This window comes from Squalius cephalus (genome assembly GCF_949319135.1).
Source record: "Squalius cephalus genome assembly, chromosome: 9".
Classification (NCBI taxonomy): domain Eukaryota; kingdom Metazoa; phylum Chordata; class Actinopteri; order Cypriniformes; family Leuciscidae; genus Squalius; species Squalius cephalus.
Window position 1 is genome coordinate 12788204 of NC_137130.1, and position 260355 is coordinate 13048558.

At 37.9% G+C, this 260355-nt stretch overlaps 16 protein-coding genes across 34 annotated transcripts in view; 8 read left to right on the top strand and 8 right to left on the bottom strand.

Moving 5' to 3' along the window:
* Positions 1 to 795, bottom strand: part of shox (shox homeobox) — an 8797-nt gene extending 8002 nt beyond the window's left edge. The window contains 1 exon segment of the mRNA XM_079880531.1: positions 427 to 795. Within this exon segment, the coding sequence (XP_079736657.1) occupies positions 427 to 679 (253 nt within the window). The 5' untranslated portion in view covers positions 680 to 795.
* Positions 796 to 19144: 18349 nt separating this feature from the next.
* LOC307164681 (uncharacterized protein) lies at positions 19145 to 73243 on the top strand. 2 transcript variants are annotated; one of them, XR_013822317.1, is made up of 8 exons: positions 19145 to 19293; positions 64215 to 64247; positions 66954 to 67009; positions 67494 to 67533; positions 69963 to 70050; positions 70144 to 70239; positions 71692 to 71838; positions 72043 to 73243. XR_013822317.1 is itself a non-coding variant. In XM_079881722.1 (7 exons), exons 2-7 carry the CDS (start codon positions 64242 to 64244, stop codon positions 71778 to 71780), a joined length of 375 nt encoding a protein of 124 aa, XP_079737848.1. In that variant the 5' UTR covers positions 19145 to 19293; positions 64215 to 64241; the 3' UTR covers positions 71781 to 71864. The 2 variants fall into 2 exon arrangements, 1 of the variants encoding a protein (XP_079737848.1); XM_079881722.1 differs by lacking the exon at positions 72043 to 73243 and having other exon boundaries at positions 71692 to 71864.
* A 1250-nt stretch (positions 73244 to 74493) lies between these two features.
* ppp2r3b (protein phosphatase 2, regulatory subunit B'', beta) lies at positions 74494 to 97933 on the top strand. 5 transcript variants are annotated; one of them, XM_079881719.1, is made up of 15 exons: positions 74494 to 74576; positions 75361 to 75779; positions 89076 to 89264; positions 90824 to 90927; positions 91594 to 91696; positions 92542 to 92616; positions 92826 to 92912; positions 94892 to 95048; positions 95449 to 95497; positions 95624 to 95713; positions 95872 to 96047; positions 96220 to 96338; positions 96433 to 96539; positions 96769 to 96813; positions 97115 to 97190. In XM_079881719.1, the coding sequence occupies exons 2-14, from the start codon at positions 75432 to 75434 to the stop codon at positions 96785 to 96787; spliced, it is 1623 nt and encodes a 540-aa protein (XP_079737845.1). In that variant the 5' UTR covers positions 74494 to 74576; positions 75361 to 75431; the 3' UTR covers positions 96788 to 96813; positions 97115 to 97190. The 5 variants fall into 5 exon arrangements, with proteins under 5 accessions (XP_079737845.1, XP_079737843.1, XP_079737844.1 ...); XM_079881717.1 differs by lacking the exon at positions 96769 to 96813 and having other exon boundaries at positions 97115 to 97933; XM_079881718.1 differs by lacking the exon at positions 96769 to 96813 and having other exon boundaries at positions 74498 to 74576; positions 89079 to 89264; positions 97115 to 97933.
* A 1324-nt stretch (positions 97934 to 99257) lies between these two features.
* LOC307164679 (cohesin subunit SA-2) lies at positions 99258 to 122303 on the bottom strand. 2 transcript variants are annotated; one of them, XM_079881715.1, is made up of 32 exons: positions 122171 to 122303; positions 120923 to 121003; positions 120733 to 120817; positions 120352 to 120516; positions 120129 to 120225; positions 119903 to 119979; positions 119745 to 119816; positions 119417 to 119621; positions 119169 to 119320; positions 118604 to 118677; positions 118390 to 118513; positions 118187 to 118282; positions 116524 to 116603; positions 116108 to 116215; positions 115871 to 115988; positions 115235 to 115352; positions 114893 to 114996; positions 114635 to 114727; positions 114453 to 114539; positions 113722 to 113922; positions 113467 to 113543; positions 113194 to 113281; positions 113026 to 113106; positions 111870 to 111962; positions 111172 to 111349; positions 109022 to 109167; positions 105891 to 105992; positions 101377 to 101531; positions 100923 to 101051; positions 100588 to 100793; positions 99910 to 99967; positions 99258 to 99826 (listed from the first exon to the last, which is right to left on the bottom strand). In XM_079881715.1, exons 2-32 carry the CDS (start codon positions 120961 to 120963, stop codon positions 99724 to 99726), a joined length of 3513 nt encoding a protein of 1170 aa, XP_079737841.1. In that variant the 5' UTR covers positions 120964 to 121003; positions 122171 to 122303; the 3' UTR covers positions 99258 to 99723. The 2 variants fall into 2 exon arrangements, with proteins under 2 accessions (XP_079737841.1, XP_079737842.1); XM_079881716.1 differs by having other exon boundaries at positions 121768 to 122275.
* Positions 122304 to 122788: 485 nt separating this feature from the next.
* LOC307164682 (uncharacterized protein) lies at positions 122789 to 125355 on the bottom strand. 2 transcript variants are annotated; one of them, XM_079881724.1, is made up of 8 exons: positions 125037 to 125355; positions 124812 to 124930; positions 124675 to 124735; positions 124516 to 124583; positions 124323 to 124425; positions 123639 to 123757; positions 123385 to 123530; positions 122789 to 123307 (listed from the first exon to the last, which is right to left on the bottom strand). In XM_079881724.1, the coding sequence occupies exons 1-8, from the start codon at positions 125098 to 125100 to the stop codon at positions 123247 to 123249; spliced, it is 741 nt and encodes a 246-aa protein (XP_079737850.1). In that variant the 5' UTR covers positions 125101 to 125355; the 3' UTR covers positions 122789 to 123246. The 2 variants fall into 2 exon arrangements, with proteins under 2 accessions (XP_079737850.1, XP_079737849.1); XM_079881723.1 differs by having other exon boundaries at positions 124675 to 124738.
* A 655-nt stretch (positions 125356 to 126010) lies between these two features.
* med14 (mediator complex subunit 14) lies at positions 126011 to 144145 on the bottom strand. Of its 2 annotated transcripts, XM_079882414.1 has the most exons (30): positions 143779 to 144145; positions 143222 to 143248; positions 142659 to 142764; positions 142404 to 142577; positions 142196 to 142325; positions 141900 to 142028; positions 141185 to 141292; positions 139974 to 140106; positions 139748 to 139898; positions 138525 to 138636; positions 138123 to 138248; positions 137966 to 138044; positions 137727 to 137886; positions 137436 to 137630; positions 136360 to 136494; positions 136179 to 136255; positions 135513 to 135673; positions 135257 to 135403; positions 133954 to 134045; positions 133698 to 133850; positions 133203 to 133472; positions 132620 to 132836; positions 132130 to 132255; positions 130771 to 130953; positions 129678 to 129904; positions 129340 to 129519; positions 128141 to 128248; positions 127266 to 127391; positions 126874 to 127063; positions 126011 to 126722 (listed from the first exon to the last, which is right to left on the bottom strand). In XM_079882414.1, exons 1-30 carry the CDS (start codon positions 143946 to 143948, stop codon positions 126652 to 126654), a joined length of 4263 nt encoding a protein of 1420 aa, XP_079738540.1. In that variant the 5' UTR covers positions 143949 to 144145; the 3' UTR covers positions 126011 to 126651. The 2 variants fall into 2 exon arrangements, with proteins under 2 accessions (XP_079738540.1, XP_079738541.1); XM_079882415.1 differs by lacking the exon at positions 132130 to 132255.
* Positions 144146 to 145086: 941 nt separating this feature from the next.
* grtp1b (growth hormone regulated TBC protein 1b) lies at positions 145087 to 149462 on the top strand. The gene is made up of 8 exons (XM_079881237.1): positions 145087 to 145229; positions 145534 to 145685; positions 145782 to 145940; positions 146065 to 146189; positions 146450 to 146546; positions 148003 to 148175; positions 148323 to 148508; positions 148591 to 149462. The coding sequence occupies exons 1-8, from the start codon at positions 145162 to 145164 to the stop codon at positions 148693 to 148695; spliced, it is 1065 nt and encodes a 354-aa protein (XP_079737363.1). The 5' UTR covers positions 145087 to 145161; the 3' UTR covers positions 148696 to 149462.
* Positions 149463 to 149468: 6 nt separating this feature from the next.
* On the bottom strand, positions 149469 to 161632 carry lamp1b (lysosomal associated membrane protein 1b). 2 transcript variants are annotated; one of them, XM_079881238.1, is made up of 7 exons: positions 161592 to 161632; positions 154091 to 154148; positions 153742 to 153947; positions 153231 to 153353; positions 152282 to 152348; positions 152020 to 152184; positions 149469 to 150797 (listed from the first exon to the last, which is right to left on the bottom strand). In XM_079881238.1, exons 1-7 carry the CDS (start codon positions 161595 to 161597, stop codon positions 150658 to 150660), a joined length of 765 nt encoding a protein of 254 aa, XP_079737364.1. In that variant the 5' UTR covers positions 161598 to 161632; the 3' UTR covers positions 149469 to 150657. The 2 variants fall into 2 exon arrangements, with proteins under 2 accessions (XP_079737364.1, XP_079737365.1); XM_079881239.1 differs by lacking the exons at positions 154091 to 154148; positions 161592 to 161632 and adding an exon at positions 154685 to 155003.
* cd247l (CD247 antigen like) lies at positions 156750 to 163260 on the top strand. The gene is made up of 8 exons (XM_079881240.1): positions 156750 to 156980; positions 159912 to 160006; positions 160102 to 160173; positions 161326 to 161376; positions 161622 to 161654; positions 161853 to 161909; positions 162050 to 162079; positions 162425 to 163260. The coding sequence occupies exons 1-8, from the start codon at positions 156923 to 156925 to the stop codon at positions 162494 to 162496; spliced, it is 468 nt and encodes a 155-aa protein (XP_079737366.1). The 5' UTR covers positions 156750 to 156922; the 3' UTR covers positions 162497 to 163260.
* Positions 163261 to 163630: 370 nt separating this feature from the next.
* Positions 163631 to 183449, bottom strand: pou2f1b (POU class 2 homeobox 1b). 4 transcript variants are annotated; one of them, XM_079881236.1, is made up of 14 exons: positions 183307 to 183449; positions 178842 to 178907; positions 178406 to 178497; positions 175671 to 175841; positions 174701 to 174833; positions 174524 to 174615; positions 174223 to 174396; positions 173855 to 173996; positions 173389 to 173534; positions 172246 to 172425; positions 172050 to 172146; positions 171635 to 171974; positions 171454 to 171542; positions 163631 to 169951 (listed from the first exon to the last, which is right to left on the bottom strand). In XM_079881236.1, the coding sequence occupies exons 1-14, from the start codon at positions 183350 to 183352 to the stop codon at positions 169659 to 169661; spliced, it is 2061 nt and encodes a 686-aa protein (XP_079737362.1). In that variant the 5' UTR covers positions 183353 to 183449; the 3' UTR covers positions 163631 to 169658. The 4 variants fall into 4 exon arrangements, with proteins under 4 accessions (XP_079737362.1, XP_079737360.1, XP_079737361.1 ...); XM_079881234.1 differs by having other exon boundaries at positions 171442 to 171542; XM_079881235.1 differs by having other exon boundaries at positions 172246 to 172428; positions 183307 to 183448.
* A 1443-nt stretch (positions 183450 to 184892) lies between these two features.
* Positions 184893 to 189872, top strand: gpa33b (glycoprotein A33 (transmembrane), paralog b). The gene is made up of 7 exons (XM_079881572.1): positions 184893 to 184963; positions 185652 to 185818; positions 185946 to 186162; positions 186292 to 186456; positions 186532 to 186648; positions 189018 to 189129; positions 189253 to 189872. The coding sequence occupies exons 1-7, from the start codon at positions 184918 to 184920 to the stop codon at positions 189815 to 189817; spliced, it is 1389 nt and encodes a 462-aa protein (XP_079737698.1). The 5' UTR covers positions 184893 to 184917; the 3' UTR covers positions 189818 to 189872.
* Positions 189873 to 190103: 231 nt separating this feature from the next.
* Positions 190104 to 207955, top strand: LOC307164583 (immunoglobulin-like domain containing receptor 2). 4 transcript variants are annotated; one of them, XM_079881567.1, is made up of 10 exons: positions 190104 to 191069; positions 194160 to 194489; positions 196017 to 196136; positions 200698 to 200754; positions 201630 to 201776; positions 201867 to 202031; positions 203027 to 203140; positions 203827 to 204025; positions 205332 to 205992; positions 207186 to 207955. In XM_079881567.1, exons 1-10 carry the CDS (start codon positions 191024 to 191026, stop codon positions 207219 to 207221), a joined length of 1875 nt encoding a protein of 624 aa, XP_079737693.1. In that variant the 5' UTR covers positions 190104 to 191023; the 3' UTR covers positions 207222 to 207955. The 4 variants fall into 4 exon arrangements, with proteins under 4 accessions (XP_079737693.1, XP_079737695.1, XP_079737694.1 ...); XM_079881569.1 differs by lacking the exon at positions 203027 to 203140 and having other exon boundaries at positions 207186 to 207954; XM_079881568.1 differs by lacking the exon at positions 200698 to 200754 and having other exon boundaries at positions 207186 to 207954.
* Positions 207956 to 210489: 2534 nt separating this feature from the next.
* On the top strand, positions 210490 to 215411 carry ildr1b (immunoglobulin-like domain containing receptor 1b). Its single transcript, XM_079881151.1, has 8 exons — positions 210490 to 210713; positions 211212 to 211382; positions 211506 to 211655; positions 212726 to 212845; positions 212930 to 213076; positions 213446 to 213571; positions 213685 to 214553; positions 215068 to 215411. The coding sequence occupies exons 1-8, from the start codon at positions 210656 to 210658 to the stop codon at positions 215104 to 215106; spliced, it is 1680 nt and encodes a 559-aa protein (XP_079737277.1). The 5' UTR covers positions 210490 to 210655; the 3' UTR covers positions 215107 to 215411.
* Positions 215412 to 217787: 2376 nt separating this feature from the next.
* Positions 217788 to 226912, top strand: me3 (malic enzyme 3, NADP(+)-dependent, mitochondrial). Of its 2 annotated transcripts, XR_013822395.1 has the most exons (16): positions 217788 to 217998; positions 218877 to 219061; positions 219723 to 219856; positions 219984 to 220133; positions 220300 to 220375; positions 220445 to 220606; positions 221399 to 221502; positions 221783 to 221892; positions 222026 to 222123; positions 222586 to 222699; positions 222901 to 223006; positions 223275 to 223417; positions 223543 to 223716; positions 223809 to 223907; positions 224577 to 226346; positions 226783 to 226911. XR_013822395.1 is itself a non-coding variant. In XM_079882329.1 (15 exons), exons 2-15 carry the CDS (start codon positions 218882 to 218884, stop codon positions 224736 to 224738), a joined length of 1812 nt encoding a protein of 603 aa, XP_079738455.1. In that variant the 5' UTR covers positions 217788 to 217998; positions 218877 to 218881; the 3' UTR covers positions 224739 to 226912. The 2 variants fall into 2 exon arrangements, 1 of the variants encoding a protein (XP_079738455.1); XM_079882329.1 differs by having other exon boundaries at positions 224577 to 226912.
* Positions 226913 to 231080: 4168 nt separating this feature from the next.
* Positions 231081 to 254260, bottom strand: nxpe3 (neurexophilin and PC-esterase domain family, member 3). 3 transcript variants are annotated; one of them, XM_079880375.1, is made up of 7 exons: positions 253930 to 254220; positions 253564 to 253609; positions 238098 to 238256; positions 236488 to 237257; positions 236258 to 236328; positions 233884 to 234084; positions 231081 to 233113 (listed from the first exon to the last, which is right to left on the bottom strand). In XM_079880375.1, exons 3-7 carry the CDS (start codon positions 238188 to 238190, stop codon positions 232548 to 232550), a joined length of 1701 nt encoding a protein of 566 aa, XP_079736501.1. In that variant the 5' UTR covers positions 238191 to 238256; positions 253564 to 253609; positions 253930 to 254220; the 3' UTR covers positions 231081 to 232547. The 3 variants fall into 3 exon arrangements, with proteins under 3 accessions (XP_079736501.1, XP_079736499.1, XP_079736500.1); XM_079880373.1 differs by lacking the exon at positions 253564 to 253609 and having other exon boundaries at positions 253930 to 254260; XM_079880374.1 differs by lacking the exons at positions 253564 to 253609; positions 253930 to 254220 and adding an exon at positions 238827 to 238919.
* A 2016-nt stretch (positions 254261 to 256276) lies between these two features.
* On the bottom strand, positions 256277 to 259308 carry mpc2b (mitochondrial pyruvate carrier 2b). Its single transcript, XM_079881010.1, has 5 exons — positions 258950 to 259308; positions 257631 to 257671; positions 257451 to 257535; positions 257266 to 257377; positions 256277 to 256660 (listed from the first exon to the last, which is right to left on the bottom strand). The coding sequence occupies exons 1-5, from the start codon at positions 259047 to 259049 to the stop codon at positions 256615 to 256617; spliced, it is 384 nt and encodes a 127-aa protein (XP_079737136.1). The 5' UTR covers positions 259050 to 259308; the 3' UTR covers positions 256277 to 256614.
* Positions 259309 to 260355: the final 1047 nt, after the last annotated feature.

A 260355-nucleotide genomic window follows, 5' to 3' on the forward strand; every position in this document is an offset into this window, starting at 1 on the left:
GCTAAGGAATACATTGATAGATCATTCTTTCAAATTTGACAAGACAGGGGCCTATTGTTTTCACTGTAATTACTCAAATGTGAGGACAGACGACTATTTTTACACATTTATTGTGATTCTCTTTCTTAAAATTGCCTATCGCGTATTCTGTTCTTTTACAAAAGAAAACAGTCATATACACGGCACACACATCAACGAACCGTTGCATCAGCTGAATACAGCTTGAAATTCTCCACTCGCATGCTAGTTAGCCTCTTGACACAATCGAAATCTTTCTTTAAGATAATGAAAATGACCTCAACATACTGTTATTCAGATTGTATCGATATTTCAACAACAACGCCAAACGTATTCGCGCGTAAAACCTAGTTGTAAACGCGTCTCCAGCGAAACACATTATTACACTTTGCGTATGGTGGAACTCACCGTCAGTAGCCCGTGTCACGTTAAACTCCTTCAATTTCTCCTTTTCCAGGTCTACGTGCTCCTTGTAAAGGTGTACCGGACAATGGTTGTTGTTGGTTTCTGTAATCTCCTGAAGGTTGGTCTCCGAGTTTCCCAGCTCTCTGGCTCGGGCTAAACCACTCTCCAAAACTTCCCTGTACGTGATGCTCTCTTTGCTGGTCTCCTTGCTTTTCTGATCGAAGGATTTCGACACGAACGCCGTGAGTTCTTCCATGGCTGATTACGGAAATCCACTTTCAAATGAATCTAACACGAATCTTTGTGTCTGCTCAGCAGTGATTTCGGCGAAATGTTTGCGTGTAGAAGGTTTAGATCACTCCTGCTGTTATGTCTGTGTTTTTCAGATCACACTATTTATACACGGCCACCTCAGCCCGGCCCCCATCGCCATCATGTCTGGAGTCATTACAGGCGCTTCTGAATTCAACTTTCAGCGGCTTTTCCTCAAATCAATTCTGCACTGGATGGAGTCCCCTTAATTTAATTATAATTAATTAGGATTCCTACAGTGCCGTGTGGTCAATTGGAAATGGGAACCGTGTTTAATTAATTCTGTGATAATTTCACTGACGCAATTAGAGGATATGAATATTGCAGCATGACATTATCAGTTCATTTTGGTATATTGACGTTAACATGGACAGAGGCTATAGAGAATTTGCCGATCGAAGAAAAATAAACAATTCAAGCGAAAATAGACCTGAGCGTCCCATTTGTGGACAACTTTTCGATATTTCCATCGCCAGTCATTATTTTCAATGTTTTGTTTAGTTTGTCAGCTAGGCTATTCATCGTAAACACAAGTCAAGTAAAATATAAATATAATTTATTACATTTTTGTATATTTTATATTATTGAACATATTCATATATATAATATTTAGATTGCATACATTTAATAGGCCAATTTATCATAACATTTTAAGGCTATGGTATCTTGATAAGGTGATATCGTAAACTGGCCGCTTTCATACAGCTGATATTCCAGTTGGCTATAGTTGTGTCCCATAGGGCTGTGCTTTTATTTTATTAGAAAAAGTGTTTTTATTAAACATTTTAAAAACATTGTTGTCCAAAATAGGCCTATCTACTCTATACATTTTTAACATCCATGAGCAAAGATAAGAAATCATTTGGTGTGATTGTATAGCACAAAGTGTCCAGGCGCATTTGCAATAATTGTTCAGTTTAATTGCACGAATAGTCATTTTACTGTACCACTGATAATAATAATAATATATTGCATGTAAATATATGCAAGGCGTTAGTTACTCTTTAATAAAAATGTGGGTACTAAAAATGCTCTCAAAATATTTAAGAATTTAAATATTTTTTTGTGTATGGGTATTTTTTTTTTAATTCTTAAAAAATATAAATGCATCAGACATAATCATGGGCATTTATTTCTAGTGTGGTTATTTTAAAAATGCATAAGTCGCTCGGATATGGTGCTATGATATTATCGCATGCACGGATCAGTGCAGGGCGAGAATAAAAAGGGCAGAATCAAAAGGATGTTATGATCCCCTGTGAATATTGAGCACCGTGGTGTGAAATTGCTCATGTAAACCTCACAGATGACGTGTTTTATAGCGATTTATTTATTAAATCCATCCTCATTCAAGACTGCAGTCCCATATTTGAATATTTTTCTAACATATGACCTTGTGATTCATATTCTCACATTTTTGAATCCATTTAAAGAAATCACTTTTCTTCCAAACGAGAATGTTTTTTTTTTTAATCTATGCAAAAAAATAAAATAAAAAGAGAATTCATATTCTCATCATTTAAACTCTATTCACTCTTCTTCTTTTTTAAGGTATTTTTTTGAACTGGGCAATATTGGCTATATTTAAGCAGTGATGATGGATGGAAATTCATTTGTAGGGTCACGTCAAGGGAAGGATAAAGTGTGTCAGGTGCACCTTTGATTCCGGGAGATTCCAAGAGTAAGCTGAAACACCGCTGCTTATGAAGTTGGATTACTCCTTTCTCAGTTGTTTTTATTATAGCTTAGAGCAGACGGGTAGGCCTTAATATTTTCAGCGTTTCTGCTGTGATACCTTCTAGCAGGCCTTTTTAAAAACCTAGCTCACTTTAACGGATTGTAGAACTTCAAAGTGACTGGTGCAGATGCTTTAAAATTTGTCAGTATAGGCTATAATACACGTGCGGTGCTGTTCACCTTCCACAACAGCCTCCAGGGAATCGATATTAGCCTAGGCTACTGTATGCTAGGCTATACGTGGGTAAATCGACAAGTCTGGGTGTTCTTCTGCCTCACTAGTGTCACTGAAGTTTAGTAGCAGACAGTTCTTAAAGGCGCAGGAATTATATTTCTCTCTCTCTCTCTCTCTCTCTCTCTCTCTCTCTCTCTCTCTCTCTCTCTCTTACTATTCGTTCGGAAAATTTATGAGACCTTGTGAATTTGGTGCCGCTTGTGTTTGGATGAAGTTTATTGGCCAAGTAAGAATGCATTTACCAGCATTAAACATAAACAGCGTTAACAAAAAAAAAGGTTAGGCTATATGCTGAAAATCGCAGCACAGAGCTAACGAATAAATTCAGTCACTCATTATTTTATCAAGTCTTATTCGCTCCGTATAACCTCTTTTTTTTTTTTTTTTTTTTTTTTTTTTTTTTTTTGGCTTAATAAACGATATGTTTATTATTTCTTATTAATCGGCATATTTCATAATTTCGTATCTTGTTCACATATTTTCTGTTATGACTGTAAGGGGTGAGCAGACACAATTAAATCACAATTAAGCTCTAAAAGGTTTCACTGGAAGTGACCGAATTAGGGTCGGACAGGTTGATGGATTACAGTCTATATCTGGGTTGTAAAGAAATAAATAAATCGTCAAGTGAAATGTCGATAACAATTTTACAGCTGAAGCCATGGGCGATGTGCGTGAAAATTTATGACATCATTGTCTCAGTCGAAGAAAAAAAAAACTCACACCATGGCCTCTTTGAAAAAAAAAAAAATATAGGCCTATATATATAATGTAAATAATACTTATATATATACTTATATATATATATATGCTTCAACACATGTAAATAATACTTTCTTTGTCAGTTTGCATCCTACAACAGTACCTATATTTTTACTTTGTCAGATTCAGTTTATATCAAATCAGGCAGGTGGCTATAGGCTACTGGCACTTTAAGAAATAATTGCTCTGAATTATTTGCATTCCCTTAATCAGACTGCAGAGACAGCAGGCAGGATCCTGCTTCCAGTTATGCAAAACGTAAATGTAATTATGCCTTACTACTTGTAATTGTGTGATGTTAAAGTTCATCCTCCTCTCCTACCTTTGATTATCTTTTGGCACATTATTAGCAAATAAACAGCTTTATTAAGTTTAATGCCATTTGAGAGAGGCCCGGACCATGTGGCCCCTTAAAAGTAAAGCAGGGAACTGTGATGTAAAATTTGTGTCTATTGGCAACAGGCCATTTAATCATTCAGCCAGCGAATCAGTCCTCGGTTTCAGCTGAGCTGTATGTGTGCCGTGATTCTTCAAGCAGCACTCATTCTTACAAGGGTTAGGGAGCTTGTTAATAAAGTGGAGGGGAAAGGAGACCCAAGACCTTTCTGCGGGAAGTCCAGGCTTACTCTGACAAATGCCATAACAGCGTTTGAACTTGCTCATTCACTCAGATTAATCCCTTATGTTCACGAGACCAATGCGTTCTAAATTCATATTTAAAATGGTGGCTATTTGGTGTTGTTTTGAGCCGTGCTGATTACTTCAGGGTTTAAACCCCCAATTAAGTGCAATGGCCGACCCCCAGTGGCAGACAGTTTTGAGTGTTATGCACAGGCATGTAGGGAAGATAATGAGGCGTAGTTAACCCTAACAGGCTTCCTTCTGTCTCTTGTTACACTTGCTGTAGTTTGCATTTAACCTTAGAAAAAATGTGCAGTTATATGTGTTAATTCTGTTACACGCATAATCATTTATCTCTTTGTACTCTTTCTGCAGAATTTGTATTTAAAATCAATATCTGTGACATGTAGTTCCTGAATTTAATTTCTCAGCAGTTATTTCAGTCTAGTACATTGTGTGTGTGTGTGTGTGTGTGTGTGTGTGTGTGTGTGTGTGTGTGTGTGTGTGTGTGTTTGAAACCGCTGAAGCGAAACGTGTAGAGAAATTGATTATCAACAAAATTATGGCTTAAAGCCAAAGGTCCTGAGTGTTGAAACCCTGAAGCATGAGACCACATTTTTCTCTTCCTTTTCCCTCTGCTGCTTTCTTCCCATAGGCTGATGGTATTAAATTGACTTTATCCTTGAAACATAATAATCCACAGAGTACTCTGACAAACCTACCGCCCCGAGCCCTCCACCTCTCCAATCCCACCCCGAACAAGCTCTTCCTGGCTTTTTATTCTGGATACAGCTGATTGTAGCAGCCAGGTTGAGGTGTACGTTTTTATCGTGGTTTGCTGATAACAGAGCCAAACAATTGAGCCAAAAAGTCGATGTTTTAGATTTGATTCTAACATCACCCCTGAAGCTTTTGGGGAGACTGAGCAGAGCTGAAACATGTGAGAATTTCTGGAGATTTCAATCCAGATCGGGCAGCAGCATTTTGGACTAGCCATTTAGCACTTGCGAGTACAGTCTACTTGAGAGACTGAAGATATTCTATATGCATCTATTGGGACATGGAGCAATGTCCTTAAATTCTTAAGAAAAGAATAAAAGGCTGTTTACAATATTTTATTGATGTTATACTGAGAAAATACAGTCAGTCAGTCTTGCAAGTATTTCAATGTCAGTCTTGCAAGTAATGTGAGTATCTGTTATCTCTGATGATATTGATTTATTCTGAATGATACAAACACCAGCTTCACTCTTAAGTTATAGTCACTTTTTCATAACAGTGATTGACTAAGCTTAAATTTAGTAGTTTGCAGAAAAGGGTCTATTTGCATTTGAATAATTTGATTTGAAGAAATATTTCCACATCACCAAGTAGATCTTCAAGTGACTGTAATGAGTCGTGTATATTAAACCACGATCTACATGGCAAGGACCATGTTGTATCTGTCGGAGGTCAAGCGTGCATGTAGCTTGCCAGCCGAGATGTGACAGGGGAATTTGAGTAAGAGGATCTTTCCTGATCATATCAGAGTTAATAGCTTGGGACCCATGGGAAATAAAATGCCTCAGCACAATAAGCTCAAATCAATACTATGAAAAAGAATATATGAAAGATGCACAATGTGGCATTTCATCCTCCCATTCACAGATAAGCACCATGCTGACTGTCATCTGAGAAAGCTCAGCTGTTTGTGGAAGTCTGAAGATGTTGGTACGATCATTCTGATGGGGGATGAAAGCAGTTTCTGCTGCATCAGGAAGACTGTCCTGGTAAAGAAACTTTACCAACCAAGTTCCAGGTATGGGACACTGGACACATGTCACTTCTCTTTCTACTGGTAAATATCATGGTTATAATGGCTAGACTAGCACCCAACCATTACTAACTTCAAAACCAGCTGCCCTTAACTACTTGATTACTATATGCTCTAATGCAAAATAATAAGATGTTAAAAAATAAGGGTTGTGGACTTGAGGTCCACAGTTTGTCTAAGAAACGACCTCTTATTTACTCTTGTGTTTATTCGTTTGATTCTCTTGAGGTAAAATCATCATTAAACAAATGTAAATCTCTTTTTGTACAGTAACCTGATTAATCCATAGTCCATAGTTGGTCCAAAAATGAAAATTCTGAAACATGAAAACATTATCTTCTTTTTTGTTCCACAGAATACAGAAAGTCAAACAGGTTTGAAACATGAGCCAGTGCGTGACTAATGGAGGTGGATTTGGTTGAGAGTTTAGTTTAATTGGTTAGGAGTTAAGTTGGGGGTCCCTGGTTCAAGAAATGTTGCCAACCTCTGTGCTGAATGGGTACATCACTAGATTCTCTAAAAGTGCTCCTGGAGATTCTGTGCTCAACCTATATGTACTATTTTAAATGAAACATGGCTAAGACATACTCCCAAGATACATATTCCCTCTGCAAACAGTCTTAATTAGGCTGTTCTGTGTGGAGTCTATCAACTCGTTTCAGAGCTACTTCTGGCAGACAAAGAAAATCACACATTTGTTCTTGTTTATGAGGTCATTCCGCCTGCAGTCTAGTTTAGAAGCTCGGCTCATCGCATGTGTTGAGCAAATAATCTATGAGGGGAGCGAGGGGTGGTTGTATCTTGTGGTCAAAGCCGAAGACCTAGCAGGCTCGCAGTTGCTGATAGCACACATTAATTTGCTTAATGCGGACATGTATCATTTTCATCTCGCTCAACCATCCCCCTGAAAGTAGACCGACAGGATTTCGCTTACAGTAAATGAGCGGTTAAATGTATGCCATCCGCATCATTTTTTCAGTCTCCGGGTCTCTAGTGTCATTCGGACATAGCCGACTCATTTAGCATGAATACAGACAAGCTTTTATGCCGCATCCTGCACTTGATCAATCATGCAATTAAAAGCCGTTTCAAAACAGCAGCATTTTTTAATTTCATCCGGCTTTAGCTAAAGACGTGGACTGCGTCCATTTGTTGGGGGTGATTTATGCACTCATCTTAAGAAGGAGAAGTCACTGATCTGCAGGCTCATTAAGATTAATTAGTGATGGGCTACAGAATGGCGTGGCTGATGAAGAGGCGCTGGAAATGGCCTGCACTGCCAAGGTGAGGCGAGCAGCTCTTCGGGCTTCTCTCTCTCTCTCGTTTCGCTCTCTCTTTTTGCTTGCAGCCTGAGGGTTGTGATGGAAGGGGGGGAGGGACTGAGTAAGGTACACCATCTGTAGACAAGTCCCTCAGCAGAGTTACCAGTCACCCCCATCTGTCACACTGTGTGTGTCCCCCCCCCAAAACCCCCCGGCCCGTCCCCCTGGGCCAAGCTATTCAACCACTAACAGAACCGGCACTGGACAAGGATCAGGAGCTTTCCACCTCACAAACGCTGACCCTTTAGGAAAACAGACCTAACTGAAACATTGGCAAACAGACAGGTAGAACAGACATGAAAGAAATTCAAGGAATAGGTCGCCCAAAAAATGAGAATTCAGTAATTATTTGCTCATCCTCATGTCAGTCCAAAGTCCAAACCCATATGTTGTTATTTCTATCAGGGAACACAAAAGGAGAGATTTTGAGGGAGCTTTAAGCAGCTCTGTTCCGTACAACAACAGTTCATAGTGACCACGTCTGTCAATTCAATTCACATTTATTTGTATAGCGTTTTCACAATACATATTGTTTCAAAGCAGCTTTACAGAAAATGCATGTGTCTGATCTGTTATCAGAGGTGACATTGTCCTAGTTATGTATTTCAGAAATGTACATATATCATGCAGTTAGCTAATAGTGTATTCATTTAACAGTGTATTCATTTAGGGCAGAAACAATGAGCTCATAAAGGTAAAGAATACATATTGTTAACAAATGTTTAGGATATATGGAAAAAAAGTCAAGCACTAAAAAAACACACCATAAAAAGTCATTAATTTGTGCACTGCAATGCAAGTCCTTGGAATTCATATTAAAGCTCATCAAGAAAGTCTTCATTCACTGTTGTTGTTTTCTTCCACCGAGAATATAAAATAATACAAAACATAATCGCTGAGTTTTTTATTGTTATTATTTTTTTATTTTCGGAACATAACAGATGTTCTCACCTTGTATGGAAAGGAATTAAAATATTCTTATACACAAAAAAAAATGTATATGAAGAACTAACTTCATCATCATCATCATCATCATTATTATTATTATTATCCTTTTTAGAACTTGATAGATGTGCTTACCATGTTTGTTTTTTTTTACTGTTTTTTAATGGAAAATATGTATACAAAGATTATTTTAAAAATACATTTAATTTCCCATGTAATATATATATATATATATATATATAGGGGATTTCCTAGTACATAATATATATTAGAACTAATCCTGCATTGCATTAGGTGATTTTCGGGACTATGTATATATATATATATACATGGAGCCCATTGCAAGTAGCAACAATCTTACCTTACCAGTACCTTAGGGCAGTGTCTGTTGGAGAGGACCCAGGTTTTGAAGGTCACTGCCTCTCATCTCCAACATATCTTCTTTTGTTCCAGCAGCCTAGCCACCCCTGTTAGAGACCAATGACTTCTCTTTCTTCACTTTACTTCTTCACACCACAGAGATGTGAACTGGACAACCTTGTTAGGTGACAGAGGAAACTACTGCCCTTCAATCAGACCACCTGTCAGTGTACATGCTGCTGTTCTCCTCAGGCTGTGTACATTCAAGCTGCCATATAAGGTGAATCATTTTACATGTGCTCATAACAAAAGCTGACATCTGTGGTAAGCAGAAAAAAAAAAGAGCTAAGGTCTGTGGTCATAATCGCAGAGTGACCGCTAATAATGTGCCTGAAACTTCAGATGAACACTTGCTTAAGTATGTGACAGGGCTACAGACTGCCAATAAAGAGATCACAAAAAAATACACATTTCCACTAATAATTTGTTAAATGTAATCTTGATTGAGAGCACATCAGTTTTTTATTTGCACAACAGTGAACACAGCTCAGGCTACGATGTCCGATTCAAGGACATATGATTCTTAAGAACTGATTCTTTGTAATGATTAAAAAAAAAAACGCTCTAGAATAGTAGTTATCAGCCTTTTTGAGTTGAAGACCCCGCCCCCAACCCATATAAAGTAATAACATTTCTACTAGTATTTCTGCTGTAATTATGACAAAGCTGCTTGTTTTTTAATATGTTTTTATAAACATAAGCAAACATAAATAAATGTGGTTTCTTAATTTTTTAAGTCATTCTATGGACCATTTGGAGATTTTCTGAGGCCCCCTAGTGAGTCCCGGCCCCCTGGTTCAGAACCACTGCTTTAGAACCATTAATGTATATATTAGATTTGTGAGACTGGAAAAAAAGTTATTTGCCTTCTAAATGTTTCATTTTAGGAGCCAATGGTTCCCAAGTCATTTTCATAGTCTTAATAAATTGGCTAGGAATATATAAGAGCTCTCATTTTAGAACATCCTCTCTGTGGACCAAGCCACTGGATACAGTGTAGACACATGATCACGAATGCTATCATTTAATATTAGATAATGATCGCATGCATGGCGTAAAATAGCAAGCAATGCTGAGGAAAAGAAAAAAACGAAGCAAATGGCCCAATGCCTTTCAGCCATGCTCCTTTCAAAAGTTGTTTTCCTGAAAATTAGGCAATTGACTAATGGTGTAAAATGCTGTTAATTAGCTGTACAGAAGCCCAAACAGGCTTTTTTGCCTGTAACTAATAAGAAATCAATTAGCTAATGAATTGGTCATTAAGTGAAAAGCTATCTTAGCCAGGGTATTTTTTAATGATTTTGCCTATGATCCTGTCTAATTGCCGTTGTCATACAGAGCTCTCAGCTTTCAGCATGGCTAATGAAGCTTCATTAGATCATAACTGGCACTCTTGGAAGATTTAGAGGCAAACCTGCTTCCCAATTATTTTTAATTGCCAGACATTCACACAAACAAGCGCTGCACCTTGCAGAACAGGAGAGGAGATCTGGCAACGCCGGTGTCTCCTTCATTACTTCATTTGAAGCGATTAGAGCCATGTGCAGGGTCGCCGTTACACTGTTGTTTTTTCCCCCTAATCTAAAGAGCCTCATCATTTCAAACCTGTGGGTTATTGTGCTCTCCGTCACTTTGATTTGCACCCAGCAAAAAGCTGTTTCTTCCTGCTCCACAGCTGGGGCTGTGTCATTCACACATATATGCGCGCATACACACACACACACACACAACACACAACAAGAGATAGTGGATTCCTGGCAGCCATGTGTAATTTAGAGAGGACAATGAGCAGTTTTTATTTATCAATAGCCTGACCAAGTTGTCAGTTCCTTCTGTTCATATAGGCAATGTCTTATAGGGTTAACAGAGACATGTTTTCAGTTTGACCATAATCCTGAATAATATGGGGGAAAAAACATATCACACACACATATACATACATATACTGTATATATATATAGAGAGAGAGAGAGACTCACCAAGACTCCATTTTATTTCATCAAAAATAGTTCAAACATTAATATTATGAAATATTATTACAATTTAAAATAACTGATTTCGGTTACACTTTATTTTAAGGTGTCATTGTTACAGTGTAATTATAAGTTTAAGTACTGAGCAATATTAAGCAACTACATGTACTTGCTATAGGGTTAGGGTAGAATTAGGATTTGGTTGAGGGTTAGTTGCATGTAATTATGCATAATTTGCTGTTATTACTATGCTAAGTACATGTATGTAACAAGGACACTGTATAATACAGTGTTATCTTGATTTCTTTTTTAATATAATTTAAAATATAATTTATTCCTGTGATGGCAACACTACATTTCCGGGAGTCATTACTCCAGTCTTCAGTGTCACATGCTGTCACATGCACATTATAAAATGCTGATTTGCCGCTCAAGAAACATTTCTTCTTGTTATCAGTGTTGAAAACAATTTTGCTGCTAAATATTTATATGGAAACAGTGAAACAGCATTTATTAGAAATATTTAAAATCGAAATCTTTTGTGACATTATAAATGTGACAAACTGTCAGGTTTGATTATTTAATGTGTCCTTGCTCTACACACAAACACACATAAAGGCATATAAACATAATGGTAGGTTATATGAAATGTATTAAAAAAAATCTAAAAATGAAAGCATTGTTTAAAATGTAAATAGTTCATAACAGTTGGACTCTTATGTCTAGTGACTCTTTTTCAGTTGATATCATGTTGCTAGATTGTGTGCCTTCACACAGCAACAAACACAGTGTGTGAGCCTTGAAGTCTGATTCATGAACAAATTATTCTTATGAACCGATTCTTTTTAGTCAGTCAAAAAGATTCATGGAAAACCCTCAAGCACTAAAATGTAATGATGTATTATATAAAATGTATAAAAATTTGAATTGATTAAAGCGGTGCTTGGATTTCAGACTCCTTTATTTTATAACAGTTGGACTCTTGTGCCCACTCTTTTTCAACACTCTTTCCTCTAAACGTGAGGTGCTGAGTGTTTGCTATTTCAGACCATTGACCAAACAAGGTTACAATTGTTCCACTCCAGGAGAACTTCACTACCCAGCACTCTCTGCCCTACTGAATTAACAAATATATATTGGGTGAACACAAATTCGTTCTCCTCCCAGCAGTCCGGCTAATATGTGTCTAGTGACATGCCAAAAAAGCATGCCTTCAAGGCACTTATTCTTGGAAAATGAGGGCAGGGGTATGTTTTAGCCAGTGTGTTGATTTATAGTGAAGCCAACTGACTTGCCCTCACATAGAAGAAGGACGAGAGAGAAAGATGGAGCGTTTTCAACGAGTGGCTCATTTTTGATTGGGGATGAATAGAACACCAGATGTCCATCAATATTTAGTAGTAAACATCACAAACGTGCATCACAATGTGGCAGATGAATAAGTGGTGTGGCAAAGCATTGTGGGTAAAAATCTGCCAACACCTCTCTGATATGCACCAACTTCGCAGGCCTACTCAGAATGATTGACAATGTGTTTTGTAGTTGAAACACAAGGTAATGTATTATTATGTGTTTAAAACATTTAATTTATAGTATGATTATGGCTTAGGTGAGCTGTGAGCATTTATTTTATCACACAGAATAATCAAATAAAATGAACAGGGGAAGCGCCGGTGATGAAACGGTCTTACTGTGATTAGGACTTCTGGAAGGCCTCATTGGCTAAATCCAAAATGATCTGACTTGAACAGATGACGCATCCTAATTGACCGGTGCAAACAAATTTTGAAGGAAAGGTCATAAATTAAAAGTCTGTTTCATATTGCATTTTGCTCTATTTCAAACTCGATAAACTGGATTAAATCAAATTACGCCATGCATAATTTAACTTATGATTCAGGGGTGAGCATATGTTCATTCATCCGATTGAATCATTTGAAATGTACACAGTAGGGCTTTGGAGCAGCCAATATGGCAGCTGAGGTGTGTGTGTGTGCGTGTGTGCGCGTGTGCGTGTGTGTGTGTGTGTGAGTGTCTGCGTGCGTGTGTGCGTGCGTGTGCACGTGCTTGCAAGAGTGCAGAGTTTGCACAAATATTGAACTCTGAATATGCAACAGGCAATCCATGGAACATTTGTATTACATTTTGCATTTGCACATACACATACAGACCTATAGAAAAATCTTTACCTCCCCTTACTGTGGAAATGTCTCTCCACGCATTTCTCACCATTGGCAGTGGACCAACAATTTATTAGTGAATGCCAACTCAAAACAACAATTCTATGTGTTCAGGCTGTACTAACAAAATCAATTGTTTTACAAACTGTATTTTTTTCAATATTCCAGAAAGAAAAAAGTTTGGTTACACTTTAAAAAAAGGTTCTAAAAAGATTATGTAATTCTTATAAATTCTGTAAAAGTATCTACCTACCAACAATGTTTTTATAGAAATTATTATTAATTAATTATTAACAATACGTAAGTATCTTAGTATGTTTGTCCAGGCTACTGTGGTCTGGACATCTGGGCCCAGCAAGATATAGTCACACATCCACTTACACTCTCTCACACACACAAACACTGGCGGGTGGAACACTTTGCCTGGAAGAGGCCAGTCCTCTCTTGCAAGTATTATGTAAATTGAATTTGTTAATTCAGTGCCCCTGTCTCTGGAAAATCTGCCACCAACACCTGCCACGGTTTCAAACGCAAGGACGCAGATTCACAATGACACGGTCTTCATTAAATAAACAAACCAGGTTCCCTATAACAGCATTTGGTGGAAGGCACCATCAATTCTTATATATTTAGATCACAGCAATTGGAAATGACACTGGGGAGCTCTATCAGCCTGTCTCCAGACACATGGGGTGAAGAAGACAGGCTGTGTGACTGTGTGCGCATGCTTTGTGCTTCTCTCCTCACATAGCTTAAGTCGATGACTGACGTATTTTTCAGCCACAGTTCCACTATCAAAGAAACTCTTGTGGCCTTCTGATGCATCATCTACATTTCATAAAGACTCCGGCGACCAGAACCCTTCTACAGCACGCCACTACCGGCAGTGTACTGTCTGTTTGCCTTTAACTTTGACACCAGCTCTTTGTGCTTGTCTATCTCCTTTCTCCTCCACTTATATTGCTCTCAACAGGATCAAGGCGGATCACTGACGTTCAGCATTCTGTGGAAGGAAGTCAAAAAGGTCCAAGAGGAAATACCATACTTCTCAGTATACAATATCTTGCAGCAACAGCGATTGATTATAACACTTCACTATTAAATGTACAGACGCGTCACACTTAAACACTTTTTCATTTTTGATTTGTTTGTATTGTTCCTTGGATACTATAAAGTTCTTTGCTAAATTTATAGGTTCTTCCAATCAGCGTATCGGTTCTAGCGTTCCGTTAACAGAGAGAAAGAAAAGCCTTTCCGGGTTCGTAGAGGAGACCAGAGAGAGAGTTAACACTAGGTGAGTTGTAAGTTTCATCAATTACGACTGAGCAACAGGGTTGAGATCACTACACATGCATGACTGTCACCCAATTTGGTTAGCACAAGAGACTCCTTTCAAAAACATCAAAAATCTTATGACCTACAGACTTTTAAACAACTGTATACATGCTAAAAAAAGTAGAAATATCAGTGTTGTAACACTACTTTCAAATGTACTGTACTACTGGACCTGCACAAAATAAGATCATATATAGACCACAATAACAAGAAAGAGTGACTTTATTTGATGTAATGAATATATATGGCATAATAATTGTTGTGGTGAGAAGTACGTTTAATAAACTTTGATTCAGTGGGGTTGGTTGTAGCCACAGCACCCTTTGTACTTTGCACTATAATTTGCACAGTTTTCTAAATGATTTTAATTTGTAGCAGTTATAGATGCTAAAAGAAAATGTGTTACTACTCTCCCTGGTCTTCCTTATCTTAGATGGTTTTCTGAAGAACCACAGAGCATAATAATGCTCTCCTATGGGATCAGGCTGTGAAACACACTGTTTAGACTGATAAAGAAAATGAGAAACACTGTAAAGCTGTTGCAGATTCACACGTTTGTGAGGTGGCTTAGCACCTCCTGCTCAAGCTGTGAAACTGTGAGCTGAGGTTTACTGTATGGTTTATTTATTGGCTTTGGCTGTGTCTTTAAACCTGACCCTCTGGAGCGGGAGACAGCCAAGACATCCTTAATGTTTTTACCAAATGGAGCGAACAAACCTTTGAAACGGCAGGGATATTAACACTCTGTTAACAAGAACTAATGACTATTTCATGATTCAGACTATTACAACTTAGGCCTTTTTTTGAGGATGCAGAAACACTGCATCACAAACTCTGTAACATGCTGTATTTATTTCATTAGGAGTCATTTTTGCAAACATAAATGCCTCTGACACATCATTCTTATAAAACACCTTCCTGCGGACGTAGCAAACTCTCCCATTGACACACACTCAAACAGGTAATTATGGAATTAAACTAGACACTGGAGCTTTTGGGGTCATCTGCTCATGATAGATCTGAAGGAGTCAAATTGATCTAAACTGCAGTGTTCTCAATCCGTCTCATAAACAGCTCAGTCCCAATAATCCATGCTGGCAAGCTCAGTTACACTAATGCAGCGGTACAGTGCATACATATGGTTAAATCAATCATGTGAAACTCTCATCTCATAAACATTAGACATAAACATAATGAGAGAGCTGCAGGAGAATTGGCCCTTGCTATAAAATATCTGTCCATATATCGCTGTAGTATGCTGTTTCAAAACAGCATATTTTGATCCTTGTTTGTTTAGGCCTGGTTTGGTAGGATTCAGCTACGGGACCTCATTTGAGCATTTTTGCTGCATTTGTTTCTGCATAAACGTACAGGGATGTCAAGACATTTGACAGGTTCAGCAACATTCATTGCAATTAAAGGTCAAATGACATGCAATCGGAACGAGCTGAACCATCAGCCGCTGTTATAATTTTGAATGGGATTTAACAGTTGCAGCACAAGCGGATGCCTCAGCATTTGAGCATTTCCATAAGCGCTCGCGGCTGTCTCGCCATTACTATTTTTAAATGCACTTGGGCTAAATGCCCTGTCACATCATTTGCGTTTTTGCCAAATGCTGCAGCCATTTCCTAAAGGCCATATACTAAAACAAATGCCCATTACCATGAAGTCTGCCTCAATGAGCGAAACTTTGAGTCCTAGACTGAGATCATTGACAGCTTGATGTGAAGAAGGTCAATTGGAATAACAGGTTTGTGCTTTATTACGAATGTAGCGCCTGTGTTTCGCTTTGAAAGCGGGACTAGGGAACATTGTGTCTGAGGAGTCAGGTAGCTACCATCCGTGCTCGGTAATGAGAAGGATATGCCGAGCCACACATGGCCCAAACCTGTGATTAAGATTAATCTTTACTGAATATTTTTAACTGGCGTCACAAGCGCGCTGGGCTGACCTGGAGGCAGAGGGGCCAGGATATGTTTTGTATTAAGTTGCAATTAAAGGGTAATTTTGTTGTATCAATATGTGTGGGTATGCAGACATATGGCTGTAACTAAATTAAGGTATTGTTATAATCAGGATTGTGCCTTTTAGTTCATATAGGACTCTGGTGTTCAGCATGTTGCTTTTAACAAAGCAAAGTATGCGTATATTTATTGTTTATATGACACAGGTGTTTGGTTTGGTTGACATGTATTGTTCACCAGTTTTTAGCTATACAAACATGATTTTATTTTATTGTACAGCAGAAAGTATTTATTTCAAATTATTTATTTCAGATACTCTCTGAAAATGCTTGTATTTTGCATTTTTCTAATTTAATACAAATTATTATATTATATTATTTGCTATTTTGTCTATTTTGATTGATTGTATAATCTTAAATATTGAGCTCAGTTCCTTTTTTCTTACATTTTTCAAAATCATAAATCTTAATTTGTTTTCAGGGTTAAATTCGATTTTCAGTCCCGATTTTTCAGTGTCAGCTCAGACTTTTCTGCTAAATTGTATTGTTGAACAGTGAATTAAAGTTGTGTAAAATAAACATAATGGCTTAAAGCACTGTGAATGCTTCTATTTAGAATTTTTCATTGATATTATATTTTATGATTTTATACATTTTTCAAGAAATCACATTTCCAGGTTTAAATCTCAGATATATTGTATATATTTATTTAAGCATACATTATATGTAATAAGCAATACAACGTAAACTTTGCTCTCTTTGCTATCGGCATTGACATACATGTTAACTGTGTAGGTGTTACTTTCCATAGACTCTGAAATTTCTCTTTAAATAATAAGGGTTTCCAGCCGCTTTGCAGTTCAGCCATTGCCCTTACTTAAATCACCTCATACGCTCTTCTCTGTGGGCTGAAGAACTAATTACATCTGAGTTTAATCTGTTGCAGTGTACGCCCCCTGCAGCCCTGCCGCCTTCATGCCAATTGGCCATGATGCATGGAGATACACATAGAGAGCAGCTGTCATCTCCTGATCTCTCTCAACACAAACACATAAACACACCCGGTTAAATATTCTTTAGCGTAATCTGGCGTGTCAGTCAGTCTCTACCTTTACAAAGGTAACATGCATTAACGTCAGTCAGAGGGAGTCCCAGAAGCAGGCCTCCCCATAGCCACCTCACTTTTAAAGTTCCAGCCGTGCCACACGTCACAGCTAGTATGAAGATACAAACAAGATGGCAAAGCGCATCAATCCGCCACTGACTCCCTCCGCTTTGATCTAATTCCACGCTTTGCTTTCTGCTGCATGAAGCTGTCAGATTAAGGGCTGTTGTGGAGCCCGCCATGGCTGTTGAGCCTGACAGCCTGTGTGATGGATTACAGACAAAACAAAAGGGTTATCACCTTCACCGCCAACATTTCTATCCTCTTTGAGAGATCGAGGGAGGAGAATGCCTCTCTGTGCCTCTTTGTCAGATAGCGTGGAGGGGAAAGGCGTGCCGCGCTGAAACTCTTCCTCACTGCTTACGGTTCTGGGTCCACTGTGCTTTAGGTGCTCTTGAGATGGCCCTGCTCCTCTCAACATCCACAGCTGCTCACGATGCATGTGCTGAGAGCTATAGCATTAGACACCTGGATTTCAGTTAACAGACCGTGTGTGTGTGTGAGAGAGAGAGAGAGCTGTACCAGGCCTTTAATAAGAAAAGAGTCATAACCCGTGACTCAGCAGTGGTCTCTAGTTCAGTTAATATCCTGTATTGGTGATGAAGTGGTTGGGAGGAGAGAGTTCTGCACTCTGTGTGATACTCTGTGGTGTGTGCATTGCTTGAAACTGAAAATGTTGTCATCAGTCTTCACAAAAGGAGAATGAAAATGCATCATGATCACTCCATTAAAGGTTGTATCAGTGATTTCAGGCCCAAAAATAAATTAGCACATTCATCTATTCTTTACTAACGATCCGCTAGCTACCCGCCCCATAAGCAGGTCCTCAAAAAAACGCGTCTCTGCAGCCTAGGCTCTGAGATCTGCACACAAAAACAATTGCTTTCACCACCACTCAAAACCAAAATAAATAGTGTTCCAACCAATCACCGACAGGGGGTGGGTGTTGTGAGGTTTTCGCGTGCAGCCGTGCACGAGCACAAAACCTCACAACACCCACCCCCTGTCGTGATTGGTTGGAACACTTTATTTTGGTTTTGAGTGGATGGTGAAACCACTCAAAACCAGATTGTTTTTGTGTGCAGATCTCAGAGCCTAGGCTGCCTACAGAGACGCGTTTTTTTGACGGCATGCTTATGGGGCGGGCAGCTTGCGGATTGTTAGGAAAGATTAGATGAATGTGATCATTTATGTTTGGGCCTGAAATCACTGATACAACCTTTAACTCATGAAATGAAGTTGCAAATTCGCATGGCTTTCTATTCATCAAAGTATCCTGAACAAAAACACAAAAACATTAAGTAGCCGTTTTCAACACTGATAATAATAAGAGCACCAAATCAGCATATTAGAACGATTTCTGAAGGATCATGTGACACTGAAGACTGGAGTAATGATGCTGAAAATAAAGCTTTGCCATCACAGGAATTAATTACATTTTGAAATATATTGAAAATAACTATTTTAATTTGTATTAATATTACAGTATTTTTATTCAAATAAATGCAGCCTTGGTGAAAGAGACTCACCCAGGTTGTTTTTGAAAGAGACATGAAATATATAGGTTTGAAATAGATTGTCCTGAAGTATGTCAAGAAAATGTGCCACTGTTGCCCTCTCAAAATAAAGTGTCACAGCCTACAGTAAACCTTGTGACTCGATCATGACTTCACTCCTCCAAAGCTGAAACTACTATCCCACATAATCTGCTGACAGATGACGTTGCATAATGCCATGTGTGAAAGAGCTAAGATCGAACTGAGAATGATTTACAGTAGGTATGGCAATTCTGGTGGTCTGTCTCACTTTTATGAAAGCGTTCATTAGTCTTGAGAGAAGCTTTCTTCTCCTGTCCTCCTTCAGGTGAGACATCTGTTATTTAAAAAGAGCAGCGTTTGAAGAGCAACGAGAGGGGAGGAATTGTTATTCCATATTGTTGAGCCACTGACAGAGAGAGCACAGTGTTTTAAAGTACCAGCGCTGAATGATAATGACAGATGGAGATAATGAAGGCATTTGATGTGACACGTTCACCAGAGAGATTCAACAAAGGCAGTCAACTGCACTGACGAACCATATTACAGGTCAGTTTACCACACACACACACACTCACGTTCACTAAAAGCAGACAGCCATGTTTATGCAGAGAGCTGCACTTAGTTATGAGAACCTTAAAATAGTATGCCTGTTTCACAGCTAGTCTTCAGTCAACAGAAACATAGACACAAGGTTATAATTTGGCTATGCTTGAAATAGAGTGCTAGCATACTTCACAGCATATATATACTTTACATTATTATGACTGCTGTTTTTAAAAATAGAGACAGTACACATTATGCCATGAAAAACTGGTAAGCTATGTTGTCACATGACCTCACTATTACTCAAGGAATCAATTTGCTAGTGTCCAGTTATTGTCTTGGTTTAAATATGATTACTTTGCTTCCAGTTTTGTGCGATAATATTTGACAGTCTGATCAAATAATGGGTCAAGTTGTCAAGTATGTAGTACACCCTTCTGAACATACAGTGCGAGATAAAATGCATGAAGAGGCTTTCTCTGGAAAATCAACCCCCACTGGTGAAGTCGCCTGAGCAATTGAATGACAGATGTGAGGTAATGCTGGGTTGTGCTCATTCTAAGTGATGGGGAGATCACAGTGAAACATGCCAGGTGTTGTCATTACATATAACAACATATAACAACACATAAAAACACGTTATCCGGCACCAATGCCACAATCCCGTCTTGACAGCTGCATTGCTTATAATCTGTGCATTTCAAAACTCACTCCCACTTAAACTGTGCATATGCTTGTGTATATAATGGGAGACTTAAGATTGAAGGAGGTCTGGAGTATGTGTTCGTGGGTCATGTCCAGTTTGGGTTAAATGCATAGGACAAATTCAGAGTATGGGTTACTATACTTGACCTTCATGCCACTGTGAAAAGGCTGATATTGCTAAACTAAATTATTCACATTTGGTCATTATCAGAATCAGTCTGAAGTATTTCCATTTTTACAAGGCAGCACTGTATTGGTATCTTAAAACATTCTGGCTCAGAAATTATTCTGTCTGAACCTTTGAATCCCTTTTCAAATCTAATCCTTTGAAAGTTTACCTAAAACTATAACGTATAAATGTATTTATTAATTCTTTTTTGTGCTTATAATCATGGAATATTACAAAACTAACAGCCGTGATAACCAATCACATTATAGCCTTGACAACATTGAATTGTACATTGAATCTTCAAAAATAGATCAATCCAAAATGAATGTTCAATGGCAAACATGTTGAAGATTAGCCATTTATTCTTGAACTATCTGTTGTACTTTTTCAAGACATTTTGTGGTTTTATATTTGTAAATAGTAATATATCATTGTCTTTAAATTTGATATAAAGGCAGAAAAGTGCAAGTCATGGCATGGTATGCTTCAAACAGCAATTTTGAAAACTAGTAGCTTCTTTTAGTAGCAAGTCTTGAAAGCTGTCCATGTTACGGTATGTCCCACTGTGATCATGAAACAGGAATAATTTCTCAACTTCTCTAAGCAGGGGTCTGTGTTCACCAAGGCCTCATTGATCCACCTCTTCTCTGCTACTCTCTCTCTCTCTCTCTCTCTCTCTCTCTCTCTCTCTCTTCTTCTCCTTCTCCTTCTCGCCCCTTCCCCTCTTGGCTGGCTGTGAACTCCAGCTGATTAGCACTGACGGGTCCTGGCATCTCTCCTGGGAACCAGAGCAGTCTCATGACTGCCTTTAGATAGAATGATCTAATGGGGTCACACTTTAAGTCAAGAGTCTATTAATAAGAATCAATAAATATGCCATAAGAGATGCAGAAGATGACAGCAGACACCGGAGCATTGTAATGAAGGCAGGAATGGCACGGAGCTGCAGGGTCTTGGCAAGCTAACAAAGTGCAGAGAAATGTATTCCGCATCACAAGGGTGTGCGTGTGTCCCTGTGCACATGTTCTTTTGGCCACGCGTCATAGAGCACATCCTGAGTTCCTGCACCGCTCACATTAAAGCGCGTCGTGTCGACCTGAACTTGTTTCTGAAAACTTTAAGATCCCAACAGTGTGTAACCTGTGTAGATGGGATACTGCATGTTAGCATAGTCTCCCTGTTGTCTATTTACAGTCAGGCTCTCTAACATGTCATAAGCAGATTTATACTCACTGTTAATGAAATGCATCCAATAAACTTGGAAGTTGAAAAGCTGCAATTAAGATCCCATTAAGCAGCTTGACAAGCACAGTATTTCCTTTTGAAACAGGAAATTATTGGGACATATTGAAGGGATTGTCTTTTTTAAAATAGCCAGCCTGTATTTACATTACAGTCGTGAACACAGGCAGAGGGACATTGTCATTCTAGAGAGCATTTGACTGGAAAATATTTAGGAATGCACCAATACAAAAAGTTTGGTATCAATACTGATAAGCTGATAATTACTTTCATGTTATGATTGATAATCAATAAATATCCGATATTAAATTTCTGTGCTATTGTGTCTGAATACATTTAAAAAATTATGAACTTAAAAACTAAAATCAGTCATTTTAAATGTTACAATGGAATTTAGGCATCGCAACATTATAATGTATAGGCTGAAAAATGAACATTCATATTACAATTTGCTAAATGTTACATTTAGCAGTATTAATAAATTATTAGTGTTGTTCAAGATTAACTTTAAGTGAGTGTTACATAACAGCAAAGGTCAAATTTTTTTAAATGAACAAACTAATTGAATATCCAATATCAACTGATGCTGATCTCTGAAATTGTATGATAACTGATATATTGTGCATCCTTAAAAACAATGTGCATATGCCTGTGAGTACAGGAGTCATTAGTGTTAGTGGTCTGATTTCCATCTAGATAAAACATTATAGCATGGCACTAGCAGCAACAAGGTCATGGGTTTGATTGCCAGGAACATGAACTGATAAAATGTATACCTTAAATGCAACGCAAGTCGCTTTGGATAAAAGCTTCTGCCAAATGCGTAAATGTAGATGGTCTCAAAGGTAACCGACGTGGATTAAAAGCCACAAAATGGGGTCTTTAAATAGATCTAGGCTACATGATCTGTGGTTTAAGTGGATGTCATTGTTCCCTGGTGGAAACAAAAAGAGTGAGTCTTGAAGAACATTGAATAAATGGGATCTATCATGTCGGAAACATTCCAAGCCTGGACTGTAAGTGTTAGCTAAGAGATGATGCTAATATAATGAAGACATCCTCTCAGACAGTCTGTTGTGTTATGCTTTGCTGGTTACAGAGGGTGTCTCTTAATTTGGGGTTGCAGTGGGACAGTGAAATAAATCAGGCCCAGCTGATGTGTGTTTTCCCCACGCCCCAGGGAGTCTGGGTAATTGAGCATGTTCACTGCAGCAAATAAAGGCTTTTTAACAGGGTGATAAAACTATCGGTGCTGCTGTATTCTGAGCACGGTGGGAAGTGTGGGCCTAGTCAAATTGAGCACTTGAGTAGTTTAAAAATTGCATCCAAAAACGGTATTAGAGGTTCTGTTACTGATCAAAAAATAGGCTCATACAATGGAAATGTTTCAAGACATTCTTGTAAATGCGGGAAAACAGCGTGTTGCGTGCTGTAAGCGCTGGGAGCGGCTGTGGGAGCGTGGGGTGTCTATATGTGTGTGTGAAAGTGAAAGAGAGTGAATGTGTGGACCACAGGCATGCATGCCGTGTTGAGTCAGTTGAGTTGCCATACATTGGGAATTCGGCTAGCCGGAGCATGCTCTGATGTGAAGCATATGATATTACTTAGGTAGGCATGAAAGCAATCTTTTTAATATCAGACACTTTGTTGAATGGAATGTCGGGGTCAGTAGAGGTGAGGGCCAGCCTACTGGTAGAAGAAAAACTATAAAATATCGTCCCTGCTCATTTCATATAATGGTCACATTACAGCTTGTGGTCAATTATTACAAATGCCATATAAAAAGGTTGTGAAACTCAAATATGTGTATAATTACAGTAGCTTCCTGGAACTAACCCTGTAAATGCTGGTCCGTGTAAAGATTTGCTTTTCCTTTAGCAATGATTGAGGTGATTAGCACACAGGGTTGTGCACCATTTAAAATTTAATCGAAAATGTCTTCTACATTGGAGTGTTAAAAATTTGATTTGAGGTAGGATGCAAAGTTTCAATGTTATTTTTAACTAATTGAATAAAACTAATTTAAAATATAGCTACAAGCAGCAATTAACAGGGTACATGCGCTTTAAGGCCTTTGAGCACATGCGTAAAAAGGTGTTTTGTTTTATTTAGCAAGCCTATAACTGCCTAGCTCATAGATTGAAAGACCATTTACAGCCAAAACAGGCAAAGAAATATGTGTTTTAATGATTTTTAACAGTTATCAAGGTTGAGCCACAAACATAGGACTAAATTATGACAGTAGTTTTTGTTTTTTAATAATCTCCAATATTTAACCTTTTTTTCGCAACCACAGACTGAGCCCATACATAGGTGTACCGAGTTTGGTGAAATTATCTCATTCCGTTCAAGAGGGATAGCCGTTTTAATAAAAGTGGCCATGTCCACTTCAAGCATTTTTGCGTCCCGTCACAGACGTAAACCAAAGTTTTGACCTTTTTTTTTTTTGATAATTATTGACAATCAGACCCAAGACCTGGTTTGGTTCCAAATCTATCAGATGAAAAACCTAGGATTGGTTCGCAAAAGTAGGTTTTAAAAACAATCAAAAATACCCCCAAAAAATCGCCTTACACCAAGGATTCCAATGCGACAAACGGTTTAGAAACCATTACGTACTTTTGATCGCTGTAGCACCACCATCAGGCTGATTGGGGCGAGCCTTGGTGATGTTGTAGACGGGGTGGGTACCACAATCCCTCAAAGTTTCACGTCTCTACAACTTATGAGGTAAGTTTGATTTGCCTGATCACTTTTAGGGTAAAATGCTGATCTTTGGAAAGTCTAACAATTACAATAGGGTTTCAGCGCTATGCGCTTGAACCCCTAACTAGTTAAACTAAATTTAATGAAAGTTAAAAATGAATTAACTGACTTGGGAAAACCTTGTTTGAATGTTCTGAAAAAAAATAAAAGCCTGGAAGCTTGAAGATGGATGGATGGATGGATGGATTTGGCCAATTCAATCCAAATTCCAACATATGAATTGAAAGGCAGCCAATTCTTTAATTCTGAATTTTTCACAACCCTGTTAAGCAGCTTAATGTAGAAAAAAGTTTGGACTCATTTGAAGTGCAAAACATCTTAAAGGTTGACAGATGGGAAATTTTGCTTTGTGTATAATGGCCCACATGTCTGTCATAACCATAGTAGGAAAAACGAGGTAACAAACAGTTCAGGGAAACCATGAAACAGCTACATTCACATAACAGCCATGTTAATTAATGGGCCTTTCATAGGTGCTGGATAAACAGGAACTGGTTTGTATTGGGCATTGGATTACTACAACGTATACATGCAATTGTGGTGCTCCAGTGAAATGTGTGTGAAAGATATGCCCTCTCCGTAGCTCTGTTGCTCTGTTCTACTGCGCACGCTTGTAGCCGTGTTCTGATGTGATGAAAATTCATGAAGCGTGCATGTTAACTACATTACAGAGTCTCCTGAGTTCCTTGACATGAATAAAAAAAGGCCTCATCTTGATGCCTAATTATTTTTGGACTTGACAGCCTTGTAGCGGCCAACGCGTTGTAGGTCACAATGGTTTCATTGGTTTCCTGAAAAGATGCGCAGCGGTAAGCAAACCCATAATTGCCACCCATAATGAGGACATTTCTGGTACACGGTGGCCTAAAGAACCTCTGGTGCACTCATGCCTGAGTGTTTTTCTAAATTCCAAACATTTCTGTGTTACTTTGAGATGATAAAACCCCAAGTGTTGTTTCTTGGAAGTATCAAAGGGCCATAAAGCCAAAGTGGTTTGTACATATATAGGGTGCAACCAAGAAATCCTATCGGTTTTGATTATCTCTCTCTGTGCAACGGATGTCTTAGGTTTATGATAATACCTTCTATTCTAATACCAAAATATTCTTTACCACAGCATCTTCTGAATATAAGCACACGCTATTAACCGATTTGGAACAGCGCAGATGAAAATAGCTTCTATTGGTGAAAGCAATGGTTTTAATTCTGAATGTGTTTTCTTATTGAGGCAGAATGCAGAGTGAAGTCTATGACGGACGCCTGTGGGCATTCAATCACAGAGGATGAGGTTTCCCAGCATAGCCAGCTCAGCAAGGCCCATGTCAGTCACATGGCTAATGACCGTTTCAGTGACGGCTTCCTATCAACGTAATAAGAAGCACCTGTTAGCGGGGGAGCCCAAACTTCGAGAAAGGGTGTAATCAACCCCGGGGGGACTGATTGAATCATTCCTTATGACGGTGGAGACGCGCTTCAGCGCAATGTTGCCTCCACCCAGGGCCACTGGAAAAGGATCTTCCCGGATTACCCGAGGACGGGCACGCCGGATGAGCCTTATTGGTTTGTGATTGTTCCACATTAACCCTCTGATTGTTCAAGAAGACATTATTAAAGGCTTCCTGAGAGAAAAATTGCAATCTTAATCATCTCTCTTTTAGCATGACAACTGTAAACGTAACGCAATGGAAGCCTGCCGAAGTCTCCTTGGAAAACCTGGGATGGCTCCTGGTCGATTAAAGCCATTGTGTAATTTCATGTCTTCCTAAGCACAATGAGCAATGAGATTAAGATCAATTTGGTCCTGCGCTTGGATTTCCCCACCTCCGTCAAGGCCCGAGCCCCTGCCGTGTCAACCTGGGCCCATTGGGAAATCAGCGATCTCCAGACAGGTCATCGCTGGCCCATGTATATATTCATGGGCTTAATCTCGCATCATTTCTATGGTGTGGGGAAAAGAAATGCATTCAATTTACACTCTCTCCATTTGCCTCATACAGTACACACAAGGGAGGCATCCATATGTGTGTCTAACATGCTAAGGATTCATTCGGTTAGCGCAAAATGTTTTGGGAGGCAGAATCCAGTTCGTGAAATTCAGCCTGTATGCTTTAACTCAGAGAGGAGCCTCAGTGGGAGTCTGTTGGTTGGAGTGGAAGGCTTCAAGTTGTCTCCGGCAGATGCTGAGTGTGTATTAAACAGATTAATTATTAAAACATGCTTGACAGATGAAAAGTGGGACCTCGGGCTAAAGAGAGAATGTTTATTCTTCTGCCATATACTGTAGTCATTTGGCTCCCGCTCACAAGTTATTGGGCACCTTGTTGAGGATTTGAGGGCTTGGTGTCATATGTGCGACGCACAAACCGTTTGGGGCTGTCCAGACTGGTACGGCTCTGATGGAAAATATGAGGCCCTTTATAGACCTGATTTACTGATTCAAAGGGTCTGTCTGAGGGTATTGTGTCTTAATGTGGTGATAGGATACTACAGTCCTCTCTAGAGTAATATATAGATAAATCTGTTTTAGTAAATGATTTTATGTGGAAAAAAGGCTAAAACAGCTAAAAGATATTTTGAAAAATGTTGAAAAACTGTTTATGATATCCATGGTTAATATCCATAGATAGACTAATATCCATAGACAGACAGACAGACAAATAGACAGAAACTTCCATTCGGTCCCCCCAAAAAAAAAAAAAAAAAAATTCAGAATATCAAATTTTGTGTTCAATTTCCATTTGGATGAATTATCTCTTTAAACTGGTAGGGTGTAGCTTTTGAATGAAATCAATTTTCTTTTTCCAAATAGATCTACCACACTACTGCAGGAAAATATGCGGGAACCAGAGGGAGAACATCCTCTTTTGTTGGTCTTCATGATAAATTTTGCATGCATATTAACCAGCAGGGATGGCTGCCAATGTCCTAAACAGTGGTGATTGCAATTTCTGTTTTATAGAAAAGGGAGCGATGTGTTGCAAGTGGCTCTCTCTGTTGTGTTTCAAGGCCAAACCGAGCTGCATCTGGCAGTGGGTCTGAATGCCACCTGCTCCGGCAAGTCCCTGAGCTTTTCCACCAGAACATGTGACCATGCAAATTGGGAACAAATTATTCTGTCCGAGAACGGAGCGTTTGCTGCGGCAAAAACGATCAAGAAAGGACCCTTCTCCCATTAGACAGCGAAGACATGTGGTGGCAGCCACCGGTTACCTGGCCTCCCTGTTGACAGGGCTGTTGCTGATGGCCCCCAGCCCCCTGGACCCTGGGGAATGGGCCTCAGATGCAGATGATCACTATTAGGAGCCGGACAGCCCTCCCCTCAGAGCGATTAGCATTCCCCTGGCGTGACCTACAGGTGTAGCCCAGATTAAGTGAATAAATTCATCGCCCTGAGGATCACGGGGCCTGACCCCTGCTGCTGGCGCCTGAATTAGAATGTGTTTGGAGCTCGCGGGCACGGCGATGATTGCAAGCTAAACATGGACGGCGGCGAAAAGAGGGGGAAGGAATGATGTCGATGGCTAAGGTTTATTTGCAAAACAAACGAACTGTTTCATTAGATTTCTCACCCATCCGAGAAAGAATTGACTACATCTTTTATTTTGCCGGTGTGTTTGAGCTTCATAGGAAAGGGGGAGGAGGGGGGGTTCAAGTAATTCAGGCTCATGTTTTGTTTCCTGTAATTTAATCTGAAACTAGCTTGTTTTTCTTTCCCCATCGGACTTGGCTGTTCTGTTGACATTTTTCCTGTTATTTGTATACTGCAAAGTGGTCCATTTTCCCCCATCAAAACTGCTTTTCTCAGTATGTATCAGGATGTCTTTTGAATTTACCTTCAGCTCCTGACAGACTTTAGAACGAGCGCATGTACACAGATGAGGGGAAGATTCCTTTGTGCCCTGAGCATTTTTGTGAAGGCAGAGCCTGGCTCAAAGGCTGTCAGCACAAACACTGCTGGTTTGCTCTCAGTTGCACTCCCTGTAAAGGTTGAGCAGTTGAAACATACATGGGTTAACGCCATGCTCATTATGTACTTTTTCATCTCAGTGTTCATCGTATTCAGAGAAAAAATAGCCAAGGAAAAGAAACCATCACAGTGTTCCCAAAACAGTGGAATATGGCTGAAGTAGGGCTATCACAATGCAACATTTCATGATTTTTAATTTAGATGGATGGATAAAATTATTATGTTTTCCACAAAATTTAAAATTAAAATAAATATCTAAAGTCCCCCTGTGGTCAATAATTGTATCCGTTTAAACTCATATTTGATCACCAAAATTACATATTTAAATGTCTTTTCCTTGATAAAAAAAAAGTCTTCATGTCTTAAAATATCTTGAATGTAACTCTACACCCTTACATCATTTATCAATAGTATATAAATTTGATTTTTTTTTTAATATATTAAAATAGAAAAAAACTGTTTTCAATATATGTTTGACAATATTTTTTTGGGGGGGGGGGGGGGGGGTTGTATATATATATATATATATTTAAAAAAAAAAAAAAAATTAAATTCTAATAAATGCAACCTTGGTGAACATAAGAGACTTCTTTCAAAACATTAAAAACTGACCCTAAACTTTTGAACCATATATTTGACAATATCAACTAATTTTCTCTTGGTCTCAAATATTAAACAATCCCCATTTTGGCCCTCAACATGCAGTGTAGCAGTAATAGAGACCAGAATTGAATTTAACTATTTACCAAAAGACTTGGCTTGAATTTGCCAGGGCATACTTTTATTTCTGCGGTCTGTTGAATGCTGTCACTATCAATTACAGTACCCCTGTATTCATTACACCAATAATAAACCCCTTTATATAATCTTTTTCCTGCAGTGATTCATCCTCTTACATGGACAAAGTGATTGTTAGTGGAAAAATTGTGTTAGGAACTCATTTGTCCCAAGTCCAGATTTGCTGTAGGGGTTGGTTGATGGAACCGAAACATGGAGAAGAGGCACTCAATGCAGCAATCATCACTGTATGTCTGTCATATGGACGAAAGAAGAGATTAATGATATTCTCTCTCTTTTTTACCAGTTTGCCTGTATTCATAATGGCAGAACTGACTCTTTCTCCTCTTTTCTGTAGATGACAGTGATTTGCATCTTGAAGACATCAAACCACTATCCACTATCTGTGTTTGTGGTTGTTGTTTTTAACTTGTGAGTTTATCTGTGAGCTCCATGCAGAGCAGATGCAATGGAGGGAGAGATCTTTTAAACCACAGCTATGGTCTTGTTGCGTTGCACACATAACTGCATATTTTGGTAGAGGCCTTCAGTGAGAGCAGCTATAAATGAGGGTTAACTGCTAAGGTCACCCCATCTCCTCTGGACTTTTTTATTGGATACCACATGGTGACCACAATTTAAACTATTGTGTAGTCTACGAAAGGAAGTGGGTTTAATGTTTAGGTTATGTTTTGTTGTATTTTTCCTTACACTGTCATATTTTATTATTCAAAAGTCAGATAGATGCCCATGGCCTGCAGGGCTGGGCAAAATTCAGAATGGAAGAACTTGCTTCTTTTCAATTTGTGAGTTGAAATTTGAATTGAATTGGCTCCCATCTATCTATCTATCTATCTATCTATCTATCTATCTATCTATCTATCTATCTATCTATCTATCTATCTGTCTGTCTGTCTGTCTGTCTGTCTGCAAGGCCAATAAACATTCATACTTAAAGGCTTTTAAAACTTTTTCTCAAAACTGCAGTTTGTTTTGACAAAAGTTTGTTTTTCTAGTCATTTGAATTTCTATGACTTTTTTTATTCATTTTAATTATTCCGTACATTTAATTTTGCATTGCAATTCTGCATCCTGTTTGCTACATCTGTTCAAATCCAATTCAAATTCAGGAAATGGAATTCTCAATTAAATTCTTAATTGTGCACAACCTTGATGGCCTGAAATAAGCATACTTATTCTTTTTGGGGAAAAAAGGTTTTCTAATCATAAATTACTTAGCAAGCTTCCGATTCAAAGCCAGAATCTCCCAGTTTGCTTGAGTCAGCCAATTTTTTTTACACACTCTTATTATTAATTACATTGAGCTTTAGAAATGAGACATTTAAAGTGTAATTTAACCCATATCATTCTACATTGGCCTGTATTAAAGTATCCTCTTATTCCCTGTTGGATTTGGGTCTCTGAACACTAAAATTTGGGTTTTAGACTCGTCTGGTCTGCCTCTTCATATGCAGTATTAATTAAGTAATGATATAGTGGCGTGCTGGAGATTATGTCAACAGAGGTGCATTTATTTCAATAGAACGGGGTGGATTAGGGCAGGTCTTGCCTGCACGCGGAGAAACCATTTGAGAGCTCAACTGGCCAAAGATGAACATAAGGCCCATTTGCATAAAGGTCAGACCATTTGTGTGTAGAGTTCTCATTCAGATCTCACCAGTCATCTCAACCAAGTTTCAGGTACAAATCAAACTACACTACAAGAATAAACTGGTGGAAGATGAGATATTAAAAAAGATATAGAGTCGTGAGACATATTCCAGTCCCTTTATCCGTCTACTTCTTCAGCTCTTGTTGTTATCAAATGATACAGTTGCTCAAGCACAGCGTTTGAATCCTAAGGACCTTAGGGAGCGGATTTGTCTCTCACAAACCCCCTTCTAACGGGGATTAAGGGGATTAGACACCAGAAAATGACCAAGCGCAAACTCCCCGAGCAGCCTGGGCCTTCCCGGCGCACCCCGTCCAGGGATGGACCTGAGGCTGGTTTACAAAGTTGCTCTCAAAGGCCCTTCTTACCATGACAAAGGGCCCAACAATTCACCGATCCGCCAGAATGGCAGACAATGAACTTGCTGCGGTCCACCCAGCTCATTTTCATCTGAACAAATGGCATTACACTTGGCAATGACATTGTTCTAAATACGAACATGGCGCTCCTCTTTCTTCGCGGAGCTCAAGGTGTCATATTAATTATTTAAATCTGCAGAAAATTTCCAGCTCTATTCCTCCAAGGCCTTACCCAGTGCCAGAAGGTCTGGAATCTGCATTAGTTTTGTTAATTAGAGCTGAAACAAGGCTTTGATCTCAATGAAAATCAGAAAAAAGGAAAACTTCCAGAATGAATTATTTTCTTTCTAACCTATTTTTCTGCAACGATTCTTTTTCCTAGTCTCACGCATGTTTATTCCTGCTGTGTCAAAGTTTGATTTAACTGCAGATAATGGCAGGCGCAAGGTCAAGGTTTTGCGCAGTTAACCAGCTTTAGAGGGTCAATGATGCACACAATCGCAATCCTACTTGCACGATGATTCTGTTAATTGACAACAATAATTATAATATCGTTTTATAGAGCAAAAATATGAAAAATGTAATCAGTTTGTTTACTCTTGAAGCTTAACGCAAATTTAAAGCAATTAGTCGAGGCCTTTTAAGAGCTGTTTTCTCTGTTTCCGTCATACATGTTTTCGGAAGCGTCCACGACCTTGTCAAGCTCCGTTTTCTCAATACCTCATATTTTGTTGACTCTCCCTCAGCGAGGGTCAGTTTAATCAACGTGCTTGCCGAAATAAGTGTTTGTCCACTCAGACAGCATGGCCAATTTGGTCCCGCTTTATCCGCAGCTTAGATGGAGATCAAACTCCCTCATCTCCCGGTTTCCCCCTTCTGTCTTTCAAATCTCTCTGTTTATGTATACCCCCTCCCTCAGCTGCCCACGTAAAGATTTAACGATGGAAAGTGAAATAATTACACTGGAGCGCTGCTAGCCCATGGCACCGGGGCTTGATGTTGACCCTCCGAGCCCCGGAGTCAGCCCTCTCCCAAAGCTCACGCGAACAGGCGTCAATGAATACAAAGGATTGAGGGGATTAGCCCATAAGACATTTGGTAGGCATTGTTCTCTAGCCGTAAATGAGTTTCGCCAGTCGCATGCGGCACGGGCCAAAGTCGGGACATCTCGGTGAGGAATTCTTATAATTAACCCTCTCTCTCTTTCTCTCAGAGAGAGAGAAAAAAAATGACAGCTTTGGCCTCTGGATCCTGAATCTTGGACATTAGCAATTGAATAGAGAGCTTTCATACTGTATATCATTTTAATCTTTCATGTTTAGATCCACCAGATGGCTTATTATTAGCAGAGCTGAGGAGAAAGAGAGACAAATGGTCTTGTCTTTTTTAGGTAGAGATCAGCAGGAAAATGGCATTCATATAGGCTGAGCATTGGATAATTGTATATGTGGCTGTTCAGAGCTGCATCCAGCCTCTGCCTATAAATCATAAAACTATTAATAACAGACAGATGCAGGTCCAAAGAAATGATGTGCCGTTTGATAGGGAACAAGAAATATGGGTTGGAAATGGAAGATATATTATTGCCACATAATGTCATATATCTCCTCCCAGTTTTGTGAAATATCATGTAAAAATGTCTTTACTTTTTTCCCCAACGAAATCCACATATTTGAATGTCAACAGTGGAATATGACACTGAAAAGGTCACTCGTTCGTATAAACACTATGTTTAATTTAATGTGAAGATGAAAGTATTCTAAAAAAAAAAAAAATGAACATGAATAACAAATGTATTAATGCTTTCATATTTTAGTATTAAAAATGTATGTCTTTCTCCCAAGTCACTTTTATTTGTATAGATTAGGCCATTCATAATTTACTATTTTAGTATATTCGGAAACATTTTATTGAATCTTTTTATATTGCATGATACACTGGTGGATTCTATGAGCTCTGGTCCTGTTTGATAATTGAATTTCTCTAAGATCTGGTAATGACATACTTTGGCAGACGTGTAATGTGTGATGGTATTCAGGGTGGTGTGTCTGGGGGGTGGGGGTCTCTCCTCTGTTTTATTTCATCTCTGTGCACTTTGCATTTGGCTGTCCCGCTCTCCACCTCTCTGTCGGCCCTCCAAAAGGAAACAATAAGGTTTAATCTCCTCCGCTGACAATGATGCATGGCGGGATGAAAAACACTTTTCAGGTGTTGTCATTAAAAAGCCATTTCTCCATAGCCCTGGTGAAAGAAACCCAAAGAAAGGCCCCAAAGTGTAATGCTTTAATACCCCTCAAGCTTTTCATTGGCATCTGCAGAGAACAAGCTGTCGGGATTGTCTTCTCTTTTTCAATTACCTGATCTTTTCAACTTTCTTCGAAATGAAAAACGCACCCACTGCGGAGCTCTGGTGCAGAATCCAAGTCCCTGTTTCCAACTGTTTTCATTCGGTGTGTGTGTGTGTGTGTGGTGTGTGTTTCTCTTAATCAAATTCTTATTGTTTATGAGCTGTTTAGCTAGTTGTTTTGAGCTGCTATAACGGTTTTGTGCTGATTCCACACTGCCGAAACAGATTCGTTTTTGAAAAATAAACTTGTTTACAGGGATCAAAATTCACACTTCTCAAGCACCAAACGCAAGTAAACTTGGGTTTGCAAGAGGACGGAACCACAATGTCTGGACCTTGATGTAAGAGACGTCCACGATTTAAACCAAAAGAAAACAATCTTTCATGTACCTTGCTTGCACATATATGCTTAATGAATGATTGGGTTTATCAGAGCTGACTTTGGTCACTTTTGTGGTATAGCTTCAATGTGGTATAATACTTATGCCATACTGAATTGTTGGACATGCACTCCAGTGTATTGTATGAACACAAACTATGATGATGAAATATTGTGCAAAAGCCCATAAATGGATTACAAACTCAAGGATTTGATATAACCTGTCAAAACTTTTGTTCACAGTGCGAAAGATAAATAAGCTCTTATGAGCTCCTCCTCACTATTAATTTGTTTTTTTAATCAGCCATTGATATAATCCCAATGCAGCACTGAAAATGAGATAATACATTTTTTGCTCACAAATAAAGGCGAAGACAGTTAGCCCAATCTGAAATAGAATAAATGAGTAGAGTTTGAATTCAAGCTGTTGAAAACGACCCCACTGGAGCCTGTGCAGTCTTGTGTGTTGCTTAAGGTGAAACATACGCCTGAATATCTCCTTTAAGACGTTTGACACCTGAATCATGGAGAGTGTTTTGATCTGAAAGGGGCAGGTGGTTAAGTGCGCAAAACGTAATCCACTGGAACGGGGCACACGCTTTGGCAATGAGATGTCGTTTACTAGATCACAGCTCCGCAAATATTTATGTTACATGAGATGAGATTAAAGCCGAGCTTCTATGAGAGTGCATGAACTGCGGCACAGATCAGATGAAGAAATGCCTTCTTCTCTTTGAGCGCAACCATACGAGTTCCTTTATTCTACAAAAGATGCACAGCATTTTGCAAAACAAGTGTGGGTTTACACCCCTGCAGTCTTGCGCCAAAGCAGTTGCATGATGCTTTGGGGCAAACAGTGATACAGAAACCTTTTGATTTCAAAATGAAAAACAAAATGTGTATTAGTGTGTCTGTCTGTTTTTTTCCCCTCCCCTTTGTGTGTTTGTTTTTTGTTTTTTTGTTTGTCTGTGTGTGTGTGTGTGTGTGTATGGGTGGGTTGACTGCTGTAACTGTACTCTCTCCGTTCCTTTCAAAGACACAATTTTCTTCATTTTTCAAAGCCAGATGCAACCACAAGGGTGCCATGTTTTAACAACTGGTTGAAGTTCAGACTTTCAGACTGATGCACATATCGAAAAGCTGATGTGGGGGCGTACAGATGCACGAGACAGATGAGAGACGTGAGGAAGAAAGTACGAGAGCATCTCTCTTCATCTCCCATCTTCCCGGAGTCTTAAAGCTTATATACAACCGTTTGAGCTTATTATAGGCATAATCCTAACTAATGAACATGTGTTTTCATTTAAGCAAGCTTTGTGAGGAACACCTCGGCAAAGTAACGCCTCTGAGTGCGACATCAAACGGCAACACAAATCGCAACTGCACTACTTTCTTTGTAAAGATGCTGTTTGTGTTGGTTTAACGCCCCCGTGTTGTTGCGACTCCGCTTAATTTCCCGCCAAACAAGTCACTTTATTTATAACAGCAAAATTCTCCAGTGGCTAATTACAGCATGGCTCCCACAGTTAGAGGAGCTGCACCCAAAAAATGAAGTGACGTTTTGCCAGTACTGTATTTGTATCTCGAAAAGGGCCTGTGTCAGAGTTCTACTCGTTGCAAGTGTTTGGCCAACAAATCACTTTACACAGCTGCATGAAAGTGAGATCACACAGTGGCAAGGTTGCTTCCTACTGTGCTGTATTAAGAGGATCTGAAGAGTCTGTGAGAGCAGGGCTGGATCGTTGGCTCTGTACCGAGCTCCAGCACTTAGTAGATCATTAGCTGGAGTTGTATTGGAAAGTACACACACACTACACTGCACACACTGAAATGCTCACTCCTGCTGAGGTTTGGGGTAACCATGATGCCGGCCGCCAGATGGAATAGGTGCAGTTGGGCAGTAGCAAAGATGTATACAGTATATAATGGAAACAAGGTATCTTACACTCTTGAAAATTAAAGGTTACAAATGGGGGGTTTCACAGCGATGCCATAGTAGAACCATTTATGGTTCCTCAAAGAACCTTTCAGTGAATAGTTCTTAAAAGAACCATGTTTTTCTTAGTGCAAAGACCATTTTAATAATATAAAGAACCTTTTTCCACTATAAAGAGACTTTTGTGCAGTGAAAAGGTTCTGTGGTTGTTAAAGGAACCATGCATGCCAATAAAGAACTTTAATTTTGGTAACACTTAGTCCCCTTTATACAATCTGTTGAGTAGAAGTAACGTTGCACAGTGCATGTCAACTAACTCTCTTCAGAGTATTAGATTGTCTACTTAATATCTGCTAACACTTTATTTTGGTGGTACTGTAGATGTCAACTTCTTCTACTAACCCTAACTCCTTATTCTACTAACCCTAACCCTACTCCTAACAGTCTACTAATACTCAACTAATACTCTAATGAGAGTTAGTGCATGTAGGTGCAACGTTACTATAGTCAGCTGAATGTCTAAGGGGAACCATCAAAATGAAGTGCAACCACTATTTCTTATATTGTAGCATGCCCATTCATATCAACACAAAGTATGTGATTTGAAATCTCACCTGAACTTCTCTAAGAATGACATCACAACAGTGCTGGTGACACCACAAGAACATGCGCAGTCCTACACTTTGACTTTGCTAGTGGCTACGTCAGAGAAAGCAAACATACTGTAAGTCCATTTCACACTTTTACAGCCCTGGCTTCAAATATGGCGACTGCACGGGTAAAACATCTACTAGAGTATAATTAAATAGTTGTGAATTAAATGTTGAATGCTAAAAATAATTTAGTCAGAATGCAGAATTTTTGAATCGCTGTCACTGGTGGTTCTCTATGCAGCCAGATGGTGTAGTTACAATAACTACCAGCAGGGGGGAACGGGTAGTAGAGTGATTCCACTAAGTTAAGCTATTAACTTAACTATTTTTTCTCAGTAGTAAGACAGTAGCATCACTAAATAATAACGTTTTTTATTAATGAATTATTTAGAATTTTTATTAAGAAGCATTGATGAACATTAAACTTCCCTGACAATATCTCAGTGTGTGTGTGTGTGTGTGTGTGTGTGTGTGTGTGTGTGTGTGTGTGTGTGTGTGTGTGTGTGTGAAACATGAATCAAATGGTGATACTGTGCTGCTTTGACATATCATTATATACATTTGGTACATTTGAGAAGTTTCTGCTATGTTAAGACTTACACCGCGTCTGGCAGTGTATATATATTTTTTCCGTCTTGAATTAGATCAAATTACAGCTCTTTATTTTTTCAATATTCAATATTTATAAAACCTTATATGAAGCAGCGTAAATGTAGCAGGCTCCTTTAGCCATATACCTCTAACTAGCTACTTTTTCTGAATGATAGGTTTCAGTCTGACTTTAGAGTAGCTGCTAGCTTAGCTTGCCCTGTACATGAGTGAGACGTTCAGGGAAAAAGTTAGCTCAGAGCCGGACTATGTGCAGTATGTGTCATTAATGTGCTCCCAGGACAGCAGCCACTCCTAGTCTCCCGCTTAATGTGTGACATCACTAGCTGGCAGATTCCCACCCCGCTCAGAGTGGCCACCTGGCTGTAGAGAAGCCCAGTCATGTTCCTTCACCCATAACTTAGACACACATACACATACACATACACAATCATTCCTTTGCCACAAGAGGAGGGCAGGAAGAATTGGCAGGCCTGTCCGCCTAACGAGGAGGGGCTCCGGGATCAAACATAGACCCGCTCTGTGTCCCGCCCCGGCCGGGTGTATGTGTCCGTGGCACCCAGACACCCTGCCAGCACAAGGCGATCCATCAGCTCCTCTTAAATTCCTTGCGTCCCGGCCCACAATCATACACCTGCCAAATTGCTCCTTGATATAGCTATTTTGAGCATAGAAATATGACGGCTGAGATGTGTTTTCCCTGTCGCCGTGGTAACTGTGGCAGGGATGGTATTTAATTGGCCCGGGTTGTCCATTTCTTCTGCCTGAAAAAGACCAAACGGAATAGCTCGTGGAACCCAAAAGCTCTCCCTGCAGTGATTAAGACGCAGAGTTCGACATGTGTGAGATGGGTGTTCGTGCCGTCCGAGGCCCTTAGCCTGGCTTCCACACGAGTCAAGCAGGTGCCGAAATCAGCGGCGTTAGATCAACTGACAACTGTTGCTTTCGTATGACCCTTTTAGTCTCTGATGAAAATGTTGTTTTCATCACCGCCGCCGTGAATACGACACCCCTGCACGTGCGCCCTCGCACAGGCGCAAATCTGCCAATCTGTCTCTGCGATGGCCCTAAAACAGCCTTTCAAAAAAATCCCTGCTGTTGAGCTGAATAACAAGCAGGGTGCCGGGGCTCATGGGGTTAGACCCTGCGTTTAGGTTATGTCTCTTTGTGCAACAGAGCTCCTCTATAACTCAGCACTCTGCTCTCTGCCTAGCTTTCTGTTGACAGTGGTGTGATCAAGGCCCATAATCACATCTGACTTAACTGCACCGAAGGTTCCGTTTGATTGCGCCCCGGATAGGGATCTCACACGCAGGAAGTGGGTCAGAGTTCAGCTCCGGTGGCAGGTGTGTGATTTCCCCCCTGAGCGGGACCTGGGGACAGCAGCACGGCCCCGTGGGAGAGCGAGCTCTGAGAGACGCGTGGGGTCAGGGGTGGGCGGCTCAGTGATTGATTGGACGTATCAGCGGCAGGGTTATTTTCAGTGCTAATCCCTCCACTCGCTACCTGCTGTGGCACCGCATGCCCGCGACTGACTTAAAACAAGTGTAGTGTGCCAGTTATGAGGGATGACATTGAGCTTAAATTAACTGCAGCTGAAGGCCTCCCTCCCACAGCTGAAACACTATCTCTTTCCTAAAGAATGGAAAAAAAGGTTTAATATATTCAAAAGCAAATGTATCGGAATGTGCCATTTGGAACAAGCTGCTGTTTTTTTTTTTAATGTGTATGAAACTGACGCAATATCCATTTAACAATGGCATATGGCTTTCCATTTAGTTCGCTAAATTTACACAAATGCTGCCAGAGACATCCCACAGAGTCATCCTGATATATGCTGATGTGAAAGCGTTGGATTTATATCCCACATACACTGTTAAAACTGAATGTCCAGTTGTTACTCTAAAGAGATATTTCTTCCTAATCCAAAAATATTGAAGATCAATGTATAATAATAATAATAATATTAATTCAAATATAGACAGATTGATTAAGTAATGTAATATTACGCCAAAATAATTTTGAAAATATTTTGTATAAAATTTAACAATCAATGTTTTATAATTATAATACTATGATAATAATTCAAAAATAGATATGCAATATTACACCAAAATAAGAATTATTTTAAACCCAATTTAAATTTTATATTAATTATTTATTATTATTATTAGTAGTAGTAGTAGTAGTTTTTTCATATTTAATAACTATTATTATTCTTATTAAATATTATAATATTATCACTTAATTAAGAATAAAATCAATTGATGATAATTTTAATAACTTGTTAATTTATTAGTAGTAGTAGTAGTATATAAATTATAATATTATTCATTTTATTAATATTAATTACTATTATTATTAGTTCTTATTAAATATTATAATATTATAATTTATTAATTAAGAATCATTACAAATGAAATGGAGGATCTTCAAATTATTATTAATAATAATAATAATATTAATAATACATATTTTTAAATACAATTAGTATGAACAATAATAAATATTTAACTAATAAGAATAACATCTTCGATTTTAATAAAAACCAGTACATTTTGTCACCACATGAATTGCAGTTCTTTTGTAAGATTTTTATTTTATAGCAGATTATATATTAATTGTAGATTATATATTTATTGAAATCATGGGGAATATCCTTCAGAACAGTTTGGGCATATCTTTATATTTTCTAGCTGCGTGAACTTCATAAGGGACCTTGTTTTTACTGACAAAATAATTGAAAAATGTATCTGTATTTCATCTCTTATTTCATACACAGGTTGTGGTAGACACTGTTGTACTGTAAGTTGTGGGTATGTAAGGATGTCATGGCTTGTTGTCTCACTATATCACATGGTTTCATGTCTCAGGGAGAGGAAGGGTTTGACATTGCACTTTATAGTGACAGTGCACTTTGTGTCAGCAGGGTTTACAAGGCCACCTCTGCTGACCCAATATGACAAATAAGAGATGATATCTCTGGCAGAGTAGCCATAAACAGACAACCACACCACTTACTAACACCATAAACCCTGTTTCACCTCCAGCCAGGGTTAGCCAAACCAGAATGCCATGTGGCGTTCATGTTACATCTCTAACCCCAGGATCAAAACTCTGATTCTCTCCCTCCCTCCTTTTCTCTCTTTCTCACCCTCACACATTTTTTATTTAGTCTCTCTCCCATTACCTTGTCAGTTGGGTGTAAAGTCACCACTGTCTGTAGTGTGTGTGTGTGTGTGTGTGTGTGTGTGTGTGTGTGTGTGTGTGTGTGTGTGTGTGTGTGTGTGTGTGTGTGTGTGTGTGTGTGTGTGTGTGTGTGTCTCAAACATGGATGACATTTTTGAGCCAGCTGCAGTCACCTGTATCATCAGAGAAATGAACATATATTGCCTTACACAACATCAATGTTATTCAAATATTAGTTTCTGGCCAATAACTAATTTGCTGTTCTGTTCAATGACTAATTGGCTATGTCAGACATGATAATTTGATGCAGAATTAGATCATTCAATCAAGACTCAGTTACATGAGTTAAGAAAAGATTGCTTGCATGATAGACAGGATTGTATGCAATGACTAGATTGTATTTACTGACTTGAATGAATGCATTTACTTTAGACAGGAAGAAAAATCTTGACAAAACACATTTTCATAACACAAGTTCTTTTTATTGTTTACTATGAACAAGAAATTCATGTTAAGTAACTTACATTTAAACACAGTATTGCCAATATTTATTTTGAGTGAATTATTTGAGTAAATGAGTCAATGACTCACTCATAAAAACATTGTGCAGAGCTATTGCCCTTAACACACACTAAACGCTTATTTGAGGCTAATTGTAAACTCTTATTCATCATGTTCAAGAATTTATGTGCCCCGAAATCCCTTTCAAGAAAAAACTTTCCAGTCTAAGTGAATTAGATATTGCATATAATTTAGTACATATACATAAACATAAACTGTTACACATTTTATTGGTGCAGAGATCAAATTAAAGCACAATTAAATTGCAGTCTGTTACATAGGGTATTTGAAAGTTTATTTTAAAGTGCAAAGTATTGAAGATAATAATATGTATATAAAGCTAAAAGTGTACTTGCATTTTTACAACATGTTGCAAGTGTGTCCAGTCGGGTAATCAAATGTTCTATACACACACTTGAACACTTGAACACACACACCAAATACAGGAAATACATCATTTAAGCAAACAAGTGGTCAAGTGCAAAAAACGTAAGTGTGTATTGGGACAGGCCCTTTGACTTTTTCATTTCTGAATGAATCAATCAGCATTTTTTTAACAAACTGGTTCACTGAATGATTTAGTGATTCACTCATGAAGACGGTCACTTGGCATAAAAATGTAACATAGAAAGATTCAATGAAAGCACATACACGAATGCACTGTCTGGAACGCATGAAAACCAGCAATAACTAATTTACATTTAAATTATACTTACCAAAACAAACTGAAAACAATTCTGATGTCATAAACACAAGTAAATGAGCACATGACTGCGCATATTTACATATCAACATACTTGGCCTGTCCAGTCGTGGTGTAGCTGTATAGACACCGGAAGAAGAAGATACTATTTCTCTAACTGGTATTTAAAATCAATTGTGCCAGGTTTGACTGCAAACCCACAATCTTTAAGTGTTGTTACTCATTTCATATACTGGTGAAAATGATGGTGGCTAGTATATGAAGCTAAATTATGATTGCTATTGGCACAAGAAACCGGAAATAAATTCATATAATGTGACATAAAAGGTATAATATGATATCCATTCCAAGCTATTTTTGATATCTATAAATGTTTCTTTCCTTGTTTATCTGTTCATCTGTTTCCATTCCTCAGGGTAGCTGAATGCTAATATCGATCCTCTCCTGCAGTACTTTTCCATCAATAATACGAGTCTGATAATGAAAAGGTCTGTAACCATGTTCAGATTGCATGGTATTAGCTGGCCTCTCTCTCATCCTCTCATGGACTCAGCAGCAGTGTCCAGAGAAAGTGAGATAGTGGCCTGGCCGAGTGATAATCGATGGCTGCCCGCTCTGCCTGGATTGTGTTTCTGTTCTAGGGTTCTGTTTTAATGTTGCTTTTTCCCCCTCTTTGGCCTCATTAAAGGATCTGGTTACTCTCAAACAGCTTTTTAATTTAGCCTAATGATTTTTTGCATAATATAAGAGATATGTAGTAAGCCCCAGGGAGAAGATCTTCAAGGTGCCTTTAATGTAAGTGAGCTTTGTGTTTTCATGAGGCTTTATTATTTTTATTCAACTAACTAACATGATATGTCATGAAACAATATACCATGACATTAAAATTTACATTAAAAGAACACAACATATTGTATAACATTATGTTGCATTAGTAATTGCAGTTGGCTAGAAAGCATTGATTATGATCCAATATCACTCACATATTGCTTACCCAATAACAATCAAAGGACAATGTTTCAAACTTAATTGCAGTTTGGCCACATTAACAGAGAATCCATCCATCCATCCATCCATCTAGTATCTATTTTTCAGGCAATACAGGACATGACCAAAGGGGAAAGCACTAAAACCTCTAATAGCTCTTAATATGCATGTAGAATGTGTTCATCTAGTGAAATAGCTTGCAAGGGTTCAAGCAAAATTGCAACTGAACATGACAGCTAGTGACCAAGTCCTTTTATTGTATAAAAAGAGCAGTGACTGCAGTGGCTCAACCTTAAGTTTATCAAGTGATGAGAATACTTTTTGTGCGCAAAAAAAACACACAAAAATAACATCTTTATTCAACTATTCATTTTCTTCTGTGTGGGCCTCTGAGTGAGTTCATGTAGTGTAACAGGGTAGCGCCTCTGGGTTGTACGTCAGAATGTAGGACGTACAACCCAGAAGCGCTGCGCTGTTACACTACATCAACAGCTTAGGAGAATGACAGGCCGACTTGTTTTCAGGCCATTTCAAGTTTAATTCTGACGTGACAAAGCGGTGATATCTACACTGTACAATCCAACTTAATTGTAAAAATCTAGTAATCTGTACTATTTCACATACCATGCCTCTACTCAGTAAACCCAAGTTAAGATTAATTGATTGGTTTGAGTGCCACTGAGTTTTTGAGGCGGAGCAATTCTTAATAGACTTTTTACTAATTTCCCTCACTTCTGCAGTTATCTTTCTCTGGTTGCATTCACTCATTTCACAAAGTCATCTTGAATGTTGAATTGTCAATACAACTGAAAACTTGAAAGAACATCACATAAGCTGACTTCATAAATTTAGGTTTTTGATGATCTAAAATGCTTTTGGTTGGGCAACTTGGAACTTGGAACAAGAAATCACAGCTCCCTATCAGTCAGTCATCTTCGACGTTACGTCAAACGTGATCTGTCAAATTGGGATCACTATAGGGCCCTATCACCAGAGTGTAAACTAAACGAGCCAATGTACATTGGCGTGCGAGATTTGCATCGCGCACCCCGCCCCACAAAGTGGGTATGGCGGTGGGTTACGGCCAATCTTGGACCTGCGAGTTTTGAATCTGGCCCTTCACAAGCTCCCGTTCAAGATGCTAACGCAGAAATGCATTTTCAAATGCATCCGTCCCCGGGATAGGTTTGCAGCAATCGACCTGAAGGATGCAATACTTCCATGTCTCGATTCTCCCTCGATACAGACCGTTCCTGCGCTTTGCGTTCGAGGGTTGGGCATATCAGTACATAACTCTCCCCGTGCAGAGGATCTCTTTTCTTGGTATGGAGTTGGTCTCTGTCAATCTATCAGCACGCCTCACAGAGGAACGTGTTCGCTCGGTGTTGAACTGCTTGAATTCACTCAAGAACAGGACAGCGGCCCCACTGAAAGTATTTCAGATGCTCCTAGGGCATGTGGCATCCGCAGCCGCAGTAACACAGCTCGGATTGCTTCATATGAGACTGCTTTAGCACTGGCTTCATGGCTGAGTACCGAGATGGGCGTGACATCATGGCATGCACCAGGTGACAATCACCCCGGCCTGCGGCCAAACCTTCAGCTCGTGGTCGGACCCTGCATTTCTAGGGGCAGGAGTTCCCCTAGAACAGGATTCCAGGCATGCTGTTGTCTTCACGGATGCCTCCACCACTGGTTGGGGTGCCACGTACAACGGGTATGCAGTGTCGGGTATTTGGACGGGACCTCAACTGCATTGGAACATCAATTGCATCGAGTGGCTGGCAGTACGACTTGCGCTGGGCCGCTTCAAAACGCCACAACTAAGCATGCACTGGTTCGAATGGATAGCACTGCGACCACTGCGTATATCAATCATCAAGGTGTTCTAAGCTCCCATCGCATGTCGCAACTTGGCCACAATCTCCTCCTATGGAGTCAGAAGCATCTGAGGTTGCTTCGTGGCATTCATATACCGGGCATAGCCGACGAGCTCTCCCGTGGAGACTCCATCCAAAGGTCGGTCCAGCTGATCTCGAGACGCTTCAGACTAGCACAGATAGACCTGTTTGCTTCTCTGAACACATCCCATTGCCAATTTTACTCCCTGACCGAGGGGACCCTCGGCATGGACGCTGGCACACAGCTGGCCCCAGGACCTACGCAAATATGCATTTCCCCCAGTGAGCCTACTTGCACAGTCACTGTGCAAAGTCAGGGAGGACGAGGAGCAGGTATTTCTAGTTGCGCCTTACAGGCCAAACCGGACCTGGTTCCCAGAACTCATGCTCCTCGCGACTGCCCAGACTGGGTCTAGACAGGACATGCATGACTTAGGTGATCTACCCCAGGCGGTGGTAGACACCGTCACTTCGGCGAGAGCCCCCTCTACGAGGTGCCCTCCTATGGACCAGATACGTACACTTATCTTGCTCCTCAGTTGAGTTCCCGAGCTGGCGAACCCTGTTGAGTTTCTCCACCACCCTCGGCAGTCAGACGTGGTGGAGCGTCTGACGTCAGGCCTTACACTCGTAAGTACGCCCAATGGTTGACCCCTGTTCAGCATGCAAAACACAACAATGGAATCAATTAAATGTTATTGTGGCGAGCAGGACGAGGCCGAGGGCCGTTGGAGAGCGTTGCGAGGCCGGAGGCGTGATTGATAATGAGCGACACCTGCACAACGCACCAGTCCACCAGAGGCGGGAACCGGCGAACGGCATATTTTAATAAATAAATAAACAAATATAAAATGAAAGTAAAAGACACGCCCTCACGGACGACTGCTGTCACATAAATTAAAACATAAAACACAACATAAGTGCAGGCCTGTTCCTCTCCCGATCTCCACTGTCGTCGCTCCTCCTTTTATGTTTCCGCTCCTCCGTGAGAGATACGAGACTGGTGCGGTCCAGGTGTCGCTCATTACCAATCACGCGCCGTTCTCCCACGGCCCTCGTCCTGATCGCCACAGTTATTTAAAGTAAATTATCAAGTACTCTGTACAGTTCTTTTTTTAGTTACTAGAACTCTTGTGTAAGTGAACTATACTAAGCTTTTGTCAGTACAACATACTATTCCTATTTCACTTTACTTTTTAAGGCAATCAGTTTGCATTCTTTTTTTAAAGTAAGTCTAACTAAATTGATTTTACAGTGTAAGTAGGCAAGTTGTTTACTTATTAATTAATCTTCCATTAATGCCATCATTTTGTTCATTCAGACAGATTCACAAAGACACGAACGTGCACGAAAACAAGAGGTGGGATTTATCGCATGGACCAATCATTTCCAACATAACCAATCATATCCAATCATAGTGCGATGGAGGCATTGCTTCCTCTCACGTGACTTTCCCCCATTCATTCTCAGTTACCCCCATCATACCCAGTGTACGCTTTAGGGGGTCTGTTAAAACTCAGTGGGCTTAGGGCAGGCAAGAGAGACGCAGACTTTTGCTGTAACTTTACCTGCTGGTGTCGCTGTTGGACAGTGTTACTTTAGAAAAACTAGTGACTTTTTGTAATAGTTGCATTGTTTTATTTTTGTAATATAAATTATTTGCTCATCAACTTTTTTGAGGAGGCTCTGCCTCCCTTGCCCTCAGTTTAAAGCAAATGAGGTGATTTGTGGGAGATTAGACAAACATTCTTTACCTATGATAATCATGGAAAGTATTTATCAAAGCTGCAATAATCAATAATCAATTTGAATGGTCATGATGCTTCTGTGTGTGATAGTGACTATTTGGAGCATTTGAGTTGTAATGCTGAGACTTGGGGAAGGATGGGCCATGCGTGGTTGTGAGCATTAGTCAAACAGACGGGCCCAGTCCCTGATCATCACTCATCCCCATTTCCTTTGCTCTACATGATCCCTCCCTGTCATTAGTGTGTTTGGCGTAAATAATTTAGCTGTGCACATGTTTGGCGAAGTCTAAACACAACCGACACTCAATGAGGCAAAGTGCTTTCAAGCCCCAGTTGATAGCTGACACACTCACAGAAATGGACTCCAAACAACAAACAAACACGCGCGCCACTTCAATCAGGCCCAAATTAAAGCAGGCTCTCAATATTCGCATGCAGACTCATTGATGTGTTTCATGCTTATTTTGGCATGCCGTTATCTACATGCCTCACAGACTCTGTATTCCCAGTCATGCCGTCCTGCCACTCAACATGAGTCCTGCTTCTCTCTGTCTGTGAGCGGCACTTTTAGAGGAAATGATGGCTCTCAGCGGACAAAAAAAAAAATCCATCAGCCTTTTTCTGAGCTGCCAGAGCTGAATATTTGTGTAATCACCAGCGCGTGCATGCCGAACAAGGCTATTCCCCTCTGAAGAGCATTGTACAGCAGCGGTGGTGCTACAAAAGATGACATCACACGCAAAGTGGGTAAACACTTCTTGACATGTTTTCAATATGATTACATTAGAACAAGCAGTGTTTGATTGAAAAGCTAATATTCAAGCCATGCAAATCATCAATCACAAGGAGCGCCATATTAATTATTCAATAAAACAGTCTAATTCAAGAATCAATGTTGGGACCGGGAGAGAGACGAGGGGGCTCCCAGCAGAGAGACAGAGGGGGGATAATAAAAAAGGAATAGGGAATTACCCCTGTCTCAGAGCTGTGGCCCCACTCATCCCCGGCTGTCAAAAACAACTGCCGCGCCTCAGTTTCATCTCGCCAAGTTTAAAGATGACTTTGGAAACACTTGATTTCCCCATCAAACTCGTTAGGTCTTTGTACCTCATTAGTTGTGCTTTTCCCCCCTCTCCTTTCTCCTTGCCTACCTGCCTCTTTACATTTCCCAATTCTTTTTCTTTCCGTCAAAATCATCATTATTCACTCTAACGCCTCACACTTGCAGTTTGAAGTTTGGAATTGGGGGCTGTGATCTCCAGCAATTACCGACCAGGCCACAATTAATCCCAGGGAATTCATTATTTACATTCCCTTAAACAAACTGATCAATCGGCCCTTCTGTATGGGACCACTATAACGAAGGGGGCCGAAGCTGGCAGGTCTAATCTCATCTAATACAAAGCCTTATGATATATTCTACTGATGTACAACCTCAAAGCTTGTTCACACCAAATTCATATGGCTGATTTTTGGGGGGTTGTAAGGGTCTCATCTATTAGTTCTGAAACATGCAATATTGATGTCATAATTGAACCCAGAAGTCCATTCAAAGTTTAAGACCATTAAGGAGCTTAGTTTAGCTTCAGTCCCCTAACGAATATCTCCTGCCTTCATCCGTGATTGACTAGAGTTGAACACGTCCCAAAGCTTTCCTTGATCACACTTTCAAACTTTCCTATATTCTAGTACTGTAACCCCAAATCCAAGCTGCTATAAACCACCAAAGTCATAATGTTTATGTATATAGTAATTCATTATTGTGCTTATTTGTGCAGTTATCTATATCTTTAATGACTGTATAGTATGTACAGTAAATATAAACTATAAATGCAAAAACTAAAAGCAAAGTTTGTCATGACAAGTTTGTCACTTACATTTAACAAGCCTTTAAGTTGGAAGGTTTATAGGCCTTAAATGGACAGAAAGATGGATGGATGGATTGGAGATTCTCAGACTTTGTATATACTTGTTCATTATCCTACAAGGGCAGAATCAGTTGCGATTTTGAAATGCAACTCAGGTCCTCAGGGTCCATATATAAACCAGGTCATTGTTTACGGGAGTGCGAAAAACCCGGACCAGGGGTATTAGTGTGATTCTTTGACCAGCCTGGAGCCTCACGCACAGAGTTGCATCTGAAAGGCAATACCACAGCCCCTCTCTGTGCATGTTAAATTATACTCTGACTGTCAACAATCACACGTTTATTAACAGCTACAGCCTCCACTGTATTTATTTCTATAATTATATCCCTAGAGGGAATCTCCATGGCATGTCAGACATAGCCGCCTGTGGTATTTATGTGAAATTGTTTGTGTATATCAGCATACACTGTTAAACTGAGCAGCCTGACGATATAAAATGGAAGTATACAGCTGGGCCTACACTGAATTAACATCAGATTCACAGATATGGTATTATGTCATATTTCACTGTCAGGCCACAATCCACTGAGGCTCGGAAAAGACTTAGTTATTGGCTTGCTTCAGACTGATGGATATATAGAACGTTTCAGTCCTTCACAAAGGGAAGTATTGATTGGTGTTGGCTTTGTATTCACTCTCCATTTGTTGATCAGGCTTTTTGGCCTGAACAGCATGACACATAACAGCCGATGCTGGGTTTCAGACATTGGTCAAGTTGCACAGAGCGTGTGGAGGGGAATGAACACAAGAAATCATGCTGATTGAATACTGGTAATTTATATAGACCAATGGCAGTAGTGCTGCTGACTGTCTGAAAATCTGTGAGATTTTTTATTTTATTTTAGCTCTTACACAATAATAACCATGGGAATGGTGCTGATGACTTTGTATCTGTGAGGTAGCCTGTTTTCTTTGGGTATAACATATACATAATAATACCCATATTTGTGCCGAATATGATATATATTTACTCAATACCACTTTTCTTTCATGGTTTTGCTTTGTCTTTTTCATGGTTTTGCTTTTTTTTTTTACCTGGATTGAAGTGGAGAATAGTTTCAGTCCATTGGTCTATTGTTTTATTGCAAATTTAAACTTTGCTTATGGAGTCCTCACCCATTGTTCTTTTTTTTCTTCTTCTTTTTTTTTTTTTTTTTTTTTTTTTTTTCTAATGTAGAACTATATAGCCTACTATAATTATTCACAGTTTAAAATACCAAGTCATTAGAAAAAAAAAAAAAAAAGAATTGTCAACACTTGTCTATGTTCCCCAATTTATAAACAAAAAGAAAAAAAAGTGGTTCTCCTTTTCATGTCTGTTCTTGGAAATAATTATAATGAGATGAAAGTGTTTAAATTCTTCGCCATGTTCTCTGCAGTTCAGAAATGTCCCCATTGTCAAAAATGGAGATTGTGTTTTATGTGGCTGTCATCTCCTGTGCTCTCCCTGTCTCCTGTCTCCTCCTCATTCCCACGCCAGAGAACGGGAGCAGGGATAACAGCGGTAGCTAGAGACGGTGAATTCCCTGACAGCGTGGCATGACGGCAGAGGAACTGTATTGGCATGTTGATACCATGCCGAGTTCAATCTAAATGCCAGGCTCTCCGGTCTATGCAACTGAATAGAAAACAGGTAGACTTTGACTGGCACAGGGGAGTACAATTATTTAAAAAAATCTGAATATACACACAGTAGGAGGTGTCAAGAGGCCTGAACTGATCTAACAAAAGGTCAAAATGCCCAAGAATGAACATTTTCCACCCAACAATGATTTTTTTTTTCTTTATTTTATTTTTTTTCAGCTTTTGGTGTGGCATGCCATTTTAGTATGCAATCATTGTTAGAATATTTGTCATTATTGGGTGTATGCAACATTGTCCACACAGATGTATCCTTTTCTTCTTGATCTAGCCAGTCAAAACAAGTTGAGTCAGACAATAGTGGCGGTGTGTGTGATGCTGGACCCACAACAGGACCCACTTTATATTAAAGGAGAACTCCGGTCAATTTTAACATTGAGCTCATTTTTTTGTACATTTGGAGTGCTGTCAATACAGAGAACAACGACAAAAATCGGTGTTGCCTACACCGAGTTATTCTATTTTTAAAATTTGCACCCTGTTGACTTCAATGGGGCAAGTACTAAACCTGCTTTTAGCCTCTTAACATCCTTGATGTGTCATTACAAGTGCACAGAAAATGTGAGTGATTCCTTCTGAGTGAACACGAGTGAGTCTGACTGCAGTAGATGTGAAAGATGTGTATAAAAATGATGTTATTTAAGACAGCGCAAATACCTTTGTTTACATCCTGTTTTTCGGTTGAAGTCCAAAGTAGTCGATTGCCGAGTTCACGCGCGTGATCATAGGTATTAAACCTATGCGTGTGAACTCTGCAATCGACTACTTTGGACTTCAACCGAAAAACAGGATGTAAACAAAGGTATTTGCGCTGGCTTAAATAACATCATTTTTATACATTTCTTTCACATCTACTGCAGTCAGACTCACTCGTGTTCACTCAGAAGGAATCACTCACATTTTCTGTGCACTTGTAATGACACATCAAGGATGTTAAGAGGCTAAAAGCAGGTTTAGTACTTGCCCCATTGAAGTCAACAGGGTGCAAATTTTAAAAATAGAATAACTCGGTGTAGGCAACACCGATTTTTGTCGTTGTTCTCTGTATTGACAGCACTCCAAATGTACAAAAAAATGAGCTCAATGTTAAAATTGACCGGAGTTCTCCTTTAAGTGTCACAAACTACTATGTACTAACATTCAAATTAATTATTTGATACATTGTACTTACATTTTTTAAAATACCTGCATGTAATATAATTAGACTGTTGACTCTTCCTCTTAACCCTAACCATACCAAGAAACATGTCCCTTATCCTTAACCGTATCCTACCTCAATAGCTGCAAAAGTGTTGTGCAAAAGAACATTAACACAATAAGTACACAGTACCTAACAATTTTTCAATGCAAGTTTTAAATAAATACCGAACCAGTATAATTTTGAGACAGCCCCTAAAATGGCCGACTCCCTGATCAGTGCCCTGACTACTGAACTAGGGATCTGATTGAGACACACCCACTGGCTGTGTCCGAAATCTTTGAGGTTGCATTATTTGATGGGACAGCCATTTGTAGACAGCATGCAGCAAACTGTCATACAGAAGGAAACACAGATGAAAACAAATTTGCCTTGATATTTTGACAAATGAGAGGTCTTTGTACCATTAAAACATTGTGCAAGTTTCAGAGCTTTTTGGCCCTATTAACGACCTAAGCGCATGGTCTAAAGCACACGACGCAAGTGCATTTAGGGCGTGTCCGAATCCACTTTTGCTATTTTAACGACGGGAATGGTCGAAAATGGTCGGCGCGCCCGCCCGGTGTATGGTCTAAAAGGGTTGTCCTATTCTCTTAATGAGTAATGGGTGTGTTGTGTTTTGGACGTAACGTGCAATAAACCAATCAGAGTTTCATCTCCCATTCCCTTTAAAAGCCAGTTGCGCTCGCACCATGACGTATTCGCTATTTACATGGTGGAATTTACAAGCGGAAAGACTGAACGCTTCTCCAGAGAGGTAACGGATCTGCTCGTGTGTGAGGTTAAAGCGAGCAAGCAGACCATCTACGGGACAAACCGGATTCCACCATATCTTTAAGTACATAATAATAATCGTTATTATGCACCCACCTATAGGCTCATATTACTAATATGCCCTTTAAATAACAAAAAAATACTGCGCCATTGACTTTAGACCAGGTTTTTGTTGGTCAATGGCGCAGTCTATTGCAGTTGCCTCAAAATAGCAACGCGCCAACAATGCGCTTGAACACACCTCGTTTTCAGACCAGCACGCCCATGGGCGCACAAATGGGTGCAAATGCATTTGCTATTTAAACAACGTGGCGCAGGACGTGAAAATGATAACTGCGTCAGGCTGAAACTAGCAAAAAACACTTGCGTCGCACCTGGCGCCACATTGAACCGGGCGTATATAGGGCCCTAAAACGTCCTTCTCATTTTAAACAAAACTTTTATTAAACAGTTTGTTTGGATGTTGGGGGACTTGTGACATCACACTGGCAAATGCATACACATATGCCAGCATCCAGAGCAAGACATCGACGAATAGTTTTACATCTTCTTTCCATAGGCCCCGCCCACTGGCGTTCAGTCGCTCAACGGACATGTTATCCAGCTTCGTGTCAAAAGAAAATAACTGGAAACAGTATAAGTATACAGATGCCTGTTCACTTTACTTCACGCGATTGAGTCTGCTGACAAGAGGACAATTGAAAGTATATAAAAGCGTAAAGGAACGTTCGCTTTGATGCGTCCTGTTTAATTAGCTAATTTGCATCTCTGTAGAGACTTCAGAAGGATACCAGCGTCAGGAACAAGTGGATGGTTTATTTTTAATTTCGTCCTGGATCACGTCGGAGGATTATATGTTTGTTCAGAGAATTTGTCCGCAGATTGTTTTGTGAACGAGTCACAGTGTAATGGAGAGTTTGCAAAGAAACTTTTGTTGACAGATGATGCGTCAGCTCTTGAATCTGACAGCAGTTATATTGCAAATTGTATTTTGTATATTGTATATTGTATATTGCAAATGATTACATAATGGTTTGTCTGTTAAATGACTGTTTTATATGGATGATGTTTTCAAAACACTTACACATGTACAATAGCGAGTGGCCATTTACTGACAAGCCTTAAAGTAGCCATCCCTTAAAATGGATCATTTCAGACAGAGGGTCAGAATGAAGAATTAAAATAATTGTTATATACATGTATAATGCAAAATACCACATCCCCAACATTGGCATGTACTTGGCAGAGTTCATTCTGTTTGCAGTGCCTGTTTTTGAAAGTTAAGAATAACCAAAAAAGATACTAGATCCTGTGATTGTCTATTTTGTCAGGATTGGCTGTTTAAATCTGTAAAAGTCATTTTTCTCTGTGCAGGGTTTGTGTGAGGCCCTTGTGTTAGCTTTAAGTGAATCCCCTGTTGCTGGCTCTGAAGTGGAAAATGTACTGAGTCTTATTTAATAGGAAAATCAAGCAAACCGCTTATAAAATGGCCATTTATCATTCTCTGGCCCTAATTGGTTTCCTGTGTCCATGTGGTGCAGTAAATTGAATGTGTCCTTTATTTTGCAGCTCAAGCGTTGCGAATGTAGTAATCAGCTGCGTTCAGCTCCAGTACATATGGGCAGAGAAAATATCAAGCAAAACATGCACAGCACATTCCACTGGCAATTAATGTTCATTACGACTTCAAGGAAGAAAAACAGTCAGGTTGCTCTGTGCTGAATTTTTGGCCTTTATTGGAGAAGTGATGCCAAGTGATACCTTTGTCAAGGTATTTCGCATCATTATATATGCATATATTGGCTCTGACCCTATGAACAATGACCTTGCAAAACTTCAACAGCATATATGATATGCCAACATTCACGCTGGAATTTTTATTCTTGTTTTATTATTGTCCAATATTGACTCGGCCCTAATAACTTTTACAATACAAGTTCCTTTGTGCGCATGTTTAACAGGTGGCACAAATCTCCCCATGCAAAGCTGTGGTGTTTATGTAGCAAAGTTATAATGAGGTCTGTAAGGGGACCTAGTGGGGTGAGCAAGATCATGGGGTGTCCCGTTGGATTTATTTGGCAATGTAGTCCACATGCACAACACAAAACTTGTGCCACAGAGGTAATTGGTGGACTTGGTGTGGATAAAGTAATAGGGTTAAAACAGGCCCATGTCCTGCAAATTCCCAGGAATGCTGTGGATTTAGTGAAACCACATGAAAACATAACAAAGCACACGTTCCACAAACTCATTAAGCAGCACCAGCAGAAGTCATTCATCATAGGCCCATATGAGAAGGCTTCACACCCTTGGCGAAGACTCCAGAGGGAACCAGACGGGGCTCTTAGGTTAATGAAGGAAAGAGGGAGCTCCGGCAAGCCACAGGTTCGGCTCGCTGATGGCCATTCCAGACCGACCTGGCCCACTCGCAGCTCTGGAGAAGGGTGTGTGTCAAGACGTACAGTACCTCTAGTCTAGATTACTTCTACCATATGTTAGAGTCAGTCTTGCTCTGTCCGGTATAAGAGCAAGTTGTCATTTTACAGGTATGTCCATATGGACTGTGTCTTGAATGGATTACAGGTGAGTACTGAGTACTTTAACACGCCAGGCAATTATAATGTTTGGAGATATCACATTTATGTCTTCGTTGGATGTCTCTTTCCTGAGGAAACACAGAATATTTTGAAATAGGGGAGAATGGGGGTAGTTGTCACAAGGGCTATATATCAGTAATAAAGTTTAGTCAAAAGCCAAATTACAAAATCGTATGCTTTCTTTAGCAGTGGTTTTTCATAATGTCGAGGTGGGGCAAGTTGACATGTTTTTGTTTTTTTTAATAATTAAAACATTTGCGTTTTATTAAATACAAAATTTCTTCACTGTAACACTTTGATATTTGTATATGTTACATTTTACGTTTATTTGTTTTGTTGTTTTTCATTTTTTAGTTTCATAATTGTTGCTTAAAAGCCTATAATAATTGCAGGTTCCTTTGTGACAATATGCCCCACAACTGGTTTCTCAGGCTTTAACCGTGGAAATATTTAACAGCTGTTTCAAACTTTCAAAAATAAAGGAGACATTTTTACGAGTTTTTGAGAAAATCCCTATTCTCACAAAGCAGCACACCTCTTATTTATTTTTCCCATATTAAATACTTTTTTGACAGTAACAATGCATTGACATTTTTGTATGTTACACTTTACATTTCTGATGTTGTCATGAATTGTTTTGGTGGCTTAATGAACTGTATGTGTTTTCTTAGACTTAAACAATGGATATATTCAACAGTATTTTGTAAATAATACTTTTAAGGTATGTGCTTGAAGTTCACTTTAAACAATAAATGAGAAGCAACCAGCCTCTGTCTCTTCTAACTCTCTATATGTATTTAGATCCTCACTGATTTAAAAAAAAAAAAATGTATTTTTTTTGTATTTCACTGTTTACAGTTTTGATGTTGTCAAACAAATAAATGGTGGTAAAACAATAAATTGTTTTTAATGTACTATTTTTCTTGGGCTTTAACAGTGGATATATTCCAACAGCTTTTTGTAATCAAGACTTTATGTGCTAGAAATGAAATTTAAAAAATGAATTAAAAATCATGACAGCTCCTAACTCTCATTTCTATTTACGGTGTATGTATTTAGTTCCTTTCCGTTTGAAAATCCCCATGCTCACACAGCAATATATCTTTTTTTTTTTTTTTTGCCACTTTTTGAGAGAATCTATCATTGGATATCATGGAATAAATTAACTTTAGTCACAAATGGCTTGCATGAAATCTGTTGTTGTAGCAACGTAACTAAGCGGGCTGTAAACACTGCATAAACATTGTTTGGAAATTGGAAAGAACAAACAGCTCATGGTTTTCTTGTTGCCCTGCTAGGTCACACAATTTTGTTTCTTTTTACCCTTTTTTTACCAGCCTTAATGCTAGTTTACAGCCAAAGGGTAATAACTTCAGAATAGGGCGTTCTTGCCATGCAAGTATGAATCTCAACTAGCCAGGGCCCAAGTCCATTGCAGCGCATACTGAATCCTAATGGTCGGCTAAGAAAGCCTGACAGCAATACTTGACATGGGCATTAAATCATTGCCCCAAGGAATCCTCCATCCTGCACCTCCTGACAGGAACACTGTCATCTCTGCCAGGGCATTTCCTATGCCTCTTGACAACACTGGATCTGAATTAGTCATTGCATTAGATGTAAATTGGTGCTGTTCAAGGATAATAATGAGCACCAAGATACATGTCGGTGTCACTGACATGACGCCATTTTGATACTGTCTCCCACCGGTTTATTATGTCTAATGGTATTCAGGCCGCGGCTGGCCGGAAAGTTTATTTTCAGTTTATGCACTTGTATTTTTATGTTTGTTTGGACACTTCTCGGCACAAAGTGTCCATAGCGGAGCTCTTCTCAGAGGGTCAGTCTGGCAGTGTTTATCCAGCTGTCTGCATGATGGCTGACGGCTTCCCACTTGACATGGTTTGGCATTAAGGCTGACTAGCCAACAAGTCCTACTGCATGGGCAGCTCCATGCCACAAACTGGCATCACTACCACTGAGAGGTGAGACCAGACTATAGCTATTGGCCCTGCATTATTTACTGCGTGCATATGATGGCAGCCATATCATTGCTGGCGTATGTTTAAATCAAACCTATAAATCATCCACAAATTTAAAAAACTAATGCTTTGACATTGTCTCGTTGCCTTTTTTTCTGCACCAAGCTGGTTTACAAACTCCAACGGTTTATTGTAGATGGCTTTGGGTTATTATTAATTAGGCTCAATTATAACTAAGTGCAGTGTAATTAAAATCTGATAAATATTTGATGCTATTTTTTTAAAAGATAATCGCAGCCTCGTTAATATGTGAGCAATGCTGAATAATGCACTGTGAAAATCATTATTTCAGATTGTTTTTGTTTTTTTCGTTGAGGGTTTTTCCCCCCGTCGAACGGCTGACAGACACACTTTTTCATTGAAAAGAATGAAGGGCATAAACCGATGGTTTGAGCGAGATGGACAACATGTGCTTTATATGGAGAGAGGGAGGTCTTCCTGCCAGACTCCTAATTGAGGCCATTTAGCAAACATACATTCAGGAGGCTGAATGCTGAAGTATGAGCCAGAGGCTCTGTTGAACCATTAGCATGTATTCCCAGTTGCTCAAGTTAGCGAAGAAAAAAATAGAGGTCTACCACTGAAATAATGTCTGCCAATTACCGCTGTACATAGTAGATAAGGATGTGTTTTACAGCTGAAAACTGACAAAAATATGCTGGTGAGAGAATCCGCCTCAGCGCTGGGAGTGGAGACTGTGATCAATATCGGTCAGCTTTGTCCTCTGTCAGGCTTATTCAATATTCAGCTAACCGTTGTGCTCTGTTTTCTTATTTTAAAGTTCACTGTAGTTCATAAACAGGGTCTTTAAAGGTTTTAAGTGTTTTTTAGAGTAAAATACATAGCGCAAGAAGACGTTCTGCTTGCTAGGCGTGAAATCCAGGTGGCCTCGAAGACCGGCACCGTGCTCGGCTAGAACTGAGGTAGAGCGCTGATGAGTTCCTGGGAGCAGTCAGAGGGCAGAACATGACTTTTGTCAGATTCCCAAATGGAAGGGAAAAATGTGTCCAACGGTGAACAAAGGCGATTCGTCTCTACGGAGTTTGCCCCCACATGATTTCAGGTCTAAGTTGTCCTATCACATGTCTGAGTTAATTTCGTGCAACAGTGCAAGACTATGGCAGTTCTGTCAGATTTATGTGGAAGTTGTAGGTTTCAATTCTGGAGATTCATTTCTGCAGCCTAGCACTTGAGCACTTGAAAAGCTGTGAGATCTCCCCTTTCAAACATTATCATTCTCCTGTTGTATAGATTTTCCTCCCTGACGGCCGCCATTTGAAGAATTTATTTTTCTCGCTAATTACATGACAATATGATGGATTTTTTCCCCCAATGCGAACGCAGAATCGGGTAGAGGGTTCAGGAGGAGGTACATTCACTCTGCCCTTTATGCATGCTTTCCTGGTGAATGTGCTGATTGTGTTGCCTTGTTTTTTTTGTTATGTTGCTGAGCTTTGAAATCCCATCCTCTCCTGCTGTTTCCCTGTGTTTTAAGTATCAGTCATACAGGTTAAGTACTGCACAATAGTGACTTGGATGGCAATGCGTCTACGATGGAAAAACTTGTTCTCTTCCAACTCTAGCACTCTGTGTGAAAAGTGAAATTGACATGCCTTTCAATACATACTGAAAGTGTGTTATTGAAAGAGACATCTTTTATTCTCTAGCCCCTTGCATCACATTCACTTGGCCACATGCTCTGATCATTGTTCTCTGTTGGGGCAGGCCAGGGCAAATTCAGACTTGGTCTAATAAATAAACAAACAAACAAACTGATTGATAAAGTGTGTGTTCTAAAGTTTACTTTTTTGGCAGAAAAGTTCTTTTTTCTTCATGATGGCAACAATATTCATCCTCTGTTTAAATATGTGAAATGGGGTCATCACATAAGATAGACAATCATGCATACAGTATATGATAAGCCTACACTGCCCAGATTTGCCTGCTCATATTAATATTTGAGAATTTAAAAGTTTACTTTGGTCTTTGAAGGTGCCCTTTTGAAGCTAATCCTATATTCAGAGTTGGATTTTCTTTCTTTGTGCTGTAAGCTATATTTTTTGTCGTTTTGAAAATGATATAGTTCTGTTTATTTTTTAGCTTGTGTTTTTAGTTTTTGTGTTTTGTGTTTAGTTTGTGTTTTATTTTTTAGCTTGTCGCTGGAAGTCACCATGTTCGTCATGATGTCAGGCGGATCACTGTCTGCACTCGGCAACTGCCATATAACATTTGTTGCTGCTCATTTGCATTTACAAGTTGAACTTTGTTCATGTCACCAGAAATGGCCAACTCTTGTGGCTGAAAATTGCTGTCAGTGTGAACACTCCTTTTGATGTGATAAGAAAAAAGATTGATATGTATTCATTATTTTTGATGTGCTGTGGTTTGCACAACTTACTCTGGGAACTAATAATTTTGAATCTCTGTGTGTGTGTGTTTTTTTAATACATATAAGTAATGAGACGTTTCAGTACCATCTGGATGGTCCATCACAACGCCTGGATGTGCAGGTGTGGTGGGCAGCGCATGAGAATGATGGATCTGAAAGAGAAAGCAATGAGGAGATGGTGCGGCCTCTCTCTCTCTCTCTCTCTCTCTCTCTCTCTCTCTCTCTCTCTCTCTCTCTCTCTCTCTCTCTCTATCTCCGAGATGCGCCTGAGATGCTGATACAGGAAGAATCTGACACGTGTCTTCCTCACGCATTTTAATGAGTGTACTGCTTCTGTGAAGCTATTAAACGAAATGAACCATTTGAAAGTGAATTTTAGATTTCCGGTCAAAGCGCTCTCTTCCAAGAATGGGTGAGGGGTTTGGCGATTGTCAAGTGCCCCTCTTCTACCCCCCAGTATCCACACTAGAACCTCTCGCACACAGCATGGATGATCAAAAGAGGCCAACGGCGGACGGCCATTATGCCAATGACACTTTGAGTAAGAGTCTAGAGAACAAAATGACATGACAGCCATTAGGGTTTGAAAGTGGAACTTTAAAGAGAGGCTGAAGGATGAATGTCAGGAGCGAATCAAAGGGAGAAAGTTAAATCTTCATAACGTTTGCCGCTCTCCACAGAAAAAATAAGTTCTTTGCAAACCAGCTCCAATTCAAGTCCAAAAACATGAAGACGAGTGTGTCCATGTAGAATAAAGCAGACGAGGAAGTTGAGTCTGGAGGTTCAGACATGAAAGCTAATAGGGCAACGAAACTCCATTGTGCAGGTGGTTGATCATTAGTGGACAGGTTTTAGTCAGCGAGAGGAGATGCACAACGTGCATTATGCTGTGCTCAAGTATGAGGAGCTCAAATAATTGGCTTCCAGACATGAAGTTACGAAGAAAAGAAAACATTGCCAAACAAAATTGCCAAGCTCAAAATCAATTGGATAGAACAATGGAATCTGAGATGCGTCCCTGGGCCTTTTTCTACTTCTAAGCCTCCTTTTTTAACTTAATTGCCGACAAAATCAAAGGCCTCTCCGTAATGCCGTTTGTGCAGTTTCTAATTCCCCTCCTCAGTCAAACGCCACATTATGCCAACGAATGTGGCTGATCAGCTGGATTTTCTGGCGCTGTCCACGCGGCTCATCTCTCCCTGCCAGTGCAAGGAAAAATGCATCTAATGTGTCTCCATGTCACATAATCAAGGATTTTAGAGTGTAAATCTTTGATCTGGGAGAGCATTTTCTGATAGGATCAACCCCCCACCCCCTCTTGGCTGAAGCCTTCTGATCTCCCTCCAATTACTGGTGTCAAATGAGTCTGTTTACAGGCTGATTGGATGAGTGCTGTACTGACAGTGCCCCTCCTTCTCCCTGGAAAGCCTCGTTCCATCCTCGGCCACCGTCGCACCGATGGCGAGGGCCCCGGCACACAGCTGGAGCTGTTTGGAGCCGATTCAGAGCCAGTTGTAAGGCGGCCAAGTTGGGGGTCTCGAGGGCCTTCCATCTGGTGTGACAGGGCAGGCTCTGGGGCTTGGCTGACAGAGTGCAAGAGCGAGAGAGCCCACAAACCTTGCAGAGCCTCACAAATCTTTTATTTATCGGCCTGCTCGGCTCACATTTGCAGTAGTTAGTTAATATGCAGACTGGGCTCCAGGACTTCAAATGGCGCTGTGGAGTGAAGCTGGCTGGAGTTTAGGGGAGGTGGGGGCTCCTCAGCCAGGCGCCCCGCTGAGGACTAAAGGGGGGAGGAGGTCACTGTCCAGCTGCAGGGGAGATCTGGGGCTCTCATATTCAACCATCTTCATATTCATCACTACCACCATCATCATCATCATCATCATCATCATCATAATGAGAATCCCAGCTTGCTTGCAATGCAAAGGAGATCTTAAGAAGCATATGACTTGCATCATCACTGATTTTTGTGCTATTTGCTGTGCCCTTAAGGGCACCTCCTGAGGAATTTGTTTTTACATGCAACAAATGAGGCACACAATTAAGTTCTCTTAATTATTCCAGCCTGGCATAAAGGTAATGCATGCTTTAAAGGGATAGTTCACCCAAAAAATGAAAATTGTGTCATAATTTATTCCAAACCTGTATGGCTTTCTTTCTTTTGCAGAGCACAACATAAGATATTCTGAAGGATTTTTGTTGTTGTTGTCCAAACAATGAAAGTCAAAGGAGTCCAAAACAACATTGGACTTCCCATTGATCAGTATTTTCTTTTGTGTTTCACAAAAAAGAGGGAAAAAAGGTGAGTAAAAATTATAGAATTTTCATCTTTAGATGAACTATCCAACCCAGGCCCATTAAAAAATAACCACAAGATGTCCACAAGAGGCACTCTAAGCATTATAGTTTTATTCTCCATTGCAGATGAGGGTGAATTATTAAACAGCTCAGTTTGGTGAAAAAAAAAAAAAAATCACTTCAGTTTCAAAGTGAAATGTCCGGTGATTGGTGCTAAATAGGGTGTTAAATATTCTCAGAAACAGTTCAATGTGACTGTGGCAACATTTTATTACATTGTTTAATACACGGATCATGCAATATTTTATTACATCAATGCTGTTTTAATTTCCTTCCAGGAGGCTTTGAACTCTTTTTTGGAGTGCCGTGACTTGTGTTTCACGGGACTTGTATCCAAGAGCTCTGCATCGCAAGAGCAATGCTGTACACTATCAAGCAAGTTTGCTATGTCAGAAAAGCCTTACATATGGAGCTGGTTATGTGATGCAAACGTCAAAACATGGTCAAAGTGGTTGAGGTCATGCCATAGTATTGTGCAACAAAACATAAGTCTTTATTAATCAATAATCTGCCCCTGTAATCATAACTTGGTCACACTTTAGATTAGGGTCCAATTCTCACTATTAACAAACTACGAGTTTTGCCTCAATAAACTCCGTCTTACTGCTTATTAATAGTTAAGGTAGCTGTTAGGTATTGGGTAGGAATTGGGTATGATTAGGGATGTAGAATATGGTCATACAGAATAAGGCATTAAAATCTGACCCTGGGCCACAAAAGCAGTCACAAGGGTCAATTTGTTTTTAAATTGAGATTTATACATCACCTGAAAGCTGAATAAATAAGCTTTTCATTGATGTATGGTTTGTTATGATACTGTACAACTATTTGAAAATCTGGAATCTGAGGGTGTTTTACTCCCTCAAGTGTTCATTTTATCTGGAAACTGCAGTGAAATGTATGTACTGTAAAGGAACATTTAGCACTTTTGCAGAAATGTAACCAGAGTCATGCACTGGAACTATTCCTTTAAAAGAAGTAGGAACGCATGTTCAGTCCTCATTTGCATAGTGTCAAGTATTAGCATGAATTATGGGATATTCATTACTGCCACCTAATGTTTTGATGTGTGAGTGCATGTGGGCGGACGCTAAGTATAAGTAATCAGTGCTGGGAAAAAATGTGTAAGAAGTCTGGATTAGAAGAAAAAAAACAATGACAATAATAGTTATTTTTTCCCACTTAGTGAGAAAAAAAAAAGCCCTGACTCAAGTCAAAATATTAACATTTCATTCTTTCACTTACTAGAAAGTCCTGTAAAGAAAAACATTCTGTTCCAGGGAGACAGTTTCATGCTAAAGGAAGGTCAACACAGAGCTACGCGTGACATTTTCTTCAAATTTATGGAGTAACAGCGTGTCAAACTGCATTGTCATGCGATGACACCAATTTGATGTGATGGCTCTTTACGGCTGTCCCTTTCCTGTCATATAGTGCATGCACAGCAGATATAAGAGTTCAACAAGCGCTCCAAAGGGGCTGTCTCGTCGCTCACATCGCCACATATACACATTGACGAAAGCGAATGGCTTCACCGGCCTCATAATGCTGAGAAAACAGACTTGACAACAAATTCGTATATGATTTCAAATCTCCAGCGCATAAATGCATGTTGGTTTTATAGATATATGGTTCAAACGTGGCGGCATTAAGATGAACCACTCGTTGGGCCGCTGGGAATTTAGAAAGAGGTGAAACGGTGCAGCCTTTCTGTGGCGTTCATGGGAACACAGATGCCAGTAGCACGTCTGCGCTCAGAGCAGCCAATCTCAGCAATTATTAACTAGGTGGCATCGAGAGCGCTGCTTAGGCTGTTCAACAGCTCCCTGAGCTCTTTAAGGAGCTCAAGACATATTTTCCAGCAGGCCCTCTGGAGCGTCACTCTTCACACACGTACGCTCTCCCTCTCTCGCCTTGTCACTTGTCCCTCTCCTCCTTATTTCTCCGGTTGTGTCCTCTTGGATCCAATTTGCAACTTAGCATCACCCTTGTTTGCTGGTTTTCTTCTGGTCTTATCTTATCTTGTTACACACTCTTCAGGCTTTGTGGTTAAATTATGTATTAAGGTCAATGTCAAAACATGGAAGATATGTAATCTACAGGGAGTTTCCTTTTATTCATTATTACAGTGAAGGCTGAGCACAACTGTCAGAGAGCCGAGGATGTGCGCAGCATGGAAGCTTGCTGCACAGCGGGGCTTTTCATAGCCCCCTCTACCGCCTCTCTCCCAGGACAGACCCCTTGATAGATTTACCCAGCTAACCCATCTCACTTAAAAAATTCTCTCTTCTCTGCTCCAATCTGAAAGCTGTCAAGCGCACCTATATAGCGGTGTCATTTATCTAAAGGAAGACGCGCACACTTGAGACGCGGGAAGATGTCATCCGTTCAGTTGCGTTTTGGAATCTTCTTACGGGGGACTTGCGGTTGGCTCGGATGGGAGGCGCTCTCTTTTTGGGAGGGTCTTGAGGAACGTGACACCCTTGTACGTATATGTGTCTCAGATTAAACTTAAGTGACGTTGGGAATGGGACGTTTTGTCTGAAGGTGTACAGCTTGCGCTTACGTGACCCCCTATCGTGCTCATGTCCTCTGTAAGAATTGGGACCCGGACTGATGGGTAAATCCCATCTCTGCGGCGTGCTTAACGGAAAAAAAGAGCTTGATAAATTTGAGCCAACTCTCTCTGGGGCAAGCATAATTATTTTCTGATTAGATTAATTCAGTTATACTTTGGTCCTTTCCAGAGCCACCGGCATGCCTGGAAGAAGCGCACTCAGTCATGCTAACAATTACACAATTAGCTGTGCAGCGCAAACCATGCAGGGAAATTCAGCTCCAGCTTACAATCCACCCTCCTACACGCATAGACCATTACAATTATCATTTGTGGGGTTTTATGGTTCTCTGATGCTGATGGGGGTTGGAATAATGCGAGTTCACCCTGATGTTTAACCCACCCACTCCTCTCTCATTATTTCTGCTCCATTGTGAATACCATAAACGTCTCGATAACCGCAATGATAAACAGTTGAGAACGAGAAACAATCGTTCCCATTATGGGGAGTGTAATTGAGAATATCCCTTTCTCAGTGCTTTATAGATGTTCTTCAGGGACACATTGTCCAAACGGTCAACAGCAGCAATATTTTTCATTTAGATTCACTTGTGAATGGGATTACTTACGGAAGCATCCTTACTGGGTCTCATTATGCCTGTAATATAAAGTCACCCTCTTTATTTTATATTGTACAGACACTTTCAAGTATCTAATATTAGCTGTCAAATACTTACTTTCATAATAGCTTTTTTTGTTTTCCACAGAAACAAGTCCTGCAGGTTTGGAACGACATGAGGGTGAGTAAATGATGACAGAATTTTCCTTTTTGGGTGAACTATGTAACATGTTAGTGTGTCTGACCACCAGTGCACCAAGACTCATTTGACGACACCATAAAAACATTTTAGATGTTTATGTATTTGTTGACTTGAATACAGCCATGATGCAATTATAATGATGCAATATCTACAGTCGCTAAAATGTGCTCAATCCACCACCCAAACTCAGCTTGTTCTTGCTCAATACAGCGACGCAATGCAGCAGCTCTCAATTTCTTATACCCAGTTTCTGACACAAAGGCTTGGGAGAAGTTTTTTTGCAAATGGTGGACCTCCAGTACATACTTGATCTCATGTGCCTCTGGAGCATTAGCATCTTTTTGTTTTGCTGAGTAGTTTGATGATAAATTCTCTGTAGCCGAGCCAGAATTCTCAGCAACCTTCTCTGAGCTCACAACCCATCCCAAGGTTTTTTCACCGACTGGACGTTCGCAATGAACATGCCTTTTAAATTAAAGTTAGATTTACAAAGTAAAAACCTTCTCTTCTGGCCAAACGCATAATGAACGTTGAGCCTTGCTGAACTAATCACGCTTGTCCAACGCAACAAGACAGGCAACAGAGGCGAAAGAGAGGAGCCACGTTTTCTTTTTATCCTTGCTTTTCCTCCTCTCGTCCTAGTGGACTGATAGCACAGTTGCGTTCTTAACCTCGCGTGTAGAGCGTGGAAAATAACTTGTGACTTGTAAGCCTAATTAAGGAATCCTCCCTGACCTGCACACCCAGGCCTCGTCAGAAATCTAACACCAGAGCTGATTCAACATGAGCTACACACCGGGCAGGACCCAGCACTAATGAATACTAATGAATAATAATTACAGGCTCTTTGGCACCCAGACGCACTGCAGGGACAAATGCTAATACGCTTTAAATGTACACCGCTAGGAATGACTAGCGGGTTCAACATGCGGCAGATTAGCCGAAGGGCCGATGCAAACTCAAGGTGAAGGATGAAACATTTCTCGCGGACGAAATTATGAGCATATTGGTTTGTTTTTCGGTGATGCAGGCGAAGCCATTGATCTAGAGAATTTAGGCCACATGAGAGCAGACGAATCTCGGGATGTGTGGCGCTCCTAGCGTGTCTGTTTGTGACACCTTTTAATTGGCAGCATTAGAGCTCATCAACGAGCAGACTGTTGTTTGTGAGAGCGCTCTCTCCTAGTGCTTTTGTGCTCGTTCTCGCATGGCAGGGAAATTAAACTTTGTGGTGTTATTTTTTTTCCCCCACTGTTTATTCTTTTGATCTGTGTGTACATTATTCGCAGCTCTTTGAATTTAAATTTCACTGTCATGTTTCTCTTTTCATCACACTGATGGTTGCAGCTCTAATAATATTCAGCTTTTAAGTCACTGTAGAATGTTAATTAGATTCTCTCTTTTTTAATTAATACGTCCCCGCAGGTTTCCTTATCAAATCGTTTTTAGCCACGTAAAATCATGCATTTTGTGTCAATAAATGACTGTAAAATCTTAGAAATAAAATGACATCAAAAACAGTACAAAAATGCAAGGTGTATGAGAACTGTTTGTGTAATATACTGCATATATTATTCAACATTTTTCAGCACCACTTCTAAATCAAGCCTAAGTCATGTGCACATATACAAGCTTAGTGCAATGCGGTTACCTTGCGCTTGTATTGCGGGGCATTAGTGGTAATGCGTGTTGCTCTGCCTCCCTAAATGCTAGTGTTGTCCAGCAGCTTCTACTGTCCCATCTATCATCTTCAGCGGTGAGCCAAGGATTCTGGGATAGAGGAGCCACGTACTGGGCTGTGATAATGAAAGGTCACAAAGGGGGTGGAGTGTTGAAATTGCTTTACTTTACAATGAAACATGCTCAGCCCAAGCAGTGCCATAGCCGAGGAATGCAGTCTGAAGCAGAGGTAGAATTTCAAATGGTCTCATGGCCGATAGATTTGTTTTCAGCACTGCGCTAAATGGAAGACACCGAAGCCCATTACACATTCACATGGGTTTTGGGTTGTCACATTTTGTGTATTTTTCGTAAGTGGAAATTATTTTTTACATTCAGTTGCTTAACTTTTGTAAAAATCCTGTGAAAAGTTCTGAATTTTGATTAAATGAAATTGAATATTCAGTGCTCATGCTTGATAGAATCTCTTTGCTGTTTATTTATATATTTTAACTTTAGCATTTTATGCATTTTACATCATATTCTGTTTTTTTGTTTTTTTTCATAGTGCAATAAACACTGCATGCCAGCAAATAGAACTTTGTGTTTCAGAGCTTCCACGTATTTATTGTCAAAATCTGCTTACATTTATATAAATAAATCTGCCTTCATTGTGATGTCTAAAATCAAGTTTCTCCCAAAAATATGCGAGGAAAAAGAAGAGGGGAAACATTTCACTGTGCTCACAGAAGAAAACTTATATTCACAGACCAGAAAAATATATATATTTGCCGTTTATTATACTTTATAATGAACTGATTCACATCTTGCTGAGAGGTAATTAATACGGGGAAATCTTGAATTAAAGATGTAAATCTTGACACTTTGGCAGGGGGGCCGGTAAGGGACAGTAGTCTCTAAGGCCTGAATTATTCTTAGCATAAACCAATTAACACCATGTATCTTCTTTTATGTTCAGTTCAATTAAGAGCCTTTACAGTTTTTAAGTTCTTTTCTTCTTTATAGTTGGAGAGTGTCAGAAACACAGATCAAAGCCAAACGCAGCAGTCCGTGCACCATAGGTAAATCTGCTTTGCATATAAATATGCATGTTACTACGAAGGTTTTTATTATAATTTTGCATGAATTAAAAAACAGTAAGGGAGCAGAAATGAGGGAGAGAACCCACAAAGCAGTCTATTAATCTGCTCTCAAATCTCCCTATATCTACTACTCTGACAGCCGAGTACCTCGATAGCTCAAACCCCAGTAGACCGACGCCGGCTGTAGAGAACAATTTTACTTTTTGTCATTCCACGACCGTTCCTTGTGTTTTATTTTGATTTTCAACCAAGCTGCCCGGGGTTGGAAGTGAATGAATGGACCTAGATGAAGTGGATCGTATCCTTTTTTGAAACACTCGAGTTCCACATTTGCAGTTTTATTTGTTTATAGTGATCAACAAGCTGCTATTTGTGTTATTTTTGGAGGCAACCAATAAAAGTGTTTGTCATTCTTTTATTTTGCATTACTATTGGACTGACAGTTGTGTTTTTCTCACCACAGGAGCTTCACACTTGATGTTAAAATTCAATCTCAAAACCAGGTTAGAAAATTACTACACTCACCAATTTTCCTGCTGGGAAGAGTTAGGTGACTGCTTTGTGCTTATATTTATTTTACATCGGCCACTGTAGATTTCATCCTTAATTATATTCCTCGGGCAGATGGATGGTTTCTTGAAAAGATCTCTGCTGCATGCTGTGTTAGAATCGTCCGATGATATGAAATGGTCAACATATATCATAATCATATTGAGAGATGACATCCAGGGAGGGGCACAGCCTCAGGGTGGATAGATGCTTTCAGGGCAACATAATAACACAAACAACCTGTTTTTCAGCACCCCTAATTGCTGCGCTTTAATTGCATTAAGCAGTGAAATATCAATAAATCAATGGGCAAATGAACTGGGCAACTATGAGCAATGACTGTTTAGTGTTGCTCTGTATTATTCTATTGATGTTCCACTAACGGCCGTCCTTGAGATATTGAATGCTATTCAATCCAGGCGCTGACATCATAATAGAAAGCAGCGTTGAGCAGTCTGGCCGCGTGGACAGTCGGCCTCTGCGGCGTGCTTTTCTCACTTGTAGAAAGGCTTTTGGAACCCTAGAGTGACACTAGTTTTATAAAGTGTACATTTGGACTTTTATGTGAATAGTACAATTGTTTCTAAAAAAAAAAATAGAAACAATCTATCTGTCTTCAACATTCACTGTGCAACTGATCTGTCCCTGATTGTCTCTTAGCTGTGAGATCTGATCACAAGACAAAAGTAATTGTAAATATATAGTTAAGACCACATAAAATGAATAACTTTCAATCACTATATATTCACAAAAATGTAAAGGGGAGACTGGTGTTGTCATAACATACTCAGGCACAAGTCCAGTTATCTATTTGTTTAATAAAATGGTCTTATAATAATTTTGTTAATTCTATTCTCTAAACTACAATTAGGCCTATACAATATCATTGTATTTTAAGCTGTAGGATGACATAACAAACTGCACTAATATATATTAATACAAGGCTCTAACTATATGATCAAGGGTACTTTTCAAAAATGTTGGGGAAAGTTGTCTCATTTGTTTTTGGATGTTGTCAGGAATTAGTTATTTAATTAAATTAATTCATTCATTATAATATCTGTTGGCCAGAACAAGGGTTTGATTGTTTTGTAGGCTATATTATAGTTTAATTTCTTGAATTTGTGTGCGCTTCATAAATGTTTTATTGGTTAAACTTTGCTGAAAAGTCCTCAAATTGTGACGACGTGCTCAAAGATCTGTTTCTTTTTTATGGGTAATAACATTATAATTGTTTAATACATTTTTATAGTAAAGACTTTAAGGTTTCTTTTATAGAAATACGCAGAGAAATGTGCAATAAAAAAAATAGCCTATATTTTCATTTCAGGACAAAGAAAAAGTCTGTGACCCTTTCTCTCTAGTAATGAGTTTGACAGAAATGCTTTTAATGTTTGATATCTAGGGATATGTAAAAAGTCATGTGAGAGAATTTTGTCAGCTTGTTCTTGACCCACTATTTTTTAAGAATTTGTATGATGTGTGTTGTAATAAAATCTTTGATGTTTTTTTTTTGTTTTTTTTTCTCTCTGTGGCAAGTTTATTTTAAGCCTGTTTTAGTGCACTTTCACCTTCGTGTGAGTGTTTCAGACTGTTGACAATTGCCATTTTAATCCAATGTTCAAAGAATTTTTTTGTAGGATAGCAGGCTAATTCAAATATCAAAATATTTTGGCAGGTATGATTTCTTTGTTGGTTTGTTTTCATAACCTCGGTGTCTCAGAGTATTATTAAGTAAAATCTTTACTCTGCTTTCCGTTTGAAGATATAAATAGCGTGTACTGCCATCTAGTGGAGTAATTATGCAACAGTTTTGTTTTTTTTCAATTTCAAACTGTAGACGCTGTATGCTAGTCCTTAAACTTCTGACTAGCTCTTTCAGTGATAATAGTCTACACATTCTTGTTATATTATTAAATCATTATAAAAAAAAAAGTCTAAAATTCATAATAAAATTATGTGTAATGTGTAATGGAGGCAATTTTTACAAAGCCTCTGTTGATCTTATACACGCATGTATCGCAATTTGAGTAAACAAGAACAAAGAACTGCAAAAACGAGCAAAACATGTTGCAAATCAAACATGCAAATAAGAGGATGTAGCCTATTCGTATATCCTGAACAAACTAGCTCAGTGGGAATCAGTCAGGCTTGTTCTCGATGGCCCTCTTTCCTCTTTTTCCCTGCTGTGAACAACGTGCTCTGTCAGTGATTAGCAATAACACAGACAATGGGTGTAATTTCGGTAGGAGGGCACATGGGCAATATCAGACCTTTAATAAGCACACACACACGCACACACATACTTGTTCTCTGCCTCCCCATACACAGACAGTTTAAGACATGTTTTTTGATATTTCTGAGTGATTTTGTATGCCAACAGACTCCTGCAAAGGCTCCTGCAGTTGCAGATTTCTGCAGATGCTCGAAAAGGCCATCACTGGCTCCTCCACTGTCTATATGCTGCACAGGTACACACACATGCTGCCTACTCCCGGGGTTGCTAATGTAATGGCTTTACATTGATTCTGTCCGACTAGATGGCTTGTTTTCATCCCTTTTAGGGAGCAGTGCCAAGGTTTTAGCCTCCTGTGATGTGAAAAGTGTGTGTCCTTTTCAGCACGTATCAAACACCTCACATGATATGTCGGCTGAGAAAGGTATACTGTCCTCGGAAAGATTTTTTTTAATGTATCATTTTATCATACAGTCAGCCATATCTGTTGCCATGGTACCATACATTTGTAACTGAAGCACTTTGAGTGGATTGACTCACGGCATAATTATAAGAACCAGATCTTTACATCCCAGACGTCAAGACAACTTCTCTGATAATGTGAGGTGGAATTATGTTTTAGGAATAAGTTAGAACATGAGATCATGTGATCTGACAGAAGGCCCTGAGCTTCAGATATATTTATTATATATATTCAAATATTAAAAATTTCAATGGCAAAATCCTTTAATGACAAAATGTCCCAACATCCCAACAAAACAGCTTATAAATCATACTAAGTGATGTTTTTTTTAAAATATAAAAATGCAGAAAGTTTTCTGTGATGAGTAAGTTTAGGGTTAGGAGATTATGAATGTCCCCATAAAACATGAAAACCCAATGTTGGTGTGTGTGTGTGTGTGTGTGTGTGTGTGTGCCCTTGTTTATATTACATTGTGGGGACCAAATGTCCCCATAAGAATAGTAAAACCTGAGATCACCTACATTGTGGGGACCAGCCAGCGGTCCCCACTTTTCAAAAGGCTTATAAATCACACAGGATGAGTTGTTTTGAGAAAGTAAAAATGCAGAATGTTTCCTGTGATGGGTAGGTTTAGGGGCAGGGGCAGTGTAAGGGGATAGAATGTACAGTTTGTACGGTATAAAAACCATTACGTCTATGGAGAGTCCCCACAAAGATAGTGAACCAGACATGTGTGTGTGTGTGTGTGGATTAAAAATTTTTATTTAGATATCAATTTTAAAAATGTTGGTTACCTTTAGGTGTAATATTCGCATATATCCCTGGACACCAACCAGATGGAAACACTTCTGGAATTTGTATCATATACTTAAGAAGATGCTCACAAATTAGACACTGCTGTGGTCAAAGGAGACATTCTTTGGCAGAGATAAAGAGAATATTGGCTCTATTTAAATATCACAGTTTGCTGCCTTTGATAAGACATCACTGAATTTTTTTCTCATTAAAAAAAATTATTTTCAATGTGTTATTAATTTCATGAAAAATCGTGGCCCGTTTAAAATAATAATAACATAATCTCTCACATTAAATGGCTATTATTAATACTTAGGCAGAAACAATTATTTAATATCATATTACTGATGACAATTTGCCTCATGTTCAATTTAAGCTCTGCTTCTGTAGGTCATTAATGGTTTTTAATTGCAGTCTCTTTAATGTTATTACATAAGCTACTTATTTTTCTGTGCATATTGGTGAATAATAGTTGCATTTTACCTACACAAAAAAACTAGATTCACTTTATATTTTACTGTTCATTATTAACCTTGTCTGCACTTTGATCAGCCTTGAACAATGTTTGAAAAACAATTATTTAAAGACTAATTGCAGATCCCACCTCTTTTTTTTTAGGTTGTCCATTACACAGTTTCAGCTCAAATTCGTCGGATCATTCGCACGCTAAAAATCTGAACGTGAGCTGTGCTGAGCTCAGACTGTAGCCCTGAATTACAACATTTAAACTGTATTTATGCTTCCATTGATTTCCATGATGCAGAGGTGAGTTAAATTCTCAATCTACACCTTGTCACTCACATCAATGAGATATTACACCACAGTAAATACATCTGAACCACAGCTACCACAGTCTGCCTGAGCACTGATCCACTGATAACTATGATGGGAGTTGTTGGACTGATTCTTCACTCAGTCAAATCCAATGCCTTCTAATCTTCTCCTGCTTTTTCTGAATTATTCAAACAGATCTTGAAGTAACAGAGGCGTCCGACAGCGCGCAAAGCTCCCTATGAGAGAGCTTCAGATAATGTGAAATGAATGATGAAATTCTGGGAGCTGAAATGAAAGACTGATGTGATGCATGTTCAAAGGTGGGGCCCGGGTCCCCAGGCCCTTGGGGCGCTCAACAAGCCTCTTTTACCTTTTTTTTTTTTTTTACCCACGGATGAATATGCTGTAACGTCTTTGGCAAAAATAACCAAAACCTATTTCCACATTCACGTGGCACGCGGGCATGTCAGGGAAAGAAACGGCTCTTTGTCCAGCATTGGGGGCAATCGCACAACTTTTCTTCTCATGTTTGAGAAAAAAACAAAAAAAAAACAAGATTGAAATCTCAAGTCAATTAATAGATGAAACACATTTTTCTAAAATAGGTTACTCATTTTTGTAGGAAGCATTTAGGGGGCAATTTAGTTAATGCATGAAATAATTCACGCCATGATGTAACGTCAATTCCTTTTTATCTTGAAAGGAAACTGGCTTATCTGCCTTTTAATAGCACATCAACAAACAAATAGCTTTAAATACCGTAATGTTCTTCGATTAATATTGATGACTTGCTACTTGACCTTGGTACTTGAGTGCGATTAAATAAAACAATAATAGGAATATGCGCACAATTATGTTTACAGTTCAGTACCTTGCTATAAAACAGATATTAAACTTCTCTGTGAACTCAAAATGAAAATGTTTTTTAGTGCAGTTCGCATGCAACATGCTTGTAAAGTCCAAATCCTGAAAGTTTCCCCAAACTTAAAAGCTTTTGCCCAGTCTTTTTATACAGTGTGTGGTTGTGTATTAATGCATATACCTGATATATCAATCTAGGTCTAGGACTAAATGGAGTTATTATTGTGTGTATGTGCTCTGGTGAAGTATGATCTCTGCAGGTCATACACTAATTCCCTATTCATGTATTCATTGTTAAATCAGACACTTATTTTCTGAAATGTAAACATAAAAAGACAGGTGCAATTTCAACTCAACTCGATCATGATGCTTGTCTATACGTTTTGAAATTATATTGGGCAATGAAAGTTCCTCCTCCATATGTACCGTTAACATCAATATAGCATGAGGAAAATCTCCATGGATTTTCAAAGGCATGATCATCATTCCCATTCCCCATTGTGATCTCAAATAAAGAAACCAAACATCTGAGAGCAATTGAAGTGTCTTGTGAAATCTGTTCTTCCCACCAAGCATTGATTTATTATGTGAATTACAAATCTAAATGTTTTTTTGAATAAAGAGGGTGGGTGTCCTTTTGTGCTTTTATTAAAAATCATGAGGTACAGGGTGGAATAACTATTAAAGGATTTCAGACTGTGCTGTAGATCATATGGTTTTCTGTGTTTCCCGAAGCATAATGGTATTACAGCAGTAGTCTTGTTTAAACAATTTATACACAGCGATGGCTGTAAGGAAATCATTAGATGTAGGCCTAAGAAGTTTCTTTCTGTTAAGTGCAATGCCTAATGTGGTGTTACTGTAAATTTCAGGAACATTACAGGGGGCTCCATATTACTAGTTTGATCAGTCTAACATTGTGGCCATTAGAATTAATTTATCAGGACACTGCATGGCACTAATGCAATAGTCTAATGCAATTTCCACTGCACTTTGATACCTTTTTGTTAAGCGTCATATTTAAATAATATTCTACTCTTAAACAGAATATGTTCACATAGGCTATTAAATAAGTAAAGCAAGTGAAAGTAGTATTCTAAGAGAAACTTAGTTTATTTAATAACATGGTCGTGGCACATCAGATGAATAAAACACATTTGAAATATGAGTAAAAATCATAGTCTAGCTATCATTGAACAGAAATATTTTCCCCTCATATAAAAATCTTTAACATTTGCTGAGCAATAGCTAAATACATCAATTAAAATAGTTCCAGAGCATTAGTGAAAATTAGTTTCCGTATACGTGTCTAGATCATCTTTGAACAGAGAAAATTGTTTAGAAGCAGTAGGCTAGGCTACATTTTTGTGGTGAAATTTAGCAAGTAAGAAACACACATTAATAATGTAATATTTCCCTATATTCTCTTTTGAGTAGTCAAACGAACCAAAGAAAATATATTTAAAACAAAAAGAAAAGTCACTTACAAAATAAGATTGGATAAACATTATCAAATCTGACCAAAGTTTCTCTGTGTAGATACATTGCCAAAACAAGTGAATGAAATCATCCTCAGAAGAGTGACAAAAACAGCAATTCACTTCAATGTCTGACTTATTTTTCCTAAGAAAGGCTCTCTTTTATCCTACTTTCAAACGGCAACTCACACGATTCGAACGCTTTCTTCTTGCGAATCGGTTCGATTGATTCTTTAAAAGAACCACTTCAAACGAACGACTCGTTCGCGAATGGACGCAACTCTCGCGATATAAACTTTTCCCGGTTACCTGAGGAAACGAGAGTTTGATTCAAAGTGTACCCTTATTTGAATGAACGAAAACAACCAAAAGTCATCTTAATAACAGGAGGTAGAGTGATGCAAACTAGTTACCTTTAAATCTGTACTGTTTACCGATTAAATATACGTTTCTTTATCTATGTTGTGGAATACTGGCGGTGTTTATGTAATTATTTACCCGTTGTCCGTTAGCTTTGGAAGTATGTGCTTCGTGGAGTCAGCTAGCAACAGCTAACGTTATAAACCAGCTTATTTCTGTCATATAACGTTATCAGCTATGGTTCTGTTTAAACACTTTCTTCTGGCTTATGTGTGGAAATGGGAGGAAAACAAAATGATAATTTTGGCGTGTTCTCTAGTTTTGTCCTCCGCGGTAACTTAGTATGTTTAGTAACCATAGTGTACTCCGCAATATCATAGCAACCGCATTTATTATGTAAAACCATAATTTAGTAAAATACGAAATCTGTAAAACCCATTCGCTATCGAGTTGAATTTCTAGTAACGTTATTTTTGACTTTGGAAGCGAATACCAAGTTACCACAGTGTTTGAGTACTAACAATAATTTGACACTACCTTATTTACTATAGTACTTTTCGTAAAGGGTAACGTTAACTTGATGCAAGCATCTTGGTAACGTTAGTGAGTGAAGATAAGCAAGCATTTGTTTGTGCTTTTTATGTTCTATTTGACATTTACATAAATATCTTAACTTGAAGATACACGCACGTATAAACGTGTATGTGTGTATATATATATATATATATCAGTCATTTGTGAATTGCTTAGTGCATGTTTCAAACATCTAAGTTTGGCAAAGGTGTTTTACGGTCTTTTCTGCTTTATCCTTTAGGTCATTTAATCTTTCAGTTTTTTTGAGAGTGTGAGCGAGAGAGGATCTTGGCTGCATGAAGAGAACCAGAAATGGCATCACCACAAACGCTTCAGCCTGTCCTGAAGATGAAGGTCGACGAGCTCTTCCTCTTTTGGTTGAGTGAGCCAAGTACACAGGCGATGCTAAAAGACTACCTCAACAAAATCAAGACCGGGGAAGAAATAGATCTAAGCCTTATCGATTTTAAGAGCACAAGCACTTTGGTATTAACAGAAAACAACAACATTGCATCAAAGATTAATGGGACGGACAGAATGACTGCGACCCTTGGTGCTCCATGCAGCCCTCCTTCCGCCTCGCTGCCATCTGCGAGTGGCAGCAATAACAGAGCTGGAGGGAATGCGAGGGCCCTGCGACGCTCTGTCAGCACTAAGAAGGTAAAGCACCTGTGTTCAGCAGTCTCTTCACAATGCAGCATGACCCTTGATCTATCACCTTGCAGACCTTTTGTATCCAGGGCCAGTCAGTCTAAAGACATTTGTATTCTACCAATTTTCATACGTGGGACAGTCTCAAATCCATCAATCCCTCATATCACAAATACAAACATAACAGTTTATTTTATTTTTCAAATAGTTAGCATTTCATGTGGTAAAACGCATTTGCCAAACACATTTTTACATAGTTTAACATAGAAACCGTTGATTTCAAGGTGATTATCTATTACCATTTATGATGGTGCTGTCCGTTTTTTTTTTTTAACAGCAACTTAGAGAGGGTTAAACAACTTTTTCCCGGTTTAGCCACAAGAGGATGCTGAATGGCTTGGTTAGTGTATGTAGGGCTCCTGCTCAGGTCAGATGAGCTCTGTGAACTCTGCATGTCTTTGTGTGTGAAGAAATCCTGTTCATGTGTTCAACCCTGGCCAGAGGTGGGTGAATCTCAATGCTGTCAATCCCTGGAATGGTAATGACTGTCATCATGTGCTGTCCAGTGACTCTGGTGGACTTTGCTGCTGGGTTTCAGAGCTCATAAATTGGATTATGCAGGGATATCTTTTACTAAAGCAATGCCTCGATACTTCCTGTTGTCAGTATCAGATCAATGTGTCATTAAATTCACACCTCACTTATTGGCCCAAAAAAAGAAAACTGATATCAAGACAACTTATAATAAGTAGTATCGATGCACCTGTGGAAATGAAAAAGATTGCGTTAAAATTAGCTTCTGCTGTGGAATGCAAGAAGACTCTTGTTGTGCTGTGTCCACATTTCAGGGAAAACTGCATTTTGTCTGGTTTGTATTAGAAAAAAAAGTCTTATTTTAGTCACATACCAAATTTGTTTAAAGTTTGAGGGAAGATAATATAGAAAAATGTGAAATTAGAAACTGCAAACTTTCTTCAAGGATGACACGTATTGCATTTTGAGGAAAGGCATCTTTTGCCAGTGAATGTAAATCATGAGTATTGAGTAAGGGATGTTATTTGACCTGTGTGATTCTTTATTGTGAAATGCTAAGCAGATGTGTGTGGAAGCTTTGATTTCTGTGTCTAGTTATTCTCACTTGCTTTGGTAATCCTTCATGCTGAAGGAACAACTGTTGGCTATTTTATGGTTTCTGGCATGGTACAATCAACATGTGACCACAACTTGTCACAATGTATTTTTTGATCCTGTATGTTCTATTTTGAAAGGCTAAAGGAATTCCAGAATACAAACGCATTCTCTATAGTATTAGTTAAAAATTCAATTAACGTCATTCTGATGCTCATCGGAGCAACTGTTCCGGCGTTGACATAGGACACCAGTAAAGATAGCCTTGGTTCCTCTGTGCAGGAATTAACTACTGGGAATTTGGCTTACACTTCATTGGCAGTTTACATATTTGTCCATGGTGTAATACAGTATGCGTAAACTGCGTCAGATGCTGTTAATGGTCAGAATAATTTGGTGTCTGCCATGCCTGACTCCTGTTTGCAAGGTGAGAGGTCATTAAGACATGTTGCCTAAAAAATGTAAGATAATTAACTGATATGTTTATTTATGTTAAAGTCAAAGGTAGAAATCTTGCCTAAAATGCATAAAAAGTCGTGTAAACGGCCCGTAAAAAGACAGTTTAGTATGTAATGTCCCCCTGTGGTGAAAATCAAGCTTTTAATGTTGTTTATATGTCTATGTGGTGTTTTTAATGTGCTTTAAGACAAACCATGTGCAAATTCATAAGTCAACACCATTGCTAAGTATTTTATCCTGAACACTGCGGTGAACCAAAGACATTGGCTGCGTCCGAAAACTGATAAATGCTGCCTTCGGAGGATGCATTCCAAGGTCGTAAGGCATCAAGACATGTCCGAATGCAATGTTAGTTTCACTTCCTGTCTCCTGAGATACCTTCATCTGATCGATTTTTGAAGGCAGCATTGATGTATCTTTTGCTGCCTTTGATATCCCACAATCCTGTGCTTTCTATTCTGTGACAGTTGAGCTAGAAAAATTAAGTTGGCGTCTGAAAGTTGCGGCTTTTTATCAATGTTTTCCACTTATGATGTCATAGCGAGAAAACACTATTATAGTCATTAAATATTCACTTAGTTTTCACCAAAGCTCGCTCTATTTTGCTGTAGATCATTAAACCATTACGCTGCCTCAGAAATCTGTCCGAAATCAGTTTTGTGAGGAACCTTCATGTGCAAACTCTGCCTACAAAGTCATTGCCTGATAAGGCAGCGAGGCAACAAGTCAACTGCCTACGTTTTCGGATGCAGCCAGTCTCAAAAACGTGGTTTTGAAATCACTGGTGTTTCTGACTTCACAAACTACCTTGTAACCAATCAGGTCAATGTGCAGACGGGCATTAGCATATCATTAACAGCGAGCTACCAGGAGAGTGGCGAGAGAAGCCAGGTTATCCTGGTATATTTTTCTATTGATATGAAAAATCAGGTAGATTTAGCAATATAGCGGGTGTATGATGTATATTTCAATGTTATGATGAACTATATGTGACCCTGGACCACAAAACCAGTCACATGGGTAAAAAAAAATTAAAATTGAGATGTATACATCACATGAAAGCAGAATAAATAAGCTTGCCATTGATGTAGCCTATGGTTTGTCAGGATGGGACAATATTTGGCCAACATACAACTATTTGAAAATCTGGAATCTGAGGGTGCAAAAAAATCTAAACATTGAGAAAATCGCCTTTAAAGTTGTCCATTTATGTTCGCGATTGTGTTGCACTCACTCACAAAAATAAATGTTTTATATATTTATGGTAGGAAATTTACAAAATATCTTCATGGCACATGATCTTTACTTAATATCCTAATGATTTTTGGCATAAAAGAAAAATCGATAATTTTGACCCATACGATGTATTTTTGGCTATTGGCACAAATATACCCGTGCTACTTGTGACTGGTTTTCTGATCCAGGGTCACATATGCCTTTCTCCACTGACGTTTTGAGTTGTTCAAAGCATTTCTGATGATTGTTAGAAGGCAGCTGCCTGACTCTGAGATGGGGAACGGGAACATGGTTTGTGTAACATTAGCAACAAGTTATTAGCTGTTTGATAATGTAGGCAAGCAAAAGGCCAATCATATTAATTACTGTTATGTGTCCGACATTGTAAAGAGCGATACCATTGTGCAGCATTTACCTCAGTAAGTTGGCCGAGTGAATCAATGAGCTGGCGTGGGTGGAGGCGGGGCTAATTAGTATATTTTGTCTTGTGTAGGAATGCATGATAAATCGGCTGCCACATCGGTTTCGGCCGATATGTGTTAATTTTTAATGTTACCGTTATCGGCCCGATAAGAAAATTTGGCCGATATATATTAAAGTTTTATATATATATATATATATATATATATATATATATATATATATATATATATATATATATATATATATATATATATATATATATATATAATGGTTTATTTCCTTCAGCTGAGACATTTCAGATGCGTACTGTTCACCATGATGGTTTTGAATTGCTTGAAATATGATTGGAATCACACAAAAAAGGAAAATTGTTAAGTGCAACATTTAAGTCCGTCATATAGGCTACTTAAAATTATAATAAGAACATTATAATTGTGTGCTTGGGATGTGGCTTTTAATGATGAGACTTGTTTTTGTAATCAGGCTCTCAAAGATTATATAAAAAAAATGGATTCAGATTTATCGGCCAACGTATCGGTTATCGGCTTTTGAATATAAAGAATTATAAGTTATTGGTTTCGTACAACATTTTCATATCGGTGCTTCCCTAGTCTTGTGACTTTTATTTGGAAGTTTAGTTTGACTTTTTTCTTAGCAGTTTATAACTCTTATCTGAACAGTTATCACATAGTGTTTATATTTTTCTCCCCTCCAGCATTTGAATCGTAGCATGTTTGTTAGCGCTCCCCACTTTTGCCTTGCTGGTCATCCTCTCTTCAACCACTTGGCTCTACTGACTGGACACAGAGCTTTGTTTGGAAATTGGCACTATCTGCACAGACAGCTGCCACCTCTTGTTCAGGCAGATCTTTTTCTCGTTCTGTTTGTACCAGCTTACTCTGACAGTGGAGAGTTGTTTTACGTATAGCACAAACACAGAGCCAAATGGTGGGGAAAGTGCTGTTAGGAGAAAACTTTCCAATAGACTCAAATGACAAACAAACATATTGACAAGTTCACCAGTGAGTTTACTTTGGCCCTTTCCCCTTTGTTGTTTTTCCACATTTCTTTAATAGACTAATGAGCAAAGTACAATAAAAGCAGTGAGAAAATTAGGCTTATCAAATGTGTGCAGTATCCTGCCATTGGACGACAACAGGAACTGTTTATGCTGGAATGAGTGGAAGAATGCGGACTCTGATCTGACATCTAAAAATACTTATTTAAGCCAGGCAGGGCTTTATTTTTGCACCACTTTGTTTGTTAGATTCTCTGGCTCCAAGCCTTCAGTGCATATTCACTCACTTTTATGGCAGATCAGTTGTCACTAAAGTCTCCTTTTATTAATCCAATTAGTTCCAGTACTATATGTGCATAAGAAAAGGATTTTCAGATGCACAACGCCTAGCCGCAGAGACTTAGTTTCTTTGGATCAACACAGTTAGAAGGAATTGATGTAATTGCAGTCAGTCTGGGGACGGAATCCGGAAGTTTGTTATAGGACTAAAGATACATTTGTTTCTTGGGTTGCCCAAACAGAGCATGTTGGGTCTTTTAATAGTCCTCAACTGCTTCAGCCATCATTCTTTGAATTCAGTACTTCCACACTGTGCTACTAACTAAGACTTGTCATCTATAATAAGCCACAGAATGGCTGGAAGCTGTAGCCTTGGAAAGCAAAATAAACAAAACATAGGCAGTAATACTTGTGTAATTTTTTTTTAGTTAAGTTCAGTTTAGGCTTTGCGTTCTGCAGTTCTGCTATACAGGATCAAATTGACCTTGGGTATGCAGATGGTAACCAGACTTATTTATTCAACTATTTGTTAAATATGAAATCAGAAGAGCCGATCTTGAGACATTGCAATGACAGCAACCCTACAGCAATGATAGCAATAAACTAGTGTAGTGATTTATTTTCTTCACAGCGGGGCACATTCTTTCCTCCCTAAAAAAAAAAAAGGCCCAAACGTAACGTCCTAATCAGCTAGATTTATTCTCTTTTTGCTAAACTGTAGGACGTGATCAGGCCATCCTTAAAAATATCTTGGTTTGCCGTAACAGCAAAAAAAAAAAAAAAAAAGGTCGGTTGGTCGGTCTATTTTTTTTTTTTCGAGATTCGATGTAAAAAAAAAAAAGTACAATTTTGGTCAAATTTGCATATCGGGACTTCACTGACAGTTTTCCAGAACTTCGTGCTATATATATATATTAAATAACAATTAGAAAACCTGTATAAACTGAACACCAAAGAATAATATTATAGCGGTAATATTATAGGCCTATTCATGTAGCCTAACGGGAGCGCTGCCAATAACGCACCTAAGCTGTCAGAATTGGGAAAAGTGATGATTATTAGTATGTCAAATATATCAAGGAGACATTTCAATTGTTTATTAATAAACAAGTGTTTTCTGTGTCAAAGATGAAGTTGACGATGCTGACGCGATCTTCGCAGTAGCCTAGTGAACGCGCCAGAGAGAAATGCACATTTCATTACATAAGCAGAGAGCAGTCTGTTTTCTTTCGTTTTGAATTGTTTTGTTTAAAAGTGTACATTTCATGCTTTTTTATATATAGGCCTATATATATGTCTCAGGTCTGTGAGGCAAGTAGCTTATACGCTGAGTTTCGGTTCATTTAAGAGACCAGCTCCAGTTCACGCGCCGGCGACTCCGTGTCCTGATTATATTGCCTTATTTAGCCTACCTCTTATTTATTAAATACATGAAATTGGTTGATGAAACATTGATCAAAATTAAGATACAATTAATACAAAACGAAATTCACTTTAAAGACAGACTTTCTACAAAAACAAACTTAATGAAGTGGTTAAAATCATGTCTGCCTACTCCATTTGTCTTCCGATATTTTCGGGATCATCTTATCTTATTCATGCTATTCACTTTTCATATAATCAACATGAAATTTAAAAAATAAATATTATTTTATTTAAACATGAATATGAAACTAAATCGTTTTTTAATGACTGTGGGCTACAACACAGGCCTATTAGACAGTAGCCTACAGAGAAATTTACTGTCGGAGCGTTGCCGGTGAGCATGTGGGGGGAGAGATACAATTTTCGATCAATCATCGAATTTTATTTTGCTTGATATGCCCATTCTTAATATTTGGTGTTTTAAATGCCTGTTTGAGATCTCTGTGAAGTTTTAATTGCCGCTTTCAGAGCGGTCACGTCCGTAACATTGTTTCTTCCTCATAAATGCGAACACGAAAAATAAAATAAAATGAATAGGCTATAAATTATGTTCTGTGGAGAGCCAATCCCTCTTCATCCGGTGGGTATAATAGCCTACTTTTGGTTTGCGCAGTGTAATTCATAGAATTGGCCTACTAAAACATATTTTTCGTGGATCTGAGTGTCGCGATTTCGCTTTCATTTCGCATAGGCCTACAGCCTACACAGCCCTTATAATCATAGATGACGCCACGGGTTTTTATTTAAAAGAAAGAGCGTAGCCTACGTTTGTAGCCTACGTTTGTAGCCTATATGTAGGCCTATTTATTCACAATAAAATATAATTAATATCATTTTATTGCATTTGTATTAGTTGTTTGAAGAGTAAAAAAAAAATCGGTCGGTCTTAACGCAAGTTTACAATCGGCAAGTCGGTCGGACTAAAAGGGGAAAAAAATAAATAATTGGGTCGGACCTAAATTGACTGGGTCGGTCGGGTTACGGCAAACAAGAATATTTTTAAGGATGGCCCCAATAATAATTAATTATTAAAACTACATTAAGTTGCAAAAGTTACTGTTCTTCAAGCGGCTTTCTGTGGAACATGGACAAGCAAAGTAAACTTTGAGCTTTGGTTTTGCCCCTAACTGGTTAAAAACACATCGATACGTCAAAATCCCCAGTTTGGTGAGAATTAAACATTGTCCGTTATGTCTTAAGTGAACACAAACAGTTGGGAAATAATCGCATGTGTATTTGAACCATGCAATCAGTATTAAAGTGACAGCAGCCTAATATTCCTATTGTCTGTGTCATTAATGTTAATCAAACAAGAAAAGACAAAGAGAACATCACTAATTGCTATTTAGTAGATTTACTAGGATTAATCTATATTTAATTTATACAGTGAAGACTATGCAGTGTTTTTACATTTGATTACATTCTGTTGATAAAGTTTTGTTTCTTTTGTTATTTATTTCACACAGGAATGCTATATTTGTAAAGCTATATATTGTTCCTAATCACCTCTAAGCAAGAGAGTGAAATATTATTTTAATTGTTTAAAAACAGTCGATTATCAGGGCCGATTATATCCTGTCAATCAAAAGGGGTGGGAAACTGTGTCAGACTGCAACTCATACTGTGTGTGAAGAAAATCTCTCATGTTGAATTTAGGGAATTTATAATCATTCCGGTAGGAGTTATACTGTACATACTATTAAAGTGAATGTGAGAATTAAACCGCGCTAGTCAAAGCGCGCAGCTCTGACAAACCATTAGCTGTACATGCTATACATGATACATTTCTCAGATATTAAGTATAGAGTCCTTATTAAACATTCCACACACATCAAAATGAATGTGATGCATCATGGTAACACCCTTCATGTTTACCTGCACTTCATGTGTTTTTTTTTTTTTTTCTGATCGGATAGCTATCCAATCACGAAAAGTCCGAAAGAGAGGACATTTTCTCGCATTCCAGATGAAACTGGACAAAGTGCATCTGGTTGTTGAAGCCACAAATGTAAATTTTACTCCTCCTAAAATAGTAAAAACTAAACGTGTGAGCGTTTTTTTAACGGCTCCCGCGGTACCCAGATATGACAGCGCTACTGCAGCACGCATCGTCCCAGAGAATTAGCTGAGCATCCTTCAGGAAGCCGTTGCACTAACTTCCTCAAGTTAAACAAAGTTCGGCATCTCATCCTGAAACACATAAAGTGGGCTTAAAGGGTACATGGGCTTAATGGGTACACTTACCCTAGCTGAAGTAAAATGCTTTAGAAATAGGCTTATATAAGGTTCTGCACTATTTCTATGTTAGCCATTATTATATTTAAAATATGTGTGTGTATTTATTTATACATATTGGGGTGGGGTTATGGCACAGTGATAAACTCAGAAACTTAAAAATGGCACTTCATGACAAAAAGGTTGTTGACCCCTGCTCTATATAGTATTTAGATTCAGAATGGGTCCATAGTTGTCTTTAATTAGTTTTTAATCTGTGCTTTTCCTCTAAAATCCTACACTGTCTTAGCCACCCCACACAGATGATTGGTTGATGTTGCACGTTTTAGTTGCGAAGTGCATTCAGCTCTTAAAAGCACCAAACATGCAATGCATTGAATTAAATTAGCTTGCCGGGGCAAAGTTTTGTTTGCGTGACCTGGAATATAAATAAAAAAATTCATTTAAAAACCCTGCTAAATTACAATGCAGTACCACTAACATCCACAAGACGTGCAAAATAAGAATCTAGGCCGGCAGCCCCGCATTTCAGCCATGTTTCAAGGAAGCTGTCTGAGATCACACAACAGTATGTAGGCTGAGGACGAAGGACATGTTGCCCTTTTTTTAAAAACATGTTTAGCTAATGTCATGTCATGAATCATGCGTTTGATTTAAGGCTTAACAGTTAAAGGGATGGTTCACCCAAGAATTGTGGTTCCAGACTTTCTGCGGTACACAAAAAAGAAGTAACACCACTTTGAAACAAAATGAGTGAGTCAATTTATGACACAATTCTTATTTTTGGATTAACTATCTTTTTAATAGCTGATTAATAATGGTCAGTATGTTGTTAAAAGAATTCGCATCCCAAATTGCACATCTTTAGTTTGCTTTTATAAATGTGAAGTATGCTGATCTATCATAATGTTGCATCCAATTGCAGTTATCAGTATTGTTCTTGGTAGCTGCTGGATCTCCTGCAATCACTGGGTTCCAAGTGAACAGGTTTGTGTCTTTACATAACCTCTATGAGAGCTGTGGAATGCTCACTGAAAAGGGCAGATCCATCTCCACACCCCCCAACTCCACTGCTCTCACACAAACACTCTCGTCCTATCTGACTTTTCAGGATAGGACTGTGACCTCTACCAGCCACTATTGGATGTGTGGAGCAACAGGCAGGGCTGTGATTCAGGCTACTGCACGGCTGAGGAGAGCAGCTGGTGCTTTGATAAAGACAGGCAGAGGAGTGTCCTGTGGCGGGATAGTCACTGAGCAAGATTATCCTGACCCCAGAGTGCGTACTGTCTGCCACACTGGCTCCATTAGCTGACAGCAGCATGAGAATGAAGGAGATCTCTTTACGACAGGACCCTGACCTGAGGAAGGAGTTGGCACTGCTGGCTCGCGGCTGCGACTTTGTGCTGCCCTCTCGCTTTAAGAAGAGGCTCAAAGCCTTCCAGCAAGGACAGGCAGGTTGTCTTATATGTTCTGTGTGAAACCATCAAAGCTTTTGTTTGCTTATTGCTGGCTGTCAGTCTCAGTGACGATGTGATCTGATGTTTGCGTTCCTTAGGTGTGTATTTATAGCAATTTCATTTTGCAAAACAAAATGTTTTGCATTTATAAAATAACTTGGACCAGAGGATTATCAGTGTTTTTAGAGCATCCAAATGTTTAAGAATGAGCAAGAGGCTCTGTCTGCCCTGTGCTAGAGTTGATGATGGTCATTCCCTTTTATAGACATGGCTGTCACTGACTGGAGAAGGCTAGATAAAATGCATTCATCTCTCACAGTGGATTACACTGAGCAGAATCCCCTGCATGCCACATCAGAGAGAGACTTTCTAAATGCGTTAAGCTTCCAAACTTCCATGTAGGGTACTATAAGTTAATGTTTTTAAAAGCAAAAGCTTAGTTTGTTGCATATAAGTTGTCACTGCTTTTACTGATTAGTGACAGTGGTTTACTGCTGAACATACGGTGTGGATGTCTCTAGAATGAGATCGCAAGAGACTAAAGCAAGAAGTAAACAGTCAGGATTACTACATGACACCCAAGATTATTAAGTCATCAAATTTTTTTAGACATGTAAGCAGTTCCTGAAGGTGTTGTTTACTGAGAAGAAACACGGCTGTGTCCATGTGCTGTTTTTATTGCTCCATATATAGTGCATGAAGTAAGCTGCCCGGTTGATAACAATTGAAGCTGCGATATGGACTTATGATTTATTAAACCACAAAAAGCTGTATTCTTTGGCATCAAATTTATAATTGTAAAAAATGTATATATAAAATGAAAAATGTATATTTATTGGATTAAAACAATTGTATGCTTGATGATTATACAATGTATTTTTTGTTTCAAATGCATCATTCACAATAATTCTTGGAATGAGTAGGCTACCGTAATTGAAAATAATTCAATTACAGGGTCTTGTAAAATTTGTCTTGTTTTGGTTTTCAAATACTTTTTTGTTTTGTTTAAAATGATTAGGATTCCCACCTACGCAGTTCGGAAAAGTATGGATGGAATTTAATTTGAGTAATTTCCAGGTCTGGATAAGTATGGAAAAAAGACAACAGAGTAAAATATTTTTGTTTCAAGACTATAACCCCATTCAGTTTTCTAAAATATAAAATTAAGATTTTCTAAAAAAAAAAAAAAATTTGTCTTACAAGCAGGGTGTTTTCATGGCGCAAGTTTAATGATCGTTTAGTGATTGTCGAACATGACTGAATGAATTCAAGGCGCACATTTTCATTACGCAAAACTGTTTGTCTTTACCATAAGCGAGTCTCTTTGAAGTGCACTAAAAGATTGTGTGTGTGTGTGTGCGCCACTCAAACCATCAAAAGACAAAGGAAAAAATGATCATTTAAATCAGACTGTGATTTACTGTTTACTGTTTGGTGATTGTGCCACATCAAACCACATTTACAGTATTCAGCTGATGTGTCAGAGGTGAATATATGCAGGTTATAAAGCGTTTTAGGTTCTTCTCATCATGTAATGGCATGTTAACACTTTGTGAAAACCAATGAAAAAAGGAGACAGATGGCAGATAGGTTTGGAAGTTTGAGTCTGGAAAAGTATAGAATTTTTAAATAAAATGTGTAGGATCCCTGAATTACCGTCATATATCCGGTATAAGTTTTTGAAATCTGAGTGAAGTAAATAATTGTTTAAAATATCTTGGGAACCAAGGCTACTAAATTAGTGGGTGTTCACTGTTGCTTTCTATAGCATGAAATGCATTTGTGTATGCAGCACACTCCAGGTCCTGCTTATTTAATAATTTAATTACTACATTTAATGTCATGCCAAGTTAGTGAAATAAATAAAATTTAATATGAAGCTTTGTGGACTGAGAGGTTGACAGTGGATTTGGAAGGAGTAGCATATTAAAAATATTGTGATCCAAAAAGATCATCAGCTTACATCTCACAAGAACCAAATATTGTCACCTAAATCATTGCCTTGATGTACAAAATATTTGCATCCCTCAGTATAAAACTGCTGTACAGAAAGGGTCAAATTGTCTGAAGTCTACATTTACATGTGTTTGTCTAATACAGAAATGCTAAATCGTTTATTCTGTGTAATGTTGCTTATTCCAGAGAGTGGGCTTTGATGGAGTTTTTTCCCCTCTGTGGAAGTTCTAGGGGGTCAAGATCTTCACAGCTGCAGCTTGACACTCAAATAGTTGAGGTTTTAAGTTACTGTGGGAAGCTGAGCCTTTGGAAAATCAGTAATATGAGGAATTTAATTTAACCACAAGTGTTCACAAAACATTTGGGCATGAAGGACGTTTTGTCATTGAGAAAAGTGTATGTACACAACAACAGTAGGATGTCTTTGTCCAAAGTCCCCCACAATTTTTTTAAATGTAACTCTACTTGGAGCTTTCAAACTACCACCCAACTGTGCAGTCATTCAGCCTGTTCTACAAATTTCAAGTTTTTTTTTAGACTACTTGAATGTTTCAGCCAGGCATGGCTTTGTCAAGCAAATACCAACATTTATCTCTGATTTGTTCCTCCTTGTTTTATAAACTTTTAGATTTATTATTTTTTTAGTCAGTGTAATTAAAGGAGAACTCGGCAACTCTAGCGAACTCTAGTTACTTTCTTCGCTGATTTTTCCTTTTGTTGTCGCATGTTTTCCCCGCGAGCTCCCCCTACAGCTGTGGTAATACATCATACATGCGTGTGTGTTTGTCGAATTGCCGTAAAGCAATTCGTATTTCGCGCTCGTTCTCGTTCTCGTTCTCGCTTCTCATGAGACTTCCAATTTTTATCTTGCCGGGACGGTAGTCCCCAAGTTGCAAGGTTGGTTTTCCGCCTGGGAACGCTGGGGGGAGCGGGGAAAGTCACCAATATCACCAGAACAGGTTGTTTAACCATCCAAATGAATTCTAGACAGTTTTATTAAGTTAAAAAAGTTGCCAAGTTCTCCTTTAAATGCTTGATTACAAAATGTAAAACCAATCCAATAGTTTTTTTCTGATGCTGTCCTACCAAGTTAATGTTTCAAACAGTTATGTTTACCCTACCCTACCCTTACCCTAATGTGCTAACCCTAACTTTAAAACTGTTCTTTCTGAACATTCCAGCAAATAATTGACAACGGATAACAGGTTAGCACGGGGTGTCACTCTGCAGAAAGTTTTCTTATTTCAAGTTCATCCAGACCCAGACAAAAGTCATAGTTGTTCTTAATTACTACAAAAGCAATTATGTCCTATGCCTTTTTTCTGTAAACAGGTGGAAAGTGTGATATATTAGTGTATTAAATAAGATCAATTGAAGCCATTAATCACGTCTAATGTTTCAATTAATTATCCACGACACGTTCTTATCCTTCTTGTCTTGGGTACTGCATCATGTGGAACAGGTATCCCAAAAAATATTGCAAGCCTCCTCAGTCATTTGCGTGGTGTGCATCTGTCAAAATTCTTTTGAATTGTGTTTTACGCATACTGGCAAGTAATGCGACTAAATTAAACCCATCACTGTGAAATGCTGATTGAGGTGCCATTTTCAGAGCAACCATACATCTCTCCCACGATGAGTCTTGTGGCTATATTGGCTAATGGTTATTATTTCTGTCTGTTTCAGCAGGCGCAGGCTAAGAAAGAGGAGCCCGTTACACCAGCTTTAAGTGAAAGCATTCCAAAGTTCTACTTCCCTCGAGGGCAGCCCCAGGCCAACGTCAACATAGACAATCTCATTTCCAAGATAGAACAAATATTTTCTCAATTTCCTGATGAAAGAGTCACTATTAAAGACATGGGGCTAGTCGCCAAGGTAAGTGTGTATTGTAACGTGCCACCTTTACCTGCTCGGCAAATTGTTCATTTGTCTAACTAACTTATAACTGTTTACAAGTTGGAAGGTTTTAATTTTCCTGTAGACCAGTGGTCTTCACTATATTTTTCATGCGAGCCACACTGATAGGACAAAGTCAGTAGGAGAGCCATTTTACCGCAAAGTATAAAAAGTTACATCCAGTCATAAATACCATGTCTGCCTATCAATCTGTCACCCCTGAACAATACAATATGCAATGCAATAAATACAAAAGGGTGAAAAAAAAAAAACATTATTATGATTTATCAGTCAAATTTGTAACTGAGACAAGATGATTTCCTTTAATGAAAACAAAAAAAGGGATTTCCAGAAAATATTCATCCCAGAATGACCTTAAGTTATTTTTTTCTACATTAGCCCATCTTGTAGGCCTATCTAACCAACCAAGAGCACATGCAGCGTTAAGAGCTGGAAAGACCGCCATATAACTGGCATCTCTGCAGAGACTGGATATTTACATGCACAACTTTTGTTTCAGTCGGACTGAATTCATTCCGATTGATGAATCTGAATGTATTGTAGTTTACATGAACGCTAAACATCGTGATGTGATACATGATCGGGTTGATGTGCGTGTTTATAAGTCAAAAGATTCAAATCGGAATATGAACATATGAACCGTTGTGCCGTGCTGTTTGTATTTATCACGCAGTAAAAATGCCCAAAGTCGTCTGTAGGCCTATGATATTCTGAAACAAGGACTGGTGAGCCGTTGTCCTGCTTCACTTCACAGATGCTGAGTAAAAGGAGAATTATAGAATGACAGGACACTCATTTATGTGACACTTTATTCATCAGGAGAACAGCTCGTTCAGCGCGTCATACGTCGTCCTTTCAGTTTCGGTTTTCAGTCGATCAAGTTTTTTCACGTTCTCTCGATAAACCACCCCTTTCAATCCGATCGAAATTATTTGTAATAGAGCTGACACTTTTAGTTTTTAAGGGGTTATGTTAAAGCCCTACTTGTTATTAATGGTTTTATGAAATATCTCTAGTGAATGCATTATCATAATCAACGTACCGCCATGCGAGCCACAAATTAAAGCTTGGCGAGCCGCATGAGGCTCGCGAGCCGCGCAATGAGTAACACTGCTGTAGACAGTGGAGAAATATCACCAGTGTTATGTGTCAAATGATTTATCCTGAGGAGAAGCCGTCTAGGTAAACGACAGGGTTCAGAAATTTAAACAGAATGATTTATAAACATAATCTTTGCTAATTAGCCCAATTTGTATTTGCATATGTGAAAGATCTAGTCATAGTGTTCAAGCACTTAGAAGAAACTTCTGATTGTGCTCAATTGCTTGTTTAAAAGAGAATGATTATAGTGTTGCAGAAATTCCTCTTCTGTAACTTTCCAATCTCAAAACTTGACAGTTTGTTTGGCACTTAATTAATTAGATAGAAATATAATGTTTGTTTTGAAGTGCATGACATCTTGACCTATTTTGTCACCCTGAGGTCTATTTCTGTGTGACCCTATTGTCTCTTTGCAGGCCTGTGAGTGCCCACTCTATTGGAAAGCTCCATTGTTCCATGCTGCTGGAGGAGACAGGAGGGGATATGTGTCCGTTCACAAGTTTGTGGCAATGTGGCGAAAGTAAGACAATAGTTCTCTTTACAGTGCCCTTTCACATTAATGTCTATAGTGGTCAGTGGCTACACAAGTGCGTGAATGTCCTTTTATCAAGGGCTGAAGTGATGTGAGCTCTCTGTGTACAATTTTGGAATGGTACTGCAGTTTATTTTAGGTGTCCCTGCAGAGGTTTGTGGTTTTGTTTTGCTTTTGGAGAAGGGGAGGGGACTGTCTTGTATACACTCATTCAAGTTTTCAACTCAGGATCTATGAAAATCCTGCAGGGGTTCAATGAACGGATATATGAAATTCCTTGGATTTTCCTTAAAATATGTAATTTATAATATATAATATAGAAATACCTTCTATAATATATCATTAATGTAGCACATTTATGTAAATATTTGTATGTTTTTAATGAGATCATTAGTGATTGTTAGAGTACTTGGTTTGACTGAGCATCTGGGTGGGGGGTGTCCCTGAGTCTGTAAAGGTAAAAAAAGAAAAAAAAAACTTGTTTTATGATTATTCCTCCATTGTACATCAGAACTGGCTGAGCGTGATTTCCGGAGCCTCATTTGTAGATTCCATTAATCCGAAGCCACATATTTAAAGTGAAGGGTTTTGGAGACCATATTGCTCTTTGAAAGGGTGAGATGGAGCCTGAAACCATCTGTTTCCTCTCCACAGAGTGCTTCAGACCTGTCATGATGACGCATCCAAATTTCTTCACCTTCTGGCCAAGCCTGGCTGCAATTATTTGGAACAAGAGGACTTTATTCCATTCCTGCAGGTACAGAGTGCTGGACCTACCACTGAGAACACAAGTCAAAACACGCTGAGCATCGATATTTCGGTTTCATGTTATTTGCTCTCGTTGCTTGTTTTTATGTACTTGCAAAATTCCAAATGTGGCGCTAAATGTTCTAAAATAATTGTGCGCAGAAGTGCATTCTTTGAGTTCAGTGATGGACATATCATTTATATTCAATGGCGGGATTGGCCGTGCACAGTGGAAGAGATCTATTCTGGCGTCTGCGCTTTAATTTGTATTGTGTAGCTTTAGCAATTGCTTTGACCGTTTTGATGAATGAAAAAAGTATTGCTATGGAGTAGATTGGCCTGTTCCCGTCTGCTCCTTTACAGAAGTGATTTATGTGTTTTTCTATTGTTTAATTTCACATGGGGAAGGGTCAAAGAGTCTCGCACCTCCCCCAAAATAAGTTGTCGCAATTTATCACCTTTTACGCATGTATACCAATATTTGATTGTGAAACATGCATGAGAAAAATCTTTGCTTCTCTGCTGATGAATGCACTTGATAGGAAAAGTTAGTGGGCCATATATATATATATGCAGAGACTGCAACTGAGGCCTTAAAATCAGCCCTTTGTTCTTAGAGGTTTAATACCTTTAACATTTCCACACGTCTTGTACCAAAACATTATCCTCTGCAAGTGGACAGAATGATTCGCCTTTTCTCTAATCTAATCCAGAGCCTCTTCGCGCACAAATGGATTTAACATTGGGCTTTTTTTTTTCTGTAAGGCAGTGTCAGTTATTATATGCTGACTTTGATGTTATATTGGTGTATGAATCATTTTTATGCTTCTTTTTTTTTCTTTTTCTTTTTTTAAGGATGTGGTGGATTCACATACAGGTCTGGCATTTCTAAAGGAGGCTTCAGATTTTCACTCACGCTACATTACAACTGTAAGGAATTCTTCCAGTATTTTTCTAGTAACCAGTCAGCTGGTAGTAGTATTTTGCTTTTTGTATATGAAACATAGATTTGCACCATTAACTGAAATAACATGAACTGACTATTTACACAGTTATTGTTTTGGTACACCATAAGATTGGACAGTTGACAGATGACTCAATGAGCCTGATGTTCAGCAAAGTGCTTCTTCTGCCAACAGGTAGTCCAAAGGATATTTTATAATGTAAACCGCTCATGGACTGGAAAAATAACATGTCCAGAACTCAGGCGAAGTACTTTTTTACAGGTAAATATGTTGCGAGTCTATCTAGGCCTGTAATGAACATTTGACAGTTAATTGTCATACTAACTGATAGATATAATTGTAACTAAAATAAACAGAAAATACGCAAAAAGATAGTGTTTGCTCAATATATAGCGTTTTAAAATAAAAAAATTTAAACCTAGCCCACATTAATATTATTTTAGATTAATGGCTGATTTATATATTATTGTTGTTGTTATTGTAGATTTTAAATATGATTTTGTTAACAGTTAATTACTTTCAATAGTAATAGATTTAACTCTCACGCTGCTTTTTAAGGCTATCTGGTGGAAGCCCCTAGGTTTAATTTTGAATGCAATATGTGAATGGAATTTATAGTGCTGATTTGATTTTTCTAAAACCTACCTATAATTTATGTGACTTAGGCTTGGCGCGATAGTCGGTGTTACCGGTGTTACACGGTGTTCAGTCGCAACACCGGTTGCATCACTTGCCCACCGCAGCACCGCAAAAAAAAAAAAAAAAATTTTTTTTAAAGCAATTACGCAGTATCCGTATTTTCTGTCACCAGTTGACTAGCGTTGTATGATCACGCTCAACCATTCAAGCGCAACAAAACAAGAGACCGCGCTGTAAGTCCTGCCTATTACACACACACGCACACACGGAAAAGACGCGCGTCAGTATCGAGTTCTCTTTTCGGCCTTGAACAAAACATAACACACACAAATTATGCCAAAATGTCCGTTTTGTCGAGTGTTCTCATAAGAGCAAATGATTTAAATAATATCATAAATGAATGTAGAGATTTGTGAGAAAATGGGACGCGTGTCAGATGGAGTGTCATTAATGTTAATCAAAGAACAAAGGTAAGAGAGTAAATTACTCACTCAGACCCGGCGCCAGGAGAATTAGTATACCGGTAGCCTAATAATCATGAATACACTCTCTTGTGTGCATGAATGAATCTTTTAACACATCTCCGGCGAACGGCTTCTTCACGCAAAATAAAAACTCTTCATAAAGCGCAGTGAAATTCATGTGGCGTTTCCTGATGGAACGAGGTTGTTCGTTAACTTCATTTTATACGTGCAATTCACACGAGCTCTAAACGAATGTGAGACTGCTGCGATTAGTCAAAATTTATTAATGAAACAAAATCAGAGGGAATAGTTTCTTTAATGTATTTTTTTCTTTTAGTTTTTTTTTTTTACCGGTTGGCCACACGGCTTTCATAGTTTTCAGTTAGGCTAGTGCGGAGACCAGGGCCGGGTTTCCCGATAACGATGTATCTTGGATCTTAAGAGCGTTCTCTATGTGCAAGGTTACGCTCGTCACACGCCGCAGTTCCACGCGCGTTTCCAAAAAATGCACTTAACATGAATGCGCGAGAACGCATTCGTGATACTTAAGAGTCACTGTCCATTCGCGAAGTGCTGAAATAATAACATGCGTTTTTCATGAATAATAACGAACCCACCATTCAAACACTGTGGTTGGATCCGAAATCGCGCCCTATACACTCAAATAGGGCGTTATTGTTCTCAACATAATCTTAAGCAGTGAAAAATAGAGGACACGGACAACGCGCTGAAAGACAGGACCGAGCAGGTAATATTTAATATGAAACAAAGTCTCAACTTTCAAATTTGGTCAGTCAAACAAAAATAAAATAGGCCTACCGTTTTTTGGCTCTTTAATGTGTCGTGACAGATTGCCTCAGTTAAAGCCAAGTTCAAATCCACCGAAGTTTGTCGCACAAAAATTGTGGAATTTGATTGGTCAGATCGCATGTCAATCAAACTCAATACGAATGATGAATTGACGCCATGTAAAAAAAAAAAAAAAAACATCACTCTAACACCCCCCACCCCCACGATGATACCGGTAATACCGGTGTTGTCACAAGTCGATTAACCGGTGGGAGAATATTATCACCGTCACATCTCTAATGTGACTAAGTTTTTCCGTTGTGTAATGGTAAAAATGTTTCCCAACAGAATGTGGCATTACTGGAAGAGGAGGAAGAGATTAACCAGTTGACAGAGTTCTTCTCCTATGAACATTTTTATGTCATCTACTGTAAGTTCTGGGAGCTGGACACAGATCACGACTTGTACATAGACCAGAGAGACCTGACGCGACACAACGATCAAGGTACCCGTCCACCCGCTGCGGTTTGAGGGCCGTTTCACTTTTCTGACATGCTGTTTAACGATTGGCTGCTTATTGCTGGAGGTGACTTTAAATATCCATCCCCTCCAGCAGCACTCGACTGCATGTGTTTCTGTTTGCTGCACTATGGGCTTAGTAAATTGAATGAAGTGCGCTGAAATTTTAACATCAATTTCCTCTACCATGACGGCATGTCTGGCACTCTAATAATTTTATCTCCTTTCAGGCATCGCTGTGTCTTTAAAATGATTAAATAAGGATATTAAATCACTGTGTCTTGCTGTTGCAATTTACAATATTTACAACCTTTGACAGCGAATTATTACCCTATTTAAGCATAAAGGATAAGACTGTGATGTGATTTTTCTGCTCTCTCTGACAGCCATTTCCCACCGAATGATTGAGAGACTATTCTCTGGAGCTATATCCAGGTACCATCTTTCATTTTACAGACTTTCTTTTTTTATTCCCTCCAATTTTTTGAAAGAGTGCGTGTAATGTATCATATTGTTATAGATTTTATGAGTGCTGTGGTTTAATTATTCTCTGATGCTCAGGGACAGAAAGGTTCATAAAGAGGCCAAGCTAAACTATGCTGACTTCGTATGGTTCCTCATATCTGAGGAGGACAAAAAGACTGAGACCAGGTAGTTGAAAATAATGTCCTCAATCTTTTTTTCCTTAATTTTTTTATTGCTTGTAGATTTCGTATATGGTTTAGTGAGTTTTTATCAAAATGGTAGGGCTGCAACTAACAACTGCCTTGATCATTAATTAGTCAATTCTTTCTTTGTTGCTTGTGTAGCATAGAGTACTGGTTTCGCTGTATGGATCTGGATGGGGATGGAGTTCTGTCCATGTATGAGCTTCAGTACTTCTACCAGGAACAGTGTCAGAAGCTTGAGGCTTTGGCCATTGAACCACTGCCTTTTGAGGACTGCCTGTGCCAAATGTTAGATATGGTCAAGCCAGAACTCCCAGGTATTATTCGAAGAGATGAATAACTTTTTCTTGGATCAAACTTCCTTGGTATTTTATCCTTTGCATGCTCATCTGCCATCATACTGAATTAGATCACATCCTCCTAGCAAAAGTAAGCAAAACAGTGAAATCTCTTGCAGCGTCTTAAACCATGTGCTCTTATTTTTGTTAGGAAAGATCACTCTCAGGGACTTGAAGAGATGTAAGCTTTCCCATATTTTCTTTGACACGTTCTTCAACATTGAGAAGTACCTAGACCATGAACAGAGGGATCCCTTAATGGCTGCAAGGGTAATGAACAACAGATTATTTATATCATTTTATTGCTGTTGTGGTCATTTAGATGCTGTAATAATATTGGTGTTCTTTGTATGTAATTTTATAGGATGCTGAGACAATGGGACAGGAGATTTCTGACTGGGAGAGATATGCTGCAGAGGAGTATGATAACTTGGTGGCTGAGGAAACTGCGAACGAGCAGTATAACGATGGGTAAGAATGTTTCTTATACCCACAGACCACATTTTTATCAGTGCGCAGCTACATCGAACGAACAGCACTCAACTTCTGCTGGAAACAACCTCTAAGCTGCACGTCTAGACTCAGTCCTTCACCTCATGCAGCAGTTTAATAACATCAATCCACTTGTGTCATTTGCTGCAATGTCACTGCACAGAGTCAGTGATCGGAGGGCTGATGAGGTTTTGTGTGATGATTTTAGGATCAGCACAGACTTCTAATGGCAGGATGAGTAGAGTTGAAACAGGTAAGACACTGTAGGTGCAGGTTGAGGTTCCTTCCATGTTCTGTTCCGTCGTGGGTTCCTTCACGTTTTGCTCATCAGATATCGGACTAAAGTATGTTTTACATGCTAAAATTTCCAACAAACTCTCTTCAGTATTGTCAGGTGTCTTTTCACGTCAGTTCCTTATCCATTTGCCATTTAGTTGGTTGTAAAAAAAAAAATTTTCTATTTTCTCCATAAGTATTGAACCAAACAGGCCAGGTCTGAGATGAATCACTGCATTATGATATTTTGTAACACAATTTTGTTTTTTGTTTTTTAGCTATGACAATGCTCTGGACCCAGTTGATCACATTACATGTGCTTTTGACCTTCGGAACGAGAAGAGACATCTCTTTGAGATTCCCAACCCTCACAGTAACCTGGACCTGGATGAATATGAATACGAGGACGATTTTGAATGACAACACAAGTAAAGGCGACTATCTGGTAGTGTGTAGAACAGGATGTGGACTGATCCTGCTCTCAAATACTGATGCTGCCTTGTTCAGCTAACCAAGGCTCAAGAGCGTACACTCCTTCAGCCGCTGGATGCCAGACAGTAAACCAGCGGTCTGGCGAGGCTCTGTTTAGCAAGACGGATTGTGCTGGCCCAGTCTATCTGTCAGTGAGACATCTATGCACAACCAGGTCTATAAAATGTAGCTGCACTGTAGGTTTCAAGCAACTACACTGGAACCAAACCGGGACACTTGAAATATTGAATGTGCACTAAGTTTATAAATATTTAAGTTTTTACTCTCAGAATTGGTTTATAAGACATTCCAGAGATTCACCAAAGTGATTTCAGCTTCATTTCAAGGATGGCTTGAATGGATGAAATAATGTGGTGATCAGACTCTGACATGTCTATGTGAGAGGTGTCTTTAAATTATAATGTATTTATATGTATTTGTAAATATTTGTTGTGTTTGCCTCTTGTTTGTTCAAAACCTTTAGGCTTAGTCCACTTAAATGTTTTCAACAAATTAAATTTTTCATTTCTATAGAAGTGCTTCCTAAAAATATGCTTTTATTGTAAACTTTTTCGGTCTTAAAATGTTCAATAAAGTATTAAGACAGAAGTTTTTCATGCATTCTCTCAGGATGTTACTGCCGTTTAATCAAACTTTAAAAAAGCAACAAGAAATGTGTACATTAGAAAGTTTCAGTATAAAGTATAGCCACATTTTAGTTTTTAGTTTTTTTACATTCTAGGACCTCAATACATTGGTCACTTTTTCAAAACTCTTCATTCTTTCAGTTTGATCTAAAAATAACATATTTTATACATGTCTCAAACCAACTCATTCTTCCATAACATTAGCAAAGGTTGTCATCCAACAAACACACTTTGTCACTCCTAAAACAATGACAGACATTATGCATAATACTTGTATTGACATAAAAAAAATGGAATGATCTTTCACTTGATATAAAGTTAAACAATTGTTGGGTATAATCCAAATCCTGCTGCAGTATCTCTCAATAGTGGAGCTCATGGCATTAGCATACAGAAGAGCATATTCCTGTTCTCATTTTTGCTTGAGAACAGCATGACTGTGCTGGTCCACAAACATGGAATTCATGCGGGTTACTGCTGGATTTTTCAGCAGGGATGTTACATGGTCCATGTTTACATCACAGTACAACATTTTTCCTAAATTGCCTCCTTTTGTATATAAGGTAATGAAATTGAAAGACTAACACACGTGTAGGTGTTCAACTACATCTAATTGTTTTGATAGCATTTCTTTTTTTTACATTTAGAATATATTTCAATAAGGTATTACTGTATAAATTGCTATCTTATTCAATGTAGCATTTTTAGGTTTTGAACTTGTGTAAAAGTTGGTAGCACATTTACAGTCTTGTTCCCCATGTACGTTACTATGTACTTATAGTAATTACAATAACTAGGCACTAACCCTGAACCTACACCTAAACCGAACCTTAACCCACATAGTTACCTTATATTACCCAGTACTTTCTTAGGTACGTGCATGTACTGTGAAATAAAGCGCAACCTAAAAGTTTTGAGAAGAGTATGTAAATGTAAGTGTGGCCTGTAGGTTCAAAGAGTTTTAGTAAGTGAGAAAATTTGTTTAACTTGAAAGATGCAGTCATTCAATGTGTCTTGTGCCAAAATAATCCACATTTTAGCCCACATAGACTACCGTTGTGCTCATTGTATGAATAGTTTTGAAAAAGTGGCCTAAGTATATTGAGAAATGGGTTCTAGCAATTGTATAACTGTAATGTTTGTTAACTAAAAACAATGCAGTCACACCTCTGAAAACTTCATAATTAACATGTTTCATTTTCTTCAAGACAAATTTGTTTGAAAGATTTAGGAAGTGACTATGGACTCCCTTCCAATATTTAATTACTACAAATATAAAAAAGGGGTGGGAAATGTGTATATTACATAATGACAAAAAATATAGCTGCATGTCCTCAATTTACAACATAACTGTAACTTATTTAAATACCCGAATGAAGGCAAACACTTTATGATTCAGAAATATGCAGCAAAATATGTGGTCTTAAAGTACACAGGGCAATACATAGGACCAAAAAAAAAAGATTGACGGTTCATACTGCAATTTTATTAATTTTAGCAATACAGTAAGTTTTTTGAAATCAAGTCGATTTGAGAGTGCATTCTGCCCATAGGCTAAGTGCTAAACATTTTAGCAACAGCAATGCACCATGTATTTTCATTCTTTACAAAATATTTCAGCACCAACATACTAGTTCTGAATCTGATCATGATTATTACCGTATTGCCATTTTAAATGGCACAATTTACATGTACAGGACATTATGCAATACTGACAAAAGACAGCAAATACAAAAACAGATCCATGATGACAGATGTGAACTACAACATTAGACATCAATATCTACAGTGTCAACATCCACCTCATCACTGCTCCTTGGACCTTTATCAGACACGAGACTGCTGCTCCGCTGGACCTTTGAGTCTTCACAACTACACATGGAAGAAAAATACAATAGTGTGTTACTCAAATGACTGACAGGTTCAGACTGTCAATAAGTGTTTATTGACCTCACCTTTTCAAAACCTTGTTTCCTTTTGATTCTGTCGATGGTGAAAGAAATCTTTGGTCCCCTGTTAAAAAAATAGATTATAATAAACTTCACATTATAAAATACATTGTTCTTAGTAACCAATACAGATAAGTCACAGATATATAGTCTGACAAAATATTTACTATAGCAAAAGGATTTTTTTTTTTTTTTTTTTTTACCTCCTTGTAAGAACTTTGAAGCATGACAAGCTATAAGTCATCTAAAATTTTATTATAAATAATATACATACACTGATGCTCCAGAAGGAAACATGATGCATTAAGAGCTGGGGGGTGAAAACTTTTGAACAGGATGAAGATGTCTAAATTTTTCTTAACTATCAATTTTTTTTCATTCAGTACTGCCCTTCGGAAGCAACAGAAGATACTTACATCTTTCCCAGGAGACAAATTAAGAACAATTTACCTTGATCTTCAAATTCAAAATGTGTTCACCGCTATATCACCCTGGTCTATATGTAAACATCTTTTATGTAAAATGTCTCATTCAGGACAGTTCTAAACAAAAAATAACATGCATTTTGTATAATCCCTCTTATTTTGTTAAAATAATTAACATTTTGTAGACTCTGCAAGGTGTATGTAAACTTTTGTGAAGTAAATTGCATTACTATAACCCTGGAGCTCAGAGGTGGCTCACCTTCAGAGTTGACTTGTTTGATGGAGGGTGATCTGGAGCGGTTGGTGAGGGAGGGCTGTTTGTTGGTGTCCGAGCTGATGAAGGACGTGGCATCTTCTCCCTCAGCCGTGCCCATCAGAGATGCTCTGTAGTAGATCAACGGCATCCAGCTCTCCTCTCTGTTACTGATGACCTGCTCACCAGCAAACTTCTGCAGATAACTGTAGCTAGAGCGGAGATAACCCGTTTATAAAAGCTATATGTTAACTGGCATGAGTGATAGTTTCAGCAAATAAAGAGACTGAAGCAAAATGTCATATGTGTGGAATTCCTTTAGGTTTAGCTTTAAGGCTTACATAGTCTTCTTGTCGAGTTTGAGCAGTTTGCCGGAGAATTCGCTGAGGATGGTGAGGTATGAGATGTATGGTGGAGAGTGTTTCTCAGACTGCTGAACGAATCCTTTGAAAACGAACTCAATGCCGTCCCTGCACAAAGAACAAATACTAGCAAGAGGACATTTCCTTTTAAGACCTGAATATTCCTTCTCTTATCCATCTATATTTGAATTCTAATATAAGATCAGGACTGCAGCTGACAAAATTAATCCTCAGCACTGAAATAACCAAGGATGAGACTTTTATGTACTGGCTAAATGAAGCCATGCAGTGCAGCATCTTGATGTAACTATTTTTATTCGAGGACAAACTTAGAAATCATTTGGGTTTTGGCTATATCACTATGGCCGACATCTGAAGTGAACTTCTTCGACACTTGAGTCAGAAGCTGAGTCAGTCGAGTGGACTGCCGTACCTGTGGATCATGGCCAGGGATTCGCGGGATTTGATCTGGTCCCATCCGAAAGTGAGCGAGAAGCGTCTGGCCAGCTCCTTGATGCTGCTGTAGGTCTGAACCCTGGAGCTGCATGTGTTTCCTCTGTCCTGCTCCTGTTTCAGCCTCAGGTACAACTGAAAACACACATTCACAGGATACAGCTTGTATCAAATCTGCCCTTATTTCTGTGTGATTCCTATGATCATCAAAATATATTGCAGCTTTACTTTCCTCAGTTCAGAGGGGGGAGAAAAAATATTTATTTGCTGCATATTAACATACATACAAAATACATTCATTATATTCATGTGGGGATGAGAAATCTGATTTAATTCTGATATATAATGAACACACATGGTTAATTTCACTAGTCACAAGACATTGGTCAGATCAAGTATTAAATAATAATTAATGATACAAGATTCATTTTCACTTTATAGTTTTAATTACACAAATTTTGAGCAATACTAATAAACAAAACTATTTAATAAATAATAATATTGAATCATTTTTAAATCATGGAGCAGCACAGACGTTGCTATTGCTAGAGTTATATTATTAAGATACTATGGTCCAAATAAAATATTTTTTAAGAGTCCAAGTTCATTGTTGTCTAAAATGCACTTTTTACACATTACATAACTGCATTAAATTGATCAAAAGTGACAGTTAAGAGTCAAGACTGAAAAAACTAGAAAACTGTTTCTAATCTTCAAAGAATCTTGAATATTCCAAAATATTAAGCAGCACAACTGTTTTCAACATCGATAATAATAAGAAATGTTTCTTTAGCAGCAAATCATTATATATGAATGATTTCTGAGGGATCAAGTGACACTGACAGGAGTAATGATGCTGAAAATGCAGCTTTGCCATCACAGAAATAAAGTTTTTTTTTATATATATATATATATATATATATATATATATATATATATATATATATATATATATCTACAGTGCTATGCATAAGTTTAGACACCCATGCTAAAGTTGACTAAAAAGAGGAATAAAAAATCCTTTTTTGGAAATTGAACTTAAAGGCAGGGTAGGCAGGATTTTATAAAAACCTTTTTTCCAAATTTGTTTAAACTTTCTATATATATCAATACATAATTAAAATGTAAGTACTCTGAAAAAAAGAGTATAAAAATCAAGTGACTCTAGACCGTTTAATCTGCATTAAACACAGCTCATTATTTCCATTCGGGACGAAACAAAGGATTGGCTTAGGCGACTGTCAGTCTCTCTCGCAACCATGGCAACCACCCTTTTGGCATGTGATCTGCCCACTTGTGCGCGCACGTTTGATTTGAGGAATTCAAGAGGCACAGAACCTAGGAATAGCAAAACAATGGCAGAGAAAGAGCAATTCAGCAAAGGCAAACATGGCAAAAAAAGAAGACAGTACTAGAAAAGGTAATGAACAAAAAGTCTTCGGATAAACAAAGAAATAAAACGCGTGTCAATATCGGCGTGGCTTTCCAGCGACCACCCCGTCCTCGGCCTCTACTTCCTCGGACCCTAGTTGCACGCCACGGCCTCTTGCACGACCTCCTCTGCTTCGCCCTAAAATTATTTGTATTTTATCATATGTCATTTTACAAAAGGACATTTTACAAACCTACGTTTCGCGCATGTGCTCCTGCACGCACTTTTTCAGTCACAACACAGCAATCAAAGGAGGACGCGCTGAACACTGTAATGCTGTTCTCTTGCTTCATAACTCGTACTGAGAAGAAGGATTGAGTTGCAAAGGAATTTGTTCAACCACATCAAAGTTTCGTAACTAGTAAGTCCGTGCTTTTTCTCTTTTTGTTCTTATGTGCTGAAGGGCCGCTGTGCCTTGGTGAAACGGTGTTTGTATGTGAAGAGCTCTTTTCCAAAACGCCATAAACCTAAAAAGCTGCCTCAAAGAACCAGCAAAAGTAATGATTATGAATATGTAAAATATTGCAATAAGACATTTGAATTGTTTATTAATTTCTGTGTCGGCTGCAAAGATGAAGTTGACGATAGGCTATTGAATCGCGATCTTCGCAGTAGTGAACGCACCGGAGAAATGCACATTTATTAGGCTACATTTTATTTTGTTTTGGATGGTTTTGTTTAGAACCAGCTTTCTGTAAATATATTTCACATTTTTTAGGCCTGTGAGGCGAGTAGGCTACGGTTCGATTCACGATGATATAATCTCCAGTTCAAGCACCTTATGTTGTGATTGATAGCCTATATTTACTTTTATGTTTTAAATACAGGAAATTGGTTAATGAAAAAAATATTAAAATTAAGATACAATTAATACAAAACGAAATTCGTTTTAAAGAAAGGCTTTGTGCTTTCTGTTTTGAGGTCTCTGTGAAAGTTTGAAAGTCTTAGTGCCGCTTTCGCGCTCGCTATAATGGAGAACTGTCACGTAATATTGTTTTTTCCTCATAAATGCAAACACGAAAAATAAAAGACAAAAGACTTTTTTTAAAAAGACAAACCATACATTTTTGAAAAAAAGAAGAAGATGTATTAATAGCGTTTTGGGGGAAAAAATGATGGATTTATACCGTTTTGAATTTTTTTCTTTTTTCTTTGAATTGATCATCAACAATATTGTTGTTTGATTTAATAATCACTGTTGCAAGAAGTGCCTAGTGAATTTTTTTTTTTTTGTAAGTGGAAAAAGTAGGGGCTGCCACAGATTCTGTTTAGCTCCTTTATTGTTTTTTTCTATAGCCTACAATAATAGGTCAAATGCAGCAAGTCAAAAGACCAACTGGACCTTCTTTGCCAGTTTGCACACATTTCTTTGAAGGATGGCAAAAATATCGCCTGAATATCGATATCTAGATATTGGAAAAAAATATCGAGATATTCATTTTTGTCAATATCTCCCACCCCTACATGCAGAACACCATATCTGTTATGAATCTTACACGAAATTCATCTTCATCACAATGTAACTGATGGTAATGGAAAAACGTGTATCAATGCAACCTGTTTTTAGCTTTTATAACTAGCTTGTTAGCGAATCAAAAAATATATATTTTAAATTTAAACTTTACCAATATCAATATGTTAGCTTGATAGTGAGTACTAAAATACATCTTATTTGTTTATATTCATAAGCAATTGGCATTAGATTGTTTTTATTACATGTGATTCTGACATGATGTCACTACATGCATTGTTCTCTTTCCTCTCTATGCTCTTCTAATAATGCGTCTTCAGCTCAGCGGTCGGAGTCGCGCGTTCATGTGTTTTGGGGGCGTGGCTTTGGAAGGAGCCCAGAAGGGAGGGGGTGGAGTGAATGGAAATAATGAGCTGTCTTTAAAACAGTCGTGAGAGGTCTACAGACACTCGATTTTTATACTTTCTTTTTCAGAGTACTTACATTTTAATTATGTATTGATGTATAAATAAAGTTTAAACAAATTTGGAAAATAAGTTTTTTAGTCAAATCCTACCTACCCTACCTTTAATGCCTTAATTTAAAAAATTAGGAAAAATCCAACCTTTAAGGACACCAATTTTCTTTGTGAATGAATAATGTATCGTAAATAAATAAATGTTCTTCCTTAAAATACAGGGTGCATAAGTTTGGACACCCCTATGTTAAATTCCCATAGAGGCAGGCAGATTTTTATTTTTAAAGGCCAGTTACTTCATGGATCCAGGATACTATGCATCCTGATAAAGTTCCCTTGGCCTTTGGAATTAAAATAGCCCCACATCATCACATAGCCTTCACCATACCTAGAGATTGGCATGGAGTACTTTCCATAAGATCATCTCTCAATGCAAATCAAACTAGCTATTAGCCTAACTGAAATAAAACCATGCCAATCTCTAGGTATGGTGAAGGCTGTGTGATGATGTGGGGCTATTTTAATTCCAAAGGCCAAGGGAACTTTATCAGGATGCATAGTATCCTGGATCCATGAAGTAATTAAGGCTTTTTTTTAATTAAGGCATTAAGTTCAATTTCCAAAAGATGATTTTTTTATTTCTCTTTTTAGTCAACTTTAGCATGGGTGTCTAAACTTATGCATGGCACTGTATATATATATATATATATTGAAATACCTATTATTTTATATGCATTATGTACTGATTTTTTGATCATATAAAAGCAGCCTGGATGGGCATAAGAGACTTCTTTCAAAACACAACAATGTGTGCAATTTTTAAATTAAATAAATGTTTTTTTTATTGTTTTTTTTTTTAAACAAAAGCAAAGTCAAATGATCTGTGCATGAGTTTGTGTGTGAGCACTGCTTCCATTTCCTCCGTCAGCACACAACCAACTATTAAGCTATTCAAGGAGTGGAAGAGCTGCTAGAACATTCCACACAGAGCATGATGGGACGGTGGGAGAGTGGACTCATTGTGTCTCAGAGGTGTCGACAGCTGCAGGGAGCAGGGAGCACAGGGGCCTGGGACAGTCGGCTGAGCAGATGTGGCACACAGAGGCACGTCACATGACAGAGAACCCTCCATACCTGCTGAAGGCACTGCACCAGCGTGCGCGCGCTTTCGATCTTGTCCATCTGCCGTGTCCTGTTCAGGGTCTCTTTGATGATGTCGCCGAAGTCATTGTAGTACTGCAGGGGAGAAATGACAGCAGTGAGCGATACGGGCTGTGAAGAACGCTCGATGTGGCTCCATGTCTGCCATATGGCTTCACGACTAGCAATGCAAGCCTGTGGCATACTGAGTGCACATTACCCATAAGTCTGTCTGGCTCTCAAGAAAAGGTCTAGTGTAGCCTATTAGTCACAAGAGGTTGTTTCATGTATTGTATCATACTCCATGAAATTATTAGAGGAATCTTCATGGTTATAAACTATTTGAGATATCAATTACCACACATAATTATTTTTTACTAGTCCCTCAAAACAACAGAAAAACTTACAGTAATGCACTTATGCAATGAACGTCTATGGGGAAAGTTGACCGGAGATTTTGATTTTTGTTAAAGCAATTACATGAATTCTTTTTGAAAATAACTGAGCTATATAAAGAGTTAAGGTAGTTGTATATTGATCCCTGTTGAGGTGGGACTACTTTTCAAGGTAGTTGAACTTCTGGTTATGCGTTACTGACATAACTCCAGGACTTCTGAAATGACGAGTCAAAGTCCCGTCTATGGGGTTGGGGTTTTAGTTCATTACACACTACTGTTCAAAAGTTTTGGGTCAGTAAGATCATTAAATGTTTGTAAGAGAAGTCGCTTATGCTCACCAAGGCTGCGTTTATTTGATTTGTTATATTGTGAAATATTGTTACAATTTAAAATAGCTGTTTTCTATTTAAATATTGTGAAATGTAATTTATTCCTGTGATGCAAAGCTGAATTTTCAGCATCATTACTCCAGTCTTCAGTGTCACATGATCATTCAGAAATCACTCTATGCTGATCTGGTGCTCAAGGAACACTTCTTTTTTTAAGGTTTATTTTGGGTGTTTTTGCCTTTATTATGGAAACCATGATACATTTTTTCATTGATTATTTGCTGAATAGAATGTTCAAAATAACAGCATTTATTTGAAACTAAATGTCTATAGTATATACAGTAAATGGCACTTTTGATCAATGTAATGTGTGCTTGCAGAATAAAAGCATTATTGATCACTGACCCCAAACTTTTGAACGGTAGTATATATGACATGTTGAATCTTTCCATTCAATGTTTACACATTATGCAACCTCTATTGCCAAACATCAACCTCCATTTTTACCCTCTATTTGCTTTAAAACATTCATTTAAGACAGTTAAAAGAAGTGACTGCTTATTACTGATATGAAGCTATTCAAATTAGGGGTTTGTGACGCACACCAACTTTACGTTATTTGCCTTTGAAAGCTGTTATTCAGAGTAGGAATGTGTGTGTGTTAGTCGTAGTTTTCCCTTTGAACGCCTCATCAGGCTGAATGTTGCTAAGAGAACGTTGGCTGCTCTGTCCTGGCCGAGGCATGCGGGCATTCCAAACATGTCAGCGTGTCAAACACACACAAATACACAAACACACAGCACTGTGAATTCTGCATATTAGCTCGTAAATTCAAAGCCTACGAGCTTCAGTTATGAACACAGTCAAATGAATAGATCACCTACATCTTATACTTGAATAACTTCACACCATATATGTACAGGAAAATACTCCGCCTAATCCAATTATTAATATGCTAAATAGATTTTTTTTTTAGTTTTTACAAAATAAAAAATATAGCATTTAATATGCATAAAATAATATAAAATAAGTAGTACTTATTTATATATATTTTATATATTTAAATGTATATATAGTATAAAGTATATATAGTATTTAATATATTTAGTCATATAAAAATAAGTAATATATATTAAATAATATTAAAATATGTATAATAAAGTAAATAAAAATCATTATAAATATTTTAAATATATATACTACAGTATTTTAATATATAATACTATAAAATAATTCAAATATTTTTAATAACAATATTAAAATATGTACAGTGCTGGTCAGAATTATTTGCCCCCTTGGTAAATATGATCAAAGATAGCTGTAAAAAATAAATCTGCATTCTTAATCCTTTTGATATTTTATAAAAAAATAAATAAATAAAAAAGCAAAAATCTAACCTTTTATTGAAGTAAAAGAATTGAAAGTGGGGGGGGGGAAATCACATTATGAAATAATTGTTTTTCTCCAAAACACGTTGGGAACAATTATTTGCCCCCTTTTATTAAATATTTTTTGCAACCTCCTTTTTCACAGATAACAGCTCTGAGTTTTTAAATTAAAGTAAATAAATGTATTATAATAATAATAATAATAAAAAATATATATATAATAATAATAATAATAATAATAATAATAAATATATATATATATATATATATATATATATATATATATATATATATATATATATATATATTAGGGCTGTCAAAAGATTAATCGCGATTAATCGCATCCAAAATAAAAGTTTGTGTTTGCATAATATATGTGTGTGTACTGTGTATAATTATTTTGTATATATAAATACACAGAAATATTTGCATACATATACTGTATATATTTATATATAATTTATATTATATATAAATAATTTTTTTATATATAAATTATACAAAAATCAACATTTTTCTTAAATATATACAACATGCATGTGTGTGTATTTATATATACAAAATAATTATACACAGTACACACACATATATTATGTAAACACAAACTTTTATTTTGGATGCGATTAATCTTTTGACAGCCCTAATATATATATATATATATATATATATATATATATATATATATATTTCATTGATATATATATCATTTATTTTAACTACAATGTTATGTGTTGTTCTGAGATTAATAAAAGTTAAATTTCCAGTGAACTGTTATTTCCTGCTGAATGCACCTTGTGGTGCTATGTTTTAGAGGCCCACCAAATTACTGTGCTTTTCTGTAGACCTTATAGTGAGGTAAAAACTACATATTAGTATAAAAACATTGATCTAATAGATTAACAGATCTCTGCTCATCTCTTTGGTTATGAGCTGGTGTTTACCGTGGGCAGAGTTTACTTTAAAGCGAGAGAGGCAGGAAACTTGAATGATGAGTGAAGTGTCATATGTACCTTCACATACTGCTTGAAAACCTCAGCAGCCATGCTCATCTCTAGTACACTGTGCACTATCAGCTTGCAGTATGATGCCAGAAGATTTCTCCTCCGATGCAAGTCTTCCAGCCGTCCCTCTCCACACTCACTCTCACTGACTGTGACTGCGCAGACAGACACAGAGAGAGAGAGAGAGAGAGAGATTCAATAAGAGAGCGGTACAATTATGATACTCAAATCTTATAAATGAAATGCTTTCCTGAGGTGAGCTAAAGTTAACAACATTTTCTGCTCTGGAAACAGAATGTGTCTATCGTCGTCCTTCCTGGTCCTGAAGCCATCACTTAATAGAGAGGTTTCATAACAGCATTAGTGACGTGAAGAAAATCCAATAACTAAATTGCTTTTTATTACATGTTACCAGCAAAAGCTTATATTGCATTTTTCAAGCGGTAAAGAATTTGTGCCAGCGCGAATCGACGACTCTCTGAAATATTTATAGAATTGATCTGATTTGCTTCAGTCATACTTGATTTCTAATCAAATACCACAAATTCTGGTGTTACCTCATATGCTGCTAGTGTTTGTCTTAAAGCAGCACAAAGACCAAAAACAACATAAAAACTAGTTTAGGAGACATAATATTGATTTTTCAGTAGATGTAGTCCTTCTGTATATGCCTACCAAAGCTTCTTGTATTTCGTGTGGACTTCTAAATATAATTCCACAAGGTTCTGTTCAGATCTAATTACCCGTTCGTTTACAAGCGCAACTTCTGTAAGATCTCAAGTAATAATATCATAATGGATTATTATCATAATGCATTATCTGTTGGACTTACACTCCCTTTATTCAGAGGCATGTTTGATAGGTCAGTGAAAAGGTACGGGTGCAATTAGATGAACTAACCACGAACAAATACTGTGTTCTGCAAGAGTAATAGAGGGGGAATGAGGCTGATGGAGTTTTTTATGTGATTATTTTAGCCTGACATTGGCTGGTGTAGTGACTGACTGCCATCTGCTGGTGAACTTGAGACTATTCTGATCTATCAGGACACCTTTGTATGTTCTTTCAAGTGTGTGTGTGTGTGTGTGTGTGTGTGTCAAAAGTTTGCAGTTGGTAAGAAGTCTCTTATGCTCAAAAAGGCTGCATGTATTTGATCAAAAATATAATTAACAGTACAACAGAGAAATTACATTACAGAAATAACTGTTTGCAATTTGAATATATTTTGAAATTATTTCTGTGATGGTAAGCAGAATTTTCAGTGGTGTCATGTGATCCTTCAGAAATTATTCTAATATGCAGATTTGGTGCTCAAGTAACTTTTCTTATTATTAATATTAATGTTGAAACAGTTGTGCAGCATAATATTATATAACTATATTTTGCTATTTTATAGATTTCTTTTACAAAACAACATATTATGAATATATAACATTATGAAATATGAATTATGTAGCTGTTCTTCCTTACATATTTCTGACAAACAGCACATGTCACTGTGTCACTCAGAGCATCATATATAGAATGAGACAGTCTCTGTCTCTCAGGGAAACTACGTCTGTCACAAAAGCATCAAGAGCCGTTGTGATTTTGTTCCTCATGTTTTCGTCTCGGTGGCTTAATTGGGCCCAGGGGAGAGGGGGGCCCACACCCACACATTAAAAGTTTGTCCCGGGCCCAGTGAATTTTAGTGGCAGAATTTTATGATACCTTAGGTATTCTGATCTAGATAATCTTATAGGGATACATTTTCCACCAAAAAAAAAAAAAAGATTTAAAAAAAATAGGCATCAGATGTTTTCTTTAAAAGACGTTTGATTTGAACTCCACACCAGTCAGATACTGTAGCTCATAAAGTTAATGGCCAATTGGGAAGCAATTTCACCATTTCAATGACTTTGAAGAGCCATTTTTACTTGTATTTAGCACTTGTTAAATGTTCATTTTGAACCATCCTGTGAGCAAACCCCACATTGAATACGTCATTGAGTTCCAACAACATGAAAGTTTTCTGTTTTGTGTGTATTTTCAAAGAAACCTCAAGATCGGATCTAAAAGGCAACGCTGGATCTGTTGAGGCCGTCCACGTGTCAGCCCACAGCAGAGCACAGGCCAAACAAGGACCCTATGATTTACTGTAAATGAAAAGGGAAGAGAACCTTTACTGCTGTGGGTGTCCAGCTCAGGGCTGGTGAAGACATGCTCCAGGACGAAGGAAAGAAGAGCTTTCTGGAGTTTGGGATCAGGGGTGTACAGCAATGGAGTGCCTGCAGACGAATCCCACATCTGAAGCTGGTAATTATGAGCTATGAGAACGTCACTGAGACACATGAAGGCCTTTGTGAAAAACAACATAAAACAGACAGTGCCTGATCAACAGATGTGATATCAAGTAGACAACATAACAAAAAAAAAATCTTATCTAAAATCTACTATAATTGTGCTGTAATTGACATAAATAATTGATGTGATTAATTATTTTTGATTAAAATGACAGCTATAAAAATGTGACATCAATTCCCTGAGAACATTGACAGTTCGAAGCAGTCTTAAAATAAACAGATTGCCAGGAACTTTCATTAGGTTTAGTTTCAATCAGCGTGTTTTTGTGCTGTCAGCTTGCCCTGGCATGGAGTGAGGATTCATTAAAACACAACGCAGGTGCCAAGGGCACTCCGCAAGAAATTAAAGTCAAAACAAATAGGATTCAAACAATGCCAGCGCATCGGCCCACTGGCACACGCGCCACTGCTTAACACACAGACAATACGCTCTGATGTGTTTGGAATAATCCACTTTGAAGAAAAGGCTGAACCGAGTGGCATGCCATGAACAGAGAGACAAACGTGATGCTCACTTGCTCTCGTACAAGCTGCTCAGCGTGCGAGAGACAGCGGTGGCATTTCTCACAGAACGCACGTAGCTGGTTTCTCTGCTGGAGGGAGGACTCCTAAAACCACACACAAACACACACATCCATAACAATGACAATTCTTTTTTATTTAATTATTATGCATGCAGTTTTTATGACCATATCGATTGAGAAAGTACACAAAGCTTTGACATTTAGGGGGAAAAGTCATGAATTTTGAGCGACAGGAATGAGCAGAGTATAATTACGCAAAATAGCAGAAACGGAAAGCACAGCGGGCTCTAACTGATGTAGACTGATGAAAGCGTCATTGCGAGCAGCGCCGCCAGACTCGTGTGTAAAATATTCTTTCATAATTATGTGCACGTGGAGCTCCGAGGTGGACGTGCCGGATCGGTTCCTCCATCCCACGTAGTCGTAATGTCAATTCAGCTAAATGACTCTTTTTGAAACCGACATACATCCCAATTTTATGCTGAACACGTCTTCCCCCGCCCCCTTACCTCGGGTCGCCATTGATATTAGAATTGCAGATTGAGTCGAGCTGCCGCCTGGGCCCAAAAAATTGCCGCCTGCACTGTCAGTTATTGATGACGAGGCCAGAGGAGCAAGCGGCCATTCCTGAGCCAGCACTGAGCACCTCTTACCTACAGCAGTCTTATTGGCCGGCAATATTTCACTGCATAAAGGTTAGAGTTGGGGAGATATGATTACCCCGTGCACTGCATGGAAATATAGGTCTAATAAAAGGCCCTGCTATTAGCGTTGAAATGTTCACACAACAGCGAACCATTACGCCCCCTACAATCCATCACCAGCATCTACTTTTCCTAAAGACTCACGATCAATCGCTTTCTATCACTTATTAAAATCCGCTAGACATACCCATAGAGCCTCTGTGTTGATATCTGAAATGTAATGTGGCAGGTTTAAAGGACACGGATCTTCGTGACGGATCATATGGCAACTCTGTAGACAGACGGTCTCGCATGCTTAAAAATGCTTGATTAATTAATCGCCCAAGGGAAAACTCTGTGCGTGTGTCTGTACATGTAGATATTACCATTCTAAGCATGATATTGGCCATCTATGACAGCAGTCACGCTCCAATCAGAGTGAAAGAGAAAGGTATATGGCTCACCCTGGAGGTCACACCTTCTCCAAAGGTGTTGAGCTTCCACAGAACGCAGCTACACATACAGCGCAGAGCCTCAACCGTCACCTACGAGAATTACAAATTAGAAAGACAAACCAGGAAAAAAGAATGATATAGGTGCTAGGTGGTTCGGTACAGGGCTAATAATGTCACCTCCATGGGAAGACCGCCATGTTTTATCTCCACCTCCAGTAGTTTGGTCCCCAGCTCATAAAGGCTCCATTTAGACAGATCCTGAGCACTAGACAGATTTGATAAAGCAACAGACAATAATGGGAACGTTAGGAAAACATTCTTAGAACATAGCATTGTTAGCAGGGTATGTAAAACTCACAGAATGAGTGGGTTAGATTTTACAATAGAATGTGATTATCGCAAATGTTGCAGTGTGCATGTGGATAGAATAAACTAACAGAAACTGCTTACATGTTGAACGCAGTAAGTTTCTTCAGTGTGGACAGAATTTCCAAAGTGTTGTCCTCGCTTGCAGTGAAACAACCGCTCTGTAGATACAGTCACAAAAAGGTCACAATAAATCAATGTCATAAAATTTTTGGGGTTTTTTTCATGTCAAGATCCAGATAAAATCCATTTATGAATCTGGTAAAGCTTGTAAAAGAGCATCTAGCCCTGGCTATCATAGTAAGTTTATGGTTCTTTAGCTTTCTTTAGTATACTCACACTCAGTGATTCTTCTAACCATGTTCCCAGTGTGTTTGTCCAGTGCTGGATGAGGCGGTCAAAGGTGGGTCGGGCCAGGGAATGCCAGGGCGAATCCTGAGCACAGAGGCTCTCGTAAGAACGGGCAGCCGTCTCCAGCAGTCCTGTGTCTGTGTGTCTGTCCACCACAGCCTCCAACTCAGCCAGCAATGCCTGCACATACTACACCAAAATGCACATTAAAAGTAAAAGAGAAGTGCTCTAGATACAGTTCTATTGTTCTACAGTTCAAAAGTTTGGGATCTGTAAGATTTCTTTTGAAAGAAATTAATCAATAGATTCAGCAAGGACATTAAATTGATCGAAAGTGACATTAAAGACATTTGTAATGTTATAAAAATAAGTATTTATCAAATCAATGCTGTTCAAAGTTTCTATTCAAATCCTGAAAAAATTCAACATTAATAATAATAAGAAATGCACCAAATCATCATATTAGAATGATTTCTGAAGGATCATGTGACACTGAAGAATGGAGTAATGGCAACTGAAAATTCAGCTTTGTCATCACAGGAATAAATTACATTTTATAAATTCTTAAATTACATTTTACAAAAAAAATTCATATAAAAAGTATTTTAAATTGAAATAATATTTCACAATAATACTGTTTTTATACGGATTTATTATGTTAGATTTATTATTTTATGTAGTAAAGTCATCAGTACATCAGATGACACACAAACACTCACCTGTAAGTTTTCAAGATCACAGGTGTCCGTTTGGAAAAACTGAGGTATTCTTAGGAAGGAGGTCAGTTTTTCAGCATCCTCTGAGTACTAGAGTATGTGATTAGATATCAGGTGATCAGCTGCGCTCAATTTATGGGGAAGCAGTCACGGTAAAATGAACAGTGCACTTATTTTTCTTTTACCTTAGATAACAACTCAGGCAGAACTTTAATGAAGTGTTCAGTGAGTGTAGCGCAGGCATCAGTTTGTAACTTTTTCTCTTTAGTACTTATCACCTAAAAACAAACATAGATATGCAACTAGCAATTACTTAAAACCAATGTGTAAGAAAGTGAATGGCTGGAGTCTAAAAAATAACACTAAAATATATCTGACAGCCCTGTTAAATCAGCACCTTCTAATGAAAGTATCTAAATGAGAGATTCAAGAGAAAGTCTCACCTTTTTACCTGCTCCTCTCCCCGACAAAGGTGGACCCTCTGCAGCCTGCCTGACTGATGCCAACATGAGCTCAATCACAAAGGCTTCCTCAGCACTGCTCAGAGCTGCGGTTCATATACATACACACTCAAATATATAGGCACAGCACAAAAAAGTGGCAGTTTTTTCTCTCACAGTTCATTCTGGATAGCAATCAATTATTTTTATTTTTATTTCTATTTCTAGTAATCATTAAAACATATTAGTCAAAACTACAGTGTAGAAGAAAGTTTAAACATTAGTTAAAGGATGAACATTTCTGCTAAGGTGTAATAAGCAGGTAAGCTGTTAAAGCGTACTAGCCTTGTTCTTGACAGGACGTGTGAGGTAAGAGCAGTGAGGTAAGACCGGTCCAGTCCTTCAGCAGAGTTCCAGCACTGTCCCACAGACTATCAACGAGGTACAGCACATGCTGGTGCAGCTATAACACAAGGGAGATAACTAAAATCATTATTTTAAAATCACAAAACTCTGACCCATGTTTGATTATGGCTGGGGTTATTTCCATATCCCACTTTTCTCTCTTCTTCAATCGTTTCCTGTCCTTTCTCTCAATGACACAACAACAAAAACATGCTGGATGTGTTAATGATAGCTAAGGCCACTTACAGTAAACACAGGACACATTCTTCAGTTAGATGACTGGTTAATGTCCACATGTATCATAAAGATCTTTGTGATAATCCCAATGTTTAAAAAAGACAGCAGGGTATTATTTTTTACATGTATTTCATTTTCATATTTAGTATTCATATTTATTTTTTATTTTATTGCACCATAAAAAAGGTTATATTTAATTTGTTTATTTAAAAAAAATTTTTTTATTTTTTTTTAAATGTTTATTGTCCACACAAGCACCTGCTTGTGCCCATTCACTACTCACAATATGCTATTTTTAAGTTAAAAACACAAACAAAAACACACTTGGAGTTAACAAACCTTGCTCTCAGTGTGGAAGTGGATAAGGGATCGCACTCTGGCTAAGACTAACTCTCTGTGTCTATCCTGATCGGAGGCTCCTTCTCTGGGCCTTGATAATTCAGGGTTACTTAGCAGCCTAAGAGCAAAGAAATTACACCATGTTACACCAAAATTTACACATGTACATATGGGAGACAAATGGGAATGGGCTTTTGTAGAACGACTCACAAGCAGTCAAAGACAATCAACACATACCTATTGTAGAGGAATTCTCCCGCAGTGATAGCTAGAGGTCTGTGAGAGCAGTACACAAACTGGAAGACGTTCTTATGGTCATCAGGACTCAGAACATCCTCACAGGATCTGGCACAAAAGGGAATAATTTCAGCAATTACTTACATTTTACATTTACGCATTTGGAAGACGCTTTTATCCAAAGCGACTTACATTGCATTTAAAGGTACACATTTTTACATTCTTATCAGTTCTTGCTTTCCCTGCGAATCAAGCCCATGACCCTGGCGTTGCAAGCGTCAACGCTCTACTGTTTGAGCTACAGGAAAGCTGAGGAAACTGAGGAACGAATATGCTTTGCAGAGGAGAAGTCAAAGTTTGGATGATCACACTTTATGAGGAATAGTCAGCATGAGGAGCAAGGGGGAGATACTTACTGGGACATGACCATGAGCAATCTCACGGCCTGTATGGCCACTTCATGGTCTTTATCCAGAGTCAAAGAGATCATCCTCTCCTTCAACAGAAACAGCAGTCAATCGCTCATGTAAACACTTTAACTACCCGCTATGAGAGCAATCTCGCAAAAACCTACAATAGGACTTGAGTTAGAGACCCACGATGCACTTAAACAGCTCTTTAAATTACGGTTGTGCTAATGTACTTGCTGTCGTTATTGAGGCTATGGTGAGGGTGGGGTCCTGTGGGAAGCCATCAGGCCAGTGAGCCCAAGGCAAAACCTGAGGGGCTTTCCAGCCTGTCAATCAGCAATCCTGCCCTTCTGCTGTCCCACTATAGCTTCACTGGACCTGAACTTACATACTGCCAAAAAAGCTTACAGACTGCGTCCATGTGAGAAGTTTGGGCAAAACAGCATGACTGCAAAAGTTTGAGGGCAATCTTACAGCCAGTAAACAACTCTCCAACTTTATTTTTTTACAGAAGTTACTCTCAGAAACGATTTGAGCTTAAAACGGTCACGGTGTCTTAACCGGGTATGTGATAAAATCACAATACAGTCATGTTCATTTTAGATTTTGTCCTAATCACGGGCAACAGCAACAAGCTGAACTTTTGTAAGTTGCTTGGTTTCTGTAGCATCATGCTGAGTAACTCCACTCCAATATCCCTGATCCATTCAGCAAACTGTGTATCATAAATCATTTATGTTCTAGTTGGCTGTGACTGTGGCGTGGTGTACAGCATTTTTGTGTAGAGTTCACAGACAAATTAGCTAGAAACAATGTTATTGTGCCTCGTTAGGACATGAGATCTATTCAAATTTTTGCACTTACACACTGGTCTATGCCATTTTGTAGTATAAACAGTGTGAGTAGTGTGTTAAAGGAGAACTCGGCAACTCTAGCGAACTCTAGTCACTTCTTCGCTTATTTTCCCTTTTGTTGTCGCATGTTTTCCCCACGAGCTCCCCCTACTGCTGTGGTGGGGCGTATATTTCACAACACGGTAGTAAAAAACTCACTTGCGGCAGCCTCCTCCCCCACTCTACCGCTGCTCATGTGCGTTTGTTATGATCGGAGCAAGCCAACTGTATCGTGTGGAGCTAAGTCTACCGAGGTGGGTAATCTGGTAATACATCATACATGCGTGTGTGTTTATGTCGAATTGCCGTAAAGCAATTCGTGTTTCGCGCTCGCGCTCGTTCTCGTTCTCGCTTCTCACGAGACTTCCAATTTCTGTCTTTACCGGGACGGCAGTCCACAAGTTGCAAGGTTGGTTTTCCGCCTGGGAATGCTGGGGGGAGTGGGGAAAGTCACCAATATCACCAGAACAGGTTGTTTAACCATCCAAATGATTTCTAGACAGTTTTATTAAGTTAAAAAAGTTACCAAGTTCTCCTTTAACATTATAAAAGTGCACTTCTAATACCCAGATGATGCACTTAATAAACTGAAATAATGAAGTGTGGAATGTTGGACACTTCATTCACTGCACATTTCAGTGCACAGAGGAGGAGTAGGAGCTATCAGACTTCCATGACAAAATAACCATAAAAAAATGCATACACTACATGGTTACATAGTGTATAGAGCATTAATTGTGACACAACTAGTGTAAAAATGTGGAAGCAGTTGTTACCTTAAACCGTATCGTAAAAAGGTCCATTTTGGAACTACTTTGGTCCTGATAAAGTCCCTGTAGACCCAGCACGCATTTCAGACGCACATCAGGTTGCTGCAGAATATACAACAAATAAAACGTGGTCAAAAATCAACTCAACTCATCAACAACAATCGGAAAATTAAACTGTTCTTTAAACACTAGACTACTGGGTCAGCCACCTTGTCATGCATCATCCATCCCACATACTTCAGGTAGCTGTCGTTCAGAAACACAGAACTATACAGCTTCATCCACACCATCAGTTCCTCCATACAGATCGCCCTGATTTCAGGAATCACGTCTCTGAAATTCACCACACAGTGATAATGGTACAAGGTTTTTATTTTTTTTCAAGGATGTAAGGGCTATAAGTGTGGTTGAATTGAAGATTACCTGTATCTCTTCAGGAAGACTCCTTTGAAAATGGCATCCATCATGTTCTCAATTTCAAATTTCCTGTCCTGTAACTGAGGAATGAAAGTAATTTGTTGGTTATTCACATATTGTGTAATCATATACTGTTTCCTGTACATCAACACTACCATTCAAACATTTGGGGTCAGTAGGACTTTTTTAAATTTTATTCACCAAGGATTCTGAATAAAAGGATTTACTGTTATTTAATCAAATAAATGCTTCTTTCAAACACATTTAAAAATCCTACCAACCCCAAACTTCTGATTGGTAGTCTATATCATTAGTATATTAGAATATTGGACGTCTGGTGATAAAAAATAAAAAAACCTGGGTATCTTAAAAGTTATTGGAAGTGCATCATGAGTGTCAGAGTATCATATACAATGTGATTCAAAACATGTATTATGTATATCTATATTTTTATTTACTCACCAAGCCAAAATTTTACTCACACTTGGACTTGGTGTCAGTTTTGGACCCTGACTATACTTCAGAAAGAACTATGTATAGAAATATTGAACTCTTGTTGTCACAGTCTAACCTCACTGATCTTTCTCTGGATCCTGTCCAGCCGCTGAGAAGCCCGTTTGCTGGCCATCTTAGCCAGCTCAACCTCATACAGCCGCTGACTGTTATCGACACTAACACTGAGGTTGAGAGCCACATTCACCAAAGCGCTGAGCAGCTTCACTGCTGCAGAGACACACACACAACAGTGGCAAAACATCAGCATTCGGGATATGCGTGTGGTTCAGGTCAAGGGGAATTAATGTTCAGAGGGGAACTTACCTGCTAGCGTACAGGTGTGCCTGAAAGCGCGAACTCTGGAATCGGAGAGCTCTGTCAGCAGTGAAATGAGTGTGTTCAAGAGGTAGCCATCAAAGATGACAGAGTTCTGACACTGGGCCACTAGCACCGATACAAACTCACAGAAGTGTGAACGAAACCTCTTCCAGTACAGGCCAGACATGATGAGGGGATACTCGCCACTGTCCTGAGGAGGATGGAGAGATGACAGAGATGGAAAAATACCTTTAGTTTTAAATTGTAATATACACTCTACCATTCAAAAGTTTGGGGTCAGTTTTTTAAAGAAATTAATACTCTAAAACCGTACCATGTCAAGAGGCCACGTGACAGTTAAAATCCACGGAAATGCAAGGAACTTCTTAAATTGTAAACCCGTGTCCTGTGATTAAATAAAGGCAAATAAGTCATCAGTAAGAGCAAAGAACATGGCAAAGCATTCAATGATGAGTATGCTGAATGTCTAACCTCATCCAGATCTTCCACCATTTTACTCATGACGTCAGTACCCTGTTTGCTCTGAAACATCTCTGCTGTGACCATCCCTACAAAACACACATCGCATTCACATCCTGAACTATAATATTTGTTAGATACAAGCCACAAAAAAAACTAAACCACTAAAAATGAACCAAGACCATCAAAATTGTCCACTATTTTAAAAAGATACTATTATGAAAGAGAGCACAGTTGCCTTTGCATCCTGAACACTGGATAAAGAAGCTGATGAGATCGAGCAGTGCTGTGTCTCTGTCGACGGTGTACGCATCAATCCAGTCATCCACCACAGCCTTGCATAAAACAGACCAAACAACCATATAATATAGATTTGTTTAAACTTATATGACCTAAATAGAACTTTGTGACCTCTCAAATATTTATCTGTAACAGGGCAGATCTAGATGGATGTACAGTACCTGCATGGCACTCCTGCCCATGCTGACCACCTCAAACAGGGTGACGGCTTCCACATCTCCATTTTTGAGCTGTTCGTTCTCTGCTCTGCCCAGGCTGCCATTACTGCTCTTTGAACGCTTTCGCTTGGCATTTTCAGAGCATTCCCGGGCTTTCCTCTTTCCTCTCTGAACACAATAAAAATACTACCAGATTACAACTGATCTTACAGTATATCTCAAAGGAAATTGTCTGTGCTATAATGAAAGTCTATGAGATGTAGCCTGTTGTAAGGTTTTTTGTGTGTGTGTGTGTGTGTGTGTGTGTGTGTGTGTGTGTGTGTGTGTGTGTGTGTGTGTGTGTGTGTGTTTTAGTTTTTGAGAGAAAGGAGTGGTAGCTCTTACCACAGTCTTCTGTCTGTTTTCATTTCTCTCACTTGAGACGTGATGCACCGATGCACAGGAAGAGACGTCGACTACTGAGTTCTCTCTGAAAACAGGATGCACAGGCAGTTGTTTCTATGTACACATAGCACACCATAAATATATAATGTAATTTTAAAAAGAATGCAGAGGTAGTTTTCATGTGTCTCACTTTTGCACCGATCTGGACAGTAAAGTTGGCTCTGCTATCATCTCCTCTTAGATCATAGTTGGACTAGGAACTGATGCTCTTCTGAATTACAACAAACGAAAAATAATTATAAAAGTGAGTATCATGTGAGTACTTCAATGTTCCTATATCACTGACAATAATGTTGCTAATATTTGTTACACACCAATCATCAAATATAAGAACGAAAATGTTGTTATATGCCATTTGTAATAAAATGCAACATCATGCACCTAGAAAGAGATCACATATCTTTGCATTTTATTTACACAGTTCAGTTTTATATTTATTATTGTACTATTTATACATAACAAATGAGATTATATGCAATTACAGTACATACAACAGAATTAAATACAAATACAACTAGCTGTGAACCTTCTGAATTTGTAAATGTATTACACATTACAATTTTTTTTTTAATTATTATATTTAATGATTATATACACTATAGTTTAACAATGTTATTATCACTTAAATACTCTCTTTTAATACATTTAAAAGAGTTAGGCTACTTTTCAGGATAAAAGTTTCAGTGTTAATACTATGTAACGGAGTGGATCACAACCTTTTGACTACCATTGTTAATATAAGGTAATATTTGAAAGCCCCTATGTAAGATACGATAGTATAATCTATTACCGTTAATGATAACAAAGCTAACTGCTTTCATATGTTTTATATTCACAGAAGCTAGATAAAAAGATTAAACACGAGCTCTTGCAGCGATTTTCCGTGATTTTTACAACAACCAGTAAATGCAAACGTTCAACATGTTTGTCAAAATATTTCAAAAACGTTTCACTTCGATATTCATTGATACATACCTGAACATAGACTCGGAAAACACATCAAAAAAGCATTAAGTGACAAAGTGACCTCTTCTTGGATGCCATTGGCTGAGATGCACGTCAACAAAACAAAACTAAAAAACTGATTCGCTAGTTTGAGTGTCAATCAAAAATCTCTCATTCCTCTCTTACTGTGTCATTTTATAACAAAAGCCTCAAATGAGAAGCGCCTGCAGTTTCATTCATCTGAATGTTTGAACGGTGCAAACCGTTGCTGTCAGGTTAAGAACACACCTTGCATGCCATTAGGTTTATTATTTAAACCAATAAGCAACGAAAAGATGATCGGGATATAAGCGTCTGTTGACCTCTCTGTTTATTATGTATAGCCTATCACGACAATTATGCAAAAACGCATATACAGCTTGATGAATCTTACCAGTGACAGTCGTCATCTGGATTGGAAGATTAATGTAAACTGTCTGCACATATAGATCGGTATAGATTAGGCTACTTCCCAGTGCATCATAGCCGCGTGCACGTCAACGAGAGCGCGCTGTACGTCTGACGTCAGCCCATGGGAGGTAGGCTATATATTGCATAACTTCAGCATAAAGAAAAACATAACTTCAGCATATAATTTTAGCAATAACTTGATTTAAACAGCATTTTTCATAAACTGCTTAAATGTATATAAAGACGTATATATTTTAATTGTACAGTATTTTAAAGTGATAATATTATGAAAGTATAGGCAGGCTACTGTATAATCATTAACTATGACAAATAAAATTAACTTTAATAAGTAATAAAACAGTCTAATATATAATAAATGAGGAGATTCAGAAGGTTCACAGCTAGTTTGATTTACAGCTGATTGATTCTGCAGCATTCTGGATTCAATTATATATATATTACAAATATATTCTTATTTTATTAATAAAGTTATTAATAAAGTATATATATATATTCTTTCTTATTTTTACTGTTAACCAACATATCCGCTTCTCCTGATCACCTTGTTTGAGTTTATTTTGTGACAATGACCAGGCTATACATTAGAAGGGTGGAGATATGAAATCACACATGTAATGCTGATGATCACTGCTAGCACTCATCAATGGGAAGAAGATGTGCAACAGTCAAGTATACAGATGCATTATAAAAAAATAAAAAAAACATAATTGCATTTTTTTAAAGAAAGAATCCTCTATATGTATGAAAACTCAGAAATCATGAGCAAACAATGCAAAATAAATATCTAAGAAGGCTAAAAGAAATGACTCATAAGTGGTACTCAGAATGTAAACTTTTTTCTTTATGACAACAATGTTTCAAGGTCTTAAAAATAGATAGGTATAACATTATCACAGTCTTATACAGATGAACAAAATCAAGTGACACTCTAAATGATCATTTTTCGAGAGAATCACTTTTATTCTGTGACATTTTCTCGCCATCCACTTGAGGCACTGTGGATCCAGCTGTCAGGAGAGGTTAGAGACAGATTCTCTTTCAGAGCTCTTCTGAGAGTGTCAGTACCGTTGATATAATGTTTTGTGTTAACTCTGACACCCTGTGAAAAGTAAATCCATTATTTATGCATGATTACTTCCTTCTGATTCTAACAAATGGAATCAAAACCACTCTCACCAGCTCAAGAGATGTGCTGGCAACTGAGGATCCAGCTTGGACCCGTCCTCTTTCGAAAGAGACATTTTCAACTGCTTGAAATTGGCCTCAATATCCTTTCTTATGATGGATAATGGCAAGATGTCTTTGAAAGACTTTAGCACTTGCTGTAACAGAGACAAAAAAAATTGAATGTTGTACAGAATCAAACTTTTTTTATGCTTTTTATGGATAGATAATATTAAGTGGATGAAGATGAAGTCAAACAAACTCACATAGATTGCTGATAGCTGATGTGCAATGTACTTATGACTCCCCAGATGCTTCACATCTTCATTTACCTGCTGACTGAGAACCAGCAGCTGGTTCAGCCTCCCAATATAAGGAAAATAAGCTGGAAAGTAGAAACATTTTAAATGAACCTGATTACTGGGCTTTGCTTCATTTCATTAAAGAACACTATTTTATATATGTAATTTTCTTCTAGAACTTTTTAAATATGTATGTTTGTTCATTTTAATATAAATGTAGTATACATGTATTAAGGAATCCAGTTTGTAAAAGAATGCTAAAAACTAGCAAATTACTTTTCTGAAGCATTCTATGTATTATGTTGTCTTATTAGTATTAGTATTATTATGTTTTCATTTTTTTATGCATTTTATGTATAGGGCAACTAATTTAATATTTTCTTTAAATGGATATTATTTTTAATCTTATTTTATAGTAATTATGGTATTTGTACTTTTTTCATGTGAAGTACTTGGTGCTTATTGTCATGCTTTTTTATTGTAGAACAACATACGCTGCATTTCTTGTATAAAAGGTGAAATACAAATCAAGTTTATTATTATTATTATTACCCAGGTATGGTCTCAACCATTGGGTGGTGAATGTTACAGTACCCCATTCCAAAATAATTACCATTCTAGCCAAATATTCTACTTCTGTGGTCTCACCATCTGCAAGAGATTTTTCCAGCATGTCAATAGGCCTTCCGTGTATCATATAAACTTCCACTCGAGGAAATAGAGCAAATAAATTCATAACTTCCAAATGTTCCTAAAGAAATGGAAATAAATGGGAACACATTATCCAAAAATTATAACCGAGTTAAGACGTATGGTTAATTAGTGATTAGTTAGCCTATACCTCAAGCTGAAGTACCGGTTCAGACGAATGTTCAAGGCATTGGTTCATCTGATTTATTATCTCAGCCCCTATTGACACAATCAGATTCAGAGTTTTTATGATAGCAATTATACTAATACAGTAAAGTTATTATTGTCATCATTATAGTCTTAAGCTTACCATGTCTCTTAAAACTTTCAGACTCCTCAGGACTAGAGTCCTGTTTAAGATTCTCCTGAAACTGCTAATGTAGATTAGCTTGTTTGAATGTTGAGAGAAACACACAGGTATATTCAGCATCAGTGTAAGTGTCTCACCTGATGGACCTGAGCTCTGATCAACAGATCCAGCTGGCTGCAGAGACACAGCATCTCCAGTGCCACCTGATCACTGCTCAGGTGAATGGGCATCAAGGGCTTCCTCACACACACCTCAACTGTAAACAACGAGAAATAAAGCATGAATGTGTTCATATTCAATCAGATGAGCATTTCATTAAAAAAATAATAATAAGCAACTGTTATTGAAGAGACCGGCATTACCTTTGAAATGTGAACGATAAGAACAAGGTTTGCAAAGCGGATCCGTCAGACTCACAGCTGCCATTGCCACCGTAATAATCGCACCAGTGACACAGATTTATATGATTAATGCTGAATTTATTCGTTTATTTATCCATTAAGGGCGTTTGTCACTCTCAAAGGCGCATTTCAGCGGTCCTCCTCCTCTCCATTGTGTTCATTCATTCACCCCGCGGCATGAGATGTAAATAAAAGGCGTGGTCAAAATATTGGAGGCTCCGAGTCTGCAGCTTCATAATATTGCAGAAATATGCCGGCGTTCTGTGAACCTGCCGTAGAAATAGAATAAAGTCGCTATAACCAGTTTATGACACAAGTGTCGGAATGGGCGGGCTTAGTGGCCCAGTCGAAATAATAATAAAAATTGACGTTGTGTATTTTCAGTTATGCTTTAATGTTTCTCAGTTGTATTATTTAGAAAGATTTAAATTCATATACACCGCTAGTGAAGCAGTATGTTTATCGAATTGTCACGAGGAACCGGTAACTTTTCTTTGCGCTGTTCAAGATGGACCAATTACAGTCGTTTGTGGTTTGGTTGGCGTTTGTGGTTTAAAAAATTATATATTTTCCGGGTGGTGACCGGTATTTTGAGCATTGTTTTGCACCGCTTAATTTTTTTAACCGTCATGGTTAATTTCTGATTCAGTAGTCACTTTAGATCGAGGCTCCTAAATAAATGTAATGAAACGTCATCTACATTAGTTAAATGACGAAGATAAACCCATCTGGTAAATTATTTAACTTACCTTTTTGCGTTACATTTATCTTTGTCAGAAGATAATATATTTAATATATATATATATATTCATAAACAATTTTATAATTCTGAAAAAAAAAAAAACACAACGAGAATGCATAATTATGCTGTATATCAATCACACCCAAATGCCAGAAATTTCAGCAGTGACATAAGGATAACATCATTTTGTTTTCTAAATATATTTAATTTAACTTCAACAAAAAATAAGGAATTGTTAATGAAAAAGTGGAGTTATTTCCAATATTTATTAAATAGTAATAAACACAGACAAGAAAATGTTTTAGAGCTCTTCCATGATTCCAATGAATTACAATAAAACACGGCTTATTTAAATGTGTCACTCCTATTTCAAGTGACATAAGAAATAAAAGTAATGCAATCAAAATAAACTTTTAAATAGTGTGCTGATAAAGAAAACATCAATACTCACACAGTACTGATATCTTGTATTACAAAAAAAGACAAGAATTTTTCTGCAAAGTCTCAAATAAAAAAAATACAGCTGTAGTTAAACATTTTTTCTATCACAATCATTTCCATAAGAAGTGCATCTGAAAAAAAATAAATGCGTTAGCAGAACTTCGCCAAGCTATTTTTTAAAAAAAGGAGTCCTGTTTTTGTTACAATTTTTAATTTACATGCTTCATTATACAATAAAAAAAATGTTCCATCATATTTCTGCTCCCTTTTTTGACAATATGATACACCATTCAGAAGAGTCCATTGGCTGCAGCAGAAAACCTGAATCTCCCCGGAGTTAGGGATAAATTTATTAACTAACAAGTCTGGAGAAGTTTCCTGAGAGACACCAAGTTATGGCCGTCCAGGGTTCAGTGTGAGATTAGCCATAAGCTCATGAACTGCTGCAAATATTGTGCACTCCCCTGTAAGAAAAAGGTTCGAGTTAATATTGAAATGTGAATGAAGGAAAATAAAATGTACCGAAGTTTTAAAAATTCATATTAAATAAACAAATAAAAGATGCATATTCAAACATTCAAAAAACACTAATCTACATTAGAATGACGTGCAAACCTGATCGTGGTGGATGGTGCTCATTGAACCTCCTGAGGATGGAGCTGACCATCAAGGCCGCGGCTCCCGAGGAGCTGTGCTGGCGGGGGATATCGGCCTGTTGGGTCAGTCCAGTAGCCATGTCGTACACAATGGGCACTATGATGCTGATGGGCTCCTGGGGTACCGGTATCCTTTGGGTCAGCTGGAGCTGTAGAAGAGCATCTCTTAAAGTTAATATATGTCAGGAATCAACAGTAAATTCAAAATGCAGAACAAACAGACCTGCTGGGTGTACAATGGCCAGGAAATAAATCATAATTCAAAAGATCAGCAGTAGAGCAGGAGTTGATTTTATCAATGGAGAATTGGTTGTATAGTGAAAGTGTGAAGGAGTGATTCAAATAACTTACAAAGAAGAGCATCTTGGTCTTCAGCACCACAGCAATGGTTCCTGGTGGGGCAATGGGAGGAGCGCTGGGTGGGATGGTCAGACAAAACTGCACATTCCAATTCAGCTGGGCCGCTTGGTCTGGGAACTAGAGGAAAACGATAAACCGATTAGGGGTTACGTTTGGGGTCGGATAAAAAAAAAAAAAAAAAAATAGATATATATTCTTGAGACCTATTCCCCTGGTTTCACAGACAAGGTTTAAACCTAGTCCCAGATTAAAATGCATGTTTGAGCCGTTTTAACTGAAAGCAACTTGCACTGACATATCCTAAAATATTTCAGTTCCATTGTTTTGTCTCAAGATTCACACCAGTAACGTGTTTTTTTCTAAGGCACGTTTATAAAAGCTACTTAAATCTCCTAAATGAACTAAGGCCTAATCCTGGCTTAATCTATGCAATGTTTGTGAAACCAGGCCATAAACGCGCACATCAACCCGATCACTTTATTTAGCATTCATGTAAACACTTTGTTTCAATCAGAATGAAATCAGTCCGATTAATGAATCCGAACATAAAGTGTTCATGTAAACGTGGCTAGTGTCACATGCTCAAGAAACATTTCTTATTATTATGAATGTTAAAAACAGTTGTTTTGCTTCATATTTTTGTGGAAATCCTTACACATTTTTTTCAGGATTCTTTGATGAATTAAAACATTTCAAAAGAACAGCATTTATTTATTTATAGTATAGTATAAATGACTGTCAATTTTGATCAATTTAATGTTTCCTTGCTTAATAAAAAAATCGTATTGATCTCAAATTGTTAAAAAATAGTGTATGCTTGCACAAAAAAAACAGAAAATTTTTTCAAATAAACAATTTGTGCTTACCAACTCCAATTTCATGATGCGAACACAGTCTCTGAGTATGTTGGTAGGAGCTCCCAACAGCTTCGTGAAGGCATTTAGTGTGTTGTATTTAAAGGGTGGTCCTGCAACCTGAGGTGAAAGTGAAAGAGAATGACTTGCACTTGCATGACTGGACAATACCTGGCTTGATTTCACTTGGCTCAGTTCACTTGGCTGAGTGAACTGATTTTCTTTAAAAGGTTAAAAAAATAATAATAATAAATGCACCAAACAGAATAGCAAAAATAAGTGTTTTCAAACTAGTTAAATGTGGGGTAAGCAATATTTGAAAAACGCTGTTGAAAATAGTTGGCTGGACCGACAACTAGATACAACAACAAACTTGTAGCCGATCAGCATTAGGGGGCGACGAGTCGTATGACGGTGGAGAAGAGAGAATGAGCAAGAGGGAGATTTCAAGAAAGACTGTAGAAAGAGAGACATAACAAAAGAGAAAAGCTCTTAAGAATATCACTTGAAAATGAAGGGTTATGATCAGGAAAGAGCTTTAGGCCCAGCGTTAATATTAGAAAAAGCTTTCCAGCGCTGAAGAGAGCTAAGCGGGAAGGCCTGAAAACAGACACGGAGGTTGCTTTGATTCCACTCCATACGTGAGTAACACTGGTTTGAGTGTCATTGTTTGTCTGGAGCTGCTGTGCTGTTGGTAACTAACAGCGAACTCTTGTTTGCATTTACTCTTATGTATGTAAATTTTTCGTGCTTCCTTGTTGTTCGTTCATCATCTTCGCTTTATTTTTCTTGAAGCATTACTTTGTTGCACTTCTGCTACGATAAATAGACATCCACTCTTACATTGCGTGTGTAACGGAGGCCAGCTAGTGAGAGTTGTGCAGGCTGATGACTGCTAGAGAACATGGTGTTTACTGTTTAGTGTCCTTGTTAGTGCTCCCGCCTCACATGCCAGCGATCGGGGTTCGAGACCGAATCTGAGCCGGGCGGTTAGGATTGCACCCTAATACCTTTAAGCAAGTATTTCCAAACTCGTGACATTGGTTGAGCCAATGGTGTCAAAATAAGCTCATCAGGGCACTCAAACAAACAGATTGCAATTCTGTCTGCTCCCACTTTCCAAAACGTAATGAAAAAGAGGAAATTTGAGATTCACTGACCATCACATCAAATGATAGTTAGTTAGTTGATGCAAGGAGTTCATTTCCTACCCTGGTCTCAAAGAACTTCTCCAGGACCTGCAGCTCCTCCTGCGACCAGGGTCCAGTGTTTTCTGGTGTGACTTTTAGCTGCAGAGTCTGGTAGGATTTGGGGTTGAGTGCCACTCTACATTTAAGCACGTCCGTCTTAAACATGATGACGCCTGGTTCATTGGAGTTCACAATAGTAAGCTGCAAAGAGAAAGTAGTCATGTGTAATTCAAATAGACTATACAAGCAGAATCAACATTCTGATGTGTCAAATGATGTGGTGATAATAGCAAATACTTGTTAACGAAATACTTGTAATACAAGTATTTGGAAATACTTGTTAACGGTTTCTGACTCACGTTGGGTTCTATCTGGATGATTCTCTGTAGGTGTCGCCTCATGATGACAGAGCCAAGGAAGCGCTCGAGAGGTGAGCACAGGTAGCTACCCGCCAGCCCTGGCACCGGGCACGGCATGGGTGAAGGCAGAAGCAGCACATGTAGTTTGCTGTGGGTGAGGATGGTTGGAATAGAAGCGGCCCAGGACCGTTGTGGCAGTTTTCGAGGAGGGGGCATTGCCTGTGAACCTGCACACACACAGTGTGATATCAGCTACTGCATATTGTTTGAAGAAATACTCAAATGTAAATGAATTTTAATTATTTTATTTACATCAAACCTAGTGAATAAAAGTAATTATTGGGTTATTCTCACATACACTGTCAGGAAAATGTCTGGGTAATATTTTACCCCAGAATAAAAAATAAAAATCATAAGAATTCTCTCTCTTTCATAAGAAATTAACAGTCTAATTTTAAATCCATCAAGATATTTTGCATTGTAGCAGAATTTTCAAGACAATTGAGCAAAAAAAAAAGTAAACTTCGATAAAAACAAAATGCATTATCATTATAATTTCTTATTATCCATGTTGAAAACAGTTGTGCTGCTTTATATTTCTGTGGGAATCATGATAAAAAAAAGGATTCTTTGATGAATAGAAAGTTCAAAAGAACAGCATTTATTTGAAATAGACATGTTGTAACATTATAAAATGTCTTTACTGTCACAAGTTAATATGTCCTTGCTGAATAAAAAAAAAGTATTAAAGGGATAGTTTGAATTTCTTTCTTCTGCTAAACACAAAAAGATAATTTAAAGAAATTTTTTTTTTTCAATACTGTGGAAGTCAATCAACTGTTTAGTTACCCATATTCTACAAAATATCTTCTTTTGTATCCAGAAGAAGACAGACATCTATTCAAGTTTGAAACAACTTGAAGGTGAGTAAATGATGACAGAATTTTCATTTTTGGGTGAACTATCCATTTAATTTCTTTCAAAAAAAACTTTATGTCCCCAAACTTTTGAATGGTAGTGTATGCGTAAATATTAAGTAAAATGCTGGCTTTAAACATGTTTTGATGTGACAGATCTATCTCTATGGACTTACTGGTACCAGCTCGAGGGGAGTGGGATGGGTCTGGAATGGGTGAGTGCAAAGAAGGGTTGCCTGGTGACATGCCAGTGATTCGTGCACCGGGCGAGGGTCCAGAAACCTGCGGGGAACCTGGCCAGGGGGCAACTCTTGGGCTGGTGGACAAAATTGTGTATGGTGAACTGGGGTCAAGAGTTCCTGCAAAAAAAAAAAGAAAAGAAAAGGATTTGAACCACAATTCAACATCTTGAGGTGGGTAGCGATTTCCATCGACAATGTAGACAGTGATTTTAGTCCAGAGCAGTAACGGTGCTCCACACAGCCCCCAAAAATGCACATCCCTACTGAATAGGGGGAACTCTGAAACCAGTATTTCTCTGTGAAATCAGAGATGCTTCTATGAAGCACCATACAATGATGCGAACAAGGCAAAAACTAATGCAGCTGATTCACTTTCTTTCACAGTTTCAACAGCAGACCAGTTATGACATTCTGACACATCAAAATGTATTGCATAGTGGCATATTGCGACTAATTTGAGGTAGTAGACAATACCCAGCCCTAATTTACAAAAAAATACACTATCATTCAAAAGGTTGGGGTCAGTGCGTTAAATTGATCAAAAGTGACAGTAAAGACTTTTACAATTTTACAAAATAATTCTATTTCAAATAAATGTTGTTCTTTTAAACTTTCTATTTATCTGAGAATCCTGAAAAAAAATTATTGTAGTTTCCACAAAAATTTGTCATCACAGGAAAAAATTTGATATATTTTTATATATATATATATATATATATATATATATATATATATATATATATATATATATATTTAATTGTAATAATATTTCGCAATATTACCATTTTTACTGTATTTTTGACCAAATAAATACAGCCTTGGTGAGCATTAGATAATTCTTTAAACAAATCTTACAGACCCCAAACTTGACTGGAAGTGTACAAATATTATAAGACATTTATTAAAAATTCAAAAAAAAAAAAAAAAAAAAGAAGTCGCCCAATCAATCAGGCTGAATCGCAGTACCAAGATTTATTTTTAATTTTATTTATATATATATATATATATATATATATATATATATATATATATATATTCAGAATATGATTTGGAAATCAGATGTTTGTCTTCCCAGTCCCACCAGTCAAAAAACAGAAAGAAGCAGGAAATAATACAAGAAGTATCAAGAAAGTGCTCATTTAAGCCAACTAAATCCTCCATGTGGAAGGTCGAGTGGTAGCAACAAATCAGAAGTCTTTCACCAGCCCATCAAAGATTGAAAGCCCTGGACCGCAGAGGTAAGGAGGAAGGCTAATCAACAAAGCCCTAGATCCAGACCTTCCATACACTTACCATGTGGGCTGGCAAAGTTGGAGGTCTGCCCCATAGAAATGCCCAGAGAGGAGGGAGAAGGGATGGGCCCAAAGGGAGAAGGGGCCCGCAGAGCTCCACTAGGGGAATTGGCTGCGTGGATGTTCCCTGCACAAAATTAACCAATCAGTGGCCTTATCAACATCTGACAAGAGTTCCCTTTCACACACGCTGCAGCTAAAGCGTGACAGGAGCTGCAGGCCCCGAATGGAGATGGGTGGACACGTCTATGGCTGTGGGCATGCTTCTCTACCATGATGCACGGTGATGGTGTCATAAAGCACAGACTGACCAATAAAAGCATGCATGTCCACAGACAAGAAGAGCTCGTGGGACGGTTTTGCAATGAGTGGGACACCAATGAGAAAATGTTTCCTCTCCTTTTGATTCCCCAAATCCATGGTGGCATGACCAGCACGGCACAGACAGCAAATTGACAGAATTTGACACGAGAAAAGACACACATATATACCTGGAGACTGCGTTGTCATCATGGAAGGTGAGGGAGGCACGTGGTACGGGTTGGGGGGCGATGTGAGGGGTGGGTACACCCCTCTGCCTGGAGGCTGTGTCTGGGTATGGGGCATGAAGGTGTCATCCATGCTTATCGGGGACGGGGGATTGTCATCCTCATTGACTGAGCGTCTGCGTGCGTCCTGATTACTATCCACAAACATGTTCAAGAACGTCTGTGGAAAATAATGGAAGAGTGACAATTACACCCATGCACGCCTCTACTAGTCCTCAACTGGATAAAGGGATAATGCACCCATAAATGAAATTGTGTCATTTACTCATTCTCAGGTAGTTCAAAACATGTACGAGTTTCTTTTTCAGCAGAACATAAAAGACATTTTCAAGAATTTTGGTCACCAAATAGTTTAGGTTCCCATTGACTTCAATTGTATGGACAAAAACAACAGTCTTCAAAATATATTCTTTTGTGTGCAGAAAAAAGAAAGTCATACATGTTTGGAATGACATGAGGGTGAGTATATGATGACAGAATTTTTTGGGTAGACTATCAATTTAATAACATGATTTGTTCCACCCACCTTCAGTCCAGGGGCAGGGTAGAAACCTTCAACTATCTTGGTGTTGTCAAACAGACTGTAGGCCCCGTCACGGATAGCAACCACACCTCTGCTACGGCAGTAGATGTCGATGCAGTACATGTTGCGGAAGGCCAGTCGGATGTGAGTTGGTGACTGAGGCAGAATGGAGAAGCACTGGTACGCTGTATTGGTCCTTTGGGTGAGTCCCAACATAGGCACTGTGGGTAGCTTGTTGATGGCATTTAGAGGAGCTAGAGTGTCTGAGAGGATCTAAGAACAGACAAGTATGTGAAAATATTACCAGCAGCTACTAATAAATAGCACTTCAAATTGGTCAGTTAATTTTGTTTTGAAAGCATACCGACAGCGTATTTATATTACCAACATAGGCCTAATTAATAAAACTATAAATTACGGGTCATCGACCAGTGACTGCTTAGATTTTAGCAAGTGAATAAAGTTAATAAAGCTTTATAGTCCCAAGGCTCTAGATACCTGTAGAAGTTGTACTACATTGGGTGTCTTGTTGAACATCTCTTGAAGTTGGTGAAGAATTATGTTGTGACAGTTACTACAGCCTGAATTGGGCCCAACAGTCCCCAGGGCCAGATGGAAACGCTGGGTTGCTGAATTCCACTGTATCGTCACCTAAACGAAACACGTCACCTTTAATCACAATTTATTTTGTGATTAAACTAAATCACAAAATAAAGATTCAACATGCATTTTAACAAGTTGAAAAGGTTTTTACCGAGCTGCCTTTGGTACTGCCATAACATAGAACCAGCTTCCGATAATTATACAGTCGTATCTCTGAGAAAAGGCTCAAATATGAGGGCATCTCTGGAAAATGTAGAAAATTAATTTTTAATTTTAAGCAATTCAAGTCATCATGTATTTTCCCATACCTACTTTACAAAAGTTTGGAGATGATGAGATTTTTTTTAAAATGTTTATGAAATAAGTCTATTATGCTTACAAAGGCTTTATTTGCTAAAAACAATGATAAAGCAATATTGTGGAATAAAAAAAAAAAAAGTAAATAACTGTTTTCTATTTTAATATATTTTAAAATGTCATTTACTCCTGTGATGGCAACGTTGAATTTTCAACAGCCATTACTCCAGTCTTCAGCAGCTGCGTTTACATGGACTCTAATAATACGACTGTGATCAGACTAGTAGCACAGTCAGAATAAAAAAAAAATAAAAAAATAAAGGTCACGTCACATGTAATCAAATCAATCGGAATGAAATCGGCCAAATCCGGATTGTAAGGGGTGGTTTAAACCTTTTCTAATCCGATTGAGAGGACATGTAAACACTTGATCGGACTGAGAACCGAAACTGGAAAGTACTGTGCATGTGCAATAACAAAGATGGCGTAATGATGTTTTACGAGTGGAACGAGCTGCTGCTGCTGTTGTTGTTGTTGAATGAAGTGCAAAGTTTTAGGGCGGGTGAAGGGACGATTTTACTGCATGATATATATAAGCAGCACAGCACAACGGTTCATGTCCTCATCATCTCCTATTAGGGCCCGAAATAGAGAAATATTAAGTCTGCTCTTTAAAACAAAAAAATGTAGGAGACTAGTATGCGCAAACAGGGGAAAACTATGTATATTCGTACAGTGTACGCATGTCAAAAAATCAATTCCGATTTGAAGCTTCTGACATATAAATGCGCACATCAACCCGATCAATTTATTAAGCGTTCCTGTAAACACTAAGTTAAGATTCATCAATCAGTAAATGTGTCTATGTAAATGAAATCATTCTAATATCCTTTTTTGTAATATCCAATGCTGAAAACAGTTGTGCTGCTTAGTACTTTGTGGAAAAAAATCTTACTACCCCCAAACTTTTGAAAGGTAGTGCAGGTCAATATCACAATCAATACAAAATTACCAATTTGTCAGCTAAATTATAAAACAACAGTAAATTATCAAATTAAAGCAAATACATGTACTATGACCTAAAAGGAATACATGTTATAGCTGGTTATGACAAAAACTACTAGTGGTTCACCTGATTGGAACAGTTAGTTACATACCAGGTAAAGAGCGTGAGAACTCCAGCACACATTCATAAAGCTGACTAACGCTGTTCCAATCATTCAAGAACATCTCCACCACTTTCCTGCCACCTACTGGCTCTGATAGGGGATTCTCATACGTCAGGTAGACATGCCGCATGGAAGCTGAATTGAAATAGAAAATATTGAGAGAGAAAAAAAAAAAAAAAAAAAAATCACTCACACATCACTGTATTGTTTTGAAAGCCGTTACCAAACAAGGAACTCTCTTTACCTTGCTCTTTGTTGGATGTGACGTTTAGTGGGCAACTGGAGAAAATCAATTCTGCCACCCAGGTGCGATTATTGCGACCCTGTAGTCTGAACGTGCAGTCCAGCAGGGAACGCTCCAGAGTTTTTCTCGTTTCCTCACTCACTCCCTTACAAGTTGGAATTCTGAGAAAGGAGGAAAGCAATTAGTACACAACTCTTCATAAGTTTGGGGTCAGTACATTTTTATCAGTAAAGTCACTTGTGATGGAAATCTAAATTTACAGCAGCCATTACTTCAGAAATCATTCTAATATGCAGATTTGCCACTCAAGAAATATGTATTATTGTTATTATCAATGTTGAAAACAGTTGTGCTGTTTTTAATATTTTTATGGAAACAGTGATAAAAAAAAAAGTCAGGATTCCTTGCTTAATAGAAAGTTCAAAAGAACAGCATTTATTTGAAATATAAATATTTTGTAAGATTATAAATGTCTTTTCTGTAACTTGTAATCAATTTAATGCATCCTTGCTGAATACAAGTATTGATTTCTTTACAAATAATGGTAGTGTACATGGGACATGGTAGTGTACATGGGATAAAGACCTATATGTACATCTACCACATGTGCAAGTCTGGTTTATTAACTTCAGAGACGCTGAACTGACAGCCAAATACAAATCTTACTTCAGAATACGTATAGCGTGGCTACAACCGTCTCCTTCGACCTGAACTCCCTGATGAGGAATCTCCATATTCGACAACTGCGAGAGTAAAAGACCATTCAGTAAACACAAAATGTGACGTTTATGAGAAATAGCTTCAGATAATACAAAACTGCCATCCCCATCTAAAGGATATACAGTACCTCACAGCGTAATCCGATGAGGGGCATGTTAGTGTCACACATAGCCACCAGGTGGGCAAGCTCCTTATTGAAGGCACACATTTCTCCTGACCTCTTGGGTTTCTTCGGTTCAATGGCACTTTGCTCTCCAGACAACTATGTAGTGACAAAAACAAGAATATTAATTACAAACAATATAAAACTGAACAACACAATAGACAGTAACTTTTTTTTCTGTATTGGGAGATACATCTTAGAGGCAGGGACAATCGGTTGTTTATTGAATGGAGGCAGATCTGAATGCAAGCTTGCAGATTATTTTAAGAAAGTGGTTTAAGGTTTAAGCAGACTAAATGATTGGAGAAGTCCGGCAAGTCTCTCCAAGTTACACTATGCAGTTTCCATTTTTCTCAAACAGCGACCCCTAGAGTCTTTGTATTTAACAAGTAGAGTAGAGTACTTGTATTTAACGTTAGGGTCGTAAATACCACTCACGCAGAGCCGTCTCTGCACTCTTCCGACCGCGCTTTCTTCGTCGACTCTGCCATGATTCACGTCTGAAATGCGTGCTAGTGTCTTCCATAGAGGCTGCTTCATATGTTGTTGATGTATGTGACGTCGTGCCGTAAAGCAAGCCGTGATTCACGCGAGATTTGTCGGGGCGCTACCTCTCAAACTTGCATTGCTGGTTTTGCCAGTGGCGTCCCCCCGCTCCTTTGCTATCGGGATGATTCGCCCTACTACGAGTTCGTTTACCATCGAAATGATTTTGAAGCTGTTATATTACGGTACAAATCTTGCATAGTGTGCCTTTAACCGGAAGATCAATTTATGATCATTTAATTTAAAATTACAAGGTCAAAACATTTTTTTCCAAAAATTAAACATGCATGTATGAATTGTTGACAATAAGATCAATAACATGCCTTTAGAATATAGGTAGGGTGAATTTCCATTTCATGCCGACTTTAAAGGGGCACCCGCCTCACCTCTTTAAATACAACACAAAGTGGTTTAAGATGTTAAAGAAAAAGATAAGAAATATTTTAGGTTCTTCGTTAAGTATTCAGTTCAGAATATTTCGTTGAGTATCCCACCTTCCTCTTGGACCCAGGCCGAGTCATTCGACCAGATGAAATGTCCTGCACAAGCTCCTCGAGGTTGGGCTTAAACTGTTGTAGCAGCTGAGCAGCAGGCAGCCCATCCTCACTCTCCATCTGACTCACGGACAGGAAGTAGTACTTATACTGAAGCTCTGTCGAATTGCTGGACACATCAAACATCTCGACCACCTGAGTAAAGACAAGAGTTAATTAAAATGTTTATTTACATAAATGTACAAAAATCTTTATCGGTGAGATAAGTAAATAAAATATATAAGTATTTACAATATAGTATTGTGGGAGGCGGGTGAGTTTGATGAAGAGGCGATGTTTTGACAGGTTGCCCACAGGATGCGTGGTTAAGTTAGATAGATGAAGAGTGTCTGCACACAGCGTGGGAAGATGTTTCACAGACTGTCGACATCTCTGCTCGCCCAACCAGAATCTGTTCAAAATATAATAGATTAACAACAGCCACTGTCATCATATGAAACGCACTTAGAACAGGTAGCTTGACTGCTTACTTTAGCTGTTGTAACCAGGTGACGATGCGCTTCATGTCATCGTTGATACTCTTTTCAATTTCGTCCAACATGGACTGATCTGGAAAGAAACCAGCAAGGTAGGTTAAGTAGTTCAAATGATCAGATGTGGGCCGAATCCAATAGATATGAGACTAACCGACTCCGTAGAGCATTGGCTGAAACATTCCTGAATGCAAATCGACAAATATGTGGAGGCACTCAGATCGCCCGCAGGGCTCCAGTATTGGTATTACTAGTGTGGGCAGTGCAGTTTCTATGAAAGCTGAAAAATAAAAACACAATGCACATGTGCGTTATGCATGCATAACTTATAATAGATCTAACCTTCATCTGTTTTATAACTATTAACCTTTCCATGTCAGGGACTGATTTCTAGTTGAAAGATGGCAGATTAAAAAAAAATGAACATTATTTTATTATCAGTATTAACAGTATGAAAATTGATATTATTAATTTAGATATTTGCTTCCCTACACAATAAAGCACAGCCTCCGGTAAATCAAGCAGGGTGAAGATCTCTGTGGTGTAAAATACTCACAGTTATCACTAGGGTTGCTACTTTTCAGGATGGCTTTGAGTTCTTGCAGTTTCTGATGCGAGCGGGCATGCACACTATCGATCAAAAGCTTTTCCACAGAGAGATGATCGATCTGAAAGAACAGCCCACAAACAGCCCTAATAAGCTTTTATCCTCATTACTGTTATTATACACAAACTTTACAAAGTTTGGGTTTGGTAAAAAAACAAAACATGTTTTTGAAAGAAGTCTCCAATGCTCAAGGCTGCATTTATTTGTTTAAATATTCAGCAAAAACAGTAATATTGTGAGATATTACTCTTTTAAATAACGGTTTACTATTTTAAAACATTTAAAAAAAAACATTTATTCCTGTGATTGTAAAGCTGAATTTTCAGTCGTCAATTCGATTACATACTGTTTATGTTCATCCCTAATCTCATGTTTCACACATAACTTAACTCTAGAGCAGATACTAATGGCTAACATGGCTTAGGTATGGTTATGGTATGGTTATCCGCCAACAATACGGTTGCGTTAATACAGCATTTTATTTTTACGCGAGTGACAACTACACATTTTCAGGACTCACAACCACATTGGAACTATTTGTCTGCCACGTCATATAATGTGAGAGCCACAGTGAACTGTATAAACATGAAGGGTTTAGTTTACTCACGGAGACGAAGAAATGATTGAATGAAGAAGTTCATCCGTAGATCCACCAGAGCTACAGTGTGTGCGAGCTGCGAGGCTCAAACATACACTCTGCACTCGGTTACTAAGCATTTAAAGTCCTTGTTGTTTGTATTTTCAAATATCTGATGGAGGAACTCACGCCTTGATTAGACTCATTAATTTAATAAGCTGTCAATTGTGATAAAACTTCCCGATGGTATGGATATTGCCATTTTTGATACTGTCGCTGAATGTGGTTGTGGGCCCTGCAGGCTCGTATTAAGCGGCGCTGCCATACTAGCCATTAGCTAGCTCTAGAGTTTTGTTTTGTGTGAAACATGACAGTGGATTAGGGATTAAAATAGAGCGTGATCGATGTAAATTTTGTCGATGCATCATTCCAGCCCTACTATCAATATCATTATATATATATATATATATATATATATATATATATATATATATATATATATATATATATATATATATATATATATATATATATATATATATATATATATAAATATATTTATAAAAAGGATATTAGTTTAACCAGTGACACTCACCTTCATGGCTCTTTCCATTAATCTGGAATCACAGGCAGGCAGTGGAGGCTCATGGGAAATCTGTAATGGCTTGGAACCATCCGTCTCATCAATTTTAATGGTGACCTTGTGCACAGGTGCTGTGCCAGTCTTTCTACCCAGGACCTGTTGACTGCAAGGCAAAAATCAAGAGATGCAAAAACAAAAGAGTAAAATGACAAAAACTCTAGTGAATTTTGAAACTTACTTCCAGACTGACAACGTGAGGCACTTGGCAGGGAAATAGCGCTCCACCTGCACTAGATCACCCCATCGCTCTCTGATCAACATCAGAGTCTGCGAATGCAACACCTCCAGCTGTAGTGATAGGCAAAACGAGTCTGATACAAGTCATCAAGGAAACCTTTTTGATTGAACACTTTGTCTGGGCAGGTAAAACAAAAGCTATACATTTCCACTAAGCTATACATTTCTGCTAAACGCGTCATCCGGTAGACTTTTGACAGCTTCAGGGCTTTCATGAAAACTAATTATTCTTAGGCATTTTTGTATCCAGGCCACAAATGTTGGATCGACAGAGGGTTATTAAGAAAACAGTTCCCATAATACTCTTTAACTCCAGTGGTGGCTCATCAGGGGAGGCAAAGCCAAACCAAAATTTTAGAGGTGAAAATGGGAGAAGGACGATTTAATGTTAATAAAAATTCCCAGTTATTCATTTAATTTCATGTTTCAGAATGTGTATTTCTTGTTTGTAATTTGTGTAACAACAGAGTTCTTCCCCGAAAGTCCCTAATCTGCCGATGTCATTACAAACGTTCCATCACCAGAGACTTGTGCATCCATTGGTAAAAAAATTAGCCAATAACCATTGAGTATTTGAGATGAATGATATTAGTCTGAACTGCTACCACTGATGTAACAACTAAGCATGGAGTAGAGATATTGAATATTTAATTGCAAACAAATTTACGAAGCTGCCATTCGGACAGCAGCTACAAATTAAAAAAGGAAGGAAGACCCCACGCCTATGCTGTATATACTACATGAATCAGCTTCACTAAACGGCCGAACGTACTTTTAACACAGACATTTAAAAGGACAGAAAAATGGTATTCAAGTTTGCTTCAAGTGTAGTCTAGGTGAGTGAAATTTTTGAATTCTTGCACCTGGGAACAATACTAGTTGACGCCATTATGACTACAAAGTTTGCCGAGTATTTCCTACTAAAGCACGGCACTTTTTGACTTGAGCGTAGCCATAGCAGACTGGGAGAAATAAGTATTTTTTCTCTGTTTTCTATGGTCAGGTAGCACAGATTTCTTTTCTTTTTTTTACTGCATAAGCAGCCACGTTTTATTGACAGCCCATTTTGCAGGTGGTAAAGTAACCCTTTAACCAACCAAACAAATGCTCTACTAAAACACAACAATCTTAAGTCTTGAGCTGAAAGGATACGGAGGCAGCTGTACATGTCCTGAAGAGGCTTGTCATCTCCAAACAGGCGGGACTGTACCAATTCATGGATATAATTCACCTGCATGCTGTGAACCAATGCCCGTCCATCTAAATAAATAACATATAGAGATGTTATTAATAAATAAAGTTATGAACATAAATAAATACACACTCTGGTTCAAAAGTTTTAAAGAAATAATATTTTTATTTAGCAAAAATGCATTAATTTGATCAAAAGTGACAGTAAAGACTTTTAGTTTCTTATAAAAGATTTGTTTCAAATAAATGCTGTTCTTTTAAACTTTCTATGGATCAAAGCATCCAGAATTATTATTTTTTTTAATCACGGTTTCAACAAAAATATTAAGCAGCACAACTGCTGATAAGAAATGTTACTTGAGCACCAAATCAGCGTATTAGAATGATTTCTAAAGGAACATGTGACACTGAAGACTGGAGTAATGGATGCTGAAAATTCAGCTGTCGTCACAGAAATCAATTACGTTTTATATACTAAAAAAACTATTTAAAATTGTAATAACATTTCTATTATTCTATTATTATTGGTGAGCATAAAGGAAAAACAACTTTACCAACCCCAAACATTTGAATTGTACAGTAAAAATATATTTATATAAAAAAGTTGTGAAAAATGTACATTCAGATGGGTTGCATGATATCTTAATAGACTACACATTGAGAACTTAGTTATTACCTCCAGTTTCCTTGTCTTCAACTAGAATCTCCAGTTTAAGAAGTCTCCAAGGGATATCAGGATCGTCCCCCATCACTGTCAGTGTGGCTTCAAATTCTCCTTCAACTCGAAACTTCACTCGCCCGTTGGCTTGACATGCAAAGAGTTCATAAAAACAAGTAAGATCATATGTTGTGAGAACAAAACACAGCGAAAGGATAAAAGCGTATGGATAAAAATTATTTGGAGATATATAACCTACTTATTACAGTGCAGAATAAGTCTTTCCCTGTAGATGTGTAGAAGTTGGAACTTACCCACAGTTAAGTTGGCCAGCTGTGGGGGCAAGTCAGTGGTGACTAGTCGGTGTCTCAGGATTTGATTCAGCTGATTTAGTGTGGTCTGCTTCTCTGTTTTGGTTATAGGGTCAGGAGGAATAATTTTGTCCTGAAAACAAATAATCCCGTTATTTCCGGTTCTCTACATCCACTTAGATGCTGATAAACACAACGTTTGACTACTCACTCGGATGCATGTGGGCAGACGCGGATAAGACCCGGTGGTTAGTACATCAATGGCAAAAGGGATGGCAAAACTAGGCAAACGCGCATGTACCAAGGCGTCCCTGGCCAGTGATGCCAGTCGGTCAGCCGTGTCAACAAATAAATATGCTTGTTGATCCAGAAATGAGGAGATCATCTGTAAACAGAGCTAAGAATGAATACTACATAAACAAGAATGAAAATAACTCAGATTGGAGGTGGGAAATAAATCACGTACCGCACATTTCTCCACCTTCCCGGCATTACTTGCCCATTTCACAAGAGCAAGCAGACGTACAAAGAGCTGCCGTGTTCGACTGGCAAACTGAACAATTTCAATTTTCCTGTAAGAGACGGGTTAAATCAGTAACGTTTGTATGCATGCATAATGTACACCAGGGGTTTTCGATCAAAGACATAATAGACAGAATATAGATCATATAGATATAGTTTCTTGTATAAAGACCCAGTTTATGCTGTGAAAAAAATATTATTATAAACATGTCTAAAAAATTATTTGAAAAATATTTAGTTTCTATAAAGTTATATTATGTTTTTTTCTACTCATCGTACAGTATTGTTAGATGTATTATTTATGTATTTTCTTTAATAATTTATATTAATTTATTTACTAATTTCTTTATTTGTATCTAATTGTTACTTGTCTTAATCTTATTTTTTATTTTTTATTATCCCTCCCCTAGTTGCAAGAGGGTTCTAGAATGAAAACCCCTATTGTAACCAATATTACAATAATGTTTATTGGAGAATATAAATGGAAACTGCAGGGCAGTTTCTTACCTTTCCATGTCTGTTTTTCGTGGAAGTCTGTGAAAATCATAAAGATATGGTTAAAAACATCAAATGATAGCACAAAGCATTTTATATCTTACATCTAGACAACTTCGGAGAAGTAACAAAGATCCTTTGCCTCAGAACAAAAATAAAAGTGTGCAAATCTACATATCTGCTCTGATTAAAGCAATGTAATATACTGGGATGGCAATATACCAACAGAATATTACAAGATAAAAGTTCGTGCCTGGGTCACCTGCCATATTTCAAATTCATCTAGGCTGCAAAAAGCAGAGAGTAACTTCTGAAGCCAAAGTCAAATATACTAGCTTCATGTTAAAATATATTATATCACTTTGCCATGGTTAAGCAAATAAGAAGTCACATATGTGTCAGTAATAGAATGCAGCAGCACTTCCATATTATTTACTGCCAAGTTAACGTTACATGCAAGACTGTTGTAAAGTAAACATATGGGCCAACGATAAACTAAATCTAACTTTATTTAACCATGCCTGACTAATGACCATTCAAAACAACCAGCCTCTCTCTCATGAACTCACAGCTCAGCCAACAGAGTGATTTCATGGTAGGTTCGCTGCAGCAGAAACTCGATCAGGACGCTCAGTCGAACTCCTTGAGTGGCCGGGGCTCCCGGCGGAGGCTGCGGGGCTGAGGTCGGACCCCCGGCGGGGACCAGCTGCCCGTCCGAACCGATCTGAACTGGAGCCATTTTAAATACAGCGGGAGCAATGTATGGTTACGGGTCCGACCCTTTCTTTTACTCGCGTTTACCGCAAACTAGGCCGAGAGAATATTTTTACGCGTACGCCCTAATGTTTATATCCTGCTGAAACGATTTCAACCCATGGAGAAAAGAAGAAATGAGCCTGTAAGATGTGGAGAGATGGAGCTCCGCCATCACCCACTGGAGCTGAAGCAGGAAACAAAACTCTTCTTTCCTAAATGGCGCTGGATAAATTATTTAAAATAAAAGTCTGAAAGCCAAAAACGTGACTTTTAAAAGGATTACATTTGTATTTATTTATCTTTATGTCTTTCACAGTAAATACAAATGGAAAAATAACTTAATTTTTAAAAATACATTTCGTCTATCTAAGGAGTCCAAAAACATTTTAAGTAGCATTAGCTGCTTGAAATAGGAGCGCATGGGGACCTTTATTTTGCCAAAGCAAACTGACAAAAAGAATATCCGTTTTATATTTTTTATTTTAATACAGCACGCATGACAAAATAAAATGAATTAATTTTATGAAGTGTATGTTTTTTTTTGTTTTTACTAACAAATCAAACAACTTCAGTTCTTTTCATTTTTCATTTTGACTTCTGAAAACTTAATTCCTTTCTAAATATTATAGAGGTGTGATTTGAGAAAAAAAAAATATGGATGAAATACTTTGCCAAAATAATGATGTTATAAACACAAACTACATTTATTCAAATGTTTTAAATATTTTGTGTGGGATATTTGCATGCAATTGTATTGGTTACTGACGCACAAAGTGCAGTTCATTACTAAATAAATATTGGGTATGGAAAAAACTAATTTAAAAAACTAATATAATAATATTTTTAACAGGTTTGGTCTTAGCCTAATATGTTTATAGCTTTTAAACCATCCAATCATTTGCTGGTCGATCAGCAGTCGGTCGATTAAATGCAAAGATTATTTGGAACATGATTTCCAACATTAATTATTGAAAATATAATATAAATCATTTAAATTATTTAAAATGGACTAGCCAATTATATACTTACTTATTCAATTGCAATGCACACTATAAACCAAATAGGTCAAACTCAATATATAGCCTATAGTCTATAAATATATAACCTGTGCATATGACAGGTTTCTGTAGGGGAGGAGTTTACGTTAACAGCTCGTCTCAGTTAGTGCCAGCTGTAAGAAACGCGCTAAACTCTACATGGAGAATCACTTTAATGATCAAAGCAGGGAATGTTCTGCCAGTTCAGACAACAACGACTGCAAGAGGTATGAACGTAACTTATATTCATAAGATGCCGTATAGCGTTCGCTTTATTATTGATAGTGTGAAGGTCGCCACGAGATGTGGTCCAAAACACCTGTGCGTCAGGTGATGTTTGCGTCAATGTCATTTAGCCTATAAACACTTTTTTTTTTTTTTTTTATGTAAAGAAAATAATACTGAACTCATAATTTCGTAATTTTACGGTTTTATGTTTTATTATTATTATTTTTATTATTATTAAAGTTTCTGTTATTCTTTTTTCAAAGAATTCCCACATGTGAACCAAGTCTGTAAATGTGTCTGTAGGGTAGACCAATATGGATTTGAGAGATCAGAGGATTTCAGCTCTGAATCCAATGAGGAGCTAATGGCCGAGTATTTAGCTGTTCTCACTAGGAGGTCAAAGAAGTGGTCTAAACTTTTGCAGGGCACCGTGAAAGTGGAGAAGAATCTGAAAGGTGGGCATTTCTATTTTATTTGTAGTCATTTTATTATTACTATATTTTATAAGACCGAAAGGTTCACGTTTGTGAAGCTGTCGTGTGGGTTTGCAGTGAAGCGATATGTGAGGAAGGGGGTTCCGTGTGAACATCGCACTCAGATCTGGATGGCAGCTAGTGGAGCCCAGGACCAGTTGGAGAGGAATCCTGGGTACTATCATTCTCTTTTAAAGGCTGAGCATGACCCTAAAATAGAGGAGACCATACTTGCCGGCAAGTTACTTCTCATGATGAAACCATATTTCATTTGAAAGTTTTATACTAATTCAATCCTGAATAGAGATTGAACAGGTCATATTGGAAATAAAATACTTCTGAGATTACTTTTTTTTTCCAGATATGCACAGAACCTTCCCTGACAACATTCAGTTCCGTGACTCCTCCCAATCATGTTTACAAAAAGCTCTGTTTAATGTACTTCTGGGTTATGGACACCACAATAAGGATGTTGGTTACTGTCAGGTACTACTGTCATATACACATGCCCTTTTACACATATTATCACTTAAGTGTCACTTGAATCCAGGATGTATTGAACTTCCTATGAGTATCTAAAACTATTGTTGTGTAAGGATACTAGTGAATAGTCAATTATAGCAAGTGAGGAAGTAAGACACTGTTGTAATTTTGCGTTATTTACCCTGTCAATATTATGACAGAACCTGTTGTACCCGTCTGCATTCAAATAGGCTACTGAAATTTTTCCCTTGTTGCCTTTTTAGGGAATGAACTTTATCGCTGGATACCTCCTCATCATCACCAAAGATGAGGAGAAGTCGTTCTGGTTAATGGATGCTTTACTTGGCAAGATCTTACCAGGTCTGTCACTTTTACCCACTGTTATAACCAGGACTTCTTCAAAACATCATGCATAGGTTAATCATTACATTAATCAAAATGTAATAACTTGTTCCTCCTTTGAAACGACTTTGTTTTTGGAGTGACATCACCTAGACCTTGTGAGTGAGGACAAAATAACCAATAGCCAAAAAGCAATTTGTTTTAGGCTATTGTTATAGGTCATTTAACCCAACAGTCTTACCTTTCCTTAAAGGGATAGTTCACCCAATAATGAAAATTCTGTCATCATTTACTCACCCTCATGTCATTCCAAACCTGTACGAATTTCTTTCTCCTGAAATGAAAGAAATTGCTCAGTGTTTTTTGTCCATACGATTGAATTCAATGGTCACCAAAACTGTTCTGTAGAAGAAAGAAAGTCATACAGGTTTGGAATGGCACGAAGGTAAATGATGACAGAATTTTCAGTTTGGGTAAATTATCCCTTTTAACATAGTTGATTAATATTGGTTAAAATTAACGTTAATGTAATGAATGCTCTGCAAAGTTAATAATTTTGTGCTCAAATCATCCCGTCACATACATATGTGACACTGGATCAGAAAACCAGTCACAAGTCGCATGGGTATATTTGTGGCAGTAGCCAACAATACATGGTTTGGGTCAAAATTATCGATTTTTCTTTTATGCCAAAAATCATTAGGATATTAAGTAAAGATCATGTGCCATGAAGATATTTAGTAAATTTCCTACGGTAAATATATAAAACATTTATTTTTGTGAGTGAGTGCAACACAATCGCGAACATAGGCTATGGACAACTTTAAAGGCGATTTTCTCAATGTTCTGATTTTTTTTTGCACCCTCAGATTCCAGATTTTCAAATAGTTGTGCTTCCAAATATTGTCATATAATAACAAACCATACATCAATGGAACGCTTATTTATTCAGCTTTCAGATGATGTATACATCTCAATGTGGTTTTGTGGTCCAGGGTCACATATGTGACATCTGAATGTCCTGTTTAACTCGTAAATACTCAGAAATTATGAATTCATCGTAATTCCATTCTGTATCATGTTCCATATAGGCTATATATTACATTACAAAACCAGTCCATACGGTTAAAAAACAATCACTAATATATATATAGTGCGTGCATATTTATTATGCAAATTGATATATATATATGAAGAGTTCAGATGCAAAAGCCTCTAAGTGCCATCTGAAATTTTCTTCTAGAATGATCAAGTTATTTCACTTAAATGACAATTAATAGGTAATTTGCATTGCCATTTAAGTGAAATTATTGAACTTAAATATACGAGCTTGATAAAAATGATCATTCTAGAAGAAAATCTCAAATGGCACTTAGAGGCTTTTGTATCTGAAGTCTTCATACATATATATATATATATATATATATACATTTTTTTATTTAAATAGTTTTTTTTATTATTATTTTTTATTTAGACTATTACACCTCAACTATGCTGGGCCTTAAAATGGATCAAGAGGTGCTTGGGGAGCTTGTCAGGATGAAGGTTCCTGCTGTCTGGCAGGCCATGAATCGGCACAATGTAATGTGGACCCTGGTGGTCTCGCGCTGGTTCATCTGCCTATACATTGACATCCTTCCTGTAGAGGTGAGGATGAAAGTCAAAAGTTAAGCTGTGCAGTCATTCAACAATTTTCAGTCCTTATGAAATGATTAGCCAGTTTTATGGAACATAAGTAGAGTTTTTGATGCCAATATTGAATGTAATGATCGGTAACTTGTGTGCTTCTCTCAGACAGTGCTGAGAATATGGGACTGCCTTTTCTACGAGGGATCCAAGATCCTGTTCCGTGTGGCTTTGACGCTGATTGGTCACCATCAGAACCTCATCTCACAGGCACAGAGTCTCCCAGAAATCTGCGAATGCTTCAAACAGATCACTCATGGGGAGTACGTAGAAGACTGCCATTCGTTCATGCAGGTACATTCTGTGGATGCTATTTATTCACAAACTAAGCTAATACTATTGCTCTGAATGATGTTTATTTGTCCTCTAACTTCAGAAAATCTTTATGGAGCCTGGAGGTCTTTCCACGGAAACAATCACTAAACTCAGGAAGATGTGTAGAAATCGCATTACTTCTGCCAATGACCGTCCTTCACAATAAATGGTGAACATGGACATAAAGTTCTGACTGCGTGCGAGATCTATTATTTACTGTGTGGAAAAAACAAAACAATTGTATGTCAATAAATAACTATATGAATGTTTAAGAAAAAGGTGTCAAGGGATACAATACTGTTCAAAAGTTTAGAGTCGGTAAAATGTTTTAATGTTTTTAAAATAAGTGCCTAATGCTCACTATGGCTGTGTTTGATTAAAAATACCATAAATATGTGCAATATTACAATTTAATGTTTTAAGATGTATTCATGTGATGGCAAAGTAAAATTATCAGCAGCCATTACTCCAGTCTTCAGTGTCACATGATCCTCCAGAAATTATTTTAATATACTGATTTGGTGAAAAACAAAACATTTCTTTTTCTTTCTTTTTTTTTGTGGAAACCATGAGAAAAAAAATGCAGGATTCTTTGAGTAGGAAGTTCAAAAGTGCAGAATGTACTTGAAAAAGAAATATTTTGTAACTTTTTAAATGTCTTTTATGACATTTCTTATTAATTTTATGCCTCCTTGCTGAATAAAAGTAATCATTTCTTTAAAAAAAAAAAAAAAAGTTTACGGACCCCAAACTTTTGAATTCTGGAGGCATGTTATTCCAAACCTGTATGATTAACCTTCTTTTAACTGGAATCCATTTTAACTGTTTTTTTTGCCTATTGCTTTGTTGTGTTACTATAACAATCAGTTTTCTGTTCAGATATACATACTGATGATGAAATGCAATGTTTAACTAATAAATATTTAGGAGGCAAACTCATTTTCTTGTGTTTTATTTTTCATTTTATTTAGAAACTTAGAATCGCATTCCCTTAAAACAACATGAACATCATAGCAATCAAGGCAACACTTCAATATCCACATGCAGTCCTTCCATATGAAGGCCTGTCAGAAAGGAGAGATTTATCCACTATATGGTAAAGCATGTTTCTCTCAGTTCTCTCCTCGAGTTTGTAACAGTTAACCATTTACCTAGGTCTATAATAGTCTAAACCTACTTCAAGTTAAGCAGAACTTCCTGCTGTGTTAGTGTCAAATGTACCCTTTGCCCATCCAGTAGTGCAAAACCATATTTCCTCATCTTTCCTAGTAGAATTTCCCTTTTAACGCTTCTGAATGAATGCAAATACAATGCTAAATGGATGCAAGCAGGCTATATAGTTTTGATATGTAGCATGAGGGAAAAACTGGACTATTTAGTGTTATTGAAGGGTATTCTACTCTAGAAAGTGGAAATTCCATTTAACATCAGTTTAGCAGATTTGGAAAGATGTGGAATTTTTCTTCATTAAAATGTAGTACCAAATTAACATCTGACTCAAACCTATTATGCAAGGCTTTGTTGACAGCAATAAGTGTTTTTTTTTTCTCCAATCTTGTGAATCCCAAAAGCTGACCTGTATTTTACAGTGTTTAACTACAAAAGTAAACTTTTAGCTAAAAATCACAAAAGGTAGTCAGGATCAAGATTAGAAAGTAGTGTTAAATATGTAGTCCCTTTTAGACCGAGCATGTAACAGTATAACATTATCAGCTTCCCTAAATCCTCCTATTTATATAAATAAATGCATAACATTAAATTAACAATATGAGGTACCAAAAAGATTGTATGTTTTCCAAGACCCAGATTAAGCCTAAATGGGAACAAACAAAAGAAATTCCTCTAGGTAAGCATAATCTGGTTCCTGAAAACAATACATTAGCATGACCTAGACACGTTTTGCCCTGTACCCTTATACATGTGCATTAATTATACTATGTTTAACATAATCCAACAGAAAGTCCAGGAAACACAGATCCACCTGAGCAGTGGCAGCGTGAGACACCAGCAGAGGGCAGGGCAGGTTAAAAACTAGGTATCTGCAGTTGTAGTAGTGTTGTTGAGTCCAAATTAGAGCAAAAATTGGTGGTGTCGACACATCCTGGCTTAAAGATTACATGAGGAGGGTTTAGATGGTCTGGTAGCCTGCATGACTTCTGCTCCTGCCAATAAGGTAGGCCAGGATCACTATCAGCACTAGAACAGCCAAGGCAGCACCCACAATGATGGGAATCAACATGTCGTCCTCATCTAACTCACACTCCTCAGCTAGAACAGTGACGGAGGGTGGGGAGAGGGTGAAAAAAAGAAGAAAAATTAGAAACAGTTAAGGAAAACAACCTATTCAATCAATCATATCAGTATTTCAGGATCTAAATGAATGATCATAATGTGTGTGCCTACACAAAGACTGCAATTTTTATATAATGTTGATCAACAGAAAATACTAGCTTAAACACATGTACGCATATTTAAGCTAAAATCAAAGTGTAAAATAAGTAGAGAATGGTGCCCCCCAAAAAAGTGCACAACAAATAAAGTTGTTGTCTCCAAAAAGAAAGAATTGATTCTGAAATGCTGAAACGAATCGTCAGCAATTGACCCTTCGCAGGGAGTTTGATTGACAGAAGATCAGACCAATCATAATCTGCCGAATCCACCATTTTTGTCTGACAAAGCAGTCAGGAGAGTTAGTAGATTAACGTTGGAGGATTTGAACTTGAAAAACGGTGTGAACTGACGTCTTTCCACGGTTAAAACAACATTCCTTCTTATGTTTATTTGATGCTATAAATTAACTAGAAGGAAGAGATGATCGGTTCACGAGCAGCTTTAACTGAGGCTCTACAGCGATCTGTCAGACACATTAAAGAGCGGTATTTATTGTTTAAATTTCATTAAAAAAATGACCATATTTGAAAGTTGAGACTTTGTTTCATATCAAAAGTAACCTGGTCTGTCCTGTCTGTCAGTGCGTTGTCAGTGTCCTCTCTGCTCCGCAATGTATTTTTCACTGCGTGAGAACATGGTGGGGCGTGAGAGCGGCGTGGCTTGTCGGACATACAGTAGCAACTGTAACTAAAGGGGGCGGGTCTTTGCGAACGGTCAATTCCAGTCTCACTTCCATAATATAACGACGTAGGTTTGTAACAATTTTGCATAATTGCAGCCTATGGTTTTCATTGGCTGCCCATGAACAACATCTACTTTGACCCGCCCTCAAACACTGCAGTTGGAGCTGAGAAGCAAATGTAAATGGTAAATGTAAAAAACACAAATGGTTTTAGTTAACTATAAAAACCCTGGATGGGACTACTGTTCTTAGTGGATAAAAGACTCAGTATACTTGTGTGGACAAAGTTCCTGGCTTTATCAGCTTCACAATGTTGTGACAACTGAGATTTTCATGTTGCCTTTTGTGCGTTGAAGCCGGAACATTCCTTGAAGAATGAAAGGACAAAACTGAGAAATAGAGAAAGAAAAAAAATACCTGTTCCAAAATCTCCATTGACGCTGAAAGGTTGCACTTGAAGCTGGAAAGTGTTGAGAGAGAAATCCTGTGTAACGCTCAAGGTTTTCTCCTTCTGACACATGTAAGAGTAGCCCAGTGTTCCCACCATGTAGTTCAGAGTGGTGTTCGCGACAACAAGGCGCTCTAAGCAAAAATAAACCAAAAAGACTCAGCTTTTCAGAAAACTTAACTAAAAAAACTACAACTTCTATCATACATGGGCTATTTAAAACTGACTTACTAGCCATATCAGGCAATGCAGCTGACAGCTCCAAACCACTAAGATGATATTTGTTTGATGTGGAATTCTGAAAAGCAATTAAGTATATTCCATATGTGATGATGACATCAGTGTGGTCTGGGTAATTTGAGGGGACATTAGAGGAAATGATTAGAGATGCACTGGTCGTGTTTCCATTTTAATTTGGCCGATCTCTATTCCGTACTTGCGCAAAATATAAATCGCGCAGAAATATTACAAGTCGGTAAACATGGCCAGAGATGGGACACGCTGAAGACAGACGCAAAGAGAAGAGCAGATACTGAAAAAGGCACAAGCTCACCGTTTGCAATGCTCAAAATAATGGAATAAAAATATAAATATGGAATTTAGGGTGGGGGTTTATACAAAAGTTTCTCTGAAGGGAACTGACTGTCTTCAGAAAAGTTTTGATGGCATTTTCTTTTCCTCTTACCTCTGTATAATGTATAATATTGTTTTATTAAAACTGTTTAATATAATATTCTGTATAATAGTGTTTATGAGTTCAAGTATGATACAGCACATAATACAGTAGTAGGCTAATATATAATACGTATTATCTTGATTTTTTGACTAAATGTTCAAAGAATCTTCACTGTAAGTTATGAGAGAATAAAATGTTTTAAAAATGTGGCTTATATAAGTGGCAAACAAGTATTGCCAAACAAGCTTTCTGTTTTCAATGAATTTATACCCCCAAAGGGGCAACTTATCCTGGGGGTTACAAACATTAAAATAAAAAATAAAAATCATGAAATTGTATTATTTGTGTCCTATTTCCGCCCTTTTTTGGGTTAAACAAAGAGGAAATCAAAATCAAAACCTGCCAATTTGCTTGTAAAAACAAACAAACACGGAATCTGAATCGGCCATGAAAAGTAATGATCAGTGCATCCCTAGAAATAATAGGAGGAGATTCAAAACTTACTAAAGAGAAGCTGAAAGTCAAAGTAACGTTGTCCTCGGTCAGTTTGAGAGTTGCAAAGTCTGGTGCGCAGGATCCAGAGAATTTAATCAGGTTCGGATGCAGGTTCAAGACCTCCTGGACAGTCTGAAAAGCAAAGTATGTTTACATTTAGAAATGAGGACCAAACCTTCATTACTCTGAATTACTTGCATGCAAATCCATTTATCCCAGCAAATCCCTTTATTTACATAACAACCCAAGGAATTTTAATAGCAGCAATATATAATGGTATTTGTCATAGAACTAAAGCATACAAGTGTCCTTTTTCTATGAGCCATTTCAGGTTCCAGTAATAAGCTAGAAAAAGGAATGGATCAACCAAAAATGAAAATTCTGCGATTATCTACTCACACTCATGTCATTTAAAATACGCTTGTTACCCACCGAAGAGAAAAGAAGATAATTAGCAGAATATTCCAAGCTACTTTTGTCCCATGAAAGTGAGAGTTACAGTAAATGTGCCATATAGTACCGTGCCATGAGAGCTTGAAATAAAGCTTATGTTGAGCTGCAGGCCCATCCGTGCCAAGAGACAGACAGTGTCATTGGCATTGGTGACATTGTAGTTGCCCCGCTCAGGGGGGCCGGGGGGTGCAGGAGAGGCCGGAGGAGAGCTGGTTTCAGGGGCGACCACAGTGGGCAATACATCAGTGGTCAAAGTCTGATGTATAGTTAGAGCTGTAATGAAAACATTATTATTATTTTAAAAGGTTCTAGATGGGTTGTAGCACTGGTTAGTGTTAAAGGTGTACTCAGTAAGTTGTTGTTATACTTTGTTTATTAATTCCAATAGTAAAATAGGTTTTAGAATGTATACTGACCCCTATCAGCCTGGATGCATGATGTTTGTTTCCTAACTGCTGCTGCTTCACACCAAACCTGTTTTATTTATCGTTTTTATTAACATGATTATTACTGTTATTTTGACGTCAACATGGTGGCGCCCATGAGGGGGCGACCCACCCGTTCATTGATAAAATACTGAGTCTTCATCTTATGTATACAAAATTTCAATTAGATTTCTTATTTCTTAATATGTAAAAGTTTTTTTAATAAGCAAAACATTTCTGGGTCCACCTTTAAACGTGTAGAAGCAGGCAGCACCGTAGTCAAATACATGGTAGTGGTTTTCAGTAACGAAAATAATTAATTGTTTTAGAAGTCATGTCTGTTAATAAGTAAAAAATATTTTTAATTCTCAGCTTTCCTTACACCGCAGGCCTACTTAACTTAGGCCAAGGTATTGCAGGAATAAACATTAGCAGCTATTATTTAACAGGAAACAAAGCGTCCTCCATACATGGGCTTGTTTATTATTATTAATTAAGCAATTATTGAATTAATAAATTAATCAAAGTATAACTAGACCAAATATTCCAGCTGCCCAAAATACACTATATTAAAATCAAACTTACCTAACAACAGGCAAAAAATTGCCCCGGCGGGCATGTTTTGTTTGCGGATGATGGGGATCATGTTTCTTGCCAAAGTAACGTAAATCAAAACACACACGATACAGAAACAGATGATACCAGACTGTGCAATCTGCGTCTTCAAAGAGGCTCCTCAGTTAACTGTCGTTATGGTGCAGACGTATACGGTCGGTTTGAACTGCCGCTATGCCAAATCTACATCTAAAAAACGCAGTAGGTCAGATTTGTTTAGTTTCTAACCGCAGTAGGAAACGCCACCGTCATGTCATGTGAGCGACTTCTAGAATCACGCAACAGCAGCAACGCGCATGCGCATGTTTTTCTCGTTTTTAATTTATTTTAATTTATGTCTTGTTTTTGAACAAAAAGAAGACAAATGTTGCTTAGATTAATAATGATAATAAATAAACTAAATAATAAAATTACTTTTATTATACATATTTGCTATCCCATCTCTCACGTACATGATTTGTCACATTTCATAGATAGCCAACTATATTTCTGTAAGTGTTGTGATAGTTTTTTTTTGTTTGGTGTTGTTTTTTCAGGATAGTCAGTGAGTCATAAAATAATGTACTTAAATCATCTCATTGTGTGATTGAATAAATACAATGTGCAACATAAAACGACTGCACAAGAAAAACGACTGCTTTTTGCATTTTATTTTGACGGTTTTTGCCATGGTCATGTTGACAATAATGAACAAATTACTTAATGCTTATTGTATGTTTCCTGTGGTTATGCCATTAAGCTGTACTGAAAAATGTTAAAAACATATAGATGCTACATAGATTTAACAGCACACAGAAGATAGGCCTACCTATCGGAATGAGGATGCATGTGACTGAAGTGCCACATTACAGAGACAATTTACAAGGAGGCTAAAGATTTTAGGACCATTCCAGAATGCCATCACAGAAGTGTGATACCTGATCTTTTGGCCTTTTACTGTGTTGCTTGCAATGGTGTATTAAGAGCCTGATATGTTGATCTGATGAAATCAGATCCAGTAAATATTTCTCAAGGTAGGTTTATTTTGGAAAGTCAATTTATGTATAGACACATATAAACTTTAAAGCTACTGAACATTTATAACACTACCCAGGGAAGAAAATATATATATATATAATGAATGAATGCATTACAATCACAAACATAAATGGACAACTTTAAAGGCGATTTTCTCAATGTTTTGATTTTTTTTTGCCAGATTTTCAATAGTTGGATCTTGGCCAAATATTGTCCTGTCCTAAATATCCATACATCACCTGAAAGCTGAATAAAGTTTTCCATTGATGCATAAATCTCAATTTAAAAAAGTTGACCCATGTGACTGGTTTTGTGGTCCAGGGTCACATATGAAGTAAGTTGTCACAGTGGAACCTGACTTTTAAAAAAACTATTATCAAAAAGATTTTTTTTAAAAATCAGCAAAAGGTAATGTACAACAAATATTGTAATAAATAAACAAGTATAGCATACATTTACACATTTTACAATAAAAATGCTAGTTTACTGAATTTGCTTGATCTGACATTTATGAAATAGTACTTTAACATTTAGGTTAAAATCCCATCATCATATAGTCGAACCTTGCTAATAACATTCTAATTTGAATTAGTCTTACAAAACATACAAAACCAACATATAAAACCACACCAATGGCAAATGCAAAACAGCAGGGGGCACAACATCTACCCTCTCAACTGGAACTCGCTATGTAGGCCTATTTTTAATAAAAATATTTATTTTTTATGAATTACAGGTGAAAGTGTATGATCTCTGTTCTGAAAATGTTACCTGGCTATGTTTTTTCCTTAGCTGTTTGAACAAGTATTTTGTGTATAATTTCCTGCAGGGAAAAAGTTTTATTCAAATTTGTTTACAGTCCAAAGTTGTTAAAAAAGAAAACAACAATTTCAGCAGACAGTGGCTGTGGAGTATCCTGCAACACTTGTGAAAGACATAACTGTTAGTGTGAGGGTCTAAAAATATACAGGAAATGGTGAGACTTTTTTGAGATGAGAGGACAACTCTTTGGTGGAGGCAGTGGTTGTCATTCACTAGAACAGAAAACCTAGGGCTAGGGCCACTTCCTGTTAGGTAAAAGTTGACAGTAGAAGCAATCAAAACAGAAAGGCTAAAAACTGCTGCACATCACTTACAGGCCAAGCAACAGGAAGGAACGGCATCTACAGAAATAAAGTTTCAGGGAATGTTATGGAAATGAGCAGGACAACCACTCTATTGTTCTTGGCCACACATATGTCTTCTGCAGGTAAAATCATTTCTCTCGCTCTTTACATATTTGCTGCACAGGGTGTCAAATATCTATAACATTCAGCGCAGAGTTTTGATATGGTTTATATGGGTCTCGGTCGTTGTAAAATATGTACTTGTCATTGGAGTAAATGGAGAAATTTTTTATTATGTTTTTGTGTCTGTGTGTATGTGTATGTGTATGTGTGTGTGTGTGCGCGCGCGCATTATCTCCTGTAAAGAAAGATTGGGGTCATACACCTCTTCATGTGGCCATTTTAGTTTCCATGCACAACCAGCAAGACTTGTAGCATGGCGTGTAACAACAGTTTTAAGTGCAATATACTCGTTTGCAACATAATGTCTAAAAAGATGAAGGCTTTTCAGTAGTGCTATGATGGTGCGCAACTGTCATCTTTATGTTTAAATGTTGTTTCCTGAGATTAAAAAAACTAGGATCCAACAAAAGCAACTCGAAAACCTACACTCTCCTTTTTGCGAAACCTGAAGCCAAAATTGAAAGATCAGTAAATGGCGGCTTTTCAAAAGTCAACAACATCAACGACCGCGTAGACACACAAAGTATAGGCTACTTTTTATTCCCCACATTGAATTTAAAATAAATAATAATTAGCAAGGAATTGTTATAATAATTTTAATATTATTGGATGTGTAGTGGTTGTTGTAATTATTATTTTAAATGTTAAACTAAAACAGATACAGCAACAAAACATGCACAAGCCGATTATGTATTCAATAATTAGGCAATTAGATAGACGGCGTAACCCTTTACATGTTTTGAATGTACAACCAAATTCAAATCCACATCTACTAGATCTGGCATTTGGAAAGAATTGCAAAATCATTGAATCTGATGTATACAATAATCCTCTCTTAACAGTCAGTACAGCCTAATTTATAAAACTATGCCTATTTTTCTTAATTCATCAGTTTTGATAACTCATTGATAGGTAAACAACTTTATTTTAGCATTAATAGCTTCTTCAATGTAATTAGGCTCTTAAAATGATAAAGCCTAGAATCTTTTTTACTACCGATTTTAAGTTTCTAATCTATCTAAAGCACATTCTTGTGTTTATCATTATTTTATATGAAGCAATTAAAACACAGCTTATGATCAGGAATGCATTAGTGATAAATGAGTAAAGATTTTATTTGATATGACTAGACCTATATACTTTATATTGATTGTTAATAAGTCCTTGTTTCTGTATGCAATGCCCTCGCTGAAAACATTAGTTGGCATGTGAAAGGTGTGTGGTCAAGTTTGCAAACCATCATCCACCGGCCCTCATTAACACCTATTTGATCTGCAGTGATGCAACAGGTCCTTCACTGTTTTGTGCTCGTTCTTGCACTTAACTAGACTCATGCAGAAACCACCGAACTAGATTACACACACACATTTAGACAGAGATCACAGAGAGACAGGTAGAGGAGCTTGGGCCCCTGTTGCCTCTAACAGGAAGGCATGAGTGCAGGGTTTTGTTTTTTTCATAAAGGACTATTTTGTGACCCACTCAATGTTCTTAATGTGGATGTAAATGACAGACGAAGAGTGAGGAACGCATGCAAGAATTATCTAAAAATATTACTGGACCATATTTCAGTAGGCTACCAAACAAGCCGTTTAAGATTCCAGTACATGCGCACGTGCCAACTCATCGTGTGTCGACAAAGCTGTGTACATAGTTGCATGTTAGTTTTAGTTACTTTCTTTTAATGTCTTTTATCTACCTATCCGAAACATCATTTATATATTTCAAAAGTAGTGGCGTGGTGGGTTGACTAGAGCAATGTTTATTTGGTAGGAGAGTCCTGCATTACACAGTTATCTTTGTCTAATTATTTGAATGTTGTTTTTTTATTTGTCCTAGTGCAAGAATGTCTTGACATCTTTAAGAACTGATTACAGTTAAAAGTAATTGATTAAAGTTAGATATTGAAGTTTATCCACAAAACCAAAAGATTGCAATGCAATAGCCTATTCGTAAAGTTTTTGGATGTGGCCCCATTTTAAATTTTTAATAGGGATAATAATGAATGCAGGATATTTCGCGTATGAAAATTTCATGAATTTAAATTCAAAGTCATTGTATCTCCAGTTTTGTCTGTTTAGTTGAATTTTTGCCAAACATGGTGCATATGGTTAGATTTTCATATTCACAGTTATTTCAAACCACACTTGCTAATAATTATGTTTTATTAAAAAAGGAATTTATACTTGTGTGCCCGATCAAGACATTTACGGGCTTCAGGAAACATCTAATAATCTCAAACATTGTCTATAGATTTATTTATTTTAAGAGAGTCAGTGGCATATTGAGCAGTATTATCCGATTAAATGTTCTAAAATATCTCAAATACTGTAAAATGCAATACATTCAGCTTTGATCGATTCCTCAATTAATTTCAAGAAGTTTTAACTGGTCTCAGTGGTTTATTTTTGTAAAGCCAGTTTGCATTCTATTCACACAATCTGATCATTGATGAGTTAAAGTGTAAGACATTATCTAGCAGATCATTTGGCTGCCTCGGATTAAACTCACACTTAAATATGTTTTGCAAGAATGAACATGAGAGAACGTCTTTGTATATTAAACAGTGATTCCAGGACACGAAAAGCCTTGGGATACAGAGACTCTTAGTTGCCTCAAAATTAAATTAACCTCTTAATGTACTGTAATCTAAATATATAACATTTTATCTCTGTATTTAATAATCTGGCGGTTTAGGTTCTAGAGGTGCTTCTTATAAATTTACTGTCTTACTGTCCATTTTTTTATTCTTGTTTTTTAACATTTCAAAACCAACTACGCTGGGAAAGGAGACAAATAATTCAAAACCTCGATAAATAAGAAGAGCCATCAAATTTTTGTTGTGTACTTGCTTAATGAAAGTCTTTTAAAATTGTTTGTTCTGTTCGCAGAGGCCTCTTTGAGCGACCCAACAAATTGCTATATTTTAGATGTTTTTCTCCTGCTGTATTCTATCATTTTTACTGCTCTCTACTTCCGAGAGAAGGTAAGTTGAGCTCTAGCATGCACAGTTTGTTCCAAGTGAAGAAATTTCCCTCACGGTTTTAATCGCTAACTTGAGTTCTGCCTTGTATGGCTTAGTTTACAAAGGAAGGGCCTGTTCCTCCGGAGCCTGCAACCCCGGCCCAAAACCCCAATGAGCCTGTCTATACAGTGAGTTATCTATCATTAATACATATCTCACAGATCATGTTCAAGGTTCAAAATATACTTCATGTGTTGCATTAAATGAGTCATTCCTACTATTAAAGTGCTTTATATTTAATAAAACATTAAACTCAATTTTAAATATGAAAATAATATTTATTAGTTTTATTATTCAAAGTCACGATTAAGTGAATAGGTAGGAGTTTTAAACAATTTTGTTTGGATGGATGTTGCTATATTTGTGATGTGCACTTCTGAACATATAAATGTATTTATTAGGCTAAGTTACATCCTTTTACCTTTCTATAATCAAAAACTTTTTTAACATTAAGTGTTACTTTCACTATCTGTTGTGTTTCATCTCAAGCAACATAAATTGTCTTTTTGGCACCCCTAGAACAGCTTACAGTTAGCTATTTTAAAGTGATGTGGTGTATTTTTAATATGTAAAGACATCATAAAGTGATAAATAATGGCAGTGTTAATGTTTTGTCGAGTTGTTTTGATCCTAACAGAAAACAGAGCGTTGAGCGCTTAACTATTACCTCAATAACAGCGTTCAACGGCTCTGGCGATATCTGTTCGCTAGGGTCTTTATCGCCAAGTGAAAATATGAGCCCTGAGGCCCCTGACTAACTTTAAATCTAACATTTGTGGTTAATGAAATGGTTGGGGAAAAAATTAAACAGAAATACTTAAATGTAAAAAAACAAATAGATAGTAGGCCTACATTTAGCCCCCCTACCTTCCAAAAAAGAGGGTAACCAAACAGTTGGTGAGCCCCATTGACTTCCATATGTTTCAGTCAGGGGGGGGCCATCAACTTTGTTTGGTTACCATATTTTTCAAAATATCTTAATTTTTGTTCAGCAGAAGAAAGAAATTCATACATGTTTGGAACAACTTGAGAATAAGTAAATTACAAAATTTTCATTTTTGCACACACACATTAAACATTAATTTCGAGAGTAGGAGCTTGGACAGAGCTTCTAAACGTACTGTTAAACGTACTGGTTTAACCCTATATTAAAATATCTAGTTATATTACAACAGAAATCATATGTATTTTTAACGTGACAAAATTCTAAAAGAACTACCTAACAGGAATGACCCCATTAATAAAGACTTTATACAAAATGTGCGTGCTGTATTTCTTAGGACTTGGATCTGCCTCAGATGAGTTCCGATTATCAGCAACTGGACAGACCGGTGAGATTATTTTATGTTTTCATTTAATTTAAGTATAGCCTATTTAAATTCATAAATATATCAGTGAGTTAACTGCAAATATAGTGTATTGTACACAGACTTTAGGCCTACTTCATGTAATGATATCCAATCATGTTTGTAATATGGAAAAAATCCTGTAGGCTATAAACGTGAAATTGCCATTTTGAAAGAAAAAGTTGTTTTTAGATGCCTACCTTCATCTAATCAATATCAACATATTTCAGATTAGAAGACGGGAGCCAGAGACACATTATCAGGTAAGAAGCTGAACCACTTATTTGTCAGAAAGGATGTGGATAAGATCTGAGAAACAGATAAATTTAACCAGATACAAGTTTCTTCTCATGGTAAACTAAAGCGACAGCTGTAATCCCTGCTGCCCTCCTGTGGTTGTTTACAGTAGTGCACTTCAATTTTTTTGATCATTTCTCAATGGTGGTTGGTGTATTTTCTAGGAACTAAAAGGAGCAAGAAATGATGAATACCAGGAAATAAGACCAAAAGGAGCCAAAGTAAGTACACGGATATGAGAAAAGTGTGTGGGTTGTTGTACCGGATAATGAATCATTTCACCCAATGATGAGGCATAATATCCTTACTATGCTCAGTTGGCAAATCAGCATAAATAGCTAATTATTTTCTATTTCTGCAGGCTCGCAAAGCCAAGAGCAAACCTGATGAGGTAATGTAACAATTCGTTTTAAACTCTTGATTTGATATAGGCCTATACTTAAATGGCATTCATACTTTTTTTTAACATAAAAATATCCTTTTTTATGGCCACTTTGGATATTACATTATATATTTTCAAATTATAAGATTTACTTTAATTAAAAATTATAAGCTTTTTTTTTTTTTAACTAGTTTCCCTATTTTACTCTCTATATTTACTTAAACTTCTGTTATCAGTGTTCTAGGTCTGATAACAGACCTAGACAAAACATTGCACTGCTTGGTAGGTTTTTAAACAGACTTTTGTTAAAAGCCAAAATTCATCAGTTCATGTTATTGGTTTATTCCTTTAAAGGCTCGAACAGGGAGAAAAAGGGATGCAGCCGAGGCTGTGGAGATGGAAACTTTTCCCACAACACACAATTAACACACAGCACAACCTCAGGAGCAATTTTTATATCTTCCAACCAACAGATAAATTGTGTATCTTTGTTGGATGCATTTATGTGTCTTGCTTTATACATATTCTCAAAAGTTTGGGGTCAGTAAGATTTTTTTATATATATAGAAATAAATACTATAATTCAGCATGGATGCATTGAATTGATTTTTTTTTTAAAGTGACAGTAAAGACAAAATATTTATATTTCAAAATGTTTTTTTTTTTTTTACTTTCTATTATTCAACATTGATAAGAAATGTTTCTTGTGCACCAAATCAGCATATTAGTATGATTTCTAAAGAATCATGTGACACAGAAGACTGGAGTAATGGCTTCAGCTTTTCCAACCCAGGAATAAATTACACTTTAAATATAGAATTACCATGTAACACAATAAAAATTAATCAAACAAGCTTTGAGACATTTTAAATGATCTTACCGACCCCAAACTTTTGAACGGCAGTGTGTGATGTATGCATGTATGTATGTGTATATATAGTATATATGCAATTTTTGGTTGCAATAGAGGATCTTGTCTGTTAATGGCAGGAAAAGATGATCTCAAACCAATTTTACTAGGCAATTTAGGAACTAGACAGTGCTCTTATTTTCTACATATTGTGTGTGTAAAATAGTCCATTTGACTGATTACTGTAAAACATAAGGGTAAAATGAAATAAAATGTATATCAACTCTGCAAGTTCCTCACTATGGCAAATATTAAAAGACCGAAGACTTATTAGAATATTAAAACACTTGGAAAATGGTTTAATGATGTTTACAACAAAAGAGAACTGTACAGTTACAGTAAAAGATTATCTTTATATATATATATAAAAAAACAAACAAAATACAGCAGACAAATGCATCAAATCTACCATGTATCCTGATTCACATACTTATATTCTACACAATCATTCAGTTCTAAGCTACAGCGATGTAGCCATTTAGCGTTCAGTCTTGGGTGTATGTTTGCTTGATAGCAGGCCACGAGTGGCACTAGAGTTCAGGTCTGTAGTGATACTCAGAACCCAACCAATCATCACTATTACAACAGTGAGTTACAGCGTTCTGAAGGGAGATATAGAAGTACAATCTACAGTATGAGACAGAGTGAAAAATGGAACATTCCTTGAGCTTTAGCCATAGGAAATATGGAAATGAGAGTATAGAGAGAGATTTCTTTTGAAATCAATGACTAAAGTATTATGTACATTGTCTTTTTTTTTTAACTTAACCTTTTTTCTGTCTTTTGTTTTAAAAACAATGATAAGTTGGGCAGTGAAACTGATATCACATACATTGACACATCCAAAAACATACAAAAATACTATTTCTTTAACCTACAGTAAGACAGTTTTGCAGTTAAATTCCATGCTGTGACAGAAAAAGAGCAACAGATCCAACGAACAAGAAAATTAAAAACGACAAACTTTTTTCCCCCCATAAGCATCTCAGGAAAATACCAAAATATACATCTAAGCTTTGGAATTACTGAGGTTAGGACTACTGTCAGAGCTGGGTTCTGTTTCTTAATACACAAGCTGAAGGGTTTGGGAAGGAAGAGGAATCTTTGGTATCTGCATTTGTAAAACATTTCATATTTGGATATTTTTGCTTTGGGATAGAGCTTATAGTTGCTTTCGACCCTCCACTTGCAATAAAAAGATCAAAATCCATCTGAAAAGGACCGTGTCCTTGCAGGATGGAGGACAACGATGCATAGTTGATGCACAGCTGATCAAACCAATTGAAATCATGATAGTGGATACAGCAAAGCTAGATAAAGACATCGACAGAACAGCGAAACCACGGGACGACGGCACCTAAAAGACGACTATGGAGAGACGTTGCATGTTTTCTGTAGACAATCATAGAAACAGTTTTGCCTTGCTGCAGCCACAGAGTGGAACTCCAGAGGACAGTTTATCCTGAGCAGGTTGCAGTGAGCCCAGGACATCCTTCAGCGTATATTAATAAACATCACCCAGCCCGTGAGGGGTTACTTTAAGTCCTTTCCAGAAGCCGGCAGAGCTGTTTTTCTTCCTCTTTCTGCTAAACCCCGCCCACTCAGCCACATGCTTTGATCGATGATCTCAAACCCCAAGCTAATGGTTGAGGCAGGGAACTAGGAGAGAGTTTAGTCCATACAATCACTTTGAAAGTCTTTGGTTACCACTGAGAAGGTGAGGAACAAGCAAACCCAGAACGAACAGCGCACACCATGCGAAAGTTTCCGAATAGTTTTTGGGGTTTCGTAAGGCGACGATTGTCAAATCATAAAAAAAGCTTTGGTATAAAATGAATAAGGAGCTATAATGTGAACTTAAATTTCTATAAAAGTTGTATATAAATAAGTGGGATGGGCTTCCTATATGCATGAGCTCGCGCAGCCTTCTAGGGATCATCCGGTTCCTCACTCTAAACTTTAAACAGACATCTGCAGGCTTCTGTTCTAGGACAGATCTTTGTTTTTTATTTTTTATTTTATTTCATCTTTTGAAGTAGATTAAAGCTAGTTTTTACTCAGTTTCGAGTTATAAATGAGGTATACAACAGCTCCTTTACTCAGACCAGCTCTCGCTCGGCTCTCTGGTGCATGACCTCTTCTGCAACTATCCTATTTTGTTACTAGACTAAGGGTCTACAGTGGCAAACCCTGCTACAATCAAGAAACTATCCAATCACAAGTCAGAGCATCCACACACGCCAAAATCAAGTGCCAAAAAAAGGATCCGCAACAACTGTTGCCAGGTTCAACATCCTTGGATAAATCACATCTGAAACATCTCATGTGCACACAGGTTCAAAAGGATTTCATTTACAGCCAAGTGGTCAATTGCATCAAATGATGTATGATGCTTCCTTATATCCACTTAAAAAAAAATAATAAAAAAAATCCTGTATTTCCGAAAAAATGAGTCACTTGAGATATGGACTCAGACAGAACCTCTCTAAAATGTCATCTTTCAAAGTAATGCACCACTAGCGCCCCCTACATATCAGCTGGAGTTGAGTTATTAGTAAAGCTTTCAACAGGTATCCAACAGCCTTGAATTATACCTACAGTATAGGTAGCAACACTTCCAAAATATCACAAAACACAAATTAAACTCACAGCGTTATTTTCATGGTTGATATGCACCGTGTGAGTTTTGACATTGGTGCATGCCCTGTTGCATCATCTTTCACTCATGCACGCACACACAAGTTCACAACCAAACAAAATCATCTGTAACATCAACATATTACAGTTTGCTACAATGTGTCAAACTCTGAAATAATAGTAAGGCATAAATGATAAACGCAAGTTTGTCAAACAAAGAAAGCCAGTGACGTTGCTCCCTCATGATATACAAAAAAAGGCATAAGTAATTAAATTCAAATGATTGTAAAAGATTGTTAAAAAGCAACATGGCAAATTAAATCCATAAAAAGCAAAAACAACAACCAAATGTAAAAAAAGAAAAGAAATTAAGAGTAGTTTGGTGCTATCAAGTCTGTTGCATCAACTAAAGCTGGGGGCTTTCCTTTAGAGCACCATCACAAGCCCCACCCAAACAAACAAACATGTTAATGTGGGCGGGGCACACAACAGCCACTCCCACATCACAAGGGTGTGGTTGCGATTTTTGGTCTTGACTTTTTTTCTTAGAATACCTATCATATAAATGAAGTCATTTTTTGTTATTTTTTCCTTTTAGTGAATAAGCATGACAAAAACACTACATTCAAACTAGATATAAGTTCAAATATAAAATATGAGCATCTTACATAAGTGAATATATATAGAATTTAGAAAAGAAGTTCTCTAATCTTGAGTCATTCCTCAGATAAATATATCAGTAACTCCCCACAGTCCCGGTGACCACCGGGTAATGACACTAATGCGCAAAACAACACATAAATCTACACATCCAGAGAGGCTACGTTGACATTTCCGGACAGAACCAGCGGAATGAGCAGCAACAAGACCCAGCCGCAAAGACAAAGGCTTTTTTTTTTTTAACTTTGGCAAGTAGGATAACAAAATATTACAAGTTAACCTGGACAAACCCTTTAAGTAGTAGTACTTGAAATAGCAGTAGTAGACTTATGTGACATTATTATTACAGATTTTCCTGTTATACTTTGTAGTTTTGTTTTACATGTTGGTCATTTAAAAATGGACTGTTAGAAACAGCTTTTGTACATTCTGGAGTTGACTTCTGGTGTTTTTCCTAAAGTGAACCTTTCATGTAAGTGCTGCTGAGGTATTTCAAATCATATTACAATAAAACAAATAGCGATGCTAACAAAAAGAGAGTCGTAAAAAAATTACAGAAAGGGACACAGTAACAAACCACAAAAGGGACAATAAGGGGAGACTCTGATCTCTTTGTGACAGAATTAAAAATGTGACAGAGTTAAAAGCAATGCTACAGAAATGAAATACTACTGTAATTCTCCCAGAATGCCTGTATTTATTGGTCATTTAAGAAATAAAATCCAAGTCTAGACAATGTACCAATGCAATGCTTAAAAATCTACCTTGTCCCATGGAGCAATTTCAGGGCCTTTTTGCACTTCCACAGGTTTTTCTGGATTTTAAATTCAATTATCTTGGTGGACTCTTGATATTTCTATTGCTATTCCATTTGTTGAAACACAGCATCAGTATTGAGACCCAAGAGATCACATCCAAAATAAAGACTGAAACGAAGGACACAGACTCCCAAAATCTCAACAGCACTTAAACACAAGGCCCTTAAGATTCTCTTTGGATCGTTAAATGCTTCAATATCGAGAGCTAAAAATCGTGTTCTCAAGTTAGCGCTGCGCTAGAGAGGCTATATTTCTTCATCAAGCCGAACACGATTTGTTGGTCAATGCAAGATGAAAGAATAGGGTTTAAAAGAAGACTAATAAATGGTAAAGTATGTCAGTAGTGAGTAGTGAAAGTGTGGTCAGCATTGCACTGGCCCACACAGGCACAGCAGCTAGTGAGAAATCGACTTTGGTTCAAGCTTTACATCATGGCTGCATTACATTGGTAGGAAAAAAACAAAACAGACCATCCGGCTAAACCCCCTAATTATGTTCTCGCCCCTTTATAACGGATATTTCAGGCCCACTACTGGAGTACCCCCATCACTGCACATTTTTGATGCATCTCAGGTCTTGGAGTCTTCACTAACAAAGCTGATGAGTTGAATCAGGCGTGTTTGATTAGGAAGACATCTAAAATGTGCAGTGCTGGGGGTGCTCCAGGACCAGGATTGGGAACTAAAAACCTATGGCAATGGCTTTCAATCCTGGTCCTGGGGACCCATCGCTCTGCACATTTTGTACATCTACCTTATGTAACACATATAAGAAAGACATATAAAATGTGCAGAGCCGTGGGTCCCCAGGACCTGGTTTGAAAACCACTGCTCTATGGTATAGCAAGCACATTGGGCCTGAGGGACGAGAAGTCTCTGTGTATTTTACAGAGGACTGAATCTGGCACCTTGTAACTACAAAAAAGGGAAATATTCAAAAAGCCTGTCAGGTAAGAACACACTTGCATTACTTCCAACACACGCACGTTTACAATTTTCAATTATCTGAAACAATGGGAAGTAGACTCCCCCATTTTTCTCACTCAAAGTCCTCATGAATTACTGGCAGAAGTGACAATCCCAAACCTCAAACTGGTACTTTGCTGTAGTATCACTCCCTACTCTCACCTCGACTCGAATCTATTTGGTTAGTTGCACTGATACTACAAAACAGGAGGGACAGCCATCTCAACAAAAAAAAAAGAAAGAAAGAAAATAACTGTTTTCGTCTTTGGAAAAGATCAAAATATTGCATTATATTTCCTGTGGTCTACCGAGAGCCTTTGCTCATAAATATTTAGGCTTAAACTACGCTACAGTAGCAATATACAGCAACAGGTATAACAAAGATTTTTGGTATATCTTGAAATGGAGGCAATACAAAGACCTCCGAAATAAAGACCTCTTAAAGCGTGACTGCAGTCTGCTCGGTTTTTAGCAGAACTTCTGTTCTCAAATCCAGTTTTTTGGTACAGATACTGTGCACAAGTAGAAAATCAAAGACCCTAAAAAACAAAAACAAACTTGAATATCATCCACCCCAACTCGCTTGACTTACACCTTCACAATCAGGTGGTGATACCAAAAGTACATCCCATGTAAGGTAAACACGTAAGGTTTACCTTACGTGGTTACACAGTCCTGACGCTAACGTAAGAGTTGTGAGCTCTGAGTTACTGAAGCTCCAAAGTAGACGGCACTGCTCAGTCACTGTTGCCCACGCTGAACAACTCCTCCTTGACGAATCATCTCATAATTCGTTAAAGCTTTTAGTATTAAATAAGCCTGTGGCTGGGTCAGAATTCAGACCCAGACTAGTCTTCTGCTACCGAGTAAACTACGAAATTATTCGAAAACAATATTCACTAGAAAGAAAGGCCAGTCGAACGATTCCTTAAAGCAATGAAACCGCATCACAGCCGCTTATTACTCCATTTAAAGCCTTGTAACCACAAGTTAGTAAGATATAGGACATAAAGCTAACCCACTGTTTGACAAAAATAAATGATGTGCATCTAAAAGGAGATGTTCCAGGAGGACAGGAACATCTGTAAAGCAGGATCTCCATTGGAAAGAGAAGAGATCATAGACAGAAGAATATAAGGTGTCCTTTTTCTACGGTGAAGAAGAGGTTACTGTCAGCAGTAAGAAGGTATCATTCAACACAGAGTAAACAAAGTTTTTTGGTTAAAAGCATTTCAGAAGTACCTCTGAAGAAGAGGTATAATGTGAAAATGGGAGAGAGTGGATTTGCTGAAACGAATATGCTTTTGCGTCGCACAGAGACTTGGAACAATGTCCAGGGAGGTTTCTGCTCTCCTGATGCAAGCTCCGTGGTGACGCCAACATTCGCTTATTGTTGATTTGGTTGAAGTCAACCCGACAATGAGGTCCAAACATCGTAGATTAATGTGTGAAAAAGATATCTGTAAAGTTAGAACATACAAACTTAAACGGTAAAATAACGTTAAAACAACATCAAATCCTTTTTAGTGGGTTTGTTTTTGGTGGTAGCAAGAGATTAAAGAAAGGGGTCTAGAAGAGGAGAGGAGTGGGTTAAGCTTTCACTGGGCCTTAGAGGCCGTGGTGATGGTGGAGGCGGGCATAGTTGCCGTGGTAACAGCGCTCTGGTGGGCATCAGCGGTGATGTGCAGATTGAGGGCTCCGGCAGCACCCCCAGCCCCTCCCGCAGACATTAAGCTGACCGGGTTACTGGCAAGCAGTGACAAGTTCTGAGGGTTCAGGAAGAGCGGTGTTGTCATGAGGTTAGGGGTACTGCCAGCGCTGGTGTTAGCAAACAGAAAGTTCCCGCTCCCGTCCAGTGATGTAATGGGCAGAGTGCCACTAGATGCCAGAGCTAAAGAGGAAGACAAAGAACAACATTAGAACTTCAGGTGTTCGAAACAGAGCAGTTGCCTAAACAAACTAAATAAATTACTAGAACAGAGATGCAGCAATATAGGAATTTTAACTGATAAGATGGTTCACGCATTTTTTTACAGTTCTTCAGATTCCTTGCATGTTCATTTATGAAATATTTTAGCTAATTTGTAACTACAGACAAAGGTCACGTATTCTTACACTGCATTTTAACACATTTTTTCCCCTAATTAAATCACACCAAATTAACATGTTAAATCAACAGCCCCACAAAAAAAGTCTACAAAAAAACTACAAAATGGCAGACCAAATGCACCTAGGTGGTTTGCATTATATGCAAATAAGTAATTTACAATGTTTGAATTGTATGCAAATATGTTGCATGCAGAAAGCTTTTGAGGGTGTAGACTGACACCAGTGCCACTAAACTTTTACTGCCATTCTAAAGTTTGGCGTCAGTACGTTTTTTCAGAGATTGTCTTATTATTGTGAGATGAAAGGGTATGTAACTCTTTATCATTGTAAAAAGTGTAACGGCTAACTAGGATCACGCGAGGCACCTCAGCCTATCATATAATGACAGTGACATTAGTGACCAGATTTCTGGTCACGACAGTGCGCATAAAAACACATAAGATTAGATTTGAATCTGTTCATTAAAAAACAACTTTATATTGGGCATATATAGTAGTGATACTAGTCACTAAAATTGTAATTTAATTGTTGGAAGCTATAAAGACTACATTTATTTATTCAAATTTTTATATTTTGTTTACCTTCATTTATTAAAAGCATTGAATCATTATTAGGAATGCACTGCAGTCATAAATCATTACAATTCAAGTTTAATTTATTTGTTGAAACCTGGAAGCCATAGAGAGAACAAATTTTTTTTTTAATATAATATATAACATGCCTACGACACATTTTCTGGTGGTAATGCCTTAAACGAATCCTATCTGTCGCAACATTCCCTACTCTACTCTGCCTTCTCTTAAAAAATGATATTTTTATCAAGGTAAAATCTACATATAGTTCACAATGAAGGTATTTTTTAGTGTAAAACATGTTAGCAAGATTTTAGCAAACATTTTTGCGATTCATTCATCGTAGTGAAGCCTCTCCTCCATTGCTATCCATTAAAAAAAACAGCCTCGTCTCCTTCCCCGTGTACTGCCAAAGTGTTAGCCATTACGCTTTTTTGGCTAAAGGTTGCAGGCTTGCCTTCCAGTGGCTTTAGTTTTTTTTTTTTTTTTAAATAAATGAATCCTTCAGCAAGGACAGAATCAATTGAAAAAACTAATTTAGAATGTTACAAAAGATATCTATTTCAACAAAATGCTGTTTTTTGAACTTTCTATTAATCAAGTCCTCAAATGCTTGAACAGTAGTTTATTTTAAACAAGTTGGTGACACCAAGACTAACAAGCGCATGCAGAGCCATAATGTAAATACAAGTGTACTTGCCGCTCCACACACCTTGGATTGTGGCCAAGGTGCTGTTGCTCATCAGTGCTGGACTCAACGCGCTTCCGAGACCACCTGGCGCCAAACTAAGAAGAGCCCCGCTGCACAGGAAACACCAGAAAAAAGATGGAATTAACATTAAACACAAAGATATCCCATTACAAGCTTGTCAGAAAAATAAAAATACACTTACCCAGGATTGAACTGTGAGGATGCCATGAGCCCAGGGTTGAGGCCAGCGGCTGCAGCCATGGCGGCGAGGCTGGCGCTGGTGGGCAGCTGGGCGGCTCCTTGCAGAGCAGCTGTGAGGCTGGGTGACGCCACCATCACCTGCCCAGTGCCCAGAGTGTTTGCCAGGGAGGAAGATGCCTGACTTACTGCCGCTACTATCTCCTGAGCTGAAGCCTGCTCTGAGGACGTCTGCACTGCGCTGGGGGAAGGGCTGAGCGAAGGAGAGGATGCTGCGGTGGTGACCACAGGTGCAGTGGAGATGACCGATGCCGTGTTAGTGGTGGCCGAGCCAATAGTTGTGCCTGCAGGAAGACAATCATCTTTTTAAGATTGTAAGGTGAACAATAGGAAAGTTTCATCATTTCAGTCTTGCTTACCAGTGAAACCGACGCTAGTGCTGGTGAGAGACATAATTGGGTTGACAGTCATCGTAGTCGGTGTGTTACTGGTCACAAGACTGGCTGTACTCGGTACCTGAAACGGGATAGAAAGAAGAGGTTACCACTATTTTAAGCCATCAGACCTTTTGGTCTGAATGGGGGGGGGGGGGGGTGCAGTTTGCATGTCACGTACCAGAGTTGTGGTGTGAGGAAAGATTGCTTTGATAGGGGTGCTGCAGATGCTGCCACTGCTGGGCGGGTTGATCCTCTTCTCTTTCTGCCTGCGGTTACAGAACCATACTCGGATCACCTCTTTCTCCATGTTGAGCTGGTCCGCGATCATGGTGATCTCCTCAGAGGTAGGTTTTTGGTTCTGCTTAAAAAGGGCAAATGCACAAGAAACGCCCTTACGGCAAAAACAATTCACAAAGACCTACAAGTCTGCAGTCCACAGTTTTAGTAGGTAACAATTCAGCAGGAAAATTTGAGGTTGGGACAATTTAAACAACAGTACACAAATATTGTCACAATACATATCTTTCAGTTAAAGAGGAGGCTTTTATATTTACACAGTTATAGAACACTGTATTATTATTATTATTATTATTATTATAAAATGGTAATAATTATTTGAAAATACTCACTACTACTACAACAACAACAACTATACTACTAATAGAAAATAATACAAATTAATTTAAACCTGTGAAAAACTAAATTACAGAAATGATTATTTTACAGTAACATTATTAAACAGTAGTAATAAAAGTACTATTACTACTAATAATATTATTAATAATAATAATAATATGCAATGTAAAATAAATCTGTGTAAGCTGAATTACTGCACAGAAATACTAATTATTATTATTCAAATAATAACAAATAATAATAACAATAATAAAAAACAATACCAACCATGTAATATAGATCTGTTTATAAATACATAATTATTATTGTCAATAATAGTGTAAACCATAAATTATTATTTTGTATTAAGTACAATAAATAATAAGAAATGGTAAGAAATACAATATGAGACTGAATTACAAAAATATAGTTATTAATAAGTGTAAATTATAAAATAATAAGAATAAGAATTAAATGCAATATAAATCTGTGTAAACTGAATTACAGAAAATAGTTTATTATTATTATTAAATAATTGATTGTTTAATAATAAGAAAAATTTTGTGTCACAATTTTAATTATCATTGCCATGTGGTCGGGTTAAACCCTCGAGCCTTCATTGACAATGAAAACCGAAGGATGATTTTGTGCCATTAAAACTTAAATCACGGTCTCAGAATAAGCTCTGATGTGAGATGTCGCTCACCTCCAGAAAGCTCTTTTCTAAGGCCACTCTGATGTTGGTCTCGATGCTGGTCCTCTTCTTGCGGCGGCGGTTCAAGCCCTCTATGCCCAGCCCAGGCGAGCCAAGAGAGCTGGGACTGGACAAGGCCTGTTCAGAAGTCTGGTTCTCTGCACAAACAGCGCACACAAAAACACAAAGAGAGACTGATATAAGCACCTGTGGCAAACAGCAATGCAGACATGCCTCAGAGCATCAGCTGTACTACTTAGCAACATTATTCAAGTTAAAGATGTGCTTTATATAACAAACCACCGACGGATTCAGAAAAGAGAGCTGAGAGCTGCAGTATCCTGAGAGGAGCTCCAAAACTAAAGAGGAATGCGACAGGAATCTTCATATCCTTTCTAATATTCTTCATGGTATGTAATGTTATTTTGAGAGAGGAGGGAAAAGGAGAGAGATGGCTCAGAGCAGAGAAAATGCATACCTGCATCATTGAGCCATTTTTCAAGCAGAGGCTTCAGTTTGCACATGTTTTTAAAGCTCAGGTTCAAGGCCTCAAAGCGAGAAATGGTGGTTTGGCTGAAGTCATTTCCATAAAGTTTTCCCATGGCAAGGCCAACATCCCCCTGGAACATGCAACACAACAGCATAAAATCACGTTTTAACAGTGAAAACGTCAGGCAGAATTTACTCGAGTCACCTAATGAGTCCCTGTTAAAGAAGAAATGTCTTTAAATAATTAAAAATAAGTCACGATTTCTGCAATGACCTGGATGACTAAACAGCAGAGACTTTTGAATAGTGAAATCAACAACAGACAACAAACTGTGAGACTAGTGAAGCCTGGTTTACCTGCGTGAAGCCCAGTTTGATGCGTCTCTGTTTAAAGGTCTTGGCAAACTGCTCGAGCTCCTCCAGGTCGCTGGGCTCCTCCAGGCTGGGTGTGTCGATGTGCTTTGGTGTCGTCTGGCTGTGAGCGAGGGATTGGATGGGGGTCGCTGCTATCGTGCGTGTGGGTGTCGCAGGCTGTGAAGCGTATTTTAACAAATAAGACCAGTAAAATAGAATAAATAACAGTCTGGAATGGATTGTGCACTCTCTCTGATTGGACTGAATAAAAATGGATCCAGTGGGTAAATGGGATATCCCTGACCTGTGTGGCAAGTGTGATGCTTGGCTGGGTATGCAGGAGGTTGGCTTGGCTTTGAGGTAGTTGAGTTAGAAGGTTCTGGGCTTGCAGGAGACCTGTTTAGTACAAGAGGAAGGAGAAAACAATCAGATAAAAGAGGATAAAAGAGATCTGAGGAGGTTAAGAGGACACCGGACTCACTCTGCTGGCCCTGTGGCGTCTGCGAGATGATAAACTGCGTGGGCTGCAGCTGTGTTGCGATGTGGTGGCCCGGTTGGACCAGCACGAACTGCTGCAGGTTGAGGTTCTGCTGCTGTTGCAGCTGCTGTAACTGCTGCATTGATTCACACAAACACATATAGTAAGAAGAATGTTAGTGTGCGCCACTTTTCCGGAGTGCACCAGTGCAGCTATGACTGCCATGACAACCTCATCAATTACAATGAATTTGACAGTAAAGACGTTTTAAATTTTGTTTGAAAAAGAAATTGCTGTTGCCATTAAAACCAGCAAAGTATATCATTTAAGCATATGATATACTGTTTTCGGAAATCTTTTATCCCTTGTAAATTCCTCCTCTTCGCAAATTTACAAGTGTTTAAAATTTTGACATCTTATATTATTTTGGGTACAATGATTCTCCAAATACTCTAGATGCAGCTTTCTTCATGTAAATAGCTGAAGAGCTGGGGGACATGGATTTTGTTCCTGCAAATTATGAATCCTTATAAAAGCCAAATCTTTCAAACTTCATTTGTTATTAATGTTAATTAAAAATACACTTCACTTTAACACTTGAGACATCCCCAGGACAGGTGAAAAAACTGCCAGGGCAAATCCTTATTGTTGAGCTCTGTGAATTACAGTTAGTTTGAATTATTTATTAGTAATTAAGTGAATTAAATGTAATTAAATTCATTAGTGATTACATTTCAAAAGCTTTTTCGTTAACGTCTGTAATCAATTTGTTTTGCCTTTACTGAAATGCCATTTATTCAAATGAAAACATTATAATGAAAGAATGGGGCTTCTTCATTAAAAACAACAGCACTAGAAAATTCAGCCCCAAGCAAAAGCACTGAATAAATCACTGGATAATTTACATTAAACGTCATTATAGTTTCAAATACAACAAGCCCCTTTTAGGAGTGAATGAAAGTGTCTCTCTTACAGGTGTGATCTGGATGGGTTGAGAGAGGGTGATGGGGGTAGCAGCGGAGGCAGAGATGCTGGCTCCTGTAGTGCTACTCTGCTGGCCGGCTGAATGCTGCACCGCTGCTGCCAGGAGCTGAGCCTGAGCCTGCTGTATCAATAACTGCTGCTGCGCTGGAGTCAAAGTCAACTGGACACAAAGAGACAGACAGGAATTCATTTTATCTATTATGACCACATTTTTCACAAGGCCCACACAAAATTCTACAGATTTCCATGGAATTCCTACTACGGTGTAAATTAATCCATTATTCACAAAGCTTTATAACATATTTATTTTACTAAAAGGCATAAGCAGTCATTTCAGGCAGTTGCAGGTTTTTTCAGTTGCCACTGTTGAAGTGTGATATTTACAGTTAACCACGATTTATAATTAGGGCTGTCAAGCGATTACATTTTTATCATCTAATTACATACGCAGATTAATTAATCTAATTAACAGCACATCAATTATGGCTGAGAAATTACCCCCCAAAAGATTATGTAAAGTCATTATTGTGTTAGATGAGCACTGAATACACATTACAAAAACTAGCTTTAGAATTAAACATTTTGATTCAACATAGAATTTATTACAATGTGGCCATTTAGGTATATTTACACAGACTGATTAATGAAGCTCAGAGGTGGCATGCATGTGATTGAAAAATGAAATGACACTCTAAATAGGAATCTTAAACCGCCAGTAGTTGGCGGAAAGTCGCTGTCTTAATGAGTGAGTCATTCAGTCATTCATTCAACAGATTTATTCAAACGGCTGATTCAATCAGGAACAAAGCAAGTGGCCGTCTGTATGGATGGGTCACTGAATCATTGGCTCCCTCAATTTCGTTAAAAACCACGTATTCATTCAGTAATGAAACACTGCTGTGTTGAAAAGCAGAACAACAGTTCTGCTGTAGCTTTGTTTGGAACAATTATTATTGGTGAAATTAAGCAACAACAAAAAAAAAAGCATTCTTATAGGCTTCATCGCGCAGTCAGCCGCTACCCTGCATCATGTTCGTAACTAAATTTCTGTAAAACAAGATCTGGGCCGGGGTGCGTAAAAGCATTAATAATTTTAACGTGTTTATCGCCCATAGTTAATCGCAACTAATTAATGTGCTAAATTGACATCCCTATTAATAATATACTTCTTGTTTATAGTTAATACAATTATTAAAGTGTATGATAATATGAGTCACATAGATAAAGTATGTAGTATTTGGCTGATCATGTGATCTTAACATGTCTGATATATAATATATATTTTGTGCTATTGACTAGTAAGTTTCAACCAAAAGGTGATTGTTCATGACACAAAAATGGTCTCTACCACTTCAAAAAAAGGAAAAGAAATGTCTAGGACAGCACAAATTTAGACTAGGGACAAAACACTGGGTGAGGTCAATTTGTGGCCCATAATGAATTATTTTCCAGGTTCCAGAAGTAAAAATCCGATACATTTTCACAACATAGGAATAGATTTTTAACGATAACTTATCAACCTTAAAAGACACACCTACTGTGAGCTACGATGGTATATGCTTTTGTTGAAGACGTCGGCCAACATTATTTCAACTTATTTATAAAATATTTTTTTTTAAAGCAGAATCCTTGGTGACAAACTATATTACCCATGATTCTGCAAAGAAATCACCATTTAGAGAATCGCGCACCAAAAGAACACTTTAGCACATGAAGTACTGTGAATGGCGTAATAGTCTCCCTTTGCTCTCCATAGATTTTAATTCAATTTTGTCATTCACAATGCTTCATGGGATTGTACATCTTTCGCCTCATTAAAGGTCGTTAAGCACACAGTCTTGTAACTGTATTTTTGTCTGATTTTTAAATAAAATGTATTAAACTGTTTTGCATTAAATCAAAATTTTTAAAGTTTTGATTCACCTCGTAGCTGGTTGGTTGGTTTGATTCAGGGCTTATAACTCTTTAACAAAGACTTTTTTTAAATCCCTATGGGAAAAAAATGAGTGGGAAATATACTTCCGGAACCAAGGCTGCTGACAAAAAGCGGATAGAGCACTGTTGCACTCTATTGCACAATGTGGGTAATGTTTTTTTGCTGGTTTAAATGTTCCAGTTTGGTAGTAGAAGCAAATAAGGACTAATAAAGAGTGTTTTTCCCCTTTTTCAATCATTGTGGAAGTGGGGTCAGAGAATGCAAATCTAGATTAAGACCATCCCAAAATTATATTTGCAAAAATACGTTTTGTTTGATGCTCATGTATGGTGATATAAATATACCGCAGCCTTCTGAGACTTCAAGCGGAGAGCAGAGCGGGTATGCTAATTAACGAAACGGTTATGCAGTACATGTAAATTCTGCATAGATTTGCATATTCTCAACCATCTGTTTCCGAGCAACTGCAGAGCAGCTAATTAGCATATGGGGCCCAATAATTTCCCCTGTAACCAGGAGATAAACCGTTGTGCTTTTATTCTTTAATCTTCAGAGTTGTGACAAATCTCACACATTATATTCAAATAGACAAAACAATTCATGACATCAGGTGGAAAGCCTCAGCAGTCACTCCGAGACATGATAATCACACAGTTCAAGACAGTGGCAGTTTAGTGACTCAGACACAGGAAAACTATGTCCCTGGGGACATCTTTAAATTCCTATAGCTCTTTCATCCATGACACAGACCACAAATGTGTGTGTGAGCTCAGAGAAAAAGATCATACCTGTTGGAGCAAGGCCTGTGCGTGTGCGTTGGTGATTGCGCTTGTTGTTTGCACAGTCTGCCTCTGAAAGTCCAGTCCATTTGTTTGGGCACCTGGAAGAAGAAAAGCAGGCAATGCCACAATAGATAAGGGACACACAAAAAGGTCTTTTCAGCCAAGTTATTCAGCTCCATGGCCTTTCTTATTTAAAAAAAAACTTCTGACGGTGATATATATTGAGAGACATTGTCCTGATTGCTCTACCTCAGTCAAAGCTGCACAAGCGACCCTTTAGAACTTGAACTGTGAACTAATAGTCTTTAACTCACTTATGCAAATGTAAAAGAAAGCTGTGTTGGAAGGATCAGGCCAAATGATCTATGGGGAAAAATACATGAAAGGCACAACATGCAAGCCAGACATCTCCAAAGAGCCAACGGTTCCTTGGGTAACTCACCAGTGTTTTCGTCCCCGCTCTCCATTGCACATTTACTTGTTTCCGATGGATTACTCATTCTAGAATCTACAACAGACAGAGGAAGACCGGACTATCAGTTTCTCTTCAAAGACCAATCATTCAGTGACTTTCGAAAGTGTGACAGCATCCCCAACATCATTAAAAAAAAAAAATCCATTCCAATTTTTTATTTCAAACCATATGACCAAGACATTTTTTTTAAAGTGAACACTTAAAAAAATTCCTTGGTTTGAGTAGTGGACATGTTTGGTTTGTTAATTACACCATTTGGATTTACAAGCCAAACATGTCCACTACTCAACCCTAGATATTAATAGCATCACTATACAATCGAACAGACCTTAAAATGTTGTTGCTGACTGCAAACATCACTCACCAGCAGCTGCTGCACTTGCCTTCTCAAGCGTCTCTACGAGCATCACAACAAACTTAGCACCCCTTTCGCTGACAACACTCAAAAGCAATGAAGTCTCTGTTTAACTAAACGGTTTGGAGTGGAAAAACAACACACGTGCAGAGCACAGCTAAGCTTCGCTGAAACTGTGGCTGCCTTTCTCTCAGTCTCTCCGGCTTGCTTGATTTGCTCTCTCTCACTCTCCCTGTGCCATGATTGTCATAACAACTAGAGTGTGAAGAAGTTCGTTTTCATTCTGGAACGAAACAGAAGCGGAGCGGCTGCCAGCGCCGTAATAAAGCATAATCAGTATGCAGCTGATTAAAGCCATATGCAAATCTCCCTCACTTCATTAGACGAGCAACACTTTGAAGTCCTGCAAGCAATTCATTTCGCATGGCGCTCTGAGAGCTTTCTCCCTAATTTAAATGTTCATAAATATTTATCATCTCATTAGCATATTAATTGGATCGCTTTGGAGGGAAAAAAGAGGAATGGAAAATACATCCGGAGTGTCAATGCACAAGCCCAATTACCTACGGAGTGCTGGTTAAATTAGGTGAAACAGGTGAGCTTTCTGTCAATGCGATCAAAGCGCACAAAAAAACGGCGAGGTCTGTATCTGGACATAAAGACAGCAGGTTGCGTTTAGTGTTTCTTACACATTTCTAAGCACCAGAGGTTGAGGATGGAGCTGTTCGGGAAGTAAATGACTTGCCATTCTCCACCATCCTATTCACACAGCCCCCTGTGACCCAAACACTTCACGGATCAAATTCCGTGACTTCTGTAGCCGTATTGTGTGGAAAAGAACACGAAGTCTGCTTTGCATATCCAGATTAACTGTGCACCTCATTAACTGATATTTTCAAAGCTCGGCCTAATTACAACAGAGATTTACATATTAGAACAAAGATCTGACGGAGTAAGCATAAAGAAATCAGCCTATCCAAAAGGAACTTTTGCAGACACTTAAAATACTTTTTCAGAGTGCTAAAATCGACTCAAACAAAAGGAGGATAACCACTGACAAGCATTATCCAACAAAACAGATCCTTTCATAGGTTATATTTCTTAATTTTCCTTAAGCAGACAACTTCGTATCCACTTGCATGGAAACCATGCGAAAATTTAGTTGAAAGGCAAAACTAACCTGGAGAGCTATATTCAAATTAGCAGAAAAAAATTATGCAAATATTATACTTTTAAAACAGGCATTTGAAGCATTTTATGAAAAAGATGACTGAACGCAGCACAGAGGATACACTAAATTCAATATTTCATTATGAGAAAGCATGAACAAATAATAATATCATTCATATTCAAATTATATATTTGAAAACATTCCACTTGAGTTTCAGAGAGGAACAAGATGCTTGATGGTGTGATGGTTGCTATTCACAGAGGCCACAATTTTCACACATGTATTGAAACCTAAAACCATTTAACAAGACAACAAGACACAAAAAGCATGAAGTCACTCCAATTTGCCGCAAATAAATACAAAGAGGACTGTTCGACAAATCTCAAAGGCTGGCAAAAAAAACACAAACTCTCACTTGATTTTAGGTCTATAATCCTTTTAATTAACTGTTAGCCTGCAGTGTTTCTCCATGTTCACATTATCAGAGCATGAAGAAAAGCACAAGAACAAGAAAATATATACAGACAGATGGTCAAAAAGAGATGCAAAATGCCATGAAGTTTCACTACTACATTTGAAAAGTGTCAGTTACTACTAAATTAAAAGTAAGAATTTATGTGGGTAATTTACACCTTGGGTATGAGCTGTGGACACAGGAAACAAACAAGTTATGGCATGACATTGCTTCTCTAGGCACTACACATAAAGTGAAACTGTTATCAGATAAAAAGCAGGGTCTGATACACCTGACTCAATGACATGTCCAAAAGCAGACAATTATATGCTAATTTAAATTGTTAACCATATAATTCCCATGTATCAGAGAATTCATGTTAAAAGATAATTAAGACTGATGCAAAGGATTTCAAAGCAGATTCAACAAAATATGAAACCATGCAGTAAATTTGTTTTACACATTTGTTTCTCTTAAGCTTCTCTTATTGTGAGACACCACCAGAGTGATGCAAGCTTTAAAATGATTTCATCTTGTTTGGCCGAGACAATTTTTGCCTTAAATGCTCTGTGTTGATTAATGGGACAACACCTGCATAAAAGCATTACTGGGTGGGCTTATGTCCAAAATCTTAAACCAGATATGCACCATCCAGTGTTGTTATTGTTAACTAGAGCACTATTAAAAAAATTATTGAAATTAAGCTGAAATAAAATATTACATTACAAAATGTGATGGAAAAATAAAGCCAAAGGAATAAAAGTGAAATTAACAAATTAGGGCTAAACATATACATTATATATATACATAATATATAGATAAAAAAAAAAAAAATCAAATTCAGATATTAAAAAAATACTTTAAAAAATTAGTATAATAATAATAATATAACAATGGGGTTATTTAAATCATGGCAACAATACCTAACAGTAATTAGATTATCACTACACCAAAATATTTTAAACTGAAAACAAAATCTTTTAGACTTCATAATCCTTAATATCAACAAAAAACAAATTGCTAACTTCAATTGACAACTATTATACATATATTCAACTTTACCCACATAAAGTGATATTTACTACAGCAAATATGGTTGATCTTTTATATCGTCAGCAAATGTAAACTTGCCTCTATAGCCCAGCTTTAAACTGCTAACTGTGGACTATAAGATATCACAAACATGTTCAGTAAAGCGGTTCTGTAAAATATTGTGAAAAGTGCTATACAAACAAAACTGACTTGACACTCCCAACTGTGCATTGGTTTTGAATATCATCTCGACTGTGATTACTTGTGCCCTTGTATCTACATAGAATCACAGATATTTAGAACTACATTATGATTGGATTGAGAGTGTTACCTTTATTAATGTAAGCAATTTGACAACTATAGCACTAAATATTATTTGTCATAAGAGAGAAAAACTGATTTCCCCCCCTGTTCACGGACAATATAATATAATAAACTAAATACACATGAGCATAATAAACTAAATACAAAAGCATACAGCTGGTGGAACAATAGTGGAGAAGCTGGGCTCTATATGAGGATTACCTATTAGACTAGCAAATAAAGCTGGCATAATGCCTGCATACATCTCTTTGAGCAGCCCGACTGATACAATGTTACAGAGACACTGGCTGTGCTACAAAATATCAATTTGTCACAACCGTACTGTAACATTGTATCAATTGCCGTCAGAGTTCCATTTTGGCACGTTCCACCATCCTTCGACAATGAAATGGATTCATTCTGATAGAATACGCTGAACAGCGCATTCTGATCTCTAGAAGGCCCACATGAATAACATAACAGGGCTACACGCCTGCAATGGGCACAAAAGGCAAGAGAATGGGCATTAAAAAAAAAAAATTCACGCCGTGTCCTAACTGTACACCAAGCAAGAACCCGCTGCTCTGTTCTTTCATATTTTCACCGTAAACACGTTGCGCAGACGCCGGCTGATTGCGAGCGAATGAATATTCAAAGCTTTATATGTGGGATTGGCTCACGGCACTATACAGCAACACAAAGCCGCTGGAGTAGCATTAGCCGCCTAGCATGCACACAGCAGCCTTTAGTTAAGATTAACTGTAAAATTCTTACAACCTCTGACCGGGGACAGTGCAAAACCACGCGAGCTGTCGCCGATTATGACTAATAAAATATGCAAAGCGGCGTTTGCTCGGCGGCGGTATGAATATGTAACGCGACTGCTCTAATCACACAAAGGAGGCATTTTTTCCTTTAATTTGCCGTAGCACTGCATCGCCAGTTTCACCGTCGCACAGACAGAGAATTATTGCCCGATACGTTTATTTAAAGGGTGCATATGCCTGCAACACCGGGCTTGAGTATTTTGTTTACGCTTTCTCTCCCGCGCTTTTCTGGGTTGAGAGAAAGAGTGTTTGAATATGAATATGAATATGTAAAATGCAGTAATGATTACCTGGTCCTGAACTCTCATCTTGACTCGCTGCTCCTCCGTCCGCCATTTTGAATATTTAAGCCCAAATCCTCAAAACACAATACAGCGGCTCACCGATGCACTCACCCACAGCATCAGCATGGCAGATCAGAGAGTTCCCATCTGTGCGTTTGAACCCAGAACCACCTCCAAAAAACTCACTGACATCATCACTGTCAATGTCATCAACCATAATTATACATGTAGACCTTGTATGCGTTGTGTTGTGCAAAAGAACAGGAAACATTATAAAATATGTTCTATGAACATTTAAGTGAAATGAAAATAATGAATAAATAAATATTAAAAAATTGAAATTTGTCTATAGTTAAAAGATGTTTGCATAATTGCAGACATGTGACACGTTATACTGTATAAATATTGGCAAAAACATGAAAGTAACAGAATTAATGATGCAAACTTCAGTAATTTGATTAGACTTTTTAAGTTCTAATTCTGCTGTAATGCTGCTGTTGCAAGATAATAGTGTCATTATTCAGCTCAGTTCAGTTTCATTGATGATAACTGGAAATTAAATTCCAGTAAAAAAAAAAACTCAGATATTTTATAAAAACTGTATTATTCAACTATTTGGAAATAGACTGTGTAGGCCTACATGTTGTAAGTTAATATATAATAAAATAATATAATAACAAATAAAGCTCTGTATAAAGACCAAAAGATGCAATGACCACTTCTTCAAATATATGCCCAATATAACAAACCCTTTGACTGTAAAAAACAGTTTTCTGTGCAATTTTATGTTTAATTTTTTTTTTTTTATGTTACAAATCCCGTTTGCAATTACAAATATAATATTTAACGTATTTTTTATTTTTTTTATTTTTTTTACTGAAAACAGTCTGACAAAAATGATCCCAAAACAATAAAGTTCTTAAATGGAATAGTCTATATGGAAAGAGTGAGAACAAGTCTGTTAACTAGCACAGATAAGCAGTTTTTGTCAGCATGGCGTCTGGTAAAGATCAATAGTTCTTGTAAATGTGCCTGTAATTTCAAATATGCTTCATTTACTACCATCTGCTGGTCAGATATGGCAATACACCACAACTGTAATGCACATCCAGCTTGTTTGAGGTTAGACCAACAATATTAGATTGTTTTTTCGAAAGACAGAAACATTACGATATTTTTAATATTATACTGACATGAACACAAGTAAGGCTTGTTAGTGAGTGTGCCTGTGTATGTAAAACTTACGTTTTATCAAGTGATATGGTATACAAATCATCCAGAATAAAATTCAAGAACTAATATAATACGTTCAATTTGTCCCTTACTGGCCTACCCCATGTATGTCAGTTTATTTCCCAGCAATGACTTCCACTATTTACTAATATACTGTAATGACATCACATCTGCCATTTTGTTACAACCTAACTTGTAAAACTTTGAGTGAGAGGAAAGGGTCCAAAGTGCAATAAAGGTGTGGTCGACATTGATTGCCGAAGTAAAACTGTTTCAGGAGTTCACAGGAAGCCACAAGATAAGGATATGTGAGAAATATATATATATATATTTCTCAAATTCCCCAAAACACCATCTATTGCAGTGTGGCTGGACAGCGACAAAATGACCAACTGGAAGTTGATTTTTTGCAGCCTATATTTAACATCAGGTGAGGTGCTCACTTTCATGACGTTTACATTGAGTACAGCAAGATCAAATCAATGACATTATATGTTAGATTAACAGTGTGGGTCAAAAAATGATTTGTTTTCTTGTCAGTTGTTCAACATGTGACACTTAAATTTCATTTAATATATGTTTTCAAGTAATAATGTTGTTAAGGTTTTCACCAGGGCTACAAAATGGCGAATTATTTTTAGCTACTTGTTTCATTCATCCATTTTCATAATAGACTCTTATCAGTAGACAGTTTACAAATAAAGTGGACTTATGCATTCTTAAAATCTGTAATGATTTCATATTAAATAATTAAAGGAAGAAATTGTATTAATAATAAGTTCCTATTTCAGCAGAATGTATTAGTAATATAATCACACCAAATGTATTGCTGAGGAAGTTTACTGATAAACTTAAGTCGTGATGTAGATTTGTGATACTGTAAATGAGATTGATTTTCAAATGTAGAAATACAAGGAAGTTTACTAAATATTTTCAGATCATTCTCTCTTATTATAAAAGTAGTTTTGAATTCTGATTCATGTTTCTTAAAGTTTAGTGAAATATTATTTGGGAATTCTGCATTTTAAACATTATTCCACGCTTGAATTATGAGTTTTTAAAATGACTTAATAATTTCATTGTGTGATATTCACAAAGTTCTCTTTTTTGCCTCAAAGTGATGTCGACTACTTTTGGACTGGAAGTGACAATGAGTCAAGCTTCCACGGAGGTTGCCAGGGGTGATGATGTCACCCTTACATGTAATTTTAAACCTAAAAATCAAATAAACGATCTTATCATTATAACATGGACTGGTCATTCTGATGAGACATCTGGAGACAAGGTAAGCCTAAAATATTGACAGTATTGATAAACTTCAACTGTGTACCAAAACACCACTAACCATGATAAGTGTAAAAACAATGTCTGTTTATTAATGAATAATTGGTTCTTTGTTTTGGCCCTAATAGGTCATTTTTGGTAGCTATTACTCCAATACTGGCAAAGTAGACATTGGACCACAGTATGAAGGCAAAGCCACAATAGACTGTGACCTTGCAGCAAAAACATCAAAACTGACACTAAAACAAGTCACTCTTAAAGAAAGCAGAAGAATTAAATGTTTTGTTCAGATTCCTGGAGACATTGAAGGAAGAACAGCTGACTCTACTTCTCTCTTGGTTCAGGGTAAGATCTCTGGCACTTTGTCAAACTTATAACTTAATAACATCTCAAAATAAAAATTCCCTATAACTATACATGGCAAGTGGAATCCTTTTTAAAAACGTTGAATGAATATCTACATTTGTCTTATAGTTGCACCATCACAACCTGTTTGTAAGGTAGTAGGCACAGCAGAATATGGACAGAATATTAGCCTAACCTGTGTTTCTGAGGAGGGCTCGCCATCACCCACATACAAATGGGAGAGATATGATGTCAAAAATGCCCCAAAAGCATTTCCTCTTAAAACCACTGAAAGTAAGTTTTGTCCCACTTTCAATGGATTAGATTAATAACTTTTTTTGGTCATTAAACGCTAATTTTGTGTAACAGAGGATGGAGTTCTGGCTTTGTTCAATGTATCTTTGGAGACATCAGGTTACTTTATCTGCCTGTCAACCAATAAGGTCGGATCAGCCAAATGTAACATGACATTGTCTGTAGTGCCATGTGAGTATTGCCACATTTGCCTGCTTTATTTTTAAATTTATATGAGTGTTTACTTTCCAGATTAATTTTATTCAGATTATTTTACAATGTTTTGATTATTGTACCATGTGGAGTACACTTTATAGAGTGCTTGACTCTTGCATTGTCAATACAAGATCTTGTATTGTGTGAAAACAGATCAAACAACATTTATTTCATTAAGAGGTGCATCAATATTTTGGTGTGAGAGATGCAAGAATTCACACAATACAAGATTTTGTATCTACAATGTCGAGCACTCTGTAAAGTCTCCTCCAGCACATCCCAAAGACTTTCAATGAATTTAAGGTCTGGACTCAGAGGTGCCAATTCATGTGTGAGAATGATTCTTCATGCTCCCTCCCAACCATCTTTCACAATTTGAGACTGATGCATCTTGACATTGCCATCCTGGAATATGACCATGATGTGTCTTCCTACATGATTGTTTAAGAAATGAAAAGCTACACACTGCATCAGTTAGGGTTAGAAGAACTGTTGTCAAACATATAACATGCTAGAAACATAATAATCACAGCAATAATGATCCAATTATCTGATTGTCAACATGACATTGACAATTGACCCAATCTGTTATGTATAGACTACACTCCTCATTGTTATGTTATTCCAACACACTCTCATGAAAATTTGTAACTTTGTTTGGTCAAATTTGTACACTTTCGTACAATCTTATTGCGGCCCAGCTTGATGGTTAGGTTTATGGGTGGGGTTAGAGGCGGACCTTCACGCTTATGTTTTTCTTAAAAATTTCTATACAATTCACATTGTACAAATTCATACAAAATTGTCACATTGTAAAAATTGTTACATTTTCTCACGAGATCGGGTTAGTTTATTCTGAGGTCTGAAACATGGAAGTACGCTGATGTTTCTAGCTACTTAAGCTTGACTTTGCATTCCAAAATGTGTTGCGCAAGTACACTGATGTAAGAAGTTTTGACTGAAATTATGTGATTGGTTTTGAATAGTTTTTCTACATTAGATGGACATCTTTGTCCATTGCACTGCGTGTCACTGTTTTTTTCGGTGTCTAGTGCATGAGCGGTGCATTTCTAAAAACCCGTCTGCAGACCCTTCTATCTTTTCCATTCCTTTTATGCACATATAAACATTCATCAACTCGCACATCAGTTCTGGTACATGGAAGCTCATGCATCTCCGCTTGACGTGCAAGAACCAATAAAGTTTATTCTCGAGTGTTACGCAGCACGTTTGAGCTTCCGCAAGAAACAATGAGGTTTGTTCTTGCACGTCAAGCAGGTTCGGTTGAGTTTCTGTTTCTGTTCGCTGGTAGCCTAAAATAAGATGAACGAAAGTTTTACGTTTGGAACGACATGAGGGTGAGTAATTAATGACAAAACTCGTATTTTTGTGTGAACTAACTCTTTTACAGTAAAAAATAAAACGCTGTTGCTTAGCAATAAGGTTGATCAGAAAAGTCAATCCGGCAGTTTTATGGTAATTTACTGAGATTAAAGATGACAAAATATGCCCCTTTTCACAAGATTTAATATAAATCTATGGTGTCCCCAGATTGATTCAGCTCAAAATACCCCCCAGATCATTTATTATAGCTTGTCAAAATTGCCAATTTTTGGGTGTGAGCAAAAAAAGAGCTGTTTTTGTGTGTGTCCCTTTAAATGCAAATGAAGAAGACGGCCGATCCTTTACATTAGCTTAGTTCAGATACAATAACAAAACTCAGAGAGAGAGAGACTCAGTAAGAGGTTGCAACTTTTAGACTGCACCTGGACCTTTCTGAATGGTTAGTGGATACATTTATGTAGTTGTTGTGGAGTTACATTATTCATCTGTTTCTGGGGGATTTCCGTTGAAAATAAAATAAATCCACTGCTCTCTTGTCTCCTCTGAAGCTGGGACTCTAAATAGTGTTCTGTGCTCGTCTGTGCAGCCAACGACAGAACAGTTTGCATGCTTTGCTCGAACTTTTCCCATTGCATTAGAACTGGTTACACTGTTATTACTTGCGAAAACCAAATGGTGGCGCCGGCGCCGTAAGTGGAAACTTGCAGATTAATTGTCGGTTATTATAATATCCCCTTTCTACCTCAGAAGGGGAGCGAAATCTGATTGGCCTCTTTTTTTGACATGCTTGCAGAGAAAGGCTTACCAAAACAAAGTCGCTGGGTTGTCACTTTTCACATTTTCTGGGTTGGTAGATGCACCCGGGAACCAATTATAGCTCTTAAACACGAAAAAAAATCAGATTTTCATGATATGCCACCTTTAATGCATGAAATATTGACCTCAGAGACTTTCAGCTTAATTTGCTAAATTGTAATTTCCATATCTTTCTGTTTTTACAGCCTCTATGAATCTTGCCACAATAGGCATTGTTGCTGGTTGTATTGCTGGAGTTGCAGTGCTTATAATAATCATCATCTGCTGTGTCCGCAAACGGAAACAGAAATCAAAAGAGTAAGAGTCAAGTGGAATAGGTCGCCATTTATCCTCTGGAGGCTTTTATTAAGCTTTTATTAATTAGGTTTTTATTCACTTTTTTTTTAATTATTATTAATCTGTGTTTATTTATTGCCTCAGAACTCCAGTGGTGGAATACCATGAAACACCACAAATAGAATATATTGAGGAAGGGAATGCGCACATCACTGAAGAGAGAACTGACAAAGTTCGAAGTTATGACAATGGAGGTGGCCGTGATGACCTCAGTGACCGCCATGATGACCGCAAAGGTAGCCCTGATGACCTCAGCGTTCGCTATGATAATCGCAGAGGTAGTCGTGATGACCTCAGTTACCGCCATGATGACCGCAAAGGTGGCCGTGATGACCTCAGAGACCGCTATGATGACCGCAAAGGTAGCCGTGATGACCTCAGAGATCGCTATGATGATCGCAGAGGTAGCCGTGATGACCTCAAAGATCGGTACGATGATCGCAGAGGTAGCCGTGATGACCTCAAAGATCGGTACGATGATCGCAGAGGTAGCCGTGATGACCTCAAAGATCGGTACGATGATCGCAGAGGTAGCCGCGATGACCTCAGAGATCACTATGATGATCGCAGAGGTAGCCGTGATGACCTCAGAGATAGGTATGATGATCGCAGAGATCGGTATGATGACTATAGAGATCGCTATAGATAAAATCATTAAGCTCAGTATGATAATCAGTATGTGAGGAACCATTGAATTATTATGACAGCCATCAAAATTTTGCTACAAGGAGGATGGCAGTGAGCCAAGGCCTCTACATTTTTTTTCCTGTGTTGATAATCAAATAAAATTGTGCTTTATCCCTGCAGTGGCTAATGCATCTGAATCTTCTGACCTCAACGAATTATCCTTTTTTATTTACTTTTTTGTTTTATTTTACAGGATTGTAATAGTATTTTATATACAGCATATAGTTTTTTTTTTTTTTGTTGTTTTTTGTTAAGTCTATCAGCTAAAGTAATTAGGCAAAATCATATTTTTATTCTTCTGAATCATGCATTTGTTCAGTAATTTTTTCGGCAGGTGTTCAGAATGGTGCTTAAGGACGGTCGGTGACATCTCTCCACTTTTTTGTACATTTCTATATTGTTGTAAGAATGGAAAGAGCTTTTTAACCTGGCATGTTATGTATATGTTTATGTTTTTTTTAATCCAATGAAATAGGCCCTACTTAATTATAATCATATATAATTTGCAATCCTTATAATTCTGCATCATTTTTATGAGCTGTTTTAAGAGCTGATTATGACTTCTTTTTTTGAAATTTTACGGCACAATGTTAGAATTTATAAAATGTCTAGAACTAATTAATGTTACACACCTGCTTGTCACATTCTAAATAAATAAATGATTTTAAAATATTGAATGTAGACTGTGTTTAATTTCTTTTTTTTTCCATTAATATGTGTCTTTGTAACAAGAAATAGCTCTAAATTATTTCAGCTAACAAATAAGAAGCGTTTTTTCCCTCAAACAAATTACACTTGAAGTCTCCTGAAGTTACAGCCCTATACTTTCAACGTTGAATGCAATATAGGCCTATTGCAGTATTTTTCTGAAAGACGCATCCACTTTAGAAGATGGGGAGACCGTGTCTGTGGCTGTTATTTAAAGTAGTTTCTGATTGCTCTTTGACAACTTAAATATATATTTTTAAATCAAATTACATTTTCATCTCAACAGCCGTTTAGCATATATTGGTTTTAGTTGCAATTTTCACAGTTTATTACCCCTTAGTAAAGTGGTACAGTCCGCTCATTCTAACCAGCGCAGAGCAGCCAGAGATGAAGCAAGCGAATAACAGTCCGGGAGAAGATGGACTAGATAGCTGCAATATTAACCGCACTAAACTGGATCATGGTTTTGTTACACGGTTCCTGGATTCTATTCATACTATTTTCACGTAAGTTATTAATATGTTTTCCTTTTGGTCATGATATAGAAATAGAAAACTGAGACAGACAACTAAAGCAACAGGTTGAGAGCTTAGAGAACCTTGAGCCCGGCTTTATTTTTAGATTGGTCACGGGTCCTCGCGACGGTTTTTACTATAATCCATTTACATTTACACCTGACAAAACATTTTATAATTTAGTAATTTTATTAACTTTTTTTTTTTTTAAATGACAGTCTATTGGGCACTTTTTATTGCAAAATAAGTATAATAAAATAGCCTAAATGACTCTGATTTAAATAAAAATAAAAAATAGCCTACATTTGCTCAACATAATTCTTTATTATATTGATTACTGATGATTATAGAATGGCTGTATGTATACATACATACATACATACACGTATGATTTTATGTAAGTAAATAAAAGTATACACATTTAAAAGACTTCACAGCTCAAGATTGTACCAGCCCAGATAGTGTGATGAACATTTGAAACTTTTTAACATCCCAAAGTTGTTGTTGTTGTGGGAGAGAAGAATTGTGGGAAGTGCTGCTGGAATGTGTGTCAGGGAGTGCAGCTGCATTGTATCAGTTCTTGAAGGGTGGATGCAACTGAGACAACACAATATATTATGATGGTTGTTTTATGAGCAAGTTAGTGGCCTACTTTGTGAACTGATGTGAACTAAAACTACACTTTTAAAAATCCCTCTCAGTTGACAGTGTAGGCTATGTGTGAATTTGCATAAACATTGTAGAGAAAAGTTGCTTTGAGCTGTTGAACTGTTGAATACTACTTGCAATAATATGTAATACATATACACATGGTTTAGTTAGCATCAGCAGCTCATTAACATACAATCAAGTAAAGTTTCCTGCTACTAACGGCTTGGTTTAAATCTCTGTAACCTAATTGGGTGTTCATGGAAGACTGAGTCAATGAGTTTATCTTATTGGTGGGAACTCAGCATCCCCCTCCTGCTCTGAGTCTTAGTGGGTGGGGGTTCACCATAATGCCAAACAATGAGTCAAACAGGCAAAAGGGAGGACAAAAGGAGGACCCTATCTAACCTGAACTGAGTATTAATGAATGTAATCAAGAATTCTCGCCTACATTTCCCTCAGCAACATGATCATTCTAAAGTACAGTTGGAAAATGCTCAGGAAGTTGCTCTGTTTCCTCTAAGGCAACAATGAATGAGTGTAGATCTCATCTAGACATCTGTGATGACTCGCAGTTGTATATTTTTATGCGGTGTGCTCCACCCTTTGACGAGAATTAGGGTGTCTCTGTGTTTGTGGGAGAGACCTCTGCTCTACTTGCACTAAACTTGATCTTTCATAAGAGTTTTCACAGAATATTTAGGTTCCACCCCAAACAGTAAGAGCTACAGACTGTGGCGTCTCTACAAAAAACGACAGCCCCCACCTCTATGCGCCCCCTGCATTGCATGGAATTTAACTTTCTTTACTCACACTTCTCTTTCTCTCTCTCTCTCTCTCTCTGTGTGTTTTTCACACCAGCAGATCCTCCTCTCGGGCACTTCTCCGATTTTGTCCAGATTTCTGTTCCATAATCTCCCACACACGGCTGGACAAATACACTCTTTCATGCTTAGACACACACACACAGACACACACACACACACACACACACACACACTCAAATGCTGACTGACTGGATCCAGATGTTTTTAGGGTTGTTTTCAGGTCATCTCACCTTGTAATCTTCTAGCTGATTCCCTTTGGAATGGAGTGACTAAGCATTTTCGAAAAGAGGCAGTGAGCAAAATCAGTTTATTTTGATGCTCTGGTTAGTTAGGCCTAGTCTAAAAAAGGGCTTTGGGTAATGAACACATGCCTGTCTCTTACACTATGAAACGTACCATTATACTCAAACACCATAATACTAATCATGAACAGGTCAGTAGTCATTACAGTTGCCGATGAAAGCTCACTGTATCTTGGAATTTGCATTACTCTCTTTGCTCATGGGTGTGTTTGCTGATCCACTAAATTCCACAAAAAGGAAAGGATGCAGTTTTGTCTCTCATTTTTGTATGCATTAGAGGCACCAAAAACACAGTTTGTTGTTGATAAGAATTATGAAAGATTACCCTAGTACAAAATTAACCTACAACAAAAGTAGCTTCTTTTAAACACCCATTGTCAACCACTTAATATGGTGATTTTATCATCTCATTTTTGACTGTATGCAACAATGAAAATGAAAAAGTGTCATAATTTTGTTAAAATTATTTTCAATCTAAAACCTTTTTGTAACAATTAGCTAATTTGAATATACAAAACAAATGTAGAACAAATTTGTATAAACAAATTTATTATAATTGTGACACCAATTGAATAAAATTACTGTACACAACAAATTAATTAATATTAAGTTTCTCAATGTTTTACCCAAATTGTAGTGTTGACTTTATTTTCATCAAGCTCAACCTTCAGTACTGTTACCCAAGTTATTACAAAACAAATATAATATTTATCAGTAACTACAAACCAACATTTGCATAGTTCTGGCATAGTTTTTGTCTTTATTAAAAATCACACAAAACAGGGTTCTGCATTGCATTTAGATGTACCAAAAATGTTGTGTTTGTATAAGTTTTTCTTTTCTTAATTCTAACCGTTTTTCTTCTAACTGTCGCAACAGTTCTATTTGCAAAACAAATATGCTGACATTATAAGTGGTTTCAGAAATAAACCTGCCATTATACACTGAGGATCTTTTTAAGTCATTCTGAACAATACAAACTCACACATGCACCTTGTTATTATGACATGCACGACAAACGGAGAAAAAAAGTGTTCTCAAAATAACAAATGTTTGATATCCTCCTCTGAAGCTAAAAAATTAAAGTCTGTGCCCATCATGGAAACGGTTTTCTGTGAAATGTGCAGACTGGTTCTGACTTTCATTAACTAGCTTTGACAACTAGCGTCCATACTCCAAACCAGGGCAAAAATCTAGGCAAAGGGTGTTTAGTGTATAGCCTTAAATGTAATTGTGTTGCTGTCATTCAATAATAATGTTTTTTTTCCTCACTATAAACCTCTTTCTCTCTCTTTTTGGCACAGTGCAAAGGTGTAATGGTGTACAGGTGATTGTGAAAGATGAGAAGAAGTTTGCCATGCTGTTCTCCTCCATTGTTCTTCCGTGTCATTACACCACTCACTCCACTCAAAACGCAGTGGTACAGTGGTGGTACAAGTCTTACTGTACAGACCGCACTCGGGATTCCTTCACCTTTCCTGAGTCCCTGGGGGTCCGCGTATCTGATCTGGGAGCTACGTCTCACCTGGACTGCTCTGACAAGGGCCGCACGGTCCGCGCCGTGGCCTCAGGACAGGGAGCTTCCATGACCTTAGCAGAACACTACAAAGGAAGAGATATCTCCATCATTAACAGTAATGTATTTATTGTCTTATAACTTCACTTTTTTGATGGAAGTTGTTTAGCTTGATTAGAGGTTAAGTTCTGTCAAATATAACGCAGAATATTGTCATGAATATGATCATAACCTTATAAACCTTTATAGTTTTTACAGATCAATAAGTGGCGCATTAAAATGACAGCATTAGTCAGTTGGAAAGTGAAATTTCAAACTTAATGACTCACAAAGGGGACTTCCATGGTCATTTATTAACTAGACAATTCAACAGGTTAGTGTCAAACACAAAATGGTAAAAAGGTCAACAGGTTGGCAACCTTAATAGTCAATTAAATAACATCATGATTAGAGGGAATATTTATGAAGCAACGCTGGCATAATTACATATACAAATCTAAGTTACACTTAAAAATGTATACATTTCATTGCATTAGAAAAAAAACTAAGTGGAATTTATTTAAAAGAAGACAGCTCAAGCATGCTTGATAGTTAAGTTTGATAGGTTTAAAACACTGCTGTTCGAAAGTTTGGGTTGGGTACAAATATTGTTGATAGAATTATCTTATACTCACCAAGGCTCCATTTATTTTAATACAAATAAGTAAAAGTAGTAATATTGTGAAATATTATTACAATTTAAACTATTTTTTTATATATATTTTAAAATGTCTTTACTGTCATATGATCCTTCAGAAGTGATTCTAATATGCTATATAAGGTATTATCAATGTTAAAAACAGTTTGTGGTGGTGTAGTTGATGTGATAAACTACACATGGGGTTACTCTTCTTGGGCACCAGTGTGAACTTACTTAATACATCTGAACTTAATACATCTACAAACATGGCCTTGGGATCAGTTGTTTAAAAGTAATTGCAAAATGACTCAGAAAAATGACATCAGTTCTGAGAAAAAGTCTAGCATAATGTGTTTTCAGATGCCACTTATTTAATATTTCTTTTTAATGCAATGACTTCATAAAATGATACTTGTGGCTTAATGGTCCAAATACTTCTTGGGGCCACTGTGTAATAAAATCATCGTTATATTATTATTACATTTTGAGCCTCCTTTTTACGCTCAAGTCTGCAATTTTGTATGTAAACCCACTCTCTCCCTAGGAAGCCCAGCCGATTGTGCTGTGTTTTTCTGTTCCTTAAATAGGGCTGTTTTTTTTCTAGGTCGCACAATGGTCAGGGGGATGGACCTCATAAAGGCCTCACAAAGCACCCCCACGGCTTTCCTTATCAAACGCAAACACCCTCTCGTCTGACTGTAGACTTTAAAGCTCTCCCTCCTCCAGTCACCTCTCCAACAAAGACTATGATTGTTCTGACAAAATATAACAGATAGATAATGTGTGTGAATGATGTGTTGTTTTCACTGAATAAAAAGTGCTAAAAGTGACTGATGTAATTCAGATCAAACAAACTGCGCAACTGACAATGTTACGATGTAAACCAAAACCGAAAAATATTCAAACTAAATACATTTTTGAACTTTGGTTTAATAACATGAGTATACTATTTTCTGGCCTTTTCAGAAGCAGATCTGCACATTGGACAGCTGCAGTGGGGCGACAGCGGTGTGTATTTCTGTAAGGTGACCATTGCTGATGATGTGGAAGGGAAAAATGAAGACCAGGTGGAGCTACTGGTGCAGGGTGAGTCTCATGAGTACTTTAGCTAGATTCTCTTGAAGTTGTGAAGAAACGTTCTTCCAGTAATGTTGTTTTTATACTTTATTTCTTATATAACTTTTTAGAACTAAGACTAACAGTAACAGTCAACACAGGGTATTTACATGGAAATGTTTTCAAAATCACATTTAAGAAAAAATAAAACCTGTTTCCATAATCGGTTAGTACTAGCATTATATTAAAGAGATCCTTGAGGCCAGGGAAGTCAACAGGTTATCATGTAAACATATATACACGCTTATAGACACACATACATACGTACACATTCATACTCTTCCAGTAATGTTAATAAAACATTTGTTCAAAGTCATCTGCATGGTCTTTCATAATGTTCTCAGAGATTTAGCTCAAAAACATTTATATGTTTGCCTAATGCTTTTTTAGAAAAAAATTAAGAGAACATTCAAAAGTAACTGTCAGGACTTTTGATGTGTTTCCTGTTTCTTATGCCATGTTTGTAGTTTTTCATGTTGATTAATTCCATAATTGTTCCCAGGTGTGTCTTGTTAGCTTGTTATTCGATATTTGCTGTTACATAGATGGTTTGCGTTCTTCTGTTCCTCGTGTTTCCTCGCTTGTTGTGTTCCTTAGTTCTTAGTCTCAGTTTATGTTTTGTTTGTTTGTTCAGAATTCTGTAAACCCTGCACATAGATCTGCTCAATATGTTTTGTTCCCGCTAGCATTACAATAACGTTCCCATTATGTTTGCAAAATGATAACATGAAATGTTCCCTTAACATTTGCATAACCAAGAAAAAAAGTTCAGAAATAAAGTTTTTGGGAACTTAATGGGAACATATTTTGTTAGATGGGTATAACATGGTTTTCAAAAAGTCTGAACTGTTAAAAATGCTTGAAATAGTGTCAGTGAATGCTGGTCACACTTTAGATTAGGGTCCAATTCTAACTATTAACTAATTATTAACTAAGACTTTTGCCTCAGTAAACTCCTAATTACTGCTTATTAATAGTTAGTAAGGTAGTTTAGAATTCATAGAATTCTCAATGAAAAAGTGGCATGCTCTCTAAGACCTTGCTTTCCAAAAGTGTTTACTTTTGTGTGTGGATGCTTGGTTGTTGTATCTAAATAATTGGTAATGCCAATCCCTCACTGAATTCCTGAGTGCACTTACAAGCGCTACCATGGCAACAACTGAACGGTGCATGCTTCTCAACATGGCTCAGATCCTTAATAAGAGAAGCTATTGTTCATTTGTGCCCTGGCAGATCAGGACAACCTCACATATTTTACACGTCCTGGACAGGATCACTGCGGAGAGAAACAATTTGTTTGGTGCTGTGGGACGGACCCCAACAGAATAAGTTATTTCTGTTTCAGCTGAACAAAGCAAAGTCAGACGCCTCATGCCAGACAAAGAGTAAATAACTGGCCGTTATCGACATGAGCAATATAAGCCACTTCTTAAGCCGTTTCCATGGGAACGAAGGGGGTTTCAGGGGCCAGAGGACGCCAGGGCCTCCAGAACAGTCCTGTGCGGTGAGGAGAAAAATAACATGAGAGGGTTAGAGCTTACACAGGAGGATCAATGAGAGTGTTATGTAGGCGCTAAGAAGTGGAGGAAGTCTCTCCTGCCCTCTGAGTAATCAAGATTTAACTGGTTTATAAAATGGAGAGTATAATGTTTGACTTTGAACCAGACACTCCCAATTTCATATTTTACTTACTGTTTAGCTCCTGGTTCTTAGTGATGCATGCTAAGAAAAGCAACACTTCTTAGAATTAGGAATTGCACTGCAATTACCAGTAATTTATTACAATACCGTATTCAGAGATTTACTGTGCTATCAATACAGGTGAAATGAATCAATACAGTTTTACTGTGAAATCAAAATGTAAACCAAAACTCTGCTGTTTACAATAATAACTCACTTTTTACCACAGAAATGTGTTGGCTTACCTAAGCAAATGTCCTAATTGTTTTATAGGTAATACAACAAATTACTGTGAAAAAAAATTGGTTAATCTAAACCGTAAGTTTCGTTTGACATTTTGGGGCCAGATTTAATAAACAGGGCGCAATCCCAAAGCATCGATGGGAGTGGAAAGTTTCTACTGATGATGTGCAAATTAGCGTCTGGTTTAAGACTTGCTTTTTGGGGGGCGTTAAATAATGGCACAAATACCAGTAAATTGACTAGCGCATACAAATTATTTAACACCCCAAAAAAGCATGTCTTAAACCTGACCCTAATTTGCACTGCTCTTGGTAGATTGCGTTGCGTGATTCATTTAAATAGTCTCCTCCCATAAATTTTGTGTCTGAAAGGGAAACTCCTACAAATACATATGCAATAAGGTCAGCCTCAAAAATAACTGTGTCAACACCTTTTTTAGTGCTAATGTTTCACTGCATGTCTTAAGTAAATCCTGACAGTAGTTTTTTAACGCCAAAAGAGGGTTTGTGCTGGTGCAAGCTGTTAGTAAATCTGGCCCTTGGAGTTAAGCATTCCCTTGGACCAAACTCGCTCTTAATTCATTTTCTCCCAGTCGACATAAAAGTGTTACAGAACACAATTGGTTGTAGGGTTTATTTCAAAAAAGGGATAGTTCACCTTTCTTCTGTAAATCACAAAAGATTACATTTTGAAAAATATCTCAGTGTTTTTTTGTCCATACTGTTGTTTTGGGCCCCATGGACTTCCATTTTATGGACCAAAATAAAATATCCTGTTTTGTGTTCCACAGAACAAAAAGTCATACAGATTTGAAACAATAACAGAATTTTCATTATTGGGTGAACTATCCCTTTAAGTCTGATAATAACTTGCAATCTATACTACACAGAGCTTGCCTGTCTCTCTCTTCATGTTTTTACGTCTCTTCATGAGGTCCCCTTTACTCTCAAGTTACGCTTGGTTTAATGACTGTAACGGAGGAGATGGAGGTGGATATTATTTTTCCTCTTCCTGTCTGCCAGCTAAGCACTTCCTGTCACTCAGGGATAAATCTGCTCTGACAGTGGGCAGATTTGTTTACAACACCCTCTCATTCAGTTTAAAGACTTGCAGCTTTTTGTTAAGACTTGTAAAATACGTCTGCGTTCACGAAATGTAAAGTCGTGATGAAATAGCGACAGATCTTTTCTTCCGTATTGTGACGTACATCCAAGTGAAATGGATTATTGGGGGAAAAAAAATTGGGGGACTTGATTCTATCCTTCGGTTGTTGATTGAATGGAGGCGGATCTGAATGCAAGCTTGTGGTCGATTGTAAGATAGGGGTGGGTTTTAAGCGGACTAAAATGATTGGAGACGTCCAGAATATGTCACCAGAGAGAAGATGGAGATTTGTAAGTTAGGACATTTTGATTAAAAAAAAATTACACATATTAATAACATGCATTTAGAAAATAGATAGGGTGAATTTTCATTTCATGCTAACTTTAACAGAAAAGATCCGGTCTCCTGCACACTTGTTGCATTATGAATTGCATTCAGACATAACATTTCAGGTTTTACGCTAAACATTGAGGTCAGTTTAGATGGTGAGAATGCTCTTTATTGTTGGCAGTGTGCCAGCCATTGACAAAGTATTCTCAGTGTAAAATCAGTGACAGTACATGTAAGGCCACCCCTTCATTTCGCTCTCAGGGAAGATCTTTGTTGAAGGTAATTGGACAGTGCTCTGGGACACCTTTTAATTCCATACAATGCCAACACTGTCTCCATGGTGATGACGTACCCTTGCCCCCTTTCAAGATGGTTAATGAGGCTGTGTGATTAATTAGTCTCCCATATTCCTCCACTGTCTCCCCCACTGAAGCCCCCCTCTACCTCATCTCTTTCCCACTCTCTCCATTCGTGCACATTAGTGAACCTGATCTGTGCTCAGGCCAAATATAAATACTGAACGAAAGTACACATCTACATTAGCATAAGCCCTGGGAACCAGAAACATGTCAACATATCATTACAGCCAGTAACCACTACAGAAACACAGCACTGGCCTAAAGTTAGTTACGCATCCACAGAGGATGTTGACCTTTCACCTTTTCCTTGGCAAACCTTTTCCTGCAAACAAACACACACATACACACCTATGCACATACACTACCAATCAAATGTTTGGACACAGCTATGCATTCTTTATTAGTAGTTTTTTAATATTACAGAATAATAGTAGTCATCAAAGGTATGAAGTAACAAAATTGAATGTATAGGGATTTTGTAGTGACCAAAATTGGTATCCAATTAATATAAATTCAGTGAATTGTGTCCAAACTTTTGACTGGTACATATATGCAGACTTTTGTATTCTTGACTAAAATATCAGACATTGTTCTTGATTTAGTCTGAACTGACTAAAAGGCCAATCATGTTTAAAACCACAGATCAAAGTTATCAAATCAGCTTTCAACTTACACTTTTGATTAATCCACAGCCACTAACAGTGTAACTTTTTCCATAATAACACACACACAAGCCTTTACCCACGACTCTAAACTTTGAACTTTCACCTGCTGCCCACTGCTGCTGTTCATATCTGATCTTCTCCCTTCTCCAGGTAGGACAGGTGTGCTGGATGACATCTTGCCTGAGTTTGATTTGGAGATTATGCCAGGTACGCCTGCCATACCTCTTTCTCCCCCTTTCCTTTTCAGTGGGTGCTCTCACACAGGTCCTTTTCAGTTAATCTGCTTTATCCTCTGCTACAATCAGCAAACTCCATAATGCCTGATCTGTTCCCTCTGAAAACAACAAATGATAATTCAAAATTTCCAGACACAATCAGTTTAGCATGACATTACTGTACATTATACGTATATGCATGACGTAATGCATTATATTACTGCATACCTTTAAGTAACTTAATCACATGATTGTTATTTTTCCGATTCACGAACAAATGACTCCATTCCTTTTAATGGACCATTCAAAAAGACTCATGAACTCTGTTGAAAGGGGTTACCGTTTGAATCAGTCTGATGGATACGCCACAGATCAGAAACATCAAGTTTCACTTTAGTAATAAATGTGTAAGCAAAATGGATATTATAACCTAAATATCGAATCTAATTGAGAATTTTTGTATTGATACCCAGCTCTGGTATTATGGTGTTAATTCATAAACAACCAAAAATGTTACTTTGCTCTTTTTTTTTATTTAATGTCTTGATCCCCCCCCCCCCCCCCCCGTAAGTGCTCAGAGACATAAATATGAACATTCTTGAGAACGTAAAGTATCTGTGTTGAGAAAAAGGTCTGTAATGTATGCCATTGGAATTTTAACACCACACCCAGAGGAAATTCATCATTAGCCCTGTAGACAGTCCAGATAAGAGGTTCTGCATCATTCACACTCTCCCTTGTGGTTGGTCATGATCAGAGACTTCACATCCTGTGGGCAAAAATGATTTTAAGACAGCACTTCCTTCAAGATCTGCTTGTGTCATGGAAACCAAGTTTCCTGATGAGTCTTTCTCGTCTCCCTTATAGAGTGGGTGTTTGTGGGAGCTGTCGTCCTTGGTAGCGTTCTCTTCCTGTTGTTGGTTGGGATCTGCTGGTGCCAGTGTTGTCCTCACTCCTGCTGTTGTTATGTACGCTGTTGCTGCTGTCCTGATACATGTTGCTGTCCAAAACACTGTGAGTACACAAACACACACATGCATACTACACGCATTGTTCGTATTCACAACCTGAAAAAAAAAAAAACATTCACTTTTGCCTTCTCAGTATATGAAGCAGGGAAGATGGCAAAGAGTGGCCAACCTCCTCAGATTGCTATGTATCAACCTTACTACGTTCCTGGTGTCCCTGTGGTCCCTCCAGCCGCTCCATCCATCATTGAACCCAAGTTGTCTATAGTGCCTTCTTCAGTACAAAACAATATAGCTGGACGTAAGTGAAAATGCAACAGCATGTGTAAAGTCTTTGCTTCTTCTTTAAACACATCTCTCCAATGCCTGTCTATTGAAAATGCATCTGCATTTGATTGAACAACTTTTGTCTGCATCATCTAACTCAAATCAAACTCAACTAACATCCTCTTCAGCTGGTACTGTAACTTTCGTCTTCATGTTAAAAAACAGGCTACGGTATTTAAAATTGGAAGGAATTGTGGTTGGATGAGATGAGAGTGTTTGCTGTATTTGAGTATGAGTGAACATGAGCTAACAACAGTAGACAAAGACTTGGAAGTAGAATCTTAAGTTTAGAAGATGCTGACAGTGGAACAAGCTAGCTGGCATTGTGAAGGAAGTAGTTGTTTTGTCTATGGGATTGGTGAATGGTTTCACACTGTGTGTGTGTGTGTGTGTGTGTGTGTAGTATCAACAAGTAAAACATTTTCCCCTCAGCTGAGTGGCAAACACTGAAGGGGAATTGGTTCAGTAAAAGTCTATGGTTCTTCTCATGTGTGGATGAAATTTTTAAACTTGGTCGCAAATGGTTTACAGTTTAGAAGTTGAATTTAAAGGTTTTTACTAATATATTAATTTATTGTTATCGGTTTAACATTTAATTTTATGGATAGGAAAACATTTTTATTCACAGTTTATTTCTCAATTTAAATAATTTATTTATTTACAGTTTTACTTTTTAATTCCTTCAATTTATGAAGTTAAATGAGTTGGATTGCACGTGGTACGTGAATAAGACAGGGTTTTGTTTTACATCAGGCTCAAATGGATCAGTTTAATGAACTTCCCCCGAAATCCAATAATTGCATAAATACAGTACGCATACGCAATATTCTAAAATTGTTTGCTTGCTTCTGTAAAGGCTTAACTAAGTATCGTGTGAGTGTTACGTGCGTGTTTTAACCTTAAATTATGCGCAGTATGTGTGATAATATGGACACAGTAGCAACACACAAGTCATGTGTGTGTCCACAGAGCGCAGTGGCTATCGACTCCAGGCCAGTCAGTGTCAGGATGCTATGAAGGTTGTGTACTACGTAGAGAGGGACCTGGCGCATTTCCACCCTACCAAGGGGGCCTGTCATCCATGTAAGCCTGTATGCAGTCAGCATGTTTCTGTGTTTGTGTGTGAAAAAGGAAGGCTGAATTTTCATTTTAAAGTTGAGTCAGTGAAAAGCTATGTAACTGTGGTCACCTGACACACCTTATGACATATTCATGTCATCATCACTGTCCTTTTAAAGGTCATATGTGTAGTTTATGCAACATTAGCGGCACTAAATCGAAGTGCAAAAATAATGATCGTTTCCAATCTAAACTCACCCATGGACCTGCCTTTTACATTCATGGGATGGTTCACCCAAAAAATGGAAAATCAAAAAAAAAACATTTACAAACCTGTACGATTTTTATCTTCTGTGGAACACAAGAGAAGATATCTGAAAAGATGTCACACTAAAATGAAATAAATAAATAAAATCAAAACACTTTTTTTGTGTGTTTCATAGAAGAAAGAAAGTCATACGATTTGAACGGCATGAGAATTAGTAAATAATGGCATATTTTTCGTTTTTAGATGAACCATCCCTTTAAAATAAATCTGTGATTGTGCATGCTTCTTGATCAAAATTCATAATATTCTAACCAAGTACATTATTTCTGCCGTATAAAGATCTTCCGCCACAGACTATAGACAATGGAAATAGATTTGTGTTGTTTATGTGAGTGTTATCGTAAAAGAAAAGCAGAACATAATGATGTCATTATCTCAACAGCTGGCAGCCTATCAGAACTGAGCTCTCTGCATGATGGTGACGTAGACTTCAGACAGACCTATCGGCAGGTCCAGAGGAAGGCTCTACCACCCATCAGTGACCACATTGATGAGGCGCGTCTCCGAACAGCATCGATTGGCCATGGGCTCCGTCCCTCACATTATCAGAGCAATCACTCACTGGATGAGCATGACAACAGGTACAATTTGTGAGTGTGTATGTGTGTGTGTGTGTGTGTGTGTGTGTGTGTGTGTGTGTGTGTGTGTGTGTGTGTGTGTGTGTGTGTGTGTGTGTGTGTGTGTGTGTGTGACCTAATAATTTAGCACAGGGATTTTCAAACTGGAGACACAAGAGGGTGTTAGGTGGTCTGTGGATGCATTAAATTGATCAAAAGTGACAGTAAAGACATTTTCAGTGTTACAAAAGATTTCTATTTCAAATAAAAGCTTTTTTTTTACTTTCCATTCATCAAAGAATCCTGATTTTTTTTTATTTTATTGAGGATTCCACAAAAATATTAAGCAGCACAACCGTTTTCAACACTGATAATAATAAGAAATGTTTCTTGAGCTCCAAATCAGCCTATTAGAATGATTTCTAAAGGATCATGTGACACTGAAGACTGGAGTAATAATGCTGAAAATTTAGCTTTACCCTCGCAGGAATAAATTACATTTTAAAAATGAAAATATTTTAAATTGTTACAATATTACTATTTTTACTGTATTTTTAATCAAACAAATTCAGCGTTGATGAGGGTAAAATACTTCTTTCAAAAACATTTGAAAAATCGTAGCAACCTCAAACTTTTGAATTTTTAAGGCCCCGAAATACTTTGAGTGAAATCGAACGTGACGTCATTTTGAACAAAATCATGGCAAAAATAAGTTTGTTTGGAGTTCGTTTTGGGAGTTCGAAACAGCTTGCCAGAAAAGTTTGCTTCGGCTGGTAAACACTATTGGTCCATGGCAATTACATAATAGGTAGGTGTGCGCTGAGGCTCCGCCTTCTTTGACGTGGTAATCTTCTCCGGGTTCATTTCTTCTGTTCAGTCTGTCGAAGTCAGACGTCCGCGAGTAAAAACATGAACACATTGGAGAGCTGCTTTATAGTAGAAAAAAGTTGTAATTCTAATTGAAAATTTTTTTTTTCCTCATTTTCAATACCGTTAATAATCTGCTTACTTACTAGGCAATACATAGTATAAAGTGGTATATAAAGTGAACTAACTTGACTGGAGTGCCAAATTGCAGAACTTGTGCAAACTTATCCTCATCACTATGATTAGACGCTTGCTTAACAGCTGTTTTCTCCCCGCTGTCATCTCTGTCGTTTATTTTATTGTTGAAAGTGCGCAGCACATATTTACATATTCATTTAAATTCCGCTCTCAGAATTGTTCCCTTATTTACCCCTAAGCGAAGTACGAAAAAGAACTTCGCCTTGAGTATATCGGGTCTTTACTGTATATGTGTGCACTAATAATATCATGATTGTTTGTGCAGGTGGAACTGTCGCTCTGAGCACCTGCCACGCAAAGCCTTTGACGGCAGGGGGCGCACGGGGTCACTAGATGAGCTGGAAGAGTTTGCCATTTCGTATGGCCCACACGGTCGACGAAGAGGTGATTTCCGTGGACCTCAGCGAGACTTTGAAATGGCTCCAAGGTCGCGAGACCATCCCACGTCATACAGAGACGGGCCACGATATTCTCGTGAGGATGACGATAACAACTGGCGTCGTCGAGGCTCGCCACCTTCCCCACCAAAAAGACGTGACGCAGGCGGCAGTGAGCGCTATGTTGCTCGTCAGAGGTCGTATGACGATACCTACCTGAACACTCTACTGGAGCGCAAGGCTAGGGGCCACGGAGAGCGCGGTGGGAGGGCTGATGAGGACAGCGACACTCCCTCAAAAGGCAGTTCCAAGAAGAGCAGTGACTGTTACCAAAGCAGATCACCTAGCAACCGCCCCGAGGAGGATGAACCTTTACCACCGTACTCTGAGTGGGAGGTGGAGAGGTTCAGAACTGAAGAGCTTATAGGGAGAGAACGGTACAGGACTGCTGATCCCGGCATGCGCCCTTTTTCATACACACGTCCGGCTCAAGGACTGTCCCATACGCTACAGGAGCGCAGGGAGGACAGGGACAAACCCAGGAAACTGGTGAGTTACATATAACGGTCTGCCCTGGTTTCTGTACATTAAAGGGTGGAATAAACTTTCTCCAAGCCTAAAAAGAAGAGATGTTTGAGATTCCATTAATATGAAATGTAAAGTTCTATCCTTGAAAACAAGCTGTATATTGTCAAAAAAACATCTCAGCTCACCAGCCATGAATGATTCATTCATATACATAATCTGAAAATTCTAAGAGTCCCAACATCAGTTTCAGAAAATCATGCAACATCTCTCAATCCAATTCCCTGCAATAAAAGGGCAAAAATTACATTTACATATAAGACTAGTTCTTACAGTGTAATATTTTAGGGAGCTCCTAGACTGACGGGTAAAATTATGTTTATTTTGTTTTGATATTTGAAACTGAATTTCCTATTTCAGACTTACAGTTTTGAATTACTGTTAAAAAGAACTGGAGTAATGGCTGCTGAAAATTCAGCGTCGCCACCTCAGGAATAAATTACATTTTAAATTATATTAAAATAGAAAACAGTTATTTTTAATTGCAATAATATTTCACAATATTACAGTTTACACTGTGTTTTTTTTATCAAATAAATGTAGCCTTCGTGAGCCTAAGAGATTCCTTTCAAAAAACATAAACAAATCTTACTGAACCAAACTTTTGAACAGTAGTGTATATAATAAAATAATTTAGAAATAAAACTTTATTTCTTGCAATTGTGACTAGGCTATATTTAAAATCATGACTTTATATCTCACAATGTGACTATTTCTTATTTTATCTCACAATTACCTTTTGCAAATTACAATGACCTATTTTTAAATCTGAAGAAACATACTTCCATAGATTGTCTACTGCAGCCAATTTATTTTATTATTTTTTTATTTTTTTATGTCATTTATTTTCCAAAGAGTGTCTCAGAGAGATCTGAATATGAAATTATTTTAATTGTACAGTATGTTATGCTGTGTATGCTGAAATGTAAATCATATTCTTCACAAGAATGTATGCAAGTCTGCTTTGAATCATCAAAAAGTTTGATTTCTAAGGGCAGGGTTTATGTGTTTGTTCTGTTTGCCTGCATGTGCCATAAATGGCGTCACTAACTCTAATGGGCTGTAAGTACTGCATTACACTGGCACACTAACAACGCATCTACAAACGCGCCATGCTAATGGGTGTCTAATGTGTGGCTCTTGGTGTTTTTTAACAGACCACTCATCTAAGCAGAGACTCTCTAATTGTGTGACGTCCTCAGACTGAGCTGACATCATACTAATAACATCACCATCAAGCTGAAGAGAAATGCCCCAGACACTAAGCATCAATCAGTCAGCAAGACACATTTTATGCAGGATCACACAGACATGAAGAGATTAAGAACTTTTGCTGGTCACGGGCATGAACGTAGTGTGTGTGTGTGTGTGTGTGTGTGTGTGTGTGTGTGTGTGTGTGTGTGTGTGTGTGTGTGTCTGTGTCTGTTTTTCTATATTGCTTAATTATGACCTACTTTCTTCATTAGTCCTCGAGACTGCCGCTGCACTAAAATTATGTTAAAAAGGACTTTAAAATGGTTCAGATGATATTCAAGTGTTCTAAACATTCCTTTGTATTTTGTATATCTTCAGTACTGTAATGGGACACTGTCTCTGACATTTCAATATGCCGTTTTTTTGCACTGTACTATACATTTGTGTCAGTGTTCATCAGTCGGCTGACTCTCAAGGGAAGCATGTATGTTTGTGCTTTTTATAATGTGCCATTTATTTGTATTCCATGGTTTTAAAATAATTTTGATATGATGGTCAAAAACGAAAGCATTAAAAAAATAAGAGTAATACAGCTTTAAATTTTGTCTCCCCCCCCCCCCATCCCATACATTTGAATGTGTCCTGTTTATTTTTTTATATTTTTTCTAAGCAAAAGAAAATTACTCATACATTTTTTATAATGATTTTACAGAAGACACCAAATGTTATTCAGAGTAAACAATAGTTTATATACCAAAAAATATTACATTTTTATTCAAACAAAAATAATTTGATGGCAAATTAAAATACTTATTTTAGGATCACAGTGCAGCCCCAAATACTAATTATTATATATATATATATATATATATATATATATATATATATATATATATATATATATATATATATATATATAAAATATAATACAATTTATATTGTTTTGTATATTTTAAAAAGTTCAGGTCAGAATAAGTATATTGTTTCATTTTTACATAAATATATCTGTTATGCTGAATTATCACGGTTTGTTACTCTTAATGACATTTTGCCAAAAATGAAGAGAATATTGTCATTGTTCCTATAATTGCAATGTTGTTAGAAATAGTCTGCATCATTAAATTAATTTTAATAATATTCACGAGTAAATGATGTCAGAAGCCACTGTTGAAAAACAATAAGCATTTTATTCTACTGTTCTGATGCTCCCTTCTTCCATGCTTAGCTTGTGACTTTGTTTCTGACTTGCTTAGCTCCAAAAATGACTCCTTGCAGCTATATTTATGAATACTTTCTGTTTGCCAATAAATAACATTACCAGGATGGTATTTTGGGTGGAGAATCCCCTAAATGCCCTCTCTTCAACTTTCAGAAATAACTCTCTCCAGAAATATTAGTAAGCTATTATTCTGACAGTTGCAATCCTCAATACCTTTCTCATTTTCTAACTAAAATTGCTGCCCAAACTACTGGGTCTGCATTTACTTTTTGGCTTTTTACAGTTCTCTCTGATAATGGCCATCTAAATACCATTAAATAATAATTAAATTGAACGCATATTTGCCAGTGCCTAATATTCCTCATTCATCTGTGATATAAATAAGATGCTAAAATCATCTATACAGTGATATTGTCATTCAGTGTAATGGATGACATGTGGTGTAAGAGAGAATTTGCAATACACCGAATGAAAATGTTTTTTTGTTTTTTTCCCCCAGAATTTCACTGAATGACAAGTGATTTAGGTTAACACAATGAAAAGGTGAAATTATCAAATATTTAAGAGCAATAAACTTACTTTTCAGCAGTGCCAAAAGATCTTCGGGTATCTTTTGATGATGTCACAGCCTGTTGACTATAAAAAAATAATTAATTATTATTTCAGAATGACTTCTTGATCCTTTTACGCTGCTCTAACAAACTACGTATTTGGGACAAAATTCCCCTGGTTATTTCATAACTTAAAATAAAACCCAATAAGACAGTCCTTTTAAAATAACACAGCCAACACTTATTTGAAAATGCTCAGAAAACAAATGTATTGTATTCAACGTTTAATTAAAGACGGACCATTACACTAAATGACATTTTTACACTTTGGAACATTAGTTCACCTGTATTTTGACATTTTATTTTCACAAAAGTTATTTAAAACATGAAAGTAGACAATTTATTTGAATTTAATATGTTTTTTATGTATAAAATTTTATTTGATGTGGACACCAAAATAGTGGAGTCTTGTTTTTGACCTATGAACACTTGCTCAGTTTTTTTTTTTTTTTAGTTTTTTTTATTATTATGATATCCTTTCTTGAGAAAATATCCCTGTTCCTTTTCATATCAGGGCATGGACACTTACTTCTTTGCTTTTGGTTCAACATACATAGGAAAACAAATAAGACATTTTCCTCACTAATAAAAATCAAGGCCAAGCAGGAAACTAGACAGGACACAGTAAAGGAAAGGATGCTTCTTTACAGGATGAGATTACAATACCAGGAAACATTCTGACACGACCACTCACAGGTGTTTAGTGGTCAAACTTTATGCTCACATCTCAGTATCTTTTCCAACACTCATACATTGTGCTATAGTTGATGGTTAAAAGTTTTATTTATTAATTATTATTAACCATTAATAATTAAAAAAAAATCACAGCCAATAAGATGTTTAGGCAATTTATAGTTACCAAAAACGTCGCAAATCGCCATATTAACAATAAATGTGTGGCATTTTACAGTAGTTGAATGAACACAACTTATTCAGATCTTAGAGCTGGAATTAGTTTACCTTTAATAACCCAGTCTAAGCTGGTCTGATGGTTTTTGATGGTCTCCACATATAGACAGGCTTTTCTGTTGGCTGGTTTCACAGGGATAAGGGTACTTTTCCGATGGTTCGTCACTACAAAAATAAAACATTGGGAAAACAGTCTAATCTTCCATCAAGTTACGCCCCCTGGTGGTTAAATGTGAAAAATGATACCAACAAATATTTCTTTCATTCTACCGAATAAAGTAAACGATGAAACAGACCTTTAATTTTGAGCGATGACACACATATTAAGAATAATATCAATGTGAAAAACAAGAATTTGATTTTGTAATCAACAATAATCACTAATGAATCACCATTAATAGAATAAAATGGCCTAACTTGGTTTTTCTCGGTGTTTATGCACCTGTTGATGGGTGGAGTTTGTGACGTCATCGTGGAATGGGGGAGGGTGATCGAACTACCAAAGAGCAAAGGTGTTTACATTACATTACTCGAGAGAATATAGGTAAATAAGAACATTTCTGGATGTACTCGTGATGGCGATTGTCTTTGTATTATCTGTATTTGATTGAGTCGCAAATATAATATGTACGTGGTTGTGTTCTGGAAAAATACAGTAACTTTAAAGGAAAAAACTTCCGTGTAACCGAGAAACATGAAAGAAACCCTGAAGCTCAAGGTGCTTGCGCTCGTGCTCTGCGTATTTCCAACAGGTAAGCATTTCAAGCATTTATTCAAAATAACTGACAGTCGTTAAACTGGAATATTAGGGGATGTTTACTATCACGGGTATACCGCTTTTCAAATATTTTCTGTAAATTCTTTAAGTTCAGTGGCGAGGTTAATGATCAGCAAGTGCAAACATGAGAGGCCGATAAACCCGATCACGTGATTTACAAGCTTAATGCCAGCTAATATTTTAATATTATGTTTTATTGAACATTAATTATTTTTATATATGAAAATAGTCCTTTTTTCAGCCCTAGAGCAGTCACAGAAATTAATGCTAATCTTTCAAAATTATATAGTATACGATTCCTTTTTGTTATGCTCCGCTCTAAAATATTTCATTGGTTAAAAATCGTTCGTTGTGAGTAAAATAATAATAAAAAATAATAATGACTGGGAAAATAATGGAAAATCGTTGGCCAAAAGTTGTGGGAACCCTGGATGCAAGCAGTGTTTATTGATCTCTCTCCCTCTTCTCCCAGAGTTGTTGTCTATCCAGGTTAATGTTCCTGAGACACAGAGATCCACAATGCTGTTTGCTTCTGTCACTCTGCGCTGTGACTATTCCACCTCTGCAAACACACAAGATGTCCTGGTCACATGGCGATACAAGTCCTTCTGTTTGGATCCAGTGCTGGAATACTACTCATCTGGTGAGGGGGAACTGAATAAGGCTCGAGTGCTGCAAAACTGTTGTGTGCAAAGCTTTTATTGTCTGAATAGTTGAGAGTGACGTGGTGTTTGATGTGACCCTGTACGGTTCTCTGTTTCTTCAGCATATCAAGCAGCTCTGGGTCTGAAGCAAGACCCAGCCAATGATTGTCCAGACAGTCAGCGCACTGTCCGCATAGTGATTCAGAAAAGAGGCATGAGCGAAGCTACTCTGGGGCCAGAGTATCGACAGCGCAGGATCTCCATAAACAACAGTGAGTCTTGACCTACTGGAGCTTAAAACAATGAACAAGATGTTTTAACCCTGTAAAGCCTGATTAAATAATAGTAAGAAAACTGCCAGCAAGCAATAGTCGTCATTTCATTGTCTAGGTTAACTATAACCCGAAATAGTCCGGCTATGAGTAACCTACTTCTAGCCAAAATAACCTTGAATTTGGTTACATGTCGTTTTTGCCAAAATAACTTGCGAGATGTATGATATACCATCAAGTAAGCAAAGTAAACAGTGTTTACAAATTATTTAGTTTCATTTCTTCACTCATTTAATTTCTTTGTTATCTAATTGATGACTAGTCTATTCTTGGGCTATGGTTTAGACGTCTATTTAAATTTTGTTTTAGCCTAGATGTCTGGGCTGTGTTTGGACGGCTATTAGACGTCTTTTAAACGCAAAATTGCTTGCTGGGCTCTTTAAAAAAATGGAACAGTTTATTGAACTTTTAGATAAATTAAAAAATAAGTTTGCATATTTGATGCTCACCCCGTGGACTATGTGGGTCCTAATGCCCCAGTATAGTGACGGGGACAATATACTGTTAAAAAGCACCGTCCTTCGGGTGAGACGTTAAACCGAGGTCCGGCTCTGTGGTCACAAAAAATACGAGGATGTCTTTCGAAAGAGTAGGGGTTTAACCCCGGCATCCTGGCCAAATTTGCCCAGTGGCCTCTGTCCATCATGGCCTCCTAATCATCCCTATATACGCATTGGCTTCATAACTCTGTCTCCTCTCCACCAATAAGGTGGTGGGTGGTGGGTGTTCTGGCGCAATACGGCTGCCGTCGCATCATCCAGGAGGATGCTGCACATTGGTGGTGGTTGAGGAGACCCCCCCCCCCCCCCCATGTAAAGCGATTTGAGTGCCGAGAAAAGCGCTATATAGTGAATTATTATATATATATATATATATATATATATATATATATATATATATATATATATTCATTATAATCAATTTATTTATACAATGTTTCATTATACAATACACTATAATTCATTATAATCATGTTTTCTAATTCTTCTTTTTGTATGTGTGTTTAACAGATGCAGACCTGGTTATCAATGAGGTCATGTGGTGGGACAACGGCATGTATTTCTGCTCCATCGATGCAGCGGGTGATGTTGTGGGAGACTCCGACAAGGAAATCAGACTCATTGTGTATCGTAAGTATTAACACACCGAAGACTTGCTTTTAACCAAAAAACATTTATAGATACTGTTGAGGTCACATGCCCTCTTCCTCCCAGACTGGCTGACTGTGCTGCTTATCATCCTTGGGGCATTGCTCCTGATCATGCTGCTTTGTATCTGCTGCTGCCAGTGCTGTCCTCAGAACTGCTGCTGCTATGTCCGTTGTCCCTGCTGTCCTCGTACTTGCTGCTGTCCAGAAGAAGGTATTCACCCGCATTGAAGTGTCTTTGTCTGTCCATCTATCACACTAGGCAATATTACATATATTCACAGTGTTCTAATTCTACTGGTTATCAGTTTCTTAATATAAATGTCTACTGATGATGACTGACTCCACATAATAATTGATTATTAGTTTGTCGATTTTATATACATGTACACACATATATATATATATATATACATTTTATACAACCGGTAGACTATGATAATAAGAATATGTATTCTTTTAAATAACAAGATATGTTATTATTATTATTATTATGATTAATATTAATAATATTAAATATTAATATTAAACCCATCCTATAAAGTTGTATTGTATTTAAATGCAGTAAAATATATATTTTTAGTGATGATGCGCCACAAAATGATGCGTGACGCTCAAAAAGCAATGGTACCATGGCTCCATGGCCAGCCCATCTATGCCCCCATTGCCTCAAATGCATCTTCTCAGGCAAACCCTTTACTTTATTCAGGTCAGTTTTACTTTCTTACTAATAACTGCTATCTTATCTTACTATCTGCTAATAACATTGTAGCTGCATCAAAGAACAGTAATAGAGTGACGCTAATAATATGTTCTCTACAGGGTCTTTTTCTGAATCTTCATCTAAACACAAACTTCAAATGGCCCCGATGGTTAATTATGCCCCTCAACCTGTCCCACCATTCGTACCTCAGCATGGATACCAGGTCAATGGCAGCATTAATGGAAGTGTACGTGGCAATAACCAGGTGTTAGATTTTCTGGAGACCCAAGTAAGAGGGATGGATATGGCCGTCCCGATGCTCCAACCTCAACATCACTACACAGGAGTCCCGCACCAAAACCTTCAACATCAATATGCAGCCCCACAACCCCAATATGTAATGCCACCACCTCAACCCACACAACAACAAGCTGTGTCTTTTTCAGCCAGGCCGCCCAGCATGCTCTCAGCCCTAGACGAGATGGGTGTCCAAGGTGTAGAGCGCAGGGTCATCCAGCTGCCTCCCATCGTGGGCCGAGCAAAACAAAGCTCTCGGCGGCCCAATGATGGTGGAAGACCCCGGCAATCTAGTCAGTCCAGCAGTATCTCTAACCGCAATGGTCAACATCGTGATAATTCCTGGAGGGAGCCAGCATCTTCACGGAGAGGGATCCCACGAAGCTACAGTGATGAGTCGGACTTGGATAATAGGCGTGGAGGTCAAGGTTCAGCAGGACGCAGGGGAAGTTCAGATAGGTCTAATCCACGTGTTCGCAGTAAAGCCGAGCTGCTGGAGGAGTTGGAGCGTGCGACAAACCCTAGAGACAGGAGCTATTCGCCTTCACCGCGTAGGGGCTCCTGGAGTTCAGACGAGGACGACAGTTATAGAAAGGGAAAGCGATCTCAAGGGAGATTGACTGAGAGACCGCCAGCTTACTCTTCCATTGACATTGTGTCTAGCCGCAGCAGGAGGAGCGACCACCTCTCGGTAAGAATGTAGATTTATGATTTGTTCATCACTAAGAGGCTGTGATTTATGTACTGTTCTCCCAAATAAAAGGACATACTTAAAGGGATAGTTCACTTAAAAAGGAAAATGCTGTCATCATTTACTCACCCTCATGTTATTCCAAACCTGTATGACTTTCTTTCTTCTGCTAACACAAGAGAAGGTATTTTTTTTTAAAGTGTCTTAGTTTGTTTGACCTTCATTGTATGAAAAAAAACTTTTCTTCAAAATGTCATCTTTTGTGTTCCTCAGAAGAAAGAAAGTCATACATGTGAATGAAATGAGTGTAAATGATGACAGAAGTTTAATTTATGGGTGAACTCTAAAATCTAAAACTATCCAATGGGTTTGCTGACATGTGATTTGAACAAAAATATAACATATTTAGTATTTCTAAGTCACTTTCTATAAAAAGTGTCTTCTTAAAAATGAATTAAAGTGCATATAATAATTGTTATTGTTTTTCTCATCATAAATAATCTCTCTCTTACAGGAAAAGAGCTCTCGCAGTGGCACGAGCGTTGTGATCTGAGTCCTCGTCCTTCGTTTCCAACCTGATCCTGTCATTACCCACTATCTACAAATGAATGTCTACTGGACTACTGTCATTGGGAATAATGTTGCACTTTAGAACAAGAATTAAAGGAAGGGTAGGCAATTTTCCGAGCGGCTAGCAATAGCAAGCTAGCTTTAAAAGCATAAGATTCCACCTTTACTTCATAGCATCTCTAAAGCCATGCCTCCTTCAAAACACATGAACGCGTACAGCAGAGTTTGCAAAGTGTCACGAGACGAGAGACGTCGTTAAACTACCTCATGTCTCAAACATAACATTACAATAATAGTGAACATAAACAACTTAAAGAGCGCTGACCTGCACCACCTGACTGGTGTAGATTCATTTCGGCGTTGATAGTGTTGCCATTGAAACGCATAATTTTGAGTCACGAACCACTCTGAGTAAAACGTCACAGGTTTCCATCTCTTCCAAATTACTGTAGTTATAGCATGAATGCATCATAAGCTCGTTGTTTTGGTTTAGGAGGAACTGTAAAAGCTGGCTGCTGTTTTGGTTGCAGTGCTCTGTGACTGACGTCTGTCTAACTCAGCATAGCATGAAACACACTGATGATGTGATGTCTGCGAGGTATGGAAATAGATACGTTGACAGGCAATAGTTAGGACATTGTATCATTACATTCGGACCGAATACAATGATTGGGCGAACATTTTATGTTCCTACATCTTCCACAGAAGATATATATATATATATATATATATACATATAAATATATTTAGACCACTTAACTTAGTGATTGCTATCAGGATGTGAAGAGACTTTCAACCAGCATAACAAAAAAAATTCTGGAACAAATAGACCCCTTTTGCGCCGACGTCACAGTTACGTCACGGCGCTACCTGGAGGCAAAACAAACGGAAAACTGGAGGCGGCCAATACAAACCAGCACAGATTCAGCTACATAATAAGGAGCTTAAATTATTATTTTTATTATTAAATGTCATCTTGTTGTGTTGTTTTGGTGCAAGAATCGATGAAAAATGAGTATGCTATATCTGGAATTTTTATTTCTAGAAAATATTCATATCATTAAAATTGCACCGTAGTGTCACTCTTTACATTGTCGTCTTCTTGGCGCTGGCTAGGCAGAACTGCGAATCGTACCACACAAGTCTTTACATGACCATTCAGCACATAGTTATAGGCATCTAAATATATATATATATATATATATATATATATATATATATATATATATATATATGCCCTCAGTTTCTCTTTACCCTCGGTTTCTCTATCGGGTAGGTGTAGAAGTCAGGCCACTCAACCAGAGGTAGCGTTAACGTTAATCCTGTCAGATCGTCCATTGACTGAGCGTATACGGTCATCTGGTTCCGTCCGTTAAAATTAACTTTTGCAAATAACAATCGCGGTCCTGGACAGTGAGTGACCTTGCACATTAAGACAAAATCGGATTTTCTCCAGTCATTGTTAAAAAACAAGCTAACAAAACTTGCAAACTAGCGTTAGTGAAGCGGCCAGAGGGATCTTTCTGCCTCCAGCTAAGCTCCGCCCACACAAACATGTCACCATGTTTACCAACTGTAAAAGGGTCTATTGCCTACCCTGCCTTTAACCAGTGATCATAGACGGCCTGCAATAGACCCCTGAAAGACAGTAAATGCACTGCACATCATCTTCTTCTTTTTTAACTTAGACATTTTATGTATTTTAAATTGATTTTAGATGTTATGTGATCACTTGAAACATTTTCATACTTTTTATAACTTTTTACGGTTTTCACTGTACATTGTTTAGTTATTAACCACAGCAAGTCTTTTGGTATTTGATCAGTACAATTTACAGATGAGACTCTGGCACTTCAATGAAGGTTGTACATAAAAGTTCCTCTTTGTTTCATTTAGGTTTTCTGTTTACTTTTAGTTAGTCTTTGTCTGGAGTAGTTTTAATATTGGTTTAGTTGCTTTGTTTGTTCTCTTTCATGGTGCAGTTATCCAAATGCAATCCTTGGGAAGATTTCTGTTGTATATTTGAGTATGTATGAGTAGGCTACATATGTATTGTTATTAGTTGCATTTAAAAGAAGAGCAGTTCCATTCTTTAACACGTACTCAAAAGAACTTTACCTACGGTTTCCATATAAAAAAAACTTTGGATTGTCTTGCTGAGAATTGACGTAGACACTGTTGGTAAACTGCAAACAATAAAGTTACTTTTGTATGTTTTAAACTAGAGATTTTTGATCATTTGAATACTTTCCAACGTGCCATTTATGCAGAAATTTGCACTTTTCACTGTCAATTAAATTGTTTGTTAATAATATCAAAATGCTTAATTATATCACTGCGGAGAATACGCGGTTTATGGAGTATTTTGAGGTTGTTGGGTTTTTTTTTTTTTTTTTTTGATTGACCATACAACTTAACTTACGTTTGAATGTTGTGCTTGTGCCACCTAATTTGATCATGTTTGAATCAATTCCGTGCGACGTACACGATTATGTGTCTTTTTATTCTGCATATTCTATATGCAAACGTTTGATGTTTGAACCATAGACTGTAAAAAAAGGTTTGAACAAACAAAACGATGGGCGGAGGAGCGACTAGACAAGCCAACAAATTTTCCGTTTATAGCTCCGTCATTCGCATCGCCTCATCCTATTGGCCACTTCTGTCCAAGTGGGGGCGGGCCCAATGCGAAGGCGTTGGGAACTTGGGAAGCAAAAGTGTCACGGTTAAACAAACCTGGATCGTTATCAGTCGATTCCAACACCATCTACAGATAAGGCTGGTCAGTGGAGACAGGCAGCAGCAGGAGGTCAGCGTTTCAATTAAACCTAGCAGCTAGTGAAGCAGAAGGTGCCGGTGGACTGGCTGTTCTCAGGTACGCGGCTTTGCTTGGAAACAAATGTCTTACAGAACAATGCCAATGCTTATTCTGAACCTCGCTGTAATGTGCATTTGGCCTCAAACATTACTGTTGTTCAACTGAAGAAGCGTGGTGAACATCTATAGATCATAATACAATACATAAAGCATTTGTGCGGCTATGTGTTCTACCTAAAGGCCTTGTTTACAATGGTAGAGGACGAAGTTGCTGAACTTGCCAAAATGTGAAACGTTAGCCTATTGCGGTAGTAATTTATTCTTTTCACCAATGCAACCCTTTATAATAATAATAATAATACAAATATTTAAAAAAAATACCATATTGACCACAGTTAATGATTGCTATGACAGTTATTCTTATTACTGTAAAATCATTTTGTTGGAAAACCCATATTAATTTGGTACAGTAGCTGGTCATTAGTTGGATGATCAACTAACGTTACAAAAACCAGCTTGAACATCTAAAAGCTGGTTTGTTGAGCTCTAAGGTGGCCTACCAGCTAAAAAAAACTCTATTAAACCAGTGTGAACTGTGACCAGTTGTAAAAACTGCTTAGACTAGTCTTACTAGTTGGTCATCTATTTTTTCTTCCCCTTTAAGACTGGTCATAACAATGGTCTCTTTTTCTTTATTTTTTTTCTTCTTTTTTTTAAGTAAGTTACTAAAACGAGTCGATTAGTCTAATTTGAATCTGAAAATACTGATTACTTGGTTAACTGCATGTTGTTCAGACTAGTTCTTCAGATACAGTCTGTCTTAACATAGCTATGTTTATGCAACTAGCCCCTGTTTTTTTTGTTGGAAACCATGATTATACCATAATGAAATTTCCAAAAGAATTCTCTCTGAACCTGAATTCTCTCATTTTGCAGGAATCATGAACTCTCTCTCGGGCAAAAGTGTGCTGGCGCTGTGCAAGGTTTTCTCCAGTCCCGTGTCACTCCGTCCTGCTATCGTAGGGACAGTGAGGGTCTGTCACACAGGTGTGAACTCCAAGGGCACAGTCTTCACCAAAAAACGAGGCTATGATATCACCAGGAACCCCCACTTGAACAAAGTAAGCATCTTTAGGGGGCGCAAACGTGATCTACGTGACAAAGCAGGCATTAGATTGTCTGCAGCCGGTGCTTTGATGTGATTTTATACCATTTAGTGCTGCTAAAGTCCCCAGAGATAAGAAAGTATGAAAGTGGCATTGTGAGATCTTTAATCTGAAGGGCAGAGTCTGATTTTGGCCCCTACCAACAAGCATTATGAAGCATTAAGAGGGGATGCTCTGAAAATGCTTCTTAAAATCATATCAGGATTGTTGCAGGATATGACTCAGGAGTTTTGCAAAGCACTTTTGCGTGGGTCATGTAAATGTTTCTTTTGCAGTCTGTATCCTGTTTGCAAAGATTTTCAAGTCAGAATGAGATGAGGAATGGGTATGATTTAAAAAGTGTAGAACTTAAAAAGCCATGGCAAATGGAAACTGTTAGACGTAAACAGTGAGTGGAGAATCTAACAGGGGAGGGTGGCCATGCTTACTTCCCATTGGTCAGAAATAAATAGATCCAACATGTGATGCTTCTACCCTAAGCTGGAAGTTTGCCCAGCGCAGACACACTTGCAGGGTGATAATTTGTATTCCAACCAAACTGTAGGAGGAGTGTGCATTTTTCTTTTATATTCGCAGCTGTCACATGTTGTTAATGAAGTTATGGTGCTGTTAACAGGGCATGGCGTTCACCCTGGAGGAGAGGTTACAGCTGGGAATCCACGGCCTTCTTCCTCCCTGTTTCCTCTCTCAGGATGTCCAAGTGCTTCGTGTCATGAAGAGCTACGAGACACGCAGTAACCCTCTCGACAAGTAACCAAACTTCATTGAAACATTCAGGATTAACTCAGCCTGATCCATGCCAATGAAAAGCACAGTGATGATACTTTTGTTGGTCCATTTCCCATTCATACTCAAAATAACCATTCTAACTCTACAGATACATATTGCTGATGACCCTGCAGGACAGGAATGAGAAGCTTTTCTATCGTGTGTTGACCTCTGACATTGAAGAATTCATGCCAATTGTCTATACTCCTACTGTGGGCCTGGCTTGCCAACAGTATGGCCTTGCATTCAGAAGACCAAGGTGAGGTATATACATTATCTAGACCTGGAACGACTGGTTTAGCCAGACCAATTCTGAATCAAATGCTTATAAACACCCAGACCAGTCCAACCAGTTTTTCTCAGCTGCATGGGGGGAAAAACAAACATATAAGGAACATGTGGTTTTGACTTTTTTTTTCCTCTAGAGGGCTATTTATCACCATCCATGACAAGGGGCATATTGCCACCATGCTGAACTCTTGGCCAGAGGAGGACATTAAGGTATGTGCAGAGCGATAAAGTGTCATTCAGTGCCAGTAGATGGACGTTTCATTGTATGTGTATTAATAGGCCATAGTTGTGACGGATGGAGAACGAATCCTGGGCTTAGGAGACCTGGGTGGCTATGGAATGGGCATCCCAGTGGGCAAACTAGCTCTGTATACAGCATGTGGAGGAGTGCCACCTCAGCAGTGCCTGCCTGTGCTGCTAGATGTTGGCACTGATAATCAGGTAAAATGAGATTAGCATAATTACACTACTGTCAAACGAAAGGTTTGGGGTTGGCAAGCTTTTGTGTTTTTGAAGTCTCTTATGTCAAGTCAAGTCAAGTTTATTTATATAGCGCTTTTCACAATACAGATTGTGATACAATACAAAGCAGCTTCACAGTATTAAATTAAAATAATACATCAATGTTTGTTTCTAGTGGAAAATGTCCACGTTTGGTAATGCTGATCAATAGTATTGTTGATTGATTAATTAAATTAAATATCCCCAACTGAGCAAGCCAAAGGCAACATGTGCACAAAGGTAGCATTTATTTGATCAAAAATACAGGAAAAACTGTAATATTGTAAAATATTATTAATATTTAAATAACACTTTTCTATTTTAATATGTTTTAAAATGCATTTTATTCTTGTGATGGCAACGCAGATTTTTTTTAAAGCAGCCTTTTGCATGTAGCCATTTTAATATGCTCATTTAGTGCTCAAGAAACAATTCTTATTATTATCAATGATAAAAAACTATCTGTGCTGCTTAATATTTTTGTCTAATATGTTGTTCAGGATTCTTTGATGGATAGAAAGCATTTATTTCAAATAAATGTCTTTTGTAACAATATAAATGTATTTACTGTCACTTTTGATCAATTTAATGCAAAAAAAAAAATCTTACTGTCCCCAAACATGGTAGTGTATACTGTAAAACTGTACTCTGTTGTTCATAGGTTTCATTGGATTTACAAACGTGGTTGTCCTGTTGTCTTCTTTTAACCCATTTCTGTTTGTTTTTGTTCAGACCCTCTTGGATGACCCCTTGTACATCGGCTTAAAGCACAAAAGAGTGAGGGGCAAAGAATACGATGACCTCATTGATGAGTTCATGCAAGCTGTCACTGACAGGTGTGTTTGAAACTAAAATTCTGAAATGAAAGATGATTTACTCACCATCTTGTTGTTCAAGTCATTGTTTTGAGCTGATATTTTCACTGAATCAGTTCATCAAGTTCACAAATCCGGTTTGAATGATTTGTTCATGAATCAGATGTTATCTGATTCATGCTTTCAACTCACTAACTCAATGATTCGGTTAGGTTGTTCTCAAGTTAATTGTTAACTAGAGGGTAAGATTGTGTGTGTGAAATACTTCCAGACTGTAAAGACATGCCATATTTTGTTTCAGGTATGGGATGAATTGTCTAATTCAGTTTGAGGATTTTGCGAACAGCAATGCCTTTCGCATTCTCAATAAATACCGCAACCGTTATTGCACCTTTAATGATGATATCCAGGGTAAGTATGCACACTGTAAAATGAAATATATTACATATTACTATAATGATTTGTATTCTTTATAATGGAAAATGTGTCACTTTTATCAAGAGCCATAAAACTGTTTACTTCCCTCTTTCTCCGCCTTTTTCAGGCACAGCTTCGGTTGCTGTTGCTGGGATCCTTGCTGCTCTTAAGATCACAAAGAATAAACTCTCTGACCACAAGTTCGTATTTCAGGGAGCAGGAGAGGTAATGTGCATTCAACTAAGAGATGCTACAAAATATTACTGAGAAATAGCAAGACCCATTACTAAGCACTTACAAGTTGTTCACACCAAGGATAATAACTATAATGATAAGGATGTTGTTCTAAAAATCGTTCTAAATAAAGAATAGCAGAGTCAACACCACAACTATAATGATTAAGGCATAGAGAAAAGATATCATTGCATCCACTTTCAGAATAATTTTTTTTCCAGCTGATGAACAGTAAAAACATTGACAGCCAATCAGAATCCATTCTGCTTTAAGAGCTCAAGCATTTAAAGCGGCAACGAACAAAACTGCAGCGCGAGATTAGAAGAAACTGAACGATATCGTCCGCTGGTGTGGACGCTTATATAGTTATAGTTATCTTTCTTGGTGTGAAGTATGAACGGGCCTTTACAATAGTTATTTCAGGATGATCAGATGTGTTTGTCACATGACCAGGCTGCCTTGGGCATTGCTCACTTACTGATAATGGCCATGGCCAAGGAAGGTGTATCTCATGCTGAGGCTGCCAAGAAGATTTGGATGGTGGATTCTAAAGGCCTAATTGTCAAGGTAACAATCAAACCCACACCAGCTTGTCTTTGTTTGTCATTTCTTTCATTAAAGCTATATTTTTCCTCCTCCTCAACATCTGAATATAGAAAAAGTATGTAGGCTTAATTGAAAATGCAAATGCATCAATTACAGCAATAAAATGCATTTGAATGCTTCCAAAATTAAACGTTATACCAAAACTGTCATTTGGCCATTTAGGGCAGAAGTCATCTGAACCATGAGAAGGAAGAATTTGCACATGATCATCCGCACATCAAGACTCTAGAGGAAGTGGTGGAAACAGTTAAGCCCACAGCTATAATTGGTAAGGAGTGTTTGATCGCGTTCTATACCAGTGTTATTTTAGTATTATTTGTCTCATGTGTTTTTTATACTTCTAATGGTGCTTGGCGAATCTTAATAGTTTTTATTTATACTATAATAATTGCAATGGCATATTGAAGCCATTAGGGGGCATAAACGTTTATATTTTTACTAAAGTCGAATGTATTTCTGTTTATAATGCTAAATGCATAATACTTTTACTGTTTGAAAATGTCAAGTTTGTTGTTTGTAATCCCATCTATCTACAGGTGTGGCTGCTATAACTGGTGCTTTCACTGAGAAGATTATCAAGAACATGGCTACTTACAACGAACGTCCAATTATTTTTGCCCTCAGCAATCCCACAAGTAAAGCTGAATGCACAGCAGAGCAGTGTTACACGCTTACTGAGGTAATCTTCTCTGAAATCAAATTAATAAAACTGGTGAGAGGGATGTTAACTAATGGTCTCTTATTATAGCATCCCAAATAGCAGTTTCAGACCAAATGCTTTAATGGCATGTGTGTGTATCACAGGGAAGGGGCATATTTGCCAGCGGAAGCCCCTTTAAAAAGGTCACTTTGGCAGATGGGCGCAGCTTCATCCCTGGGCAGGGAAACAATGCTTATGTGTTCCCTGGAGTCGCATTGGGAGTCATTGCCTGTGGTGTTCGCCACATCTCAGATGACATTTTCCTTACTACAGCAGAGGTAAATGTGAATTTGTGCTTCAGTACAAAACGCATTGATTACAAATTTATTTAATGTGAAAACTAAAATGAAGGATTTGATTTCTCTTTTAGGCTATATCTGACATGGTTACTGAGGAGCATCTGGCTGAGGGTAGACTGTACCCTCCTCTGAATACCATCCGAGAAGTGTCCTTCAAAATTGCTGTTAAGGTCAGTAAGTGTTCCCATATGCAGATGATGATGATGATGATTACTTCAAGAACAGGTCTTATAAGCCAACTCTACATTTTGGCACCCATAACAAATATGGAATGAGACCATGCTAAATTAAGAGATTTATTAATATAGCAAAGTAGGTTGTAAGAGCTGTCAGGACAGATTTCACAGTAAATCGGTGCTGTACAGTTACTTTTTTAGATGGTAGCACTAGTGCTAGTCAGCAAAATTAAACAATGTGGTTGTTGTTCAATTCAGAGATTAATTTTGGCACCCATAATAAATATGGAATGAGATCTTGCTAAATTTTATATATTTATTAATATAGCAAAGTACACTACTGTTTAAAAGTTTAAGGTCAGTAAGTTTTGATTTAAAAAAAAAACAAAATTACTTTTACTCAGCAAGGATTCAAAAGTGGTATTACTAATGTTACAAAAGATTTCAGTGAAATGTTGCCAAATGTTTGTCAAAGATTTGATGGCATGAAGTTTGCACACAAAGTTATATTTCCCAAAAATAACAGTTATCACAAATGGATGAATTTTGTCTTTGCTTAAGTTTTAATTGCAAAACTGAGCAAATCTGTCACTGTACTCTGCAGTAAAGCAATACTTTTGCTCACTCAAGTTTTATTTTTTCCTCCTCTTTGTTTTTTTTTAGATTGTGGACTACGCCTACAAGCAGGGCATTGCCTCTTCGTACCCTGAACCCAAAGATAAAGAGGCCTTTGTTTTATCCCATGTCTATAACGCTGACTATGACTCCTTCATTCTGGATTCATACAGCTGGCCCAAGGATGCCATGAAGGTTCAGAACGTGTAGATTATTTGACCATCATCCTCTCTAAAGGGATATACTTGTATCAGTCACATGCCTTTTTTCTCAGTTCATAATCATGACGATACACACTCCAGCTCCAGTCCACCCAATCCTAAAACACTAGCTGTTCCCACTGATTTGGCACGAGATGAGCTGTATCTGCTGTGGGCTAAAAGAGATAAAAGAATGCAGTGTTCATTCAAGCTCAAAATGTCTTTAGATCAGTGGCTCAGTTCAAAGGGAAAAAAATGCAGCTCTGTTTAAATAAGTTGCAAGCTTTTTCCCACTTAATCAGGCTTGTTTCTCAGTGGTCCTCCTCTCCAGTATATTAGTTCCTCATTATTGTTCTATCAGCTCTTTCATTTATTTCTAAACAGTTATCCGCTCCAACTATTTAGTACTCCTGCAAAGGCAAATGTCAGTGCAGGGAGAGACTTTTGACTCCCACTGGGAAATGACAGACTGCCTGGGTTGAATGTTTGTATGTGAAGGTATTTTTTTATCAGGTAGGTAAAGTAGTCATCTAATGAGCTGCTGTGTGAATTGCACATTGAAAGGTTTTTTTTTTTTTTACAAGTTAATCCTGTTGTCTACACCAAAGTTTGTCTCATTTTAAACATATAATTGTCATGTAACATATAATTGTCATGCAATGAATACTGGAAGTTGTTAGATTGATCATATCTGTTTATTTAAGTGTCCACCTGAGAAGCGAGCTATTTCTCTGTTCATTGCAGCATGTGGAATTGTTTTTAATGTCTCTCCTCATTTTGGAATATGCTCTGCTTATTATTAGTAATGCTCAACTATGGAATTATATTTTAAGAAATTCAAGATTTTAAAGGAACAGTGACTTTTAAATAAACAAATAAAAAACCAAATGGGTTTAGTTTATGAGATTGAGCTGACGTCTTGGTCCTAGGCTTTGGACTGATGTCCAGCTTCACCTCTCTGACCATCTAATGGGTTGAGGGATAGAGTTATGGGTAGGGTTAGGGTGTGGAGCAAATGGATGGACAAATAATCACTGTAGAGAAAATGGGTGGAGCTTACATGTAGCTCCTCCTCGCTAGATGTCCAGAGAGGAGAAGCTGGACATTTGACTGCAGTGAGCACCACTTGCTGGTTTGATATTCTAGCTCCACCCATTAGGCCCAAATTACATTCAGAGAGGGGGAGCTGGACTTCACACTCCACCCATGGCTCTGCAGTGAGCAGCCTCTCAATTTAGACTTCTTATCCACATGTGCAACTCTCACTTCTCAAAAAGCCAGTTCACCCAGGGGGCAAAGGGGGTTTAGCAGACATGGGCTGCTGTAAAAGGTTGTCATAGATTTCATTTTTATATGATGTCTGAGGATCACAACCTGGGTGGACAACCTGGTCAACAAGCTGCTGGAAACTTGTAATTAGAATCAAAACAATGCTACCTCAAATTCTGCTTTAACTCCCCGGAATCACCCAAACATGCTAAAAAGGTTTAATTATATTCATGAATCCTGAGGCATATCTCCCTGATACTTTATGCTAGAAGCTGAGCACACCTTTCAAAAGAGTGGAAGATAAGCTTTCTTCTGATGCCTTGATTGTACATGTAATTAGAATGTAAGAGTTAAAGGAGCTGTATGTAAGAAATGTATTTCAATTAATCATAAAATGGCCCTGATATGTCACTAGACATTAAGAAATCATGTTCATTTCAAATACTTATATCACTGACAAAAGTAGTACGGCCAGGATATTGTCATTTAAAAAGTGAAGTTGCAGCCCTCAACTGATGTTGATGTTGTCATCTTGTGTTTTGGCCTGAAGCGCCGCCCTCCATCTATCTACCAATCACGAAGTCAGTAGTGTTTCTGCATCCGGGTTGCCAGCTCTGCTCTAGTTACCACAGGCTGCAGCTACAAACGTGTCAGCCTACGTTCCTGCTGGATCCTGCAGCCTATCTGGCAACCTCGAGTCAGGGGGAGGGGGAGGGGATACACCGCTCTATACAGTAATTTGAAAGTGATTGCAGTACCAGTTTTGGCCACAATCTTACATACAGCTCCTTTAACAATGCCTCTTAATTCATAGGTAGGCAAAAAAAAGAAAAAAATATGGAACATTCCATTTGTAATCGGTAGCATTCTTTTGCCTTTGTTGTTGTTCAAATAAACAAATTACCATGTGAAGTTAACTTTTACTAGATGAAATCATATTTTGATCAGATCACTAACCACACAGTCCTCATGGCCCATAACACATTTAGAGGGAATTCAGTTTCAAGCCTATAATAGCCTGACAATTCAAACAAGATTCAAGAAAGAAGTTTACCATTAAAGGTGGGGTATGTAATTCTCTTTTTTGGCCATTTTTTCAAAATCACTTAAAATCCTATTCCTAACCCACTTAGAGCCACTGAGTTGGAAGCACTGAAATAAAAATTAAGCAATTTAATCATCTGTGACCCTGGACCACAAAACCAGTCTTATGTGTATTTTTTTTAAAAAATTGAGATTTATACATCATCTGAAAGCTGAATACATAATCTTTCCATTGATGTATGGTTTGTTAGGATAGGACAATATTTGGCCGAGATACAACTATTTGAAAATCTGGAAAATCCATTTCTATTGGCGATAGTGCTGCATCCATTCACAAAAATAAATGTTTTATATATTTAAGGTGGGAAATTTACAAAATATCTTCATGGAACATGATCTTTACTTAATATCCTAATGATTTTTGGCATAAAAGAAAAATCTATAATTTTGACCCATACAATGTTTTGTTGCCTATTGCCACAAATATACCCGTGCAACATAAGACTGGTTTTGTGATCCAGGGTCACATCTGTGGAACGGGCAGGACTCGAAAAACTCCAGCCAATCATTTCCAAGACCACCTAGAATCATTGGACAGTAAGTGCGTCAATCAAACGGTCGTACCATCCCCCCCCCCCCCATCCATGTCCATGTTCTTCGAATGGGTGGAGTCAAAGGAAAGAAGGTAGGACCATTTGAGTTGTGTATTTTCAAAATCTGCCGGCCGTTTTGCAAATCACATACCCCACCTTTAACTGATGTTAATTGTATACTGCTCTGTTTCTGTGCAGTATATCGTTTGCATATTTATGCAATATATATTATTTGTATTGCAATGTCTAGTATTTCTAATATTCTTTCACAAGTGGTATAGCTTTATTTATTCTATCGAAATAAAAAAAAAGGATTTGAGGATTTTGGGTTAGGCTGGTCACTCCACTGTTCAATCCAGGTGTTTGGAGTGTGAGACAAAGGTACTGACAACTAAATGTTGAAAGACTAAAACACACAGGAGTCATGTGTGGAGTAGGTTTAAAAGTATTTACTGATTAAAACTGTTACATTAAGTAGCAATTTGTACCAAAAAAAAAAAAAAAAAAAAAAACGATTAATGAAACAGACAAACAGATTACAATTCAGGGTGATAACTAATTTCTGTAATAATGTTTATATTATTTGTTTAGCTGTTTTCGGGCACAAATACATCAAAAAGTATTTAATTACAAATAACAAATACTTGCTCATCAAATGTATTTAAATAAAATACAAAATACTGCAGTGAAAAAAGTATTTAATTAAAATACAAGTAATTTGTAATTTGAAAATACAAAAATATATATATATTTTTTTACAGTCTTCTCTTCTGTAGTGTAAGTGTGGCGTTAGATACATGTAAGAGTCTAGAATATTGCTATATCATCATTTAGTGCAGAAGATGTGCTTTTAACGTACATGTTGCCACATACTGTTATAATAAAAGATAATTACGCATATAACACTATATTTGTATTACACAAAAACTAGTTAACGCTGCTGTGAGGGTGTTTCTAATAGCGCGGCTGTGACGAAGTTGACAACTTTCTTCCAACTGCCATTATCTATTTTTTTTACACTTTTTGAAAGTTGTGAAAATGCTGTTGTGGCGTTTTTCTTTTGCTATTTGAGCAAATTGGAACACAAAAAAATATATTTAATGCAGTCTTTCATTCACTGCTATAGAAGTTAACCCAACTATGATGCCTTCCACTTCTGAGAAACCCAGAAATGTGAACAGGGTCAATAGGATATGTCACATCACGTGATTTACTTGCCAAAAACTGTGATAGGCAATTTGGTAGTCCTATTTGTATTTTATGTCTATGGTCCTAGGGATAGTTCACCCAAAAATGAAAATTAGCCCATGATGTACTCACCCTGACATCATCCTAGGTGTATATGACTTTCTTCTTTCAGAAGAATACAATCAGAGTTATATTAAAAAGTGTCCTGGCTCTTCCAAGCTTTATAATGACAGTCAATGGGTATATTTTTCATCAAAGTGCCTCTATCCATCATAAAAGTGCATCTATCCATCATAAAAGTGTATCTATCAATCATAAAAGTGCATTTATCCATCATAAAAGTGTGTCTATCCATCATAAAAGTGCATTTATCCATCATAAAAGTGCATCTATCCATCATAAAAGTGCATCTATCCATCATAAAAGTGCATCTATCCATCAAAAAGTGCATCTATCCATCATAAAAGTGCATTTATCCATCATAATAGTGCATCTATCCATCATAAAAGTGCATCTATCCATCATAAAAGTGCATTTATCCATCATAAAAGTGCATCTATCCATCATAAAAGTGCATCTATCCATCATAAAGTGCATCTATCCATCATAAAGTGCATCTATCCATCATAAAAGTGTCTATCCATCATAAAGTGCATCTATCCATCATAAAAGTGCATCTATCCATCATAAAGTGCATCTATCCATCATAAAAGTGCATCTATCCATCATAAAGTGCATCTATCCATCATGAAGTGCATCTATCCATCATAAAAGTGCATCTATCCATCATAAAGTGCATCTATCCATCATAAAGTGCATCTATCCATCATAAAAGTGCATCTATCCATCATAAAAGGGCATCATAAAGTGCATCTATCCATCATAAAAGTGCATCTATCCATGCTAAAAGTGCATTTATCCATCATAAAAGTGCATCTATCCATCATAAAAGTGCATTTATCCATTATAAAAGTGCATCTATCATCATAAAAGTGCATCTATCCTTCATAAAAGTGCATCTATCCATCATAAAAGTGCTCCACAGGCTCTGGGGGGTTAATAAAGGCATGGATGACAACTCTGCCAACTCCTTCATTCTGGATACTGTAGAGGGTGTGGAGTATTATTCTTGTGTCTGCCTCCTTCTCTTAAAGGAGAACTCCGGTCAATTTTAACATTGAGCTCATTTTTTTGTACATTTGGAGTGCTGTCAATACAGAGAACAACGACAAAAATCGGTGTTGCCTACACCGTGTTATCCTCTTTTTAAAATTTGCACCCTGTTGACTTCAATGGGGCAAGTTTTAAACCTGCTTTTAGCCTCTTAACATCCTTGATGTGTCATTACAAGTGCACAGGTCATGTGAGTGATTCCTTCAGAGTGAACGCGGGTCAATCTGACTGCAGTAGATGTGAAAAATATGAATAAAAATGATATTTATTTAGCCAGCGCTCATACCTGTATTTACATCCTGTTTTCGGTCAAAGTCCATAGTAATCGATTGTCGAGTTCACGCGCATTGGTTTAGTACCTATGATCATGCGCGTGAACTCGACAATCGATTACTATGGACTTTGACCATATTAGACAAGATACCACACTGAGCAGAAAACGGAAAAAACAAAAAGCATGTCTATAGCCCAGAAAGACGTATATTTGTCAGAGTAGAAGTATACTAAATGTCTGGTCTGAAGAGACCATTTGAATATGTGTATAACTATGAGTATATGATTTTAAACAAAAAGCATAAATGGCTCAATACAAGAATAATGTTTGAAAGGATTAATCATAGAAATAAACTTAAAGAATAATCATACGCATATCTTTTTCTTTTACACCACGTTTAACAAGATTTCATTTTTAATATTATTATATAATTTTTACTTTTTAGTTGCATTTGTTTGGTTCTTTGTTCATCCTCAAACAATTATTTTATTTTTATTATTAAGAGGTTTTCACAAGAGTTAAATGTAAACTGCAAACATTAAACTTTGCTGAAATTAAATGTCTTTAACTGGAAGTGTTCTGTTAACTCTGCTAAACTATAATTACTACAACTAAAACTGAAACTAAATATATAAAAACTAAATAGAAATGTGTTCACAAAATAAAAACTAAACTAAAACTAACAAAACCATAAATGAAACTAACTAAAACTAAACTGAAATTTATAGGAAATTTGAAAATGATATTAAAATAAAAAACTAATTTAAAAATGCAAAACTATAATAACCTTAGTTTAGACAAAAACACAATGGATGTTTCAGGAATTTATTTTGTTCAGTCATGAGCAACACTGGATGATGGATGAGGAATGTTAAGAGCTTCAATCCTTAATCAAAATAATCTTCTCTCTCTTGCAACGGCATCTCTGCTCTGATGACGTGTTCACCAGTGAGATGGTGGGAAAATAACCTGTCCCCTTCAGCAACCTGTCTCTCACATGAGATTGCAGCAATAGCAAATAATTCAATCAATTCCAGATGGACAAAATCAAGTCCTGCCCTACTTTTTTTTTTTTTTTTTCTCATTAGTGATGCTATTTCACTTATACATCACAATAGGGAAGAAAAGATTATAAGAACTTCTTTTTCATGCTAACTTGTCATGTTATGTCACCCTAAAGGGTGTAGTACCACCATAGTAGGCTCAGAGATGAATTTTTTTTTCAGCTGTAAATAACATAAAAATGGAATGGGACAAATGAACACAAAAAGGGAAGTGTTAAATAAGGCACATTAACTGACTGTAAACAACTCTTCCAAAAAAAGAAAAAAAAAAAGAAAAATCTGAATACTTGAATACATAAAATACAACAGACATACAACATGATATAACTATATACATTTTTGGATCATTCAGAGGTTAAATGCAAATTGGGAGAAATTATATTAATGTTTATCAAAGACATGACGGGCAAAATAAATATTAAAGCCCATAATTAAACAACAAAAAAAAAAAGGTTAAATGTACACTTAGATAGGCGTCAAAGTATAATTTCATTACAGTAGTTAACATTTGAAGTGGGTCGAAAAAGTTCATCAAAGTTGTCCTAAGACAAGAACGGGTATTGTGCAAAATTCATGTATAATTTTGATGAAAGGTTTTGATCCACTTCTAATGTTGACTACTGTATCTCTGCATGCTCATACTTTGTCAAATACAAATGACATGTGTGGCATTTATGTCAACAGGACAGACAGATTATGACCAGCTAATGCAATCAGTTTTCTTGCACTTAGTTTATAATACTCTTATATATCTTCTGTAATTGTCAACTCATTTCAATAAATGTTATTTACAAACTGATTTTATAAATATTTGAATTCTTAATTTTTAAAAACGGATTCTGCATACCTCCGAATATTGCCATTAAAGGATAAAGGGCTACATTAACTGTTTGCTTTTGTATGTCTAATCAACAAAATTATTATGAACATTTGCAAGCCCAAACAGACAGCAAATAATGGCTGAATAGATAGCAAAAGGGCTGATCCCAAACGTAGAGGTTTGGAAGAGTAGTACTCTCACCAGTTCCTCAAGATTGCCCACAAATGCCAGAACCGTTATCCTCATGGGCAACGCTCCAACATATAGTGCAACTGCACATCTAGTGACCTGAGTTCAATTCCCAGCGCCGATCCTGTTCCCCTCTCTAAAAAGGCTAAAAATACAACTTAAAATAAATATTCCTCAAATACTGCTAAAGTAGTTTAGCCTTGCATTAGCCCTGCCTTCTCTTTCTCCTTACTGGGCAGATGTGGGAAAGGACAAAGTTAAGCATGTTTGATATAATGTCAGGTGGAGGGTGTAGCTGATGAGGGTGGTGGTGGGCCAGCGTCATCTCCCAGGCGTCCACCAGCTGGACGTTCAGACCTTTAAACATGGCTCGGAGCACTGCGTCAAGCTGTTGAGAGTACCAGTCGCTGTTGAACATGCTGGACTCCGGGTCCAGTTTCTGGAGATTGGCTGTGCGGATCAGGACCGAAGTCGCCGGTTCTCGGTTCAGCAGTCGGATCACCGCCCTGCGGATGTGGCGCAGGCGCCGTATGTAAACCTGCACTGGGAAAGTGCTGAAATGTGACCAGATGCTAATCACGACCACCGTGTCCGAACCCCCTCGTAAGCCGTCCAGCTCATTTGAGATATAGTGCATCTCAGCCGAGAACACGGACGTGAAGCGGATCGGCGGCCCGTGGCAGCGGTATCTCAACAGTATGTTGTGGTTGCTGTCGATTGCCATGTACGGGCCAACATTCTTCGGGCTATGAAAGTTGAATTCTTTAAGCTCTATAATGTTGAGGAAGAAAAGGGGGTGAGATGTAGATATGAATCAGGAAAAGAAAAAGAATTGATGCCCACCCAAAAAGAAAATGTTTAAAATACTTCTTTAGGATGAGGATATATGGAAAGACTCACCACAGACCACAAACAAATCTCTCTACTTCAGTTGTCTCAGGAAACATTTACACTGTTGTTTTTAATGGAACCTATTCAATATGTCTATACTATAATAATAAAATATTTTTTTTACTTATTATGAATAAAATAAAAATATAATGATGATAGTAATATTATTATTATTAAAATATTTATATTTTACAGGATACAGGTATTTTACAGAATAACAGAAATGCTATTATTGCCTCTACTATTATTCATGGCTGTCTTAATTTCTTTGCTTTCAAACTTAAACCATAGAGAGCTTTTATTTTACCATAAAACACAAGAAAACCTTAAAGCTTCTCTTTTGTTGAAAACAGATTTATAAATGATTCTCATTACAAATTTGGAAAGATGGTTATATATTGCGTTTTTTAAATGCACATTATAGGCAACCCAAACTCACAGCGCTTGGCATGTACAGATCTCCACAAATGACCTATTTTGTATCCAAAACGTCAATTTTCTGCTGAAAGGTGTGAAAAATTTGCATCACTGACAACCAATCATTTTTGTGTGCTCTGGTTTGTTGACATTGGATTGGCTAAAGAAAATTTGAAGATGTGATCAAAACCACAAAAATCACCTTTAAAAAGATTTCCAAAAATATTACAGACCTGGAACATGGGCAATGAGATATTCGTACCACTGTCGCACAGTGGAGTCTCCATACATGTACACCATTTTCCCTCTAAGACACTGGGTTATGACTGAAGAGCCATTAAACTGACGCATGACGACACCACTCAACGGCCTCCATGATCCCTGGTAGTAGTAACCGGAAGGAGTGAATTTAAGGTGCTTCCCTTTGGTTCGTACTGGAAGGAAACAGAAATATTAAGGTTTAATAAAGGAAAGAAAGAAGTGACAATGAGGAAATGTTGATTTATTCCAAACTGAGCAGAAGAAAAAAATGAAGATGAGAACTCAGAATCAACAATTACAATCCAATTTTCTCCTGTTTACAAAATAGCAGGGAGGTACGAACATGTCGTTTATTTTGCTTTTTGTTTTGATTTAGGAAAGATGTATAACCGGAGCTAGAGGTTTTCTGTTTGTTATTTTGGCCTGTCTCCCTCCCAAAGGTTTTTAGTTACTTTCCCTCAATGAACTCTTGTCTAAAATAAACACCTATGATTTCTGAAGAGAAGACTGAAGTAATGGCTGCAAAAATTCAGCTTTGCCATCACAGGAATAAATTACTTTTTAAAATTTATTAAAATAAAAATCAGTCATTTCAAATTATACTAATATTTCACAATATTACTGTTATTAATCAAGCTCAAGTTTTAGTTCAGGCAGGCCATCATGTAGGCAGACTATCAGCTGTTCCACCTTCTCCAAATAGCATGATTCCACAACCTAAAGTATATATATGTATATATATATATATATATATATATATATATATATATATATACACGCACATATACATATATATATAGGGAAGGGGGTTATGGACAAAAAAATTATATGTCAGTATTTTTTGGCTGAATGGCGATATACGGAATATATCTAAGTATTTTCTACTTTATACTATTTGGATGAATTTTATTTTTATTTTTTAAAATATTTTTAAAAATGTTAATTAAAATACTGCTCAATGTTATCCTACAAACAATGTTCACAATGAAGGCTATGAGAACAAATATAGTGAAGGCAACCATGTAGGCTATGCTATATATTATGTACAAAAAAGGCTAAAATCACATTAACATTCTCACATTATAATCTAAAAAAAAATCATGCTTTTTAAATCACAAGTTAAAATCACTAAATTAAAAATTAACCTAAATAAAAACAAAAGTACAGATTAAATGTAAACTGGTAAGAGGTCGGAGGAAAACACATTCACTCATCTGGGAATATAGAAACATTTGGATTCGTGCCGAATGAGAGAGGAGCCCAGCTCCGGTTTCAGTTCAGTTTAAAAAGGATAGCCTAAATTCATTTAGGCTTTAAAATAAATATTGTTTGTAGGCTAATGAATGGCACTATAATTTATGTATATTTTACACTTATATTTTTTATTCTTGTTTTGCATTGAATACAGTTAAATTTAAAGGACTTGTTGTGGATATGTAAAATACATGTTGATATTGTTTGTAAACATTTACTTTTTGCCAGGATTTTTTACATTGTTTTTTAATGTAATAAAATGCGACTGATATAAATCCTCTAATGTGAATAAAGGCATATTGTACGTCACTATACAACATATGTCCTTATTACGAGAAAATATGTCGTTTTAACGAGAAAAATTAAGTTTTAACAACATAACATCTCATTATTACAAGAAAAGATGTTGTTAAAACGACATAATGTCTCGTTATTTCTTGAAAAGATGTCGTTAAAATGACATAATTACGACATAATTGAAAATTAAAAATAATATGTCTGTGGCAGCAATGTGCCACCATAAAAGCATGTCTCGTGTTTAGGACAAATTTGATTATGCACTTTCCCCACAGCAGCTCACTCTGTGTCCTCCGCTATTTTTCAGATGTGCTCACAATATCAAACTACTGTACATCGATATAAACGGTATTGCCTCATCCTGTATTGTATATAAATATATATCGATTCAACATACAAACTCAATATACCGCCCCGCCCTAATATATGTGGCACCATTACTTCAGTTTGGCCAAGCTTGCAATTAACCCATCCAACCCCCATTCTTTTGACACCAGTATCAGTTATTCCACATGGCTGTGTGTTCTGTGATTAACTTTCTTGGGAGGTTAATCACAGGTTCAGCTATATTTATTGTACTGCTATGCAGAACCCCAATAAGGAACCATACTGCCAAAGACAATACTGAATCCACAACAAAAAAGAAATGTTTATAGCCAGTGTGGTCCTGCCTGAACTGTTAATGCTAAATGCAGACTTGCTGAGTACAAAAAATACTTCTTTCAAAATACGTTTGAAAAATCTGACCGACAGAACTTTTGAACGGTAGTGTATATATTTCATGTGAAACATTACCTTTAGAAGCAGGTAGAACAGTCACATTGTCCACCCCTGCAGAATGTATTGGGATTTTGAGATTTACTCCACTAAATCAAGACAAAATGAAAGTGTCATTCATGAAGAATGCAGAAAAAAGGTGCTATTTTATCATTAAATTGAAGTGTTTATATATCAGCATTCTCAGCACAGTAAATATTGACATAGGCCAACAAAAACAGTATTGCTGTAGTTAACTTCTCACTCACCTGTGGAAGAACTGTGACTCATAAACAGTGAGAAGGTGTTTCTTATACCCCCCTTTTGAGTGGTTGATCCGTGTATCACAGTCCAACATCTTGGGCTTATAACAGAACCAGGGTTCTCCGGTCTGTGGGTCTGTGTAGTTGCAAAGCGGCTGCTGTTTGAGTGGCAGACACAAATTACACAAAGTGGTCTCAGAGAGGTACCCTGAGCGGAAGAGGCTCTTGAAGAACACTCGGTCCGATTGCTCCTCTCTCAGTCGCCTGAGGATCATCACGGCCTCGCTGGAGTGAATCATGGTCAGTTCCACCTGCACAACGCCTGCCCAAAGCAGTGGGAAAAATACAGTGTAGTTTCCATTGTTGTGGTCGTGTACCTGCCCCGCCACACCTGCCGCCAGCTCTGGTGTGTGAAGTCGTGCTACTAGGAAGTCTCCTCCGTGTTTTTTGGGCTGTCCCAAAAAGTTTTGCATCTGTACCTTCACTACAAACTGCCCACCAACCTGCAGATCTCCAGGGTCTTGAATAGTATAATAGCTCTGTGCAGGATCGCTACTTTGACGCAACGGCAGTCCTAGCATTGATGGCTCTGGCCAGGCAATGGATTTGAGAAGATAGCTCTCCTCCCTGGCTTCCTCTGCGGAGGGCTCCTGGCCGAGGTGGGCACAGAATGAGTAGTTGAACTCCACAGGTAGAAGAAATTCAGAGGTCTTCAAGACTGACTGGATGCTGTTTTGAAGCTGATAGAAGGTAGAAGCTGTCTGACAGTTCCAGCTCTGCAGGAGACAAAATCACCAATGTGATATTTCAATACAGAGAAGCATGGAAAAGTCTTTGAGAGTTTAGAGCCAAAATTAAATTGTTTTGGCTTATTGTTGACCTTCGAAAATAAGTGCATCATCATGGGAATTTAAAATAATGCATGTATTCGACCAAACCTGCTTTTTACCCTGCCTTTAAAAGTAATGGAGACCTTATTTTAACAGTAATGTTTCTGCACAAACAAAACTGTAACATGGCAATAAGTGAATGATCTATTTATATTTCACTGCTGTGTACTAAATAACATAAATTGTGTTGCCGTACATCCTGTTGTGTGACCACGAAGAGCTAAATTGTAGTATTATCTTCTTCTAGGACCTAGGTAGTTAGCTAGCAGATAAAAAAAAAAGTATTACACAAAGAACGGAAATATTAACTACTATGTGCTTCCACACTGCAAAATAAGCTGAATAGTTACTGATGTGTTGTTCAGTAACTAGACAATAGTTGAACTAGATCCTCTCCCCAACAACTTCTTTTATTTTTTAAATCCTGAGCCAGTTGCATAAACATAGCCAATATGCTAAGATAGTGTCTTGAGTTCTAGTATGACCCACTAGCAGTTAGTCAGGGGCAGTCAGTCTTACTTTTTGGTATCAAATTAGGCCAATCTACGCTTTTATGTTACTGATTTAAAAAAAAAATTAACCATCTTAAAGAAATAAAATTGATGTCTTGAACTTGTAAGACTAGTCTTAGAGGTTTAGGTAAGCGGCCAGAATCTGATCAATATACTGTAGTGTACTTACAAACCATTATAACAAAATATAACACAAGATGAGGCTTCTACTTACTTCCAGCGAGGTGATATTCCACAGCAGGAACAGAAGTCCTGACAGTGCCAGCAGAGTAAAGACCGGAACATATTTGGGAAGGTATTTCTCCATGGTTTCCTCTCTCTGTCATCCTTCTGTCCGACACTAAAGTGGGTCATGGCTGGCCATTTTTGCATGCTAAGCAAATAAGACAAACCAAAATAGCATGTAAGTTAAGCAGCATGGAGGAGGTTCTTTGGGGGCTTATGGCCCTGATGTATTGTCAAAAGAAAAATATTTCTAAGAAAAATTAACATGTATCTACTGTACCTAATATTTATCAAAATGAATCGATATTGAATCACGATTGGAATCAAATCACAAGAATTGAATTTAAATCGTGAAATATGTGTCAAGCAATAATAAAAACAGTAACGTTAGCCTAACGTACCAGTCATAGTAGCCTACCATATAAATACGGTAACATCACTAAACTTAATAAAATTCTGTTAAGTTACCAATGTTATGACAATCATAATACACGTATTTTGATGCAAGGTTGTTGTTGTTTTTTTGTTACCTATTTTTCATAGGTGTTTATTAAGTATTAACTAAGTTAGTAGTAAAGAGTAATGATGATCGGTTCATGTGCCGCTTAAAATGAGGAGCGATCTGTCACGTCACATTAATAAGCGCCAAACGGTATTTATTGTTTGAATTTCGTAATAAAATTGACAGAATCTGAAAACTGCAAAATTATAAATTAACCTGCTCTTTCTTGAGTGTAAGTTAGGTGTAAGTGTCCTCTTTGCTTCGCGGTTTTTCTCTGCGTGAGAAAACGGATGCGCGTCTGTGGCGTGAAAGCGTGTGAGAAGTGTCAGAGCCCGTCTGTTGCACATGACGTCACGCCGTGGCGCGAAAATCAGATGGAGGGCAGTAAGAAATTTTCTACATAGTGCCTTATTAGACATTCTCTGATAGTACTATCACAAACTCAAAATGCCTGTTTTGCGTCGTGTATTGTTGCTCAAATCGATCAAACCACAAGGAACTTGCTACCTACAAAATAAAGAAATTATTTGACACGAATTATTGATTTAAAAAGGAGTTTATTGATTTAAAAACGAATGTATTGCTTCCGCCAAAGAAAATAGTCCGTTCCGCGTCCATAGCAACGCGCTGTTTTTCATGGCAACGGTCTGTTATACTTCGCAGCGGTCTAAGGGTTAATGCCCGACGAGGTGTCCATTATCAGGTTTTAATGGACGACGGCGAGGCGTGCGCGTCGGACGGTTGCCTCCGCCGAAGTCCATTAAAACCTGATAATGGACACCTCGAAGGGCATTAACCCGCTTATACCATGTTCACTTACGAAAGAAAGAAATATTTAATCAATTAATAACACTTTAATGTGTTTTAGAGTAAAAATCGTGAGGGTTTTTATTTATTAAGTCGATCGCACTATTTAATATCTCCCGTATACAGGCGTTGCCAAGCAACGTGGCCACAGCGACCCGACCGCAGCAGTTGATCAGTGAGTTTGAGCCAGCGCAATCATTTAGAACTGTCATCAGGCAAATTGACGGGACGCCTTTCCTAGGTGTACATTATCACTTTTTAACGGACACCCTGCAGCCAATCAGAATCGAGTATTCACCCAGACCATGGTAGGCTATAACAAGAAATAACAGACCACATTCTACATTAGAATTCAGCCAAGCCATGTAATAAATATCTATCTATAAATTACAGAAACGTCTGTCTGTCTGTCTGTGTGTGTGTCTGTTCCTTGCATATCTCTCGAACCGTTAGTCCGATTGATTTCAAACTCGACAGGTGTCTTGCCACGGGCACGAGTAAGTGCAGTGCCAAGTTTGACATTGTTTGGATGAGAAATGCTAAAGATATCGTTAAATATATCATTTTTAGAAGGTTGTGGTTTAAAAATAAACATTCTGACATTAGAGAGTTGTATCGGTCAAAGAAGCCCCAAGAAGGTTGTGGTTTAAAAATAAACATTCTGACATAAACACTCAGTCAGCTACACTGTTTACTTCTGAATATTATAGTTTGGTTCCCGAACGTGATAAATCCATCTATCTATAAATTACAGAAACGTCCGTCTGTCTGTCTGTGTGTTATTCGCATATCTCTCAAATGTGAGATAACCACTAAATGTGTGAAAACCACTATTTTCTGTTTCAAACTTTCACATAGCATCTTTAGGTTATAACAACATTGAAAATCAAAATCTGGATTTGAATTTTTTAAGATTTATTATAAAAACGGATTATTTTTTCCCAAAAATGCAATAAAATTCATGACTTTTTTTTTTCAAAATGCAATTAATCCATTGAATCAATATAAAGTTATTTTTGATCATATTGCCATCGCAAGAAATATCTCCTGAACTTTTTTGACGGCGATCAGCTCACAAAAACTGATTTTGCACGGGCACTTTGCACTGCTCCCTGAATCGAGGTGCTTATTCATTTGTGGATGTAAACTGAATCTGTAAGTCAGCTATGCTGTTTACTTCTGAATATTATATTTCATTCTGGTGCGCTTAACGCTATCGCTACTGTGTAATAGTAGCCTATCCTATGCTATTCACCAACTAAACATATCCTATTCAATGCGTTCACAGTCTCTTTCACGGGCATTATTTGTAGTTGCCTATTCACAAACTGTTTGCTCAAGCATAGCGTTTTCTCGGAGTTCACTGTGTGCTTTTTACCATGCACAAATAAAAATGTCACTGAACTTTTGCTGTGTAATTGTAACAATGAGCACACACCAAACCAACAATTACTAAAAACACACACAAAAACTGATTTTGCACGGGCATTTTTTGCACTAGTATATAAAAATTCTATTTCCCTGAATCCGACTGGGTGGGCAAGCTGTCAAATCGGCCCACTCGTAGCTCCGCCCCTGTTATGAATGCGTCAAATATAGAAAACTTATAGCTGTGTTGCCATGTGTCACGAGATTAAGCAACGGAGAAGATAACACCCTGTCTAGAGAGCAAATGCGCTTATTATAAACCCATCCAACGTGCATAGGTGCATTTTGACATAACCAGAGAATGTCTAATAAGGCGAGAAGTTTCACTCTCAGTACACGGAGTTCCGGCTTCTGAAATGGTTGCAGTTCCACTCTGATTCCATATGAGGGCGCTCAAAGGACGAGTGCAGAATGAATGGAGGTCAATGGCGCTATACCCATCAAAATCCACTTTTCTCAGGATGTAATTTTTTGTCTAGTAATTTGAATGTTGTATTCGAAAGGAGATGCAAAGAAATTACACATTGCTGGGTGTTAGATTTTTTTAGAGTCACTTATTTGCTTTAAAAAGTCTTTTAAAGTGTCAATGACGTCATACACATCGTACGACCAGAGATACTACGGCAATCCTTCAGTCATTTTGGTGCTTTCGCGCTCTGCACTTTCTTTTCTCTCGAGGCATCGACAACACAGCTGACACAGGTAAATACACGTGCTAGAAGAGTTTGTTTTGTTTGTTTCTGGTCCCGCTTCGGATGCCACGATGCCATCAAGCGGTATCTCTGGTCGTAATCAGTCCTTCACTGACCAATCAGCTTTCATTAGCAGAATGCTAGCGTATTATGGGCAACAACAACTCAACCTACTCGTTCAATTAACTTTAGACCTATAACCCATGTTTAACTTGCAAAACCTACAATCAAATCTGAGATTTCTCAACGGCAATCGGGTGAAAGAGACTAATTTAGCCGTCTATTGGTCTAGCCCCATAGACTCCCATTCATTTTGCACTCATGGGCGATTGCCCCCAGTGGAACTCTGGTGGAACTACAACCAAAATTCGGTACAATAGGACTTAATAGGGAGTGGGCAGGCTCTCCGTAGACGAGCTCTGACATAACGCATCACCCACATAGACTGTAAAAAAATAGGATCACCCAGCATACCCGGTTAAAAAAGTCACCGCTCGCCACTGCTACACACCATAATAAAACCATGGTTAATTTTCTTAAGCTTCAGCCATCATATGGTAGAAAGGTCCAAATAAAAAAATGTGTTCAACAAGTTGACTGTTACGGACTGCTCGGAGACACGAAGGTTAGATCCAAATGCAGCTTTATTGGCTGGGGAAATCCAGAGGCGTAATCCAATGTACAGGTTAGGGTCATACACAGGGAGGCAGTAAAAACGAAGAAACAAACAAAACCAACAAACAGGCAGGGACCAGAGGCAAGAGAGTAATCCAGGGAACAGGGCAAGATATCAAAAACCAAGAAACAAGAAAACCAGGGAAACGCTCAGAAATGCAGTGTAACACTTAACAAGACTTCGCGGTGAGTGAATGAATGAACAAGGTATATATAGACTGAGACTAACAGGATGATGAGACACAGGTGAATGCAATCAGTGAATGAGGTACAGGTGAAAGTGATCAGTGATAAGTGATAATGAGTCCAGGCAGTGAGTTCTGGGAAATGTAGTTTGAGAGTGGATGATAGTCTTATGTGGAGTGCCCTCTGGTGGCTCTCAAGGGCAACTCCAGCTGGTGATCGTTACATAGCCCCCCCCCTTTAAGGAGCGGATTCCAGACGCTCCTAAAACTGTCCAGGAGGGAGGTGGAGCGGAGGCGGACCCGGGGGCGGGATGGAGGGCCAGGCCCGTGCAGCGGAAGGGGACCTGAAGACTCCGGCAGGGCGGAAGGCCAGGGCGGAGCAGGCTGTGCAGGCGACCAGGGCGGAGCAGGCTGTGCAGGCGGCCAGGGCGGATCAGGCGGCCAGGGCGGATCAGGCTGTGCAGGCGGCCAGGGCGGAGCAGGCTGTGCAGGCGGCCAGGGCGGAGCAGGCTGTGCAGGCGGCCAGGGCGGAGCAGGCTGTGCAGGCGGCCAGGGCGGAGCAGGCTGTGCAGGCGGCCAGGGCGGAGGAACAGACACCGGCACAGGGACAGGAACAGACACCGGCTCAGGGACAGAAACAGACACCGGCTCAGGAACAGGAACAGACACCGGCTCAGGAACAGGAACAGACACCGGCTCAGGAACAGGAACAGACACCGTGGCAGCGGCTATCTCTGCTGATGGCTCAGGTTCAGGCGTGTCGGCGGCCATCTCTGTTGGGGGCTCAGGCGACGTGGCAGTGGTCATCTTGTCCGGAGACACTGGCTCGGCGGCAGCCATCTTGTCCGAAGACACTGGCTCGGCTGAGACCATCTTGTCCTGAGACACTGGCTTGGCGGTGGCCATCTTGTCCGAAGACACAGGCGTGGTTTCGGCCATCTTGTCCGAAGACACAGGCGTGGAGTCGGCCATCTTGTCCGAAGACACAGGCGTGGAGTCGGCCATCTTGTCCGAAGACACAGGCGTGGAGTCGGCCATCTTGTCCGAAGACACAGGCGTGGAGTCGGCCATCTTGTCCGAAGACACAGGCGTCGATTCGGCCATCTTGTCCGAAGACACAGGCGCAGAACGAGGAAGAGGAACAGATTCAGGCTCAGTATCAGGATCAGATTCAGGCTCAGGAACAGATTCAGTCTCGGCGGGATGAGACTCTTGACGGGCGGACGTGACGTGAAGCTCAGTCTCTGGATCAGCAGACGTGACGTGAAGCTCAGTCTCTGGATCGGCAGAAGTGACGTGAAGCTCAGTCTCTGGGTCGGCAGAAGTGACGTGAAGCTCAGTCTCTGGGTCGGCAGAGGTGACGTGAAGCTCAGTCTCTGGGTCGGCAGAAGTGACGTGAAGCTCAGTCTCTGGGTCGGCAGAAGTGACGTGAAGCTCAGTCTCTGGATCAGGATCAGCGCGCTCTGAGCTTGACGGGACCAGCGGCGGCGAGGGCTTTGAACTGGGCAGGACCAGCGGCGAAGAGGACTCTGAGCTGGGCAGGACCAGCGATGAAGAGGGCTCTGAGCTGGACAGGACCAGCGATGAAGAGGGCTCTGAGCTGGGCAGGACCAGCGATGAAGAGGGCTCTGAGCTGGGCAGGACCAGCGATGAAGAGGGCTCTGAGCTGGACATGACCAGCGATGAAGAGGGCTCTGAGCTGGGCAGGACCAGCGATGAAGAGGGCTCTGAGCTGGACAGGACCAGCGATGAAGAGGGCTCTGAGCTGGGCAGGACCAGCGATGAAGAGGGCTCTGAGCTGGGCAGGACCAGCGATGAAGAGGGCTCTGAGCTGGACAGGACCAGCGATGAAGAGGGCTCTGAGCTGGGCAGGACCAGCGACGAAGAGGGCTCTGAGCTGGACAGGACCAGCGGCGAAGAGGGCTCTGGGCTGGACAGGACCAGCGGCGAAGAGGACTCTGAGTTGGACAGGACCAGCGGCGAAGAGGGCTCTGGACTGGACAGGACCAGCGGCGAAGAGGACTCTGAGCTGGGCAGGACCAGCGGCGAAGAGGGCTCTGAGCTGGACGGGACCAGCGGTGAAGAGGGCTCTGTGCTGGACGGGACCAGCGGTGAAGAGGGCTCTGTGCTGGACGGGACCAGCGGTGAAGGCTCTAGCTTGGCTGGCATGTCGCTTGCTGTCTCAGGCGCGGCGGGCATGACGCATACTGCCTTGGCTTCGGCAGATCTGGCGTGAAGTGCGGGCTCGGCTGGACTGGCGTGAAGTGCGGGCTCGGCTGGACTGGCGTGAAGTGCGGGCTCGGCTGTACTGGCGTGAAGTGCAGACGGTGACATGGGGTGCCACGGAAGGACCGGACCGGACCGGAGAGATCGGGGAGCTCCCTCGGGTCGACCTCCTTAGCCCCCAGCCGGTAACACAACTTAATTGCCTCATCACCCAGAGAGCAAGAGGCAGCGAGAGGAACAAACCCCCAGGTGTACTGAAACAGATCGAGGCTATCCAGGGCCAAGGCCGCGATCTGTCCAGCGAACTCCCGGCTCATGCTGGGAAGATCAGGCGAGATCCGTACTGCTGGATTCCTGGAGGTCATAGCTGCTGGATCTGGGTGTGGCGAAGTCTTCTGTTACGGACTGCTCGGAGACACGAAGGTTAGATCCAAATGCAGCTTTATTGGCTGGGGAAATCCAGAAGCGTAATCCAATGTACAGGTTAGGGTCATACACAGGCAGGCAGTAAAAACGAAGAAACAAACAAAACCAACAAACAGGCAGGGACCAGAGGCAAGAGAGTAATCCAGGGAACAGGGCAAGATATCAAAAACCAAGAAACAAGAAAACCAGGGAAACGCTCAGAAATGCAGTGTAACACTTAACAAGACTTCGCAGTGAGTGAATGAATGAACAAGGTATATATAGACTGAGACTAACAGGATGATGAGACACAGGTGAATGCAATCAGTGAATGAGGTACAGGTGAAAGTGATCAGTGATAAGTGATAATGAGTCCAGGCAGTGAGTTCTGGGAAATGTAGTTTGAGAGTGGATGATAGTCTTATGTGGAGTGCCCTCTGGTGGCTCTCAAGGGCAACTCCAGCTGGTGATCGTTACATTGACAGAAGTCGATCCATTTCTTTTTTTTGGAAAGGTGAAATGTAAGTGAAGTTTTATTGTTGTCTTTGTAAATATTCACTTTCCCATATGGCCACGAAGAGGGTCACGTTCAGCTGACAGACACCGACACACTGTTTTTTTTGTATTTATTTCAACAAATGACAATCAAAATCACATCCATTGAAGCGTAAACAGTTTTGAAGTGGTTGCGTGCAAGTGCTAATTCACAAGCCGAGTGAGAGTCATACTCGCAAATGTAATGTTAATTATTAAACCAAACAAAATACAAAACTTAAAAAAAAACAAAAAACACGTAGGCTAAATTGATTATTTTATTGAGTGATATGCAGTGGGTTTAATCAGTGACTTACTAGATTTGCTATCCGGCATCTTCCCGTCACCTCCTCAACCTGCTTCCCTTAGTGTTTTTACACGTAGAAAATGCACAAAAAAGCGTATTACATTGGCAAGTTTTCTCCCTGAACGATGATGTGAGTTCCTATGGCAATTCTCCAATCAGCACAAATGTTCACAATCACGACAGAAAGTCAAAATACTGCCCTAAGCTCACTAGCAGAAAGGCAGCGCGATATAAAACCAGACCTCATCTTCACGTTCTCTATCTACCACCTCGATGGCAGGCAAGTATTTCAATTCAGTAGAAAAATCGCTCCTCTTTACCCTTACGAAAATTAACCATGGTTTTTTTGTAGTAACTATGTTTTTTTTGTAGTTACCATGGTTTAACTATGGTTTTTGCAGTAAAACCATAGTAACTACAAAATGAACCATAGTTTAACTATGGTTTTTGCAGTAAAACCATAGTAACTACAAATTAACCATGGTTTTACTACAATAACCGTGGTTTAACCATGGTTTTTTTATAGTTTCCATGGTTTAACTATGTTTTTTGTAGTAAAACCATAGTAACTACAAAATGAACCATAGTTTAACTATGTTTTTTCCAGTCAAACCATAGTAACTACAAATGAGCCATGGTTTTTGTAGTAAAGCCATAGTAACTACAAAATGAACCATGGTTTTCAGTGTACTGTTTTTTTTTTGTTTTTGTTTTTTTTTTGTTCAGTCCAATGTAAATATATCTGCTGTGCATATGTTGCACTGACTTGTTTGGTAAAAAAAATAATATATATATATATATATATATGTATGTTTCAACAGCATACGTGTATCTGCAAATATTTTTATGAACAATCTGAAGAATTTTCTACAATTTGAACTATTTTAGTATTATGGCAAAGCGTACTAAAGTGATTTTATGCCCAACAGTAGTTGGTTGGACAAAAATCTGGTGATATGAATGAAGTGTGTGTGCCATTTTGTGATGAAGTGTGCAACCAATACTATATGTAGTTTTGGTTGCAGTGCTTCATTTTGCATGATATATTAGGTATTTTGCAGTTTGGGTGTGTGGTTTTCTAAATTGTGTATTTTAATAAAACCAGGAAAAAAATAGTTTGCAAAATTGTGTGTTAGCAATTGGAAAAAAATGTAATTGTTCTCACGTCAAGGGTGCAGTGATAGGTCAAATTACTGTTTCATTCATGATTGGTTGATGCATTGAGTATGTGGCATAGCAACAAGACGCTGATTGGTCAAAATCGCTTCAGCCAAGGAATTTTTCGAACTGACAGCTGGAAGCAGGCTATCGTTACACGACAGCAGCGCGGTCGAGTTTATTGGTTTATTTGAAATATTTAACTTGAAGAAGACGCAATTTAAAGGTGAGTTCTGATAATTTATGTTTATAGGTAGTTCACAAGTCGAAAATATAAATATTATAGCCACTTGACGTTAATTTAGTGAGTTAAACTGTAATGGTCACCAGCTGGAGTGCCTTCGAGAGCCACCAGAGGCCACTCCACACTAGACTGTGATCACTCCTTCAAACACTACATTTCCCATAATGCACTGCCCGGACTCATCAGCACTCATCTCTTTCACCTGTTTCTCATCACCTTGTTTCACTCACACCATAAATACCTGGGTTTCACATTCACTCATTATGAAGTCTTGTTGTACTGTTAGTCTGCATTTCTGAGCATTTATCCCGTGTTTGTTTTCTGTTTTTGACCCTGGACTGTTTATTGGACTCTGTTTATTGCTACCAGCCTTGACCACTGCCTGTTTACTGGATTTCGAGTTTGGATTACCCTTATTTAATAAAGCTGCGTTTGGATCAATCTTCGTGTCTCGGAGCATTCATAACATAAACTAGCTTTGCACCGAATGCTTTTTAGCCATGTTTGACTTGTAAGTTATGTTACACTTTTTAATATTTGACTATCCCTTACAAAAATTAACCATGGTTTTACTATAGTAAAACTGTAGTTAACTACGACCGTAGTAACTGTAGTATTTTGGTGCAAACCACCATGGTTCGCACCAAAATACCACGGTTACTACAGTCATAGTTATCTACAGTTTTACTATAATATTAAAATAACTGTAGTAAAACCATGGTATCAAAACCATGGTTTTTAAAAACCTTGGTTTCCGCCAAAATACCACGGTTACTACAGTCATAGTTAACTACAGTTTTACTATAATATTACTACAATATAACTGTAGTAAAACCATGGTATCAAAACCATGGTTTTTAAAAACCATGGTTCGCACCAAAATACCACGGTTACTACGGTTGTAGTTAACTACCATTTTACTATAGTATTACTACAATATAACTGTAGTAAAACCATGGTATCAAAACCATGGTTTTTAAAAACCATGGTTTCCGCCAAAATACCACGGTTACTACGGTCGTAGTTAACTACAGTTTTACTATAGTAAAACCATGGTTAATTTTCGTAAGGGCATAACATAAGTATGTTGTGATTTTCAAAGTTGAGCGCATCAACACAATTTTATTTAATTTGTTTAATGTTAAAGGTCTCACCCCATCATGTTGTTCCTTTTATGATGCATAGTAGCAGTGCCAAGTTTCATTCAGATATATTATTATTTACTGGTAGCTCAATGAGCTCAAATGTTGCATATGTAGTAGCTACATTTATCGCAAAAAAATGCCATTTTATTTAAATTTTGTTCACCAAAGTAAATGAATCCCTGAGGGTGAGTATTGTTATTTTTTTTCATTTAACTGTGGTGTTCATGTTTAAATTATTTTAGAATTTAGATATTCTTTGGAATGAATAACGTCATCTGTCGTCTCTCATCAATCACTTATTATAATGATGTTGTGTTAGACTGTTCGGCTATTTATCACTTTAGCTCATTAGTCAGTAGTACAGTTAACTTTGTGCATTATCTTATTCATTGAGAAGAGAACTGAAGGTGATTATTGCATTGTTAATTAAATTTATTTGCTATATTGTGCACAATTGACTGAGTAATAATAGGGGTTCTTGCCATTATGGTCAATTTGTAATCTAATCTTTTCCATAATTTTACAAATAGTTGAGGTCAATGACATGGACTATATTACTAGACGAATGGTGGCGACATACAACGCAGCTACAACTTTTTGTTTACGAAATAGTTTGACCGTATTAAGTTCATGTGTTTTGACACAACAGCCAGCAACACAGGACTTCATGCTGGTGCCTGTGTACTTTTGGAAGAAAAGCTTGGAAGGGATCTTATCAGCTTAGCATGCAGGCATCACATCATGAAACTAATAATGGTAAAGGTTTTTGCTACACTGATGGGACCATCTAGTGGACCAAACATCAAGTTGTTCCAGAGATTTGGTGAATATTGGGGTTCAATTGACCAGTCTAGCTACAAACGTGGACTGGATGTAGACTCCATCGCGTCGGCTCTCAATCCAGTTCGGGATGACCTCATTCACTTCATTCGGCAGAAAATAAAATGGGTTTCAGCCCAGAGACGATTATTGTGAGCTTCTGCAGTTATCGCTTCTATTTCTCGGAGCAGAGTGCAGTGCGAACGTACACATTCAGGCACCTGGAGCTTTTCATCGAGCTCGGTGGATGGCAAAGCTGATATACAGTCTGAAGATTTTCCTGTTTCGCTCCCAATTCCAATTGACTGCACGCGAACTGTCATCTCTTGGCCACTTCAACACTTTCGTACTGAAGATCTATTTGAAGGCCTGGTTTACATGTGCATGTGCTTCGTCTGCTCCACAAAATGATCTGCAGCTACTCTGTGAGTTGGAGAGCTACAAGGAATCTCATGAAGCTGTTGCTAAAGCTGCAATGAAGTCATTCTCTGGACATCTACGGTACCTAAGAGAAATCCTGGTGTGTTTAGCGTTCTTCGACTCTGCAGTGTCAGCTGAGCTGAAGTCAGCCATGGTTACAGCGCTCGACAACAAGACAACAGATCATCCCCGATGCATTGCGTTTGTGATGGATTTTAATTAATCAACTTTAATTAATCAACTAACATTTGTTTTTATTGCAGGAATGACATTCATATGCTTTTAAATGTTTCCAAACTCTTTGAGGAAAACTTGTGATTTTGAGTGTGTGTGTGTGTGTGTGTGTGTGTAAATTATAATTAAGGGAAGTGAAACTAGACAGATGACTAGTTCTCAAACCTTGTTATAAGTAATCACAAAAACAGAGTTTGCTTGTGCCATTGACAGAGGGAAAAGGTTGGGGCTTTTGAACCAATTGAACCAATCATATTGAAGGTGACATGTTAGTCTTATTTGTTTTCTCGATTCTATAAAAACTGTTGTATCCGTATTTTCCGGTGGGATTCTCAATGGAATTTGTCTGAGATCCTCCGGCCTTGCTTCTTGTGAGAGATTCCCTGAGAACTGCTCGGGAAGATCTCCTGGCTGTGATTAAAGCATTTAAAGGACATTTGCAGGTCTGTTTGTCGATTTATTCCTGCGCAGGAAGCTAGTTTAGGAAGGAAGCTAGTTTAGGGACGCAAGTTAGTTAGAAACTTGACCAGTTGTCGACTGAAGACGCAAGAGCTAGAGTATAAAGGTATTGGGTGTCGATTAGTAGACGCCCAAGTATAAGGAATTGGGTGTTGATTTGTAGACACCCCAGATAAAGGTATTGGTGTTGATTTGGAGACGCCTCAGGTAATAAGAACAATTGGGTGTCGATTTGGAGACACCCCAGATAGTTAGGTTTAGGGAGAAATCTACCACACGTTCAACAGCACTACCTCAGAAGCAGCTGTCTGACTTTGTATCGCAACACACCTGGCAACTTTTCACAGCATTGAATATTCCACATTTCCTGACCAACAGTCCAGATACATGGGACAGTGACTACATTGATGGCCAACGGAAAGTGAGAAGCTTGAAAGTTGTCAACGATGCAGCCGAGCGAGGAGTGGCCATGATTCAGGCATTCAATGGAGTCCTTATGAATCAAGAGGAACAGAAGCAGTTTGCTTACACTTTATTTTAAGATGTCATTGTTACAGTGTAATTATATATTTAAGTACTGAGTAATATTAAGCAACTACATAGGGTTAGGGTAGGATTAGGGTTTGGTTGAGGGTTAGTTGCATGTAATTTAGTGTTATTACTATGGTAAGTATATGTAACATATGTAACAAGGACACTGTAAAATAAAGTGTTACCGCAGTTTCTATTGCAAGTCGTGGAGAAACACCGCCATGACTTTCCAAATCCTAACAAGTCCACCTTTACAGCAGTTAGGGAAGTGCCAGTTAAGTAACTGCTGAAGTGTCTACTTTTTGAGGATTTTTGCAATATTCTGATTTATGATGTCAAAGTTAATATTACATGATAGTATCAGAAACTGCTGCATATTGTAAAACTTTGTCCGCGTTGAGCTACCAGTAATAATCATTAGAATACATCCAAATTTTGTCAGCTTTTTTCTTTTCACATTACTAACACATTTGGGGGGTGAGAGGATGAAAAAGAGAAAAAAAAATTGAGTGGCACCCTAATGTATTTAGGAAAATGATAAATAAAAAATAAAGCAATGAAATTCAAAACACCACATAACACAAAAGAAAATAATGACTAGGATGACAAGTCTTATTACAGACTTTTGTATTTGATTCCGTCATCTTTGTGTGTCTATATACAGCCAAGTTGTGACAGAAGACCGGGCCAAGATAAGATTGTAGCGGTGTGTTTTTTGTAGTTTGTTTTTGTTTTTTATGTTTTCCGTCACCATGGACCTCCCTGCAGTTAGTCTGTTGTGCCTTGAGCAGGGGGATAGTCCCTCGAGGAACACTTGGAAGAGAACCTTAACCTCTCCTATTTAGCATCGTACCTGGACAACTGCCTCTGTTCCTTCCTGCTTGCAGGCCTGAACACTGCCGCCAGAAAGCAACTGTCCAGGGAAGGTCCTAGAGCAGTGGTCTCAAACTCAATTCCTGGAGGGCCACAGCTCTGCACAGTTTAGCTCCAACCAGCTCCAACTCACACCTGCAAGGAAGTTTCTAGTAATCCTGAAGACTTGATTAGCTGGATCAGGTGTGTTTGATTAGGGTTGGAGCAAAACTGTGCAGAGCTGTGGCCCTCCAGGAATTGAGTTTGAGATCACTGTCCTAGAGGGAGCTTCATCGACTTCGTGGAGTGGGTCCTGGCGCCCTGCAAATCACCTCTCACCGTCGGCAGCGAGAGCGTCTCCGCCATGACGTTAGTGTCAGCGAAACACTGCCACGGAGCCTGAGAAACGCATGTCTGACCAGGTGTGTGAGCCGGCTGCTTTATTAATCGCCAAGGGAGTGCTAGTGGTGTTTGAGGGGATGGAAGTGAGCCCTGCCCACCGCACTAGAACTCTGTGTTTTTCGAGAGGATGATACCCTGCCCCCATTGCATCCACATGAATCTGTCTGTTCTGTCCTGATCACGCTGGTCCGCCAGCCTCCCTCCACCACCTCTAATGACTTTGTTTCATCATTATCTGTGCATGTCTTAAGTCCCCAGCCACTCCTGCCACCCAGTCATCCCAACCTCCCTCAGCAACACCTCTGCCTCCTTTCAGTGGAGTGGCAACACATCAGGCCTGCTGGAAGCCATCTCTGCCTGGATGTGGGGAGCTCCTCGACCTGTCGCCCTGGCTCCTGTGCTCCTTCCTCAATGTCAGCAGTGACCATTGGATTTTTCGGCCTCGCCGGGCTCCCTCGGAACGTCGGCTTCACCTGGGTCGAACATCACCATGCTTCTGCTGCAGACTTGTCTGCTGCTCTCCAGCCCTCCACTCCTTCGGCTAGCTCTGCCCTTCCTCAGGCTCCGCCTCTGCCCTCGGTCATTCCAACTCAACCTCAGCCCTCTGGATTTCTGCTGCCATCTCGGTGGGTCGTCACTTCGGCTAGGTCATCGGAGTCCGATCGCTGCATCGGCTCTTCGGGCTCCCACCACATCATTGTCGTCTCCGGTCGTCCCTGTGGTGGCGTCTGTCTCTACACCACCATGGCTCCTCCCTCCCGCGACGCCAACGTGGGACACTGTCTCGGCTGTGGCCTAAATCTCAAGTTTTTGTTCTATTTTTAGCAATAGTTATAAAGATTTATAAATAAATCAAAACTGACTACTTCTACTTCAAAATTGTCTAGTAAAGCACAGAAAATATTACTTAAATCATTAATTTAATTTTGATACAATCTATTACTTTCAAACTATATTTGTAATGCAGGGATGTCAAATGTACTGTTTCTTTGCTTTTCATGTCATTACTATATTCACTTTAACTTTTAACGCAATGTTAACTTAACGTAACTATATGCAGGCTACATACTAATGTTTTATTTACTTATTAATAGCATCAATTAACTCATTTCTTTTTTTTTTCTCCAAATATGAAAATAAAATAATTTTGCAATGGTACAGAGAACAGTACAATTACAACAGTAACAGTACAACAGAACATTTATAAACTAAATTATGCATAAACATTCTAGGCGGGCATTGCAAAACAAACCCATTTTTTCCACACAAGTTAGGTTTTAGAGTCTGAAACGCCGAATATCAAAACAATTATTTCGGTGCATGAGTGGATGCTAAAACATAGGCTACATACAATGACGTAAAGATTGGGAATTCATGTAACTGCATATTCTCGAGGCTGTGAACGAATGTAGCATCAATCAGTAACTCACCTACTGCACTGATGCTCCAGTCCTGACGTGCTGCTGATGCTGACTGCTTTGTTTTATCCATTATGAACACAACATCATGACCAACAGTCAGTCAAAAATGAAAGAAATAACCGAGTCACTGAAGCAAACTAGATCAGAGGACAACCAGAAGTGGCTGCGCATCGAGAGTCGAGACTCGAGAAGCGTTTGCTAACACACAAATCACGCATTGCAACATCGTTTCCGCCCCAGTTGTAACAGGAAAAAACGGCAAACAGATAATAGTAATATGATTTCGTGTGGTCACATTTTGCGCTTCAATAGGAAATAACGAGAAATCATTTTACATTTTTTACGTTGCATCAAAGGACGTTCATAATGTTTTACCTCCATAACTGAGGTCGCATTTGTCGACTGCATACGTCATTGAGGCTGCTCCGTATTAAAACTTCCCGGTTTGATTGGACAGCAATCCATATGTGACATGTTTGCAATTTAATCCCAAATTCGTCCTTTTGTTTCGCATTTGTGCAAGCGCCAATCCACAGATGAACTGTTGGTGGTGGGATTTATTTTTATTTTACTTTACTGACCAAGACCAAAAACAATTTAGTGTTGTTCGGTAATTATAAAGAATGTAGTTTCAATGAAAACAATATTTATTTAATGATAATGTTAATGTTCTGCACTGCAGTGAGGAACTATTGCCTCTATAGATGTCTCTGATTGGTCGAATGCGCTGACGTCACATTGATGACATTCATACTAGGCGCCAATCCAGACATTGCTGGCTAAATCCGAAATCACAGTATTTAAAACTAATTCATTGTATTTCCCCGAAACTACTTCACCTTATCAGAATTGAAAAGATGTATAATCCTTTCTATTAGGGATAAATATATATATATATAGCCTATATTAGACAAATCGTAAAGAAGAAAATGTTTCACCTAAGGCATTGGTGAAATGCAGAGCCGTTGAAAAACAAATGGAAACAGGGTTTTCATTAGGCCTACCTTTTTTTCAGAATCTGTGGTCACATATTAATAAATATGTAATTCCTAATAGAGTCAAAGAAACTCACTTTAAAATAATAAACAGATATTATCCATGTGATTATTTTATCAGTAAGTTTAAAGAAGGGGTTTCTCCAATTTGGTCCAAAGTTTCTCTTTTTGTTTCTATTTTTGAGGTGTTTTACAAATGTATCACTATAACTGATATAATGGTCTTGTTTATGGATTGTGATGTCAGTTAATTTATTGGAAATGGATAATATAACTAAAAATTAAATTGTATTTGGGAAATAGCCTACATAAAGCTAAATGTATGTTAACTGTACCAAATGGTAGACTATTTTCCACTGACTTAAAGTTTTTTTTACGACTCTCTGACTTCCAATACAGAACAATCGTAAAAGCTGTTAAGACATCTCAGATGTTGAAAAGGATACTTGATTTATTAGATGTATGATTTTTTTTTTTTTAAATACAAAATGCAGAATTGTGATCTTGTGTTTTGTATGACTGTATTCCCCTATTGTTATTGCAATAAAAAAGAAGAAAATGAATCCGAAATCGCCCCCTAACCCTCATTCACTATTCCTTACGTTAGTCCACTAAGACTGTTCATTTGAAGGAGTGAATGAAAAGGAGTGAGTGAATCAGGACAGCCGTAGAGCGTACATCACAATCGTTATTGTGGTGCAATGTAGGATTGAATGAGTATGGACTCAATAACGTCCACTATGGTTTCGGACACCATCCTCAAATAGGGCGTTATTTGAGGAGACAGCCATATGTTGTGGACCACAACATATGGCTGTCTCCATAACGCCCTATTTGAGGGTATAGGGGTTGAATAATTATTTTACTTCAGTTCTGTATGGGTCTGCGTTTTATTTATGATGACCACGGGCATTAAAACTAGCGATAAATATAGTGCATTGTTGCAATGTTATATACCTGCAAACAAAACGTAAACTAGGCATTGTTTTACTATGTGGATGTAGATCACAAAATCTGCATTTCCATTGACGTCTCATTCTCATTCCACTGAGCACAGTGCAGTTAGTACCACACGGGGTCAGCAGTGTACTGTCACAAAAAGATAATCCCTTCTATTTTACTTTTTACATATGTGAAACAGCAAACATTTCAAATAGTAGTATGTGAGACTGTTGTCAAATGTGACATTACCGTCATCCTTAATTCGGAAGTGGCGTTTATTTAAAAAAAAAAGAGAGACATGAAATGGACAAGCTGCTGCTTGTATTGTGGGATTTATGTGCTTGCGTTGTTTGCTGCATATTCTGGCAAAATGTAGTAGGATCTTGTATTTCAAGCATACACAAAATTTGCATAATATGAGCAGAAATTGTATGAGTAGTATGATATTCTGATACTCATTATTTGTTGCCAATAATGAGTAACTTAAAAAGTGTATTCTTTATTTATAATGCAAGATAGGTGAATAACTAGAGAGATTAATGCACATGTGAACATGAACAGCACACTAGATTGTAAGAGCAAGACACTTTTAGTAAATCTGAATTTTAATGTTACTTTATTTTGATGTGAATTAAAAAATTCAAATATTACAATACAGTTCAGTTAATATTTTGTAATGTATGGGTTTTGACAAACTATTTCAAGTTATGAATATGATTGTGGAATAAAAAAAATAATATTACAGCTGTTTAATAAATATTTCCTAAGAAATACAAATAATGAAAGACTTTTCTAAAATTTATTTGAAGACATTCCGTTAATAGTATAACAGAGGCGGAGGCTGAGGCATTTCAAACACAAGCATTTTAAAGAATGCACAATCATACTAATATGAATATGTAACATTTTGTGCGTTTTTAACAACCGTAATAATTGTTGCTATAGGTACTAGTGGCACGGGACAATGACCTGAACTCTAAAAAAAAAATCAGATGATCTCTGTTCACGAAGAAAGTGTCTGGAGGCTCTACTGGATGACTGATGATGGAGGGGAAGTTTCTGGGGTACCAGTTAAGGAGAGTCCCTTTTCGGTCCTCTAGATGCACTTTACACAGCACTGATATCAAGCCTGTGCTTCTTTATCCTTTGCCTTCTGTTCCCTTTTATGCCTGCGGGGATTAAAGAGCACATATATTGAAAATCCCCCACACTTAGTCACACACCTAAATTGCACAATATGCTGGAAGACCCTGTCTGCTTTATTCCTACTATTGAAAATCTTGATAAAGTGTAGATAACCAAAAAACAAGCTTTGAGTTCACAGCTGATAAAATGTGGGAAGAGTTTTAGAACAGAATGTTTGTTTTTTTAAAGACACAGCAGCAACAAAGCATCCCACTTAATTTAAAGTGGCCTAACAAAAGTGGCCTGAATTATAAGTGTTTGGGTGGGGGAAGAAATAAATACACCTCGAGGGAGGAAAAACTATATAACCCCTTTAAATTACCATTTTGAACTATTTTAGGTATTGTCAGACATTAAATTAGACCATACAGTTGATTCCTTTTATAAGCTTTTTTATTATATACATCTACATAGCTGATGTTTAAGTTTCCCTCTGTTGATCTGTCACAGCCATCGACTGATCCAGAACCACATGTAGCTGTTGTGAATGACATGACATCAGATGGCTACTATGCAAGACAGTCTAAAATAGTTTAATTTTACACCGCACACTCCTGAATGTATTCTATAGGTGAATAAATGTACTCACTGCCATATTCTGTAGAGCTGTGATCCTCCTGCACCTCCAACAAAGAAGTTTACAGCAAACAGATTCCAGTTCTTGGGTATAATAACCAGGGAATACCTGGACCAAATAAGACCTGAAAAACATAGAGTGAACGAGATTTGAAACTTCTAAATGTGCACATTTTTAAAAAGAGTCGTGATATATACCTGTGGCTGTCAGCACAGCAGATTGGGAGGTACTGAGTTTCTCTGCTGGACGTGCCATGTCTGCTAAGCCAGCTAAGACCAGACCCTATGTGAAATCACAAATAAGTGAGAAATAAAAAGAAGATTTTTTTTTTTTACAAATACAAAGAACATCCAGACACGGTATGTTGTTAATCTTACCCATTTAAACATTGGTGCCCAGAAAAACACAGTCTTTGGACCTAAACAAAGAGCAAATCAATTAATCAATTCAGTTAAACTCATGGTTCACAGGTAAAATGTGTGTAATTGTGACAGGTTTCAGATGTGTTTCAACATACAAAACAAAAGGAACCAATACTTGATCTTTACATACTGGCACTTTTTTTTTCCATTACCCATTATCCTTCCAAAACATAAAGGTAAATGTTAACAGATTTTTTTTTTTTTTTTCCCACAGGACAGGAAAGTGTGTGGAGGAAGGGATAGGAGGACTGGGATCGAACCTGCATCCCTGTGGCTCTGTGCTGTGAACTTAAAGTGATTTTCAGTAAGAAATAAAATGGCTGATGATACAATTATGGACTGTTATATATAAACACTGAATATTTGAACAATCAGTGAGACTAAAATGCATTAATCAGCTTACATTGGAGTTCGTGCCATCAGTGATCTACATAATACAACAGATTTGTTTCAGAACATTGAGAAAACAATCTGCAATAAAAAAAAAGTAATATCATTTAATAAAAAATCAGTCATCTCTAGCGCTTAATATGACCCCCTCCCTCTGGCAATGGTGAAGCTAAGGTCAAAATCTGCTGCCAACACAGTTCTTTTGTTTAATCTTTTTTTAGTTTATGTCTTGACAGTCAACCTCTGTTTAACACACGTCATTTGATCTCTATTTATTCCACCACCAAAAACTGGTAGAACTATAAACATACTGACATACTGGACAGAAATACATACTGAAGATAAATCACGTGAGGTTATTTTAACAGAACATATATTGAGTTATTCAGTAACAAATATATTACTGAGAATGATATCTGTCTGCAAAGGGCAATTTGCACAAATACAGTATCATTGAAAGTGCCAAAAACACTCATACAAACAAAACAAAAAATCCGGAAAAGTGTCAACAATGCACCATGGTTCCATGCAAGCTAAAATTTAATTCTACATATTATACAGCGCCTATAATTCATTACCATATAGATACACGTCTAACACCTTCCTAATATAATCAACATTTTCTATATCTAAGAATATATTATATTCTAAGCTACATCTTCATCAAAGGAGATTAATTCTGTTCCAAGCTCATTATTACCTTTATTTTAAATATCGGAGTTACTGTTTTTTGACCAATAAGACAAAATACCTGCTCAGGTAGCAGTCTCTATGGCTGCACCGTCATATGACACACATCAGTGTATGCCGCCACTTCAAGAGGTTAACAGGATCAGTGTAAGTGACCAAAAAAAAAAAGGTCACACTAACAGCATTTGTGTTACCTGCGGGGTGGTTATACACAGGTCTCAGTTTAGCCGGCAGCATATGCTCGATCCTACCGAGGATTCTGTGGTAAGAAGCTCTCAGCCCCACCATAGCCATGATGACTTCTAAACAAGCTAAATGCTACCACTGCACGCACGAAAATACAGCTTAGGACGTGCAGAACACTCTAATGCTATTGAACCGTGGTGTTTCCAAAAGGCAAGAGTCCGTAGTCAAGAAAACAGGACCTTTGGACGAGCATAAAGTACCAAGTGTACGTTATTGTCCTACTCTCGACCTTGCTAATGCAGTTTGTTGTCGTTGTGAAGTGTCAGTGGGGACGCGTCGCAAAACTAATTGCGTCATGACGTACTGTGGTATAGGATTGGTTGACATGGTCAAGCCTCTTTGTGTGATTGGCTGGAAGGCGCTCGTGCGCCCTCAAAGGGCGGGACCTTTGAGAAGTCAGTGCTGTCATAAGGAAGTTGATTATTTAGCAAAGCAGGCGCTGAAAGTATCACATATAGTTATGAATATTCCACTAAGTACAGAAGTTAAGGTCAAAATCAGAACAGCTAGGGAATTGGCAAGAAATTTCGAATGTGGAGGAAAGAGGAGGACATCTTTATCATTTAAAATCAAGTAGGGGTTTGAAAGAGGGAATTTTACAGTAGGGGTAAAATCTATCATTATTAGACTTCGCCTTGGGCACACGGCTCTAAATTATTTCCTAAATGGAATTAACAAACATGAGTCTGTTAATCGTACCAGCAGAAACGTTAGAGCATGTACTAATATATTGTACTGCTTATGAAAACGAAAGGGTATTTCTGTTGGAAGAATGAGAAATGGGGATAGGAAATCTTACACTTAAATTACTGCTGCATAATGGACTGAATCATGATAGAATAATACATTAATAAGATACTTAAGAAAGGTAGAACTGTTTAACAGGATTCAGAAGGTAACATTTTATTTTATTTTGTTTTTCTTCTTTTTTATTGCTTGAAAAGCATACAAGATCCAAATAAACCTAAAAAAAGACTAAGCTTAATACAATTCCAAGAAGTGCAAATAGCCAGAAGAAGTCAAAGCTCTTTGAGAAAAGAAGCTGTTTTTGCAGTCATGGTTAGAATATAAATATTCCACGAAGTTGATTGTGGAATAGGCCTACTGGGCGTGGAAGTTAAAAGTATTGCAATTAATAAAAAAAATAAAAAAAATAAAATAAAATAAAAAAATCCTTCACAGTATCATTTGTAGTGAAGAGGGTAGCACGAGAATAGCGTGTTTGGAAATTAATTTAACAAACACTTATTGAGTCATTGGTTGGGTTGATTTGTTTAATATATAATACAGTGCATGAAAATATGTGTGTGTGTGTGTGTGTGTCATTATTTTCTTCTAGACTACTGTAGCGTTT

Coding starts and splice junctions, on each gene's coding strand:
- LOC307164681 (XM_079881722.1), top strand. Junction 70,051..70,143: donor ACTGTCTATATGCTGCACAG/GTACACACACAT, acceptor CATCCCTTTTAG/GGAGCAGTGCCAAGGTTTTA. Junction 70,240..71,691: donor TGATATGTCGGCTGAGAAAG/GTATACTGTCCT, acceptor CTTTTTTTTTAG/GTTGTCCATTACACAGTTTC.
- ppp2r3b (XM_079881717.1), top strand. CDS start 75,432: ATGGCATCACCACAAACGCTTCAGCCTGTCCTGAAGATGAAGGTCGAC. Junction 89,265..90,823: donor ACATGGGGCTAGTCGCCAAG/GTAAGTGTGTAT, acceptor GTCTCTTTGCAG/GCCTGTGAGTGCCCACTCTA. Junction 92,913..94,891: donor GGCGAAGTACTTTTTTACAG/GTAAATATGTTG, acceptor GTTTCCCAACAG/AATGTGGCATTACTGGAAGA.
- LOC307164679 (XM_079881715.1), bottom strand. CDS start 120,963: ATGATAGCAGAGCCAACTTTACTGTCCAGATCGGTGCAAAA. Junction 118,514..118,603: donor GTCTTCCTGAAGAGATACAG/GTAATCTTCAAT, acceptor GGTGAATTTCAG/AGACGTGATTCCTGAAATCA. Junction 113,282..113,466: donor AAACTTACTGCGTTCAACAT/GTAAGCAGTTTC, acceptor AAATCTGTCTAG/TGCTCAGGATCTGTCTAAAT.
- LOC307164682 (XM_079881723.1), bottom strand. CDS start 125,100: ATGGCAGCTGTGAGTCTGACGGATCCGCTTTGCAAACCTTGTTCTTAT. Junction 124,584..124,674: donor TGAAAGTTTTAAGAGACATG/GTAAGCTTAAGA, acceptor TTGTGTCAATAG/GGGCTGAGATAATAAATCAG. Junction 123,308..123,384: donor CCAGCACATCTCTTGAGCTG/GTGAGAGTGGTT, acceptor TACTTTTCACAG/GGTGTCAGAGTTAACACAAA.
- med14 (XM_079882414.1), bottom strand. CDS start 143,948: ATGGCTCCAGTTCAGATCGGTTCGGACGGGCAGCTGGTCCCCGCCGGG. Junction 142,578..142,658: donor GGAAGGTGGAGAAATGTGCG/GTACGTGATTTA, acceptor CTCTGTTTACAG/ATGATCTCCTCATTTCTGGA. Junction 129,905..130,770: donor CTCCCCTCGAGCTGGTACCA/GTAAGTCCATAG, acceptor GTGTGTGTGCAG/GTTCACAGGCAATGCCCCCT.
- grtp1b (XM_079881237.1), top strand. CDS start 145,162: ATGGAGAATCACTTTAATGATCAAAGCAGGGAATGTTCTGCCAGTTCA. Junction 145,941..146,064: donor AGAGGAGACCATACTTGCCG/GCAAGTTACTTC, acceptor TTTTTTTTCCAG/ATATGCACAGAACCTTCCCT. Junction 148,509..148,590: donor ACTGCCATTCGTTCATGCAG/GTACATTCTGTG, acceptor CTCTAACTTCAG/AAAATCTTTATGGAGCCTGG.
- cd247l (XM_079881240.1), top strand. CDS start 156,923: ATGGAAATGAGCAGGACAACCACTCTATTGTTCTTGGCCACACATATG. Junction 160,007..160,101: donor CTCTCTACTTCCGAGAGAAG/GTAAGTTGAGCT, acceptor TGTATGGCTTAG/TTTACAAAGGAAGGGCCTGT. Junction 160,174..161,325: donor CCAATGAGCCTGTCTATACA/GTGAGTTATCTA, acceptor TGTATTTCTTAG/GACTTGGATCTGCCTCAGAT.
- lamp1b (XM_079881238.1), bottom strand. Junction 152,349..153,230: donor TGACTTTCAGCTTCTCTTTA/GTAAGTTTTGAA, acceptor ATTGCTTTTCAG/AATTCCACATCAAACAAATA. Junction 150,798..152,019: donor CAATGGAGATTTTGGAACAG/GTATTTTTTTTC, acceptor TCACTGTTCTAG/CTGAGGAGTGTGAGTTAGAT.
- pou2f1b (XM_079881233.1), bottom strand. CDS start 183,352: ATGGCGGACGGAGGAGCAGCGAGTCAAGATGAGAGTTCAGGACCAG. Junction 174,834..175,670: donor AACCCATCCAGATCACACCT/GTAAGAGAGACA, acceptor GAATCAATGCAG/CAGTTACAGCAGCTGCAACA. Junction 174,616..174,700: donor GACGCCACAGGGCCAGCAGA/GTGAGTCCGGTG, acceptor TGTACTAAACAG/GTCTCCTGCAAGCCCAGAAC.
- gpa33b (XM_079881572.1), top strand. CDS start 184,918: ATGACCAACTGGAAGTTGATTTTTTGCAGCCTATATTTAACATCAG. Junction 185,819..185,945: donor ATGAGACATCTGGAGACAAG/GTAAGCCTAAAA, acceptor TGGCCCTAATAG/GTCATTTTTGGTAGCTATTA. Junction 189,130..189,252: donor CGGAAACAGAAATCAAAAGA/GTAAGAGTCAAG, acceptor TTATTGCCTCAG/AACTCCAGTGGTGGAATACC.
- LOC307164583 (XM_079881567.1), top strand. CDS start 191,024: ATGGTTTTGTTACACGGTTCCTGGATTCTATTCATACTATTTTCAC. Junction 200,755..201,629: donor TGATTTGGAGATTATGCCAG/GTACGCCTGCCA, acceptor TCTCCCTTATAG/AGTGGGTGTTTGTGGGAGCT. Junction 204,026..205,331: donor CTGGATGAGCATGACAACAG/GTACAATTTGTG, acceptor TTGTTTGTGCAG/GTGGAACTGTCGCTCTGAGC.
- ildr1b (XM_079881151.1), top strand. CDS start 210,656: ATGAAAGAAACCCTGAAGCTCAAGGTGCTTGCGCTCGTGCTCTGCGTA. Junction 212,846..212,929: donor AATCAGACTCATTGTGTATC/GTAAGTATTAAC, acceptor TCTTCCTCCCAG/ACTGGCTGACTGTGCTGCTT. Junction 213,572..213,684: donor AAACCCTTTACTTTATTCAG/GTCAGTTTTACT, acceptor TGTTCTCTACAG/GGTCTTTTTCTGAATCTTCA.
- me3 (XM_079882329.1), top strand. CDS start 218,882: ATGAACTCTCTCTCGGGCAAAAGTGTGCTGGCGCTGTGCAAGGTTTTC. Junction 219,857..219,983: donor CGCAGTAACCCTCTCGACAA/GTAACCAAACTT, acceptor CTAACTCTACAG/ATACATATTGCTGATGACCC. Junction 223,007..223,274: donor TAAGCCCACAGCTATAATTG/GTAAGGAGTGTT, acceptor ATCTATCTACAG/GTGTGGCTGCTATAACTGGT.
- nxpe3 (XM_079880373.1), bottom strand. CDS start 238,190: ATGGAGAAATACCTTCCCAAATATGTTCCGGTCTTTACTCTGCTGGCA. Junction 237,258..238,097: donor GGAATATCACCTCGCTGGAA/GTAAGTAGAAGC, acceptor TGTCTCCTGCAG/AGCTGGAACTGTCAGACAGC. Junction 236,329..236,487: donor GAGTCACAGTTCTTCCACAG/GTGAGTGAGAAG, acceptor GTCTTGATTTAG/TGGAGTAAATCTCAAAATCC.
- mpc2b (XM_079881010.1), bottom strand. CDS start 259,049: ATGGCTATGGTGGGGCTGAGAGCTTCTTACCACAGAATCCTCGGTAGG. Junction 257,536..257,630: donor GGGCACCAATGTTTAAATGG/GTAAGATTAACA, acceptor GATTTCACATAG/GGTCTGGTCTTAGCTGGCTT. Junction 257,378..257,450: donor TGCTGTGCTGACAGCCACAG/GTATATATCACG, acceptor TATGTTTTTCAG/GTCTTATTTGGTCCAGGTAT.